General features: G+C 40.4%; 1 protein-coding gene across 1 annotated transcript; it reads left to right on the top strand.

The window, feature by feature from the left end:
- Window positions 1-71,243: 71,243 nt before the first annotated feature.
- On the top strand, window positions 71,244-227,659 carry GALNT9 (polypeptide N-acetylgalactosaminyltransferase 9). The gene is made up of 11 exons (XM_075039617.1): window positions 71,244-71,484; window positions 102,589-102,769; window positions 126,465-126,631; window positions 128,760-128,934; window positions 141,440-141,637; window positions 153,025-153,142; window positions 211,309-211,494; window positions 214,940-215,077; window positions 217,765-217,860; window positions 226,485-226,652; window positions 227,395-227,659. The coding sequence occupies exons 1-11, from the start codon at window positions 71,244-71,246 to the stop codon at window positions 227,539-227,541; spliced, it is 1,815 nt and encodes a 604-aa protein (XP_074895718.1). The 3' UTR covers window positions 227,542-227,659.
- Window positions 227,660-288,358: the final 60,699 nt, after the last annotated feature.

Here is a 288,358-nt window from a genome sequence, read left to right as displayed (position 1 = left end):
ATAAATAAATAAAGTGTCAGGTTTGCAAATTATATTTTAAAGGAAACTTTGGGTTAGTATTTCCATGCTTCTGAAACAGTCAAGGCGAATCCACCTGAGGTAGACTTTAGCTAATGAACTGTGGGGAGGAACATTTTAAATCATTTGTCTAAAGTGATGAATTTTGAATGAACTGAGGTTTCTGATGGACAGAGTGATTGAAGATATTTACCTGAAAGCAATTCAGTAAGTAAGGACCACGATGAATGTATTCTATGGATGTGGACATTCTATATTGTGAATCACTTCTGAAGCACCTAATCCTGTGATATAAAATACGGTAACGGCAGAGTATAAGCTGCCTACAAAGGCCACTGCTCAGTGCTTTGACCTTATGTGGATGTGAGCAACTTATTTTACTGTGATTGATGCTAAAGGTGTCCAAGACTTACAGTACAAATGCAGCTGGGCAGACGGGGAGCTGCGGAGAGAGAGGGGAAACTGAGACCTTGGTGGGTATATTTGGCGAGTCCCAGGCTGAGAGGCATAATCGCTCAATGTTTCGTGGGTGGAAGAGCAAGGCCGTCTCCGGAAAGGAGCAAGGAGACCTCCAGAAATGAGCGCAAGAATGTTTTCTATCATGGGTCTTATATATTCAAAATACAAATTGGGGTGTGTGTGTGTGCTTACTTTCCTAAAAGCATGTATAGTACTTAACATAATAAACCTGTGGTTTCTGGACAATTTAATGATGCTGTAAAACGTGGTTTATGGCTAATTTTCTTGGCTCTGTGTTAATCCCCAAAACAATGCCGGCAGGAAACTGTGGGATTTTTTTTTTTTTCTGTAAAAAAACCTGACAGTGATTGCTCTTGATTTTGTGGTTGAAAAACTCCTAATGCCTGTTTTTTGTTTATTTGTTTGTTTTTTAACTGAAACCTCAGTGCTTTTCCCAGTTGCAGGAAGGAGGGTGTTTCATTACCTTGATTTATCAAGCAATTGTATCTACATGAACAGTTGTTTTGAGTTATCTGCTTCCAACACTTCCATAATGGAACTGGAATCTGCTAAAATTCAAGAAGATCTGATGCAAGCAGACAAATTGTACTAGGAATTCAGTGCAGTGCTGTTAAAATAAATGAATAAAGCTTTGGTAATGAACTCTTAACTCGTGGACACAGAGCAGTTCTCCGAATTGCAGATTGTTTTCATACTTCAATACTTTCTCCATTATGAAGCAATTAACTCTCTTCTATTGTCTTTTAAGAACAAAAGCATTTGTTTCAAACATTGCATCTTCCTCTCTTCCAAAATATCTTTTTGCAGTTTTTTTAGTCTTTACTATTTTGGATGAGAGATTCACATTCTTCACAGTGTCACAGGCACATGAATAGCACATGTATTCAATTTCCTAGAGCACAAGTATTGTTTAGGGTTGAGTTCCTAATATTTTTTCCAGTAAAATTAATATTTATTCCATTCATAAGAAGCAACTGCAGAAAAAAGGAAATGTCTGCATCCTCACAAGGTGGTGTAGATTTCAGCAAATTATTTTATTTACCTTAAATTGTGATTTCCTCTAATCATCATAGTAAATCTAGATTAGCAGCATGATATGCATTATAGAGTTTATGCCACAACTTCAGAGCATCTGTTATATTTCATAACTGAAAATGCTTGACTTCGCTATCTTATTTCAACATCTTTTACTTCCATTGCCTGCTCTTTGAACTAATCAACAGCAATCAAAAGGGGAGAGGAAACACAGTATGTGCAAAAGGAAACAAGGTGCTGTAATTCAATCCATGCTTGGAGAAACAAAAAACTGACTGGTACTTACTTTGATGGAAATGAAATATGATTTACATTTCTTAGTACAACAGCAACAATAACAGAAATCCAACAACAAAAGGGTCATGAATTTCTTTTTAAGATAGATTCGTACTGAATTGGAAACATGCCTTTCAGTGTTGGGGGACAGGAAAAAAACCTGATGCACCACTTCCTAATTTAATACTTATTTGTTTGTGCTCAGCTGGTGTGCTATTATGAATATTATTAACCAGGGTGGGACGCAGGTAATTTTAAAAGAAAATAAAAATTGTTTTCCTTAGGGCTCTCATGAAGTCCTTTCATAGTCAGAATGTAAAGGACATTGTATACGACCTTAAATATTCATTGTCTATAATTGTATAAAATGGAGTTTGGAGCATTAATTACTTATAAATCTTTGTCCTGTGTATTTTAGACTATATAGGAGGTTAGACTGGGTAGCCCTAAAATCTAAAGGTGATTTCTGGTCCAGCTGAATTAATGGGCTGTTTTGACATTGGCATAATAGGGGCAACAGTTCAACCAGTGAGTCTTTTACAACCAATGTGAAAATGTGCACAAGGCTGTATTCAGGTAGTCCTTGCTCAAAGAAATTTGTAATATTATATCAAAATGCATCAAACAATGGGGGTGTGCTCTCTTTTTATTTGAACTTTGTTTTTAGTGATGATGCATTCCTTGAGAGTGGTTGCAACAGAATTTGAAGATGCAAATCCCATGCTTAGATAAACAGAGGAAGAGGCAAAGAACCTTATACTGTCTGAAAGGTGCAGCAAAATATTTTCCGGAATGAAATCTGCAATGTAAAGGTTCTGTGACAGTAAATGTTTCACAGTTAAATAATCAAGCAAAAAATAGTGATTTTATGAATAATTTTAATGATAATAACAATTCTTAATTTGTATGGTAATTTAAGCAGCATGCAAACAGATCTTTGAATAGCTTGTGGTGATCCTTGTACCAGAATCATGTTCCAGAATTACAGAATTCCTTGGGCTTTTTTGTTTTCAGACCCTGTTTTCATCAGGGCACAAGCTAAATTGTGGAATTTAAGCACATTGATTAAAATCTATCTTTGCTGCGTTCCATCATTTTTTTCAAATGTAGCCTGTTGTTTTTTACTTGTAAGGCTGAAAAACCTCATACTTTCTTACTCCATACTTTAAATCTCTCAACCACATGTAACTGGTTTTAAGAACAGACAACTTCTTCAAGAACATTTCATAGTCAACTTGACAAGGCAGAACAGCAGTCTTTGAAAGGCTATTTCAAAGGATTTGTCAAACACACTCATAGGTATGTGATTTAACCACCAGGCCATTCTACTGTGGGGTTTTTTGTTGTTGTTTTGGGGTTTTTTTTTGTTGTTTTGGGTTTGTTGTTGTTGGACATGTACATTTAAATAATTGTGGAATATGCAAGAGCTTAGGCTGCTCTTGGGAGATTTCTATTCCAAGTTTCATTTGAATTGATTCAAAAATGGGATTTGAACTCATCTCTGCCACCTCCTGGGTCAGTGATTACTGTTCTAGATGATTTAATTATTTGTTCTATTTTGGGGGTTTGTTGGTTGAGGATTTTTTTCCTCAAAAAGAAGCAGAGGCAAGTGTAGATCTCAAAACTTTACAGGACAAAAAATTTTATTTCTGCTCATGTCTTCTACATAATGTTCACTCTTGAAGATGAATTAGTTCATAATATCCATTTTCTTACTGACAAACTGAACAAACCTTTGGATTGAAGTGCTGTATATGTTAGAGGAGGTGACCTTATCTTAACACTCACCTTTTATTCTTTCGATCAAAAAACCCCATTCATTGGCACAAAGCTGTATGGGAGATACAGAAGTCCTACTATAAAACCCACTTTTTTTTTCTTTTTTTTGGATCTCCTTTTTAATGCCAAAAAGCTTTGAAAAGACACTGGGAATCCACAGGGGAGAGATAAATTAGACTCTAGCTGACATGACTGAATTTTAAACTACTGAATATTTTACAGTCAGATTAGATAATGCTAGGTTCCACTAAGCGTAGCATCAGGCTGTTTGGGGGGTTTTGTTTTCAAATGCAATTTGAAAATTGAAACCAGCAGCTCAAATTATTGAATATCTTTAACTCAGTATGTGAGTCGCCATCTTGCTCAAACCTAGTGTAAGACTCTTCTGTAAAGTTTAGAGAAATTTGACCTTTCCCAGCATTTCTTGTAAGTGATCTCAATTTCATGCCTTGTTGATTAGGGTTCACCCTATTCTCTAGGAGTAGCAGAAAAATAATGCAAAGAGCTTCCTTGGACTGGCTGCTTTCTGGCTTGTGTTGATAAGGTGGAGGTGCTGTTTCTGTCGCTTCTGAAAGTGGCTGTAGATGGTAAATCCTGCAGTTCTCTCCCAGATGATGTGACAACGCTTTATCATACTGCTTCCTCTGACCCCTCTCTCAGTCCTGCTTAGCACTGGGTCCTGGGCTGGGAATTCTGCCGGTTGTTTGGGGGGGGAGGGGGGGTTGGTGGGGGTTTTTGTTTGTTTTGGGGTTTTTTTTAGTTGTTGTTTTTTGTTTGTTTGTTTGTTTTTAGAAAAATGAGATATTACAGTACTAGTATGCTGAGTTGGCTGATCCAATGGAAATAATTACATCTATCATATTCCTGAGATGATGTATTTCATTAAGTAACTAAAGACAATGTAGCTGAAAATATGTATCCCCCATTTACTTTGATTTTTTAAATACAGTCACAAATGTTTATGAGGCTCAAAACACAAGTACAAAGCCATATATTTTTGCATTCAGACAATGCAAGTTTAGTAGGCTGAGACACATCCTAGAGCATCGTGCTATGAATTATTTTGGACAGAAAGGGTGAGGGTGAGGACCAGACATCTGCTGGTGTGGATCAGTGAACTGAGAATAATTCTATTTTACTTTTTATTTTCATTCATTCAGTTTAAAATGGAAAAATAAAAGTTCATTTTGGAAATCTTTCTTGACAATGGTGAAACCTTACAAACTAAAGAGAGAGAAAGATGCCTGTATCTTGCTAAGAAATATTTATTTGCGGGTACGTTGTGCCTTTAGGGCAGCTTTGAGGTACTGTTCTGAGATAAAACTAATGGGATCTTTCCGGTGAAGCTTTGCTTTTTGCTCTGATGTTGCAACCAGGATCATATACCCCACAGTGGCATGTTGATAATTACTTCTTTACAAATGATGATTCATTTGATCTGTCTGCTAGATATGGATCTTCCTCCTCCTTTTGAGAAGGGGGAGAGTATTTTTTCAGCTTTAAGATTGTGGCAGATGCAAAAGAGGCTGCTGAGTTGAAGGTCAAACAGTGGGGGTTTTTTTCCTTCTCCCTGCAAAAGAAAACACACAGTGCTTATTTCAGTGTTTTAATATTGAGTTGCCACAAGGGCCTTGTTGCCCTTTGTGGCGTAACACCTTTGTAACGTGTGACATTGCAGCCATTGCTCCGTTACTGGAGCACAAAAATTGTTTGGCATGTATTTGTGTCACTGCATGTGCTCTTAGAAACAGCAGCCTGGATGTGTGTAAAAAGATACTTGCTCCTTGACTGATCTAAAATTCTTTAATTTTGTGATTGTTTTAAACTCTCTTGGATTATTGCTTTTCATAGGCTGAATTACTGCTGCTGTCAGGAGTTGGGTCCCTGGGCTTTTTCATGCTCCTCTTACACGAGTGCAGTGAGAAAGGTGTTATGTCTTGTTGCAGAGTCAAGGCTGTGATTTCAAGATCCATACCCTCTTAGCGTGCCTGAAGTGCGTATGTGTGTTGCCTGGGAAGCATGCATGGCTGGCTCTAGTTCCCCTTGCACAGCGCTCTCCATGCTGAGCCATCTGGGCTATCGGTACTGGGATGCTGTGTCAGCACAGGCTGATTTGAGGGTACACTGTAGATGTGATACTATTGCATGGTACCTGTTTGCTTTGCACAAGTGATTTAGAGGGGCATGGTGCCAATATTTTTAATGCCAGAGTACAGTCTCTTTCTGTTCTCGTAACAGTTGGACGTAGGGAGAAGACGGGGGATTCAAAGGGTTTGGTTTTGTTGCAAGAAGCCAGTGTCTTCTATTCTTTGTACTCCTTTAACAGCAACCCCATCAATATCTTGCTCTTTTGTTGTGCAGCTGACTTTCCCAGCCTGCCTTGTCTGAAATGCCTGGATATGAGATCTGTAAGCAGTCCATGCAAATGATTGCGCTGCCCGCTCTCTCCCTTTTTCTTTCTAATTTTTTTGGAACAGTTGTGTGTACATGAGTTCCTCTGCTGGCCTGATTTTTTTTCCTCCCCCCTACAGACTCATCTTGTCTTTTACGTTGTGCTGATGTGCAGAAGCGCAGGGGGACATTTGCATATATGCAAAGCCTTACAAAATGTGCTGAGAGGTGTAACCTCTTCTTGGGCAAGCCATTTTCATTTTCTCGCCTAAGAGTCGTCTTCTATCCTGTCCTCCCTGTTTATTATGTTAAAGGGACCTTCTATTTCTCCAATAAAATAGCTGGCTTTTTTCACAGCAGTGGCAGCTTGTTACCCCGTGTATTCATCAGAAAAGATGACATAAGTCTTTTTCTTACGTGTGCTAAGACTGTCAGAGGTTGTAGAGTAAAAGGGAGCGAGCGGTTCCCCTGCAGCCACTGGTGCGCAGTTCCCTCCATGGTACAATGACCAGTGCATCTGAACTGTCATGGACAGTGACATTTGAGCATATATACAGCAGACCAATTTTAGAGGAAGGAAGAGGTAAAGAGTGTTGTAAGCCTAAACAAGGATGAGGTTGTACTGCTGAATTTTCATGGAAGTAGGGAAAGATAATACTATTAAGGATGTTTGCACTTCAGTTGTTTTCAAGGCTCATTTTCAAGTTAAGAGGGAAACTTTATAACAGTGACAAAATCATAAGCTGAGTATAATTGCAATTATCACACATACAGGGGAAGACTTTTGCAAGTCTGTAAGAATCTATAAAAAAATAGTAGAAAAATTGAATAATTTATTTATGTTGATGCTTGGCATTAGACAAACAAGATGTGCAGTTGCTTTGTGTTCTCAAAATGGGCTTTAAGCATCTGTGTGAACTGAAACAAAGATGAGAGTGGTAAATTCTGCAGAGACAGACCAAAGAATGTGGTTCCATGTTCAGTGGAAGAGATCCGATCACTTGTCAGAAGGGGAATTTAATCCTACACTGAGTCTATGTCCAGTTTCTTGTATCATATCTCTGCACTAGTTACATGGGCTGTATCCTGTAGAAGTTGGAGTGGAAACTATGCTATACCATCGACACCAATAGGCCTTGCTTCTGCAGTCCATCACAGAGGAGCTGCCATCGTGGGGCACCATGGCATTAGTGCTACTGACCAACAAAGCAAGATGTGTTTCACAGGTGGCAGGCCACAGTATGCAGTGTTCCTGCAAAGTGTTTTGTTGCAGTTCATTAAAACACTAAAGTACTGGAGAAAAGAGAGGCAGGTTTACAATTATCCTATATTTGATATCAGATATTATCAAAATGTCCAACTAAAACCGCCTACCAACTCCATCAGCAGTTTATATATATGGAAATATGCCTCATGCTACTGCCAGGTTTTGTTGCAAATTGATGATTATGGGGTACCAGCCTATTTGAGCATCCAGTCTGAGTAACCTTAAAAAGGCCTCCTTTGCTGAAAATGCTGCCAAGCTGCTCGCCTTAGGATGTTTCAGCATTGGAGGCACCTCAAGCTACTAGAGCTTTTTGAAAATCTTGGCTGTAAAGTCTGAAGCTGTGAATATATAATAGGTGATGGCACTAGGCCCAGCTGGAGTACAAGCACACACACACAAAAACACATGAGAATATGAACAGTGCTAACAAGACATAGATACTGTGCTCTGCTGCTGCTCTCATCCCAATTCCACAAAATGGCATATGGAAATGAAGAATTTACTCTGCCCATTTCTTCTAGCCTTAAGGTTAAATTCTGAACTTTATGGGACTTTCTGGTTTCCTCTGTTTTTCATCTCCCCTTTCAACTTAACATTGCCTTTTAGTTTTATTATCTTGAAAGCTCAGAGAGATTCTGAATTTTATCTGCAGGGAAGCTCATTTGTTTTTAAATGATTTTCAGTCTGGAAGTTGGGAGATTACAGGCAGCTGTAAAACAAATTGCCTACGAATAAAGATGAGTTTCTTGGTTACCTGAAAACCCAAATGGGTTCAAAATAAGAGTTTAAAAGATGAGATTCTTTTGGCAAGTTGATCCGATGATTTTGCACCTCAAGGCCTCTTAAATAATGAGGAGGACTTGGATTTCTCCATCTCTTATGGTCTGTTGAATTAGTCAAATGCTGAGCTGCAGTAAGATGTGAGCTCTGTTAGATAACAAGTAAGTGTATGAGAGCACTTACACTATAGCACTGTTTAGTCAGTGTTGCATCTAGAAATCACACACCATGTGATGAGGGAAGTGTTTCACTACTCTGCAGGCACAGGTCAAGCAAGGATAACTTCAAGGTTGACAGGCAGACCAAGAAAGGGACCCCCAGCCCAGGGTGAGGTACCTGGCTTCAATGTTGCTCTCATCATGGGCTCTGCTTCTTGCTATGGGCAGCTGAGCCTGTACGAATGGTGAGGAAGGAAAAAAAAAATCCACTGTGCTCTGGTGGAAATTTTAGTTCCATCATTACATTCCCATCATTAGCAAATCCAAGTTATCAAAGTTTGGTAGTAGGATGATACAGACCTTCATTTATTCCTAGATTTCCTTTGAAATCAACTTTATTTCATGAAAAAAAGGTGGGTAAGTCAGGAAAATGATATGTCTGTCTTTGAGATTTTTCTGTTTTGTGAGACAGGTAACATTAAAATACTTTCTAATGAATGGTTAAACTTAATGTAATTAATAGAACATCATTTTCCTGTTCTGTGGTTAGGAAGATGGTATATATGAAACAGCAGAAGAGAAACCATGGGGAAGTAATCTTTTATTCCTGGGTTTTTCTTTTCTTCTGCTTCTCCCTTTTAAAATGTCTTCTTTTTCTTTCCTTTTTTTTTTTTTTTGGTCACTTTACTGTCATTGCTTTGCTTTTAGGGAGAGAGAATTGTGATGAGAAAGAAGTTTAAAATTAAAATGTTTCAAAGTTTGCCTTCTAATATTTTCTAAGGAAACTCAGATTGCCTGTGTTTTTCCATTTCAAGTTCTATGCTGTGCTGTCCCTGATAAGAGACTTCAGTGGTTTGAATGAACACCAAAGTATCAGCCTAAAGCAAGAAAACTGGCAAAAAACAACTCAAGGCTGTCTTTTAATGGACAATGTTTGTTCCTTTCTGCTATGATTCTCCTGTGACTGTGATCAGGAATTCTAAGGACTGTGGTACCTGCCAGTGAACTGGTGCAGATGCACACGCACATGCACGCAGTGGGAGGAAAAACACTGCATTTGATCTGAGGGATCAAACATTTTGGGGAATCATCTGATCTCAAGGATATCTGCTCCTTCCTTTCCCCACATCCTTTTTTTAAAAGGTGCATCCCTAATCAGGCTTTGTCACTGCTCTGTAAACAGCAGACCTGTTAGCAGTGCTGAAAGATAAAGACATTGGCAAAGAAAGAAGAGGAAGGTTGTTTTTGCATTGGTGTTTTAAATATTTATTCTAGATATGGGCCAGACGACTTGCTTCTGATTTAGAGGAAAGGAACCCCAAACACTAAGTGATACAAAACCAGAGAAGTATTATGCAGGTTGCAATCATTGTTTATTGTATTCCTATAGCATATATTATCTTGTTGAGAACGTAAAAGCTGGTCTTTTGGGTCGCAGCCCTGGTCCTTTCTGACAGTGGCTGGTGCTGGCTACCTCTGAGTAACCCTTGCTGCATAGGAGCAGTAAGTGTCTCAGGGCAGCAATTTTCCAATCCTACAGGCTGAGCAGTAGCTTTGCCCAGAGCTGTCAGAATTTGGGCTGAGATAGTCAGTCCTCTGCAATGTCTGCCTTGCCTTTGATTTCATGAGATGTCTGTGTTTGGCAGGGATGGGCCTGGTGGTGACGTTCAAAAATGAACTTGTTCTTGATTTGTTCTTTGTTTTCCTGAAAATATAACAATAATTTTGAATTTGAACAACAATGTGTTGTCTTCTCTTTCAGATTTTTTCAGAATTTCTCATGACAGAACAACTTTCTGGCCAGCTCTGCCCAGTCCCTGAGTGGTGGGACTGCAGGATCTGGAAGGTGCACCCTGGTGACACAGATGCACCTTTGCAGTGGGTGCTGCTGTAACATGGATTAAGCCAGGTAAGGCACTGATCACTTCAGCCACCTTTTGGCAGTGAGGATATACCCACTGTTTGTCTTTATGTTGTTGTACTTGTTACTTTCTTCTGTCTGACTTAATAAGACTTAGAATTGAAGTACCTAGAGCTGAGAGGTGAGACCCACTCCATCACCAGGTTTCTGCTGTTAACAGTTTGCTTAAATATTCTTTCATAATTATATTCAATTCTTATATTTACAGCTGCTTAAAGAAAACTTGGCCAGCCATCCTGCTTAAACGAAATGTTCCAAAAGCTTGCTGAGAAGCTCAGCAGTTACACTTTTCCTTTTGTTACCTAATTCTGCTAAGATTTATTATTATAGACCTACCAGTTGCCTTTACTAAAATACTGTTTGCCTGCTGACAAGCTCATAAGAGGGATGCACAGGCTCCGGGCAGCTGGGACCTGAGCAAGCCCTGGCTCATAGGAAGGGCATCTGAATTCCCCTGGGCCTTATCACCAGACCTGAGGGTGCTCAGGAGGATCTGAGTATTGCTCTTGCAATGCAAATGGCTGTGTTGTGTGCAGAAGAGGTGACTACTTTGTCCTCATTTCCAGGGGAACTGGAAATCTGGGGAGTTGGATATGTTTGTCATTTTTGAGAGTGCTAAGCAAGACAGAAGCATGCTGACTTGGGTTTCCTTGTGTTTCCCAGTCTGCTCGTGGCCTGTGTACTTGTCTTTGGCTGTCTTGATATGTCAGAAAGTCTTTGCTGGTGGGGTTATGCTTAAAAAGTGGTACAGGTATATGACCCAAAGTGCCTCATTGACACAAAGAGCTTCTCCAATAAGAGGGTTTAAATTACACTGGTAAACTTCTCAGTAGACATGAAACGAAATCCAGTTCCTCCAGGAAAATAGAAGGCACTGATAAAAGCTTTTTTGCTGGTTTAACTGTATCTACACTAAGGCTTTTGCTGGTGTAAATCTGCTGTATAAAATCCAGAGAACGGTGGTGGCTGGGTATGCACTATGAGGGAGGAGCAGAGCAGATGGTGACCACTGCTGTGTCACTGCATTTGGCTCATGCTGAACAGTGATGAGTGGAGAAAAGGGGTTGCTGCTGTGTCACTGAGCTCCTGGTGAACCTGCCCCTCTGACTGCTGGTCTCTGTGAGATGCAGGGAGAATTTCAGTCTGTATTCATATAGAATATAGCCTAATGACACTTGACAAAGGTGTGTTGGTGCTGCAGTAGCACAGATGTGGTACAGATACAGAGCAGTTCTGTATGGACTACCAAAATATGCACTCACACCCTCAGCAGCATGGCATGCCTGTCCAATAAATGGAAAATAAGTATTTCATCTTATGGACGTAGTTACCCTATAGAAAAGAAGAGGGGTCTGTAAAAGTGGGGCCAGCCCTCCTTTCCATGGAGTCAAGCAGTATGTCTAACTTTTTGTCCTTCTAAGACATCTGAATTTTTGTGCCTGCCTAAAGCTGTTACCAAAGTCGAGAAAGCATTTCTGCTGTACCACCATTAGAGACCCAGCACACTCAAGGCAGAGATTTTTTTAAGTCCTTCAAAGGCAGCTTCTGTCTTATCTATGTGTCAAGGTGCTCTGAACAGGTTTCACTATGTGTATATAGCACTGTAATTCTTTCTAGCCTCGATGTGTACTTGAAAAGGAAAAAGTCTAATTTCTTCAGTCAGTACATAACAGCTTCACAAATTCTACATGGGATGATTTATCATTGGCTAAAAAGCAGTGGTTTTTCAACCCTTAACTCTATGGGTTTCCTGCATAACTCCACCAGATTGTCACTGATCTGTCCAAGTTGCTGTAAAGAAGTCACACGCAGAATTTCTTCTTTTTTTTGTTGTGAGCATCAGAAGTTGACTTTCTGACTGCACAGCAGAAATACTCTATTTGCTACTTACATGAGCATAATTTTGTGACTAAATTACTTAAGTCAGCAACTAATTTCACTGCTGCCTCAGACCTACTTTAAATGAACAGGTATATTCATCAATCACCTCCCTTCTTTGCGTGCTAGCCTAATCAATAAGTGAAAGAGCTATTTAAACACTTTCCCCTAAAAAAAAAAAAAAAAAAAAAAAAAAAAAAACACAAAGGAGGAAAATGTGTGGATAGACAAAACAGCAGACTAAAAAAAAAATAGAGAGTTTTAGGGACAGACATTGATGTTTGATGTTATTCTGCATTAGGAGTTTGTAAATCACTGAGCAAGGGTTATGTAATGGTACGCTTCCACCCAAGGCCCTAAATTAACAGGGCATGGTGATTGCAACATTGTGGTTGCATACAGATACATCTGACAACTTTGGAGCTCGTGTAGTTTGACAATGCCTACATGTTAAGGGATCACGTTTTGCTGGACAGCGTGAGCACTTAAAGCACATCACTGTCATAAAAGGCAAAGGGAACACCTTGGACTGTGCTCTGTAATGGCTGTCAAATGCTCAGATGGCAGGTGTCTTGCTCAAGAATCTTATGTACTGGGAAAAGGGCCAGAAAGGGATGAAATAATGTCTCTGGAATACCTGTGGTGTGCCGGATCTTTTCAACCATACTATCTCTCAATGAATATGACTTTTGTTAATGTAAATGCAACATTGCGGACTTGCTGCAAGGAACCGTTTTTGTATTTCTGTATTGGTCACAGCTGAACTCTACCGAAGGTTACCAGTACAACCTGCTGGCTGAAAAAAGTGAGACATTTTAAAACACAGGTATTAAAGGAATTACTGTGCAGTGATGCCTAAGCCAAGAGGAATGAGAACCTCATTCTGACACTGGATGTGCTCAAAGATAACTCCTCTCCAATCAGCTGAATTACTCTGGGCTTATGTGGCTTTAGCAGAGAGTGTCATCGCAAAGATGAAAGGTGGGGTCATACATTATTAAGACTTTATACCTGATCAGCTTTTGTGGTTTGGTCTGTGATACCAGACTATCTTGTGAGTGCTTTAGAGAGGGCTTAACTTCCCCTCTTCTTTTGAAACAACTATATTTTTACCAACGCCTCAATTGAGGCACCTGGTGCTGCAGAAACACAAATAAAGAGGACTGCATAGTATTCTGGGTTTGTTCAATAAGTGTGACCAAGGAGAGAAAAATTTTCCATTGAGCCAGCCATGTTGCTCCACAGAATGGTTTTGCCCCAGCTTTACACCTTCCCGTAATTTACCAGCACTCTGCAGCACATTCCTGAGGTACCTTGGATTAATAACATGTATTTATGATGTTAGCTTTTTATTTCTCATCTGAGCAATGATCATTTCCACAGCAGTCTGTGCATCACAACTCTGCCAGTGTGAGGGGGGTTCACATTATGTCCTCACAAGGAGAGATGTGACACAAACCTGTTGCTAAGAGCTCTGAAATAGCCTCAGTTTGCAGGAATACCACAGAAATGACCGCAGATAAAAGAAGGATGCGAGGCATTACGTAATTGATGATGGCTGGTACTGTAGAAATCTTTGCTACCCAATTAAAACTCAAAAGCCCCATAGGGCTTTACACATCACTGGAAGTTACCATTGTCCTTTTCATTCTATATTTTACAGCATTGAGGGATTTTTGGTTTTATTGACTTATTTTCTACTCTTAGCTTTTATTCTTGTGCTGCATTAGAATGAAGTGGCTAACATGTGCTTGCAAACCAGAAGTGCTAATTATTAGAAATATAATTATAATTTGTTTTAGAAAATTAATTAGAAATATAAATTAGTGCTATTATAGCATGATTCATTTAAAAGAAATGTTTAGTTAGATATAAGCTTTGTTTTCAACCTCAATGTTGTAAGACTGAGACTGAAGTTCTTGCATGAATGACATCCTTCTCTCTCCCTCTTTGTGTTTAAAACTCCATACCTACACATTTAACAAAATGAAGGCTTTATTTCCTTTTCTCTCTTTAAGTGTACCAGTTAAGTTGCATTAGTCTGTTCTCCACCTGCAAAGCTACACGTAAATGCTTAATCACATAATCTGTTAAATCCAATATTACTTGCAGCACGTGCTTTTATGATCAGATATTTTTCAAAGTAAAAAGATGCTTGACTTCAGAAAGTGGAGGTCTCTCTTCTGGACATTGTGTAGTGCAGCTGCTGCATGTTAAAGAAACCTGAGCTTTGCAGATCAGCTTCCCTGTGGAGGAGACGACAGGGAATCAGTATATTAAATGTATCTCTATCTACATACCTATCCCAGTGCTGGAACAGAGGCCATCACAAAACAAGTACTCTGATAATTCTGCCTTCTAGAAATGCCACCCTGAAAGCTAATGACACCTTCCTAGGAAGTTTTCCTAGCCTAAAAATTGCTTACAGATTTAGAGAGGGTAGGAAAATATCTGCAGAAAACAAACCACCACTGATTTTGTCCAAGGGTGACTGCTGAACAAAACTTAAAATTAACAGCTCTCTTCAGAGACTAAAGCCTAACTCATGTGTTGGGAAAACAGTTTGAAATATTATGTGTAATAATAAAACAATTTGTTGACTCCTGTCTTAACACTCCATTAATATTAACAAAATTTGCTCAGCTTTGAAGTTAGTAAGAATTGCAACTCTTTTGTGTTTGACAGGAAAATAATTCATTGCAACACAGTGTTTGGCCTGATATTCTTGGATGTTTATGGCTGCATCTACACTACCGTTTTAGGTTGGATCAGGAACATACTTTTGAAGTAAATCTCCCAATCATTCCCACATACTGTACTTTAGTTCACACAGAACTGAATTGGAAGAAGTGCTCCAATTGCTAAAGGGTGTTCAGTCTATGGGAATCAATCTAGAGCCTAATCTGAAGTAATCAATGCTGAAGTATAGACAGCTAGGCAAACTTCAGTGGTTCAAATGCACTCCTGTTCCACAACCTTAGAAACATGGCTTGTCCACCAAAAGGCTGCTTCTCCTGGGGATAAAAGACAGCTGGGTTCTCAGTGGTGGTGTAAAGGATCCCCTTCAACCACTAATAATTCCTTTATGTTTGTATATAGTAGTAAACACCCAAGTGTTGTAAGATCTAGATTAGGAAAAGACTTCTCTTAGCAGTAGTTATCCTTTATACCATATCTCAATCCCTTTTGTTTTCTTCCTTTCAAAATGTCTGTGGCTGCTTTTCTTCTTCTATTTGTGTATACTTCTAATACCTGCTAAAATCAGTGCCTCTAAGGAAGGATTCATTTTCTTCAATGCAGTAGGGTGCAGCTCTGCCATCCAAAACTCTGGGTTGGCAAAACAAAATCAAAGCTGAAATATTCCCTCCTACTGTTCCTCTAAATCCCTGTTGGTCTGTAGGGGATTGGAGAAGAGAATTGCTCCCTTCAAAGTCAGGAACATTCACGTGAAGAAATTTTAAAGCTGAGTGTTTGTTTCAAATGGATCCTATTGTGCTTGACGGTAAAAGAGCCACAGGGCTGAATTTTATTGCACATTTGTGCAACAGGCATTAAATGTTTTGTGTTAAGAATATATTAGATTGTTTTAAAAAAAGAAACACACAGCCACATTCAGAAAGAACAGATACAGAAAATGAGTAGCGTTCCTCTGAGATTTTTGTGCACTTAAAACCTGAAGATTGAAAAAAGAAAGTGCTGAAGATAATGCAAAGGATTTCATCACCTCTCCTGTCCTAGCTGCCTCTGTGTGTGTTTTTTTTTTTTTTGTTTGTGGCTTTTGGGTTTGGGTTGTTTGGTTGGTTTGGTTGGTTTTTTTTCGGTGGGTGGGGGGAGTTGTTGCGGGTTGGCAGGTGGTGGTGGTTTTGCCAGCTCAGAAGAGCATTTGCCTTACTTCATAGGTGTCAATAATCCCATCATTACTTCAGCTTTTTGTCATGAACTTGCTGGACTAGGGCCTTCATGAAAAGTCAGGTCCAAACTAATGCTCTCAGAGTGGTGTGAAAATCAATTTGGTGGATCAGTCCTGAAGAACCAAATCCTCCCATCTTTCTTTTTGTAGCCTCTTTGATTCTGCTATCCTCACGCATTCTTGCTCAGTAAAGGTGAGAATTCTGCCTGTTGGTCTCTGTCGGGCCGTTTGCAAAGAGAGCAGCTGTTGGGCACAAGTGAAATCACGGAAATGGACCTAACTGAGCAAAGATGTGGAAAAAATGTACAGTTATAACTCCTTGAATTCATCTTGAATTAAAGGAATCTTTTCACTGCAGGTGAGTGTAGTGCTGATGCACCCTTAACTTTGAAAGGAAAAATATTTCTACTTACGTAGTTCTGGTGCCGTTTTTTGCTGTAGTCTTTACTGTAGTAACACCAACACTGTAGTGGGGTTCTCTTTTGTTTGCCACTAATCAATGCATGTTTTCAGGATGGATTGGATTATTTGGAGTTTTTTTGCTTCATATTGCAATAGCAAAGAAATACTTTCTTCAACACTGAAGCAATATGAGTGTGTTCTGACCTGGGGAGTCATAGTAAGGCAGGTACACAGATTGCTAATTGTGCTGCCTGTAATCATCTCCATTTCACAGACAACTTATACCCTGCATTATTCTGTTTCCATCTGGTATTATGCACACATTCTTTCTTTTCTGCTTCTCCCTTTTAGCCACACAGCATTAGCTATATTATAGATGCCAGGGTGGAGAAACACCATCCTTGGAAGCATGTGTGGGAGGATTGGCAAAGAGTAAACAACTGGCATTAATCATGCTACAGTTAGATTTCCTTGTTGAGACTTTGATATGTCTTTGGGTGACCAGGCTAACAAACTACCAATTTCTTGTCATCAACAAGCTCTGTGCTGATTAGCATCCACTCTTTATTGACAGGATTTCCTTTTTCGGCATGTTAGAGGAGTAATCCAGGTAAAAGGATGCTATCTTGTGTGCTTTATATTGGTGTGATCTAACCTTCGTGGACTTATCTCTGATATCAGAATGTCTCCTTTAGTGACAAAGATAGTGGAACTGGAGCAATACAGAGAGGGTATTGCAATCTCCTAGGGTGATGTACACATCTGAGGGCATTGAAAAGGGCCCCATGTGTTCAGTGGACAAAATAAAGTGTAAGTTAATCTGTTTAATTACATAATATATCCTGAGGCAGCATTACTACTGAGGTTGACTGCACAAAGCAAAGATCCAGGGCTTCACAGGGTCCAGAAGGAAGTGATGGCTTTCCCATCTCCAGCAGTCTTTAGCTGCAGCCAGATGCCTTTCTGAAATATGAACTTTGGGCAAATACAAGTTCTTAGTGCAGCATGGGAGCAATTCAGTAAAAGAGAAGACCCTTGCCTATGCAGAGTAGATATTTTAATCTGGTCTAAACTCTATGTATTAGTAACATCAAAAGAGAAGAAAATACCTTCCAGGCCTGTAGATACAGAGTTTCCTTTGAATACCTTTCCTGAAAAAACAGCACTGCCACGTCTGAAGGGTGATTTGTAAACTTGGCAGATTCTGAATCACCCAGGATGCTTTCTGCAAGTGGGAAGCCAACGTGACTCATGTTTTAGCACTGGAGGTTTCTTAAAGCAATGCTGTGTTGACAGCAGCAGTGTGGCTTTTGTGTTATCCTTCAGTTTATCAGAGGACTTATATCTTAGGTTCATTATTAAGACTTCATTTCACTATCTGGGAAGCCTTGTCAGGTTATGACCGTTTGCTCATACAAACGGCTTAAGGCCATTGACAAATGCTTTTACCTAGACTAGATTATTTTGAGAGGCCCAGTACATGTTCTGTCAAAGATGTGAAACTTGGCATGGACCATAACCAGGTATAATGAGTCTAAATATATTACTCTAATCTTGATACCGTTATCCAGAGTAAAGATTTGCCAATATAAAGATCTACATGAGCTTGAAAGCTATTATAGATTTAAGGTAATGGCATTAAAATATCTGAATAGTGTTCTTTTGCCTGATGTCCCCTCATGCTCATTTTATATTTCTTCTTGTTTCTTGTACAGTAACAAACACAGACTTCCATTCTTGTTGTGGGAGCTGCAGGGTCATTTAGTAGTGTGGTCACTGTCCTGAAAAGCTTAGCCCTGATAAATGAGATACAGTCAGGGTGAAATGAGCATTACCTATGCATGATGCGGGGAGAAGGCTAGCTCACATAATTATCACATGCTGAAACTGCTGATTGACTTGTGATATCCAGGATTTTGATTTAGGATCTTCTGTACAAGACCTTCCTTTTCTTTGCTATGAGAGCTCTTTTGAGTCATTCTTGCTGGCTTTTTAGTGATGATGGGCACACCAAGTCTAGCAATAGCGTGAGAAATATGCTTTCCACAGTTTTGCTTTGTAGCTGGACCTGGTTGTAGAATAAAAGCCATGGAAATGATTGTACCACCTTTCTGAATCTAGTAGGTAGCTAATCATCAAGTTTTAAAACACCCCATAGGACTTCCCCCCCCCACCCCCCGTGGGACCCTGATCTACAGGATTTAATAATATATAATAATTGCTTCACATCTCAATCATGTTTCTCCAATTCATTGTTCACAAAAACCGCACCTGAATTTTTACATATGCACATTCTGGCAGTGTAATCCAGGGCCAATCTAAAACTTGAGTGCTTTATTTATCTGAGTTGGTAGAACGTTTCATCAGGCTACTTTCAGTTACAGTCCAATTCTGATGCAGAGCAAAACTGAACGAAGAAACCAGGGTGGCAAGTAAACATGCTGCTCTTGTTCCTGGAGAACCGTCAGCTGTGCACAGATGGCCTTAGGAGAGAGTACGCACTTCAGGCTTCTTAATGAAAAATAAAAGAACATGCTGGTTACTGTGTAAGTGATTCATCCATTCAGCTACACTTGTCTTTTACACGCACTTCTTATGCTTCTTAATATTACATGGTACTTAAGAATAAGCACCTATTGCCTGTTCATCTTCTTAGTCATGGTGGAATGAAAAGCAACTCTGAACTTCCTCTCTCCTCTATCACCAAGCTCATTTTGTCTTGGCATTCAGTAGACCTTGAAGGAAAGAGCTAAGTGACCTGGTCATTGTGGAGCAGTAACAAATCAGATGGCATCCTTATGTGTGATAGACCAGGAGGTTTTGAAGCTGTGCATCTGCTTTTAAGATCAAGCTAAAAATGAATTGACAGTCATGTCAGATTGGCAGCACAGAGCTACTCGAGCAGGTGATAAAACAGTTACAATGCAGAAGGGTCCTTTGAATTTCCCAGTATGCAATTTGTGTGAGTCAGCTGAATCTGAATGTGAACTGGAAGATGCAAAGTGGTAGTGTCTGGCCAGGCTGCCATTCTCTGAGATATGCCCTAGAATTAAAGTCATAAATTTCTTTAACTCTTGCAGAGGTGCTTGGAACATACCTTCTCAAGAATTAAATGACCATTTATACTTCTTCAGGTATCATGATAATGTTTTGTCAGCAGAAGTCAGCTTGATACTGGCTGCTTCTCCATCTCTAAGGGATTTTGCATACTTTACAAAGAAAGCTGTTGGGACTGTCAGAATTTTATATACTTCATTATTAATAGGACTTTGTAGTGTGTCCTGCTCTAGAAACAAAAATGCAGTTCTGAAGATCCCCTACAGAAGCCAGCAAAGGCTGTCCTGCTACAGTTGTGGCAGTGCTGCTTCTTGCTAATCAGAAAACATGAAGAGTGTAAAAATAATTACCAGTTTCTGCTGTCTGTAAGGGTGGATTTGCTTCATTTGGTGCAATGTCTCACTCTACCACTACTTGCTCAGACACCTGCAAAAGATCTGTCTTTTGTTCCCCCCACCTTGGGATGGAAAATACTTGAGTAGGACTTCTATTTCTGCTGAAGGCCTACATGTCTTTGTCCAAAACCACAAATGTGCATACAGGAGCCTGTATGTTGGTTTGAACTGTTTTCAGTATTCCTATACCCACTCTAGGATAAGGATTATTATCCTGAATTTTGTTTTTAGTTTTATCTACGTAATTCCATTCAAAACAATATACCAAAAGCCAGATGCCATCCTGGAAATACAAAAGAAAAATATTATTGTACCTCATAATGAGCTAATAATATATTTGCCCCAGAATTATTAATAGTCTGTGTTTATATGTTACTTTGTTTTTTGAAAGGTTTACAAAATACATTAATGCTGTGAGTTCAGCATTACTTCCATTGCTGTCTAGCATCAAAGTCTCACTTTAGTGGGAACAAGACCAAATTTTAACAGAAAGACAGCTGTACTACCTGTCACTGATTGTTATTTGTTGCTATGTATGTTCTTACTTTACTACGCATACCTGCTACATGTGAAATGCTGTGAAAAGCAAGCAAAGCACATGCAAACTGTAGAAGAAACCACGCAAAATAGATTTTCCAAATGAAATATGACATGCCATGATAATGTCTTGAGCACTGACGCAGAAGAGAATAATTTGTTTGTTGATCCTTTGCATTGCAGTGACACACACAATAGTACTGGACCAGGAGAACATTGTACAAAGTTGAGCTCAGGTGTGGATTGAAAAGTTTCTTCCCTTCAAAGCCCTTATAGTCCAGCTCTCTGTGTCAGTAAACTGGCAATGGATTGGTCTTTGTATGCGGAAACTGCAACTAACATAAAATTCAGATTCTCGCATTCTAGAAATAAGATTCAGAGGTTTAGAAGTTTTCCTGATGTTTGATTCTATCTTCCTCCATAGCACCAAAGGGTTAGTTTGCTTTATACTCTCTTGGTTGCCATTTGTTACAGACAGACTCAGCTCCTTCCTATCTTAATTATAGGCTTAATTAGAAAGACAGATCAATATTTAGGATGATAAAAGTACACAGATAATTAGAATAATAAAACTCCAAAGATAATGAAAACTATTAAACTACTTTTCTGGATGACATGAGGATATGGAATAATCTTTGGTAGATCTGGCATTTTGATTGTAGTGGAATTGTCTCTGACCTCAGAATCTGGAGTTGAATAAGAACAAAAACAAAAAGTAATACAAAAAGTGGCAGGAACTCAGCATTTCCCTTCTTATTCTTCTGGACTGTACATGACTGTTCACCTGAAAAAATACTTAATTCATTGTCCTCAGGCTCAGATGGTGATCATCTGCTTTCCCTTTTTGTAATGCAGGCAATAGTCTCATCCACAACCCCTGTTTGATGACCTGTAATTTCTGGTGAGACATCCACTTGCTAACTCAAGTTAAATTTCAAAAGGCAATAGAGATCTTTTGAGTCCCTCTTAGTAGGGACCAGATACTGAATAAGTTTAATTTCTGAAGTGACCTGCAAGAAAATGGAAACGTGTCCTTTTTGGTTGTTTTTGTTTCTTTGTTTTAGCCAAAATTTTCTTTTGTTTAATAAAATAAAATAGAGAGGTTGGGCTCATCTCCCGCCTCCCTTTTCTCCTGTTTATACTTTGTTGTGATGAAAAACTCTAGGCACTGTACTGCCTGGGCTTCTTCAGCCCCTTTGCCATTGAACCAGAATGCCATTCTGTGCAAATCGGTGAGACCTTATAGTGATGTGAAGCATTGTAGCGTGGTTTCCATGATAAGGGTTTGGTGGCCTGGTTGTGCTTGTTTTCCTCCCACCATTTCAGGCTTTTGGTTCTTCCAGTTCTCCGAATGTTTCCACTGGGCTGTGATCATCATCTCACAATGTTATGCAACTCCACCCTTAGCCTAACACTTGTGATTTTTTTAGCAGGTTGGAGTTGGGGTTTTTTAGAATTCAACCACTTCTGTGAAAATAGCATCACTGTGGTCATGCTGAGATGTGCTGGTAGAAAAGAAACAGTGTTATCATTCTAATGGTGAAGGGGAAAAGAAAAGTAGTTGTTCCCTGTAAAAGCTTTCTCTGTCAAGGTGTCCTGCTGGGTTTTGATCGGTTTTGTTGTTGTTTCTTCCCCCTTTCCATTAAAGCTGGTACTATCTCTGATTTATGAAAAGCTAAACTCAGATATTTTACTAGACAATGACAAACCATCCCTGCAACTCTGACCAGCCACTGCTGTATGTGGTTGCATATTGGGACCTGCAAATAAAAAAGAGGATGACAACACAAATGGAGTCACAGCACTGTCTGTTAACCTTCATTCTGAAGTTGAGAAAGAGGAATACTATACAGAAGTGAAAGTAAGTCAGGGAAAGCTTATAGTGCTGTCCCAGTGAAAAGGTGCTGTGTGAGCAAGGAAAGCGGAATACATTCCATAGCACAACTATAAGGAAAGTAAAATTGATGTCCAAATCCTACTAGGCGTTGAAATGTGATCCAGGGGAAGTGGAAGCAAAAGATATGTTTGTATGTCTTTGTGAGAGAGCTCTCGGTCTGCGGGCAGAAGTGAAGTTTCTGTGTGGCTGCTGGTGCTGCAGAAAGATTCTGCCTACCCCCCCTCCCCCTTCTGGTTAAAAGAAGGCTTCCCCTCCTCTCCCCTCACAAAAAGCACTTTTTTTCACAGAGAATTACTTGAGGATTTGTGACTGTGGAACAATGGATCGATACTTGTTTGCGAAAAGCTTCAGTTAAAGTGGGACAAGTGGAGATTAGCTAGATGATCTGCCAGTTGTCCATCACTATAGATTTCTCGTTGTTAGCTGGAGAGGTTTATCTTGCCCTCCCTGTTCAGAGCAGAGAAGTGATCTGAGACGGACTGTGTGGCTTACAGGAATTAAAAATAAAAGCTGTAGGTGCCACAGAAGCAATTGGAAAGGACTTCTCTGAGGGAGCGATGTAGGCACCATTGAACTTGTTTGTGCTCTGGACAAACTGACCCTGCTTAAATCTCTGCATCAAAGGAAGCCTGAGCAGGTAGAGGTTATGGGGTTGGGGTGAGGTTAATCACCTCCAGTTTTTTGATTGCTGTGTAGAGATGGCCCTAAGATGGTGAAGAAGGCTCCAGTCTTGCAAGGGTGCTTTTTCTGTGGCTGGACCCTTGTGCCCAAAACAGAGCTGGGTTTTATTGCAGACAGTTTTGTGAAGATGCCAGACGCCAGGTCTAGGGGTTTGACAAATTGACACTTGCCACCAATTGCTCAAAGATCCACTAAAATCAAGATGGCTCCAGGTGAACACAGAGTTTTAACCTTGTGGCTCAGACTGTGGGAGATAAGGTAGTATGTGATTTCCTCCGAGATTCAGAAATGTTCAGGTTGGAGTGAACCATACAATATTTTTAATCTGTGTTTTTCAATTCCATACAGTTAGGTCATTTTTACACTGGCTGAATTTGTTACAGTGTTTGTTTGTATTTCAATAGGGGATGGCAGGACTTCATGCGCTTTTTTCAGTGACATAGACATATTAACCAGAAATGTCTAATTATCTTTATTGATTAACCTTATCTTATAAAGTAGTAGTCACTCACTAAGGCAGTCCATATTCTGTACACTGCAGAAAGAGAAAATGATTAATTTACTCCCTGGATTGTACTGCTCTGTATGCTACGGGAGTAAGTGATGGATAAGGGACAGCCTGCACTGTCTTGGGTCAGAACAGAAGGTCAGAGTCGTTATTTACCTTTTGAATGTAGAGTGAGAATTTCTTCTTTCTGCAAATCATGACCCCAATTCACTTGTTTGTAGAGAGAGGCAGAACTGGTCACACAGCTGTGTTCTGCCTTATATATGTGTATATAGAGAGCTACTGTTACAGCAAGTCTGAAGTATATATGGAGGGAAGTAGGACCTGTGATTTCTGAGAAGAATTAGAAAAGCTTTCTGTTAAAAGTCCATACAGCTTTACTGTTAGTTTCTTTCAAATCTTACTTTTTAAACTGTCCTTTGCTGTCATGCCAAGAAAAACTGACCACAGCCAGAGTGCGTGTTTGCTTAAATTACATTTTTTTTGTCAGCTAGTAATGTCTTGCTTTCTTCCTTGTGATCCACCATTTGTTCGTCTTCTGTTACGTTTGGAGCTCTTGCTTTGGTTTGTGTTTGTAAGTCTCTAGTGCAGTAAGATCCTGATGTGTGATGAAGGATCCTAAATGCTGTTTAATGACACAATCTAACCTCTATCTAAGTTTGTGTATGGTGTACATGTGTGCATGTGTGTGTGTGTATGGTATGTAGGTACATACAGTCTCTGTCCACATCTGGAGATGCCTGTGTCTTACAGAAGTCAGACAGGAATGCTCATCGTACATTGAAATTATTATTATATTGTTATATTTATTGCGATGGAAACAAAATGATATAAGCAATAACCAAAAAATCCCAGGAACAAAACGGAGATTAATCTAAGAATGGTCTTTGTCAGTGTAGGTTTTACAGCATTCCTAGGTGTATTTTTCAGCCCCCCCTTTGGTTTATCGTCTTCCTATCCAGTATGTCTAAGGCGTAGTTTCATTCTCTGCACAACCAAGATTCTCCTCTAGGTGTTCCCTACTCTCATGATTGATTCTGCCTTTTGTGTTCTTGTTTTTTGTCCTAGACACAGTCTTATTCAAGTTTGTGTCTTGAATGGAGTTACCTTCTTATTTTGTTATTCTGACAACTTTACACATTAAGGAGAGCTTCCTCTCCTCCAGTCCATCAAACCAAGCCCCTCCACTGTAATAATCGTATCCTTCTCCTGCTATCTCTCTCCTATATCTGAATCACTGTTCCCTTTCACTTTAGCAGTAAGGGAGCTGGTGTATTGCAACAACTGTTACTATAAACACTACATTCACCTTAATGCTGAACCGGGTTTTCGCTCTCACCGACTCTATCTGTAATCACTCATATACGTCCAAAGGAAGTCTACTGTCCCTTGCTGCCTAGCAAAATGGGTCGCCGTTGCTCTTTGGGGCTCTGGGTGTTCCCATAACATCCCAAATCATCCTGAGGGATACTGAATATGTTCATGTCCATCTTTCTGGAGAGGCTGGACAAAATCATCTTCTGGTGAGTCAGATACTTCTTGCTGTTGGTAAGACAAATGTAATGGAGTCAATTTGGCCTTTGAATTGTTTCAATTCTATTATATCACACACAATACATTGACATTTTGACCTGTGTCATACTGCTTTTTAAAAATCCAGTGATTTTGTGTGACATGTCCTTCTCAAAATCGCTTGTTTTTCACTGGTCCAAACAGTGTGATTAAATGCTCCAGGTTATGTGTTATAGCACTGTTGTAGCTTGGGTGGTGCCTTTCCCAGCTAGTTCATCAGATATACTAAACAACACTGGCTGGCTTTGCAAAATGCCGTTTACTCCTGGGGGTGAAATCTCCTAAGTAATGCTCCCACATGTGTTTATAGTACAGCCCAAACAACACAAGCGTATGCCATGAGTGTGACGCATGCTGTGCTGTTTATCTTGGCTGCGGTTTGTACATGATCACCACTACAAATGGGCTTTCAGCTATTGCACGCAACCTGAGCAAGCTGAGCAGGCAAAACCTATGTTTTAGTCTAGTAAATCATGATGTAACAAGCTGTTGGTTTTTTGAGGATACTCCTCAATGGTGATTTTCCATATTTTGGGAGCTGATGCCTTTAGATGTGATCAGGGAGGTGCATGTCCTCATAGCACAACTGATGTCTGCTTAGCAACTTGTATCTGTTGTCCAGAGTACCTTTTTTATCTCTAAAGGACATGAACTCAGTGCTCAAGAGTAAATCTCCTCCTCCTTGATGTAGTCCTGATCTTTATGATTTCTGACACAAAGTCCAATTCATGCATTTCTTATTTCATTTTTGCATTACATTAATTTCAATAGAATTACACAAGTATAAGAACATGAGATTGAAAGATAAAGTGATAAACAGGCATCTGTATTTATCACAGATCCTGCATATAACAATTTTTCTGTAAGTCAAATCATGTTTGCCCTACTAACATGAGTAGTAGCACTCATGTGACCAAAGAATAGTAGGAATTTTCCTTCTATGGAGAGAAATGCTAACCTCATCAGCATTGCTAATAGCATATTCTGTTGATTTCAAGTCTTTTTATTGTGAAGGGCAGCTGAGGCTTGCTCTCCAGACATTAAAAGAGAAGTTTTTTTAGGTTTCATCTTCTGTTTTCCAACTTTAACCCACAACATTTATTCTAGATGATTGTATTACACAGTAGAAAGTAAACTTGTGCTAGATTAAAAGCCATTTTATAGAATTTACACTTTGCTAGTTTTATAGACTAGCATAAAACATAAAGGTATCTTGGGATTTTTTGTTCCTCCACAAGAAATTGAAAATGTTTTTCTAGCTGCTTGAAAATAGAATGCCAGGATGTGCATTAGTAGAAGGTAACCATTTTGATCATGTTAATGCTACTCTGTGGGGCAAATTCTGCCTGATGAGGGCACCCTTAAATTTTTGTACTATTGGAATAATTATGTTCAATTATGATTTGTAATCCAGGGCTTAATTTAATCCATGGATAGAACATGGGCTTTGTCTTCATCTTCGCTACCCAGCTGTTAAATGGAACAGAAGGGAAACATTTATCACCGAGAAGATTTGTTTTTTAAAAGTTCATGTTATAGCTTTGCTTTCATCAAATTCTGTAAGTTAAGGATATATAAGTTTCATTAGTGGGCCTTTTGACAAGCTTGACTGGTTAATCGACATGCACAAAAAGCTCTCTTGTCTCTCCACCATTATTGCAAAGGCTGGTGCTCTCCAAGGCTTTCAGGATGAGGAAGTGCCTTGTGGAGGCTTTCCACTTTATGCTCAGTCACTCAGGCTGATCTATGTTTCCACCACATCTGGAGCAGCTGATCCTGTTTCCTGAGGCAGTTGGCCTTAGGAAACGCACAGTGGGGAAATGTCACACTGAAAGCTATAATGCAGAGAGATACGTAATTAGAAAAGTACTTAACTGATCTTGGAGGAAATGTAAGAACTGGAATAGTGCGAGTTGCGTGACTGTGTTTCAGGATAGCCCATGAGTAGCATTTACTAAGTGGAAATCTCTAAGTTGTCTCTAAAATAAGTAAGTGTTGTTCCAGAGCTATAAGGGCATGTTTGGGAAAAGGCAACACTGTGTAGTGTCCTTATTGTATCCATAATAAAGACTAAGACTTGAGTGTGGTGCTAGACTGTGACACAAAACAGCGGTTTGAGTTTCTCCCATGGCCAGGTATGACCTGCTGTCCTTTGTGAATTTTGCAGTTCAGCTTGATAACCTTCTGCAGTTTTTCTATTGCACAGGACAAAGCATCACTATTGATTTTTACAGCTTGATGAATTTTATTCCTGTTCTCTTGCAAAATCAGCATAAAGGGAAAAAAATCCACAAATTATTGCACAGAACTATGGAAAATTTTCAAACTTAATGGGAGTTTTGTACTTACCTCTGAAATTTTAAAAAGCATGTCTGTTGGACCATCCTATTGCTAATATTTTTTCTCTGGAAACATCATTGTTGAAAACAAACTCATTGCTAGTTAAACCATTTGCTGTCTGGAAAATCACACTGTCTTGAGTATTGCCTGTGCTTTTCATCAGATGAGGGAAACATGAACACATAGCAGTTGCTCTGGCTGGATGGACTGAAGTAGAAGAATAGAGCCACTCTGTACAGTGTCGTGGCCCAGTGATCCTGCAGAGATCATCCTGAAGTCAGTGCAGTAAACTCTGCTCATGAAATCAAGTCAGCCTGAGCTTTGTTTCTCAGAAATCTCAAACTCATTTCAATTAGGAGAAGCTTTACACTGCTAACAATCACATGGACCAGCCTGACATTTTATTGCCTGGGAAAGCATGGGTAAGGCTGATTTTAGCTAGCATTTCACTGGATAAGGGGAAACCTTTTCACTACTTCATACTGTGCTGACGTACAAATATATGAAGTATTCTACCAGAGCGAAACAACTACAGCAAAAAGAATTCCTCCATCCTCCTAGAATATAGACCCACTTTTGATGTGGATTTAAAGACAAATAAAAGAGGAAAAACCTTTCCAAACTATAAATTAATGGATCAAATATTTCTAAATGAAATTGGAACAGCGTCTGTGGTTTTATTATCTTTTGCTATACAGGGCTGTCTTTGAAAAGGGAAAAAGCTTAGTAAAAAGTAATTTCAGAGCCTTGACTGCTTTTTGATTACAATTCAGGATTACTGTTTTAATCACCGCTTATCAAGTAATACCACAAACCTCAGAGCATGACCATCTTTCTCAGGGGAAGCCAGATTTAAAAGCCAATTTTCAGCAATCCCTCCTCTTTCTCCCAAACTCATCTAACAAATATGGAAGGATAATAATCTGTGATATTACAAGAGACCTTAAGCAATGCCTGAAACTCTTTGTGTTCTCAGATTTCTTCTGAGTTTTCCTTATTGTTGTAGAAATATTATTGTTCAATGGCAATACTGGCATATGTCTAAGCAAGTTCTTGTTTCAAGGCAGCCTCCATTTGAGTGCAAGATATTGAGCATGCTCCCCCTTCCCCAGGCAGATGACACATTTTACACGTACAAACTTGTCTAGATATAAGAATGTGCATGTGTTCAGGGGAGGTCTGAAATGTATACCTTGTATTTGTATGCAAATTACTGCTGTAAAATGGCTTCATGCACAAGCTAAAGCTCTTGCAAAGATGTGTATGAGCTAGCAGATGTAGCCGTGAGAGATACTGGAGGTAAAAGATGGATTTTAACTTGAAGTTACTGATATTGCATGGTTTTTCCATGGTGGGAGCTGGGTGGCAGCCCTCCATCTGAAGCAGGGTGAGAGAAGAGAGGGCCCTTGGTTTCTGCAGTGCTTTGGGGGGCATGACTAAGTGTTTGCAAGGGGAAAGACCCCTGGCAAACAAATTCTAAAGTGTGGTTCTCAGCAAGGAGCTAAAGTGGCTAAAATCAACCCCGGACCTTTTCATTGGCTTTGCTTTGATGAACTCACTATCTCACAGTGGAGTGCCATAAGCCTCTGCTGTAGGATACCTGGTTCATGTTAGTTCCTTCAGATAAATATTGCTGCTCTTTTTAATAGTGAAGACAAAGCCTCCCACTTCACTCCAAAGAGCTTGCGTTAATGAAAGTAATCAGACTGATTCTGACCACAATTAACTTTTGTCTCAATTATTAAACTCCTACTCAATAATGCTAGGGGTGGAAGAGGATTATTAGATCATTACATTTCTTCTCTGTAAAAAGCAGGATGTAACCTGATGGGAGATGATGTATCTTTTATCAAAGTGATACTGTGAGTGATCTTAGCCAAAAGGCTTAGAAGATTCTGTCACCTGCTAAGGGGACCCCAGAGGTAGTTCTTTTCAAGACCTAATTTACATGTGGTACATGAGCCTGTAGACAGTGCTTGAAGTGCATGTACTACAGCTAAGGAAGGCAGTGTTCACTCCAGGGTTAGTGTTCCTGTGAAAAGAAGCTTGTGCAGTAACACTTCTAAACAAATCACTACTCTTTCTTTCTTTCTTTCTAATTGTATGAAGAGAGTTTTGAATGAGCCACTAAGTAGTGTTAGTGCACTGATAAATGGCTGAAAGGGGAGCAGGTGATTTGGTGTATATCCAGCTTCCTGGAGGAACAGAGAGCTCCTCACTACTGCTGCAAGTGTCCATATTTTACCTACAAGTGACTAGCATGCAAAAAACCCGCATTAGATAGATTTACTCTGAGGTAAATCTCAATGAGGACCAACTGTGTAAGACAAATTTATCAAGATCAATCTTATTTCTTAACTTGCCAGTTAAAGCCCATCAGTAACACTGTTGATACTTACTAAGATGCTGCCTGGTGGAAACGTGATATGGTAAGATTATCACTGATGGGAGAGGTTCATCCTCTGAGCAGCTTTGCTTTATCTTCAAATTTGTGTTTGGAAGTTCTCTACCAGCTGGGGGGGACAGATGATGATAAATCCAGCAGCCTGCTGCTGGAGCAGAACCTCATCTGTCTACATTGTGAAGAGCTTTCTATCTCTGGAGTAGGCAAAACCCCTCAAGAAACCCAAATCAAAGCTGATTTTTAGGTACCCTGGCAAGGGAGATACAGCAGCACAGAAGACAGTCATATGGCAGATGACTTGTTGGCTTGGTGTTGGCCAGTGCAGAATCGCTGAATGCTTTACATACATATGCTTTACACACATAACAGGTGTATTTGACCAACTAAAATTTGGATACCTACTGATCTTGGCTGTTGAAAAGCTGGGCGATGCAGCCTCACGATCCATAATGCAGGAGTGTTAATGTTTCCCTCTAGGAATTCAGAATGCTGGTGCTCTGGCCTGCTGAGGAGTTTGGAGGGACTGGGTTGATTTCCTAGCCTTCTGCATTGTCTAGACCCTAGAGGAGAAAATGGTTTTAAGGGACATCATTTAAGTGATGCACATGCATGCATGGAATGGTTCGCCTTCTGTCTGCTGAAATGCATGTTGTCCATCTGTTCTCTCTCTGTTCTTGGAGCAGTTGGGCTGCTGATCAAGTGATCATGCCTAGCTGGTCAAAATAGCAGTAATTGTACTTCACTTCCTGATCTGCTCTTCGTATAGATGGCTATCAAGAGGGTGGGGAATTGGCACCTTCAGATGGGCCATGTTGTTGATTGTGTGAATAAGTTTCACAGTAGAGTTTGGTTTGGAAATGGCAGGATGATTCTGATTTCCTACACTCATGAAGGGCTAAAACCAGTTGCACCTGTGTAAGTAATGGTTTAACTTGTACAAAAATTTTTCCTTGATTGGTTTCTTTGGTGATTGCCTTAATTTCAGACATGGATGAGAGGAAGATGTTTGTACTGATTTGATTAAGCCTGGCAGCTGTCTCTCTTGCTGGAAGGGATGCTCACAGAGTATTTCTCATCCTCCCTGTCTGAGAGATACCATAATGTCATTCCAGAGAGCTTTCTCATTTTTCTTTAAGGACGTTGTGTGATGTTGTAGGGTTCAGTTTTCAACAGCAAGTGGAAAGCACAACAAGCAAGACTGTAGGAATGCTTGTGAATGGAACTAGGGGAGAATGCTCTCCCTGCACATGATCTCGAAATCTAATTGTTCTGTGAGTCAGAGAAAAAACAGTTTAAAAAACCCCCACAAACTGTACTTTCGAGAGGGACTGAAACCTTTTACCTGTGGGTCCTCAGTCACAATGCAGTCATAATAAGGCTGGCTCAGAACTACAGTCTGGAAGTCCTGAGCTTGTCTGTGTGTAGCCTACTGCAATGTCTCAGATATGGGGAGCCTAGCATTTCTGTCCCTGCTTGTTTCTGCTTGCAAAATTATCATCATCTTCATCTGCTCATTCTGCCAGCCTAAATTAATGTGCCAGTCTGCTCTAAAAAAAAAAGAAAAAAGGAAAAAACTCTCCACCCTGCTAACAAAATACATCAATGTCAGCAGCCCCTACACATGAATGAGCCTCAATAAGCAAACCACTGTGCATGGGTGGCAGAGGAGGAGAAAAACAAGAAATTGATAAAGAAATATATTTCACTTTCAGGCTTCTAAGATGTTGGCTTAAAAACATAGGGAGAGAAAACAAACCCAGTCATTTTTTAAAATCATGAAAAATGTACTGACAGTGGCCTCCAAGCTTAAGTAGGTTGGGTTTTTTTTGCCTACAGAAGTAAATAGAGGGCCTAGGGCTGGGAACCCTTTTCAGTTATTGTTCTGGAGCTCTAGTCATGTTCCTCAAATATGGATTGATCTTAATCTGTCTCAAAGCACGACTCCTGAACCTCTTACTGTAGCATTCTGCTAAGGTATTGGGTAGGTTGGGTTAAACTCCTTCATTTAAGATAGCTGCAGCAAATGGTCATGCACATGTGGTCATCTAAAATGATAAAGCAAAACTGCTTGGAAATTCTCGTGGTTTAACCCCAGCTGGCAACTAAGCACCACGCAGCTGCTTGCTCACTCCCCACCACACCCAGTGGGATGGGGAAGAGGATTGAAAAAAAATAGTAAAACTTGTGGGTTGAGATAAAGACAGTTTAATAGGCCAGAAAGGAGGAAAATAATAATGATGGTAATAGCAATAAAATGACAATAATAATAATAATAATGATAAAAGAATTGGAATATACAAAACAAGTGATGCACAGTGCAATTGCTCACCACTCACTGACTGATGCCCAGTTAGTTCCAGAGCAGTGATACCCCCCAGGCCAACTCCCCCCAGTCTATATACTGGGCATGATGTCACATGGTATGGAATACCACTTTGGCCAGTTTGTGTCAGGTGTCCTGGCTGTGTCTCCTCCCAACTTCTTGTGTCCCTCCAGCCTTCTTGCTGGCTGGGCACGAGATGCTGAAAAATCCTTGACTTGTTGCTAAGTAATGTTTAGACTAACTGAAAACATCAGTGTGTTATCAACATTCTTCTCATACTAAATGTGAAACATTAGCACAATACCAGGACAGAAATTCAGATGGACTGCTAGTAAGTATTGACTCTTAAGAGGACAAGCCAAGTGGTGGCTTATTTTCAGTTAGAAAAGGTTGAGTACAACAACTTTTCCCATAGTTATCTGTCCCAGAAAGATCTTGAGGGCTCTAGGCCCAAACCCCTCTTGGCCAACAGACGGGTTAGATGAATCATGGTAGAGGAGTTCCCTCTGGAGAGGTGGCAGAGTCAATGTGCACACAAATGAAGACAGTCAAGAGACAGTTTTGATACTGATCCGGAGCCTCCTAAAAACAATGTAGGGCCTTAGGACAGAGATGATTTAGGTGGCAGATTAACTCAAAATACTGGGACAGAAGATGTATTTTAGCATGTGGTTCACGGGGACAGAACATATTAACTGTGGATAAAAAGCGGAGGTAGAAGTTTTAGATTGTTAATAACAATTCTGGCAGAAGCAACCTTAAAAAGATGGGTTAATCTTGCTGAAGAGTGTTTTGTGTTCAACATGAACACGGTGTTTCATGAAACAGGAGTACTGGCTGCTTCACTTCAAAGGGAATCACTAACAAGTCTAGGGTTTCATCAGAAGGGTGAAAAGAAATCCCAAAACCTTTTGTTACATCAGTTCTGGAAGTCTGGATGTGCCGTAAGACACAGTCCTGTTCTGTGTCCTGGTCAGGAAAGCGGGCCCAGGAAGACTTACATCTTCATGCATGTCTGTCTCTGCGAGTACTGATACACACGTGCATTTCCCTGGGCACTTCCCTAGTCTTTTGCACTGTCCCTCAGAGGTCAGATATTCATGTTTTCCTCTAATGCAGGTGATATACTGAGGCAGAAAGTCTAAGGGCCAAATACGTAAAACTGTTAACTTGTCTCAAGATCCTAGTCTGTTTATTGGTTGATTTTGCAAGTGCTGAGGTCCCAATTGCAGGTGCCCATTTGCATCTTCAGAGGTCTGAATACTGCTTTGGACCTACTCCTAGGTGATTTGTCCAGATCATAGCATTAGTTTATTACATGTGGGAGTCTCAAATGTGAGATTGGAAATTCCAGCCTTATTATAGATGTCCTGAGATAAGGTAGTGCCATGTGGATGTGGCAAAGGAGGGAGGAAAGGTACATCAGGGGACTCATTGACATCTTCCTCCCATTTCTTGGTGAAGAATGATGCCCATGATATGTTAAGTTTTGAGGCTGCCTTAACCTGTACAGGCAGAGGCCTTCTGGACTTCTCTCACTTGTGGTCATCCCTTGCAGTATTAGAGCATTAGAACAAGGAGTCTTTGCCATGTCTATCTAGTGTATTGCTCACCAGCACCATGGCTGATTTATTGTGCTGTGTAGGTTTTTCCCCATGCATCTGTAGAAAACATGGAATAAATGACATAGACTGAGCAAAATCATATCTCCCAAGCCTCCTCTGAAAACTTAATTAAACCCACAGGGTCTTGTTTGGGGATAGAAAAACAGCAGGATGTGGAGTACGGAAGACCAGTAAATAAATTATTGGTGCTCCTTGCTATTTCACTGTGCTAGTAGTGATGTGAAAAAAAAAATCCAAATCTGTTCTTTCTGCCTGACCATTTTATTATTAGCAGCTTCTCTGTGTTTTATCCATGACTGCCTGTTGAAGGAAACTGCACTGGGGAAAAGCGAGTTTTTAAAGGTTGGACTTAGGCTCATAAATATACAGAGAGCTTCTCCACTGAGCCTGAAATTCGTTCCTCCTATTTTTCATCCAGTATATCTCATCACACAGGCTGAACTAGAGACTTGTGGATGTGGCTTGGAATGTACTGCAACTATATGCAAGCTGCCTGGATACAGTGGTGGTTGCAGGGGCTATAGGGGTACTGTGCGAGTATGAGGACAGAATCTAGTGACCTCTCTGGTAATGCACAGCATGCACAACCAATTAGCTGGAAAATGTAGGACCTTCCTTAATCATTAACCCAGTGTTTGGTAACTTACCTGTTCCAGTGAATTGTATTTTATCCTTCCAGTGCTTTACTGAATTAAGGCCTCATGGATGTCTTCTGGGTGAAGAACAGAGGTAAAGTGACATGGTCAAGGTCACATGGGAAGCCTATGTTGGAGCAAGGATCTGAACTGTTTTTCCAGTGGGTTGGCAATAATGAATGGGGCTGAATGAGAAGTATGTGGTCTTGCCAGATCCAGGCAGCAAGCAGAATACAGGAATGGCACGCGTGTAATGAATAAGAGTATTGCTTGAGCTCCTGGCAGCCACAGGAAAGGCAAAAAATTACATCCTGTGCCTGCGCTTCCTGTTTCGTCAGTGGTGGCAAAGTCTGGAAATTAATAGTACCTGAAGCTGACTCAGTGATATTTGTAGTCTTCACCTCTTTTGTGAAATGTGATACACATTAGCCTTAAAAACCAGTGAGAAAGGGGAAATGCCAATCCAGTAATGTTCCACATCAGTGTCCATGCCTGGAGGCCATGGCCATGCAGGGCTGGTTAAAGTCACTGATGGGGAAGGGAGGAGCTTCAGAAGGACATAAATTGGCACAGGAGGGATTACAGACGGAGATGGGATTCCCGGGCACTTTGCATCTGGGCAGAAATCCCTCTGGCTGATTACCTTTAAGCTGCCAGTATGAAGCAGAAGAGTGTGTAGGAGAAAGGGGCCCAACTTCTGCTTCTGTGTAGGAGAAGCCAAACAGATTTAGAAGACACCAAACTCTTTCCTTTAGGGTCTTGTTGATCCACTTGCTTAATCCCACTGTCATATAGGTAGATGTTAATGGAAGGACACTGTGGCTTGGCCTTTTCGGAGACTGGTTATTAAATAAGATGGTTAGATTCAGTCTAAGTAATCGCTGAGTTGTCTTCCGCTTAATGATACTGAGGAAGAGGAAACTTCATAGCTTCTGTTTTATGTGTAAAAACTTCTCCCCACATTTCTCTTTAAGGTCTTTCCTTTTAATGTTCAAAGTACAAGTTGAGAACATGCAGTTCTTGCTGTTGCCACATGGAAATGAATAATGGTTTTGGGCAAAGACCAAACTCAGTTTCCAGAAGGCTGCATTTTCCTGCCCATTCATCTATGTGATGTATAAAATGAACCCAGAATATACTGGCAGGAAAAAAGGATTGTTTAGTATTCAGAGCTTCAAAGACATTTAACAACATTGTCTTCAGCTAGGAACCAAATTATTTCTTCAAGAACTGTACAGAGAACACTTTGCTTTCAATTTACAGCGTGGTCTGTTGGAACATATTGCAGTGGCAAGTGTCCTGTGGCAGGATCGCTGAATTTATACCAATAAAGGCTCTGAATACCTTCTTGCAAATTTACCTTGTCAGTCAGTGTGTTGGAGATTTATATCAGGAGACATACTTTCTGATGCTTTTTCCCAGCATTGTTACTGTTTCTGGAGGATGAATGTTCTACAAGAGAGAAGATTAAGAGTTAGGAGCCCTGTGGTTTAAGCAGTAGATGTCCTTCAGACTACGTGCCTGAGCTTCATGGAGTAGAACCAGTTAATGCATGCCTCAGTTTCCACTTTTTAAAATGGGATAATTCCCCTTTCTCTTAGACCTTTTCTCCAGCCTGAATAGGTTGCAAATTTTCAGTTCCAGAAACAGGAATTATGGAGCTCTAATGTGTTTGAGGCCAAGACTTACCAGGGCTGACCTGTAGTGGCCACAACTGCACTGCATACAAATATGAGGACAAGACTCCATGTTTTACCAAGACTGAAAAAAGTTGTCGAGTGTCCCCTGAAGTTCTGTGCCTATCTTTGGACAGAGTAGAACATTTTATTATCTCATTTCTAATTTAATCTATTTAATCTTTGGCCTTTTGCTGATACTGCTAATGATAGCAGGACTGAATTCACCAACTCATTCCAAATTTGCTAGCAGACTAATGACAACCACGCTATTCTCAAAGGTCCATTTCTTGGTGGTTGTTTTTCACTGGCTCTGGTTTGCTTTGGCTCTTGTGGAGGGCAAGAGCTTTGCACCACGCTCTACTGTTCCCACTAGTGAGAACTGGAATTCCCCATTACATAGTTTCTAAGGCTACCTGGCCTCAACATTTTATGTTGGGTGTGATTCATGCTTTCATCTGTACTGCAGAGCAGCAAGCAAACATCTCTGTCAAGTAGATCAACATATCAGGGTTGATTGGGTTAGGAGTTGGAATGACAGTTCAGGAGTAAGCTAGAGCTTGGATGGGAAGTAAGAAGAAAGCCCCAGATCTTCATGGGAATATATGCTTCTTCTATTATGCTGGTGAACTGATCTGGATAATGCTGGGTACTGTTTCTTTAATGCCTCTGGCTTCACTCATTCTTGGAGATATGAGGTATTTATTCATTCAAAATTATTAAAGAAAAATCATACCCAAAGGCTAGTTTCATCAAGACGTTTAGAAGCAGAAAATAGGTCTAGTAAGTTGGTCTCTTAAAACTAAAAAAAAAAAAAGGGGGGGGGGGAATCATGCCAAATCTAATTAAATCTGGGGGTTTTTGTTTTGTTGTGGGTTTTTGTTTGTTTGTTTTGGTTTGTTTTTTTAATTTGGCCCTTCCTTAAATTCTGGAGTAATTTTGTTAATGGTACAATAGCTGGCATGTGCCCATGCTGCCTTTCATCTGATTGAGTGAGGTGTGCAGCATGAGCATATGCAAAGAGAATATGCACAATCCACTGGGGACACAGAGGTTTCCACAGCAATTTTGTAGAAATCCATAACAAATGCATTGTTAGGTTGGTTTATTCCTTCTCTTTCCTGCTGTGTAAAGTATTTGATATTCAAATTAAAATGGTGCTTGTTTAGGACAATTCAGTTATAGAATAAGCCTGGTAATTGGTGCCCATGGGACTGTTTACACTCTGCTTGGTGTAATCCACTTATGGAAAATTAATGAAAGGAGATTTCCTCCTCTGTTGTAGCTGTTTTAATATGTACACTATGTTGTTTCCTCTTCCAGCTGAAGCTTCAGATGGTTACGTGGGGACAAAAGCTCCAGCAAGCTAACATGCTCCCTGGAGAGCTCCTTAGGGTTATGGGTGGCTTTGGCGATGCAGAAGTTGGGCACGAGCCCCGCAGCCCTGTGACTCAGCAATGCCCTCTGAACTACAAGCCATTCCTGCTCCTGGGGAGGACCGGGAGGAGTAGTTCGCTACCAATTTATATCTGTCCATGACACTTCCCAGTGGCAGCTGAGCTGACCTGGGGGTTTGTCCAGCTGACAGATGTGAGCTGTCCGGCTGTCCCCTCTAGAGCACAGCACGGAGCTGCACCTGAATGTTCAGATCAAGTGTTTCCTCCCTGCCCCAGCTCTGGGGAGCCAGCTCAGGGAGGAAAGACTGCCTTTCCTTGATAAGCACGTGATCTGAGTCTGAGTCTTGATTGAGCTAACTGTAATTTATTTTTCAGCTTTCTCAAGTAGCTGCACAAGCCCCTTTGGTAATATTGAGGAGAGGGTAGAGGGGAAAAGAAAGGGGTTGGTATGCACCTATACAGTCTGTGATATACTCAGTATGCAGCATTTAGTGTGATGGGATGTCAGTACCACTTCCTATGTACTTGTAAAGACATTACTTATCCTGCAGGTTGGTGAAGGGAGGAAACCTCTCAAATGCCTGAGTCAAGCCTGAGCTAAGGCACTGATGTCACTGTGCACAGATTTCCTATTTCCCATTTTGTCAGATGAGGGGAGAAAAGGAAAAGAAAAGCAAGTATTGCTCCTTTCCTCAGGAATATTTTCTAGTTGTTTCACAGGCAGCTGACTAAATGCAGGCTGTGTGTGAAAAACAAAGCATTTCTGTAAGTAACTGTTCAATTTTGCAAACAGCGCTAATGCACAATTTTGGGCTGTGGGAGGCTTGAGTCAATACGGCCAAAGCAAAGAGCTTCACTTCCAGAGCAAATAGCAGCAGAATTGGGAATACTGAGAGTAGAAGTAGCATCATTTTGTTATTCACAGTGGCTACAGAAAAATTCGCTGAGGAAATATCAAATGTGGAGAGCTGGAGGTCAAAGAGGAGAATAAAATCAAGATGATCCTAGAGAAATTACCAAGCTGCATTGCCTTAAAGAAAGTGAAATGAAATCATTGCCTCTTACCTCAGTAATAAAGCATCAGGGGTAACATATAGGAAATACGCTCAGTTTGACCTAGGCCTATTACTTAGATGCCATCTCTTCCCTGTCTTACCCCAAATTCCCTTCCTTCAGGCAGTGGACAGAGTATATTTTCTTTATCACTTCTAAGAAATGCCTTTTTTCTTTCTGTGCTCAGTCAAGCTTCCTATCTAGACTGTCACTCCTTTGAATCAAAAATACCGTGGCCTTCTCTCATTTGGTGTCCTTAAAATCTGCATAATTCTCCCTGACCCAGGCACAATTACAAATGCTGAAATCATCTTCCTGATTCTTGCTTTACCTGTTCTCCTGGGAACTCCTTCAAGTGGGGACCCACCATTTCTCATCTCTGCTGCTTGACATCACCTTTGGAAATACAAATATTTTTGCCATACATTTCTGCTTTTTTTTCCCTTGTGTGTGGAGCACATGTCTGGACTGAGGCACCTGCTCTTTTAGTCTGTCTCAAGATCTTTCTCTTCCATGCATCTGATAAGAAATGACCTGGGTAAGATTAGGTTGACCAAAAGGGGGCGGGGGGGAAGCACAGGGGATTGTCCTCTTTTTGTCCCCCTTCATCATCTCCCAAATTTATTCACATTCATGGATAAATAGCAGGGGGCAAACTTTGCTGGATCTTGATGTGGAAAACATGGCAAAATGCATTATTTATATGTATCTTTCTCTGTATGGTCTGCTAATGTGGTAACACTTGTCGGGAAATGTGTTGTTTGCCAGACAGGGTCATTGTCTGTGCGGGCCACAGCTGCTGTGCTTTTGGAAGTTCAGAGCCCAGGGTACAGGCAGCAACTGCTTTGCTCAGCTGTTGTTTTACCCAGCTCAGCAACATCTCACACCTGTTCTACAAACCATGCAATAAACCTCACCTGCACAGTGCTATGTCTTGACTGTTAAAAGCTTGATGTATTGCATGCAGGGTCCAACTCATAACGGCCTGTGTTCCACAGCTCATTTGGTATCGTTCTGAGGAGCATCTGTCTTAGCTACTGGCAGTGCGATCTTTGAAAACAAGCTTCATTTTGCATCTCTGTCCTTTGGAAGATGGGTAAGATTTACAGCCTGCAAATAACGATGATAGGTGAACTTGTGTCCTAGGGAATGGGATGGAGGGAATGAGCTTGAGATGAACAACTGTGGGGTCCTTTGGGCGTTCTCACTGACGTTATCAAATAGAGATGAATCAGATTCACTCTGCCTCACCGCTCAGCTGTATTCCTGTGCAAGAGCTGAACTTCTCTGTTAACACAGCATTTTCCAAACACTGGGCCATCTACAAGCTGCCCTCAGAGATGGGCTGAAGGGGAAACAAGGACACTTTTAAAGGCTTTTATTTGTTCATCAACACTTGAAGGGAGTTGGGAGGAAAAGATGTTTCAGGAAAAATTACTTTTCCTCAACAGTCACTTGAATGTCATTGAGAGGGACTGTCTGTTATCTCCAGGTGATTGGCATCTCCCGCTCTGGATTGAAGGAGACTCTCTGTTTGTATTAACATATCTCTTATCCTTTTGTCACTTTTGAAGTCCCTGTGGACTTTAATTTTTGCTTTAGGCATGGTGAACTTTATTATAATTTCATTTGAAGAAAGTGATGAAAGGGGCTTGCTTGAGAAGTGTCATGTTTCCTCAGGACTCCTGGGTTCAATGACCAAGACCTCCAGTTGTCTTTTAACAAGTCCATCTTGGTTTTTTTCTATGTATTAAATTCTCTTTGTGGATACTAGATGTAAATGGTAAATATTCATTAATCGAGGGGGGATGTGTTGCACTTCTTGCTATGTAGCAACCCAGTTGTGGAAGGTGGAGTGCAGTCTGTGGTCCACTGCATGACCTGGGCAAGGTTTTGTAAGTGGGCAATTGCTTAAACAGGATGTAAAGCTCAAATCCATCCTTGGTGAAGTTGGTGGAAGCCTACCATTGAATGTGGTAGGAGATGGGCTGTAACTTGCTGTATATTGCATCTTATGATATGAATGTAAGGGCAGGAGCACAGAATGGTTTTGTTAAAATGGTCTTGGTTAACTCTGATTCTGGGAACTACTCACATGAGTAGTTGTGGTGAAATAGTATTTCGCACAAGGAGCTCACCTAAAATTAAGTGGAATCAATATACAAGGAAGGTGAGGATATTTGGCTCTATGCCACAGTTCTTCTAAGCAAGTAAAATGAAAGGAAGCAAAACCTCCTCATAGTTAGTAGCGCATCTCTGTTCCCTGATTGTTATCTGCAAGTTACTGGGAATAAAAGAGAGCAAAAAACCAAGAGTACCTGAAAATCACTCCACTGTCTGTAAAACTTATGACAGATACTTTTCATTTAATTCATTCAGGAAATCAATGTGTCTTACAGAATCATTTGACTGTGGTTGGCAGTGAAATGATAAATATACATGAAAACAGAATTGGATTAATAATTTTTGACAGGTAATATAATGCAGCTGTTGCTGAATGATACTAACAAGAGAAGGCATGTTAAGTCCCAGTGTCAGAGTAAGGCTAGGTGGTTATAATGTCTGAATAAATTTCATGCTGTGACTGAAGACTCTCGATGGCAGATGGAGATCGACAATATAAAGTTCCATTAAAAAGTCTTTTGCTTTGCTAATTCTTGACTCTTTTTACCGGTCAGTAGTCTGCTCATTGATCTTGGCTGACTGAAATAGAATTTCCCTATTGTGTCTGCCTGAGCCAGTATATTTCATTTGCAATATACTGAGTTGTGAAAAAGTGGGAAACCTCACCCTCCTGAGATCAGCATCCCAAAGAAGGCTATTGTCATCTGGGCAGGGCAGCATCTCTCTTCTAGCTTTCTTCTTTCCCAAGTGAGACTGAGATTTTTAGATTTCTTGCTTCAAGGTTTACAAAATGATTGTAAATGCATATGAAAGACAAAATGCCCTTTGTGAAGGACATCAGATTGGGTTTATTGCCGTTTTCCTCTTCCAGTTTTTCTGTTCCCCTCTTCTGTCATTTTCTTTTTTGTGCTACCCCCACAGTCCAGTTGCCTCTCAGCAATCGCTTGCGTGGGCATTTTTGCCCCCAAGTAATGCAAAGCAGCCAGAACCCACTTAAAAGGCCTATGGATTCTACCTGAAAAAGGGTGTTACATGTGCCATTTCTTGCAAAAGGCAGAGAAGCTGAGATAATTTCATGTTCTCACTATTCGTAGGATGATGAGCTCAGAAAATACCTATATATGACTTCCATGGGGCCGTGATCTCTTTCTAGGCTTGGCTGTTTGCCCCTATCTCCTATTGTGATATTTAAGTACTAGCAACAACTCGATCCTTGAAGATGCTGAATATGCCAACATAATTTCGGCAAAGCATTTAAGCAAGCATTACCTTAGAGTATGGGAATAGTTCGCATGGGGACTGTACTTTTAACCATGTGCTTACTTGTGTTTTGCTGAAGTGCTAAGTGTTTGTTGGTTGAACAGATCGGGCAGAATTCACCCCTTGCTCTTATTCATACCAGAAACTTCCCCCTTGTCACACTTGGATGGTGTTCGCATGTAAGTTTAGAGAAAGCTGTTAAGTTAAGCAGTTGGTTTTGTGGGTGGCAGATTTCATCTGGGGTATGTTTTACTTATCTGCCTGCAATGAAGATTCCTTATACACTAGTGAACTAGAAGATGTAATTTTAAAGGGAAATTAAGGAGGAAGAGCAGTTCAACAGAAGTATAGGTGTGCAGAGACAGCAGGCCTCACACCTGAGAAAAACAAAATAAACCATTTCATTTACTGAAGGGAAACTAGGTATTAAGACTATATGGGTCAAGTATGTTTCCTTTACAGCAATGTAAATCTGGACGCACTGATGGTGATGAATTTTATGACTGTGATTTCAATGCCTGGTGAGCTCTGTCCAGGTAGAAGTTAAATAGAAATAAGCGTATTTTACAGATGATGGAGATTGCTGAAGCTCCAAGGTCGAGTTCTTCTGCCACTGTAGAATTCAGGACTTTTTATATGAATTCTTATCTGAGCTTTGCAAAGGGTTGCAGTGCAAGAGCTGTTCTGCAGAGGAAGAGGAAGCCAAAAAAATTCTTGCCTTCTCAAAGTCATGTGGTAAAACATTTTAAACACTAATTTGAGACTTCGTAGTGAATTAAACACCTCGAGTAAGCATTGAAAGACTAAGACACATGGAAATAGCTGGACTTTTTGCTGTGTACTTAGCTGCTCTGTTGCTCTGTGCCTTACCAAGATTTAAACATGTTCCCTGTAGCAGAGAAAGCTGTCTCAAGTTGAGCAGTGTTCAGCATAGGTCTCTGCTTCCATTTCAGTAGAGCTAGATCATGTGGGATTTTTCGAGGAGTTTCTTAATGAAAAAACTCTTCCCTGAGTTTCTCCAAGCACTCATACTCCAGCCTGCAGACTCGCTAGATGAGTGTCTGGTAGTGAAAGCACTGTGAAGGGAAATCAATTTTTAGCTATTTTGCAGCCCTTTGGGACATAAGGAGGTGGATGAGCATATGACATGATCTTTGCCCTTGCTTGAACATGGACTCTCATCCGTAAAAGGAAAAAATATTACTTTAATAGCATATTTGTAGTTTTCCTTAGACAGAATTCCTCCAGACAAATTCAAGCCTCACCAGTTGTTCAGAGGGACTGAACAACTTGGGAGACTAGCTACCATGCATTTCAATACATATTGGCATTTACTCTGTTAGCTGTTAACTTAATCAGGAAATCACTTATTTTCCCTAGCAAAAGTTTTTTGTCTGAAGGCTCCGTATCTCAGTCAGCATCTGCTTCCCCCTGCAAGACAACAACATTAAGAGAGAAAATGGACATTACGTACACAGGCGAGGAGAAAATACACCAACACAAAGTGGCCCCAAACCTGCTGTGAGGTAATGTGATTTACCAGAGTTTTAGCACCTCTGTAATGGGAGGCCTGGAGGAACCAGTGGGCATTCTTCTGTAGAAGGTCCTGTCTACACCCAGCAGAAAGACAGTATCTCAGTGAAGAACCTCCGGTCTAAAACTGCCATCTCATGAGTGTTTTTGTGTTAGTTATGGTTGTCCTTTAAAGGCTGAGAATTGCTGTAAGCAGTGAAGTGACTGGGACTTAGAAAAGGATCTGGTTCAATACTTTTTATAACAGCAATAATTGGTTAACATGGGGAGAGACTGGAATTAATTGAATTGTTCAGCTATAGCTCATCTACTGGTCTGTCATGGAACCATCAGGGCTGCCATTTTATTACTCAGCAAGGACCTGGAAGAATATTTTAGTAAGACAGAGTAGATAAAGTGGCAAGGAAAATAATAGGTAGCACTGGAATTATACAACTCTTATTATAGCTTGTTTCAAAGATTATTTTAATTTAATTGATCAATTAGATAAAATTATATACTAGTGTGCTGCTGGCATGGGCCCAGGTGGGTGCTACCAACATTTGTAATGTCCATCACAGCAGCCACAGATATCTTTAAAATGGTTTACTTGATGGAAAAAGTGTTTTTAATTAGAGCATTACTGGTTATCTTTACAGGATTATTTAAACTAGCAGTTGGAGTGGTGGCTTGATAATGTCCCTATAAGAAATATTCTGCCAAGTGTACAACCCATAGATCTTGATACAGATATACTTTTACTATCTCTACAGCTTCACATATCAACTTTTACAGTGATTAGAAATAAAACCACATCAGGAGACTAACCTCCATACCCAGGTTTAGTTTCCATCAGTTCGAAACTGGTTTATTTTTCCTAATATGTTAGTTGTTAGTTTTCCCCTCTTCTTGTCATATTCATCTTTATTCTTTCAACGCATCCAGCAATTTCAGCATAATTTGGTCATGCTAGACTTTGAATAACGTAGTGTTTAAAAATAAAGAGACTTTCTGTTCACAGTTCTCTCTAATCTGGACAGATCCTCAGCTTGTTTTAATAACTTAGTAGCCTCTTCTTTTCACCACCTTCCACTCCTGAGTGATCTTGGTACTCTGGACTACTAAAACATTGAACATTTTCTGATACTGCTCTTGTACAGAAATGGCATCTTTCAATGTGATTTCAAAGCTTTCCTGAATAAATCTTCAGCAGTCCTGTGTATTGGGCAAACATCATCACCATAAAAACTAGTTATATTCAATTAAATGAAATGTTTGCAGAAAATATCTGATTTTGTCTAGCAATATTTTGCTTTTATTCACAGGAAACAGCCCGAAATATTCTTTTTACCCAGCTTTTATTGCCTCCTTCTTTGGCTTTTGTGTCTAATAATTGCCAGTGTTTTGCAAATGTATGTTTGACAAGAATGGAAAAGGCTTTGTTCAACTTCCCCACAAGAAAGAAAAAACTCCATTTGTCTAACTAATCCTAATTCTGACAGTTGTGTTGAAGCACAGAAGTAAGGGATTTGCCTTTAGTAGCGCAAAATGTGTGATAAACACAGATAAACATGCATCTCTGTGCTCTGTTTGACTGATGTCAGGCAAAGCCTAGCCAGACTTTGCTTCCTGAGAGAGTAGTTGCAAGAGGAGGTTATGTGCTAAGTGCTGGATTGCCGAAATCCTTCTGGAAGGCTGAAGTCCTCCCTGGCCTTTACCTCTACATGCTGCATCGGCATGTTCCCAGGAATACCGAAGATTAATATCTTCTGGTAACTGTTTGGAAGCATTCAGCTGAGTAATAGGGTAGATATTCTACTCACGAGCTCAGGAATTGAGTCTGCTTCTGTGTTTCTAGTTTATACTATAATGCAATGAGTTACTAGCCAGACACTCAGGACAAATGATGTGCTCTGGTTTGATCCCCACCACCCCACCCCCCCCCCCCCGCAGCTATGCACTTTAGGTGGTTGATTATACCTGTGTAGAGTGGATGCAAAGCAGCATAGAGGGATTCTGCCACTTGCATTGCTTTTATATACATTGCTATGAATAGGGTGAAGACATAACTGCTGAAGCAGAGCAAGGTGAGTGTCTGGTGTTTCCAGTCTTATGCAAGTTGCGTGCTGCAAGTGGATGTGTAATATGGAACCATGGACCTTCTTGGTTTGTAACACTCAGGGAACTTCTGCAAATGTTATAACCTACCCTCCATGGCAGGGCAGTCCAAACTCCATCCTAGGGCATCAGGGTTCCAAATTCGTGAGTCTGTCCTTTCTGATTTTGAGCATTTTTACATTCAGCTTGCATGGGTTAAAGGACTGCGAAAGACTGACATGGGCTAATCAAGCAGTGAGCTGACAGTCTTGTTCTTTCAGCAGGTTGCAAGATGAGATGTATGCATACTACTAGTTTCTTTAGGGCAAAAATGTAGATTTGTTCTCAGCCTGTGCAGTTCTCATTAATCTTCAGGGGAAATGACATGGGTTGAGGGGAAGAACCTGAGGATAAAGAGGTTGTTTCTAGTAGAGGTGTGGTGTTCCACATTTGTTGTGTGGTATTGTAAAATAGGGCAGGCATTTGCAAATAGGAAACTGAGGTGGGGAAAAAACTAAATGAGGTGTCTATGTTTGTTCTGCAAGTCCATAGCAGATGCAGAAATCAGTGTTAGTTTTTATGAATCATGTGGTTTAACCAGCTCTTGCTGTTTTAATGCTACTGAATAGCCAGGCTGTGATGGGGCCATGCAGAACAGCCTGCAGTAAGGCCTGTTGCACTTTTTTTGTTGGTGCATTGCTGCTCACCTGTCAGTCTCATGGTCCCCTAGAGCAGGAATATAACCTGGGAGGTGCAGAAGTTGGCTCCGTGTGAGCAGACTGTACCTAGCTAAGAGCTGTGGGATCAAACAGTGGAGTCGTGAGGCAGAAGCTGTGTCCAAGTCACGCTTCCTTCCTCAGGCACCTCAGTTAGTGCCAATCCTACATGGGGCACTGAGCACAGGCTCAGTCCAGGTCACAGTTAACCATGAGGTGAGTGTCCCTTTTCATTAAATTTGATGCTTGTTAAAGACTCCAGGCAAAGCATGAAATATGCTGGGACCATGGAAGAAGAAAATACACAAAACCCCCTCATGTCCATCTCTAAGATGATATGAATAGTGTATCCGATTTATGAAAAATGTATAAATGTGACTTGGGAACAGCTTGCGCTTTCACACTAAATAAAAGGAGAAGACAGAAGAGGGAACTTGAATGTCTGTGAGCACACTCATGTATACAAATGACTGTCATAAATCTTTTTGCATGATTGCTTTGCTTTGTGGCATCTCTTTGGGGAGTTCTGCAGGGGAAAAAGCCCTACAGTTTGGGAAACTGAAAAAAAAAAACCTGCAAAAGAAAATGGATTTGCTGATATAATTATGCAATTCATGTAGAACATATTTGGTCTGCTAATCAGAATGGAAGGGAAAAGCCTAGACAGCGCTGTTGGTTTAAGGGAATTGAATTATAAGACCAAACATCCTGGGTGAGACTGCTGCAACCCTCAGGAGGCAGGCCTGGCTCTGGAGGGAGTTGGAGACAGAGCCCTGCAAACCCTGCTAGTGTCTCATGACTGAGGAAAGAAAATGCTTTATTCTTTCAAGATGGGCTGGGGAGAAAACAAATTCCTCAGCTGGTATAAATCTGCCTTGACATTGGTGCTCATTCACATTACCTGCAGATTTGGTCCACAGCATCCTCAGTCTGGGTTTAAAGTCACTCCTGATTGTGGTCTAGCGCCATCAGCCTGGAGCTCAGGGTAGTAGGATGCAGAGCTCCCCAGAAAAGCAAGATGAACCCTGGGGAGCTCATATCCCACGGCGACTAGTGCTGTCATGGCCAGACCGGATCCTGTACCCAGGCTAACGCTCCTCTGTGACTGTACTGTGCAACAGCTCTGCCTTGCCAGGTTCCTCAAAGCATTGTTCCCCTTTGTCTCTTCTGGCTGGATGGTGGGTTATCCTTTTGATGTGTAAAGGAGGAGCCAGTGAATGAGATCAGTCAGAAAGAGGTGACAGAGAGGGGAAATGAATGGAAGGACAGTGCAAAAAGAATGGATAAATTGTTTGTGCCCTTGTAATGTGGTCGATAGTGTGCTTTTCCAGGAAAACTCCATCCTCTGCAGGGGGCAAAGTCTTGCTCACCACACCCAGGCTAAGGAAGAGTGACTGGCAGCGCTGTGGCTTGTTCCTGCCTCTGACTGTGTGGTCCTGTTGTTGGTCTGAGCTGTACGTCCCACTGTCACTCGTGCTTAATCCTGCTGGGGCCCAGGGCATATCTGAGAGGTATTTCTGCAATTAATAGTTTGCAGAGGAATTCCTGTTAATTAGCTAGGCTTTTGCAGCATGCTTGTGGAATAGTTAAATAAGTAGTATTAGTAGTTATAAATAATATTAATGGTTAAATAACTATTAAAGCTGCAATAAAGTATCCCCAAATAGGATAGTAATAGTAAGAAAGGATTTACTTTGATGGTATTGAGGACTTTTTGCAAACCATGGTGAATGTGATTTTCTTTTCTGAGCAAGGGTATGCACATATGATAGAACAGCTCAGAGCAACAGTCATGATGGTGCCCTCGTGCCTGTCCTGAAATGACCGTAAATGATGCCAGCGAGTTCAATCAAGCTGATCTCTCCTGCTCTTCCTAACATCAGCCATCTGGCTCCATAGCCTTTGTGTTGTGCATTACCAGCCAGCTGGCCATCTGCACATCTCAGCTTCCAGACCCTAAGCCTCCCTTGGACAACAGCCGCCTTTGGGGCTTGAAGAGCTGCTCAGAATTCCATGAAGGTATAACTCCAGAGAAACTCTTTCCATCATATTCAGTGAAAAGAGCAGTAACCACATGGAAAGGCCATCAACTTTTTTTCTGTCATTGAACTGTGATGCAAAAAAGAAGAAAGCAAAGATTATAGTAGACTTACTGTTTGTATGGGGGAGCAAAGTCCTCAGCTGCTATATGCTGCTGTGTTTTTTTTAAGGAGCTAAGCTTGCCTTACTTCTACTTAAAGCAAAATAATTGTCTTTGATAAGAATTTTTTTGCTTTCAGTTGAAAGCCTCTGAATTTTGAAAGTCACTAGAGGATCCTTTTCGCCTTCTTTCCCAGAGTTTTTGAAGAAACCAGAGAGATTCATGCTAAAATGAGAACCACTGAAGCCTATTCTGTGGTCTTCTCATCCCGTGCTCAGTTCATCCATTCAAACCATTTGTTTAGTCAGACAGCTCCCAGCAGAGCCAAGCTTTGTCTGACATCTGTTAGCACAGGCGAACAGCGGCTGCCTTGCCTCATCTACCACAGCATTTGCCTGATTCTTTAAATTCTCTTGCAAGGCCCAACTACAACTATAGGAAGGCTGCCTCCTCTTCACCTCTCTGGCAAAAGGAGCACAACCTCAGTCTGAATGACTTGACTAAGGCCAAGGTAGCAGCAGGCTACCTGTAAGCAGCCATTTCATCTGGGGACTAATATTTTGGCCAAAAGGCTTGTGCTAAAGGGAGAGTACCATGTCCCAGTGCTTTGTAGAACAGAGAAATGGAGAGAGGATGGGACGTATCTTGCTGTAAAAGCCATTCTGTACGCTTTTGAAATAATCTTCGATAATTCAGAGAAAGGTGCAGCTGTGCCTTTCATTGAACAGCAATGAGGATGGTAAAAACTGCTTACCCCTACTTATGCAGGCTTTTCTTTTACATTAATAGCCATCCCTCTCCCTGGTTGGGCTGCCAGGGACTCACTTAATATGTGTGCTCAGCAGACTAGCAGGATGGAAACTGTGCCACAAGCAGTTCTTGCTGCTGTCATCCAATTTTCCATGGGGTGTGTAACATTAGTAACTGGATGCAGCAGGATTTGGTGGGTTATTTCCCTGTCTAATCTGCCCTTTTCTCAGGCCTCCCTTTATTTTATTGGAAGCCACCTCTGCTGTAATTTTCCAGGCACAGGTTAATAGGATAGATTAGCATTTCATTACTATGATTATCTTATTGTTCTTTGTGTGACACTGACCATGAGTTTGAAGTGCTGGGTAAAATGTAAAGGAGACACAAGCCCCACTCATAAGAACAGTCTTTAGATTATAGCAAGTGTGATCCTGCAGGCACTTGGGAGGCAGTGTGCTTGTTCCCATTCACCTTCACAGACTGTTATTGGGAGCATGGGTGTTTCTACTAGCTTTCTGTAACAAAATGCCTTGTACGTGGCTCTTCAAAGGTAGATGCAGCATAATTATGGAGGGAATTTAAAAGGTTTCAGCAGGAATTTTCTAAAGCTCCAGAGTCATTAAGGAGCGTAAGTACCAAAGAAATTCAGTGACTTTTGTGCTCTTGAGTCCAATGCATGCTTCTGAAATCCCACTTATTTCTGCTTGGGGCCTGATACAGTACTACACTCCTCATAGAGCACATTAGTGTCTGCTCTACATGTTCTGTTTAACCTTGCTAGCTTGCATGGGCTCTGGAGGATGGCTTCATCGCCCTGTTCTCCTTGGGATAAACCACAGTGTGCCTTTAAGTCTTATTTGTTGCAAGACAAGTTTGGAATTCCTTGTCCTAGTGCTGTGACTTGTACTGTGAAAGGTGACACCTTTGAGCACAAAAGCTATTGTTTGAAAGAGCAACAAAAACTCTGCCCCGAGTTGTTCACCTGGTCGCTGGCAAAGAAAGCAAGTGCCCTTGCGTGTTCAGAGAGCTCATAGTTGAAACTTTCATCAAGTGGCACCACCAAAGCCCTTGAATGAAAAAGCCCAATCAGAGGTGTCCGTTCAGCTGCCAAGCCCACTAAAATGTCTGTAAGGTTTCTCTCCAGGTAGTAGGAAATACTAATTGCCTGCTTCTACAGAGAAGCCTGTATTTTAATAATTTTTACTATCCAAATGCAATGTTAATATATTGCATCAACTGCCCTGAAAACAGGAGTCTTATGCACAAGAGCTGTCCATTTCCCCATTCATCCTTGGCAGAGATATGAAACGGCCATAAGCAGGTCTTGCTGCTGTCATCCAATTTTCCATGGGGTGTGTAACATAAGTAACTGGATGCATCAGGATTTAGTGGGTTCTTCTAGTGGGCAGGGCTGGGAAGTATTGCAGACTCGATGCATCTTCAGCCTTAGTCTGTGTCTGTGAGCATCTGACTACATGAGGCACTGTATGTAAGAGCCATCATGTATCACAGCTCTCGGTCCAACTGGGAGCCTAAAGTTGTTGCTCTTCCATTTTACACCTTGAGTAAAAAATTTTTTTGTTTTTTTTTTGTTTTTTTTTTAAAGGTTACCTAAAGCTAATTTTCTTTGTCTATATATGCACTGCCATGGCCTATGTTTTCACCTTCTGGGGTTTCTGTCATCTCTTCCTAAAATCAGTGGCCAATGGAATAGCTCAATAGCAGATATTAATTTCTTAGCAGTTTGAAGCACTAACTTCAGAGTCTTAACTATGGAGTTAAGAGCCCGGTTGTATCAGGCCTGACTATATTTTGGTTTCTTAGCATAATATCATAAACTAAATTTTATCTAGTGAGTTATGAGACATTAAGATCTCATTAAGGATGAACTCTTTACCTCGCTGAAGCCTATAATGGCATTTGTGTTGTTTCTCAGTCTGTGAATCATCCTTTGATGATACTGCTGGCTCTGATGTAGACTGGATAGAGACTGCTCCAAACAGTAACTGGGTATTTGAAACTTTCATCTCCTGACACTGCTGCCCTCTGCTCTTCTCAGAGGGGAGTTGAAGGAGCCAACCAGGAAAAAACCAAAATTTCTTTTAGTAACTATTATTTGAAAAACAACCATACTTTATTAGCATGCAGACTGAGTGTCACAGCCCATTCCATCTCAAGCAATGATTTTCAGACCTCTTTATAGCTAGAGTAAGAGTCTGGAAACCTACCAAATATAGAGCCATTGGACCTATTTCCCACTGAATTTACTTCCAGGCTGGATGCAGAATCCACCCAGGAAAAATAGCAGAGTTTTGCACAGGTTTAAATGACTGTGGAGTGCCAGGGTGAAGAGAATATGGCCCCATATTTCTCTATGGAAGACAAGTAGTTCACAAAACAGGAATGTGATGTGGTTTGTGGTTTTGCTTTGCTAAGCCCAGGGGCCTTGTCATCTTGGTTTGGGAGATTATACTTTCTTTACAGCTCTCTACCTCCAGGAATATTGTGGGTTGGGAAGAAAAAAACTGCCAGAGAAAGGACTAAACTATGCAGCAGATAATACTGCAGCTGTTGATCATAGATCTAAGTGTGTTTGATTTTTTTTTAATTATTTAATTAGGTGAAAAAATGGTTGTTTTCCTCTAATCAAAGAGATTTGTCTTTTCATTCAAGCTCCAGCCTCCCACTCAGGGTCTTTTCCACATTTTTTTCTTCTGGTTTTGGTTGTGTTTTGGTTTTTTTTTTCCCCTCTCTTTCCCTTTAAGTGCAATCAACAACAACAGACCAGGTTTACAGCAGTTTGATGTTTATAAAGTGGTCCAATCATAGCTTCACTTCTGGGCAGGAGTAAATAAATTCATCAAGCAATTGATGCTTTTGCGCTGCTGTTATGATAAATGTTTCCATCAATTATACCAGTATGCTCAGACTGCAATGAGCAGAACTAACTGAACATTGCTGCCTGATAAGAATGACAAGAAGACAGTATGTGTTGCCTCTCTTTATGCTTTGTATTCATAAACACAGCTCTCCAATTATACTAATTTGTTTGTTTGAATTAGGCAATAGATTAAGAAATGTTTTTAATTAACACTGGAGCATAACACGCATTAATATTTTGGCAAACATGACATAATTCCCTGCATTGGGCAGGAATCAGCCGTGCAGTTAGTGTAGTCTTACCGACTTTGAAGTTGCACCAGCTCCATGCCATTGGAGCATGCCTGCAAAGCAACCACTCATCTGGCTGGGACCTCTACTTACTGCAGCACAGAAAAAGATCCAAATGTCACCTGCTGAGTGCAGGACAAGGATGGTGTGTGGTAACATTTGAGAATCACCTGCTTCCCCAATTGACTTTGAATTCCTCTGGAAAAAATGGTACTGGTCCCAGTACTGAAGGTGTTTGTTCGTTGTTGTGTGTTGAGGAGGTTGTAGGTGGTAGTTTTTAGGAGATTTTCTGTTGTTTCAGCACAGGGTTGGCAATAATAAGGTAGCAACTGGTTTTTGATTTCTACAATGGACTCGGTGCCCTCTCTCTTTTGTTCCTGCATGGTGTGATTACAAAAGATTTGTTAGAGAAGTGAAAACCAAACTAGCAGATAGCACACTGTAAAACTTAAAGCATATTTAACATTATTTAAGATATCCTTTCTTTGATCACAAACTGTGAAGAAGGAGAAGCATTGCATGAATTGAAGGAAATTAATTAATTCAACAGAGAGTTCCATTTCCTCCTTCAAAATTAACAAACAGCTAGCAGCTTTTCAGGATTGGACATTGTCACTAAAATACCTAGAATCAAGTGCACCTTACAACTCGAAGTAGAAGTAAACATACAACATCTGCTTCTTTCAGCCCAGAGTTCACATGGTAACATGTTTATTAGGCTCTTGAAATTTTAAAATTCAACAAGCATGTAGGGATCCCATATAAATGGCTGGTGAAGAATTCATAATTTGTAGTCTAGATTTCTAGATTACTTACATGCAGCAATTAAAACCAGAACAGAGTTCTGTCTATGGTGTGCCATCATAAGAGCTTTATTTGCCATGTCTGCTGTCTTCCTTACCTCATTCATTTGCTGTTCACATGCTATGGTGGGGGAACATCTGCTCTTTTTGTTTTGGTGGGGATGGAGAGGAGCCATGTCCAATCCTCTAATGAACAGTGCTGGCTTGAATTTCAGACTTATCTGCAGGTAGGATTTAGGTCAAGAAATAGGTAATTCTTAGCACAGGATCAAAAATGAACTTCCCTTTCTGTCTGCCTCACTACCTCTGAGAGGAGACTGAACATAAATGACAACCTGGTCTATATAAACAGCTGTTCTTTTCTGTGCTATTCTTGGGAAAAAAAAAAAAAAAGAGCAAGAATACTGGAAATTGGTAAGTTACTCTAGTAGGTGTGAGGCCAAGGGTCAACCCAGCAGTGCACCTATGTCAAGACAGCTCTGAATAGGACCAGAAACCCCTGTGTGCACGAGACTGTTGCAGACGTGGCGAGTTCATGCAGCTGCCTCTCTGTGGGATCAGCCCACGTTTCTGATCCAGCCAGAATCAGTGGTGACTTGAAGGAAAGCTGTATGAGAAAATGAGTGCAAGTTTTCAAACAGAGAGTGTGATCCTCTGCATTTCACAGATCACACATTCAGCAATTTACTGGAATTGGTAGAGTGTCTCGTTCATTATAGTGCAGCATGGGTCATAGTCACTGAAGCATAAACTGAAAAAACACAACATGCAACATCCTTATTAAACACAGAGTATGGCCTGCAATCTGAAAGAGGGAAGGCTAGACCCTGTAATCTACTCTGCAGAGAACAATTGTGCAAGGATTTATAAATGACATTTACAAATGATCAGAGGAATGCTGTGCTAATAGTATCCAGACAAAAAACTCACTGGAAGATAAGAAATGGGTTTCAGTCCTCATAGCCATTCATTGTCTGCGGCAAAAGGATTTTGTCTTTTTACCGTTTCTTCTAAGTATTCATCTGCCTCCTTATTGAGAACTTAAACTTTAATCTAGTGGAGTTTTGAGTTTCCAAAGAAGGTGCTATTTTGTGTGCGCAAGTTGCTGGTTGTGGACATAATTTACTCTGTTGTCCTGCTGGCTACTTCTTTATCTGCCATGACACAGGTAATGAATGCAATTATGTCAGGATAAAGCAAGTGTCTGATTTACAGCCTCTACTGAAGAGGCGAGTTGCCTTGCTGTGAACTTATAGAGAGATGTTCTTCCCAGACTGGTGCCTCAAATGACCATCGACCCCCCTTTCCCTTCCTGCCCTGGCCCCTAACTAACTTCTTCAGAAATTCTCAAAATAGTTCTGAATACCAATGCTATTCAACTGGAGAAGAAAACCTTGCTATAAATACAAACATAAATAACAGAGGCACAGTGTACCTCGCAGGACTCTCTAAAGCTTTCTTGGCTGAGACACCAGGGAATATTACAGGGACTTTGTGTTTCCAGGGAAGCTATTTTAAGTTATTCTGGAAGAAGCGAGTGTGATTTTGTACTTCTTTTCCCATCTTGCATGACTTCTTGTAAACAGGTACATCTTAAATACAGATAATTGGGTGAAAAGGGAAGAAAATAGTGTTTCTTTATATACAAGTAATTGCTGTCACATCTAGGTACTTCTGAGACAGGTAAGAAGCTTTGTTCTTAAATTGCTATGCAGCTGTGGTTTGCACTTGCCCTGAAGAGTAGTGTTTTACATTTCCCTTCCATAACTTTCAGGAGGATACAAAGTAGGCTCCTTATTTGAATCTTCAGGCTTGACCTCCGTATTTGCATGCCTCAATTTTCAGCTGCTTATTGCAAGGCAACGTGCCCTTGGTGCAGATGTGCCACCCCTAATATTACCTAATATTAGTAGCTTTGGTGAATGGGGGCTGGTTTGCCACATCCTTGCCTGAGGTTGTGGGTATATTTGAGGTGTATTTTTCTTTTCAATGTGCAATGTAGCTTTACGTTTACTGTCCAGTGAATTATGGCAGTACCTGGTACATCAGCTAAACAGATTTATTTTTCACCCAGCTTTCGGCTCTGGCCCTTGTTGGCAGTGCATTTAGACAGCTTGACAGGGAGGAACCAAACAAAGGAAACAACCTTTTAAATGCAGGGAAACAAGGTACCATAGTGCAGCTAGTTGTGAACTGTTCTGCAAAGGGAACCAGGCAGGTAAAGAAAAAGCTGTTTTGAATTTCAGACTCATTATAAATGACAAGTTATCAGGGGGCATAAAGAAGGAACTACTGCACATTTCATACCACCGATACCCTTTGTTAGACTACAGACAAAAGTAGGCTTTGACTTGAGACTACAGGAGAATACAAGATGAGAGTCTATAAAGATGGAACATATTGATCTTCCCTTTATCTTTTCAAAGCATTACTCTTTTGTCAAGGGTTCCTATTTTTGTATAGCATGATGTCCCTATCTTCTAATACTTTGTGTATTTCAGTGCACCTTTTTTAGGGAAAAACTACATTAAAGTTTTCTGTAATTACATTTTTTTAACTAAATATTTTTGAGTAATGAAACACATATATTTGCAAACAAAAATGTTACCTCCAAAATGAGATAGTAAAGATGGGTCCATTCCTAGCCTGGCATGAAAACACACAGCTTCATGTTCCTCACTGAAGGTATATTGATTTATATGAACTAAGCATCTTTTTCTCTAAGCCCCAAATCAGAGTGGGTTATTTTGAAGTATGCTGTCTCCAATAAACTCTAAAAAGGGAACACTTTAGTAGGGAAACTGGAGATACACAAATAACTGATTTGTTTGTTTGTTGACTAAATCAAAACACTGGTGGAGAGAAATATCCATATCCAAAATGAATTATTTAAGTTTTTTTTTTACAAAAATTAAAAAAAAAAAAATCGAAAGTTCTTTAGGGTCAGAATTGGGTCCACTTCTTGTCAGGGTGTCATTTAGAAATGTAAAACTTAAAAGAGTGGAAAGATGTGAAAATCTGGAACAAAATAACCATTTTAAAGTTTATTTGAAAAAAACCCTACTAATAGTTGTAGTAAAGGCTCTTGGCCCATTTTGGTGTGTCTAAATTCTATTTTTCAATGAATGAAATCCTCTCCTGGATTAGCCAAGCCCCTTGTCCCCATGTGTCTTGAGCACAGAGTGCTGTTAAGTCATTGCCATGTTCTGACAACATATGAATGCACCACTGGTGAATTTCCAGGAAATAATGGTTAACTAATGCTTTCTAATAAAATATGGTGGTGTAATACAATAAAACACACACAACCATTATTTGATGTGCAAACCTTTAGAAAAGCTCTTAGTTTGTTTTCAGTGAGGAAACAATTGAATCTGTCCCAAATCAGGTTCTTAATCCACAGCTGCTATAAATCAAAGAAGAAAAGAATTAAGTTTCAATTGACTTTCCTGACTTCAAACATCAAACAAGAATCACTTGAAAGATGGGGGGAATTCTGCAATCTAAAATTCAAATGTGTTGCACTCAGTAAACTCACCAGACTGCTGTTGAGGGTGCTGTAGGTCTCCAGCACCCTGAGAGCCCATTTGCAGAGGCAAGTAGCCCAGCTGAGAGATTATAGCTGTGTTAGCTGGAGTAGACTGAACAGAAATGAACAAAAAAAAAAAAGGACTTGCAAGCACACAAATGTTGGATGATGTTCCTTGTTCTTTACAAGTTTTGCTTCCCAAAATGAGAAGTTATCAGGATTGAAACTATTCAGAGTGTCATAGATGTGACAATGGGACACGTTTATTCATCTGAAGACTAAGGGTTTTACTAGAAGTACAAGATCATAGTTTTGGAGGGTTTTCTTTTTTCCCTGTTTCTTCATTTCTCTTTTTAACCTTTTCTTTAAACTCAGTACAGAAAGTTTATATTTCTTTTCTAATCATATAAGTTGCTTCATGAAAGCAAGAATAAATGGAGTGCCACAAGCTTTTTGCCTGAAAATTTTTCACAGGTTTTAAAGGAACCTAATAAATAGCTATATTTCTTTCTTCTCTTCAACTAGGACGAGTTGGGGCATTGCATCCTTAAAACCCTTCTTATTTCTAAGAGCAATAGAGAATACAAAGGTCCACAGGTCTGTCTGAAGTTGTGTAATTTGATTTTGCTCTATTTTTCACTTTGATGGAAAATGGGAATTTGCCCTCAAATCTGGCAAATCTGAGAATGGTATTTTTTAAAGTCTGTGTAGGTTTTTACAGCCAGTTCTACTGTTTGTTTTCTGGAATTTCTGTGCTGCTTTAAAATATCACTTGTTACTGTCTTTAGTATTTTAATGGACTGTTCTAGATGGTAGTAGAGTTAATGTACTAGCATTTCTGTTATGTGCCAATTCCGTTTCCAATCTCTGCTGTCAGAGGAACACATAGAGAAAAATTCCTGTTCTGTTTTGCCTCTAGTATGATCCTTCTTTCAACTTTTCTATAAATGTATGTGAAAGTGATGTAGATTCTTTTGGGTGTCCTTGCTTGAAAGGCTGGAGCGCCTTTTCATTTTGGTATGATGGTATGGAAAGTTTACTGTGTTCAGAGAATGTCTTTCTCCCATTGAAGTCACCAGAGGAATGCTTGGGGCTATATCCTGAGCTGTTGGAAACTGGTGTAGCTCCATTTACAGCTGTAGGATCAGGCCATGGTGTGAAAAGAATTGCTAGAGGCATTTTAAAAAGACATGAACCTTGGGATTTATTTGTGAATATCAATATTAATATTAAGTAAAAATCAGAAGAAATTAGTATGAAAGAGCAAAAGAACTGCAAGAAACAAACAAAACATTACTTTTTAATTGGGTTGTGCATTTTCTAATTCCCTTTTCTAATCCAGTATAAGCAGCTGTCTGGTGACAATATATTCCCAAAAGAAGAAGCAATTTTCCTCTAACATACCAAATTGTGTCCATCATGGCAGTGTTCAGTGTCTTGTTGGCTATCAGATATAGATTTTTCATTCCTTAAAACAAAGGCATCTTGTCTTCCCTCTTGTCTGCACCCTGAAACCCCCAAATATTCCCATTAGGGTAAGAATTTTTATAAAATCATAGAATCGTTTAGGTTGGAAAAGACCTTTAAGATCATTGAGTCCAACTGTAAAGCTGAATTATCTGTTGTAGGTTTTACTAGGATTTAGAGGAGTGGATAGAAAGGTATTCAGATACTTCTCTAGCCATTTTAAGACACTATCAGATTTGCTACCATGTACTACAACTTGGAGAAAGATTCAGAGGACAAAAAGTGGACAAAAGGTTTACTCTTCCCAGTTGTAACTTGCTGCAAGTTCTTAAGGCTTTCTTATCCTACGGCTGTGGGACTTTAATACTTTCTTTGGTAAGGAGATTTCCCAAGGTGGAGCCCTGCTTTTTGGTGTTATTCTAGCATTGCTAGATCTCGGGCTGGGATTTAATGCTGATATTGTGCTGCACCCCAGGCATTGTTTTGATGGTGCACAGTTCTCCAGTGGGTTAGGATACGCTGGTAGCAGCAGATGGCATATTAACAACACCTGCCTTTTCTTCTACCTGAAGGTGGTGTTCCAAAAGTTACATAGCAGCAAGGACTTACAGTTGTAGCTAAGGCTCTTTACAGGTTTTGGGGGGTTTGCTTTTTTTTGTTTTGTGAATGCTGCAGTCAACCAAGACTACCTCTCTCAAACAAATTGACTGTGATGAGTGGGTAAATGAGATAATTTCTTGTGGTAAAAATCACAAAAGAAATAATTATGAAGAAAAATAACCCCTAATCTTGTTTCTGAGGCTTTGCAATAATTAAATCCACAGACAATGGCACAAGTCAAATGCCATCCAGTGTTTTTTTTTCTCTACGGTGCATGCCTGTCTTTGCTAAGCTTACAAATATGTGAAACTACTGTGGATCACATCTGTAGAACCTGATTTTCATCTTCAACAGCCACAGGCTATGTATGTAGCCCTGGATATTGCTTAGTCTGTTGGCCAGAGGTCCAGCATTTCCGAATAGACATCTCGTTACACAGCAGTCCAGTTGTCCCCACAGAAATGTGAGTCAGTTACTGCTCCAAGTTAAGTAGTTTTACCCTGCTATAATCCCTGGTAGTCCATGGTTCAGTTACTCACATGAGCCCAGAAAACCCTCATGTGAGCATGCTCTGCACAGGTCCTCTCGTCAGCTACATTTAAAGAACAATTTTTCTTTCTGGTTGCCTTCTATGCTGCAAGTTCAGACAATTGTGTGTGCAACTGAGGAACAAAGTGATGGAAGATGTGGCTTAGAACTGTTGTGCATGCTACAGAAATTGCACTTTATTTAAGATGAATTTGGGCTATGTTTATCTTAGTATTGTCCTTGTAGTTGTCTTCAGCATGCTTTGTGGACTGGGTTTGCATAGCAAGGTTTTGGTAGCGGTGGGCTACTTGGTTGGCTTCTGTGAAAAGCTGCTAGAAGCTTTCCCGATGTCCAACAGAGCCAATGACAGTTGGGTCCAAGATGGGCGTGCTGCTGGCCAAGGCCATCAGCGATGGTGGTAGTGCCTCTGGGATAACAGATTTATGAAGGGGAAAAAAACCCCTGCTGTGGGACAGAAACGGCAGCTGGAGACAGGAGTGAGAACCTGTAAGAGAAACAGCCCTGCAGATGCCAAATTTAGTGAAGAAGGAGGGGGAGGAGGAGACTGTGACCCCGTGGGAAGCCCATGCTGGAGCAGGCTCCTGGCAGGACCTGTGGCCCCGTGTAGAGAGGACCCCAGGCTGGAGCAGGTTTTCTGGCAGGACATGTGACCCCATGGGGGACCGACACTGGAGCAGTCTGTGCCTGAAGGACTGCAGCCCGTGGAAAGGGCCCACACTGGAGCAGTTTGTGAAGAACTGCAGCCTGTGGGAAGGACCCACGTTGGAGAAGTTCATAGAGGGGGAAGGACCCCAAGCTATAGCAGGGGAAGAGTGTGAGGAGTCCTCCCTCTGAGGAGGAAGGAGCAGCAGAAACAATGTGTGATGATCTGACCCCAACCCCCATTCCCCGTATGCTGCTCAGGGGGAGGAGGTGGAGAAAATCGTGAGTGAAGCTGTGCCCAGGAAGAAGGGAGGGGTGGGGGGAAGGTGTTTTAAGATTTGGGTTTATTTCTCATTATCCTACTCCAATTTGATTGATAATAAATTAATTTCCCCAAGTGGACTCTGTTTTGCCCATGATGGTAATCGGTGAGTGATGTCTCTGTGTCCTTATCTTGACCCATGAGCCTTTCGTTACATTTTCTCTCCCCTGTCCAGCTGAAGGGGGGAGTGATAGAGCGGCTTTGGTGGGCACATGGCGTCTAGCCAGGGTCAACCCACCACTCTTGGGAAAGCTAGGTGGGTGTAAAAGAGCGTAAGTTCACTGATTCTGATACAGATTTTCTTAAAATGAAGGTTTTACCTGACAGAGGTCAGACTCAGTACCACTTGTTCAGTTTTCATGTTTGAATTTACACTGATGCTATGCACAATTAGTGGCAATTACCTGAATTTACATTTTCAAGGCAGAGGATTTTCTCAGCACTAGATCTGGTCTTTATATCCAGCTCTTCCAATGATATTAGTATTATAGTGCTATGTGGCAGTATTCACTTATCTGATTTTAGAGTAGGCTTTTTTGAGAGTAATCTTATGTATTCATTTATGTCATACATAGAGTGGATGTTATAAAGATGCGCTATTCTTATCACTGCTGCCCATTATTATTTGTCTTGTCTATGTATTATGTGTCAGATGGAAGCATCTCACTGTCCCAGTCAAGATCAGGGTCCAGCTGTAGATAAATACTCCATTCAAGCATTGAGAACAAAAAGTTTAGGAAAGTGCCATGGGGGAAAAAGGTGATTGTAAGATACAGACTGAAGGATTCATCAACAGAATGGATTTGATAGTAATCAGTAGTTGCATCTGTGAACAGTTAAAGCCTGTGCTAAGACCTGTTCTATGAATATTACTTCTTGCTCTACTACCAGATTAATTTACAAGTTTAATTTTTTTTACTTTAAGCCTTTTTTTACCCTCTGTTCCAAACCTGACTTGTGCACCCATGTTTTTGAAATGATACCTCTGCAAAAGGTATGCCCATTCTGAAGGCTTCCTAAATATTATTTCCTCAAACCAAACCTGCAGAACATATGCCTGCACAGGCAATTAACTTCACTTACCTCCAGTTAGCCAGGTAACAATGGCATTATGTCTGGATTGGGCCCTCAATCTTTAAGATGGTGTACTACTAGGGGGTCTGTTTGTATAGTGTAGTGATTGTTGTCACTCCTAGAAATACATTATTCTTCCTATGCCATTCTGTCTTTTTTTGGCTCACATGGGAAAGCGTCCCATGCCAAAACCTCTGAGGCCCTTCTTTGTGATACTGCAGAAGTTCCTTATCCATGTACTGGCCACAAAAATTCTTAAGACCTAGGAGGAAACCAGCCTCAGTTATTTTATCTACAGACACATCAGATGAATTTGAGATTTTTAACAACTTTCTTTTATTCTTTATTTTCTGTCCAGTCTACCCTAGACTCTATTGCTAAGTCCATTAGATTCCACTGTATTAACCTGCCTGCCTCTAGTTTCTTCTTGCCCTAATCCAATTCATGTTATGGTTTCCTCTTTCCTGTGTTCAAGAAGTTGCAGTATTTCATGTGACAGACAATTACTGTTTCAAGAGAATTCCCCTAACCTTTTGTCAAAAGTTGAATAACCTGAGTCTATCACCTGAGCTATCCTTTAGTATTTACTCTGGCAGGGTACTGTACTAATTGTGTTGAACAAAGCATGCTAACAAGCAGTACTGCTTGCTCAGTGCAACATTGTCTCTGTTAAATAGCAATTGAAAACCCTGTATTTTAAGCCAATGTAGGTCCTTGCTAACCTCTGTCAAGGCACGTCCTCCCAGGGACCTGTGTGCCTGAGGGATGGAAGGAAATAACCAGCACCAACAAAAGCTTTGCTCAGCACTAGGCAGCCTATTCACTACTTGTTGCTGATCTTTGGTTTATGTAAATCAAAAGCAGCTCAATAGACATTAAAGGATTTAATGTCAGGAAATTTTTGTGAGCTGACACAATTGGACACATGTTGGATATAATATATAATAATAAATAGCATAAAGAAAACTACAGACCTGATCCTTTCCATTTCATGTTTCTTTTATATAGGTGGAATATGATCTGTCCTTTATGGCTGGTATTAATGTCTGTACTTGGGAAAATCAAGCCACTGACATAAAATATCTCCCTGTATTTAGTATCAAAAGCAGTAAGTGCTCTGTATCTACAATTACGTATCATGATGTAGTGGCTAAAGGCATACGCAGTCTGGACTGCTTGTGAGCTTGGCCAGAGGCTTTGATGCTGCAGTTTCACTGTGGAGGGTTTTGGTGAGAAATACTTTTCCCTCAAAATAAGTAAATATATAAATAAATGAAGCTCTTCCACTTCATAGCCCAGAGCGAGATTAATTAAGAGGGAAAAATGCTTAATCTCTCTGCTCACCATAGAATTAATGAATAATGGAGAATGTCTTCCCAGCATCTACAGCTCAAAGTGTTACGAATATCTCTGCATGTCATACCTACATGTCTCTGTCTACCTGCAGCTCCACTCACCATGTTGCTCTTCTGGTGCCTTGTAGCAGATCTGTTGGTTTTCCATGTTTTTCTTGTTTTGGACTTTTATTTGTTTTAAGCTGCATATGGTCTCTAAATCAACTGAGATAAAGATTAAAAAAAGCAAATCCTGCCACTTCACTTACGGCAAGCTGTCCCCAATTTTCAGATGGAGAAATTGAAATCTAGAGAAGTTGTGTGGTCTGGAACAGGAAACAGCATAACAGTTCTTTAAACATTTGCATAGTCCAATATAGTCTTAAGTGTTCTTTTCCTACTGACTGGCTCATTTTCAAGTGCGTTGGGGAAAAAAAAAAAAAAAAAAAAAAGTCCCCCAAAACTGTTAAATGGGACTTTGTCCTTTACCAGGAATATTTGGGAATTCAACGCAACTAGATCAGTTTGGTTTTGTCATCCTACTTCCATCTGTTAAGGCTTCTTACTGGCATGTTTTTTAGGATGGAATTTTACCATACATCAGCTTTTATCTTCCTATTTTTTTAAGACGATATTTTTTAGAAATACATTGAAGACTTTAATGCCAGAAATGGTTTGGTTTCTATTTAAATATCCTTAAGATCTCTGTTAAAGGCAGATATAAACTGTACTAAATGTTCTTTATTACTCACGCATGCACTGTCCCTGTGAAAAACATCATACATCAGAGGCAGCAGTGATTCTTCAGATTTGCCCAGTGACAAGCCACCGTATAGCTAGTCTTTGCTAAAAATGTCAATGTCAACTTTATTTGCCAAAACATGTTTTCTTCTTTCAAGCTGCCAGTTGTTGTTTCAAAATAAATGGAATCTAAAAATCTCATTATTTTTATTGTTTAAAGCCAGCATTGGGTGCAGCTCTGGGGGTCAGAAGGTAACAATACTAATTTACCCCTGTGCTGCTGCACTTAGAATATTTAATCTCTTGTGACTTTGACATGATGACTGGCTGTGTTTCTTAATTTTGTTGTGAAGATTTTGCTGGAGGGCCATGCATCTCTTAATAATGTGCATCAAGACAGAGACAAGTAAGTAATGAATTCTGTATGAGGCTCTTTTCCTGCAAGTCTATCAGCTTGGGCAAATACCTGCAGAAGTCCACAAGCCTGTACCTCATGGCAGAATTGGGACTGTGACGATGATGGCCAAAGATCAAGGTACCCTACTGAATTCAGTGCAATTCCAGTAGCAAAATATTTTTAACTATTCTAAGCCAGTGATAACATTCAGCTTTTTCATAGGCTTTCGGCTGGGTTGGACAGAGAGCAACATCCTTCCAGCTTTTTAGTGCTGGTGAAGAACTGTTACATTCAACATCTATCTGAGAAAGCCCACTTCTTTTTGCTAGTCCTTTCAGTAAGCAGACTTCTACGTAAAGCACAGCTATATTAAAAACATGCCTTAATATAAAACTTGTTCTGGACAGTGTTTTCTGCCTAAGATAATATTTGATTAAATACTAATAAAAGAACTGACTGCAAATTCTGTTGCCACAAGGTTGGCCGTTTAAGAGTAAAGGTGGAAATGAGACAAATGGATTCCATGAGGAGCTCAGGGTCATAGTTCACAGATGTCAACTGACAGAGCCAAAGATTGATTTGTTCCTGCGATTAGGAACACCATTCATGAACCTTTTTTTTTTAAACAGTACTATCAAAAAGCAGTCTCTGCTTTAAAGGCTATACAGGGTATGAAAGCAAAGGCAGTGACTGCAGCAGAAGAGGGAACACAGGGAACCAGAAGACAACACTGGTCAGTACAAAAAGCAGAAGTCTCAGCATGCAAACAGCCTAGCCATTGCTTAGGGTTTTGTAAGTTTTCTGGCAATGGGAATAAGTAAAGATGGATTTCAAGGAGTATAATGAGGTAATTTCTGCATCTGTAATAGCTGGGTATTAAATTACATTTATATATCTTTTGCACATTTATTTTCTTTACTAGAACTCTCATAAGCATAGAAGCTGTCCTTGAAAACGTCCCAGATTTATTTCCAGTGTGTGAGTCTCTCTCTATCTTATCACAGTACCTCTGAAATTCCTTATAGTAAGTTATGATGGTTATCAAAAACATCAGTCTGCAACCTAGGATCCCAGTGCAGCGGCTGTCAGGCAGGTTCCAAAAACCTTCCCTTTTTGAGGCACAGATGGACTGAGCCTCTCTGTCAGTTCTGGGAGATGAGGTTCTCAAGTATTTTTTTTCTGTTGTTTTGTGGAGTAAATCTGAGACCATGCAGATAATCTTTGATCATGGTGAATGGTGATAATCCTCTCTTAGCAAACCTATTCTGAAATTACAGTAGGAGATACAACAGAAAATGGATAGAGGACTACGCAGTTGCATTTTAAAAAGGTAGGAGCTCAACTGGTTCTTATTAAAATTGGTGAGAGCTGTAATGTTTATAAGTTAGAGCTTTGTAAAATGTAAGCATGTGGGTTGAATATTTTAGTCTTGGCAGTTATTTATATTCTGTTTTTACAATGATAGGTTTACTGGGGCTTTTAATGCATGTTTGGATAATTGTTGGGTTTTATCTGTATGCTATTTACTACAGTGTGGTGGTCAGCATGTCACAAGCATGAAAGCAGGGTCAACCTGTAGTTTTAATACAATATGAGGAATATATGGGTAGTGCATCTTTGTGTTGCAGCAACAGGTGCTAGAACACAGTGCAGTCTCTACATTTGAAGAACTGTCCCATGTTCAAGTGGGAATTGTTGCAGTTTTAGAAGGAAGCGTCCCAAAATTCCATTTAGGAAACTTCTGTGTAACCAAACAAGTGACTAATACTTCCAAAATTAAAAGGATATATATCTCTTTATATATAATTTCTGAATTATGTGTTCAGATTTCAAGGCATCTAATTTGATTTAGAACCATCCTCAAGAGGAAGTTAAAATTCAGCACCTCCAGGCTAATCTTGTGAATACTTAATCCCTGTGTTGTGCCTACCACTTTGAGTAGGTCTGCTGGTTATGAATGAGAGTCTTTGCACACTGTAATTGTGACCCCACTAATAAACGCTTATGGCATCGGGTCTGTAATAAGTGTAGCAGAGAGGTCATCTTACTAAAGTAAACACATTCATCTTGGTTGAAATCACAGCACAGCACAGCGTGTTGTCATTCTGCTCTAAGTAAAGTAGACGTTGATTATATTCAGGGCTATTCAGTCACCATACACCTTTACTTTCTGAGCCAGCACTAAATGTTCCCAGCATAGAATCACTGCATGGAAATCCCCTCATGGCTTTTGGGCTTCCAGCCTTTTTAATGTAGTGAGATGGATACCAGGTTAGGGATTCCTCTTTCTCTGCCTTACCTGGCCACAGCACTTTTATGCTAGCAATAACAGGCATTTGGTCAACTGTGAATATGCTCTAAAGCCTCTACATCAACATGAGCAGAGTAGCAGTTTGAAGCCTTAGGGACCTGGCAGTGTGTTGTTGCCAGAGGAATTATTTGGCCATTGGCCTTCTCGTGCCACTATAATATCAGCTTGCCATCTTCTGCAAAGCTGCAGCAGAAAAGATAAGAGGCTGGTTGGAAATATCTGAAGTATGAGACAGTAGAGGCTTCCTTATTTATTTCTTTCCAACTTGCTAGCTACTTTTTCAAAAAACTTCATGCAACTTCATGCAAACATCGTGTTTGTTCAAATCTCTTCTTACAGAGTCTGCTGGAACTATGGTAGGAAGGGGGCTGCACAAATACTAAACTGCACAATTATTTGATGGGCTGCAATACTTCTTTGCAACAGGATGAGGGCCTCAGTTCTGTATGTCTGGGTAATTTAACAGAGATCTTAGACTGTTGTCTGCTTTTGTTGCTGTTTTCTTCTAAATAAGGGCTACTTGAAGCAGAAGAATATGAAGCTATATTAAAACTCTAAGCAATGGGCTAGTAAATGCAGTTGGGATTTCGTTAGGAAAATGGTAGGTGATGTTAGTGTGTGTGAATAACTACAGCTGGAATCTACAACTGCAGATCATTGATGGTATAATATTTTGTCTGTGTTTTTTTCTTTTTCTTTAAAGCTAGTGTTCAAATACTTTAAACATCAAAGTCTTCTCTTCTACACATTATTCATTCTTGCAAATGTCTCATATCATGCAGTAGAATGATCAGAATGGTATGTCTCTTTAGATATGGTAAATCAATCTTGTGTCCTTTTGGAGAAGTGGTTGGGAATGATTTTACAGTTATTAACTTGATTTTTTTTTTTTCCCCCCAACGAAAGCTTTTTAAAATTCAAAAAACTTTCAAGCAACTTTTCAATCACTCTCTCCTTGACTCTCCCCCAAAGTAAAATCTTACTTATTTTGTTTCATCAGCAAGCCAATTCCTTCATCTTCTTCTAGGGACATTAAAATTAAATTCAACAGAAAACACCTCATAAAAAATTGAAAGTCATATTGATTATCTGGGTATGTACCCATGATACCTGGGACTGTACAGCAGAAGGCACGGTGACTCCAAGGGTTCTGCTATAGAGATGGTACTTTTTAGGTCTGTCATGGTCTTTTTTTATAACTTTTTTTGACCACTTTTGGGGGAAACTTGAACTTGGGAAATATCCAGATGATGATGGGTATCTTGGTCATATTGAATTGCTGCACAACCTACAGATTTCACTAGCTGGTAAAAAAAATCTAGTTCCTCTGTATTGGTTGAGGTTAGTAGCTCCAAATGAACTGTGGTCAGGTTGACTTGGAGTCTGTTGCCTTGACTAGTTGCACGATGGGCTCTGCAGATAATGGCCGTAAGACCAATGCTTTACTAAAAGTCCTTTCCTAAATGTTTTAGTTCAGTGTTGTTTGAAGTGAAATTTACTGTCTCTGACTTCAACAGCTAAGCAGAACAGGATTGTAAATGCAGAAGCAACTGAAGTTTTCCTCTATATCAACATCTTCATGCCAAGATGGAGTGTTCTGCAGTAACCAAGAGACAACAGAAGCAAAATTAACTGTTGCAAGATCAACAGCGTACAAGACCAAGCACAGTTTCAGGGAGGGCCATGACAATAGCAAGGTTTGTTTTTTTAATGCTATGATCATTGCAGCCTTAGCTATTTGACAGTCCAGCAGCAGCCCAGAAGTGCCCCAAGGCAATAAACTATCTCTTTACTATATTAGGGAAGTTGCCTAAGACAGATGGCTATTTTAGAGTGCTGACTGGCTTTTTAGAGACTTTACCTCTGGCTACTTAACATCATCTTCATCTTCATCCAGTTGTCCTTTATCCAGGTGTTTTATTTGGGCTGAGCACAGTGATAGGAGAGAGATGTAAAGAGTATGATCAACCATAGACTGTCATAGATACCACAGTATCTTGGTGTTTATAGCAGCTTTCTAATCCATCTTGGATGATAGGAGTGAAAATATGAGCCCTATGGAGATGAATAGGAGTAAAAATCAGTAAGAGAGTAATAGTGAGAGAGACTAGTAGTGTGCAAGAGAGAGAGAAACTGGATTTGTGATTTGGAATGGGAACCTGGCATTGCCTCTGGCTTGTTCAGTTGATTTGGAACAAGTTATCAACGCCTTCCCATATTCCCCGTGTGTAAGATGGGTCAACAATCAGAGCTGATTGGTATGGTTTCATCAAAAGCATTTTCACTGACTTCCAGATGTTGCATATATTGATTTTGATCTAGTTTTCTTTTGGCATTAATAAGCCTTTCTGAGGGAAGAAAAATTGGAACCTGACCCTTTGGGGCAGGAAACAGTGGCTTCAGCTCAATGCTGTTTGTGTGAAAATATTTCAAAGCTTTTTGGTTTTGTTCCAATGCAAAAAAAAAACCCAAACATTTTCTGACCTTGAAATTTTTCCAAAAACACTGCTGCCATCCTTCAGTCAGCTTTTATACTATAGCTTTTGTAATTTGCTTTGAGAGCTCTGAACGAGCAGTGATCTATAAGAGCTAGCTATTATTTGAATGGTGTTAGGTAAGGCTTGAGCAATATAAGCATATTCTCATGTTCTTCTCTACACACTGTATTTTAAGCTGCCCATTTAAGAACACTTACTTAGCAAAAGGAAATGACTGTTTGACCTAAGTCAATCATGGATGAAATAATGTCTTTGAAAGAGCCTGTTTAAAACTGCAGTGATGTAAAAAAACACAAACATCAGAACTTGGTAAACTCTCCAGGATTGTCAAAGGTGTTTTACAACTCTTGGGACAAACTACGCTCGTGTCAGAATCCAAACTGAATTCTTGTGGCCAGCTTGTGAACTTGGAGTTTATAATGGAAGTAGTGATCTAACAGATTCTTAACCATATCAAGACCAGCAGGTGTTGCTATAATATATTAAATGCTGTGGAGACATCTAATAAGCTACACTTGAGCATTAGTTCAATACATTTTCTTAAACCAAATTGGTATTTCTAGGGAAGCGTAATGCTATGACAGACTTGCAATAAGAGTACTACTAAAATAATCAAAACACTGGAAAATTGCAGGTTCTGAGCTGCTTCTGCTGAGCTGCTGAGAGTTTTACTACTGCTTCGGTGAAAGAACATCTGACCCTGCATTCAGGTATTATTTGTGTTTAAGAATACAGTACTGTAGGAAGTAACCAAATCCTGTATATATTTCTATAGAGACATGCCTATTTGCAAGAGATGACACTGTAGAAATGTGTGGCGTCTTTTGCCAGGGGTAAGATTAGATTATGGTGAAACTGTAGTCTAGGCTTGTTCTGCGCTGCCAATCCCTCCAACACAGGTTTCATTGTTGATCCCCAGAAGACAAGGGGAGAATTCCTCTAAGACAGAAAAACATGTCTGCTCAAACAAACTGCATCCTCAGGGGCCTTGAGGAAGGTGAACAATAGGAGAGTCAGAAATAGGACAGAAATGGAGCATTTATATGTCCAGAAACCCTGAGCAGACCTTGCCAAGTTACAGTAAAATCAGGGAGGTTGTAACTTTTGCTGGATTTTGAGCTTGGCAGCTCCTGAAATCAAGAAGGAGGGATGAAAGGAAAATAATTCCCACAACCAGGCTTATATTATGGTATGCGATCCTCTAAGTGAGATATTATAAAAAGGAGGACCACTGTGAATGTGAATGGAGAAGCTGCTAGCTGAAAGGGCTTATTTAATGTTCACAGGTATCAAGCTTAGAGATCTTGGTAAATCTTCAGCATTCACTGGATATGCATTTGAGAGTAAGGGCCTAGGCTGCTTTTCTCCACCTGTGTATGATTCTGTGATAAGAAGGACATGGTCCTGTTGGAGCAGGTCCAGAGGAGGGCCACAAAAATGATCAGAGGGCTTGAGCACCATTCTTATGAAGACAGGCTTCTCAAGAGAGTTGGGGTAGTTCAGCCCAGAGAAGAGAAGGCTCCGGGGAGACCTTATAGCAGCCTTCCAGTACTTAAAGAGGGCCTACAAGAAAGACGGGGACAAACTTTTTAGCAGGGCCCATTGTGATAGGACAAGAGGTAATGGTTTTAAACTAAAAGAGGGTAGATTTAGACTAGATATAAGGAAGAATTTTTTTACTGTGAGGGTGGTGAAACAGTGGCACAGGTTGCCCAGAGAAGTGGTAGATGCCCCATCCCTGCAAACATTCAAGGTCAGGTTGGATGGGGCTCTGAGCAACCCGATCTAGTTGAAGATGTCCCTCCTCACTGCAGGGGGGGTTGGACTAGATGACCTTTAAAGGTCCCTTCCAGCCCAAACTGTTCTATGAGTCTATGTATGCTTGGCAAGAACTTCCTTCACAGGTGGATGTGGTGCCAGCCATGTGACCTCCAGGTAGGTTCACTAGCCAGTGTTGTACTTTGGCTGCTGGGAAACCCGTGGAGCTGAGAGCGCGTTACCAGCTCTCCCTCTTGCTGGGAGCACGTGAACTTGTTCCAGCTTATTTCCAGGGGTGAGGCAGGTGGGGCATCATCTCGCTGCCAGGGGCTGCAGCCACAGACAAGGACAATCTTCGTCCTGTCCGTTCTCAGGAGCTGCCTGTAGTGATGCTTGGGCAGCATGAGGGCCCTCTACGTGGGCCATGAAGAGAAAATGGCCACGGGTGTCTTCCGTGGGAGAGAAGCACACAACTGCCCTGGCTCTTTCCCTGATCCGTCGCGCTGAAATCCAGCGGCGAGCGCCGGGGCTGCACCGCAGGGCCCGGGGGCGGGCGGCGGCCCCCGGCAGGGCCGGGATGCGGGGCGGGGAGCCGCGGGCGAGGCGAGGCGGGGCGGCGCGGCACGGCACGGCACGGCGGCTCCACCGTGTGCATGTAGATGAGATCCCCCGGAGCACGTCACTCCGCACCGGCGCTCTGCGTTTGGGGCGGCGGAGAGCGAGGGCGGGCGAGCGGGAGCCGCCGGGGGAGGAGAGGCGGCGGCGGCGGCGGCTCCTCCGCAGGCAGCAGCGGCTCGGCTCCGCGCCCCGCGCTCCCTGCGCGGCCCCCGCGCTCCATGCCGCCCAGCCCGCCGCGGCGCGGCCCCCGCGGGGCGAAGGCGGGCGCCGGGCGGGGAGCGGCGCGGTGGTGCTGAAGGACAGCTCCGCTCCGCGCCTCTCCGCGCTTCTCCGCGCCTCTCCGCGCCCCGCGGCGCGCCCCGTCGCCGGGTGGCCGCGAGGCCGCCGGCCGCGCCGCGCCTTGATGTGCCCCCCGCCACCGCGCCGGCGGCTCCCATGGCGGTGGCACGGAAAATCAAAACTTTGTTGACGGTGAACATCTTGGTCTTCGTGGGCATCATCCTCTTCTCCGTCTACTGCAGGATCCAGGACCGCTCCCAGGAGCTGGTGCAGATCGTCCGGAGCGCGGACCGCCGGGCCAGGAGCCGCGGCGCCAAGGTGGGCAGCCTGGCCGACAGGGAGTCCATCCTGCAGCGCCTGGACCACCTGGAGGAAGTGGTCTACAACCAGCTAAATGGTACGGAGGGCTGGGAGGGGACGCGGCACCAGTCCCGCGGTGCCCCGTGTCCTGGGAGGGTGCCGCAGATCGGGGAAGAGCACCCGAAGAGCCCGCCCGCTGGGGAGGGAAGCCCGGGCACCGTGCGCGCTGACCCCGCTGCTAAAGAGCTGGAAAGGAAGGGGAAGAGCTGGCTGCAGGGCTTTGATGGAGGGATTTGTTCACCCCCCCCACCCCCTACCCCCACCAACTCTCGGTCTAAAGTCAGGACTTCCTCAATAGAGGCAAAGTTAAGCAGGCTGCAGAGTTCATGGGTTTAAGGATTGGTAGAAGTCCCTATGAACTGTACCAGGTTTTACAGTTTGCCTGGATGTATTAACTCTGCATGGGTAGGTGTTTGTATAGCAAATACATTGCTAGGTTGTAGCTGGCAGTCACGTATTTGGTCTCAGAACTACTTCAAAAACATTCTACTGAGTTTTTACGCTGTGTACCTTTAATGGTCTATTTAAATGTCTTTGCCATTTAAATTTGGTATTCTTTATGGTGAGGAGGGGAAGCATCCACCACTTCTTTTTATGACATTCTGTTCTAATTCACGAGGGTTGAAAAATCTTGGTAGGTAAGCAAAGAGCCCTTCCATGGCAGTTAGAACAGGCTAAGCTATAAAAGTTGTTTAGGACAGCTAACATTTCATATAGAAACTAATTCTTCAAAACAAGTGCATTTGTATTTGCACAGATTCGTAAAGTTTTACATGTGGAACATCAAAGAAACGGGTATGTGATTAAATACATCAGTGCTTTGGACAAGAAGAGGCTGAAGGAGTAAACTTTTATATGAAATTATAATATGAATGTAACAATTAGTGTCTAGCACCAAATAAAACTTCCAGTGTCGATATGTTTAAGTATACCAAAGTACTTCTAGGCTGCTTGTGAAAATCTTACTCGTAACAATGATTTAACAAAGGCTACTGTCGTGTCAAAATGCAGACAAATAGGAGGGTTAGGATAAAGTGTATTTCCTATTCCTACTTTCTGAATGACTGTATGAATCTAAGTAGGTTAGACTGTTATGGTAATATGCAGTCTATGCCAGCAAGTGTTATGGAACAGGCATTCCCTTACGCACTCATCTGTATAAAACGGGGAAGAGAGAAGGGGAATGTGGAGTGTGGGTGTTAGTCACAAAAATACACGTTCATGAATTAGAGACAAAGTGTCAACAACTTTGTTTCCTAACTGTATTCTGGAGTAGTTTTGAAGAATGTAAGATTTAAGGGGGAAATCCTCCTCCCCAATTCAACAAAGCCATAGAGTTCCCAAACTGAATTAGATCAGTCCCCAGGCTATATCCATCATAGCTCAGCTGAATGGGTTTTTTTGGCCCGAATTGATTTGTTCTTGGTGGTGTTCATAGGTGAGACTTTGTGTAGGATTTACCTGCTCAGGGCTCATCTCAGTGTAGCATCCCCTGGAGAATCAGCGGGGGTCCTTAATGTAGTAAGCAGGCACTGTTGCATGTAAAGACCGTGGCTTCACAGTGAACAGGAAGTTCTCTGTTAAGTATGCCTCTATTTTTGGGACCTTTTGCTTCTTCTTCTTTCATTTGGTTTGTTGGATATGGATAGTGAAATTACTTGAACTTAAATGTTACGTTGCTTCTTCAGGTCATAATAAAGACTGCAGACAGTTTCTTCTTCTTGAAAGTTCTTACGCAGGAAAATACGGAAAGTTTTTCAAGCTGAGCTGTTCAAATTTCCTATTCATTTCCCTTCAGTTTGTCTCTAACACAGCTGGGTTTTTTTATTACACAGTGGTACATTAACACAGATTAATTTTTTCATCATCATTGTGAAAAAAATACTTTGTCGCTTTCTTCTTCTTCTTCTTTTTTTTTTTTTTTTTTTCCATCCTGGGCAGCAAAATCAAAAAGTCGTAAAAAATTAGGAGGTGCTCCACTGAAATCATCGGAGTTGCATCTCTGTAAGTGAAATCAGGATCAAGCATCTGTGTTTGTCTTTAGCTCGCTTATGTTCCGTTTTTAATATCATGACTCATTACTTAGGCCATTAATGGGCATAATGCTGCTCTGGCAGCATTGAGATTCAAGGGAACCTGCCTGTGACAATGCCCTACCATGTCTCACAGAAAGACTGGTATTAGAGAAGCACTCTGTCTGCTCTGGAGCCGTGCAGTTTCATCCTAATGTCGAGTGAGGTTTCTCAGACATTATCCTGTATACTGCTTTATCACAAGGTTAGCGAGCCATCTGAGGCCTTTTTGGATGTTACTTTTTCATGAGGCAGGTCAAAGTCACCCTTGATGGAGAGACAGACATGGGCAGATGGATTTTACTCATAAGGAATATGAATTCCTTGCATACCCAGAACTCCTGCAAGCACCAGGAGTTTGAGTTCAGCTCAATGTTATTGTTATGGTAGGTCTGCCCAGATCAGTATTTCAATTTTCTACTCTTGGTTCTTTCTGTTTTGAGATCAGCAAATTTAGAGCCACCTATTAAGTATCTTATATTTTTGGTAATAAAGTCTCAGTGTTCTTTTATTTTATCTTTCTCTTCTATTTGGATTAGTTAGTCCTAAACTGGTAAGACCTTACCTGGCTTTTCAAGAGACTCTGTTGAAGATCCAGTGCAATAGAAAGACACTCCTGTGAGAGACCAGCCCTGCAGCTGCACCTATACAGAATTTTGTTTCTGTCACACTTATTTGTTTGCATGCAATCAAAGAAATGTTATTTGAAAGTATACCTTCTGCAAGGAAAAATAAACACAAGCAGTAATGTTACAAGTGTTACAAGACTCAACCTAAAACTGATCACTAGAGAACCCATTAACTTTTCAGTCTGAATAAAAACTGTGCATACAATGCCTGCGGAGGTGTGTGTAGGACGCAGAGGACCATGCATGAAAGTCAGTAGAAAGCTGGTCCTTGCAATTATCTTTGGCAGAACGAGAATTTTTAGAATAGAATGAATGAGAATTGCCATGATTCCCTGCAGTCGTGCTGACATACACCCAAACAATAGTTTTCAGTTGGCTCGTGCCTTGGTTTTCTATCAACTTAGAAAAATAGTATTTCTGAAAGCTTTCTTTGTGCTCAGTTGCTGCTGATTTTGGTGGAAGTAAATGAACGGAGAATGCAAAGGGAAAGGAAAGCAATTAAATGTGTCTGTGGAATTTCCTTGGTGAAACTTTATATTACCTCTTAATATTTGACTTCGGGTATAACTCAGTTTTTCAAAATAAATGTTATTCTAGATCAAGTTCATGAATCTATATATTTTTTCATTTTTACTATGGTATTTCTGTTGATGAATATGATTTATTGTCAGTCAACACAGTACTAATACCAGATACACTTAGCAATTCATGAAATGGCATAATGATAATATCTTGGTGTTTTCTTCCTTTGCCTCTATTCTTTGTAAAGGGGAAAAAATAAAAAAGATTTAATTGACTGAATTTTTCCCCTAATCAGTTTTGCATCTGAGTCTGTTACTAATGATTTACCGTAGAGGATAAAGAATTTCTGATGCCCCAAGTACAGCATAACCTTTCATGCCAAAAGCAATTGAAGGGTCAGACTACAATTTCACTGTAATTGCCTTTTTCCCTTTTCACTGTCTCTTTCCAGTAATACACAACAATCAATACAGCATGTAATTAGATTTCATTCAATCTGCAAAGATTAAGAGAGTTTTCATCTTCTCATTATGTATGCTCACATCATGTCTTCCTACCCATGTCTTCTACATTAGACCTATTTGACCTGTTCTATTGCAAATGTGGAGGGATAAGTTTGGAGTATTCCCTTGAATTTGACAGATTATCATTCTTTACACATAATAATTTGATTTTGCTCTCTTTGGGAAGATTAAATACAACAGCAATTTCCAGTATGATAAATGGGTTTTATATTGCACATGCATTTCATGGAGGAGGCTGGGGAAAAAAAGTGGACAATTCACATAATTGCAGCACACAGGCTTAAAATGGTGGAAATAGCAGGTCCTAGGTGCAGAGGACTGATTCATGCAGACTGTGACTCCTGATTTTTAGAGTGTACTGGAAGCAAAGTGATTGCATTTAAAATTCAGCCTGGCAATCTGCATACTTAAAAGGTACAGTAGTATTTTTAAAAGGACAGTTTATTCTTCATAGGCTTGGGACTGGTTGAAAACGGTTCCAAATTTCCATATCGAAAATAAGGGTTGGGAACAGGCTGCAAATGAATCATGCGAATGTCCACATCTGATTTATCAAAAAGTAGCTTTTACAGCTGGCAGCTTTCAGCTGAAGAGTAATTTCTTTGCACAGAAGAGACGTAAAACCACATGTGCATGGGGGAAGAATAAGTGTGCCTGCTAGCCTTACATTAATGAAACTGCACCTTCTCATACCCACATACAGATTCTCATGTTGTAACTATTTCTATTTGATTTGTTTATGGTCTGATGTTAACATGCATCTGATAAAATGAGCACGTAATTATCTCCAAAAGTATCAACTTACTCGTGGGGCTTGCTCTCAGCCATGTGCTTTCCTTGTCCTAGTGAGTGGCTTCTTCATGCAGTCTCATTTTGAGGATTGTTTTAAGAAATGCAAGGTTGGGCCTAGTGAAGGCAGGAGTGAAAAATATAAACCTTGTTTTTTGGGTTTTTTTTTTTTTTTTTTTTTTTTTTTTAAGTTAGGCTGCAGTTTATCAGTTTACCACACAGCGCCTAACAAGTATTTCCAATTGTTCTAGATCAGTTACTCAAGGTTAGGTAAGTAACCATTGTTACAGGCCTGACCTTCTGTATTGCAAAGTGATGGTCAAGTCCAAAAGACCGATTTCCACTTCACATTGGTGTTAGCTGTGTTAATCTTGATTTATGTAGCTGAGGAAACTCATAATCAGTGCTCTCAGCAAGGCCAAGGTTGTATTCCCCAAAATAAGGGAAGAAAACATCATGAGTTAATATTTAGGTAGCCCCTATAAATATATAAGGTAATATTTGAAATAGTATTACTCTATTTAGACACTTTAGGAAGAAAAGTTCTAAAAGTTTGGTAGAAAAAAGAGGGTAAATCTCTTTTGTAAAACAGCCAAAATTGCATTCAGGTCTTCAAAATATCAACAAATACAAAAAATATGTCTCCATTCCAGCAGCACGTCAGTGATTTTAAAGTCTCTCCCTGTATTCTGTGTTTCATATACTGGTAACTATTTTTTTTATGTAATGTTTCTGCTTTTTGCGTTTGTAGCTGGGAAGAAAGCTTATTTTGACAGAAAAATCATGTGGTAATTTTATCATTGACTCACTTATTTGTGTAGAACCTGAATCATTTGTACTGTATAGGATTAAAGGCAATGTTTACAGAGGTGGAAAGAAAATCTTTGACTCGTGTTGGTTTTGTTGCCCTTTATGAGGTATTCCAGTTCTGTTTGTTTCCATTTCTTTGTAGATGTGGCTGGAGTTGGAAAAGCAAATATGGGTCTGTAGTTGTAGTGTAGTTGTTGCACATCTATAACCACCACACAGGTTTAGAGGATTAGAAAACCTGGCTTTAACTTAATACCCTTGATAGTGGGAGGTGGGGTTGTTTTTTGAGTTTGGGGGGCGGGGGTGTTTCTTTGATTTTTTTTTAGTAAGTAAAGGCAGGTTGTAGTTAAACCAAGAGCATCATTTAACAGTGCGGTCCCAGCCACTGAGTGCATGGCTGTTCTCCAAGGAAATAATAAGATTTATGAAAGGAAGGAAAAGAAATGAGTCATGTTTAACAAATCTTCCTTTTATTAATGCCTCTCTCTAACCTTACTAATGGATACTCAGTCTCTCTTTCTCAGTATACTTGGCATAATTTTTATTATTGTTATTATTTGTGGGGTTTCACTTGATAGTCATTTGCATCGCTTAGTTTAACGAACTGAAGGGGGCAGATGGGTGAGAAAAGAAAAAGAGCCTGTGATGTTCTGGATAACAGGAAGGAAGCAAGTCAATGACAGCAGAGCAGCTTCCAACCTTGTTGTAGTCCTATTGATCAAAACTGTCCTCTGAAATAAGAGAACTTTAGCTTTTGAGAATGAAAGCCAGATAGAGATGCTCCCACTGACCCAAAGTCATCTTCTCCTGAGAGCACAGAGCTAAAGCAGCCAGTGCTAACTGGATGTATATATGACTTGTGTCTGCTTTGTCTAAAACCCATGGCTATGGTGCCATGGAAGTGGCTGTGAATATCTGGAAGCCTCTAGGTGGAGGCAAAACCCATTTCAAGGACAGCATGGCAGATGCAAACAGTTTAAAAATTGTCTTTTTGCCCTATATTTTTTATCGTTTCAGGTGTTCTGTAATATCCAGGTTTCCCAGACAGTTTTAGAGACAAGCTACAGCACAACTGACACTTGCTGGTTATTCAGCAGGTCCTGTAGGACATAAAAAGAGCATAAAAATTACCTGTAGCAAGGCTATCTCCTCAGCCAAGATTTGCTTGACTTACGGAACAGAAGGGAGTAATCAGGGAGCAGCGTGATGCAACTTGGTCTCAGGTCCTCTCATTTAGCTGGGGTTACTTTGATTTTAAATGCATGATAATACTGCTGGGGATGAAGGTGACAAACTTGGTTCTGTAATTTATTTCTCAGTCTAATGTGCTAGGCTTTCAAGTTCTTAGTTGCAAACTCTCTAGTACGCTGAAGAGTATGGAATTTCACCTGCTGAAGATAGCTTCAAAGCTCGATAGGCTTCATCTTTTCAGTGTTGGCTTACCTCTAATTTCTGTCCCATCTTCTTTCATTGCCCACAGCATCCACACTGGTAGCATACAAGAGTACGGCATGGAAAATCTGTATGACTTCTCTGGCCTTGGTTTTTGAACTCTGAAGCAGTAGGAAAGGGCTTTCATTTGCATCAACAAGAGGTCCTCTAAAACAGAGAGAATTGAGGATGGGATTAGTATTTGTGGCAAAATGGTCCTTTTTTCAAATTGAGCTTCGCCAGTTGGCTTGCTGAAGTGATGTCACACCTGTGATCTGGTGTAGATCTAAATGGAGTGAGCTGTGTGTGTATATGCAAGTCTGTAGATGTCCAAGGAAGTGGTATTTTGGAGCTGAGTTCTGCTTTCTTATCTCTCTGTTTAATATTCTCCTCCCACAGTGAGGGAAGTGGGCTTGTGTTTCTGTGGTTCTTTGCACTAGCTTTTTATTTCACCTGGTTTAGCTAATTCAGACTCATTGCTATGCATGGAAAGACAGCACAGCAGCACTTTCTGTGGGAAATCCAGTGGAACATCCAGAGGAGCGCTCACACCGCTTTCCTACCCCTCCTTACCCCCCAGTTTCATTTTTGAGTAAGTGTGTGTGTTTGTTTGTTTATGCTGCTTATGTCATCTTACTGAAATGTGTGTTGAGAGGGCTCCCTTCAATGTCTATAGATAGACAAGTTGTTGGTCTTCTAGAAAGAGGAAGAAATGGATGTCCTTGGGGTAAAGTACACTCACTTGCTGTTTGCCATCAGGCTAAGTTACTCTGTATGCTCTGCCCAGTCTTGCAAAGCAGATGTGGCTACTTACCTGTCCCTTTATTTTATTTGGATGACTTGTTCTGAGGGATCTGCTGTCAAGCCAAGGATGAGCCTAGGACCATGAATTGTTTTGTATCCTCAGCTAGGGGGGTCCTTAGTGAAACAATTCAGTAGAAAAGGGCCAGTTTGGGGAATCTCTGACAAATGGCAAAAGACCTAATATATATATATATACTTTTTTTTTAAGTATGTCCTTGATTACAGGCTTTGGAGGAGAGTCTGAGGGCAGCTGCAGGGTAGATAGCTGAGGAGACGATAGACTGATTCTGCTTTGTCATCATGAGCAGTGTGGACGCATAGTTTTGTCAGGGGCTGAAGAGTTATCTAAGTAAATGAGCAAAACCTTTTTAGAAAAGGTGAGAATATAGATTTCTGAATATTTTAAGCCTTGCACCACCTCCTATGGAGTTGTTCTGTAGAAGCCCTTTCACTTACCACCACAGTCTGATTTATACTTTTAATACTTGAGCTGTAATTTACATGTCATCCTGGGAGAATGGGCAATGATTAAGAAAGCTAAACCAAGGAAATGTTTTTTAAAAGAGCTTCTCTAAGCACTGCTACTTAAAAATGGTTCTGTCTGGCAGAGGTATCTGATGCCATAATACTACAGGAGAGGGTTACCTATTTCACAGCATCATTTGAAAATCACATCTAAATAACCCAAACTCAGTGGATGAAAATACAAAGGAACATGTTGGGCCTCTGGGATTCTCTAATGCATTTGCTTCAGTTTTAACCTCCTGGGCTAAATAAATGTTAGAGCAAATGCCTAAGAGGCAGCTGTAATGCCAGTATCTCCCTTGGGCTGAATAGCCACTGTAAAATAGTGTAGCACTGGCAAAAGCCATGCTATCCCCCAACAGATTCCCGACGCCTCCTTCCTCTCTGCAAGGCCAAGACACGTCTGTGGAAAGAAGCTGCTGATGTAAAGGCCTTTGTTATCTGTATGCCACTGGACTCCACTCCAGGAGGACAATTCCTTGGCTGTACAAACCACCGCTTTCCCCTCTTCAGGCAATTAGCTGTGGCAGGAGGGAGAGGAGAAAATCTGAACCTGTGTAGGCAAAAGGCAGCCATGGAACTCAATTATGCACCTTTTACTTATATTTCAGAGCTACTTATACAGGCAATCCAGTTGCCTTTACTGGAGTACTCATGAGAATAAGTACTTGCTAGTGTAAGGGTCTCACGCGCTTTATAAGGCATGACTCAAACCAGGTTTGCTAGAGTTGCATTTGAATCACCGCCTGGTACAAGCAGCATAAAAAGTCTCTCAGCTAGGCTTAAATGTCTGATAAACTGATCAGGGAAGAAAATGGATCCTGCCAAGTCTCTCTCTTCTGTGAAGTTCTTCAAATATTCAGACACTGTGAAACACAAGTACTACCCACAGAGGTTCACATAGGGCTGTGTTAAACTATGCAGAGATACCTGTAAGGGGTATCCTCCATCATAGACTTCATAGACTCATGAAGCACAGAGCTGGTCTCTCTGGGATTACCAATGTGTTACTAGTTTTTGTTCCTGGGGAGGACTGTTAAAAATCATGTCTGCGATACAGTTGGCCGTTGTGTTTAGTCTGGAATCTAAGTCAGGTACAAATCCGACACTGCTTTCTAAGCAAAACGCAGATCCTGCCAACTCCTGTTCTGCTGTCAGCAGCGTGTTGTGTGGATAGTGATAGATATTGCTGGTTGGATGAGGTAACTTGCTCAAATAGGTTTTTATGCCTGCAGCAATGATCCAAATTTTCCTCAGCTCACCTGTGCACTTAGTCCTATTGAAGTCAGTTGTCTAAATTCATCCATGCTATTGGTCCAGAAGCATCAGCACAGCCAGTGGTTATCAGCCTAGTAACTCCAGTAGTAAATTTGGCCAAATGAAGGTACTTCTGTCACAGGATGAAGAGTATATTGGCTAGTTATGATGATGTATATGTAGTATAAAGGATAAATTCATGCTGTGTCCCTGTACTGCTTTAGTATGGTTGAGAACAGTATCCTTCCTCCTTGAAGATTTTGGAGTGCTTCCCCTTTCTAGTATAGATCTGGTGAGCTTTGTGTTTCTACCTCTGACACCCACTACTGAAGTCTTTGATTGCTTCTGTGTTTGCACTGTTTGGCTCCAGTTTGCACTTTGCAAAAAGAGGTACACAGACCAGGAGATGAGATTAGCAGCCTTATCGTGGCTCTCTTGCTCCTGGTATCTGAGCAAGCTTTCTTCAGAGATTGATTTATCTGTTTCCACAACACTGCACAGTACTATCTACCTAAAATGGAGCAAACCTGAATCTTCTTCTCACACTATGTCTGTTATGTACGCTGCTGGACACAACCCCCCATGCCTCAGCCACTGCCTGTGCTCCCATGGACATAGCTCCTCCATCCCTCAGCCAGTGCCTGCATGGTAGAAGCCCTTCACTTTCGACCTTTGAGATCTGCTTATGCCTATGATAATTTTTGTCTCAGTTTGACAGCGTTGGGCAAATTGGTGCCTAGCTCACAGAATCTAACTGGGATCTAAGACTAGGCTTTTCCTCAGGATTTGATTGAATAAGTATTTTCAGTGTGTATATGCAATTAAATGCATATGGATTATCTATGTCCTAGCTGAATGGTTTAACCATTAGTATATTGTTTAAAAATAAAAACAAAAGGAGGATCATATAACTTTCCCTTTCCTTTAGGTGAAGAATAAGACCTCTGCTGCATTCTTTAGAGCTTTGGGTCTTATGTGGGCAAATGTTTTCAGATTCCAAAGCAAGGATGAGACTTTTCATTCTCTTTTCAGTATCCTCTGTCGACTAGCCCCATCCTGAGCCTCAGCCAAAGGTTTGATCACTCCCTGGAGGGAGAGCAGGTCCTTCCTGCAAGCACTCGGCTTGGACCCCAGATGCTAGCACCTGGCAATTATCCTCAGTAGGTTAGAGCACTGTGGAATGCATCAAAAAATGGAAATGGTGCAAGGTCACACACAGTGTCCAATTCCTGTTTCCCACAGCCCAGACTAGCATCCTAGCCGAGGTACTGCCGTACCATTTGCAAAGCAAAAGGGGCTTTGTTGCACGGGAGCTTATTTTTCTTGGAAGGTATCCACCATGACAGCTAGAAAGCCCTCTCCTGCAATACTGGAGAAGTTTGCTCCTCATTTTGTCTCTGGCATTTTTGGTGGGGTGATAGGGTTAATTGGTTGTTTTTCATTTGGATTCTTTATGCTGGTTTTGTATTTTATTTGGCAGTGGGGCCTTACTGCCCTTTTAGAAATTGAGTTTATTTTTTTCTACAGCTCTCATATGCCTCTAGGATGTGAAGCTTTTGTAAATAAAAATGTATTTTTTGTTATATTAACTCATTTTCAAGCAAGCTTTGTGTTGTAGAAAAGATTGGTGGTATTCTTTCCTGTGCATGCTGAAGACAGTGATAAGACTAAAAACATCCCCAATTGAAATAGCATTGTATAACCCAGAGGTTAGCCTTCCTCAGGATTAAAACTTGCAGTCAGTTTATAGATTCCTTGTAAGGCAGATTTCTAGTCACCCAGCCATGTGTAAAATGAGGCTACTGATAGCCGCAAAATTTTGCATCTGCAAAACTCAGTCCCATTGGTGACTACCACAAGCACAAATCTGTTGATGAAAGATGCAGATACCCATTGTGCTGGTGTCAGCTGGCCAGTGAGGCTTACGTATTCCTGTGCTGTTTTTGTTAGAAGCACCATACTGAAGGTGCCAAGCAGGGGCTGGGTACCATTCTCACCTCTAATAGGAAAACCAGATTTTGCTGCACAGAGATGTTAATCCTAAAACATGATGATAGATTGCAGGTGGCTCCATGTAACAGATGGGAGTGGACTATGAGGTAAGAGTGAGCTGATCATGTTCAAGTTATTAAACAATCTAATACTAAGCTGCCTAACTGCTGAAATAGTTGATGCTTACAACTTACACAAGCAATGAGTGGGTTTGGCTTGGAAAGATGGGTGGTTGAGTGGTTTAGGTGTTAGCCTGTGTTAACCCTGGGTTTGGAAACCACTTTTTTTTTGGCAGTTCTGTTATATAATTTCTCTGTCACATGGAGAATCCCCAGAATCCAGGTCTGCAGATTTAGGCTTCTGACTTCCAGCACCATCTCAGGGACGTGGGCAGCCAAACGCTCCACTGGAGTCTGCTTTTGTATTTCCTCCTGGTGACCAGAATTTTCTCCCACTTTTTAATGATCTTTTGCATCTGCTAGAAGTTGCAGCTCTCTCAACACTTGAAGAATGTACTTTGTTTATTCACTGGTAGTATTGTAGGGACAGTGAAAAGATGTCCTGGTTTCAGCTGGGATAGAATTAACTGTCTTCCTAGTAGCTGGTACAGTGCTATGTTTTGAGTTCAGTATGTGAAGAATGCTGATAACACTGATGTTTTCAGTTGTTGCTCAGTAGTGTTTAGACTATAGTCAAGGATTTTTCAGCTTCTCATGCCCAGCCAGGGCACCTGACCCAAACTGGCCAACGGTGTATTCCATACCATGTGATGTCCCATCTAGTTTAGGAACTGGGAAGGGGGGGGCAGGGAATCGCCGCTCGGGGACTGGCTGGGTGTTGGTCGGCGGGTGGTGAGCAATTGCCCTGCGCATCATTTGTACATTCCAATCCTTTTATTACTACTGCTGTCATTTTATTAGTGTTATCATTATCATTATTAGTTTCTTCTTTTCTGTTCTATTAAACCGTTCTTATCTCAACCCAGGAGTTTTACTTCTTTTCCTGATTTTCTCCCCCATCCCACTGGATGGGGGGGAGTGAGTGAGTGGCTGCGTGGTGCTTAGTTGCTGGCTGGGGTTAAACCACGACAAAAGATCTGCAGGTATTAATTATAAATTTCCCATTTTTCTTCAATTTAATATTTGGCAAACTCACTTGATATATCCTTCCTGGGATATTCCTTTAGGTGTAGACCTGAACATGTCAGCACCTGCACTGAACACTTTGCTCTCAGCTACTCCAGCTTTGAATACACAAAACCAATAATCTTCAATTTTAGACCCGTGCCAGCCTGATCCTCCTCCTGTAATAGATCCATCTGGCTCAACGGCATTTTCATTCAACAGAAAATTAATTCTGGAACAGAAGTGGCTTTTATAATGCTAGTATCCAGTGGGGTTATATGTAAAACGTTCTGTTTTCTGAAAGAGTCAGCTTGGTATGGTTCCCATATTGACAGCCATGTTCCCATTTCAGGCCTACAAAACTCTAAGCCAGGCTACAGAGAGCCCTCTTAGATGAGGTCAGGGAATTAAGAATTTCTTCTGTGATTCATTCTGAACCTGATCTGCCTAATAACTGGATTCTTTGTCTCCCTCTTTGTCACACACTAAAAGTTCACAAAGTGAGATTTTTAAGTTTTCCTTGCACGGTGAGAAGAGTGAACAGAAGATATGCAGAAATGGAGGAGAAATATTCATGAGAGTACAAAGATATGGCCTAACTTTGAAGCTGGGATGGTGCAGCCTGGCATGCCAATGGACACAGGCTGAGTGATGCAGCCCTCAGAGAAGGTGTTGATCATTGCAGAGTGCATTTCTGCATATGGTACAGGACTGCTTGTTTAGGCATCTCTCAGCCTTTAATCATACTGACAAGAAGCTGGAGCACAAATACTGCTGTCTTAGAGACACAGGGGAGGTTGTGGAAGAATGAGACCACTGAAATACTTTGTAAAATTCTTCTTATTAAAGTTGCTTATAGTCGATGAAGTGAGCATGGGATTAGTGAACTGGAATCAGGGTCCCTGCATGAGTCATGCTAAGACTGCTCTAGCCCTGAGGAGAGGTGGAGTTCCCCATTGCACCAGAATGTACAGCAGGTTATTTTGGTAAAGCCTGTAACACAGTTTGACAATTCATTTTAACGTAGATTGTTGATAACTATTCTGGACCAGAATTTCAAGTGGTGAAAGCTGTCTCTTACATAGCCTACTTATGGCACTGTAGTAGCAAGATCAGAATCAGGCCCAAAGGACAAGACAGCTAATGCAGGATCAACACCAATTAGACATGACTAGGTGATGCTACATGTGATGGTAGGCTGAGATATTCTCTGCACAGTGTACCATCAGAAAACAAAACTGGATATTTCTGGATAGAATTTTATTTTGGAAAAAAAGGCAGCGTGTGATCTTTTGCTTTTGTCCCTGAACTGGAAGAAGATGCCTCTAATCTGTTTGATGCATGATAGTACATGCCTATGGCTTCTCAGGATATGGTTGTGAAAGTAGAGGTTGATTATTTCCAAAAGTATTTTGACAGGTACTGAACTGATAAATTCCCTGCTTAAAAAAAAAAAAAGGTTTTGTTTGATACTCTGCTGATGAGGCTGTGTGGATTTGGGATCATACATTGCTTTATATTCCTTTCAAAGGTAGGGAGAGAAAAGCAACCCTGCCATAAACAGTCAGAAGGATTAATTTCTTAATAAATGCCAGGGTTGCATGGAATGGTGTGTCCTGCTGTCATGGTGCCTCACCTCTAAGTCTTGTGTCTCTCCCTTCCTAAGGGAAGAAGTGCTAATTTAGCAAGTCAGGCATTTCCATATGAATTTTCTTTAACATGGTATCTTTACAGGGAAAGTAGTTTTAAATGGGGTCACAGACATACCTCATTATTTCATTAGGAATCCCCTAATCTGTGACCAAACAGCATGCCGTTTTATTACTTAACCTGGTTTGGTTCTCATCATTGCTGCTAACACCTGACAAGAAGTGTGTGTAAGCTCACAGAAACAGGAACTGGGGGCTAAAGGAGCAGCATCAGTGCTAGCTTCTGAGAAAATATTTAGAGCTGCTGAAATACAAGACCCAGGCTTAGGAGACCTGGGCTTTATTTCCAGGTGTGCCTTTCCTTTGCTCTTTAGCTGTGGTGCCAGTTCCTCTGTCTGCTTTTTTCATCCTCTCCCCTTATCTCTGTCCTCTATTTAACTGAGGAGGTCTGAGTCCAGACTAGTCTATGCAGCATCTTACCTCGTGATATTGTTAATCAATGATATAAAGAACAGCCAGACATCCAACAGACCTAGACATCCAGTAATTACCGCAATTAATCCTAAAAATAAGTGTTTAGTTCCTTGAGCAGCAAAAGCAAGAAAGCTGACTTTCTTGTGGGTTGGTATTGTAAAAGTGAATTCTTGGGTGGTCCCTAATAGCTCCAAGAGGTCTCCTGTATTTGATGTTTCACTGAATCTCTTCTCTCAGTAGGAACATTTTAATGCCACTTTCTTCCCAGATGTCGACTTTTGTGACACTTGCAGAAATGTAATTTTTTGAGACCTCTGACTGTCTGCCAAGCTTTGGCTGAAATTAGACACAGTCCTCAAAATCTAACGAGCAGAGGTGAGAGGAGGGTATGAGGGAGAGAAGCAGACTGATGGACAAATGCAGACAGCATGATCCCACAAACTGTTTTTTCCTAGCAAGTTGGGCTAAAAATCGTATTGGTGAGAAATGGGATTTTTACTCATTTAAACACAAACATGAAAATCAAGTTCTTGGCTTTTAAAGGAATCAGGCTCAGATCTTCACATTGAATTCCTCTGCTTGCTCTCTTAATTGGCAATATGTTAACGCAAGCATTTTTTCTCTGCTTTCCTGCTTACTTCAGTTAATAACTATAGCAACATGAAATTTCCCTGACACTACACCAGTACTGCAGGAGACTCTCCTTTATTTTCAGCTTCCTAAAATGCCAGACTTGGGTCCCACCAGCTTGTCTCATTGCCTTTCAGTGGTGAATGAATAATTAAATTATGCAAGGAGCAGAGAAATGATCCTGTGCTGCTCTTTGCTAGGCAGCGTGAAGCATGCCCTGCTGCTCATCTCATCAGATACCCTTCATGGCTCAGCATTGGCTTTCTCTGGGACCATTTGGTGCTGGAAAGCTCTTTCTGCTTATGGGAAATGTAAGTCTGACCTGAAGTTCAAGCGCAAGCGGACAGCATGTCTGCTTTGTGTCCTTGAGGAGTCATGAGTCCAAGCTGTAAGCTCAGACCTCAGTTTTCTGAAATTCAAATTCTGATTCGTACCTGTCTCTTCACTGAAGGATCTTCTTCTCCTGTATAAAGGCACCTTCTGTCACTGTCTTCATTTCTCTCTTTACTGTGTAATTTAACATCTCATAATGTAGTCCTAAGTACAAACCTGAGACACATCAGGGGGACAGGAACATTCATTCTTTTATGGAATTTCTGCATAAAGTAAAGGAAAGCTTTAAGAAAAATTGAGTCTCTGAAAACTTGAATTTCTTTTTACATTGCCTTGGCGGATGCTCTGTAGGTGGATTGAAGTAGCATGATGTTAGCAAATGCTCCCTGCCTTTGTCAAAGAAAGCCCACTTTGTCTTGCAGTGAGTTTGTCAGGGCCTAAATTATCCGTAGATCACAGTCAATTCGTAAAAATACCAACATGCAATGAAGCCAATCTTGTTAATAATGAATCAGGTATTATAGCAGTGCTGGTTTTTAAAGTGCCTGTAACAGTGGATTGTAGCTTTCCCGCTCCTGGAAGTCTGAGTCAATTTATCTTTATATCAACAATAAACCAGAAAAGGCAGAAATCAAAGTAAGCAATGTTTTTATTACCGCTTTTAAATAAAATATTGTGCCAATATTTTTTCCCTAACATTACATCTTTATTTTCTCAAATTTATTGACAATTGCTATTTATCCTCATTTCTCCTTTCTTTTGCAAAACTATCTCATCCTTTGATTTACTTCCTCCAGAGAATATGGTACCTAATTCTTTTCATTTTCCCCCAATAAATCCCTGATTAATTGTATGTTATAAGCTATCCATGCAATACTGTGTCTTTCATTTCTAAATAGGCTTTCTTTTATGAATTTCAAAAGTGAACACTTTTCTCTCTGGAGCCAAAACCAAGTCCAGTGTCATTTCCTTAAACAATAGCAAGTCACTTCAAAACCACCTATGATTCTCAGCACCGTAGACGACTCCTCCTCCTCTGTGAGCAGAAGAGAATCAGACCTTTAGTTGTGGCACATCCTCTAATAGATCTGCTATAAATGTGGCTGCCAATTTATCTCACCAGTTAGGAGGACTCTGCATAGTAACTTTCTTCATCCATTGTAGCTTCAAAACTGCATTGTCGATTTGTAAGCATGTTGGTTTAGATGCTGGATTCTGAGCTATATTTTTGCTGTTTCAAATGTGTCCTGTGTTTGGTTTTGAACTGACTTGTCCTGCTGGTAGAAAATTAAATCATACACATATTAAGAGGTTGATGGAAAAAGGCACTGCAGCCTGGCATTGACAAGCAAGGCACAGCTGTAGTGTATGTTGACATGAGATATGAAAATAAAGTGAAGGGAGGAAAGACGAGGAAAAGCAGAGGTGCAAGTTGTATCTCAAACCAAATTTCCAAGCCAAACTCCCTGAGAGGTGTCAAAGATGTGCCTGAAAAAAAAAAAAAGCACACAAATGCAATTCAAGAAAAATACGCATACCTACAGATGTAAAAGAGGCAGTCTGTCAGGAAAATGACTATGTTTTGAAGCCAGCCATCAATATTGCTGTGTAATGATGCAAAAGAAAAGTATGTCACCTTTAAAGAGCCTATAAGGCAATATCACACCGAAAGGAAAATGGAGGAATCAAGGCTCTCTTTGGCGCCTGTCAAAACCGATATCCAAATTAACTGATTTTCAAGTGTGGGCCTTTGAAATGATCTGATGGAAGTATTCAAAATCTCATGTCCTCAATGGCGGCTGATCTCTTCTACCATCTATTCCCAAAGAAAAATGCCTGATGGTAAGATTGAGAGGCAGCAGATAGAGAACCAGCACTGCTCTGACAAAACTGGGGACCTTTTCAGATCATTTGATTCTCTCATGGCCAACAGAGACACCAGACAGTGACTCTTGGAACATGGAAGGGAGAACAGTGAACATAGCCAGCAGGTCTGTAGGTGTTACGTTGTCTCTTCATTGTAGTTGCATTGCCAGAGGTGGACTTGGTGAACTTCACAGTGGTGGAAAATCGAGATCCTACTTTCAAGCGTGATGTGATTTTGAGTTCCAGCAGCTACTATGTCTGGGTTTAATGCCGTCATTCTCTGCTGTGTGAAATGGGTTGAACAACCGGGAGCTTTTCAGTCATACGAATGGCAAGTGTTGTATGCGACTTTGTTATGAGGAAAGCTGTCTGTGTGATTATGTTAGTTTAATTTAATAGCAGGCTGTTTAGGTAAATGAGCAGGGAGGCATATGAATGTCTGCAAATAATGTGGAGCATGATTGCAAAATGATGCGGCAGGAGATGGGCTTGTCTGGCCCTTGTTGAGAGCTTACCAGACAGCCCTGAGCAGGGAGAGAAGTCTTCCTTAGTCTTGGACACAACCCCTCTGAGACAGAGCAGAGTCCCAGGAGTGCCTGGCTGAAGTAATTTGCCAGGCTTGGCAGTGCTGGATGTGATACAGCCTTTCGTTAGTTTAGACTTCAATATCAGCACAATAGAGTCTAGAGTAGTACGAGCCTGCATAGGACCTGAAGTTAGATAGATATGCTTTTTTTAGATTCCCTGTATTTAAAGATAATTTCTTCCTTATGGAACCTAAACCTCTGGGATTTACTGCTGTAGTTGAGCTGGTTTGAGAATAGGCCAGTAAGGGATTTCTCATCCAGAATTGCATCAGAAGTCAAAGGGGTATTTTTTTAATAGTTAGAAACATGCAGTTGGCTCAGTAGGTGCAAGAAAATGTCATTGCATCCAACAGCATCTTTTCAGCTGTGGGCTCTGTCCTGTCAGACCTTGGACCAGAACTCCCTTCCTGCAATGGTCCGCCACTTCCCTTCCCTACCTCTGATTCTTACAAACAAAATCCTTGTTTTTCAAAAGATCTTTTCCTCATTTATGAAATCAGAGCCCTTTCACTTGGCTTGGAGTAGCTTGTCCTGAATCTAATTAAACAGCCCCAAAGTTTTAGCTATTGCACCTTGGAGCTTTTCAAGGAGAAGTCCCTTTCCCTTTCTCTAGAATGGCTCTGTTATCGTTTTAATGATCACTTTCCCCAGGAGTTCTCACCTCTGTTTCCCTGGAAAAATTAAAGAAAATCTAATATATTGATACAGGTGATCCATTTCATGTGAGCCAGTGACACTCTGACCGTGACAGTACCAGAGAATTCATTACTGCAGGAGGCCATTGAATCCAAGATTAGTGGCTGGGCTTTTAAAGGGCACTGGGTATTTTAAGCCCTATTTGTACCTGTCTGAGTTAAGATAATGAGGATAATCTAATATTATGCTTCAGGGCTTTAGTTACCTGCCTATGGGGTTCAGAATGGAACTCTGCTTCCAGGGCCTGTGCAGAGTTTAATTGGCCAAGCGCTTTATGATTTGTGTTTCGATTCCTCTGAAGCCTCAGGTATTGGCTACTGCCAGAGGCCAGATACCAAACTGATGACACTCAGATTTTGTCTCCTTTTAATATCAGTGGGCTGCCTGGCAGCTACACCAACATTTCAGCTCCCCCCCTCCCAACTCCAGATTTATGCCATCACCAGAGGAGTTTTCTGGCTTTCCTCCAAAGCCCTGAAGAGAAAAATCCATTTTGTATGTTTCACCAGCACAAACCACAAGTCATCTGGGATTTTAAAACTGCTGGAAGAATCTTGGCATCTGTTATTTATTTAAAGAATACAAACTGATCTTTCTCTGAAAATGATCTTTTTGATCATTAAAATGGAAGTAAAAAAAAAAATCAGAATCATGCATGTATAATTTAAAATTATGTATGTGGGGTAGGCTTTTTTTTTTTGTTGTTACTCAAAATTTAAGTTTAAAAATATGTCACATAGATCTTCCTTGCTTAAGGATGCCTGCTCTTTAGGAAATTGATTTTTGTTTATATCAAGGCTCTGACAAAACTCTGGCATCTCTCGTATGACCTATAGGCGTGGGATCAGTGTCGTACCCCACAAATGAGCTTTTATCTTCATCTCCAATGGTCTATGTAGCTCCTATTTCTTGGTCCTTTCCATCATCAATCTGTTTATCTCCTCTTGAATTATCTGTTGTAATTAGAATACATTTTCTCATCTCGAGGGGAAACCAGCTCCAAATGAGTATTCTATAAAAGCAATTACTTTTGATATTAGATATCTGTACATAAAAACACAGTATTTCTTCCAATTAAAAAGCACTAATGAATTTTGTGTCTAGAGAGGGAGTAGCCTATGCAATGCTACTGTTTCTACTTAAGGCAATGAACAAAAAATTAGGCCTGTAAGAGGGCTGATGAAGCCAGCAGTGGCAAGTGTGCCACACCTTTGAATAGTAGGTCAGGGAGAGAAGATGGCTGTGCAAGGACGTATGTTCCTTTTTTTCCCCAGCAGGCCTATTGTATACATTGATGGCCTTGATCACTCTCCACATTGTGCCTAGACGACTAACACAGTTCTTCCTACTACGCTTGTCTCCTATACCTGGCCTTCGATTACAGGTTTTTCTTTGTGTTTCCTCGGATATTCCTCTCCTCTTCCTCAAAACCTTAAGTCACATGCTAGGAACCTTGCATTTGGCATGGATCAGCTTTACCAGAGATCTCCATGGGCTCCTTCCCTCTGAAGACACAGGAGGAGTTGTGCTGAGCCTTCCCAGTGGAAAACCTGTCTTACATATATCAGAACTGCCATCTTTCATCATCTCAAAATATCCAGAATGAGTAGGGAGCTTTCATCACAAGCTTTTCTACAAAAGGAATCATTTCAGAAACATCTTGATCACGTTATTTTGGAGAGGACTATAAATCCTGTCCCTAGGTTACTTTCCCATAGGAATCCTCTCCTTTTCATCCCCAAGAAGCCATCTGTGTATGGGGGGCACATTGGGATAGAATCTGTTCAATGTGGTAGAAAAAAGGACCTTCCAGTGGGCTATGAAACAACTTGTTTTCTTGCTGTTATGACAAGGATGAAATCCACAGGCCAGTGTTGCACTGCAACCTCTGCCTCTCCTACTGATTCATGTTGTCTTGTTGCCACCTTCCCTGATTGTCTTTCTGTATCTGTTTCTTCTCTTCAGCATTGGTAGTGAGCTCTTTGGGGTAGGAACTGTCTTTCTGGGCTCATGTAGCATCTGCTAAAATGGTGTCCTCAGTCTAGACTACTTGCTCTGAAAACACTACGAATAAAAGCGGTTCTGGCCACATGCTGTCCTAGTTGGGTTTATTATGAAGGGTTTAAGGATTAATACATCAATATGGTAGGGGCAGAGTGTGTAGGATGGAATAAGGGTCAGCTTCCAACGCAGATGCTCATAATAGCCCGTGGCATTTTTATGGCATTTTTCATCTAATGTACTTTGAGCACTTGACAGATATTCATAGGCTGTACCTCAGAGTGCTGTCTGCAAGCAGGAAATGTCCCTACTTTAAAGAAGAGGAAAAAACATAGGGCAAAGAACATAAATGGTTGGATATTAGTTCTTTTTCCAGGTAATTTGTCCTAATCTACATCATTTCCAAGGCTCCTGCTTCTGTATTCTCTCTGCCTGACTAGCTTCTGTGGGCAGAAAAGGACCAGCCCTCCTACAGGCAGAGCTACCATATCACTGCATCCCTTCACCATCATTCAGCAGTCTTCTCACAGATGTCTTGCAGGATTGTCAGTCATCTCTGGATGAAGGTTGAGAAAGAGTATTGCAGGCTTCTACTTGAACAGACAGAAGGGTCTGGAGATGAGGTCAACGTACAGAAACACTGCACCGCCTAGTTTCTAGAGCAAAAAAGTTGCACATCAAGTGCTTCAGTTTTATAAATTATTGTATTTTTTTCCTTTTCAAACCATCAGCCATAGGATACTGTTTGTCTTCTCCCTGGTATATCTTCAGAGATACTTAGGGCTGATACTGAATACAAGGGGACATAAATCTTTCAAGCAAGGATGCAGCAAACTTGATTACAACTATAAAAAATAGTCCTATTTTTTGGATTGTATTTTGGATTTCAGATAAACGGAAGTGCTGGAGTCATCTAAATTGGATGGGGTTTTGTTTGTTGCTCTCCTCTTTGCAAAGTTGAAGGCTGTGTCCCTGTGGAGTGCGATTTTGTGAATGTTTTCTGTATGTAAAATTAAATCTCATCCACATACAGCATTCCTTCTAGCTCAGAAAGTAAGTACCTTTCATATGGACAAAATTCAGATCAGTTCTCTGGGCAGCAAATCTTATATATTATATAGGCTTACTGCAGGGCTGTGGTGGGAGAAACTGATTTGGGATATAGAAAGTTGGGATATTCAGAAATTAAGGGCCAGGCTCTGTTTAACATTTAGATTGAATTATGAGCTAGACACTACTGACTACTCATGCTGCATACTACTGTTTGCAAAGTTGACTGAAATAGCGTCAAAGAGTTTCAAATAAGATTTTTTTTCTGGATATTGTTGATCCTTGCGCTTGCAACAGGAAAATGCTTTTACCTTGCCAGGTTTAATTTTGGTGCTCTGAGCTGCTAATGCATTCAGCGAATTTATGCCTATGGGACAAAACATTTTGTTTATATTCTCCAAGACAATAATTGCAGAGAGCCACTTTTTTGCTATGGTCATTTCTCCATTAACCATCGTTTGTGCAGTTTTTATGGGAGGCAAGGAAAGAGGCAGATGCCCGGTTTTGGCAAATTTTTGTATGGGATCCTTTGGCAAACATGAAGCATACAGGATGGGAGAGGGAGGAAAAAGAAAGCACAGGCCGTGAAACTTGCTCAGCATTTTGGCAGTCAGGGTAGTATCATAGGATGGAGAAGAGAGAAATACCACTCTACGTGTGATGCCATATGATACTATCCCAAACTGTTAGCTCCTGCTGACATCGCAGGGAATCACTGGACAGAAGATGCTTCAGCTTTTGTCAGAGTAGGCCTGTGTTAGAAACTGAGGGAGGCTGCTTTTTAACTTGCAAGCTAATCACAACAGGACAAGAATTCAAGCAGTCACTGGTTTTGATTTCTGGCTCCACCACCATATCTTGCACAGTCCTGGGGAGTTCCTAAACCTTTCAGCAGATCATTTCTGCCCAAAGGTGGGTAGGATGACTCCTTCCAACCTCAAAGGCTGTTGGGCATCTAACCTCACTGGTGTTTGGGAGGCACTGAGATATTTCAGTGACAGTTGCAAAACAGCTCCAAGTACCGTAACTTTCTGTACGGTGGGGGATGTTTCTATTCAGTAGCCCAGCGAAAGGACATGTGAACCAATACCAGCTAGGGCAAAAACATTATCCTGGAACACCTCAATGCTAAAATATCCAAGGTAGAAGGCTTTTCTTTATTTCTGAAGAAGAAATCTTTTTCTGGTTCTGCTTCTTTTGGAATGTAGTAAATAACTTGGGTGCTTTTTATCCAGAGATTTCAAAGCATTTTGTAAAAGCAGTTACTGCTGCCATTTCCTAGCCTCTGTATGTCCCTTTGTCAAACCATCTGCCTGGTGGGACTCATCAACTCAATCTGAAATTGAGACAAAGCTCATGGCACCTTTTCTCTCAGCCATAGCAACTGTGCCCCACAGGGACTTGTTTAGCTTCCCCAGGGCATCTCCTCTAGCACCCAGTCTGGGCAATGTACTGAACTGAGCAGCTCATCAGAGTGTCCCTGGGCTGTGCTAGGTGTGTATGAGAGGCAAGGCACTGTTTATGCAATTGAGCCTTTCTCTGATGTAAATGTGTTATTCTGGAAAATTTGTTCCTCTTATTTTTAGGGATCACTAAAGTGGAGCTATAAACAGCAAGACAACTGGGAGCTGAGACCTTTTGCTTAGTGTTGAACAGCTCGCTCATATTGCTCTTTCTTCTTCCTCCTCCAACCAGCTGCTTTTCTTGTACATCTGCTTCTCTCTAACATGTACTGTTAACCCCTGAAGGAGGAAGACTGATTTTTTTCCTCTATGCCTACAGATATGCCAGAAAGGGAAGCTGTAACCTTCATCTGAAGTTCCTAGTTGCAACAGAACAAGATTACAAAATTAGCACAATAAAGTAATTCAACATGAAACTATCAGGGCTGATTCATCAGATGCAACCAATTTACTACCTGCTTCCAAAAGGGTGTTTTTGTATAGAACTACCTTAAAAAAATGTTGCAAGCTGAGTCTTGTTTTAGCTGTGTTACTGAACCTATTTTAGAGTCTATGAACCTTTTTCTTTTCTTTCAAAAGATATAACTGGAAATGCTAAAAGTCAGCTTTGTCAATCTATGTAGAGTTGGTATTGCCCCTGATTTTTTTTTTTTCTCTCTTGGTTAAACCAGAATCTAAAGATTTTTATTGCCTTACAAGGTATGCAGGGATGTTTTCAACTGAGAAATCAGAATTGAAAAAGGAAGGAAACAACTGTTTTGCTGATGAGTTTTATGTTTCCTGTTCAAAAAAGGGAGAAGTGTTTCAGGAGTGGCAGCTAAAACTGCTGGGTGACTATGCCAGTTTTCTTAGAAGGAAATGTTTTATACCCTCCTTTTAAGGTGCTAGTAACTGGAATACTTTTGTGTAGTTATTCAAGAGTGCAGATGGTCTAAGTGTAGATAAATCTCAGAAGGTTGGCTTTGAAGCCCTTCTCAACTTAAGACTGAGACAGGTCAGCAAGGGCATTTCAGAGATTTTGCAGTAGTTCTGTCAGTGCTTACCGAATCTGGTGGCATTGGTGATGGAGCTGGCCTTGTGATTGTGCCCAGCATCCCTGGTACTGCCTGGGCAGACTTTTGATGAAAGAGGGGTGAGATGTGGGAGCAGAGCCGGAGCTGCTGAAGGGGACGTGGCCTTGTCAGAAATGGCAGAAGGCTAAGAACAGACCTGTGCTATTGTGAATGTGGGTGTATAATTATTTTCAGTTGCTTATTTTTATTTTGAATTGTCAAAAGGTTAATTATATCTGAGAACCTTAGCTGAATCTGATTTACAGCTGCCTGTAATTGTGCTGCAAATGGAAAAAAAAAAGACAGTAAAATAATCACAGATGTAGTTTGATCTTGCTTTTGCCATAGTTTCTCACATAAATCTCTTCAGTAATTTTCCCATTGTGACAGGGTTTATGGTGAAAAATAGAAGGTCTCTTTTCTTCCTAGAAAATTATGCGTCCTGTGGAGTAATTCATCTGGTTAAGAAACTAAGACTGGTTCATTCTGCTCTCCATTCTCCCAGCAATTTCTGTCTTACACAGAAATCTCTGCAGTGAGAGCAATAAATTTGAAATGAATGACAGACACTAATTATTTGTGACCTCATTGTCATCCGCAGCATTAAACTGGGTATGACTGATCCCAGCATATGGGCTGTAGATCTTTTTAGTCTAAAAATTTAAAGAAAAGACAGCTTTAAAAATAGCAGCTCACTGGGCATTGCCACTGTTGTTCCCTCTCTCCCCTCTCTGCCCATCACTGTTTCAGAGCTGGCAGCATGATTTCAATGCTTCACTCTGACATGAGCCACAGGGTTACAAACTATCAGCAATGCTGCTGTACCCTGCCCACAATGGCTTTGCAAGCCATGGAAAAATGGGTGAAATAGGTGCTAGTTAGAGCCATAGGTATCAACTCAAAGATAAGAGGAGGATCTGGAAGACTGCAACAATCTTTAAAAGAAGAAGAAAACAGAAAAGTACTGTCATCTGATCTGCCTTGGTTAAAGCCCAGGTATATGCTGGAAGTTGAACCAGAAGCACTTCTCCATCTGTCTTTTTTAGGTTTTATACTGGTCCCCATCTCTGTAGGACCTAAAGACCCAGCATATAAAATCAATAGTAATTGTCTCTCTGATGAGCAGCAGTATTTCCAGAAATGTATCCCTTTCCCTGTTGTTCCAGTAGGTGAGACCCATGGGAATGAATTTTCCTATGTGCTGTCCCTGCAAGCTGCCTGGGTTTTTGCTGAGCAGAAAATGCCCAAGCCCTAGGGCACGAATAGCTTGTTCTTTGCTGACTCTCTGTCTTTGGCAGCCCACCTATGTATCCTGTGGGAGCACTGCTGTAGAATATTCTGCTCCTCCATGTCCTCCCAGGTGTTGTTTCCATGTTTGTCATGTTGGAAGGCATCTGATGAGATGATTTTGCTCAATGGTCCCAGACTGTTGGGCACCCCTCAGATGAGGGCCCGGAGGATGTGCTGGAAGGTGTGTCTTGTTCGCCAGCAGCCTCTGCTTCAGACCTTGGGGGGACACTGTCTCTCATCGCCCACCTCCCAGTCCCATCTTTTAAGGCCAACCTTTTTTGAGAAGATGCTGCTGAACTGGCACCCCTTTTCTGTTTTTTTCACAAAAGGCTGACTGATGCAGGTAACTGTGGATTTGAGGGTTATCAAGTTATGATCTTGACTTAGGTAGTCATGGAGCAAAGCCCTCTGTTGAGGAGACATTTGCTGAAGCAACAGATAACCCTTTGAGATGGAAAATGCTACACAAGTGTTATCCTATGTGAGACAGTTATATTGTGTCTAGCTAACCACCCATGCATTGAAGAGCCTTGCCTGCAATTGCTGCATTTAACACACGCATGCACGCACACATATAAAATATACTACATTTATTGTTCCTAAGAACTTCTAGAGACACTTGAGTGCTTTTCTTGAAGAATGAAGCAATGTGATATCACTTATTTAATTGCTACTATATATTGGTTAATGTTACTGCATTGCTATAATAACTGTCCGTCAGACTAGGCTATGCTACAATTTGGGTAATGAATGGGGAAAAAACCTTACAGCAATATGTTCTGAGAGTGTCAGACGTATGATGACTCTTTTGTTGAACAAGATCAGATTAGCAGCATGAAGAATTAGAATATCAGATTTAGAAAAAAAGGTATATGAAATAATTGTCATTATGCATGGTTTGGAAGGCTATCTAACTAATTCTCTCATACAAAAAATATAAACATGCTTGATGCTTACCATGGGTTGAATGTTGCATTCCCCTGTTACTTCTACCGTAAAGATGCAAGTGATTTGTTGTAAACTGCAAGAGCTTAAGTATAAAGTTTTCAACTACTGGAATTAAATAGTTGCTTAAAGTCAAATGAGCATGCCCCATCTTGGAGACTGTTTCATCAAAGCAGGTCAGTTAACTTTAATGAAGTCGTCTTCAATTTGCTTTGATGTAACATCAGAACCCAGCTCAGATGATTCCAAATGATCAGCAAATAAATTTCCACACTGCAGTCTTTCAAGGACATAGGCTTTATGAAGTGTCTAGTTTTCTGGATTCTTTAGCTTCTAAAGTGCCTAATTTGACTCCCTTTTGATAAAGCTTGCTTGTACTTTTTTTTTTTTTTTTTTTTTTTTTTTTTTAGGGATCTGCTGACTTTTCTCTGAAACTGAGTCCCCCTTTAAGATGTCATATATTGGGCAAGTAAAGCAGAGGCATGCAGCATCATTGCTTGCTATTAGTGTCTTTTAAGTCTAAGACTGTATCATGCAGGAAGATTAGGCTGCTGTGCTTTTTCTTTTGAGTGAGGAGAGATTTAGAGTCTCAGACATGTAATTTCTGTAATTACTTGAGCAAGGACTAGTTGTTAGGCCAGGGATGGCAACATCAGGCCCTTCTGTTCTAATTTTTCCAAAGGAAGTAACATTAAATACTAAAGCTAGTCAAAGTGCCAAATAGCCTCTCATCCTAAATTGGACTAAAAGGGACAAATGTTACAATTTCCTTCAAAATGAAGTTCCCTAAAATATTTTCAGAAATATTTAATGTGTATTGAAGTGCTTCACTTAGTAAGGTAAAAGAATTTCTGTTGTTTGAAATCACTAACTGCAACACAACTCTTGAAGAATTTTAGTCATGTCTCAACAGAAACTATGACTGTCTCATTCTCCACTTTTCTTACAGAAAATTTTTTCATTAGAAAATTCAAGTAGTCCTTCTTAAATACCCCAGATATCATGATATCACATTTTTTGCTTACCGCTTTCTCCTTTGCGTGACCCAGTTGGAGACATGACTATATCATTTCCTAATTCTTAACCTCCCTTGTGCTAGGTTCTCCCTGTCCCTGCAGAATGCAGAACTATACCAGCTGCAGGTTGATCACTTGATGCTCTCCCAGTTGCTTTATGATGATTGCTGCAAACAAGAATGGAAGGTTCTCAGACATTTTTGAACCAGGTTTAGTGGAAGAAAGATTCATAAGGTACATTTCTACAAAGAAATGTGAGCAGTAAATAAAACTAGTTTGTTATGTATGAATAAATCTGTTCAGTTTTTAGGGGCAAGAATACTGTTTTTCAAGAGATCACGTTGGGCTAATGTTAATCATTCAGAGTAGGAACGCTTGGTGTGTTTGTATATTAATAGCAAACTGCAGGTATCACAGTATTTGTAATAATTAAGATAGAACCAGTGAGGACTGTACTAGATAATGACAACCAGTGTCCTAAGTCCTATCCAGACTCAGCACACCCAGCTGTGTCTCTTAGCAAGTAGCAATTCAACACAGTGCTATGGTTTGGATTTGTCTCTGAGTGAATTGCTACCGGTATAAGTCAGCAGGAAGTTTTGGCTCTTGAGCTAGATCCTATTGGCCAGAAGTGTGGACAGCAGAGACACAACTCTGTTTTTCCATTTACCTGAAAATGCAGCTGGACAGAGATCCATGTGGCCAGCCTAAGATGATAAGAAAGGCTCTTACCCCCCTCTACTTCTGCACAGAGGAGCATGGCTAAGACAAGTATGCTAAAACTTTCTAAATGCTTCTGCACATACCTGAAGACAGTTTCATGACTTCAAGAATAATATGAGACATGAATGAAAAGTATATAGGTATTTGAAATAATTATAATAATCTTTGGAAACCTTTAGCTCATTTTTTTTCAAGTTGTTGCATTAGGTCCAAATTCTCTAGGATTTAGTGGCTTGTGCTGGTAACTCCTTGTGGTTTTTTGGTTTGTTTTTTTTTTTTAGCAGAATGTTGGTGAGCAGGAATAGGTGTTCTGCCATCCTGCTGGGGCTCAACTCAGTCCAGCTGAACTGATTTCTTGCATTCTCCTTGTACAGGTTGAGACAGGACATGAGTACTTTCCTATTTGTCTTCTGGGTTAGTTCCATACCTTACTGAAGGAAAACATGTTTGGGAGAGGAAGACAACATAGCTGTCCTGGAGGAAGAATATAGTCATTAAACAGTGGGAAGGCTCTGTTTTGCATTACCAAATGTTGGAGGATAAGTCATCAAAGGTGGTCCAAGATCCTAGTTTGGCAGTGTGACTGAAGAAGAGAGTTGTCTACTGATACCACATTCCCTTGCCTTGAGCATACCTTTCATTTTTCCTAGCATTTTGTTTCACTTACAGCTTTGAAGAAATTCATTATTGATGAAGCATCAGTATCAATCCCAGTAGCTCAGTGCTTTGGTCTTTTCTCTCTGTGTTCCAGTAATACAATACCCTAGAAAAAGATGCTGTTTTGAAGCTTCATCTTTCTACTTTCCCCTCATGGGTGCATGACCTGTGGGGTTTCTGCTCGTGCCTCTGTTCAATCTCCCTTGCTAGTGAGACCTCGAGTTCACCTCCCCCACACACCTATAATGAGACCATGGCTGTGTGAACCTCTTGTTTTCCCTTCTTTTCAACAACTGACTAGGCTTGAATGCTTGGAGCTGTCTGAATTTTTTAAAAGCTTGGCCATGCCAAGGATGTTTTTCTGTAGGGCGTCCTTTTTTTCTACTTCTGCCCTCCCCCTTCCTGCTAAGACTCATGATTCACTCTGAGACAGTTGAGCATTTCAGTGCATGATGATGAGGAACATGAAGAAGACATCAAAGACACAAACACAAGTAAGGTCTGTCCTGACTTGGGATCACTGATTGCAGTATGAGGTATGTATTTTTGTAGGCAATGTCTGAAATTCAGTACCAAAATTCACGAGTACTGCAGGTACTCAGTCCTTCTATGTTCAGACAGACTGTATGTAGTATTGCACTGAAACTTAGCATAGTATTTTCTCGTAAGCACTACAGTAGAAAATGCTAACTGTACTCTTTCAGACCGCTAACAAACCGTTGTCTCTCTCTCCTGTCCTGTAATTAAGCAGAGGTGATGATGGAGCTATAACAAGTGAGGACAGTGTTAGCAATGAGATGCAAGAGACATTCCTTCATGAGGGATTGAACTGTCCCAGACCTTACTGTGACTTGTCCCAGCTTTGTATTTGCCTTGTGTGTTTGTTACTAGCAAATGTTGACAGTTTCTTTCTGTCTTTCTCTTTACTTGTTTAGTTGAAATAATGACATTTTCCTCTTGAAAAAATCTTAATTTGAAAACTGTTGAGCAGGTCAAACTGTAATTTTGTTCTGTGTTGTAAATGATTGGGAGGATATTTGCACATTTCTGTATGGTATCCCCAAGACTATTATAAATAGATTTTTCGCTTATAATGACTTGTTGATAATGAGCCTTTTGGAAAGGAAAGCTTTGACATTAAACACAGGATATTTGAGGAGCTTATTTATAAGAATTCAGCACCAAGTTAAATGCCTGTTGCCATGGAAGAGGTTCTTGGTGATGTGATCATATGGGCATTTTTTTCTGTCGGTTTAGTTTTGGTTTACATGTATTTTTGATTTGATTGGTAACATACCAGTAAATGAAACCTATAAATGCATTGTTGACTGGCTAATATCTCAGCAAAAAACCAAGTGGGGCTAATCCTTCTAGCTCAAGTGCATCCAAACTTTCTAATCCTACAAGCTGTAGAGAGCTGAGTATCTTACATAATGTACATACTTCGTTCATAAGAGAGCTGAAGGACAGAGGAAATCTGGAGTAATTCCCATGTGAAAGATGGTGTCGGCTCCCTAATAGTTTTAGCACATCTTTGCGGGAACAGGCTGGGCAAGGTGTGCAGTTGAGTCCAAATCACCTATCTATTGACTGACATAGGGAAATTAGATTTACCCTGTACTTCCTACTCGGCAGCAGCTGGTGACCAGTGCCATAGCTATATTCCCAGTATGGGAACCAAACCTGAACCACTCAAGAGCTGTAGGTGGTCTTAGAGCCACAGAGCAGATGCCTCAGCTCCAACACTTATTCCAGAACTGACATTAATAAGGAATTAAACTGGCGGATCTACATGTGGTAGAAATTCAACATATCTCCCTTAAAATGAACGGAACTATAATGGGCTATATTGGGAAAGGGTCTGGCCTCCAGTTCTTATGAGGAAAATTTATCTTAATTATCTTAAGGACAATTAGGCATTTTGGAATGTTTAGAAACAAGATTCCCATTTCCAGGGATTTATACAGGAAAAAGGAGAAATTGTGAAAGCTGCTAATTGATTCTTTATAGTTCGCTCACTAGTAATTATGCACTGCTACTACAAGATGTGTTGATATGGACTCTGGTTTGAAAAGCTGAGGATAATTTCTACAGAGCCATGAGAGTTTCAGAGCTGAGTTTCATGGGAGTTCAGATCTTGTTTATCTAAAAACATTCTGTGGTCACAGAAGAGGATAGATCCATTTCCTTTATATTAATATTTTCTTTTTTTTTTTTCTTTATCATTTAGGTCTGGCAAAGCCCATGGGATTAGTTGAAGGTCCAGGAGGCTTGGGCCAGGGGGGAATGGCTGCTACCCTGAGAGACGATAGCCATGAATCAGAGACTAAGTATGAAGAATATGGTTACAATGCCCAACTCAGTGACAGGATATCACTGGACAGGTCCATCCCTGACTACAGACCAAAAAAGTAAGTTGAATTTCACATTATTATTAAGAGTGATTGATGATTGTTCTGTTGACCCACGGTGGCATTCTTCTCTTCACATCCCTTCCTACTTAGAGTATGACAACAGTCATACATGTACCTCTGAGTTTAGTGAAAATTAAAAAGACCAACTGCCATCTCAAGCATGAAGTGCCACGTTAAATGCATAGCTAATTCTGTGAGTAATGCAATAATGTGCACATTCAAGGACTCAGATCAAAAGCTACATCAGGATATTGGTGTTCATTGGGTTTTGGTTCACTTAGAAAAAGCCAGGCAGTGCCAGCTGAGCCCACCATCAGAGGTGAGAGCCTTAGTTTGTGCTTCTTATAGTCATGTGCAATGGAAGGTTGGGCAGTGACAACAAACACTTTGTAGTCACTGGTCACTAAAAAAACCGCATCAAATCAACAGCCTTTTCTTTAATTGTATTTGATGTTGTTAGAATTGTTTAGTCAGGGTTTACAATGTGCTGAAACATAGACTAAGTGTAATCCACTGGGGTCCTGTAATTGCAATAAGATTTTTTTTTGTTTGTTTGGAATGTGTGTTTATTTTTATTCTAGTGTTATAGTCTTCACATGCCTGTGCTATGCTTGACATTGCAATTATATGTTTAATATTTGTACTGATTTATTATATTTTGTATTAAATGTCTTTCCAATCTTTCATATTTATGGAGTTATGTATCTTCCAGATGAGACATCCGCACTGTCATCCTAAGAATGACAATCAGTAATGTCTTAATGCAGAGGAGATCAGCAGCAATGCCTAGTTACTCTCAGGAGACAGAATTGAAAAGAATACTTAATTAATTTCTAATAATAATCTTCTGTTTTAGAAGACCCACTGGGGCTACTAGGCAGAACTGAAAGTTAAATAAAAAAGTATCCTATTAAGTGGCGAGAAAAGTTTAGCCAAGCAAAACAGCTGTGGTCTGTGAGTAGATTGGAATTGAATTAGGATTTTAGGCAGTTTAAGCTGCCAAAACCAAAATCCAGCAAAACAAAACTTCAGCTTAACTACAAATTTCATTAACTGTGTTACATAGTAATCTAATCTCAGAAGTATTGACTCAGCATTTGTTTTCTCAGACACTTGCTATGCAAAAGAAAACCTAGATAAAAGAAGTGGCAAAGAGAAAAAAATCTACTGCTTTGATATCACATTTGATGCAAGTATACTGACTTGTCTAATGGTCTCATCTTTCCATCTCTCTTGAAGTATCATAAAAATCCATCATGGAATTATTCTGGGGAAAAAGTAGTCTGTAGTTAGGCAAATATTGGAGTTGTGCATCAGAGCTGGTCCAAAGACCCTTAAAATCAGCATGATTTTTTTTCAAATGGAAGTCAGTGAGGTTTGACCTGGCCTGTTGTTAGCTGCTGTGGTCAGGTGGGTAATAAATGAGAATGCTCTACTAGGAAATACAAAAGTGAAGGTTGCAGAGCTTGAATCTAGCTCAGCAGCTGTCAGAAGCATGAGAGCATTTGCAATGCAGTGAAGTTTCACTTCAGATTATACTCTTCCACAGTTTTACTTGGAAGCTTTCATGAGTCATTCAGATAAGCTTTTTGACGTGCTCATTTTGGGAATCTCATAAGGCCATGCTGCATGATTAACTGTCTGAGTTACTGGGAGAACTGCCTTCCTTGTGGTGTTCTGACACTTTTGAGGTGGTTCTAGTTAGCTCTGGATGCTGGAATTGAAACACTTGTCACAAGATACTTACAAGTCACAGGAAAACCCTTCAGGTTGAATTTGCTATGAAAAATGAGTGAAAGTTTAGAGAAGGTAGAAGCTCTTATTATATGAAGAGTTTTATCCACTTGTACCAAAGGAACTTTGGCTGCCATTTGGTTGCCATTTTCTATTAGAAATTTCTGCTGTCCTCATGAGCAGCATTTTTTTGTCTCTGACCCCTTCAAATGTATAGCTACTCCTACACAGTCTCTCTTGGGAGCTCTCACTCTAACGCTGAGAGGCAGTTTTCACTCCCTACCCTATCAACATCTTCTTATCCACCATGTAATACCACATATGCTCACCTAACAGCTAATAGTTGTGCATCATAGCCATAAGGCAAAGGTGAACCTGACTTTCTGTTTGGTTTAGACACTCTGCTCTAATTAGATATTGGAGAGAACTAAACCTCCAGATCTTTGAGATAGGCTTTGGGAAAACCACTCTTGTTTTGTCCAACTTTGTATGCTGACTTGCCCAGTGGTCTCATTTCTCTGTCTCTTGATAATAGCTCTCATTGCTGAACCCTTCTCAGTCTGCTTGTGATTTATATTCATGTCATTCCAAGAACTTTTCATTTTTAAAAAGAGAGGACTTTTCATTTTTAAATTGAGAAGAAAGGTAGAATTAATGTCCAAGGCCATGTACAAAGTCCATGGTCAATCTGTGAATAAAAAACACTTATCTGGATTCACATTCCCAAAGTATTAAACCATGCTTTCTCCCCATTCTGGCTTCCATTTAAAATGTTCAGATCTACATATTTGCACACACCAGTAGGTATTAAAGATATGAACTAGGAGAATTTATACTCAAGTCTGAATTGCATAGACACAATTTATGAAAGTAAACACGATTTCACTATGCAAATGTGGGACTTGTAATATTCCAGGCTTAGTCTTCTTTTAAAAGCAATTTGATCAGAAATATTACCTTGTAGTTCATTTTATCTTTTAAGTCCCCCCTTATTGTTGTGCAGTACCTTATTCTGGTAGAATAAGCCTTTTGTTCCATCTGCTAGCATAGTTTCAGTAAACATTCAGCAGTTTAATTGTGTTTCAGGAGGTATTTTCATCCCCACCCAGCAAATTAAAAAAAATATGTCACACTGACGAGGTGTACAGTCAGACAGCATGACCATGAAGGCTTCTAAATTGGAGTCACCTCCATGTCCTTCCACTGCAGTAAAGTCTGCAAGCCTGGGTGGGTAGTCCTGCTCTCAAGATGCTTTTCCCATACACTCACACTGTGTTCTGCTTTCCTACCTGCTGTTGCCAGTGCAGATATTCCTTTTAACTCAGAAGCCTTTTCCTTAAGATAGAAACTGCTAACTCGGTACAGGAGACAACAGCAGATTTTGGGCATGTTGTGTTTGTGTGCCAAATCAAAGCAATGACAGTAAATAGCTTGCTTGCGATTATAATTCACACAATAATTACAAAATTATAGTCTGATCATAACGTGGTGTAATAAATATGTGTTAGCTTTTTCTTCTCTGATATTGCACCTCCCACAGCTTGAATGCTTGCCCTGTCTCTGTGTAGAAAGCAGACAACCTTGGGGAAACAGTTAAAAAACATACTGTGAATTGATATTTCAAGCTATGTTTAGTTTCAAGAGACTTGTAGTATAGAGAAGTTGTAATTTTGTTTTATAAAACAACGCAAAGCCTCCCCAACAATTTTTAAGTTTATTCAGTGTGACCTTGAACACTATTTTAATTTCTTGTTGGATTTCGCCTAGATGAAATGGACTGATTTTAAAGTTGTGCTGATTATCTTTCTATAATGTATTATATGTCTTAGTGGTCACTTTTGCCTTGAAGCAGCTGAGTACAGTGCAGCTGAGTCCTCTGAGAAGATGCAAGGACTGAGTAGTGGGAATGAAATGCATTTCAGTTCAACGTCAGGCAGAATACTCAGGATTTATTAGGGTTGGTTGATGAGTATTTAGAAATGTTCAGCTAATCATCCTAGTATTGGACTGACCTGAGATTTTGCTTCATGTACTCAGTGGAAAGTGGTCAATATCTTCTTGTCTGTTAAAATACATGAAAATAACTCTAAAATAGTGGTCTGGTTAGTACTGACTGTTACTAACTATCTAAATTCTAGACTAAATTTTTTAGTATGTGTGAAATCTACATTAATACCAAAAGAATTTTGGAAGGATTATTTTTGTTACAGGGAAGTTCATAATGCTCGTTATGGAATTGTTTTCATCCCCTGTCACACAGGCACATACTGAGCTTGAAAAACATTTCTCAAGTTAAGGGCAAGCCACAAGTAGGGGCAAGGAAAGTAGCACAGGTCTCTGCATGTCCCTGCTGCAGCCCCATCTTTGCTCCCCAGTGTGCTGAAGTTTTTCAAGGGCTATACCACTGTGGAAAATACGTTGTGGAGAGCTCAGGATATTTAGTGTCCCAGTCTCTCTTCCCAGTAGTAAAGTATTAGCAGGACTTTCTAGCCCTCACTAACATACCCTATTTCCTCTGTGCAATGGAAGAAAGAGAAGCTTCTCTTGTACGGAACAGGTTATTTTTCCCTTGGAAGCACATGGCTAAGCTAGAGCTTGCTCTGTGGTTCTCTGGGAAAAATGTTATTTAATGGTGAAATATTATTGGATTAATTTCCATTTATGTTCTTTCATGTTCAAAATGAGTCTTGTGATCACATAAAACTGAGTACTTAGTGGACATAAATCCAATGTTGGCCAATGACTCTTATGTTTATACGTGGGAAAGCATAAGCACATGTATTTGTATCAGTTATCTCTACCAGTATGTGTAGATGTAGAATAGTCTTGAATCCTACCCATGGGAATGCCGTGAAGTCTGCGGGGCTGTGTGCACGCCTTTCTTACCATAATGTTAAAAGGCCAGCCAATGTTTGACTGAATAGTCAAAAATAGATCTAGAGCAACACAGCTGAGATTTTGATATAGATCCTGCACTTTTGTGCCCAGAATCAGCCACCTAAACCCCTGTGTAGTCATTTGTCTTCAAGCAGCTTAATTTGTTAGGGGTACTGAGAGTAGAGAAGGAGAACAGGTTTACCTGGGACTTGCTGTATTGCTACAATAGGCTTCAGGAATGGCAGTGGCCATCCATCTGCCCTTTTGGGGGAACAACAGCCTTCACTGCTGCCAGTGGTAGCACAAAATGTAAGTCTGTGCTCTGGTAACAAAGGATCAGACTCAATGCTTCCCGCTCATGCATGAAGACAGAGGTGCTACAGCCCCATATGACAGTAGACTTTGACTTTATCAAAGATGAAGAATGCAGAAAAAGTCAAAACCTTAGGGAATTTCATTCGAAGGTGGGAGGAAAGGCCCCCAAACTTACAAAAGCTGTTTGTTTTACAGTGTGGCATCCTGGAAAATTGGGAAGTGTCAACTAACCAGATGCTTTCAAACGTAAGCATCGTCTCTCAGGATAACATCAATTCCCCTGTTCTTTCTGGTGCACAGGCTGGATCGCAAGGGGTTGAATTAAACAGGTTGAACACCTGTAAATCTGGTGTTTTCTAACTTTCTATCACTTGACTTTGCAACTTAAATAACTTCTGGGGTTTCTTTACATGCAGGACACGTCCACACATGCGCTTGTCAAAACCACTTGCTGCGATGCATTATGCATACTTTTGAGAAAAGTTAATATGATCCCAGAACTTCCATAACAGCTAAATTGGCTTTTACAAGAAATTGTCGCCGCTTGGTGAAGATCTTTAATTTAACTGATCTTTTTTGTGCAACTTGATGCCGAGTTCATTGTAGCAGTTCAGTGATAACAATAATACTAATATATGGATTCAGTCTGCTGGCTCTATCAGCCAAAGAAGATATTTCTTTGTGTTATGGTCATGGATGTTTGTACTGAGAAAATTCAGCCCTAAAGAACAAACTTATTAATGCTGAGGCAACTCAAGTCTTCAGCCATAAAAAGCAGAGGAACCTAGGTCTGGAGGAAATTACTTTCATTTATTCAGTTCTTTTATAGAAGCGAGCATTTTTGTTGCTTGCTATAGACATTTCACAATAGCAAAGGAATTGCATCTCTAGGGCTCTGAAATGTAATTAATGGTTCATTCCACTCTATACGTAAGGAAAAGCTTTTTTAATTACCTATCAAAAAGGATTCTGGAATTGATCAAACAATGCTATCAAGGGGGCAGACTTGGTAAATAGACCTCTGATTTGTTCATTCAAGGGTTTAATAACAGTAGCTAGTATGAGGCCAGTAGCTAGGAAACAGCCTTTCTGTAAGAGATTGTCCTTCAGTAGCTGGTGAGCTCAAGCCTTTTGAGAACGCAGCATGCTCACCTTTAATTTTGACCCTTTCTTTTGGTGGTAGAACTCTGTGGACTCACGGTGATATTTGAGCCATCAGTCAGCAGCTCTCTCGCGCCAAATCATGTGTGTGTTTGCAAGTTCTCTGTCGTGAGAGGAGGATCAGTGGTCTGGTACAACAGCCCCTGCCCGAGGCTGTCGGAGCGGGCAGCTCCTCTGCCTGTCTGTGTTGGATGTCCCTGCAGGAGCAGGGCAGGAAGGCAGATGGCTTTCAAAGAGCATCAGCTTTTGGATCAGTGGATTGGAGAGGGCTAGACCTGGTATTATTTGATTTTCTCCACGTCTGCAGCTTGCTCTGCCTCATGACCCACTTTTCAAATCCTCTGGGGACACTGAGTATTCTGCACTGCTTAGAAAAGTGACACAAGAATCTCCAAATTAAAACAGACCCTTAGGATTCTTCCAGGTTAACCAGAGTGCAACGTAATGGGCCCCTTTGCAAGGAATATTTGAACTGGAACAGATCCAGAGCTTTTCAGGAATCAGAATTTCTGATGAGCAGAAAATGACAACGGAAAAAAAAGCACCTAAAAATATTTTTTGTCAGGCTGAACATCTTCTGTGAAATTATTATTTAAACAAAATGTTTAGACCAATGAAACATTTAGTTTCCCATGAAAACATTAGTTTCAAAATAATGAATTTTCTATCACTAGCTTCTACCAATACTTTCAGATTAATGTCAGGTCACAGTAAAGTGAAACTTTAGTTAAAATTAAGCATTTCCTTTTTTCAGCTGACAGTTTTTCACAATCGCAGTACAGACACAATATTTTGATTTCAGTTAAGCTTATTTTTTAATAGGAAACTTTTTGACTTTTTTTTTTTTTTTTGCACCCACTCTCAATAAATTTAAAAAAACATGCTAAAATTATGAAAACCCCATTTTGGCCACTCTGCACATATGACATCAGTTGAAGCAGAGGGAAGGAAAAACAGAGACAGAAAATGAAGCAGACAGAATTACCTCTGGGCAACAGATTGAGATTGTTTATTGGAGGGAAATTGAGTAAGAGATGAAACCAACTGAAGTGTTTTAATTAGATCCCAAATCAATGTCCAGATGTGGATTTTGAACAGTGCAAAGGGGGCATGTGTGTACATGTGCTCTGGGACTTTATATAGATCTCAACCAGCTTTGCCAAGATACATAGGCTGGACATTTCCCTCGGGTTGTGAATCCCCTACAAATAGCACAGGCGCCTTTGCGCACACATTGTCTGTATGCACAATTGACGATACAGCTTCATAGAGACGTACCCAAGTTTGAGCTGACTTTCCGTCTTGCCCAAGAGCAGAAGGAACTTGTGTGGACTGAGTAAATCCCCGTGCTGCTTCCTCTGCGGAGAGCTGGGCTCTGACCAGCTACTGTACAGTGTTTAGTGTTGTAATTCTGACTCAGTTCATTTGGGATATCAGTTGACAACCTAAATTTGCTCATACTGCTGCCTCTGGGCCAGTTGTGCTTATTTGTGTATCCCTGTGTATGCCAAAGGCTTATCACTGCAGTTTGGGAAGCGTTTCGTATTTGGCTGTAAAGGGCTCAGACTGGAACTGTGTAAAGCCCTCAAAGGAGGGGAAAAATCACCTGCTCCTTTGGCTGGGAAAGGAAATTCCCTGTGAATCATAGGTACCGCCAGCCAGCCCCTGGCTTTATACCCAGTGCTTTTTATTTGTACTGTACCTCTGTAGTTGTCACTGAGACCTGTGGTCGTGACTTGACTGTGTTTATGAAGGTACTGCAGGTCTTCTCCCAACCTCTGCCGGAGCTCTTCTTGCTTTGCATAAATAATGATATATTAATTGGAATGTGAGTTCAAACCTTTGTCTCCAAAATCCCAGGTCACCATTAAGTTTTTGAATATTTAATTAGTTATACAATGTTAAATTGCTCCAATGAGAAGGCTAGCTGAGGAACAGATTAACGCTGTGACCATGTTTCGCAATAATAATTAAAAATTATTAAGAAATTTCCCAACTACTTTTTCAGGCCATCATCAGGAAGGTTCTCAGACTGCTTTTGTTTGATCAACAGCAGTAGGGCATGGCCATGAAGTAGGACCATGAGACTGCCCAGGTTGCACTGCAGTAATGCTCTGCCTTCTGCTTTGTTGTGCATAAGCATTGGTGACTCCAAAGGGTTTGGGCAGACAGTACCAAGGTTTTTGGCAGGACATGGCGCCTAAGCAGAAACTCCCCATGAGCCAGACTCCATGCTGTCTGCATAGTAGCAGTGCTGGACACATGGCGATATCTCACAGTTATTTCTGATCTTTGATAGAAGTTTTCTCTGGCTTTTCCCATTAGATATGTTATTGATTCCCTTTTGTTTAGTGCTAGCTAGGCTTTCCAATTAAGTACTGACTTTAATTATAACACAAAGCGTATAACATAGATCTTGATTATTAACACAGGCACACAGGGTAATGAAAGGAGGACCAGCAAGGCTAAATTAAAAAGAAACATAAAAATGAACAACCTTCTCTAAAAAACCACCTTATGTTCAAATGCAGTAACTTTCCTCTTGTTACGTTTTTTTGCAGTGTCTTTGTGTATATTAATTGTTGAAGACAAATTCTGCATGACTGTCAGCACTAATAAATGTAGATTTAGTGGAGGCTGAATTTGATTAACTAGAGAGCATGAAAAATAACTGATTGCAATGTTGTGTTTAAATGCAGTAAGACTGGAAGCCATTCCCTGCAATTTGTCTGCGCCAGAACATACTCTTGAATACATGAATAGTTTACCTAAGGTGGGTCGCATAACATTAACTAAAAATTAGACATCTAATTTAAGGTGATCAACTTGGCTGCCTTTATAGTCAGTGGAGAAGACGACGACATGGTAGCATTGCTTAAGGTGTATAGCGTGTAATGTCCTCTGGAGGTCTCTCCCTCAGGAACCTAGGACAGCCAGCTTAAATAGGATTTCAGGTGAATCCAGTCCAAAATGCTGAATGCTCCAAGGCATACAGAAACAAGAGGGAATTTCTGTATTAGCAATACATGTTGAAGAATGACCTGCCAGCATGGGCAGCCTGGGTAAGGTCCCCACCCAGCACCTGTGGAGGCAAAACTGTGGATGCAGCACCATTTTCAGCTGGGAGGAAAAGAAAAGATGATCAAAAAGCTGTTTTGCATGCCTCAATTTTTCTTACAGATCATAAGACTAAATGTGTCTTGTGTGACCTGCACATTTATAAGTGCCTTAAACATGATTGCTTTTTTTTAAAAAAAGTATGCTTTAGAGACTGTAGTAATTTTCTGAACTTGAAAAGAGAGCACCACAATATTTTCATAGCAGAAAGAGTATTTCCTCCTTAAAAAGAGCAACGGTAGGGTGCTGTCTTCAAATTGTGTATGCTATTCTTTCACAGGTAAATACGTATCTGTAATGCAGAAGTGCTACTGAGATCCAGCCATGACTTGCAGCTGTCTGCAGCTGTGTGTTGGCATTTTAAAGTTTCTTTCATTTCTCTCCCCTGGGCCCATGGCTGATTGTTGCCTGCTATCACTTCCAGGGACGAAAGGGTATTCCTGTAAATTTCTGAACTGTCATGTCATGTTACACTCCATGATACCACATTAGAGGATAAAAAGAAGTAACAGAACAAGTCAGGCAATGTATTCAGGGTGGTATTTCTTTTCCTTTTATGTTTCCTTACATGTTTCTCTTTTACACTACACCTGATATCCTTCTTACAGCTTTGAAGGAATTATTCTAATGGTTTGAGATGATGTTCCCCTTTTCTTTCTTAAAATATGCATGCAAATTTAGTTCTGCTCACAATGTGAGATAAGTATTATCTCCAAATGCCTTCCTGGTGTAACTTTAAAAATTAGCTAGTTTGGGTTCCTATTTTATTTGGATAGATTTCATAGTGTACGAAAGTCAAGGTTTCAGGTCAAATAACATCAAGGTTTTTTAGCTGTTGTTGCGTCTTTGTGATAAAAACATGAACAGGCCAAAATGTCAGACAATTTACTCTTCTGTCTGAAATAAAACTGAATTGTGAACTCCAAGTTGATGCAGTGTTTCATTTTAATAGTGTCAGTTCTTGCTTGTTTCGCCTGTGTCTCCTGTTTTGAGTGAATTTAGTGCTGATAAAAGTGAGAGACTCTTAAAACTATCCAGAGCCAGAAGTACCTGACAGTTACAGGCTAGCGCTGTAAGCTCCCTGTCTTGGTTGGCTTGATCCAGATGCTTTCTGAGGTTTCGTTTCTCTGAAACAGCACCTGTCAGTTAAGTTGTCTGATAGTTTTATGGTGTTGAAGTATGGGGCCTCTATTTCCCGCTCCTTCAGCTTTCTGAAAAATTCTTCGCTTCTGTTGTATTGCTTCTAAACCTTCTGCTGTGGTCTCAAAACCAAACCATAGTCAAACCAGGTCACCTTGCCGGGTGCAACTCCAGGGGAGGTCCAGGGACAGTTGCTTCCCATGCAGTCTGTGCACTCTTTTCTCTAAATTTCTACCAAACCAACTGGCTGTCTTAATAAGAAATCATTGCGCAATTTTGGCCTGCATCCTTTTGGCCACAAGAAATCCTGCAGCAGCTGACTGTTCCCACCTGGAGACTTCTCTTGAAATATGGTGCAAGCCCTGAGGAGCAGGAGCTCCAGGCCTGTGCCTTGTTGGCTCCTTTGTAAAGCCAGCACCAGGCTGATCACTGTTGTCTATTTCTTGGTTGTTCAGGCACATTTAAATAACCCTTGTAAAGTGAGCATCATGCGGTATGTGTTACTAAGCCTCAGAACTCCAAGGTGGTGAAAAACCCACTCTCTTCTGCATATAGCAGGAGGAGCTCAGGGTGTAAACTCTGGTGTAAAACCAGATTCCTGATCTCTGTGGTTCTTGATGATTCTGTGCATTGAGAGGAATAGTCTTGTGAGCACTGAGGAAACTCAGCTGGGAAATTTCATTTTTCACACAGAACTTGTGACAGAGCTTTTAACTAGCTGAAGTATTGTACAGGCAGGGTCACTGGGGAAATGCACGGCGTGCTCTGTGTTTCTAGTATTATTTTTTTTCAGTGTGCAAGTAAATGCTCTGTCTTAGAAAGATGACTAGCCTAAGTCTATAATTCATGAATATTTGAAGCAAAGTTACTCTTTGCAAAGAAATTTGGTATGGGCTGCAATTTCTTAAGTTAAGAATCCTCTGTACGTTATTGTGACCACCTTTGGTGTACAGATTAGCATATACATCTCCCCTCCCCAGAAAGAAAGCTGGAAGGCCCTTGGTCAACAGAAGGTTAACAGTAGTGACAGAAGAGGAGGCAACATTATTCCCTGTTTTCTGTAGAGAATTATGATCTAGCTAATATATTGTGTAGGGATCACTTAAGCAATGACAATGGAGAACAGCAGAGCTGGCTACCCAGCACAAATACACATCTCCTTATGTGTCTGAATTCAACAGAGAAAACGGGGATAATTGTCACGCAGACATCAGGCAAAATCCAAATCCCCTTGGTCTAAGAAGTGCACATACAATTTTTGGTGGTGGTGGTGTGGCAGGATTTATCAGTGAGGCATTAGGCATCTTAAAATTACAGATTTCATCTCTGTGTATTGCTTATGTGCAAAGCTCCTTGTTTCTCAGCTTCTAGAAACTAAGCCCTCTGGAGTTGCATTTTACCTGTGTGAGATGCCTTCAGGTTGTCAAATAGTTCCTTAATTAGTTTATTTTCTTTTTTGCTCCAAGGGATGAGTATATTATTTATTCTACGCTCCCAGATTTTTGTTAGTCTGCATTTAAGTATTTTGTCTTCGGAATGACCTAGCACTGGGCTAGCCTCTAGGGTAGTATGAAACACACCTCTCTGGCAGACAGTAGTTCAGACTTGACTAATGGTAGACTATTAATAGCAGCAATAATAATTAAAACAGTGCACTAAAATACCCTTGGGTGCTGTTGCTAAGTTAGACTGTACCCCTAAAATTCCAGAGGAAAAGGCATAAATTTTAGTTATTTCCATCCACAAAGTGAACAGTTGTCTCTTTCAGCAACTGGGGTAAGCTTTCATCCCCTGTGTGGATGTTTCATTAGGACACAGTTCTCCCAGAGGGCCATGGTGCAGTTTACATTAAACTCAAGATAAAAATGACATTGAAGCTTTGCTCTTGTATTTTCTACACTGCCTGAAAACAAATGCATGACCTACAGCTAGTTCATTGGCTTATTGCCTTGGTGTTATTAACCCACGTGTACCCAAGAGACAGGGAATTTGTGTTCTGTTTGCTCACAGAGGAGCAGTCAACTCCTTTGCCTGACAGATCTGGGAATCTCTGGAAGCAGTGGGGGGAAAGTTTTTCTAAGTACAGGTTTGAGCAAATAGTCTGGATGAAACAGGGTGAATGTGGCTGCCTATAGATGAGGGATGAAGAAGGGCATGGTTGTGCACACAGCCTCAGCCTTCTGGGCAGACAGTTAATGGGAATAATCTGTTTCCCCAGTGCAGAGCACTCACTTCTAGGTTTCTTTCTGATGAGAAATTAATTTCAATCTGCAAGCACTGAGGATGTGACTTCAAAACGTCTATGGGCAAGTAGGAAAAAACACCAAAGTGAAAAAGGAAATCGGTTCTCTGCAGGCAGACTGAGGCAAGAGCAGCGTATCAATGTTGAAGTGTGACAATGGCCATAGCTTCTCAGACTCAGGAAGAGACTAGCGTGTGGCCTTGGCCCGCTCAAATTCACAATCATACTTAAGTACGTTGCCTGGTCTAAGATATGTGCCTCGTTTCTGTCAACCTGAGTGAAGACTAAGCATATGCTGACCTGTTTTTCTGAAGTTGAAGTGTTTTGCTGTTATGAAGTGTGTGCCCTATATGTTAGCTTTGTGCTAGACAGTAAATGTGGCTGGATTTTTAAAAAATGTTTTTATTTCTAAATGTAACCAAAATTAAATTAAAATGCAAGAGTTTCCTAAGAGCCCAAAATAATTAGAAGGTAAGAAGCTGTTGTTAACATTTAACTTCTAATTGCATGAAATTGTTGAATACTGTGCTATTCACCTCTAGCTAGCCTCTAATTTAAACAAAAGCTATAAAAGTGCAATTAGGCTCCAGTCCAATGAAGCACTTAAATATGTTCCTCGTTTTAAGAGTATGAGTGACCCCAGTGAAGTTCAGACATGCTTAACTGCTTTACTTGAATAGGACATTTCATAAAGTTGCTATAATACACAAAGAACAATCCTGCAACTATCACTGGGAAGGATGTAGAGACGAGTAAAGTCCCATCTGCACTTCAGGACTTGACTGCTCTTGGGTTTTCACAAAGCTGGTTTTGCCCAGTAAATTATCCTGCAGAGTCCTGATCCAGAGTTCATTGAGGTCTTTGGATGCGCTCCGTCATCTGTTGTTAAAGAGGCTTAGTTTGTCAGGCAGTTTCCTACCCCTGTCTACCGAGGGAACTACATACGGCGCATGCACCTTCATTTGTCCTCTCTGCTTGACTCAGAGACATGCCTTTTTATAAACATGCTGCTACTACCACCAGGCTCTCTGCTCAATCCCATATAAAGCATCTAAACATCATGGATTTAATGCTCCCATTTTCAGTGCTAAATCAATGTTCTCTATGCATTTGTTCTTGGAACACTGCTCTATTTGAACCATAATTCTTCCCACATACCATAAACTTGGTCTGTTTTCACTCTGATAGAAATTGATCATTTAAAGCAAGAGGAAAAACCCTGTGACTACTGTTCAAACACTTCAAGGCCATTGCTGGTTAGTCAAATCAGCTTCTGCATCACCTCAACACACCAAGTGCTGTGATTACCAGGGAAGCATTACCTTTCCGGGCTACGACCAGCTTTGTAACTGCTGGGACAAGGCAAAATGAAGAGCTTCTAGTTACGGTTTTGGGAGGCAGTGAGGGGATAGGTTTACTCAGTTTTTTTACTCAGTTTACTGCCATTTGGTTGTTTACTCCTCCAACTGTCCTGTATTTGTACATAGGTACAAAGAAACATTCTGCTGCATAACTGGATTTGACCAGAGATTAAAGCTGGTCTCCTGTGAAATGCACTGGAGCCCATTACAGAAAGGATTGTTTGCCAAACATTGTTGTATGTCCTCCCGAGACCATAAAAAACATTGTTAGCTGAAGTAATAGTGGAAAATGATTGCATTCCGCTATCCTCCTCCTTACTACCACACTGCAACGTGACAGCAAACCTGTAATGAAATCCATGAAGAGCTCTACAGCAGTTACCTTGAAAACTTTTTTATTGCCCTACATTTCTAGATAACACTGTGATACTCAGCCTCTGTCCCGCACAAACAACATCAGCTGAGGGATTGAGATAGTCAAAATTAAACAAAAGTACCTTGAATTTTTAATATTAAATACTTGCAGTAAATTTTTTTAATAGTCAAGGATAACTTTCTGTATTTACATGTTATTATCTGAATAACAAATAGCTTCAAGGGTACAGCAAGCTGTTCTGTGCAAATGGAAAATTGAGAGTTTACTCTTATACATTATTTATTGAAAATTATTCCTTTGATTTCATCCACTCCACTATTTTTCCCTTATGTCTGGCATAGACTTGGAGTACAATGGGAGAGACATTTCAGAGAAGGTGGTATCTTAAGATACGTAGTCCACTTTTGGATATCTGGGCTGTTACCTTCTTACTCCCTGCAGACATGCTGGGATTAATTCTTCCTTTGCCATAAAGGTCTTTTTTTGGGATCTTGATGCATCACCCTGAGTGGAAGAGTACTTCTTAATGGGAAATCTGCTAGAAATCACTGTTGGAAATGCAGCTAAATAGCTGACTTCACATTGCTAGCTGGAGAGCAATGACCCTTGGTGGCAGGAACAAGAAGTGGTGCCACAGGGTAGCAGCCAATTTTGTGAATGCACCCTAGAAAACATTTTCTGGCTTCTTGAATGGCTCATTGTGAACCTTTCCTATTTGAAATATGAGGTCTGGGTTTAGGCAAAGCACTGAGAGTATTTTCTCTCTCCTCCATGGACATCATAGTTCCCAGAATTAAGTTTCAAAAAGTTGCACAAAAGGTAGTGTTTCCTGAATATATTTTGCTAGTAAGAACTTCGAATCAAAGCACTGCTATTGTGAATTGGCAAACTGCCTTTAGTTTTGTCTTTATTTAGTATCACTTCATTGGTTTCACTGATGTTTGTATTTCACTTAACTTCAAGTTCAAAGAGCTCTCCAGTCTCAAAGAAGAATTTTGCAAGACCATCTTTACGTGTAACTTTTTTAAGACAACTCTTGTCTAGTTTTTACTTTTGAAGGATGCAAGCTAAAAATCCGATTGAAACAGGGACCGGGATCTTTCAGAGATCTTGAGAATCACTTGACAAATCTAAATAAGCCATTAGTGTTTAATCACCTAAAATTAGGCAAAATACATATCATTTGGAATTTAGTTGGGCTCTTCCTTAAATTTAAAGTGCAGCACCATTAAAAAAAGTCTCATGGGGGATACATTTTCTTTGGGGATTTTGAAAAGCATTTGAAAGCAGATTTCAGCTTCTCCATTAACTTCCAATCAGCCTAATGCTTTGTGATGCAGCATGCATACAGCCATAGGCAGATTTGAATGGGCACACTAGGGGATAGAGTGGAAATTTTTTACAGATGGTATTTCAAAACATATTAGTGACTCAAGTTAAGTTAGCAAAAAAAGGCAAATACTTTTTACTAAAGAATGATCTGAGCATGAGCTTTTAGCCATTTTTCATGTTAATAAAGGGGCTTGTTTTAAAAGTGATTGGAACTAGTTTTAGCATTTTTATATATATAAATCAATATGACTGTTCGACATGATGGCATGTTTCTGGTATTATTTGCCTGAGGAAAGTCAGAAATAGCTCACTGAAATACAAGACCTCTTATTTTAAGTGACTAGCAGCTACTTTTGAAGAGTCTAATAATCTTAAATTTAAGGGTTAAAATTCTTTACAAGTGGGGCCATCTTAATGCTGCATGTGTTAACTATGCATATATATTGTGCTATCAGTCACTGATTGACAGTTCTCAGGGCTTTCTACCATACACATAAAACAATTTGTCATAGGGATGGGAGGAATTAAGCCAAATATAGCAGCAGGTGTGATAAAACCCAAAAGATACAAACATGTGCTGGGTTTTTTTGCACAGAGAAATTAGTCCTGGTTGTACTGGCCTGGAATTTAAAAAGAAAGGTAAAAGGACAAAAATTAATGTCTGATTCTCAGGAAGCACTTGTCCCATGTGTGTTTTTGCAACTTCGTCAGGAGGTTTACCCTACCTGTGGAACTACCCACGTCCCAGCTTGAAAGGGCGCTCTCCTTTATGGAAGTATTACAGGATGGAAATTACTGTAAATTTGGTCTTTTCTGTAGGAAATAGGACAGAGAAGAGAGAGTCCAAAGATATAAAAGACGTTTATTTTAAAGAGCCTGCTGCTGTTCTTCATTCTGCAAATCCTACAGGCATGAAGTCCGATTGTTCAGCCTGGGAATGTGGGGAATTTACCAGATGTGTGCTGGTAAACTCATGGCATATTGGAATCATTTGTTTCTGGCTGATAAAAAAGGACACTTTTCCTTGATACAGGAAGTGTTTGAGATTAGCACAGAAACAAGGTTTTGGCCTGATTTCTTTCTGATGAATGTGGGTGACTTCTTTCTTAGACTTTTGGATGCAAAATAAAGAAAAATGTGTCAAGGGGGCATGCAAAAAAAGCTGCTGAGAATTCCCACAGAATGGAGTAGATTTAAGATCTCAGTTTATTATAATCCTGAAAATGACCATCGACATCACTGTGAACCAGAAAAGCTGGAGGACAGATTATTTTTGTTGACTTCCCCTGACTCCCCTTTAATATGAAGCACTGAAACACTGTGGGAGGAGGAACAGACACAGTTTGTCCTCAGGAACAGTTGAGGTGTCTTTATTTTAATGAATATCTTCTTCAGGGATAACTGCTGAGAACATGCTGCATGGAGTGTGGCCAAGGGAGCAACTGAAGTCGGGTAGAAGTTATTCAGGGAAGCTGACCATTTAGAGACTGTAAAGTCCTTACAGAGGAGTGTTTTAAGTAACACATACTGTGAAGATGATCTCTCGAGCAATAGAAAGGGCAGTCGTTTCTTCGGCATTACATACAGTTCTTGCAAAACTGTCGTTCAGTTTGTTCTTTCAAGAAGAATCAGGCAGTAGAATTCAAAATTGGCTTTTGTTGCTTTGGCAAATAGTTTCTTTGCTGAGGACCCAAAAAACAGGTGGATGCAGGAAGTCAATGTTAATGCTGAATGTCCGAATACTGATAGGAGTGTTACAGTACTTGCAGAGGCAGAGGGAGAACTAGCCCAATTTTTTTAGCTGTCACTCAGGGCAGGAAATTCACCCACCAATTCCTTTGTTCATCAGTGTTGGTGTTTTTTTGGAGCTGCCTAGACTACCAAGCTTACAGCACCAACAAGAATTGCACTGTATCTTGTATCTGCACTTCCCCAAATAAATTCAGGAAAAAGGAGCAGGTGTTGATTTTTCTTCCATATGATAAATCAAAGTGGAGGCTGTTCCATAAAGCAACACAGACTGTGAAGAAATAACTGTGGTAAAAAGGTATCTTCTGGTATCATCATAGTTTCTAGGCTTTTTCTGAAAGCAACTGTCACTTCTCTTTTTACCTTAGTTGTAAATACAATGGGCTGCTTCTCTCAAGATACGTAGACCATCAGTGTTCTGTACCACTGCTCCCTTGTTCACAGTTTTGAGTATTTATATTACATGATTCTTAGTGAATGCTGTCCTTGAGCTGCAAAACAGGAGGAGAAGGTAAGAGCAAGTCTTGAACTAAAAACTTCTCTGGTAGGTTTTTTTTTTTTCCTTTTGGATAAGGCAGAAAAATCCATGCTTAATAGAAAGAGAATGTTTATGGCACAATACAGTTAACACCTTCTATTGAGAAGGAGAATTAATTAGGAAGGAGTTGGAGCCCTCTGCCTGACAGATTCATGATCCATGAAGCTAATCAGTTTTGTAGCCTGTCATTGCTTTTGCCGCAGACTGGTCAGCAGTTGAACCCCATGCTGGGGAAAGAAATGTTTGCAGCTTGTCACATTTTCACTGTTGTGCCAATGCGGAACAAGAATGGAATGCGAGTTTATTTCTGCATCTGAAAAATTACTATTACATCTAGCACTAACTGCAAAGCCTCAGTGGTTTTCTGGTGAAAGAAATCAGGCATTGAACCAGCCACTAAATTTAGTGATTTATTTATTGTAAATCATCTGCCTACGGAAGTCACAGCAGCATTTAGGTACTAAAAGGTAACCGTGTATGTAAGATTACTCTGAGCCTTTGGTTTAACTGCGTTCGAAACACACATTGACCTGGTGATTAAAAGTAGTATTTGTTAGCATCAATGAGCAAGGATTCAATAATCTTTTAAATATTTATCTTTGTTCTTGCATTGATCATGTACCCAATGAAGTGCTGTTACACCTCTTTCCCCTGCTGTGGCTATAAAACATGAACACAGACCATTCTGCAGCTTTCAAGGTATGGAGCATGTTGGGGCTTTTTTGTGCTAGAACTGCAGAGGAGGTTTCTTCATGCCCAGCAATTTCATCAAGTTTGTGAAGGAGACAAGCCCACAGTCATCTCCATCCCAGTGGTTCATTGGAAAAACATATCTTGTATTAAATACTTTAAAGATTCATGAAGAAGCTTTAATTTTGTTTGCATTTCTTCCTGAAGGGTAAAGCTGTCAGAAATCTCTAAATGCATGGCCTAATCCATTTCCAAACTCAGTATATTACGGTCTGCAAGCAAAACTCATTTTTGGAGTTTAGCAAGTATGCAGACAGGAGAGACAGCAGGTGAAAGAGAGTAGGAAAGATTTTTCTTTCCTTGGTAATGCGCTGAACTACCTGCATGGCTGTACTGTCAGCCCTTCACAAAAAATAGTGCAACTCAAATGGACTGTAAGACCAGCTCTGATAAATAGAGGACTTCACAGGTTTCCATTGGATCGGATACAAATAGAAAAACACAGCTATCAAGGAATGAAGGTTCAGACAAAAGAAAATTTCCTTCCCTTTATTGCCTACAAGCTCACAGGGCTGCCATGAGCAGGCTTATGTGCAGCTGAGAAGCTTTTGTTTTCTCGTTGTCCCAGTTTCTAATCTGTAACCTTTTTTGTCTTAGTACATGATTTTTTTTCAAAGGTTCTGGTCTGCCAACTGAAGAGCCTTACCTATTTTCTTATGCCTGCATAGACAGTGCTCACAATTGGACTCAGGGGGCTGGCTGGGAAATGTTCATTTAAGGAACCGGTTCAATGCAAAAGAAAGAATGAGTGAAAATCATCTTCAGAGTAGAGAAAAATGATCTGACATCAAGCTCTCTGTCACGTACAAAGGAAATACCTCTGGGTTGCCAGCCAAGCTCTGCAGTAGCCAATACAGAGCAAGAACACTCAAAGACTCTTCCCAAGACAACAGCAGAATGCCTCAGGTTTGATGCTTGGCATGTTGTACGAAGGTGCCTGAAGGGCTGTTTCCCATATCAGGTCTAATCCATCCTCAGCTGGCCCATGGAAATGTTTAGCCATGGCACCATCAATCTTTGCTTAGAATCGTTAGTCCTAAATGCATCCAGTGGTGTGCTTCTCTACAGCTTACCCATCTGCCCCAGAGAGAGGCATTGCTTCTCATGCAGACCTGAAGTCCTTTGCTGATTGTACGCTGTGAGACTTGATGACAGTTCATAATACTAATTTAGATTCACAGTAATATTAAAGGTGACCTATGTGTGGCCAGCTTAGGCCATCATTAGCTACCACAGAGGTCAAATGTATGCTCTACGTTCTTCCCAAACTCAGTACTGTTAGACAGATGTTAATGAGGCCAAGATTTGGCTATCGATTACTGTAATTGTCCTCCTGCACCCAGTTGCAACAGTTCATAATGTGATCAGACCTAGCACAGAGAAGTGGAAACCATGGTGGTACCTAGCTCCCTTCCCTGGCAGAGTTCTGGGCGTAGTGCTGGTGCTGTGGGCTCCCAGAGCAGGGCAGCCAAGCCTCTGCTCCCTGAGAAGGGCTGTCTTAAACACTCAGGCACTTTACTGCACAGTATCAGGACTGCCAGAAATGGACGATTTCTTAATTTCTTAGCAAAGTCCTGTTGGTGGTCAGGTTGAAGCATATAAGGGTGTGCCTTGCTAGGACACTTTCGTACAGTTTGCTGTCTTCATCTTCTGGTTACTTTTCTTCTCAAACTAGATAATAAAAGTGACTAATCTCACGTTAAGCTCCTCCATCTTTAGCTCATGGATTTCTTGCCCAATGCTTTCTCTCTGTTTCCAGACTGCTGCTCCAACCATTTTCTGAGAGGGTGCGTATGCCTTATTGAAAGTCAATAGCCTCGTTATAGCCTTACTTTTCCTGGAACTTCTCTGGAATGACCTCTCTCCTGCTGCCATGCTCCAGGGCCAAAATCAAGGGCTACACTAAGGAGGAATTCATGTGTCCTCCAGACACTCTGACTTTCTCAACCTTGCATACAGGCACAAGTGACTGAATGTTCCATTGCAATGCACTCGGTCTGTTGTCAGCATCCTGCCAAGAATGAAGCTGCAAAGGCGTTGTAAGGTGACAGTGGGCATGGCTGTGCTTTGATGGTAGAGCATCCTTGCATGTGACTTGCTAATGTCGCTATTTGGCTCAGAGTGTCAATTGCTGGTTAGAGTTTCTTGGAATGAAGGAAGTATTAACTGTAAATTGCTGCAGCTGGTATCTAATTACAGAATACATTGGGAAGCACTTGGGCGACAATCCAACAAAGCACTTAAGCACCCACTGATTTTTAAGGAAAGGCCCCTTGACTGGGATTGCTCGTGCTCTCAGACATCATCAGAAGTGTTTGTTAGTGGACCAGTACTTTCTCCTGACTACCTCAGCACATCCATCTCATTTTCTGAAGTGACTTAAGAATTTGGGAGTTCAAGGTTGACTGGAAGTCTGCAGGAAATAAGCTCCTAAATCACTGCTGTACTTTGAAAAGTCTACTTAGCTGGACAGCTTCTTTTGCTGTTCTTCATCTTTGCTGTAATAAATAAAATTACGACAGCTTTTAAACCACTGCTAAATTCTGAGGTTTGCCTTTGCACATCTGCATGTTCCTGCTGCAGTGGGTTTACCCAAGATATTCTAATAGGTAATGGTCGGAGCGCTCTTTCCAAATGCAGACATAATGCAGTTTTTCAACTACATCCTGCTAACAGAAAAAGGGGAGAACTGACACAAGGAAGGTTGCAGTGAGAAGTAATAGGAACGACTTAACCCAGATGGGATAACAAATTCAAACCAGCCTTTTATCTAAAGTAGTCCATGATGTCCTACAATGTAAGTAATCATTGAGAACCATGGCATGAAAAGGCTTGTGAACCAGTGAGATCATGGAGTGACGCTTAGGATAATGCATTGATTTAATATGATGAAGAACAAATAAATCAAAAGTGGAGGTTATGGTTTAGGCGTGCTGGTTTTAAAGCTTGAATTAGAAATACCGATTGTCTCGGAATGTAAGTGGGAGGATGGAGGAAAAGCACTGGGGATTAGTCCCACTCAGCTTTTCAGTCTGGACAGGAACACATAGCTGGGTGCCCAGGCATTTCAGTCCACTTACCAAGAAAACAAATACTTTTAACTCCAGAAAAGTTCAGCAAAATTCTTTGATCAGAAGATAAAGGAAGTCCAGCCTTATCCACTGAGGTCTTGTGCTATTTCAGTGGTTCCCTGTCTTTTCCTAGTCAAATTACTTTGGTCCTTCCACACATGCCTCTCTGCTTCTGACATTTGTGTTCATCCTACCTTTCCTTTGTTGCTTGTCCCTCTGCGTTGCAAGTGCCGCTTTGACTGCCCTCTCATTCTCACTGCACTTCTTCCTCCTCTGCCACAGCCTCCTTGCTGTCTCCAGACTTCGGCTACATGGTTTCTTTGCTTCCCTTCTTTCCTGCTAGCTCTGAGTGCTGATGCAGGACCCCACCAGGATCCATGGCCTGGGGTAGGCTTCATCTTCTGCCTCACTTCTGCCAGCAATGTACCCACTCCTTGGGTACCAGTCCCATTTACTGAGATGCAATTTGCTATGTCCTGATGATACAAGTGAGGCTCTGAAGCAAATTGCTGTCAGATCAAAGATGTCTCTCATTAAGGGAAATCTTGCAAGGTCCATGTTTTTAGCTGATGGCTCCTTCCTCTTAGTGAAGTATTCCTGGTGGACTTCTTTGATATGTTGGTGCGGTCAAGAGGAAAATCACATTCAAAAAAGAAATTCAAAAAGGAGGCTGTGTCAGAGCATTCACAGCTCCTGTAAATCTCTGTCCTTGTTCCAGGTTTATTTTTAGATTTTGTAAGAATGATGCTTAGCCAGAAGTTTTACACAGTGGTCCTCTGTATGGTACAGGCCCCCCACAAGCTGCTAGTAAGTAGCTATGGTAACACTGTAATCCATGACAAGTGCTCAGATCTCTGAGCAAATAGTGCTGGGATGAGTAGGAATTATGAATAATTGCACTTTACTAGAATTCATAACTGATTTCCAGAGGTTACCCAACAGTCGAGCATTTGTCACCCTCCCCGTCCCCATGACTGCTGATAGTGGGTAAAAAAAGAGATTGTTATGCCAAAGTAATGAGCTAAGGGGTCAGAAAGTTTGATAAGAGCAGGAAAAGTCATTTCCTGTGATATCATTAGCAGTATTTGAGAGAGCAGGTTCAGTAATTGCTATGGTAATTCTGAATGGCTTTTGACTGTGAGAACACATAGGTAATTTTTTAAAGTTAACATCTTTGCTAGTGGGAGAGAATTCCACTAAAATGAGGCAGTGTGGTGTTACAGAGGGGCATGGGCTGGGGGCTTGGGAAGCAGAGGCTCTGCTCTGTGCCATGTGACTTCTCCAGGCATCGTTTTTGCTTCCCAAAATGGTCTATGGTAACGTATCTGCATCACTGAGCAAGCACAAAAGGAGTTTCAGGATGTAGCTGCCTACCAAGGTGACGTCTCCGATGGAGCAGATGTTTTGCAAATATTTCAGCAAGTGCCTGTCTGCACAGCAAACATCATGCATTTGTTATTGCTGCACAAACGGCAAAATTGGAAAGGGTGGCAAATGCAAAATTTACTTGAGTGGGTCCTGGTTTTAAAAGTATGAGATCTAATTCTGAGTTAACAGCGGACCTTCCGATGGTTCGCCTGGGAGCACAGACAGGCTATAGTATTGTGGGCCTTCTCCAGGTTGTTTTCGAGCAAAGTCATTGGATATTCCTTTGGTTTTCAAGAGATGCTTTTAACCTTCCAGAGAATGAGAGCCACTGCAAGTCTGTGTGCATGCAGATGCACTTTGGTTTTCACTGAGTTGATGGAAAGTTTGCTGCTCTTAGCTGTGTTGCTTCTTTTGAGCTTTTACCACGTCTTTGTTTGGGATTAGAAAGAACAAAGCCTGCAAGTCCCTATATGCTGGAGAGCAATGAGGAAAGGACACTCTTCAGTGTATTTTACCTCCCAGTGGTTACTTGGGGTTTAATTCTTTCTTTCCTCTCTCCAGGTGCAAACAGATGACCTACCCAGAGGACCTGCCACAGATCTCTGTGGTCTTCATATTTGTAAACGAGGCGCTCTCTGTCATCCTGCGCTCTGTGCACAGTGTTGTGAATCACACCCCATCGCACTTGCTCAAGGAGATCATTCTGGTGGATGACAACAGTGACAATGGTGAACACACGTAACTTTTCCTCTAAGTACTGTATCCTGTGTGGTTAATGGACGTGAAATGTAAATCAAGGCAGTTTGGTCACTACTAGCTGAAATGCTTTTTTTAAATGTTGGGATGAAACAGCATTGAGTCATTCTGCATTTAAACAGCCAGGGGACGAAGGTCATACATGCAGCCACTGATTTATGGCTAATAAGCTAGATCATAAATTGGTGTGAATTAATATACCTCTACTGAAGTCAGTAGAAATTACAAGAGTTTGTGTTTGTTGATGAGAGGGTTGACTGAGCCACTTGCACAAAGCCGTGAATAAATATTAACTATTTGTATGACAAATAAACATTAGGTGGATAAACCCTGTTGATTTCATCGAAATCCTCACAGGATGAATGACATTTGTATAGGCAATCTTAATATAGAAATGACACTTTTCTCCATATTTTCAGATCCAGAGGAATATCACTATTAATAAACTAAAAGTTTAAATTCTGCTTCCAAGGAGAAGTGGGGCTACAGATTCTCCTTAAAGATAGTTTCTACTCTTTTACATGGCAGCACACTCTGCTTCTTCATGATTTAAACAGTTGTTGATAATATCAGATTCTGAGTCTGATTTTTTTTTTTTTTTTTGAGGTAGGGAGTAAATTAGACTATGAGAATGAAACAGAATGGGCACAAAGCACATGCAACATTCAGGTCATCTGGTTCATTAATGTAAAAAAACCACTTCTGTTAAAGTGATCAAAACTCAAAATATTGCTGAGCATATAGGGTGCTATTGATCAACATGTTTCATAGGATGGTCGGGTTTGAAGAACTTTTAGGATAAAGGTGATAGTGTTGTGTTTTAAGTTGTTATACCTTAGACTTCTAGAACTGTTGCAGCTTCTTAAATCGTATTTGTTAAAATAAGGCTTAAGTTTAGTATTTCCTCCATAGATCAACAGCTTTAAATCTTTCAGTTTTAAGTTGCTGTTGCTCTTCAAGATCTCTGAAGAGAAAGGAGGGTTGAGAGAACAAATCACTAAAACAAAAATAAGTTAAAAAACCTACAGATTTAAGAAACCTTTTGTCTAATTCTTTCAGCTATGGCAGTGTAACCTATGGAGTAATTATGTGAGATTGCAAAGCGTTTGAGTCAATGTAATACCGAGAAGAATTGGACTTGCTGTCTCTGTGAACTCTTATGTGGCTTTTCTCTGTCATTCTTTTAGATAACTGGAGATTTATCAGGTCTTTGATTCCAATGATAATGATTCTACTGTGTAATATAGATGAGAAGAATGAGGCTTCTAATGTCCTGGAAGCTTCTACTAGTTTTCCTAATAAATATATTTGAGTAAAAACCTCATTATGAGTAAGTTGCAGTGTAAATGAATTACCAAACTAGATTGATTTAAAAAAATACAGAGACCATTTTGGTAATTCGCCTGTTTATAAGCCTATTGAAACGAAGCTGAATAAAGGAGTGAATGAGTTCTGCTCCATCTGTGTTTGAATGCCTGAAAATGAACAAAGGAGAAGAAGTCTATTTGAAATCTTCAATATCTATTTAGTTCAATGGGAAAGAAGCCTGGTATTGAGGAGTCTTAATTATATTTAAGGGAAAACCCTTAAAATTAAAGGAAATTAATTCTGATCTGAATTAGCTCTTGATCAAAAATCCATTGAGGTTATTTTTCAAACTCTTACTGAATAGCATAGATCAGAAAAAAAATTAAAAATCACCAGTCTCCCATGTTACACTGCTATAAGGTCAGAATTGTTCCTCCAGATACCAGTTGTAACCTAATGCAAATCATCAGAGAATTAGAATAGTAAATATTTAAAAACATTTAGACAAACTACCTCTTCAAAACAATACTCAAATCCATCAGGCCATATTAAATCTGTGCAAGTCTAACAGTAACTGCTCTGATGCGTAGAGAATTTCTCTGAGCTGATACCCCTGGAACTAGTCCATGCCACAACCGCAGTACTTGGTTTGTATCTGTGAGACTGACTAACGGTTTAGGAATATTTAAGGATTTCTTTCCCTTTCTATTGCAGAATAAATCAAAGTAAAACATAATGTTGCAAGGCTTTTCTCATTCTGAATATTTTTGTGTGGCTTTTTTTGTCCTGCAGTTGAGCTAAAATTTAATCTGGACCAGTATGTCAATAAAAGATACCCAGGTCTGGTGAAAATAGTGCGCAATAACAAACGAGAAGGACTGATTCGAGCCAGAATCCAAGGCTGGAAAGCAGCAACCTCTCCTGTCGTCGGATTCTTTGACGCTCACGTTGAATTCAACATTGGCTGGTAAGTTGTTGGGTATTCCTACAGGGACAGCAGTACTATTACACTGTGCCCTGTGTCTCAAAGGCTGTGAGATTTACTCAGCAACAGAGAAGCTGAAAAACTGTAGGGATGAGATGGCTGCAGGCTGGTGTTATCACATTAGCAATTACTTTTGAATAATATTCTTGATTATTGCAACATTGCTGACAATCTTCTTCAATGGCTGCAAGATCCATAAAAAAGCTGTTGTGCCTGCTCTAGTACAGCTCAGTGGAGAGAGAAGTAATTTAAACCACAATGAATATGAAACCTCCAAAGCAGTCAAATGGGGAGACACCATTAAGGAGGCTCTGGGCTGGAGGCAGATGCATGCTTTCAAGTACTTTTTTTTATCTCCTTGTCATTTTCTATCATTTCTTCTTAGAAACTTGAATATCAATCTGATTTCCTTATAAATTTTCCTGCATTTACGTTTGAGGGAAACATTGCATATTTCCTAGATTTTTAATGGGGCTTGAAATTAGCACGCTTTTCCTCATTCCCTTTGTTTTGCAAGGGAGCCGTATTGACTGTGGCAAGCAGAATTTTGGGCTTCGTGAGCCAGATCTGCAGTTGGAGTAAACCTTTGTAGCACCACTTAGTGGCCAGTATTTGGCATTACTGGAAGTGGGAACTGGAGGAACTGATAAGTACAGTCAGCTGAAAAAGGGCTGCTGGGACCTTCAGTATGTAAAATGTGTATTTTCCAAAGATAGTTTGGTATTTGATAATGATGATGCAGGGTTATGGTGGAGCTGATTATGCTCTGCAGTTCTGGGAGATATCCCCAAATTAAAGCTAAAAATAGCTGTACTTACAACCAGAGAGAAACTTAATTGCAAAGGAGTGGAGTGTTTATTTTTATATGTTCATGAATATCTTTATAAAATGGAAGATGCAATAAAATAAGTCTTGTAGTGCACCTGGTTTATGTTCACCCTGTTTTTTTTCCCCAGGACTACGAAAGACTATAATAGCAGTTGTAGCAGTTTTCTAGAAGCTTAAGATCTCATTTAATTTATTTATTTACTTTTAAAGCAACTAGATCTTTCAAATCATTGCAAAAGTTCATGTAGGATGATATCAGCTACTGGACAGAATTGAGGACTGGGGAGAGCATGCTCTGGGTGCTGTTCCCAGTGCTTGTCCTGCCCAAGCTGCAGTTTTCTGAGCCTTGTGGAGAATTTTGTTGTCACTCCCATAAAGGACATTGAGATCTTACTGGTTACTAGAGAAGCTAGGCAATGGTGTCAGTACGCAGGAAAGGGTTTTGTGGTTGCTTTTGGGTTGGTTTGGGTTTTTTTTTAACCTTACTGCTTTGCATTAATGTTAGAAAGTGGTGAAATCAGCATAGCAAGAACCTAGACTACTCACTAAATGAGAGTGTGAATATATCCGAGATAAAAAGTGTTTGCATTTACTGCACCCTCCCTGGTGTACTCTCCTTTCAACAAGTGCGCTTAAGTCTCACTAATACTGCTGAGCCAGTCTGCGCAGCTGCTTTGAGACCACTTGGTTTCTGGAGTAGCCGCAGAGGATGAATGAGAATAGCAAACATGCACCAGAAGCATCACATATCCCTTTGTTTCAGAGCCACACGTGGAGGCTCAGAGCGTTCCCTTCTGGTGCTTGTCCTGTTGTTTCCCTCAATCTTTGGGGCTGCTGACAGCCATCTCAAACCTTGTTCTATCTGTTTCCTCCTAGTTTTAATTCTGTCCACCTGTGCATATGCGGTTGCCTGTCATTTCAATTTTCGTCTCATCTTCTTTTACTACAAGGGACTGGAAGTCCTTCCATCTGGACCGCTTTATTTTTTTCCCACTAGGTTAACATTACCCCTGCTCCATAACCCTATAAACTTGGTAGTCGTGCAGAAGTACCTTGTTAAAGTACTGCTGTTCTATTCTCCTACTAAGTCTCATCTTGCATGAATATTTCCCCCCATTTTCAAAGTATATTCATGTATTTAGAGGCCACATGGATTGCTCCCACTCAAAGCTGTCTGTGGATTATTTGTGAGGCAATTAAAAAGAAGCCATTCCTTTACCACAGAAAAGAGCATTAGCTTTCTGTTTGGTTTGCGTTCTATCTAAAAGTCAAGTACCTGCAGTGCAATTTTAATCTCCCAATCTGTGGCTGCTTTACCTGCCTAATCAGTTGGCAGATTAATTCATAAAGAATCAGAGAAGGACTTCTTCACTTTCTCATGAAATATGCAGGACTCTGACAACAAAAAAACTTTTCTTTAAACAATAGTTGCCCCATTTACGAGTGAGCTTTTGCCTTATATCGCACTATAGCATTTTACAGGCTCTCACAGCATTACTTTCCAGGGACACTTCTTCTAAACTAAAATACAATCTGGTAGGATATAAAAAAAATCCTCTACAACCTGGCAGGTCAAATTAACTATTGAATTATTTATTTTGCTGTGCTTAATTGCTGCTTTTTTGCTTCTCAGGTGTTGAAATGTATTAGCTCAGAGCAGAGATTTTCTACTGACCTGTTCCCCTTAAGGCTTTTGATAGCGTGAGCCAATACTGCTGCTGTGAGAGCAAAAGTGGAGAGGACTAGCTGAAAGGGAGGCCATTACTATTAATTCTCAAATGGAATTTTAAATTAAAATTACATGATAATATATATGTACAGTTCACCTGTACAATTCTACCTGTCCTGCAATAGAACCTCGTCTGTTTTTAATGGTTACTTAACATCAGTAGAAGTCAGCGTGTAGAGTCGGCAACCCAGCAGAACCAATAGGTATGAAAAGCTCCTGTACGTTCCTCTCTGAGGGTATATTTAAGCTTGTATAGTTCAGTTTTCCCTTCAGTCCTCTGAAGATTTCAGCATTCCTGCTCTGACTTTTGTATTAGGCCCACCCACTGTGCGTTAAGCAGCCCACAGTAACACTGAGTACAGACCATTGCATCCTGGCTGCTAATTGTGTTGTAGAAGATGTGGAGCATTATATAGACTCCTGCCTTTGAGAGATGGGAAAGAATAACATGACAAGGAGAAGAGAACTTCACTACATTATATCTGGGAGCAGGAAAGAGAGATAGCAGAGATGGGGTGTTAATTCCGGTGAGAAAAAGGACACATTGAGTGAAGGAGAGCAGAAATCAGTAAGTGAAAGGCAGAGGCCACAATATATTAGCAGCCATAAAGAGGGTGCTAGGAGCCATAAAAGAAGACATAATGATAGAGTATTATACTTGCATTCTATCTTAGGAATTGCTTTTTCTCCTATCACAGAGGTAGTATCAGAGCACTGAATGGAATTGTGCAGTACTGTAGTAATTCAAATTTTGCCAGACAAAGGGGGAGTAGCAATAAGGAAGCAGTGGAGTAAGAAGATTTAATCAAAAGATTTAAATGTACCAGAGAGACAGAGACAACCCGACATGAGAAAGAGGACCTGAAATATAAGCCGAGTATCCCTCAGATTGTGCCACACACATCCCATCATCACAGATGTCCTGGTTTCAGCTGGGAGAGAGTTAATTTTCTTCCTAGTAACTGGTACGGTGTGCTTTGGATTTAGTGTGAGAAGAATGTTGATAACACACTGATGTTTTAGTTGTTGCTAAGTAGTGCTTATCCCAAGTTAAGGATCTTTCAGTTTCCCATGCCCAGCCAGCAAGAGCGGCACAAGAAGCTGGGAGGGAGCATAGCCAGGAGAGCTGACCTGAACTAGCCAAAGGGATATTCCATACCATAGGATGTCATGCTCGCTATATAAACTGAGGGGAGTTGGCCAGGAGGGACTGATCGCTGCTCAGGCATCCGTCAGTGGGTGGTGAGCAATTGCGTTGTGCATCACTTGTCTTTTCTTGGGTCTAATTTCTCTCTTCTTGTTATATTACTTTTCATTACAATTATTATTATTGTTATTATAGTTGTATTGTTGTTATTATTTTTTAAAATTTGGTTATTAAACTGTTCTTATCTCAACCCACCAGTTTTACTTTTTTTTTTCCAATTCTCCTCCCCACCCCACTGGGAGCAGGGAGGAGTGAGCGAGTGACTGAGTGGTGCTTAGTTGCTGGCTGGGGTTAAACCACAGCAATGGATTATCCCTGAAGTTGGCAGTGTTTTAAAAATATAGAAAACTGGTATTTTAATGAACTAAGAAGAAGAGCTAAAGATCAAGATCCCTAGGTCTATGGATGACACTTTATACGGTAATATGTAGTGCAATTTGCTGTGGTGGCTGTAAGCAGTGGATTCTCGAGGAAGTGTGTCAAGGAAAAAGGAAGTTGATTTCCTCCTAATCTTCTACTAACTTTGGTTATTCCCAGTACTGTGTAACAGAGACATGGTTGTGCTTTTGTAGGGCAAAGGCACAAGGTCTTTGCCCCCCTGAAAGCTCCCTTATTAATATTTTCATATTACTGGAAGCCAATCTCTGCCAGCAGGTAAACCCCCCACCCGCCCTGTTCAAGCTCAGGTGGCTCTTTGGGGACCTGGCAAGGTCCAGGTGGTTCTTTCCTTCTAGTGAGAGAAGTGCTGAAGGTGAGGGTGAAATTACCTTTGCAGTCCTTCTCCTGTGCAGTCCCTCCCCTCTGGAGGGTTCAAGCCTACCACTCCTGCTCAGGACATGGTTCATTGCAGCATCCCTGGTACCGTGCTAAGTTTGGCCTGGCAAGTTTTAGTTATGCAAATGCAAAGGACAGGACGTGTTTATTAAGGGAGTTTTTTTCTCATCCAAAGCCTCTACCATCACTTAGGATCAATTTGGTAACTTAATGGAATACATGTTTTAGATAGCAAAAGTGAACTAATATTATCTGAGCGAAGAGGGCAGCGTGCAACATAAGCCATGTGGGCCTTTCAGATTCATGGGACAGTGCCAGCTTACATACAGAGGACATGCCAGAAAAGCAACTTCAACTATTCATCTACCTAAACAACCTAGAGTGTTCATTGAAGCATCCTCATTGCTTTTCAGTGGTGCAGAAAAGAGCTATTCAGATTTGGCAGCCAAAGAGCTGATCTTTAACTATCCAGCAGGCATTTATGCTGCATTCGCTCCGTTCTGGCTGGGGGCTGCAGGTCTGAAACCTCCCCAGGCACACAGGAATGCTGATAGAGATGTCAGGTAGAACAGATGGGGAATTTCTCTCTCCTCTTAAAGACTGAGGAAGGGAGTATGAAATTTATTTTTTTTTAGTTCTCTGAACACTTATTTACAGGAAAGGCATTCTGCATGAAATATTCCTCAGTTGGCCTCAGTGAAGAATTATGTATGTCAGTAGATCTGCTTGTCTGCATCTGATAAATGTATATTGCCAGTGAAATGTGAGGTAGCGTATAAAATCACATGCAAAATAAGCTTTCAGTTTACACAGATCTTTTTCTTATATTTCCGTGTTAAGTTTTTACTTCATGGTACCTGACAGTGGTACAGCCAGAGTAAAATACGGTGTTAAACCCACTGAGCCATAAAATCTAGCAGATGAGACCATGTTGTCTTTCATTTATATCTTATAAGGACTCTTCCTTAAATCCTTGCAAGAAAAGAAAAAAGAAATTCTGATTTGTGAAAAGGGGAAAAAGAAAGGTTGGATTTTTTTAATGTTAGTTCTTCATTTTTCATTGGAGTAAAAATCAGAATAGTGATGGTGGAGAGGAAAAAAGACAATGTTTATCTCAAAAGAACCCAGAGATTAGGGTATTTAGGTACTCGCCTGGGACAGGGCAGATTTTAAGAGTGACATTTCCTAATGCAATTCCCGTCATTTAGGAAAGGATTTACTTTTGGACAAATTCAGAAAAAGTGACTTGCGGGGGGGCAGGAAAGAGAGGTATTGACAAATGCCTAGTGCAATGATTCTAATTAAGAACTGAAAAGTATTCTGGGTCCACTCCTGAGATGATGCATGTTAGCAAGGCATCCCTGAAGTTGTGAAGTCCATTGAAGTGGAAGATTTGGACAGCAGAGAATCTGGCCTGCAGCATGCATGTGGTTTCTCTTAGATCACATGCATTTATTCCTATGTTGTGCCCTTTTAAAAGTCTACTTGAAGTCAGCAGGTATTTTTACATATTTAAAAAGGTGAATTATATAATCCTGTATGCTGAGGAGCTCATTACTAACTTGTTTTTATCTGGTTTTTTTATGTGGAAGAAGCTGTTCTTTTTAGTGCTGTGAAAAATCAGACTTCCCCATTGGCATGAACTCTCCGTCAATCTGATAAGGATGTAAGACAGCATACAATTTTTGTTTGCTATGGTTTCCTGTGGGGTTTGAGCTGCTCTGAATTGGCCCAATATTAAATGCATAATGTATATATGTTCAGAGATTGACTTACAATGGGATTAGAGAAGCCTTTGTGATCACAGTATGACCCCTGCCTTTGCTCTCAATCTTTTTACAGGCTTATCCTATACTCTGAGTTAAATTCTGCCTTCCAACTCTAATGTTTACCTTGGGAGCACTTTTTCTTTGAGGTCCACAGTACTGGCATTGCTGGAGCTCCCACTGAAGTCATCATGGGTGCTCAACACCTTGGAAAATCCACTGTTAATCCAGAAATTGACCCACTGGTAGGCAAAAGCATTAAATGCATGAAATGCATGGGCTATATTTGGCGATATCCTCAACAGTCTTGGACAAATCAACACATCCTTGTGTTGTGAATTTGCTACTCATCAGAGATTCCTTCCACAAATTCCCCAAGAGAGTTTCTGTAAGGAGTCGTCACTTACCAAGGCACCTGCTGTGGATGTTCCTCCCAGCACATCCTTGTGCCTGTGGGAAGCTCACCAAAATCATGGGACAGTGATATGCTTTGTGGCTTTTCAACAAAGCACTGTCAATCGCAGGGCTGAGTCCTGGGAATGAGACTTCAGCAGTGTGTTGCTGTATTTCTGGAAATGCTTCAGAGAAATAAAACCCAAGTGAAAATACCCTTTATCCTAGTGAAGTCTGTAAAAGAACTAAATTTACTGTCCTTTCTCTTCCAGCTTTAACCATTCACCAGCAATCTATTCAGAGTGAGAAGAGGACACTGGGAAATATATATTTTTAGAAAGGGTAGAAGGGATGAACTTCCTATGTCACTCAAATTCCAGCCCAAATTGTCTGCTTGGTTTTTATTAGGTGGAAAAAAGAACTGGATGATGTGAAGCACTACCTTTAAAGCTGAATCTTTTGATTATATTTAGTTTACTGAAATCTGTCATGTCCATGAATATGCCTGGGAGAATTTTTCCTCTTGATCCAGTAAATAACTTGTTAACCAAATATGCTACTCCGTGCCCATAAAGTACATTAACTCAGATACAAGCTAGGAACCTAATATTTTTGCATCTGTGAAAAATAGAGATGAATCTCAAAATTCACATCTGGCTTATGTACCTAATCACGCAGGGCTGAATCCTGCCTCACTGCCAGCAGTGGCCATGTGGAAAGGAAATACTCAAGCAACATATTGCAGCTCATCAGCATAGCATGTTGAACATATTTGGACTTCAGCAACCTCTTCCACTCTGTCCTTTTAGTCCTGGGAGCTGCCAGGAGCACCTGACTTCTGCAGATGCACAGTGCGAAAAACAAGACAAGGAGAAAAAAACCACAGGGAAAGAACACTGGTGTCTCTAAAGGGGATGAGTAAATCTACATAATAATGTAGCAGCTTAAAATTAGGAAAAAAAAATAGAAATTACTAGGAAAGATTTAATCATAATCCTTTCAAAAACCTGAAGCAATTAGACAAATGCAGAATTACCAGCAAAGTTGACAAAGGATTTGATGAACGTGCAGCTCAGCTTACAGAGACAAAGACTCTGTGTTAGTCCATTGAGCCTAATAGAGCTACTCCAAGGCTGGACTTCGCTAGCAATGAATAGCAATAACCCCCCCCTCATATTTCATGGATTACCTAAGATAAGCAATGTAAACACAGTCCATTACCCAGTTCTGTTCAAGCTTATAGTCCTTTTTCATTGGCCATTACCTAGGGAGCTTGGCAGGCAGAAAAATAGAGCACAAGCAGTGTCAGTGGTGCAGAGGGCATTGGCAGAATCTGGGATTTGAATGTGCCTGTAGATCTCACTGAGATGAGCTAGGGCTTGGCATTCAGATACCCATTGCTATTTCTGTTGTCCCTGATTGGGCAAGACAAGCTGTGAAATGTCAGAGGTGTACAATGTTTAATTAAATGGCTCTCCATTCTGAGGTCTGCTAAGTAACAGAGAACAACTCTGCACTGGATTTTCTCTTTCCATCTGTGACTCGGAGCCTGCTCTCTTACTTGTAGGTGTGAATATATTTTGGAAGTTAGATAAATGTGCAGCCTGTCCAGATACTGATACTTTCCTGTTCCTAACACCTGCAGGGATGTGATTTCCACACGTGTGGATACAGACAGAAGAGGAAAGTCACCTCCATTGATGGGGATGGGAGGTTGAGAAAATTAAGTTCCAGCAGTTGCTTTCATACCAATTCACTCCATAACCTTGACATGGCATTTTACTTCATCTGTAACCTGAGGGTAGAGATACCAACACTTGCTGAAGTAGTAGTATCTTCAACATTTACACTTCTTGAGCGCAGGGGACCAAAACAGATCTTCCATCACATGGACAGCTTTCAGATGCCTCAGATTTCATGAAAGTTCAAAATCTGAGATTTCAAATTAATAGATTGATAGAGATTAATGAAATTTCATCATGTATTTTGATCTGACTGTTGTATTACACTCCAGAGATCCCTCCTTGTACCATTCAGATGCAAAGTACCATGTCAGGTGGTAATAAATGTAAGCCATACAACTGGAAAAACACAGGAATTCAGTCAACTGTAGAGTGACAGGAGTAGTTTGGTGATGGCTGGTGTGACAGCAGCACCAGAGCTGGGAACGGAATGTTCTTGCTGTGAAGAAAATGAGGACCCAGATTAGCATTTCCAAAACACAAGTATCAGATGAACACAATCACAAATATGACTGAGGGCTGAAAATCAGAGTGACTGTTAAATATTTTCTTCACATTCTTTCTTTAACCATTATTGGGGATACACTTCAACAGTCCAATTTTAAGCTGTCTTACAAAGTAACAGGCTAAATTCCTTCTATATTCAAAATAGGCTCCTCTGGAACATTATTAATCTCACCTATTTTCAGTGTCTACATTATTATGAGAAGCACCTTAGTATAAAAGTGCCAGCCTCTGCCTGTCTCTGCTGAGAATGGAAGTTTGAGGCAATTACCTTGGATGTGGGGGGTCTATTGCAGACATCTGACTTTAAGGGAGAAGAATTCCTTATCTCTTCTAGCTTTTTCATTACATGATCTCAATCTACCCTTCCAAGGAAAATACTTGCAAAATGAGCACACAAGGAGGAAATGTAGAAGGAACATGAAAACTTTAGGATAGTTTTAAGTATGATGGATGAACAATCTTGCTTTGTACCAACATAAACATCCCAATAATTAAGGACTTGAGGATTTGGTGACCAAAGAACTCTAACCAAGAGAGATAAAAATAGTTTTAAAAACTCCTAGTCTTTCCTTGCTTGTAAAGACCTGTTTCCAGAATCAGATGGTAGTGAATAAGAATGACAGAATTTGATTCTTACAAAGGAAACCCATTTACAGATTTCTGCTTCAGAAGGCATGGAGTCAGTTTTCCTGCTTTGCAGGGCAGATCTGGAAATCAGACTCGAACATAATAAATTTGTGCATGCTATGGGAGTCACTGGGTGCCAGTGTGCCCTGTGATGTGCACCAGGTCTCACTGGAGGATGTAATCACTCTGCTCGGTGACTTCCCCACTGCACCAAATCTGTTGAAGCAATGCCCAAGGGCTTCAGGAGTGGGCTGCATCCCAAGGTGTTGTTTAGTTTGCAAGGAACTCAGAGTCAGTTTTGCAACGAGGCTTCTGCCACAACTGCCCCACATGGAAGGCGACCTGCTCCAAGGTCATTTTTTTTCTCCACAATCACAGAGGAGGATTCTTCTTTCAGTCAATTAGTGGACTGTCATTAGTGACATCTATACCTGTTGTTTGTTATTTTGAAAACCTTTGTTTCAGAGGCTAGAAGGGAGTGGGAGAGCCTCCTGCTGATATTATGCACAGGGGTTACTACAGCCATGCATGGAGGCACCTGATTCCTGATGTGAGAGGTGTGTCTGGCTGACATCTCCGCTGTTCTGCTGTATTTTCTTCTGCTGCCTCTAGGATGATAAGCAGAGATAGCATTATGGAAAGAACAAAGCAGATTCATTCTGCATTCTTCTCTGCTTTATTGGAGTTGCAAGAGTTTTTCTGCCATCCACTCACTGGTTTTTAAAACCATTGATCTCATAAACATAATCTCATATTACTAAAGGAAGCGGCTTATCCTGATTTGGTAGGTTAGCTCTTTATGTGGGTACATGAGTGTGGCCTAAAGACCGCACAAATTGGCATTCTGAATCAGGTACTGCACTGTCCTGAATCTCTCTCTGTTGTTTCTTGTCTCTCCCACAGAAAGAAAGAAAAAAAAAAAAAAATCTCCTTTGAGTCTGGGGTGCAGTTCTTTAAATGCCATGCAAAAAAAGGGGGAAAAAGAAACAACATATGATCCTGCTGAAGGAAATATTTTAAAGCCAAAAAGGTACTTAACAACCTGAGCTGAAATCACTGTACCTCCCCTGGGCTGATGCACTTTCATGCTTCTATGGATATCTTTGGTACCTTGCAGGACTGGGCTTTCACAATAGTAGTACTGCACCAAAAATTGCAGGTGGCAGGCAGTAGTAAGAGAGACCTCAGGCCATTCCAGTCATGAGGGATGAGTTGATTTATTCCCAAAATAAATCAAGTAGAGTAAAAAAACAATACATGTTGCATATGAGATGGACGTCTCTTTCATAACCTTCCTGGCCAGGGGGAATTTCTTCAACTTGCAATGTCATTCTTCTCTTCCCACCATGCTTGTGATCATCCTTTTAATTAAAACTTCCATGCTCTGTGTTATTGGCATCCAGCTGATAAATTCAAATGTCATTTTTCTAAGGGAATCCAAATAAAACTAGTATAACTCTCTTCGACTTCTCTCCAAATGAAATGCTGTGACACCTTGTCTTTTGTCAGTTATGCGCTTATTTTACATTGTTTTGTGATGGTTTATTTGCAGTACGTAGCTCGTCATCAATACTCAAGGGGTTTGCTGAATCTATCTATCTTTTTACTGATGTGGGAGGAGTAAAATGAAGAGAAAGCAAGCAGTATACGACCTCATGTAAGCCATATGGAGTCTGTGTACATAAAAGATAAATATTTTGGCCCATTCAAGCACAAAGAAATTGCTGCCTTCTTATGGAAGAGATCAGAAAATTTGCAATAGTTCAGATTGAGACAGTAAAGCTTGAAAATGGAGGTTGAATTAATTTCATAACGTGTCCCTTTCTGTTGGCCTACACAAGAAAATACATGGTAAGAAACTAAATATAACAAACAAAATATAAGGCAACAAACTTGAAACCACAAAGGAACAATTGCCTTTTAACCAACAACAAAAGAAAAATGAGAAAAGATCAGTGTTCAAATCCTACTACCTTTGTGAATCGCAGCAAACCACCATTCCCTTAAAGATACATGTGAGAGCTCTGCACAATCTTCAAAGCTTATTTCAAGGGGAAACACAGTTACAAAGGAGTCAACTGGTGGCTGTTTCTAATACTGCTTTGAGAAGTGCTTTCCACCCTTATGTAAGTCTGCTACCTCTTTGGATCAGTTTGTATGTAAATTCATAGCAACTTCAGACTACCTTGCTCAGAAATGAATGTTTGCATGAAGCTTTTTACTTTCCTGAAACACTTTGGGATGTAGCTTCTGTTGAAAGCACATTGATGTTTTAAAGCCTTTTGAAATGATGGCACATTTCCTGCAGTTTGCTGCTTTTGCGCCATCTGGCAATTGAAATCTTCTCATCACCAAAGAGGTTTTAGAAGGCATAATGCAGTCATGCTTGTCATTCAAACTAGATCCGATGGGGTCAGTCCTTAGGAAACAAGATTAAAACTTTTGAGTAACCTTCAGATTCATTCACTCCCTGGTGTGTGTTTTGTTCTTCTGGCCTTGTCAGCAAGAGCAGGTATTTAATCACCACTGGGCATCCTGGTGGTGTAGCCATTAGGACACCATTTAGTTATTCTTGGCCCTAGTGTCTCTCAACACTTGTGCATTGCGAAATGAACTGACAGTCTCCAGGCCTCAGAATAAGTGTTTGGTAAAATTTTGTGGTGTTTAACTCTGGTACAGCTTCATAAAGGTAACAATTCATGTGCTGTTGCTATATGAAGTACCCCACATCAGGCTCCAGCCTCTTCAGTGTGTGACAGCGATCTGTATTCGATCCCACTATGCCATGTTATGGGCTGCCATCTCTCTGGGTTACTGCTGTCAGTATTAGAGAACTTTGTTTTACCAGACTGCAAAGCAGGACCTGGGATTACTGGATGGCTGTAAAAGATTTTGCTGTTTTTATTGTTCTCAGGGTGGAACCTGCACTTACCCGGATCAAAGAAGATCGAAAGCGGATCATCTTACCAGCAATTGACAATATCAAGTACAACACTTTTGAAGTGCAGCAATACGCCAATGCAGCCCACGGCTATAACTGGGGCCTCTGGTGCATGTACATAATCCCACCGCAGGACTGGCTTGATAAGGGGGATGAGTCAGCTCCCATCAGGTAAATCTCCCACGTGCTGTCATTTTGGTACTAGCAATGTTTCCTTCTCCGCTGTCTGGCAAGGGGGAATTGAAGTGAAGTAAGGCTATAGGCTTTGAACCGGGATAGCAAAATGAAACTGAAGAAAACAGATGGCTCTGCAAAGCTGTGGATACATGCATCGCATCTCAGAGCTGCACCACAATGTACGCAGAAGTGCGTGTGCTCTAGTTGTGAATGAGTGGTTCAAGTTCACATTGTAGCACTTAGTAGGATAGCAAGATCTTTTTCATCTATGCTTTTGTTTTCTAGTGGACTCTGGCATGAGTGACAAACCAGTGAAACATTGTGTGTATGAGAAACGAAGTATTTTGTATGTGATTACAAAGAGGCTGGCTTCACTTTGGTCTGTAGGCAGCACTCTTGGCCATCAGCCCAAACCAGAGCTTCCCAGGAGCACTAGTAGGAGATGTGTTAGCCTTGCCTTGTTTGAGAGTTGCTCTTTTTTTTTGAGAGCTTTGCACATGTTCTGAGTTTTCCTACTGGATGAATTTTAAAATTAAGTTGGACCACGTAGTCAGAGTGTAATTTTATTTTTCTCTATAAGGGAACATTTTACCTTACAGAAATTGAATTTTCGAAGGAAATACTGTTTCAGGAATTGTGATAGTGTTTTCAAGAATCGTTACAGTGGGAAAACAGGAACTGATAAGAAAGGGGTTTTCATTCCCCTTTATTTGAAAATTTACATCTTTCAGCCCTTCATCTCCAGTGCAGATGCTTGTCTAACAGCTCCTCTGAGATGTACTGTGCTGGGTGAAGGGTCCTGTTGTTAGCAACTGTTGAAATAAATGCTAAAAAATATGAAGGCCAGGTAGGCACTTTAGGTTGCTCTGCCCTACTTTTGAGATTTCTTAGGAAGGACACAAATTACCACCTTAGAGTCATCTCCATTTTGATGTATATCAGCTTCATCCTAAAGTAAGTTAAAACTCTATTGTATGGTCCCAATGTAGGTTCTGGCAGAGAAGCTGAGGTACTTCCCTTCCAGTGTAACGCTTGAGCTGAGAAGTCCATCCAAGCACTTCAAACAACATACCCAACTGAAAGGATCCAAGTGGTCTTTTGGAAGTGAAGGGACACAAGTTGATCACATTTCTAAGTGATCGGTTGGATGGCATCATCTCACAGGATCCATCCCTTATATAGAGAGTAATATTTCAATCCATTTTTGAGCAAGTGTTGCAAGTTGTGCTTAGGTTCATTCTCATGCCCTCTGACTGCAAAACAGAGCTATACAGTAACATTAACCTTATTTACTACAAGACAGCACAGTCCTTCTTCACTGACCCTTTGCTCAGCTTGAAACCTCAAGAAGCAGGAAAGTAATTACTTAGGAAATCAGTTTTCCTGGATAACATGCCCTGCTCTCCTCACATTGTTTTAAAAGTGCAGAGTTTTTTGTATCTATTTCGCTCAGTCCTGAGAAATAGTTTATCGATGAAGGAAAATTAATCAGCCAAAGCTTTCATTCCTGAAATCAGGGTTTCAGTCTTTTATTCCTGAAAGGTTTTGCACACTTCATTACTTCCAGTTTATATGTGAAATCACTATATTAATCTTCACATGAGTTGCTCTAATATTTGAGTATCTTCTGTTCTGGAGACAATGATCACACATCAGATAAGACTGAACTAAGAGGTTAAACCTCAGCAAGTTCTTAGATGTGATTTTCAGTGGTGGTAGCTCATGCACTCCCTAAAGTATGGAAGCTGCATCTGCAAAACTCTTCTGGAAATTCAACTACAGATCTTTTTAATAGAGAATAAAGAATCTCCTCCTTATAATGAGGGGATAAGAGGGTTTTTTAAGCGGTACAGGGCCTGATTTACCATGGGTTTTCCTCAGGTTTATATTCAAGCTCTTGCCGGAGTTATATCAGCACTGAGTTGGACTCGTACAGAAGTGAATAAGGTCCAAACTCAAGCACTGAGTAGTGTTGAAATCTGATGCACGTAAGTAGCTGGCTCCTGAGAGCAGTGACTTTATTCTGAACCTGAGTGAAGAAACCCTCTAATTCAACAGTGCTTAAACTGCCCAGAGACAGATGAGACAAGGAGCACAAGGAGAGTGCCCAACCCTTGATGACAAATATCAGAAGCACTGAAACCTTGTGATTGCAGAAGTATCTCTCCTGCAAATTACGAATTACATGCCCTAAAATGCAGAGACATCAACGTTGAACCATGAACACTTACCTGTCTCCCTGGGAACACGTGCTTTGAAGGCAGGGATCTAGGAGAGCAGAGCATCCACCTTATACCCACACTGCACTGATTTCTCATGGGCCACTGAAGCAGTAGCACCTGGATGGGTTTGCTGAAGTATTTGGCTGTGCTGGTTTGTGCTCTTGTGTTATGCCTGCCTATAGAAATACAATGCAATTTTGTGGCTTTTAAGTGCTACGCCAGCATAATTATGGTAATGGAAAGAGTGAATGTGTGACTGTTATTGATGAAAAGGATCAGGAAGTCTGTACTTAGAATTGAGATTTGAAATCACCCATGATGGGAACTTAGTAGCTGTAGAAAACTTAAGGTATATTTTCAAAAGGAAGGGGAAGTCAGACTAGTGAGCAGACTTTTTCAAAAATCTGTTGGTTTGGTACAGATTTTGGTTTTGTAACCAGCTTTTCAAGCCATGTACCGCAACCATGATTTCTCTCTCAGTCCAGTTTGCAAGGCATGCGAACTGGTCCACACTGGTGGTGTTTGGATCCATGTGTCTGTTCAGTGCATTCATAAGATTGCAGGACTGCTCATCAGCATGAAAACTGCAAGTTCATTTAGTCCTTGCTGACACTGTCCCTCTTAAGGCTTCCTCTGACACTGTCTTCAGCAAACAGTGGGATTGTTTTGTGTCTCTGTGTGTTTTGTAAAAGAAAAGGCTAATAACTAATAACTCCATGACTGCTTTTGCGGTTGGTGTAGCTGAATACTTCCTCCCAGGTCTCCAAAGGGATTAAAGATTTTCAGTGTTAAAAAAAATGCGTACCCTGGTATCATTGAGGATCAGAGCCCTGGCATCTCTGATGTTTGCACTGAATGAATAAATATCGTTGATCTGCAGAAAGTAGAGTCCAATTCCTGTCTTCTTCTGGGATTACACAACAGAAGTGCTTAAGTCTTTTCTCAGAAGTTTTCTATTTGAAGCCTGATCCTCTACTTTCTTGAACACTAAGAGTGGTGTGATCCTACTCAGAGCCTTGCTGGGAAGGAGCAGGAACTGTCCCTCAAGTCAGTGGGGCACCGTATGGGCAGTCATGTCAAGTGCACACCATAAAATGTCAGATCAGCTATTGTGGTCCAAGTGACAAAGGGGATGTAGCCTTGAAGTGCAAACAAAGGCAAAGAAATAGGAAGAACAAAGTGTCAGATTTTGTAAAGATTTCTGGTACAGTTTAAAGTCGGTTCCTTTTTTTTTTCCATGTTAATACTCTGAAATTCAGAACAATTGATGTTCCCCGAATCAGCTTCTGCAGGCAATCCATTTTGCATGTTTGACATTTGAGATGTAAGCTGTCTCTAATGTGAAGATTTAAATGAGGATTGTTATTTTGACACGCTATGTCCATCATGTCACTTTCCATTTGTGTTCCTGAGAACACACTGCCCCAAAACGTCCTTATCATCTGGCAACAAACTGTGTAACAAAGGATCCTATTTCAGAGGGTTTCTAATGAATTTGACTATGCATTGAAACAAGCTGGGTTTTTTCTGTATGCAGAAGATACTACTGGTTTTTGGAACAGCAAGGAAGATTTCTGGTATCCTGAGCTCTGGCTCTGGCTCTGGCTCATCTTCCCTCACCTGCCGTGATTATGATGGACTGCTCTGTGTTTGATTTCTTGATCAGCAGCCACTAACATTAGAGTCATTAGTCAGCCTCACTCAGCCAAGCGCTGCACAGCTTTCCATTTTATCTTCCTCCAGCAGCAGTGGTGCATTTCATTGTTGCATATGTTTTCACTTATTGCTTTAATATGCCATTGCTTGGTACCAGTAGGAATGTGTATATACATGCACTGAACCAGCCACTCCAGAAAGCACGTGTGTCTCGCTCATGGTTATAAATTAGCATCCAGTATGCCCACAGTGAAGTGGTTTGTGCTGCCTACTTTAGCTGGGAGTGTGCATGCCCATCTCATGTGCAAGCCAGGCCCCGTCCTGGTCTGTCACAGCGAAGGTGATGCAGCCATGTTGGGTCTTCGCTGCTCTGGGAAGAAATCCATCTGTGTACCTGCATTTAGGAATGGCCTCATCTGTAAAGTCTTTCAGGCTAAACCATAGTGTCATGTAGCAGTAAAACTGGTGACTGTTTATTGATTGATTATGGCCATCTTTTCAGTTGCTGGTTCACAGGAGCCTGTAACAGAGCAGTTTTTATTTGCCCAGGTTCTGATGGGTATCGTGCCTGTTCCAAAAAATACACTTCTGTGGGACATCAGAGAGTTATTCTACATCCCTATGGCCGTGCCTTTCCTAGCCAAGCATTCTGGGTTGCTTTTTTTCACACGCTATAACTCTCCAAAGGTGTTAACAAACTTTCCCATCATTAAGCTTGTCAGGTTTTTTTCCTGTAGCTCCTGAGCAGCAAATCTGTCCTTGAGTTCTGTTCTCATGGGCTGGTGTGACTCTTTCTTGCAGAAGACATGAGTTGTAAGAAAAAAATAAATGCTTATGCAGGTAACATGCAGGTTTCCCCACTTGTCTGTCAGGTGAGGGGTAAGGTGCTGCTTAGGAACCTGAATCAAAGAGACATTCTGCCAGGAAAGGTGGAAAACTCAAAGATATGGTGTGACGTGTCATTTGAATCTCTTTCTCTCTGTCCTTATCCCTGTATAGATATGTTTATGTTTATATATTTATTTACAGTTATATTTGTGTTTGTAGTTATGTATTTGTGTGTGAGTGTTTGTAGGTCAGTTGTTCTGGAAATCAGACTTGTATGCTCTGAAAACTGTTTCAAATGTGACCTGATTGCATGTACACTGAGCTTAAGGCAGAGGGAGAAAGATGCATAAGGGAGAGGAAGACTTACCGCATCATGTGCAGTATGTCAGTCTAGTGCTCATCTCTTTCTCCTTCACTTCTTCCTGAAGCCCCCAGGCAGCATCCTTCAGTTGTCTGTAAAGGGAAGGGGGGGGATGCACCTAGCTGAAGAAATGGGTATCGGTGCCTGCTGGAGTTTTGCCGACAGAGCCATGCTCCTGGAGATCTCGCTAAAATGAAATAGTTGTGACTTAGACCTACTGCAAGTGGCTTTCATTCCTGGCCAATGTGTTCTCTGTTTCTGGTACCCCACCCCATAGCAGGCGCTGCCCTCTTCCATACAGTGCCTCTTGTTGTGGTTTAACCCCAGCTGGCAACTAAGCACCATGCAGCCACCCACTCTCTCCTCCCCCTGCCAGTGGGATGGGGAGGAGAATTGGAAAAAAAAAGGTAAAACTCATGGGTTAAGAACAGTTTAATAATTGAAATAAAATGTAATAATAGTAATGAAAAGGGAGATAACAGAGAGAGAAGTAAAACCAAAGAAAGACAAGTGGTGCACAATGCAACTGCTCACCACCCGCTGACAGATGCCCAGCCAGTGCCCAATCAGCGATCGCCCTCCTGGCCAATTCCCCTCAGTTTATATACTGAGCATGACATCCTATGGTATGGAATATCCCTATGGCTAGTTTGGGTCAGCTGTCCTGGCTATGCTCCCTCCCAGCTTCTTGTGCACCTCCTCGCTGGCAGAGCATGGGAAACTGAAAAAATCCTTAACTTGGGATACGCAGTACTTAGCAACAATTAAAACTTCAGTGTGTTATCAACATTCTTCTCACACTAAATCCAAAGCACACTGTACCAGTTACTAGGAGGAAAATTAACTCTATCCCAGCCCAAACCAGGTCATCTCTTTTCCCTCGCAGCCACCCGCACTGTACCTGCTGCAGCAGCAGGCGGGGAGGGAGGGAGTGTTTACCACCATGAAGCACTGCTCTCTGTTTCCTCCCTTTCCCCAGGGTATTACCCAGAATAATGTCTCTCTTATATCTCCCTTCCTACAGCCATGCCATCAGGTAATTTCCACAAATTGACTATGCTGTATCTTTCTCCAGTGCAGAATCAATACTATTCTCTGCTGCATTTTAAGGTTTTAGCTGCAAAAAAACATTTTGCTGTGTTTACCACATTATCCTTTGAGTGCTGCTGTTGATTATAATTAATGTTTATAACATCCTCAGTTGTGTCAAAAAATATTTCACAGATCAATTAAGTTTCATAACACCTTTGAGGTGTTGGTAAAAAATAGTACACCTCTAATTGCTATTTTGTGATACCTTCCTTCTAAAAATGTCACTATTTTACTTGAAAGTGCATGACTTAAGGAAAAAAAGTCCTTTTATATAAAGCAGGTGTGGTTTCGGTTAATATATTTCACTCTGAAGCTGTGAAGTGCTAAGGGCATGCACCTGCTCATTTGCTGCCCCTTGGCTAGTAAGCAGTGTTTAAGACGTGCTAACACAGTTGCTTTTGCTCATATATCCATTTCTGATGTTTAGGGGAAGTCTTTGCTGCACTGTACTAGAAGTGGTAGATATACTGGAGTTTTTCAGGTACTGGAAAAACCCAGTGATGACAGCCAAGTGAGGGTCTCATGCTTTTTGGGGAGCAGGTTTTTTTAAAAGTGTTTGCAATATGTCAGTGTAATACTGTAGTCCAGTATAAAATTATCCACCTATATGCTTAAGGCGCTTTTAGAAGTGAATCTTGGGCTTTCAAGCTGCGTACGCAGTTCTCAGACTTACTGCGTATTATTATGTGCGCTTCACAGATGGAGAAACAGAGGCAGAGGGAGGTGACTCACTGAAGACCAGATGAATGACAGAGCTGGGAACAGAGTCAGGGTCCCCCAGCTCACAGCACTGTTACCAGCTCACTGGGCTGTGCAATTGCATTACACTTAGTTTACAGTTGGGTCAGTCAAAGCACAGGGAAGTTAAGGGCCTGGGTGTGATGAGGACTGAATGCCCAAAACTCTGGTTGAACCTGATGGAAGTGTTGAACATGCAGTATGCAGAATATTCAACATTGTGCATCGTAGGCCAGTTCTTCCATTGCGTCAGGATGCGACCAGGGCAGAACCACAGGCTTTGTTAGTTCAGCATCTGGGGTTGCAGCCGTGCTGCTGTGCAGAAAAGCAGTGGCTGCAGGCAGCCAAATTCAGGTAGAAAAAGGCACTGACCGTAGCAATTTTTGACTGGCTTCTCTGAAAAGCTGGATGTGGTTCCTTCCACCATTGCACTGCTATTGTTGCTCATTCCTGAAAACATTTATTTTCTGAATAAGCCATGAAGGCTTGTGGAGTCTGTATTTGAAAATATCTAATGAGAAGAAATAAAACCTAGGAGAGAGAGATGGAGTTGCAAAGGCAGTTCTCAGTGGCATTTGTCTGTGAGTGATGATTATGTAGTTGCATCTAAAATGTATTTCCCACCCCCATTCAATTAACAAGTCAGTGTTTTAATGGACAGAGCCGGCAGCTACAAAAATCTATCCCCCAGAGAGAGAGATTCCAGCACCTGAGAGCAGTCTGCAAAGCCTAGCGGTACCGTTCCTCATTAGGAAGGAAGGAGAAATGTCCTCATGGGAGCATCCTACCGCTGTAAGAAACTGCCTCTAGAGGATTTGGGGAGGGGGGGGGGCTGGAAGGAGAATCGGTCTAAGCCCAAACTAGCAGCTCAGTTTTGCAAAGCAGCGATGCTCTAGCCTTCATCCAGTGAAACCTGTGTTTAGCTTTAAATACATAAAAAGGAAAATGAAGAATGTGGCCTGTGTTTCTTCCCCCCATTTCCTTCCCTTTTATTCTCATGGTTAACACTTAAGAATTACCTAAATATTCCCTCAAAGGCTTATTTCATTTCAGAGCTACTGAATTCCCTTTTCTTGGTCATGCCCTTCTTTTATTTCAGTTTCTAGACCAAATTTATTCCTTGGTAGCCTAAAGTATGGTTGTCAGTGGTACAGGATGTGACAGTGGGATATGTAGAAAGGCCATGTCTGGTCCTGTGTACAGGAGAGCTCTCAGCCTTTTTAGGCAAGTCTGTCTTCAGGCATGGTTCTAGGAGCTATAAGCAGGAAGATGCATTTTTCCCAAAAACTTGAATTTATAGATGCCATACTTTTTGCAAAGATCCTGGTGTATAAGTATATACATCAACAGAAGATGGATGTGTCGAGTCAGGAGTATCCAGGACCATGCATGGTTTTCATAGGGCTCTGAGACAACTTCTAACTAGAGACTCATTCAACAAAAAATCTTCACAAATAACAGCACCAAACAGAGAAGTGCTGGAATTTCTTGCACACACAAAAGGAAGACTGTGGGGTGTGGGAGTGGTCCAAGCACTGAGGGTGCTGGTGGTGACCTTGCTGCAGTTTCTTTGTAGGGTTTGTGACATCTGGCCTCAGTTTCCTCCAGCCTTTTTGACTGAATGTGTGCAGGGATCTGGCTGAGAGCTGCACTTCAGTCCAAAGTCATCTGTGAAAGCCAGATGTTTGCCTTTGTAACTGCCATTGAATCTTGTCCCCCAGCTCACGATCCAGGGAGTGCATCTCACTCTGTAAGGGTGGAACGTGAGAGAGTTAATCAAGCTATTTCAACTTTGTCAGGAACAGTGCTGATCAAATGTGTTTCTGTCAACAGCTGCCTTTTTCAATTATGCAGAGAAAACATGAGAGGGATAGTGTGCACTGCAGTATAGGCTTGTAATGATCTGAGAGGTTGCAATGGCTTTCAAACTGAGAAAAAGTGCAAGGGAGAGAAGCTGAAGCGGTACCAGTAATGTGAGCGCTACAGCAGAGTCCATTACAGATAAGTAATAGCAGCACTTCAGCAAACGAACCTTTTCAAGGGTACCAAATAGTTCCTGCCATAGGTTGGACTGTGTTTCGCAACATCGGGATATGCATTAGGCCCAGGAGCAAAGAATTGTTTTATCTAACCACATCTTGGCCATTTGTTTAAAGCCTTTTTAACCTCCTGCTGTAGAAATGGTGAACTGCTGATGAGAAAAAGCACCCCAGAAGTGATAACACCTTTCCAGCAGCCACCTGCTGCTACTGGTGAGATCCACCAATACATGGGTAAAAAATATGTTCATTGTCCCAGCCAGGGCAGTTTTTCACATGTGTATGAAACCGCCTCATGAGTATGTTTCTCAGATGTCATGGACAAATACTTTGTGAATAGCTTTCTGTACAAATTGAAGAAACATGCAGGTATCTGGGACAAGAAAGACTTCATGGTGACAGTATAACTTTAGTGCATTACAATATAACATTAGTGCATTACAAAGGAGACTTCTTAAAATAGGTGTTAGACCTTTTCCATCATCTTTGTTTCTATAGGGCATTTTTGTGGTGTACATATATAAGCTTGGGCCATACATCTACTAGAAAATAGAAAATTGGCATAAACTAGAATTTTCCTGGTATCTTTTTACAATGGCACTATTAGGAATGATGCTGTATCTGCCAGATGGTCCAAAATCGCCTCCCTTTCAATGGAAGAGGGAGCGTAGCTCAATCTTCTAGGTCAGCTCCAAAAGCGTTCAGTTTCTCAAATGATTTTACAGTTTTCCTGATTCAGCAGTCTGGGCTGTTGGTATCCTGCTAAAGTGGGGGGGTCTGTCCCCAGGGCCTGGGCACATCCTGTAGATCAGACTGCAGGATGGCTACCCATGATCTTGCAGTAGGCACTATGCAACCTGCAGCTGAATTGCAAGTCAAACATGGAGCTGCAGGCTCTTGTTGGTTTTCCACCTTAAAGTTAGTCAAGTTTACATTTTTAAATTGTGGGCTATAGTAGCAAAACCTAGCTCCTACCTTGAATTTCAAAGAGGCAGGTGGTGTGACCAGTACAGAGATGTAGAGAAAGTGTGGACAAATGAAACTAGCAAATGTCACTAGCTTGTATGGCATTGAAATAATGCTTGTGTTCGTATGGTAAATGATCTCAGAATTTGCTGTCATGTAGTTGTCTTGGTTATGTGTTATGTTTTGCATTTAGGATGAGAAGAATGTTGATAACACACTGAAGTTTTCAGTTGTTGCTAAGTAGCGTTTATGCTAAGTTAAGGAATTTTCAGCTTCTCATGCCCAGCCAGCACGAAGACTGGAGGGGCACAAGAAGTTGGGAGGGGACACAGCCAGGACAGCTGACCCAAATTGGCCAAAGGGGTATTCCATACCATCTGACGTCATGCCCAGTATATAAACTGGGGGGAGTTGGCCTGGGGGGATCGCTGCTCAGGAACTAACTGGTCATCAGTTAGTGAGTAGTAAGCAATTGCATTGTGCATCACTTGTTTTGCATATTGCAATTCTTTTATTATTGTTTTCATTTTATTATTGTTGTTGTTATTATTATTCTCTTCCTTTCTGTTCTATTAAGCTGTCTTTATCTCAACCCATGAGTTGTACTTCCCCCCCCGCCCGCCGGTTCTCTCCCCCATCCCACTGGGCAGGGGAAGTGTGGGAGCAGCAAGCAGCTGCGTGGTGCTTAGTTGCTGGCTGGGGTTAAACCATGACAGTAGTGCTGCTCAGTGACAGGTTTCAGACTGCTTTGTAAAGGAGAGCAGAACCATAGTTTTACACATAAAGAAATTGATGCTCAGAGAATGGAAATGATTTATCTGAAATCACCCAGTTGGTCAGTGGCAGATCTGAGGGCAGAGTCTCTTCATCTGAAAATTTTTCCTTTTCTAAAGACTGACCTCAGCAAACACAGAAATGTTAATTGTGAAACAGTTTCACAAAGGCTGAGATTTATCTGCTAGAATTGACTCCAGGAAGTCCTGTGCCAAACTTCACACCATGATCCATGGCTCTTGACATGCACTTTTAATATGTGTATAAGGGCATGCCTCATTTCTGATAAAGCTTATGGGGTTTTTTTGTGTATTAATCTTCAAATGAAGTGTTGTCTAGTTCTTATGCTACCCTGTATGGTGATGAACTTCAGCTCCAGCACAGAGGTTGTGTCTATAAAACAAAGGAAAAACAGCCTGATGCTTCACTTACATGCATGGAGTACTTGACTTCACATCTTGTGTCTCTCTTGCAGACAGCTGGTCCAAGTGTGTCTGGCAGTGTGCTACTTATTTGGGTGGCTCTGGTCCCACAAGGTCCTCTGTTTGTTGGGGGAGGAAGTGCAGTGTGATTGCACACTAATAGATAAATTTAAAATGTAAACTTGAAGACTAAGAACTGTTTTGTCTGTGTAAATTTGTTATGAGGTGGGTTCTGTAGTAGCTAATAAATGACTTAATCTTTTGCTTTAATCTCTCTGTGCAGGACACCAGCCATGATTGGATGCTCCTTTGTAGTGGACCGAGAGTATTTTGGTGAGATTGGCTTGCTTGACCCTGGTATGGAGGTCTATGGAGGAGAAAACATTGAATTAGGCATGAGGGTGAGTAACAAAGAGACTTTGTGCCATGTCCATTTGCAAAGACAGACAGGGAGCCTGTGGCCCAACAGAATTGCTATCTGACTGATAGGCTATTACACTGAGGTAATTGATATTGCAACACTATCTGGAAATGACAGTCTCAGTAAATGAATGTTTCTGGACTTACTGGCCTTGAGAGAACTGATAACAGTCAGAAATATGGTTTATTGGTTCATTCCGTCAGTGTCTGAACCCAGTGAGACAGATTTTCACTTTTCCCAGTAGCTGTGCTTGTGCAAACAGCTACACTAAGTCTTCATGTCCTCATTGCGCCTAGATGATGTTGTACGCTTGTGGCCTAGCAGCTGCAGTACCAACAGAAAACTAAGGCCAGGCTGGTAGAAGTCAGTTGTAATATTCTACATACCGTGCATGAGGAACGCTGTGGTATTTTAAAACTTTAAGGGTCCTCCTTATAGAATGAGAACTACAAGGTACAGGTATTCGATCCTGTTGGACGAGTCAGTGCAGAGTGTGGAGATATGACTTTGGGACAGCATCAGTCCACCCTGTGCTTCTGGACCTATAGGAGGCTTGATACTTGGGATACTTTGCCCTTCTTTTCAAGGTGGTTCTGGCCAGCAAGTCCTTCTGAAGTCCAAGGAACATGTCTTTGCTTAGCACTTGAAAATTAGGCCACTTAATGTTGCATGAACACAGTTTCCTCATTATAAAGCTGACTGTTTAATTATTTTCCCCTTACTCTTTATTCCCTGCTTCACAGTAACACGTCCCTATCCATGTAATGTGCTCATTAAAGCATATATTCTGCTCATGGTGGAACACTGAACATCAAATTAGTCCATTCTTTATCTGACTCTTTTTTTCTAAAATGGCTACAAACTCCTTCACACCAGTGGGCTGAGGAAGAAGGTCATTGCAGCAAGAGTTTATTTTCATATATGGGTGTGTATTTATTATTCCAGCATCGCAAGAGGGATGGGGTTTGTAATGGGACTGTGTGAATACACTGCTTATACTTTAAGGTTCAGAATTCACATAGGAGACAGAAAAACTGCTACCACAAATCATCCAATTTTCCTTAAGAGGGTCAGGCTATTACCAGGATTGTGTGAGCTTTCCTTTATCATTGTGCAGGGCTTTGAGCTGTTTGAAACTTTTTCCACATGGCTGCTCCCAGAATAGATTGAATGCTCTGGCAAAACTCTGGCGTAGCTGATGAATAAGCCTCCTAAGAAATCTGAAAGCTGTCGCTCTTCCTTAGACAAGAAGAACTTGCTGAGTACGATTAAGGCTTCTGGTAAACAGAGGCAAAGGTTTTAATAGGATTATGAAAGGGCACTTGCTTGAAGAGACAAGGATTTGAAGTGAGCGAGGACAGGTTTTCAGAGGTAGGGAACCTGTTAAAGTCTGCAGAAACCTAGGATCTAGAAACCAGCTCTCATTCTTTGGGGTTTTTTTGTTTGGTTTGGGTTTTTTTTTTTTGGTTTGAGGTTTTTTGCCCTATAAAGAATAATTAACCCTACTGTTTGAAAAAGGCTTTATGAAAGTACAAGAGTATGAGTGAGTTCATTCTGAAATAAGCTGTACGTCCATAGCATGGATCTGTAACTCTGTGTTTTCAGCCTGGATCTAGCATGGTAAGTAATATACAATGTTTGCCTCCTAATTTGCAAGTCCTACGCGTGATCCCTCTCCCGTGTGTCTTTCAGAGCTGTCAGAAACTAGCAGTGTGAAAATACACAGGAACCTTCTCCCTTCCCTCTAGGATATTTATAAAATCACTGTGAATTTACAAGGTGGGGTTTTTTTTAACTCCAGAATCTCAAAGTAAGTTGCAAAATATCATTCCTTTCCCAAGGCCTGGTGCACTGACCCACGCGAGGATATTTGCATATCCCCTGCACCTGCACAGTGGGATGCTGTTGCCCATGTATGACTCTGCTTGTGTGGAGCAACAAAAGACAGAAAAGGGAAGGAATAAATGATTGAATGAGTAAAGAGCAAGAAATAATATAATAATAAATAATAATAAAATAGCAGGGAAGTGGTGGCACGCTTTTGGCTGAAAACAGTCCCCATTTAAAATAGCTGTAACAATAATCCTTTAAACTTTTTTGCAAACTATTATGTTACTGCTGAAAGAAAAGGGATTAGGCTTGGAGTGTCTGAATTAGATTACATTGCATCTAATGAACCCTCATTTAAATTGTTTTAATAAAGTGAAATAGGGAAAGTCAGTGAAACTAATGAGCTGATTTGGGAGGATACTGTTTGATAACCCAGCTAATCCCCCTTAAATCTATTGTTTATTAAAAAATCATCATCTTGGGTATTCTACTATTGGATTTTCCCTTTTCTAAATTCCATAAATGGAAATATTTAAATAATTAACCTAAGTGTTTTTCTGTATTGAGTAAGCAGTGCATAAACTGACTGGGGCTACCACATCTATTGAAAATATTTAGGGCTCTGCAGCTCTTTTTTTAACTCATATTATTTTTTCTGTGAACTTCATATTGGTTAGAGCTGTGACATTCTCCTAATGGGGTAGCTTTGCAGTGAAGCCAATACCTGTTTGCCAAGCTAGGGAGATTCTGGTTTGGTTGAGAAAAAGCACCAGCTGTTCTGGGAAATAAAAGGGAGATGGACATGATTGCAGGCTTGTGACAGTAAGGAAATAGATGGACTCTTATATAATGTCATCTTGTACTATATTTTTCAAAGATGACAGTTTCACCGCAAGACGGATAAATACAGGACAGAGTTCTGTTATGGACAAATGGTGCTATTCTCTTAGTATTCACCAACCAGCTACTGAAGCTGATGGGAATTGTCTGTGAGCACCTAAAAGCTGATTTTGGCCAGGAATTTACAAAGCCAAATCGTGGCTGACTCCTATGTGGATGAGGTGCCCTTCACAAGCACAGGCAACTTGGCTTGTTAGCTGCATTCAGGCAAGCACCACACGGCTGCGTATCCCCATAGATCTCGTGAGCAGTAGATAGCCCTATTTTCATTTCAGCTGTGTTTCAGCTGTCCTTTTCCCAGCCTGGAGGCAGAGTTAAAGAAAAACAATAGTACTTTCTCCTGCAGCAAAGCTGTGGATGTGTCTGTGCCTGAAGAAGACACCCTAAGCTCAGGGTAGATCATGTTCACTTTTGCTGCTCCTGGACATCAAATGGTCTCTCTGACCTGTAGTACAGAGAGATGTCCCAATAGTAAGAGAATTTCAAGCAATGCTTGAATGTAGAGGAAGACAGGGATCCCTTTAAGTGTGGGTCCCAAATTATGACCCTGTAAGAAACTGCATGGTTTGCAAGCAGCATGTAAGTTGCCTTCCAAGTAGGAGCTACAGGCACACTTAATTATTTAGAAAGGGATCATATAAACATTAAAAGCCTAGTTTATGATTTGACCTAATACAAGCAGTTTATGATGCATCTTTTTATAGCGAGTCATTAATCATTGCACTAAGGATCTCTCTCTTCCTCTGCTGCTCCAGTGATAAGGTGAATGAATTGCTCTTCTTTTTATTTTGTACCCATCAACTGTAATGGTGGGTGGGAAGAGATCAAGCATTTATTTTAAAGGATGCTCTAGTACAAATTAATTTCTGCTTCCACCATTAAGAATCCAAACAAATTAAACAAAAAATGTTGCCACACTGACAACTGAAAGCAAAACTTTTTCCCTTTTGTAGCCAGCATCAACTGACCATATTACTTTATTCTCAATAGCCCTGTGACATACCTCAAAGGAGGGAATCTGCATCAGTTGATGAATTCTTAGAGGTGCTAACTCAGAGATTTGGAAAAAAAAACCAACAAAAAACCCCCCAGACAACAAAACAAATAACATACACACACACCCCACCCCCCCCAACTAATGACCCAATTTGAGATATCTTAAAGAAACCTACTGTTTAAGAGGTCCTGGCCAGAGAAATCAATTAGAGATGTCCCTAGGTACCAGTGTGACGAATTAACTCTATGGTGAATTCAAGCAATGGCTTAGTTCTCCAGCAGAGCTTAACTGGGTGCTTAAGGTTAGTTGTGACCTCAGCTGGTGCAGATGTGTCACAGGCAACTTTGGCCAGTTTTGGCAGCTGGCAACGGTATGGCTCTGGGAACACACAGGTCATCAGGATTGAAAAGAATTGTCCGAAAGCAGGATAAAAGCTCAGATCATTTGGGCTCTCTGCTGTTGCGATTACATTGCTAACGCTGGCCAAGCTGCCTAGCTGAAATCAAGCATGGGTCATGTATCTAGAAATGCAGTCCCACTTCTGGGCTTTGCAGAAATACTGTGTGTACTGTAAAAACATCATGATGCAGATTCACTGAAATCTCTTTATGAGGAAATAGGACTCATTACCTAACGGACTTTCATATACACAAGCAAATCATTATACTTTCCAAACTTATGCTATATGGCCCGGCTTTACTTTCTTTAAAAACAGATGAACTACATTTTCTCTGAACAGAAATGCTAATGGTAGATTGTTGAATAGTGAATTCTTGACCTGATTTTATTACCTTTATCTAGGGAGATTTAGAGTCCTTTGAGCAGTCACTGTTTTAAATGCAGATTCTAGGCTGGTATGCTGTAATAAAAATGTCACAAGGCTTATGTATAGCAAACTTTAATTCTGAATTCTGGACAATGCTTTTTACACTGTGTGATTCATGAGGCCAGACCTCTAGTCTTAGAGCTAAGTAGAAACCCTGTTCTGGAGAGTTTCTCAAAATTTCAGGTTTTTTTTCACCATATGCTGTGGTAAAATACAAGTGAAAATTGTGCAAAAATACAGGTTAATCAAAATGTTTTCTTTCAGTAAATCCAAAAAGACTTCATTTTTATTTTGACCTTTCCCAAGCTGTAATTTTTAGTATAATTTAATTCAGTTTCAAATGAAAAGTTTCAAAAGAAATCCTTTCAGTTTGAAGACATTTAATCACTTAAATGGTGTTAATGAAAATTCACAATTGCTGGCATCTGAAAATGTAGTGCACTCTGTCCTTGGACGTGCCTGTTCACACTGGAGTGTGATAAATCAGCATTTTCAGCATGATGTTAAATGCTCTTAAAATGTTTCTGACCAGTTCTACTCTGAACTCTGCACTGCCTAAGCAAAACCCTAATAAGTGATGTAATCTACTCTTATTGGAAGTTGCCCCGTTGCATAGGTTGCAAAGATCTCTGTGATAAATTTCCTAGGTGGTACCCTCCAGATAAGCCATGTAAGTAAAGGTGTCCTCTTTTCCAACTCCAGTTTAATTTACCATTTTTATAGGCATTTCCTAAGCTAAAAGAATGTTAAGCTTGTAAAGTCAAGCGTTAAGAAATCATGAAAGGATTGAATTCATGGTGCCTGGATTACATTAATTCACAGCTCCTTTCCCTCTTTGAAATAGGGATTGGAGCAGTGTGTTCTATGGTCATGTGCATATATGCTGAGCCAGGTCCTCTGCCTGTCTAAGTGTTCAGCATCTTTTAATTCCAGCAGAGTTTCATTGATTCAAAGAGGATGAGATTAGGCTTGACATTTGTATATAGCAATAATGCATTCTGTCTGGAAAAGGAGACAGACTTAGTTGTAAGTGAAGACGCTCATGCAGGCATTAAATCCCAGGCTGCTGAACCCTGGACTGTCTGAAGTCACCGCTGCCCCCGTTGCCAAAGACTGCAACTGCCAGTCCCAAGGGGCTACGTGAGGCGATAACTCTATTAACAGCTTGGAGAAAGCTGTTAGCAGCCCTGGTTACTCTGGTCCTGGCTCTGCGGTTGTATCCTCCCAGTAACTGGTGCTCGTGCCGTCGTGCAGTGAACCAAAGAGATGCAGTGCTGTCAGCAAACAAGAAAACCATGAAAAAGCAGATGAAGAGGACAGGCTGAATTCCAGTGTGACAACCAGAGCCTGGTGCCAGGTTTCAAATATCCGACAACAACCACATTTCAAACTGGAGGATTTTCCGTGTAAAGGGTCTTCCCACACATGAAAGAGAAGAATGTGAAAACGGTGTAAAGCGAAGCCAAGCAGCTAAAAGACAGCCTTTGATCCATTCCAAGTTAGAGTACTTGGGTTTTTCTCCGACCAGATCATTTATATAGTCTTGATTGTACTCTAAATGGGATGCACGATCTTGTTTCTGGAGAGAGAATCCAACCTGTCTGCAATTTCTTTGAACCACAGTGTGCTTTTTTTTTTCCTTTTTATTGAATTGAAGATAACTGTAACCTTGAATGGAAACAATGTTTTCATGAGAACATAGCGCAATGGTGCTCTAGCATGAAATTGCCAGCAAACTACAGGACTAGAGTTTGTGAATACCGTTAAAAACACTCTCTAAAGTGGGAGCATTGGAAATAGCTCAGAAAAGAGCATCTGGCCATTTGGCTTCAATATCACATCATGCTCCATCAAGTGTAACATTTTATGTTACAAACTCTTTCATGTACTAGGACATTATAAAAGCACAAGGCTGGAAATCTCAGAAAGAGATCAAGAGTGAAAGAACAGAGAAAAGAAAATGCTTCCTTAGTCTTTGCTGCTTTCTTCTCAGCCACTTTCCTGCAGATTTAATCTAAATCTAACAGAGGTTCCTCTACAGTGGCAAGTGTGAACTGAATAAGAGAGAGAGGAAAAATGCACGGAAGTTGGGCATGCTAACTGTGTTGGGACTGAAATAGGTTTCACTTGCCTAATGATGAGACTAAACCAAAAGACTAGAGATGAGCTACAGCTGGTCAGAAACTTTCTGGTACAACATATTTTCTGTTGCAAAATAACAATTCATCCAGAACTCCAAATGTTCTGTAGAACTCTAAATTTTGATGCTGATTAGTGAAAGCCCGGCTTGGGCTCTTGTGTACCCAGATGCGCCCAGCTGTCAGTCCTTAGCTGGGTCTCAGCACACCTGGCAAAAGGTTTCTTTGAGATTTTTGGAACCATTTTGAACCTTTTTCAGAACTTTTTTAAAAAATAAAAGTGTCAGTGCTGTAGAAAAACTTTGTCTTTCGACTCAAAAAAAAGAAATGCAAAAGTGTTTCAGGATACCAGCTGTTCCCAGAGCAGAGAGATGCCTACTTTTCAATTGACCTTTTGATTAGCTTCCCAGGTGGTTCTTGCTTTTCTGGGGATGAGAGGTTTAATCTGACCCTCTAGGAAGTACAGAGGGCTGGGCTTCTGCAGTTGGAACAAAGCCTTGGTTTGGGCTAGTGTCCTGTGGGGAGGTCCCTGACCCGGACCGGCAGCCTGGGTAAGTCCTGGAGGAGCAGCCAGGGGATGTGAGATCCGCAGCCCAAACTGCTGTGCTTGGCTGTGGCCAGGGCTCCTACGTGTGGTCGTGTTGCTGAAGGGTTTTCCCAGGTACCATTCTCTGGGCAAACCATCTTATTTGGGAAAATGTACTTCAGCCTCAGAGGTGAGCTGTCAAATTTATAGGATCCTCTAGTCTTGAGTGCAGGGTCTGGAAATGGGATTGTAGGTATTGAAATGTATGATTTGCCATCGGTCACTGAGGTGTTACCCTTGTAGGAAAATTCAAGTCCCCATTATTTATAAACAGAGGCATATAAATCCTTACCAGTGGCAAGTGGAAATGTTCTTGTTGCGTGAGCCTGAGGAAAACAGAGCTGATCTTTGACGAGTTGTGGGTTTGGAGGGGGAAGTGTTGTGGGGTTTAGGTTTGTTTGGTTTTGTTTTAATCCTGCCTGGAAAACTTTGGGAGGTAACTTGACATTTTTTACCGTATCTTTTGCAGTCTGCTAAAGAAATGTCTAACTGACTAGTAATTATCCTTTGCAATAGTGTTGCCTGAATACAGCAGACATGTTGAGCTGACCTGTGTGACAGATACCTCTGAGCTGAGGAGCAGGGAAGGAGTAATGCATGTACCTGTGCTTTTGAATAAAGGTTGACTCCTCGGTGCCAAAAAATTATACCATTATCTGTGTTGTGTGTAATACACAGGAAAAAAAGCAACACTGTGCATGAAAGAGACAAACTATTTTCTATTGAAGGCAGCAGTTTAGCCACCAGCGAGAAATTTTTAATGCAAGTAGTCTATAAAATTGTTTTTAACAGCCTGCATAGTGTGATGGAAAGGGGCCCCTTGGACAAGGCGGCTGTGTTGTATAGCAGGTCAAGCACTTGACTGGGGAATACTTGCCAGCTGCATCATCTTGAGGACTCTGTTTCCTACCCTTCCTCTTCAGTTTGCTCATCTGCAAATGGCAGTGATAATATTAACTGTATAGTGGGCAAAACAGTCCAGGGAAAGGTAAAGTTGTTAGCTTTACAGTGGCAGAAAATGTCCTCTGAAAGGAGTGCAGATGAGCTCTTATTAGTTGTTTTGCAGTTAACATTTCAGGAACGCACTATCAGTCAGGTACCTTGCAGGAAGGTGGCAGGGAGAAACAGTTTCTCCCCCGAAGAGCTCACTGAAGAATGAGACCTGGCATAGAGGGGCCAAAACAGGGTACAGAGCAGGGAAACAGATCCCTGTTCAGCTGAGCACAGACAGAAAATATACAGGTGTGAGAGTCTGTGGGCATGATGGCAGTCCTTGGTGCAGAGTCAAAACAGTGAGCAGATAAGAAGTTCATCTGTTGCCACCTAATCTTCCTCCTGCAAGAAAACCCTAAAGTATTTTCCCAAACTTGCCTCAGTTTTATGATCACTTCCTTTTTGGTACTGGTGGCAGTGAGCATTTCCTTGCAGTCATGTCATAGAGAGACACCAGTCATCAGTTGTCCAAACAAAACAAAACCGAATAAACAAAAAAATTGCTCATCCTGCAGAGGTATATCTTTTCCTTCAATTCAGTGTCCTTTAAAACTTGGGGGGAATGTTTCATGACAGTATTTTGGGACATGATGTGTGCAATAATGTACCTTTAGATCATATTGGCTGCCAGGAGTTGGGAACTTGATGACACCCATTCACCACATTTGTTCTGTACTTTTTTTTCATCATCATTGTGGAGCTGAATTCCTGCTTTTGTTCCTGCACAGATAAATTAAGTCATTTCAGTATGGAAGGAAGGAAATGAAAAAAAAATTCCAATAAAACATTTAAAGACTCCCTTAAAGAGTTCAAAGATTCTCTCTCTCAAATTTTGTTTCCTACACAGGAAAAATAAGGAAGCAGGTTGGCTGAAATGCTTTATTAGCATGTTTATTGTAACTTACATAGCTCCATATATAGTTTCACAGCTTGCATACTGCAGCTAGTCTAGATCCATACAGACAATTTACCTTTGCATCCTCATATGTCACTGTTTCTCTTCCATGAACATCAGATTAGATTGCATGGCAATGTTAGGCATATATATAACATGCACAAATGCATTGGTCAAAATGCCAATTGCTTTCCATTGGTAACTTTCTTCCAATATAATGGAAAGGTGTTAGCTAGTTAAAAGAAAGGAAAAACAAGCACAAAATGACATATCTGTCATTCCTATTTGTATCCCAGGCTTGTAAAAGGCAGATCTCACTGAAAATCATATTTAATGTGACATACAGAATTTATAGCATGAGAAATGCAGCCAAGGAGAATCCAGAGAAGCATCAAAATATGTCTGCAAAATCTGCGTTAGGTGCAACTGCGTATTACATATTCAAGTGTTTTGACTGTAATAAAATAATCTATTCACGTGTTTCAGTAAGACTGTAGCTGCATATTTCTACCTAAAATGCCACTTAGATTTCCTCTGCATTTCTAATAGCATGTCATTTACACAAATATCTTCCTATCAGCAGAAAAACAAACAATTCAGTAACTTCAAAGCATGTCACGCCCATAATTCCTAGCACACTTTGGGGGAGCAGGTAAATAGCTATGCCTCCACTTAACCAAGGGGAAACTGAGGCAGAAGGCTCTAAAAATGTCCTCATGGGACATCTGAGAATCATTTGATGGCAGAGGCCAGGTTGGAACTATTTTAAATAGACTTTATCGTATTTCTCTACCAAGTGCTCTGAATTCAAAGCCTGAAATGGTTACTGGAGGTTACGGCACATGCATGTGTTAGAAGAACTGTACTTAAAATTCCTATGTTCCTTTAGAGCATGACTGAGCGAGGAGAGGACAAGGATGATGGACTTCAAATGGAATAAGCAAATTCTAAAACCTGTTCCTAAGCAGGAGTGCGAGAGCACATTCAAAGCAATTCTTTTGAGATCTGTTTTTTCTGTTCCTGTTTCCAGTTGATCTGGCCATGTTGTGCTGGCAGGTGTACCTAGTGGGTTGCAGAGTTTCTGATACATCTTCTGCATTGCCCTTTGTGGCCGGATCACCAGCCACTGTCTCTGTTCCCCCCTCAGGGAGGGAAGGTGATGTTATTTTCTGTCTTTTCCTTTGCCTCCCCTTGACTCACCATGTGGGGTCAGCCTGGCAGTGGTCTGCTGAGGACAACCTAGGGTGTCCTGCTTGCGCTGCTGCAGGCAGACATGTCATATTCCTTCTTCACTCCTTCCCCTCACCCTTTTTTACCCCTCAGCAAAAAACCCCCATTGATTCTTGAACAGTTGTACAGTGGGAACGCACAGGTCCAAGCTGCGCTGGTGCATGTGCTGGATCGACTGGTGGGTCTGAGCGCCGCATTGTTAATGGTGCCGTTTTCCCTACCCCGCTGTCTGTGGCTCAGCCTTTTGTGCTCACGGTCGAGCGTTTGTTGCCCTGACGTTGTGCCTTTAGCCCAGAGGCACCGATCTGCCAGACCCAGTGAGCCTCAGAGAGCTGCTGACAAGTTCAGCTCCAGTTAGCTGCAGTTCAAGGTCAAATGGGACTTTAAAATATGAATAAATGTCAGGGTTTGCTGGCACATCGATCTCAGTCTTTTTGATTACTGCCAGATCGCATGAATAAATTAGCCTTGACAGGTGCGATAAATTGTATAGACTACTGATCTCAAACAGTAAATGTTAAAGAAGGACGTGGGAGGCCTGGAGGGGAAAATACCCTCTGCAGATGCTTGTATTAAATGAGGTGAGTTTTGATACAGTGCTCTGGGGGTGATCTTCAGGCAGGAGGAGGCCTTTTGTTCGTATGAGATTCTGTGCCAAGCTGGGGCACGTCCCCTCCTGAAGTATTGATTTCTTTTGTCAGAAGGAGTTTGGGTTACCGTGCGTTATGAAGCAAGTGAGCTTCGGCTGCCTTTTCCACCAGCTGCCCTACCCATCCAGGGGGGCTTTCAAATGGCTTGGTCTCAGGTCTTCTGGTTCCCAAGAGTGGACATAGGCAAACAGGTCTCTAACTAAAATAAAACAAAAGTAGCTGGCCTCGGAAGTAGCTCTTCATATGCTGTAATACTATACTGAGCACTGTCAAGCCATGGTTCATTTGCATGTCAGATCTTTGCTGTGCAGAGAATTTACTTGGAAACCAACACAGATATTGAGAGAAACTCACGTACATGCTTTATTCTGTACAATTTCCTGTATAACATAACTGAGATTAATTTTCCTCCTATGCGTAAATATTAGCAATATCAATCACTGCTTAATTATTTATTTTTTTTTTAAATAAGGAATTGTTATCTTTTGTGGATTGCTAAATGAGCAAGTGAAAAGAATTTGAGGATACAGTGGGTTTTTTCTGATACTATTTCATGTGTGTCTGTCTAACAACTTTCAATTTTCTTAAATCTAGAATCAAATGTTACAATGCTCACCAATATAAGACATATCTGAAAGCCAGACTTTTTGTCACAAACATGTAGACTTGTTCTTTTCCATGTGCTGTCATCCCCCTAATTAAGCATGCCATCTTTCTGCAGCATCATACACACACTCTGTCTACCCATCTTGATATTTTGATAACTCATCTGTGTGTGTGTGTGTAAGTCTGTGTATACATATTTTTATACATATATATGTGCAGGTCATGGACTAGTGCTCATTTTGGGTCATTCCTTCTCTCAGGGCTCCTGTGAAATAGTTGGTTTTATACCATTATGCCAAAACACTGAACTTCATAGTATGGTTAATAAAAAATGCACAATTTCAGACAGAAGCATTGTTTTTTTTTCCTCCAAAAGCAAAACTCTATGGAAGTGCTATATTTTGTAGCAAAAGAATCAAAGGGAGAAACTTTGTTTTGGCTTCAGCCAATTGTGCAAAATAAAAGCAGAACAGAGTCTTTAAATTAGGTAGATTTTAAATTTTCATTGTGAAAGTTCTGCATAGCTCCAATTGTCTTAACTACAAATATATGACCATCACTTTTGCACATAAATTGTCCCACTAATATACATAATCAATAGCATATGTATAATTTAAAAGGGACTATTATAAATCTGTTGTTTACATGCCAGACTGTTTGGGTGCTGTAACGGACTGATACACCCTCAATATATGTGTAGTGTTAGAATGGAAGGGGTTACAAAAAAAGGATTTTTACTTACATAGAAATGCATTTATTTAAGTAGAAATAGGGTAACGAAGAAAGAGGTTGAGAAAGAGAAGGCTGGGAAAGAGAAAGGGCCTTTCCTAGTACAAGAGCTTCACCAGATGGATGGTATCCATCACACACCATGCATGTGATTGGGGTGTTAAGAACAGCCATGAGAAAAAGAAGGTAAAATGGGGTGTGTTGACAGAAAGAAGGGTCAGCCACAGTGCTCAGTGGTAAGAAGCAAATTGCCTAGTAAGAAGGATTTTGAGAATGGTATAGAAGCTCTTGAAAGATTAGCCAATGCAGGCAGGTGGCTCCAAGCCTCAAAATGTGTGCTTTTCTGATTACTGGTATTATAGAAAAAAAAAAATGTTTACAAAGCAGTTGGTAGGAGGATGAAGATTATATTTTGAGTCCCAGGGAAGTATTGTGCTAGACTTAGGAATCAGGCAAAGAAGCTGTTAAAGTAAATAGATAAGAAAAAAGTGTTAGTATTTCTAGAATTGGGGCTTCTTGAACACATGCCAGATGAAATGAGGAGGGATTTGCTCCTAAGATTCAAAGCATCTTCAGTCAAAAAGGCTGCATGGATTATAAGGATATTTTTTTTTCACACCTACAAAAGTATTTCTCAGTACTTCCACTCACAATGTCTGTTGTTTTCAGATCTTGTAAACATTAATTCTCAAATGGTAAACCTTTAAGGGTTCAGAGTAAGCCTAAGGATGAACCCTCAGGGACTTTATTTTGTGCCGTACAATACACTATTGTGAGAATGGATTCACATGATAAATTACAGCTGTGTGATTTGTATATATTGCACTGCTCTGCTCCCTTCCCAGTAATCCACCCGTCCAACCAAAATGCCACATTCTCAGTAAATTTAAATTTCACTTACATTTAATTTTTGCCTTCTAAAACATTTTGCCAATTGTTGTTCTGTGGCATTTGAGAGGACGCTGGGACTTTGTGCAAACTTTACTACAATCCAAAAGAAATAACTTACCCTTTTAGCACTGTGACAAATTCTTTAAAGCATCCACAAAAATAATACATCCTTATCCTCATTGCCAATGCATTTAGTTTACTCCTTTATAGTAAATATAAAGAGATCAGAATTTATTACTTAAAAAAAAGGCACACCAGTCTGAAAAAGCATTACCTCCATCAAATGAACATCCAGACCAGGAAAGACAACTGAATTTTTCTCTCAGCTTGCGTATTACCTACCTTGTACAGAGACTTGATCACTGAAACGTTGTCTTCCCATACAACAGCGGCATTAGCAATTGATGCGTATCTGTTAGGTATGTGATGATCCTCTCTGGATTTTTATTCAAATATCACCTTCAGTAACTAATTCCTCTAAAGACCTGGATCTAATTGTATCAGCTATTAAATATAGTTTATGCAGACAGGCATCAGCTCTTTAATAGACACATGCAAAATCTCTGTCAGCAGTTCATTCTCAAAGATCTAGTTTGACCTAGCAATTAGAAATTGGTTATCATATAGTATGTCTTGAAATTTTATTTAAAATTAGATTCCAAATTCCCAAGGCAAAATGACTTAAGTAGGGACAACACCCCCAGAAAACAACACTTGGGAATGGAAATTCAGAAAGCAAATCAGGTTGTTTTATACTCAGCTACTTGTTGAAGGCATCACTGCCCTAAATTTTAGCATGAATCCACGTTTGTTTGCAAAGATATGCAGTTGCTTTAAGATCTGCTGTGTGTAGAGCTGGACGTAGCACCCACCTCCAAAGTCATCCCTTTGAGAATAGGCTATGGATCTTGAACATCATTCTTTGTCAGACTGAAGTCTTACCTGGTGCCTGGAGTTCTGTCTTTGGGGTTCAGTGTGTCCAGCAACTTGCCAATAATGCATTTATTTTCTCAGTCAACTGCAGTAAACTACTGTGTTTTGAACTAGTAATTCAATATTATTTGAATTGCCTTCATCATCTTAGAAATTTTGTTAGCTGCTTATTCATATTGCATATGCAGCTTTCCCTTGTGTTGCCTCCCTTGATGTCTATGACATGAATTATGGGGGGAGGGAAAGCATAGTCAGGCTTAACCTGTAAAAAAGAGGAAAGAAAATGGCTGATAGAGATCTTAAAAAAAAAAAAAAAAAAAAAAAGAGGGGGGGCAAGCTCTAGATGAGAAACCACAGGAGAAGCGAGTGAGTGATATAAGGCAAACAAGAAACAAACATTTGGAGGCAGTGATTAACACAGGCAGCTGTGGACTGAGAGCAACTGAAATGTAGGCATTTCACAAAGGGCCAGAAGGCAAATTAATGATGTCCAGGGCACTGTAATTAATAATTTTGCAGGGGAGGGGTGCAGAAGGGGACATGTCAAACCAAGCTTTGATAGGCATCTCCTGAAAGAAGAGGACAGGTCTTGGTAGACTCAGATTTGAAACCACCTATGGTTGTACCAGCTGCTTCAAATGAAGCTGACCTCTCCCTGGAGGGAAGGAAGTATGGGTAAATAGATCATGGAGCCAAGCCCTGAATGTTCTGCACTGTGCACCCAAAATGTTAGGCCAGACCTGGTATAAACTGAATCAGTCCATGAACTTCCCTACCTTGCCATGCAAGCAACATAGACATTCTTCTGTCTCCTCCTTCCCACCTCCTTCCTAGGATGTTCTTCAACTTGAGGGTCAGTGTGTTCTACTTCTAGAGTCATGCTGAGGTATTCTTCCCTGGGTTGCAGCAGGAGTAGGAAGTGAGTTTTAGAAAGCAGGATTTGGACCCAGGTTTGTGTCATCCTGTGCTCAGCAGCAGCTCTTCATGTTGTATGTGCTTTCATTTGCACAGGTTCCTCATGGTTGTTGTCAGCAAGAAGCACAGCAGAAATAATTGCTAAGGGAAATGTGGTTCATTTTTCTTGTTCCTCATTAATCCGTATTCAGTATCTCTTCAGGAGGATATAGTGATGTGCAAATGTGGTATAAGTTACTTTCTCTTCTTTCCATTCCATCTGCCTGTTTTAATTAAGCATAGTCTGTTGTCCATCTTGCTGAAATAACATTTCCTGTCATGTCAAATGTCAAAGACAGTTTCTACATGAAAAAATAGCAAATTCTAGCACTTATTAAGATATTTCTTAGACCTTCACACAAAAATTTTTCATTCTGTCTACCTTGCGAGGCACTGATCTTTTTTGTTGGGTTTTTTTAAGCAAAGAAAGCAGATAGGGAAGGATAGTGCAATCTAGCATTTTAACTTTGAAATGTAGCAATGAGTCAAGACACAGATAAAGTAAATTGAGGCAAATGTGATAGCAAGAGAAAAAAGGAGTGATGATATGGTGACCTGGGTGAATTGCATCTCAAAAGGTGCTTTAAAGATCCCGTAATCTTTTCCCTAGCCTTTTGATAAGTTAAGACAGGGAAAACCTCTCTTTCAGTGGTATTAGCTGAATGTCCACACCCTCTTAGATATGAAGAAAGTGCTGTGATTTAGCAAAACAGAATACACTTAAATAACAAACTGGGATCCTTGAGCCTGCTAGAGATTGCATGATAAATCTTTCAACCTGCTGCATATTGACCTCCTTAAATTGTGATATACAGCAAAATGGTGTACCCAACCCAGGCTGAAAGATGTTTATGCCTTCCTGGTGCATGGGGTGAGGATGGGGTGGATTTCTGCTCTACATGCAGAGGCACAGCAGCCACTGATTTTAATTGACCATAGATCTGAATGGCACTTGTTTTCAAAACAACTCTGATAAATCCAGTGCTGTTTTGCAGTTGTTACCAGATTAACAAAGATCCGACATACTAACCCTCTCCCTTTCATGCCTTCATTTCAGCACCGTTTCTGCTTCTCTCACTGTGAGGGCTTCATGCAATATTTCTCCATTAACTCAGACCTATTAGGTCTTCAATAAAGACTATTTGTATCCTAGGGGTTTTTTGCCATTGGTGCTGGTATCCCCTGCCCAACACAGGTAATAAAGGGCATGAAGAGTCTAGATGAGAGTGGCTGACTGTTAACCACATCCCTATTTCTCTCTAGATGCTTTCACAACAGTCTCTGGGGTAAACAACAGATCTGCTGTCTGTTCTGCCTGGTAGTGTTCTGACGTACAGAATCAAACCAGGAGTAAGGAATGTGTAAATGTAACCGTGCTGGTTGTATGTCAGGCCCCAGGGTAAGAACCATGAAAACAAGGTGCAGAGGGAGGTACATGTTTGACTCTGCTCAGTTTTCAACCCTGGAAGGCAGGTGTGGTATGCGAGCAGCATTCACTGCCTCCTCTCTAGGGCAGTCTTTGGGGTTTGGACATCTTTTGCATTCTGCGCATGGAGTTGGCAATGAAGGAAGTGTTTTGTGGGAATAGAGGAGATGAGCTGCTACTCAACTGAGTGAGACAAATTGACGGGACCGAATCATCTTGAGCTGTGCTGGGGGGGTGTTGAAAATTCAGATAATTTTCCCACCTTGGTTCAGCTTTTCTTCCAATCCTAAATCCTTTCTGGCAAGTCTTTAGACCTTTTCTCCACCTTCTGTTTTCTGCTCTTGCCAATATGTCTTATTCTTTTTCATCACTGTCGTATCCCTCCGCCTTTCCTGGCTCAGCTCTACCAGACCTTAATGTTCCACACACTCATCGAGCTGCGCCAGTGACTTATGAGCTCAGTGCTGCTGTGGACACCAGACCTCTTAAGTACCTAAGCAACTCCCAGGAAAGCTCATAAATGTCTTTGACAATGGATGTTCAAAGTAAGGGAAGCATTAGAGGTTTGAGGAGTTCCTTGCTTAAGAGGAGAAGCCTAGACTAGATGAGGAGAAGAAAGCTTATTACTCAGGGTAGGAAAAAAAAAAAAGCCTTTTTAATAGAAAGAACAACTAATCACGGGTCCCGTCTGAAATGAAATGATACTGTAAAGGAAATGTTTTAGTTTGAACAGAAATTAATTCAGGGAAAAATAGAAGAGGCTTATGTTTTATAGGGAAATTAGCCTTTCTTGATCATAGAGCTTTCTTTGACTTAGTCTCTGACTGTAGAAAGATGATGGAGACTCATGGGAAGACTTCTAGGGATGCTATGCATTAGAAAGAAAAATTTGAAACTTTAAACAGTGACCTCAGGAAGCGAATGCAGAGGTGGACACAAATAGAATCAGATTAATGGGTCAAAGGAGGGCCAGACTTTGCGTATGGAGAAGTCTCTGAAATCTTCAAGGTCTCAAGAACTAATCCTGTTCTGAGGTTTGTCTACCATATCCATTACTCCTCTGTTACTTCTTGCCTGATTGACTCTTCTGCTTCTTTGGTCTCTCTTTCTTTGTGTGGTCACTTGTTTTCAATGCTGCCTTCTTTCTTTTCAGCCAGTTGTCCCCCTAGGTAGTTGGACAAAGCTAGAAAATCTCTCATGCTAATGAGAATCCAAAGTTGCCTTTCACCAGCCTGATGAAAATAGACCTTGAGGCCCCACACTACACAAGGACCAGATTGCCTAATGTGGACATAGTTTTAGTATAAAAATGATTGTAGTGTATAGAAGTGGAACAGAAAACAATATTTAAAATTATTACAGTGCCCTTATATGTATCCATAAATCCTGGATATCATCAGAGATGGGCTAGGTGGGTCCCCCTTCAGATGCATTACAGCCAAGTTGTTTAGGGATGGTTTTAATGCTAACAACTGCTTGATATTATAGACAGGTTGATTTGGTTGATTAATGTGGATGTTTCAGCTTATGTGTATGAGTATTCCCAAACTAGTCAGGGTTTTTTGCAACAACTTGGCTGTGGTGGCATCAAGTTGTGGCTGACACTAGCTGTGTCAACTGATGGGTTTTGATCTAGTCAGTCTTTTCTCTAACTTTGAACTGAAACATCAAAGTATATTTTTTGTTTGTTTGCTTTTCAGCAATCACTTATGAGTTTGTATTGTTTTGCATCAGTAAAATGTTGCAGAACAGTGTCTTAGGGACCAGTTGCTGTGGGTGTTCAATGTAATGGGGTTTGAACACCCTAACAAATAGATGTGCCTAGTCTGATTGCCTGCATGCAAAGCTGTGTTTTCACTGAATGGTGATGTTTGTGGTTAAGTGAGTCAATCCATGCACACGCTGTGATACTGCTGACATTCAATAGTCCTCATTTCCCTGTGTGAAGAGTTTCATCCAGTTGATCAAGGAGTAGATGCAGTTCTGTATGACTTTGGCCAATATCAAACTGTTTAATAATTAGTCACAGTCATATGTTAACAATAAATGGCCAGAAACTTAATTGCAAGCAATGGACAAATTTGTGAAAATGCTGCTCAATTTGTGAATTACTTGTAAATTGGAAAATAGCCAAATCTATTTTAAATTATTAGTATCATCAGTCTGAGACACACTGTCTAATATTTGCAGCTATCCTTTTGTTTCATGTGTACATAAAGGTGACTCTTTTGGGTGTCCATCTTAATGGACCTTCGTTTCCAGAGAACATAAGCGTTGCACTTCAGGGGGAATTTAACTCTCTGTCAACTTGGCTGCTTAACAATAGGAGCACTCTGTCACCAGTGTTTCGTAGTGATTGACAGTCAGTAAGGCACTTTAGAGTGACAACTTAATATTTTTCTACATATCCTTTAGCTAGGTTCAAGTGACATCCGTGTATTGGCTTTTGATGTCAAACACTCCAGAAAGTCATTTATAAGACTGTCTACATCTCAGACTAGTGCAAGATGAAGTGTTAGATGCCATTAACTGTAACACAGTATCTAGACTTCCAGCCCAAATTTTAGACTTACATGTAGTGTACGTTTGGCTATGTATGGGCATAACGTATCAAGGAGCCGGATAAATTGCTGTTGGGGTTCATTTTCAGAGTATTGTCTAGCAATGTAGCTGGGGAATTTCCATTAATATTAATAGGAATTTAGCACATAAATCTCCTTGAATAACTTTTAGAAAATTTACCCTTAATGTGCCTTACATTTCAATAGGCTGAGCTGTGTTTTGAAATTCCATTTGAGAAGGGTGATGTGATAGATATAATAATGAGGGATATGCAAAACCCAGTAGGATGCATATTTCTACATGACACTGGAGGCTTACAGTACTTTTAAATCAGAGCATCCTGGAATACTATTAATGAAATCCCCTTTAACCTTAAGGGGTAATTTTTTCTAAGTGATCCACAGGGGATTTGGCTGTTAAATTTCCATTAACGGTAATGGGATTCACAATATTACAAAGCAAGTTCCCCACTAGCCATGCTGCAGTTCTACCCCCTGCAGCAATTAATCATGCCCATTGGGCTCATTAATGGAAATATGAAGCAAATTATCTAGCTAATCATGATATATGATCAATTGGCTCTCCTGTAATAATTGATTGCAAGCTAGTTAAAGCCAACTCACAATTTTAAGATTTTATAGCTGAGTGACGAAAGACAGGGTGTCCCTGTCATGGGGACACCATGCCAAGGCGTCTGCAGCTCATAGACAGCATGTACCAAGGTTTGCAAATAGCAGGTCCTCCTTGTATTTTCCTGTCTTCCATCTCCTGGTGTAGCATTTTTCCAGTTTCCCCTCTAACTCACATCCCTCATATCAGGTCCTTCAGGTGCTTCCCACAAGGAGCGTTCTTCCCCCACTGGCTTTACCAGAGTGCCACTGATGTCCTGCTGGAGTTCTGCATTTTCTCATTCTGCCTAGGCCAGGGACTTTTTGTTTGCTTCTACTCTTCTGGGAATCCCCCATTTTCAAGCTGTGTTATGAAAATGGATAAGCTAGTCTGAATGGTGTGGTTGTCCTGGAATGTGTTCATAGCAGTCTTGGCTCTGTCCTTTAATCTATTATGTGGCTACTTGATAGCATAAACTCATTTAGCCCATTTTGCTTGACCTGGTTTGCAAGGAGCATTCTCTGAAGTTGTGGGCTGGTTGGATGTAGCAAGCCAAGGTCATCCCTCAAGCTGCTAGAAAGAGAAGAACCACTTTAGCATATCAGCTAAAGAGTTCACTCGTCACTGTTGCTGTACTTAAATGTTAAAGACGGGAAGCTACAAAATTTACGCGCCCCCCCGCCCCCCCCCTTTTTTTTATGCTTGGTTAAATCTAAGCCGCTTAATTGGTTTGGGGGCTTTTTTTCTTACCGGCATTCTCTGAAGGCTTAACATACCACCAAAATGCAGCCTTAGTTAGGCTGCAAACTCAACTCTTGAGGATATTCTTTGATGTACTTTATACTATTATGGTTAAGCTAACTGGCAAACATGCAAATCCAGGAGTGCCATGCAAAATCAATAGCATTTCTTCAGGCAGAACACTAATTTATAGCCACACTGCATGACTGTGTCGTTTTCCTAATGGATTCTCCAGTGTGCAGAGGTGCACTAAACAACAAAGATAAATACTGGTGTGCGGAGGAACATAATACAGATTTATAGCCATAACAGAATACAGAGTACAGATGTTTTGCATATAACCAAGATTGGTTTATGAGCTTTTGCAAGCAGGGGTATCTGTATTCTAACTAAGGACTGTTTTTTCAATAGAACTTGAAATGAATAAAGCAACAGGAAACTTTTTAAAATACATCCTGGTACCATCCAAATGGCAGTGTCTTCTGTGTACCCCACTAAATGTGTTTCAGCTCTTACTGAGAGCTGTCTGATGGCATAAGTCAGGCTTTGCAAAGGGGCAATCCTCAAGATGACCTGAGCATCTTTGAAGCAGAGATGTCATTGAAAATAGGACACTTACAAGAACACTTAGACAATTTTTAAAATCCTTCCCAGAATGTGTATTAAGTTAGCTAGACAGCAACATATTTAATAGCTTTTCATTGGCCGACTCTGTTATTTGGCATGGAAACATTTAGTGCCTTGTTATTAATTTGTATATATTCAGAAGCTTATTTCTGCAGAAATCTTGATTTTTTTTTTTCTTTTCTTTCTTACTGGGGAAAATAAAACAAACTGCTTCTATTATGCTATGTTTCCATGGGGAACCTTACTAATGTACATAATATACAACAGCTGATGGCAAGTGATGATAAGTTGCTTATACCACTGGGAGCTCCGGAATGAGTGGTTTACAAAGCCAGGTAAGTAATGAAAGTCCATAAACAAGACACTCCACGGAGCAGCAGAGTGACAGAATTTTGGCTCCAAGCTTGAGGCTCTTTGGCTGGTATTGGAAATCCATATAACATCCTTCCCTCCTGGCATCTGCTACTTTGAGAAGGTTCAGTTCATTACAATAACAAATTTCAACTAAGCATGATTGCAGTCTGTGGCCTGTTCGATGGATGGCCTTACTGGAGCATCTTGTAACTTGGTCTCACACTAGTGGGTGCTACAAGACAAGGCCTCCATGGTCATTTGTCACTCCCTGACTCCAGGCAGGGTACATGTGCTGATTTGTAGTTAATGCAGGTGATCTTTGTAGCCTTTCTGATCAATCCAACCTAATTAAAGGAGTAATTCTCTGGGTTTAGGGCCAATTTACCTTTCCAAGATGGTATGAATGCCTGCAGCTCAACTAATAATGAGGTACCATCTTAGAGCCAATTAAGTGAAAATGAATCAGTAGAGCCCATTAGACTTGATAAAGTTCAATAAGAGATGAAGCAGGTGAATTTTTCCTTGTTAGAAACTCTGGTGTTTTATGGAAAGTTAGAAAACTCACTGCAGCTTCTCACGCAAGAATGTCAGGCTCTGTGTTCCTGAAAGCCATCCTGAAAGCAGTCCACCTTTAGTTTCAGCCAGCATACTGATGGTTTCCTAAAACAGAGCTGTACTTCTTAGGTTAGGGATTCAGAACAGCCTATATGTAATATTTTTCTGGATGTTATTTTAGTGAATGTTCTTGCGGATCAGCCCTCATCTATGAAAGGATTCTATTAATAAAACCAGCTGTGGAACAGGAAGACAGAATGGTGTTATTAGTAACTGCAAAACCCTTTCAAAGCACTATTCATCATCCAAATAATTTACTAAATGGTTTCTGAGAAGAACTATTAATTAACTGGCAAGAATGAGCCACATTAACATTGTTTATTGCACTATGTCTGTTGGCCTTGTGGGCTTGGACCAGAAGAGAAATCATCTGAAGAAACATGGAGGGGCAAATTTTAGCTGTCACCTCCATGAACAGAATATTGCAATTATTCACACTGTGAAAGCTGATTTGAATTGAGGTCGTGCTGTAGCTGTTTGAGACTCAGTTCTGTCCTCCTGTTGTCCCAGCTGATTCCCACTCCACCAAGCAGCAAGTCCTCCAGTACAGCTCCTCTCTTCCACACTAAGAGCAGAGATGGGCCCTGCTGTGCTGCTACGTTGAGCTGAACAAATGGGCTTCTCCCTGAAGCACCATGGGCCACCTCCACTGTAGCTCTGCCAGTGAAGGCATGCAGCCATTCGTGGGTGTCAAGTACTTCTCGTTTTGTTGTACCCAGTATGCAGATTTATTCCTTCCAGTGCTGCCCAGAGCTTTGGGTGCCACCATCTCAGGTCAGCAAGTGGAATTTTCTGTATCACAACCACACAGGAACATCCCGTGGCAGCGAGAGCCCACTGAGGTCAATAGGTGGCTTTTCATTTCCTAAGGTTTGTTGGCAGATCTAGGTGTCCAGATATGTTAGACCACAAGCTCCTCATCTTGGTTATACAAACACAGATCACTCAACTGAGGCTTAAATTTGGAGCGGATATCATGTTTTGGCTTCCCCTCCTGCATTAAGTTCTTAGCATTCACCCATTTTACACTGTTTAGCTTTTGTTTTGTTTCTAATTTGTTGTTTTAAATGTATTTGACAATATTTTTCTGCATCCGAGAAGCAAATTATTCTTGTAAAAAATAGTGAACTGGGGGAGCTGCTGCTGTCTTCACTAGAGGTGCAGGTAGATGATCTACTTCTGGCAAGGGCTAAGGCCATTAGTGCTATCCTTGCAGAATGAATTTGCACAAAGGTTTGTTATTTATGGCTAAACTCCATGGTACCAGAATGTAACATAAAATCTCTAATTGCTGTGTAATGGGAAATGTAAGGACACTGAGCACTGCCGGGTGATTACAGATTACTTTTTCCTCTTACCTGACTGGATTCATCATAAGTGTCCTGGCTTACATAGCGTGTGCCTTGCAGTAGCTTTGGGAAGCCATTCTTGATAGACTTGTCTGCTGCATCCCTTCCCCTCCTGACATTTAAACTAACAGAGTTGTATTTGATAGCCCGGTGTCAGTAACTCAACATCAGAAATGAGCATCTCAACAACCTCTCCTTACAACAGAGATTCTCCTGCTCTCCAGGCATGAGTCACAGCACATCTTTCCCCTTAGACTGGCGAGAAGTTTTCTTTTCCACAGTACTGAAGTTCAGTGAGAAACAATTCAGTGGCTGTATTTTAATTAGATATTTAATACTGTGCAAATCAATTTGATGAGAAGGAAGAAAACATTGTCAGTGTAATTTAAAATATGTATTTGTTTTTTCTTCTGAAATGGGACAGATTTGAAGTATTGATTCTTTCTATACCTGGGAAGAAAACTGGTTTTTTTTTCCTATTGAAAAGTGCATTTCAATAATCACTATGATATAGCAAAAAAAAAAAAAAAAAATTAGGGTTTTTTTTCCAGTTCTCCTCTTCTTCATTCACAAGTATCCCTATTTCCATCACATCTTTGCTTGTGCTTGCAGATCATAGGGTTTGTTCAAAGGTAGCGTGACGTGCTGGTATCAGAGGAGACACAATGATGTTGTAGGCAAAGTGTCATGTAAGACAGAAGTCTCTACAACAAAGCTTTATATAAATCAGAGTAACTAACAGCAGCCATCAGCGTTCACTGTATGCATCGGTTGACTGTCACAAGGATTTTGCTCCCACTAGTAAGGTAGACAGGAAGGGGAGGTTTTTGCTGGGTGGAACTATATATACTTGCAAGGCAAGCAAACCTGAAGCTGTGTCAGTACGTGGGATGAATGCAGTTAGAGGCTGAAGTGAAAGGTTCTGTTAAGAATGACCAGAGAAGAATTACATAACATTAGTAATCAGTCCCCAAACATTAACAAAATAATGGCCATGCAATGCAGCTGACATCTCAAGCTTGAAACCAGAGGAAGCTGAGGTAGGATCCCTTTCCTACATGTTGGCACCCATCAGTGCGTTCTCCCAGCTCCCTTTCCTCTCTGGCAGAAGCCAAACGCATCTCATTTCCCTTTAGTCTGTTTCAACTGATGGCAGCAGGGTTGCAGAGACATATCTGAGGACAGTATACGGCATAAAGCATTGTGTATTTATTTTGTTCTACTGTATATGTAAAGCCTTGACTTGTTCTTGCATCCAGGTCATCACTAGAACAAGATGAAGCAACTTGCTTTTCAGTTTCCCATTTGAAGCAAGGGAATATAGAAGGAAAAGTATATTGTGTTTACCTGAATACTAAAACAACTGTCCACACAGTGGCAGCCTTTGTTACCGTAACTCAGCCAGTTTAGGGAGGGTTAGTAAGGCTATGGCTGAGTTTGAAAAGGCTGTTCAGAACATTGATGTTGGTATATAATATAAACCTTGGGCTCAATCTACTGAATCTTTTAATGTGAGAGATCCATAAGGTCATTAGACGGGTTTTCTCAGCACATGCTATGTGATCTGCACTGTTCTTTTTCACAAAGGGAAGAAACCTAACTGAATAATTCAGGTATGTGAACAGAGCTGGTAATCATGAGTGTCTTGTGTTTCCTTGTCATGTGCAAATGGGAGAAGACAGCTATACAGGTGATGAGCTTATTAAATAGATCTATGACATTAGTTTCAATGATGAGATGTAAATCAGAAACCTAATGGTGTGTTAGTTTACAGGTTAATTTTTCATTAACACTTTATACACATCTTGTAAGCAGGTGTTGTGGATAATAATTCCAGCCTAGTTGGTCTGGTCAGGTGCATGAGCCGCTTTCAGGATATCTAGGCGGCAACGATCAGTGTTGCAGTCATGTTTGCAGAGTTGTGGCATTTTTTATTTTATCTTTTTTAACAAATCCTGGATGTGATGCAGTAGGTTGGCAAAGTGCAAAAGAGTTTTATATGTACTTGTTCCAAGTGCCCTTAGTGAAGTTGTTTTCCTTCTTGTCTTTTGTCTTGATATGTTTACTAACTCCAGTTTTAGATTGCTTCTCCAACCGACTTAAATGCATTTCACTGTTCACAGTGTTTCACTTCAGTTTTTCAAAAAGGTAGCAGTAAACTATTTACTCATGTCAACACTAAAGACTAAATCACTTCTCTCAGTTACATCTGTGACAAATTTCAAAGTGTTTTCAGAATTTGACACATCCTTTCAGTAAAGATGTTAAAGAAACTAATGTCTTGCTGATTTGATTCAGAAAGAGTGAATCAATTCAAGGTGTGAAGTTAGCATGTGTGTGCAAAGTGGCCTTAGATTGCTAAATCAAGATCTTCAATGTAAAGCCGCTTCCAGCTGAATTAGCTTTCATAGTAGTCCAATATGTTTATTTAAGTACATACATTCACTTTGATATCTTTTAATTAACCAATCTTAATTATCTTCATGTTAACAAGCCCTAAAATATCTGGATCAAAAGGAAAAGTGTTAGATTGTGTCCTGCACCACTAAAACCCTTAAGTGAATTTTCTGTTGCGCTAGGGCCACATAGTGGGCTGATGGGAGTGAATTGGGCTCAGTGACTTTTGTTCATGAATAAATTTATACACCAGACATCACAAGGACGTCTGAGGGCTCTGGAGTATTGGTCTGGTAGCGAAGAACAAGACAGCTTTTCCAGAATGAAGAATTTACATAACAAAGACTTAAAAACTTAAAGTTTTAAAAAATTTATTCTTATGTCTTTCTCCCCCATGTCCTAGGCTATTTTTTCTTATTCTGTTTTTTAGCAACCTCATGCTTCCTTAAAAACTTCCAAGCATCTGTGAGAGTAAGAAATATTTTAGCCTAACCTCTGGAGACAAGCTTCCATCTAACATGAGAATCAACTCGAAGTTCTAGACTATAAATTTTATTTTTGCCATTAGAGCTGAGAACCCTCAGCTGAAGATGGACCAAGAAAGTATAACATTCAGACTTTTGAAAAATGACCTCTGATTTACAGTGGTGACACAAACCTAAGTATTGAGTTATCAGCACATTTATCACTAGATTTAGGGCAGTATCTCCAGATAACTTTTTTTTTTTTTTTTTTTGAAAAGTGTTACTGTCTGATTTTTGTGACGCAATCTAATATTTTTTTTCATACACCTCAACTACTCCTTTGTGGAAGATATTACCCATCCCTCCCATTAGGCTTTTATTTATCTGCCCTGTGTAAACCTGCTGATAGTAACTTTTTTAACTGCTGAGATATGTCCTAAGACTCAGTTATGGCCAGCAATAAAGGGGCTATGTCTGATTCTCAGTTGAGAAATGAGCATGGTTTCCTTGAAACTGGTAATGAGATGCCAGTCCACACCAGTTCAAGGTACAAATCAGGAAGCTGTACTGGATCCAGATTCATGTTCCACTTAAATTTTGTTTATTTTTCAAATGTGTTAAAAAGCCTTGTGTCAAATGTTTCTCTCTTAGCAAGTTGAAAGCTGTTGACATTTTTCCAGACATAGTCCTTTTAGAACTGTAATCCTGAAGAAAGCTGAAAGGTGCCAGACTAGCTATTTCTGTATTCATGTACCAGTGAATCAGAACAGCTTGAATTTAGTGCTGGGTTTTTGAACAGCTTGGAAATGCCTCATGCCATTGGAACTCACGCTTCATGCATGTGCTTCGCTCCTTCACCTGCTCAGAGGACAAAGCTGTCTAGTTCATACCTTGTGCCCACTGAGATGAGAAATAGGGCCTTATAATATTAATTTTTTTCTCCCATCTGCCTGTTCGTCCTCATACTCTTACCTTGAGATGACCCTAAAGACATCTTCTGTGTTGCTGACTTGTGTCTTTATTTTCAAATTAAGCCTCCTGTTCAGGGTGACCTCTCTCTCTGTTTTTAAAGACCAGATGCACACTAGGTTTGTGAAGGGCTCTGTGGTCCAGTGCAGGAGTTGGGCCTGGGCACCACAACTGGGTCAGTTCCCAGGTCTGTGGCTCAAGGAGAAAATTAGCTATTCTGGAGAAAATAAAGTCCTTACAATTTCCATCGAGATGCCAAGAGGCTTTCTATTTTCAAGGGTCAGCTTTGCCAAAAGGGCCAGGCTTCTTGATCCTGCTTTATTTTGCAGGGTCTAGTAATAGTAGTATGGGACCATGTGGACACAAGTAAAGCCACAGCAGTTAAAAACTTGTATAAAAGTAGATATTGAGGAGGAATTAAGAGAGGGCAAGGAAGCAGGAGTTGATATTTGGGGACCGAGAAGCCACTTCAAAGGAAAATGACTTCAGGAAAGAGAATCTGAAGCCACAACATGAAATTTTTTTCAGTGTCCCTGCATTATCCCTCTGTCTTTTGGAACATCCTCAAGTATTACAGAGACTGAAACTGCTGAAGGGGAACAGTGTGAAAAATAATAGAAAAATAATCTCTTTATAAGAAGTGGGGCTAATACCCAGAGGCGTCTTGACAACAAACAAATAACAAATCCCTTACAGAAAAGACAGGTACTCAAATAAGGCAGCATGCCTGCATGACACCAAAGCCTGCTGAACAAAGCTGCTCTTATAAGCCCTGCCCACTTGCTTGCAGTAGATAAATACCACTAAAACTTTCCAAAAGAAGCTTTAAAAAAAAAAAAAAAAAAGAACAAAACAAAACCAAAACCCCACAAACAAAAAAAATCTATCAAATGCCCAAGACGTATTTTGACCTGCAGCCAGCAGAGACAATTCAGAAGAAAAGTGAAGGTCAGGTCGTCTGCTAATGTAAATCCATCTGGTTTGATTGCTAGCCCCAAAAATCAAGTGGAGTGGAAACAATAAAGTAATTTTAATATTAGATGCCATCCTGGCCTGCAATTACTGCCCCTCCCTTTCTCTTCTCCCTTCCAAGCGTATGTGCAGTCTTGCACATCTGTTTCTTTATAATGCTAGGCGTGCATCTGATTTAAGGAAAGATCAATACAAGGGGTGAAATAGTCCAGATGATGCTCAGTGACCTGGATATCCAAATCCCATTGAATTTCTGCTCAAAAATTTCACCGGTAAAACTTTGACTGCAGCTCTGCCAGATCCTGCCTGCAGGGAGTTTGCAGTATTGTAGCATGCATTGAACTTAATTTCATACTTGTGGTGTTGCATTTGGTGAGGTGTTCATTCAATTGGAATAATCTCGAAGTTAGCACTGTGGCACTTCCCCTCAAACAAAAATTGTGGAAGGATGCTGAGAGTTGCTTATACACAAATATACCCTAAAATTATACATGTGTATCTGTAATTTTAATATTTTGTTTCCAAATATATACAGCCACACATCATTTTAATGAGTGACAGTAAAACACGCTTCCAAAATTTAAATGGTTTGTCACAGCACCTGCAGCCTGCTTACCTTACTGATGATTCACATATAGTAATAACAGTATTCACGCACAAAAATAACAGTAGAAAAAAATAGTAAAAAAAAAAAAGTAATCCTTTATATTAAAATTTCCTAACCAGATTTGCTAGGTAGGAGAACACAGTGTTTTGTGTGTACATTGTTTTTTCTTTAAATAGCTCAGAGAAGCTTTGGAAAGCGCACCAAACCATATTCCCTAGATGTCAGTCAGATGTTTGAGCAGAGCGAAACTTTTGCTGAATCTTTGGGGCTTTGCCATCAGCACAACTTACGCAAGTTGAGTACAACTTCTGAATTAAGTTGTATTCAGTCCTTAGAGGTGTTTAGATGTTGTATGATTACCTAGGGTTAAAAAAAAAAAAAAAAAAAAAAAAAAAAGGCGAGTAGGTATTACCATGTTTAAGAATGAGATTATAAAAACCACCAAAAGTGTAAGTTGAAAATCCTCACATCAAAGTCTTCAATCAAAATTCAGGCCCCAATTCAGCAAAGCCCTGAAGTACCTCCTTAGTGTGAAGCACTTGTGTAAGTCCCCTTGATGTGAACGGGAATTGAGTGCCTGGTTAAAATTAAGCAGGTGCTTAAGGCCTTTGCTGCCTGGAGATGAATGCAGACACGCTGTGAGGCATCCTGTCTTAGCTTGCAAAATGAATGCCTAAAACCAAATAGTAAGTGACATTTGAAAAATGCTGTAGCGTTGTTCTTCACAAAGACACCACAAAGAAGTTTGTGAGAAAGCAGCAGGGAAGTGTTGGAACCGACATGGTCCTCTACTGAAAATGAAGGATACGGTGACTAGGAAGGGATAAAAGCAAGGAAAGGGACACTGATTGGGAGGGAGGAAGAAAAACCAAATCCATTCTTCAAGTTAGGAAGTGGTATTAAATAGGAACACCAGCTCCACTGCTGTCTCTTTCCCCAGATACAAATTGAGCTTTCAGCAAAGTTCTTGCCTTTGTTTCATTTATTTTCCCCATTTGTCTGTGAGGACAGCGAGTACTTTGAGGTAGGAGGTGGTTTTCTTTCAGAGTGTTTGCAGTGCAACGATGCCCTCGTGTGATGCTGTACTGCCGGGAGTAATGGTCTAAACAGCCACGCACCTTCTGAGAAATAGAAATATTAGAGCTTGTGCTCTTCAAGGTGACTCAAATCACCAAATGCTGCCTCTGGTTTGTTTCTTCTGAATGACTGGAAGGAGATGCAAGAGCCTTGCCCAAACACTAATGGACTTTGTTAAGCTGGGTGGGTCATGCTGCCAATCCACTGACTTCGTAGTGCCGGCTTTCTTGGGAGTTCGCCTAAGATGAGAAAGGTCACAATCATTTTAAGGAACAGGTTCATGAGAGATATCTCCTTACATTACAGAAGGATGCCTGAGAAACAAGGTTATTAATAATTGATTCTCATATCTTACACTGTTGAAACTGCTGAACAGTAAGGAGGATGCTGCCAAGACAGTCAGATTTGTCCTCTGAAGAATTTCACGACAGCTGGATTTTTTTTCTAATGCAATATTATCTTTCAGTAGATGGGCTGAGCAGGGCTTTGTTTTGATTTCTGTCAGGCAAAACTCTTGTTTGTGGCACTTATCTCCAAGCAGCATTTTTTCTCTCTGTTTTCTTTAAAAGATGAAGTTCTTTTGAGGCATCAAAGTACTTCACCCACGTTGCTACAGCCACTCCTTGTGGAGTTTGTCACTCTTCTCTTTTGAAGCATTCTGCAGGTTATATCAGAACAATAAGAAATTTGGGTTGTTCCTAGGTTTTTCAGCCACAATTTTTGTTTTAAATTCCTATGTGTCGTCTTTACTGTGCACTAGGCAGATCCAGGAGACTGGCTTCCCATCCACGTTATTTATGTCTACGCTTGCAGTGTAATGTCACACTGTAATGCCAAGGTGTGTTACTGGATGAAAAGGGACAGTATCTGCTGGGATCTTTGTAAGTGCCAGGTACAAATGTGTGCATGTCCAAGACTGGATTTCTAAAGTACTACAGTGGTAGAAGGAAACAGCAGAAGTAAAATAGATAGGGAATCATGTACTTGATAGCTGAAGCCACAGAAAGAATATGTTTTATTAGTTGACATACATAGAAAAAGTAGGAAGTTTTTGAGCTCAGAGACCTTTCTTCAATTTTTTTATCCCAAACCATCATGGTTACAACATCACTACAGCAATATTTTATAGCAGGGGTGGAACTTGGTTTATATCATTCAGCTGAAGAAAATGAAAAAGATGTTTTCTGTGAAATCCTACAGCCTAGGGCTGCTTTTAAAGAATGTAAATAGAAATATCAGATCTTGGTTTCCTGAATCCATTGCATATTTTTTTGAGTTTTGAAGAACAGCTTGTAGGAACGCCAGTACCATGGTGTGGCGTGACTGAAGTACAGAAAGTGGACACCAGAGAAGGTGGCACTTGGTAGGAAGTGTCAGTGTCCCTGTGACAGTGGTTTGAGCAGGCTGGTTTCTTTCCCAGCAGCAAGCAATGACGTGTGGTCTGATGTCCAATGCTGTCATCCCTGCAACTGCTAATTGCACTCAACAGGCTTACTAAATGCTACCTGTCAATGCTGAAAATTTGTTTGGCAGAAATGTGATTGCCACATTGATGTTTTCTTGTGTTAAAAGCACTGTAAGGCTTTCAGAAAAATAGAGCAGTGTCATGCAAGTACTGCATCTTCAGTACCTTTTGATCCTCACTTTAAAATTTCATATCTGACAAACGATGCTGCACACATTTTCAGCAAATACTGTATGTTGTTCTTAGAAGGGCTTTTATCATTTTAAAGCCATGATGTTTTTTCTCAGTTTTTTTCTCCTCTTTTCTTCACAAAGCAGATGCTTTATGTTTATAGACTCAGTTTCTGTATTTCAGCTGATGAAAATGTATTTTGCTTCTTTCTGTCTGAGTGCAGTAGTTGCCTGAAAGTGTGCCAATGCTACTAATCACCTCACTAATGGGACAGCCAAGCACTTCCAGTGCATCTATGTTTGTAGGTACATTTTCCTGCACCAACAGATGGGCCAGCATAATATAACTTGGAGCAAACTGTGAGTGCTCAAACCTACCCCAGGTGCTAATGTTACCCAGGGGACCACCTAGCAGCTGGGGAGCTAAATGCCTTGGTTCTCTCCTGGGTTGCAAAGAGGTGAGGGAAGCTGATAACTAAATGATTTCTCTTCCAAACTAGTGAATTTCCTCTCTGGTACCTATTTGAGAGTCAGATCTTGGTCTCCCAGAACCTGATGCCACTTTTCATTTTGATATAGTAAACACCAAGAAAGCAGTGCTGTAGGGGGGAAGTTCAGGGAGGATCACCCTGATGCTAACCTAGTACGGGCAGGGCCTCTTCTGTGGCTGAGGACAGCTGAAAATTAGGAAAGCTGTATACACTGTAATGTTCACCGTATATAAATGGTTTAAATTGCAGTCCTTGAAGATCAGAGACTTAAAGAAATACAATCTACTTCATTCTTGGTGTAGATATCATCCATTGCTGACATAAAATACTGGTTTGTCCTAATACGTGTCTTGATCAAATTGCTGAGAGTAGTAACCATTTCATGGAACGGCACTTCAGTTAAGGCAGAATTATATTTAATGGCATGTGCCCTTATACTTGTGATGATCCGTCTAACAAAAGGCCGTGGTTACAACATGATGTGCTGCACAGCATGGTGAAGTATGCAGTAGCATGGTGAAGTAGCAGTAGCCTGCTTGGCCATCATCTTCTTGCTGTTACTAAATTGGGAAATAACTGCAGGTGGCTAAAAAGAGATGCATTCATTGACTCTCTTTAAGGAGTCCCAAATTGGCCATCTGCAAACTGAGGCACCCCAATAATCAGTCATGTCTGGAGGACCTTTATGCTAAGTCAACACCAACTTCTGCTTACTTATCTGGAAGCAGACTGTCAGTATTTTAAAGCACCTGTGCTGTTGTTTTAAAAACAAAAAAGCAAGGTATTAATTTCTGTATATTTTTTTCAGCTTCTGATTCTCCTGTGTTTTTAATGGAAGACAATTTTATTATCTGCCCTTTACATATGAGTACACTGAGGTATGGGGTGTCTTATTCAAATACTCTGGTTTTGGCAGAACCAAGGATTCAAGCCAACCGTCTTTCTCGGACTTACAAAAATGCCCTACCCACAAGGTTATGCTGTCTTCTGACCTATGTATATTATGCATAGTTAATACCCATGAAATCAGTACCTGAATTTTCTACAGTCTCTTTATCATCCCGAGACATGTTTTTTTCAGCTTCTTGCTTTAGAAGACACATTTTATTTTGACTTCTCTTATAGTTTCTATTAGAAGTAGTCATGGTTTGATATTAATGTTTGCAGTGCTTTTGACACAGTCTAAGGCATGAATATCTGAAACCAGCTCTGCTTTGTATATTTTGTCAGCAGTTTAATGTCATTTCTCTTGCTGAGCAAGTGAATTTGTTCAGAATACAAAAAGACTGTAAATTCTTTTAAAAACTGCCTCCTGTGTAGCAACTTGTAGATGTTGTGAAATATAAGGGAAGTGAAACAAGACAGGGTTGGGTTTTTTTCCATTTGTCGATTAGTACAGTTTTTCCTAACTTAGCCTACTTTTGCTAAGCTCAACACTTTGAACAAAATTGTTCAAAACATATTGCATTTATCAAATATTGTTTGATTATTTTTCTTTTGGTTGTTGGGATGGGGTTTTTCTTCTGGTCAGGTTCAGAGTGTCCTTCAATGATTAAATGCCATTTCTGAATAACAAATTAACTATGTTATCTATGTAGAGAACTCAGAATTCATCAAAACAAGAGATGAAGAGTGTTACTTGTCATTTGAAATTGTGTAATCACAGCTATGCTGAGTTGTGTTTTGATTAAGTGGAAGATGATTACAGAGATCCATCACGCAAAGATGCAATAGTATCCAGGGCAAGTGCAGATTTAATTCCACCCCAATATAACAAAGGTTTTTAAGCACAGTTTTAAAGTTCCCACTCATGTCAGGGGAAATGCTTAAAACTGTGTATGTATTTAAAGATGTTAGAGATTATTGCCTGAAGGAGCACTCAACAGCTCCTGTGCTACTGGAAGAATCAAGCAGGTGGACTGATACTTTGTGTTGAAACAGACTTCCCATTTCAGTCATAGGGCCCCAGGCATATGGTTTACTCACCTAACTTGTTATACCACAGTCATAATTAGCATGATTTTCCACAGGGCACATTCATGATAATATGTACAGTAGCCCTGAAATGAGTAGAAGTTAAAAAAAATTACCTGTAGCATGTGCAGTTCTCCATGGGTACAAAGGCTGTGCAAAGGTTCACCCGTCTTTTTCTTCATTTTTCTTTTGCAACTGGAGAAATGGATGATGGAACAGGATATGGACAGGAGGGGAAATGTGCAAGTTTTGTCACCACAGTATAAAACCCAGACTGAGTATCTCAGGGCCACAAATTGATTTCTTCCAGTTTTGGTATCCAGAGCTGGAGTGAAGAACCAGGGCTGGCTTCTACCACTTCATTTTAGATATCTTATGGACTGCTGTTTGCATTTGTGTTTTGAAGCTGGTCAGAGGTTAGAGTTGAAGCAATTTTCTATGCAGAATGAGGTCGTTCTGAGGTCCCTAATTCTATACAGTCATTACATCAATGAGGGCTTTTTCTTCAAAGCCTGAAGGTGTCAGTTAAGTTGAGAAACTGAGAAACGGGGTTAAGGTTTATTATTTTTACTGTTTCCCTGACAGTACGGGATCATTCTCTACAATACAACTTCTCCATAAGAGAAAAAGTGTAAAATTTCATTTTTAACCTCATTTTATTTAAGTTTAGATATGTGAAGCCTCTCACTACAAAGCTGAGGACATCATCTAAACTACCCCAAGAGGTCCATAAGACAAACTGCAGAAATATACTACTAGTTTTGTTAGCAATGGGATTTTTTTTTTTTTTTTTTTTTTTGCATACTCTGAATACACAGAGGATCTAGTTGTGCTAATAAATCAGGTGAGAGGAGAGGAGCACATATGTAATACACAAAAGCCATTCTTGTGGTCAGCTGCTGCCTTTAGACTGGTATAGTTTCAGACTAACTTCGCTCGAGTCAATGACTTGATTGTAAATTTACAACAGCCAAGCTGAAAGTACAGTTTAGTCTTTTATGAAAGGTACCAAAGGAAAAAAGAGAAAGAAATAAGGGATATAGACTGTATGCCAATGATGCATTGTAGGGTACGCTTCCTACAAAGCATCAAAAGGTGAGTGTTAAGCACTTAGGCAGCTTTAAATGTAAAGAGGCATTGATGATTGAAGCATGGGCATTTTTGCAGGCAAGGAAGCCTTTTACCCTCTGTGGCTCTTGAAGTTCTCCTGGAAACATTCCTTATGGTTTTGTGAAGAGAGACAAATTGTTACAGTGCATCAGACTAGGCGCATAATGGAAAATTTTACTTGCACAAAAGACTCATATAATTCACTTATGGCTGGGGTACTTGTGAGTTATTGGGCTTTCAGATGTGAGAAATAACCCTCATAAGTCATTGCTGCTATTGTGACCCATCCTCTTTTCATTCACATACACAGTTTTTCTTCCCTACCCTTCTAGCTAAAGCACATTATATTTGATTAGATCTGTTACAGGCTGCTCTGAGGAGCGAAAGGAGACTCTGTTCTCCAAATTGAAGTTACATTTTAAAGAATGCTGATTTCATCTTGGGGGTGGCTTACACTATTCTCAGTTAAAATGAAATCCAAAAATCATCTCTTTGCAGAATTTTGGAAGTCAATATCTGAGTGCTCAAGAAAGTTCTTGCAAAATTAACTCCCATTTTCACACATCAGCATTTTCAGGCTTCAGCTGAACTAGAAAGGTGAGAGACTGTTCCTGTGCTTTTTCCAGCGTCACTGTTCTGAAGAAGAGCAGTCTGTGCCTTTGGGAAGTTCATCCAAACAAAACCTGTCAATCGGACAATTACAGGAGCTCTGCTAGCCTCTTCACTTTAGCTCAGTGCACTTTGACTTTGCTTCCTTATCTACATTAATACACTTCAGTGCATTACGTCTGTTGTGAAAAGGATTAATAAGTCTTTGCTGATGGACCCATTGCTACAGCTTTGCCAAATATGCCTGGGGAATCAAATTGTACGGGTTGGTTTTGTGAGGTCTTTGATGTCCACCCTAGGTGTCAGCACATACCCAAGGCTGCTACTCACAGACATGGAGCTTTTCTCCCTCAAGCATCTTTGGCTTGATTTCATTACCAAGAGGCACTGCTTAGAAATGTGCCACTTTCTTCATAAAGTTTATTAGGTATTAAATTGTTTTATTGGGTATAAAATTGGTTTAGAGCATTACATTCCAGGCTACTGTAGCTATAAAGATTTCAGTGGCAATTCATGAGATTCATGGAAAATTAGAGACAGCAAGACTTCCTAGGTAATCAGAAAAAAGAAAACCCACCCACATTGTATGTACTGCCTGAGGTGATGACTGCCAATGAGATAAGTGTGATGTACAGTTCTGTTATGAAAATTGCATAAGTAGGAAAGATAGCAGGTTCTTCAGTAGGTCTTCTCATGGGTGTTTTCAGAAGCACATTTACTTGTTCAACTTGGAGTTCAAAGGAGTTTTTAAACTCCAGTTATCACCGGAGAACCACTACAAGTGAGAGAGAGCGACCATCTAAGCGGGTTGAAGTATTGGTGGTGAATTGTTAACAAGCCAAAAACCTACAAGGCACTTAAATAGGCATTTAATTTTAGCTGTGTGAGTGGTCCTGCTATAGTCAATGGAGTAACACAGACCTGTATAGTTAAGCAAGCAGTCAAGTACTTGGCTGGATCTGGAACTACAGGCAATTGCAAAGTGCATTTGTGCCCTTCGTAATGCCATTCTGCATCAGTAGCAAAGGGAAGAAGTGATTTCCTAATGATCTCAAAAGATATAAAAGAGAAGATTTCTAATAGTGGAGTTTTCCAGACAAAGGCAAAATGCAATCTAATGGTTAAAAATGGAAAGTAGTTTGGAAGTAAGGTCCAAGTTGAGGTAATCCACTCAGAGATACAAGGAAAGTCCGTAGGTCTGCCTCTGCAGCAGTCAGGGAGCTGCCTGTGAACAGTTCTTGCTGAGGTTTACAGATCTGCCGGGACGCTGTGTCCTGAGACCCTGTGTCCCAGAGGTTCCAGTGCAGCTGCATCATAAGCTGCATTCAGAGCTCAACGAAGTGTGTGAAGCAAGTGTATGGGGAGGATGCCTCAGGGCTGCCCTCCAGGGACACCACAGAGCTCCCTGGAGTCCTGTGCAGTCACCCTGGCAGGGACTGGGAGATGGCTTTGCTCTGATCTTTAGAGAGAGTGGGTTTGGGAGCGACTCAATTCACCTGGCCTTTTCCCAGTAACTCTGCTGCTTGCTTGGGGTTTTTTAATTTTTTATTTTTTTATTTTAATTTTTTTTTTTTTTTTTTTAAAGTTAGCATCATATGAAGACTGTCCTCAGGGGCTAGCTTAAAAATAAAGTTTCCACTTTCTATTTGAGGAAGACATTTACAGAACATTTGCTTCTGAGGTGTTGTTGCATAGTGTGCTCAGTTCTGGCCATGGTGCCTATTTAGTAGTAGCTGTTGCTTGCTGCCTACTCTTGAGTTTATTAATATAAAACCATGACTGTACCGCTCTCAAGTGCATTAAGTTTGTTCTGCTTGATAACTTCTGGTTTACTGCACAACCTGAATGATTACAAGCAGAGGAAGATGATGTTCTATTGTGTCTTGGATTATCAGAAGGTGATGCACTATGTATTCATTGTTTTTCCCCTTGTGAAGGAGTTATTAATCTCCACCTGTATCTCTTGCCCTGTAGTTATAATAATCATAGCTTGAGAAATTTAAGGAAAGAAATATTGTCTGAAGAAATTCTAATTCTGCATCAAAAGGTCATTAGGCTGGATTGAGCCCAGTCTAGGAAGCTTGCCTGGTTAATTTTTAACACATAAAAGTTTTATATAATTTATAAAAATTGGAGAAGTAGAGTTTGCCCATTGTCAGACTTTCTTTTGAGCCATGGTATCTTCTTCCTCCACAATACTTTGTAAATTTGATATGCAAGGTTAAATCCCCCAACTGCTGGCAGGCTTCTTTAAACTGGCTAGTGGAAGGCCGAGATTCTGACCCAGCAGTTTATACAGATAGCCCCATAGTTTCTGTTTGAGTTTTTTGGTAGGTTTTAAAAATGCCTAGCCTCACTGCACAAAAAACTTAGTAGTAGGAAATTTGCCACAGTAAGCCTGTAAGCTGTTCAATGTTTAATTATCTTTGGTTTTTTTAAAAAACAACAACATTTACTCTGAAGTCAGAATTTCTCTAGCATTAGCTACCAATTATTAGATTTCATTATGTCTTTCTGCTACATTAAAGAGCTAGGACCAGGAATTTCTTCCCATGCAGCTAGTTATCAAACTGTCTCTTGGACTTCTCTCAGAAAATAGGTAGGGCTTCTTAAGTTTCACTGTATGGCATATTTTTGAGATTTAAAACCACATTTATGATATTTAGAAGGAACACTAGTGAAATACAGTTAATTTGTCAGAGGAAGACAAGTACTTTTTCTCGGTCCATTTGCACAAACTTTGTTCCACCTGAAGTTTGAACACTCCCAAGTGCAGATATGGGACAGGTGTACCTGCAGAGTTTTCTAGTGATCTGTGGCTACCACCTTGAGATGCTCCACTCAGTTGTGTCGCCTGTCTGTGCGCATGAATGCAGGTAGACATTGAATGTATATGACATGTTCTTTCAAGGGAGCAGATGGTGCTACTGAGCCCTCCCCGAGGCAGTTTGACATGAGTTGTTGCAGATATTGGGAGACAGTGTTTAGACATCTTTAAGAACAGTGTCTTTATAGTCTCATAACTTGTCTGTATCTGTCAGCATGTGAATTTATTAGTCTGTTTTCTGGGGACCATCAGTAATCACTGACTCTAATCAGGAAGGAGGATCGCGGTTAAACTACACTGGGGAAAAAAAATTAAGAGGGTCTTTCTTAATTGGAAGGCAATGATTCATTACATTCATCTTATTCCACACAGACTATTTCTTTGATTTGGCTTCTCTGAATTTGCCTGGTCTCTCGCTAGACCACGTTCCTCAGCAGCCTGCCTGGGCACAGCTCTGGGGAGCCCAGGGGCTCCCTGGGGCAACTCATGGAGAGGCCGTGTATTTGCTGGAGTACTGTCCTTGCTCGTGTGTCCTGGTTCACCTGGGGCTGCCGGTGGTTTTCGGCTTCTGATTCCTGTTAGAGCATGAAAGAGGATTTCTCTTCGAAATAATAAAGGTGAGAAAAACTGGACTGAACACAAATTTTAAAATACTTGGCAGAACTGATGTTTCCTGGCCAGAAATCCTGCAGAGATCTGCTAATGAGTAAAAATTCTCTGTCTGTTCTATGCAGAGTTCATAGACTGACTATAGCTGGTTGCATTAGGATAATCTTTCAGCTAAGGCACTAGCCCCCAAATTGGAAAACCTGAGCTCGTTTCTGTCTCTGCCATAGGTTCAGATGTGACTTAGAATAAGACATTTTTTTTCCCTATATTCAATTTTTGTTCTACAGCAGATGGGAGGAAATATTTCTTTCTGTCCACGTCCATCTTTCAGAGGATCTCCGAAATGCTTCTAGTATTTTAATATGTGCATGTGTAGCATCTGGATGTGATTGAAGCTTCCATAACTGCAGTCACACTAACAGCCACAGTACTCCTCTTTTAAAAAACTGAAACTCACCCTTTAACTGGTCCATGCCAACATAAATTAGTCAGGCATTTTGTTTCCAGCAAAGCTAGGTAAAAATATATTGCCTCCTCTTCGTCTTCATCCTGAAACAGAGATTACCATTCCCTTAAACCTCAGCTGCATACCTAGTCTTCCCAAATCTGTCAAAATGATACAGGGTTGCAGCTCCTTTTATTAAGTGTTTAAAATAGACTGTATCATTTTGAATTAATATTTACCCAGATTACAGGGCATTTGCATGACCAGCTCAAGCAGTGGTAATCTTTTGGGGATGGGGGAATGTGGAGGGCAGAGGGAATGAACCAGGACTGGCACAAACACCTCTGGGCTAAGGTCTTCAGCTGGCCCAGCCAAAACAAACCACGTAACGTGCAGTTTAGTCTCAGCCACAGGAAACAAGCGGCCACAAAGCCCTTTTTTCTGCAGTGTTACAGGGTGCTTGAATCCATTTTTTAAACACAGCATCCTTCATATAACAATGGCATTGCTCAGCATAGTTCAGTCGTAGAGCAGAGGCTGTGACCAGAGTTGCCTGGCAGAAGGTGACAGTGACAGGAGAAATGGGGAAAGGAAATAGTTGTTGCCATCACCTGACAAAGCAGATGATAAGGCTGGAATTCCTCTGAAAATGCCAGCGGTAGAAGCAGCAGAGCATGTAAACATTGACACAGGGCAACAAGGCAGGATTTTGATACAGTGGACACTGTAGTTAAAGCTAGTGAGGAAATCCCTGGGGCCCTTGACTGTGGTTATTGCTTTTGTCTTATTTCATCTCTGTAGAGGTATTACGCTGCTTGTGACAGCCTGGCTCTGAGAGAAGATGGAAAGAGATTATTTAGAGGCAACGGGACAGACAAGTGGATTGTATTCCATGTTACAGCAAAGATGCTCCAGGGCAAAATTAAATGAACTGAAAGTCCAGAAAAGTGCCTTCATAAAACTGATGTAGAGCTGTATTTTTTTCAAATTTTCTTATAGATGATAGGCAAAGCAATGCAGCCCCTGTAATTGTTCTTTCTTTTTAATCATCCATCCTATTTTACCAGAAAAGGGTTTTTAACAGAGAATTGTATTTAGGTTGAAAAAGAAAAGTAGGAAAGGCTCTTGATTATTTCTTTGGCAGCCCAGAATGTTTACAACAAAGGCTCCACAAATAAATAGTTAGATAAAACCTGGAGCTCAGTAAATGAAGAGCACTTGTGACCCAGCAGGGATAAAACACATCAGCCATATGTTGAAAGAATTACTTAATCCTGTGGCACTGTTCCTTTCAGTTCTTGGAAATTCAGACTTTAATGAAGCAAAGTAGTATTTAATGACTGCTACCATTCTCCAGAAATAAAAAATTACTGCAGTAACAGAGGAGTTGTTTTTATTTATTTATTTCAGCCAAACTGTAGTTGAAGTGTATATTTTGGAGTAAAACTATAGCAACTGTCTGGGAACATAAAATGCCATAGGTCATTAAGTAAACTCTGTATTTATTCTAATGCAATACTTTTCTGGTCATGTCTGACATCCTTTTTGAGGTCAGTTTTGTGCCAATACCTGTATTTCATGACTGTGCTATATATACACCTGGCTCTGGTTTACTCCGTTAGACACAAGTCAAGCAGCACCATGTTTGTGAGTGCATATTTGCACTGTAATCCCTTTCAACATCTAGCAGTATGTAAAACGCAGGCTGAATTGTGAGCTGGGCCAGGGAAGGGTAAATAAGGACGAGATTGATGGGGAGGGATGAGCACACTGTATAAGCAAGTTGTCTAAGTATTCTCTGAAATCCTCATCTAACATATCCTAGTTGTTCTAACCCTTTTCATGCTAAGAAGCTCATGGAGGCAATGAATTTTTGTAAGGACAGTCATTGAGAGGTGGCATGAAAAACATCCATTTTCATTTCCTAGTTTCTGAAATTGGGATACTGTTCTCCCTGCTCACAGTGGGTGTCTGCAAATCACTCTCGGGTGTCAGGATGAAAGTCCTTGGATGAGAGCAAGGAAGGGCGATACAAAAACATTTCAAACCTCTGCTGAGCTCTGTCTTACAGTTGTCTCCAAGGGCACGGACAGAGCTGCTGCTGATTCCCAGCATGATAGTTATCACCACGTGGTTCAACATGAGGCCATCTGACACAGGGAAGCAGAACAAGAGATGAATTTATGTGAAATTCTATTAGCTGTAGATTAGCTTTCTCTTTGGCTTAGCACGAAGTGGTAAATCCAAGGTGGAGAACATGGACTTGGCTCAGAGCATGGGGCTTGCTTCTACATAGTTTGTTTTCAAGACTGTCTCTAATTGAAGGGTTTGGTTTTTTTAAAATCTGCTCACAGCAGCAGAAATTTGTTGTGTAGGTTCCCAGCCTAGGAGTGAAGAATGATGTTGAATGACTTAATTAAGGAAGCCATAAAAAGGCAGAAGGTAAATGTCAATTTTTTTTTTGTAATCAACTCATGATCTTTTTGTCTATAACGGGACAGTAATTTTCCAAATGATTTTTTGGAAAAAAAGAATACAAATTTGGCAAAAAAGTATTTTATATCTGAATTCTTCTGTTGAGAAAGGAGAATCTATTAAATTACATTCTCAAAAAAGGATATTTTCAGATGTTGTTGCTTGATCTGAAATGAACTTTCCATATTTTGAGTTGTCAAACACCTTTAAATGCTAAGCACGTTTTTGGTTCAATTTGAAACCATATCTGTATCTAGATATATTTTACTTCTAGAAATCTCTTGCAAACAAAGAACATCCCTTATTTGCTCAGCACTTTAATAATACAGGACACTATCTTCCCAATAAGCTGAAGCTAATATTTACAGCATTCAATTGTGAGGACACTTTTAGCTCTTGGGAAAAATACTGCCAAATGTGTATGTGTATTTTCACATTCTTATGCTAGATGGAATGTGTCCTACCTAGTTTAAAGAATAAAAACATGCCTAGCAAACTCTTTCATATGTCACCATCAATACACTTCTGTTGGTTTCATTACACAACAGAACCAAAAATAAAAGCCAATTTAAAAAAAACAAACAATCTCCAAACAAAAGAATTTGTCAATTAAAGCAAGCCTTAGTCTAAATCTTTGTAAATGGGAATAACTAGTCCCGAAGAAATTAAATTAAAAGAGCCAGTACAAGGCCGTGTTTGGTGATACACCTCACTTCAAATTTCCTTGGAGAGGCAACAAATATACAAATGTGACAGCCTACTTTGCAGTCCTAGGATTTGGAGATTCTTTCAGGAGTTGTCCAGCAAAATCACAAACAGCCTTCTTCTTTTGTGTTTTACCCAAATCGCATCCCTTTACCAGCTCTTCAGATGACATACCAAGCTCTCTGTTCATATGAAATAGCTTAGTTTGTCAGTCACTTCACAGCCTATGATTAATGTTATTATCTGTCCATTAATAGTAGCAATAAAGCATTTAAGCAGAGTGAATGACTAGGACATAATAACACTTTCTTCTGTTAAAAGTTCCTCTTCTCTGCCTTTGTGCCTTTCTGCTAAGGTATGCAAAAATCGTTCCAGACATGTACTGTCCTTTAGTCAGAAAGGTGAAGTCAAAGCATGTTGTAACAGACTCACCGGAGGGTTTTTTGCATTTTTTTCACGTTCTTCTTGCAACTCTGGTAGCTGCCAAGTGTAACCGTGCCTGGGTGAAAGGGCAGTGTAGTCTGAGGCATGTTTTTCAAACTTCAGAGACATGTTTCAGGGAGCTTATGCCAGTTGTTTATGGGCAACTCCCCTCCTTTGGCACCTTCCTGTACCACCGGTTGTGTTTTCAATGGAAGGAAAATCTTAATCATGGGTTTGTAGTCTGAAGTAAATACGCATTGCCAGTGAAAGCCATGCTCACACACATCTGCATCTTATGTTTATTAAGGATTTGGCACTTGTTGTGTAAAATAGGACGTCATCTGAATTCAATAATCATGTGTTGGTTTAGTGAGCAGGTGCTTATTCCCACCAGATGAACTTGTCCAGTACAAGCAGGTGATGATTTGTGGGGTTTTTTAATATAAATTGTGTGTTTAGTTTGCTGATCTCATTTAGAATGGATGTGTGGGAAAGGATGTCTGGAATTACTATAATGATGCATTAATACTTCTGCTAGCAAACTATTTTTTTTTTCTTATTGCTCACCTCCGCTGTTTTATTAATTATCCTCCTAGAGATCAGTTTTCAGTATAAATTCTACCTCCAGCTTGAGTTCTGCTAATCAGAGTACAAGAGAGAATGCTTTAATATAGTGTCACTAGACTGGCTGGTTTCTGTACTTATGAGAGATGGCTGCACACTATTCCTTACAGCAGTATTATCTCTGCTGTACACTTAAAAGCACTGAGAGTTAGTGAAATTTATAGAACTATTAAGAATGAGCTATCAGGTATATCTCCTGGATGATAATATTCCATCGTTCTGTGTTCATAAAACTGCTCCCTTGGGAAGGTCATAGAGGAGGAACAAGATAGAATTAATGCTTTGAAAAACAAGAGTGCACCCGGCATCATCAATACCTCTGCAGGTCCCAGCTGCCAAACGTGAATTTAAAGAATGCTACCAAGAGATGGAAACTGTCATAGCTCCCCGAGTGCTGAACATCCAGCGTCAAAACTCAGTGAGCTGTTTCTGCTCACTTCTGCCATTTTTTCCAGCTACATTTGCCTCGCTTTCTTTCTTTTTTTTTTTTTTTTTGTCGGCCCTGCCCTGGAGGTGGTTATGTAGCAGGGCTTTGGAGAACTCACACATCTCATCTCAAGTAGCTTCCTTAGAGGTCCTGGTGAACGAATGTCTCAGCTGGTGAGGCTTCTCTGCTGCCTAGATGCTTCAGGTGCCAGCATTTGAACAAATCAAGTCTTTTGTACACCAGTCACCAAGAAGCCAACTGACAAATGTGCCTCATCTATGATGGCTTTATAATGTGGCCTCTGAGCTCTGTGACCGCCCATGGTATTGCTTTGTTCCCGTAACACTGAGTCCTTGTGACTTCTTGTAACCATGTTCAAAGCCGAATTTAAGCTGAGACACCAGATGTCTTCATGGTCTAAAATATTAGTAATTAATCTGAATTTGTAGTGTTTCTGCATTAGAAGAAGCTTTTACTTTAATCGCCTTTTTTTTGAAAGTGTTATTCTAACTAGATCAGCATGCTAAAATTTGCATTGTAAAAGATTGTTTTGGAACAAAGCAGGATCTAATGAGCATATAGTAAATCCCTTGGCTCTGCAGCAGAGTCACAATAAGCATAATAGCTCTCACTGAATGAATCCCTTGCAGCCTAAAAGCTTTTTTCTTTAAAATGAAATAGCAACCCTGCAGGATTTAGTGCAGACAATATGCAAAGATCATTTAAGGGCTGTTGTGGAAAGAGAAAACAAATCAGGATGATTCCACTTAGGGTCCTTTGAAAAGACCCTTTGTGATCACTTCATTAGACAGTCTGTTTCAATATTTTCTTATTCAAGAATGACTTTATTCTAATGGAAGCATCAATAAATCCCACTCTTTATTCTTCCTCCCTGTGGTCTCAGCTAAAATGCCAGGAAGCATGTTATCATTTTTCAGCCTTCTTACTGAAGGTTGAACACACAGTAAGTATTATTTCTTTAGCAAAAGGCTGAAAGTGTGAACTAATGGTATTACACAAGAAAGCTGAGAACTCACTTTGGGAAAAAAGAAAAGTTGAACAACTTTTGCCTTTTACCTTCATCCTGGCTTAGCTTAGGTAACAATTGAAGGGAGATGTTATTGGAGGTTCTGCCTAGTTTTAGGCTAATGTGTTTGCTTGCCTGTTAGAAAAGGTGTCTTTGAGTTACACACTTGCTGTCTGCCCTTTCTGCGAAGTAGTTTATCTCCCAGACATACTAGGATAGGCACCCTAAACAGTGTGAACACCATTTCATTTGCCAATTTGAAGGCAGATAATAGAAATCAGACTGTTGAGACAAATGTTGAGAAGTTGCCCAGAAAGGTTGTGGAGTTTCCAGCATTGGAGATATTCAGAAGCTGCTGGGACATGTTCCTGGGTGGTCCTGCTTGAGCAGGAGGGGTTGGACCAGATGACCTCCAGAGGTCCTTTCCAGTTTCAGCCATTCTGTGATTCCACAATTCAGCTGCCATGTAGACTGATGTATATGACTCCAAACTGGCTGTATAACTTTTTTCCTCTTGTTTTCTTTCTGAGTTCAAAAAGTTTAAATCCAAAATTTGGTGTTATGAATAGACCAACCTCAGAGGTTTCAAGTGTGGGTGTTTTAATTCTAGGACCTGGCTTTGGCTAAGGCTTTTAATTTTGCTTCTGGGTTGGAGGTCCAATTTCTGCTTTAATTTAGTCAGAGGAAATAATCCCTGTTCACCCGAGATATCAAATAAAAATGGGAAGGGGGTTGAAACATAAAACTCTTCCCCTCAAAAGCTCAAAGACTGTCTTCATTTGACCACAGCTCCAAAGCCCAAACCTGAACCTAAACTAGGTACATACAAACCCCATCTAAATATGACAATCTTTGGCTTTAGCTCTATCTCAGAGATGAGTTTAAACTAGTTCATGTTATGGGAGTTAACCAAATCTGCTCCTCTGTACTTGCCACTTTTTTTTCCCCCTACTGAGGACATGAGTTACTTGAAGAAAAGTTGATTTCTGAAGGAGTTGTTAGTTTATGAACAGTGTCCATAGGTGACAGGCCTGGGTAGGGCAAGGGTGGAATTGGCCTCAGATCAAAACCACAGTGCCCTGCTACATTATCTGAAGGACTGATTTTTGTTAATACAGAGCCTTGTAAACCTCAGTGGAATGAAACTGCTAATGAGCCAAAGGCATATAATGACTAAGTGCCAGTTACTATTTTTAGGTCAGACTTTCCCATAGGAAGTCAAATGTTTAGAAAGCCATACTACAAGTATCAGCATGGTTAATAGGTTGAATGCCTCTCAGTTTGTTCAGGCAGTGATTGAGTAGCTGAATGATTGAGGAATATACTAATCTTGACATATGTTAGTGGAAATTGAGACAGCAATGACAAGTGTGGTCAATGCAGCTATTTTATCAGTGATATTTTTTAGAAAGTGTCCCAGTTCTGTTCTCTGTGTGTTAGTTTTGTACTCTTCAAGAGACTGTTATGGAAGTGTCATGTGAACACCTCCACCTGTCAGGCAAGGCATCCCTCCTCTGACCTTCAGTATTCTTGCTAATCTTCTCCTGGTACCTGGCAGTGTGCTTCAACCTGGTTTTGACTGCTGCACTATGCTCAGCTGATCTAGTCCTGAGCCTCTTTTAAGTAGTGAGCACTGGACTATGGCAGGTAATATACTGCTGCTTGTGTTTCAGAAGAAGCTTCGGAATTCACTAGTCAGCATTATTTGGTGGTTTGGTGCACGTTAGTAAATCTCAGAGTCTGGCAGAACAGGTATTTTCCTAAGAACTTGAATGTTGCAGGAGCTCAGCTGCCAATTTTCTGATGTAGGCTTAATGCACGTATGTCTTTATCCCTTGCCGAGACTTGAATTTAGAGGGAGATTTTCTCTATGGTCTTTTGGGATAAGTGAGAAGAAACAACCTAAAGCAATCACATGAATGAGACGTGGGGAACAAGGATGATGGGCTGGTCTTTAATGCCATTTCGTGCACCCCATGTGGATTGTATTTTTCCAAGGCCAATTTGTTGAATTTTAACAGTTACGGTACAAACTGAGTCTGTGCTGACAGATTTGCAGAAATGACTGATAGCAGTTCTATTGATTTGGAAAAAGGTTGAGTAAATTTGTAAGAAGGCAGAAAATTAGTCTCATCAAATGCATTCTTAAGGAATATGTTATGAGAAGCATTTGCGTGGGACAATTACCTAACGAAATTAGAGATACCAAATTGAATTTACTTTATACAAGGAAAAATGGCTGGGGCTTGCAAAAACCAACACATCTGATATTAGAGCAGAAGAACATATCTGCAGCCTCTTTCAGACTTGAATTCAGAGAAAGTTCTTATCTCTAGTCTGTGAAGTTTAAGGGTGTGCCTCAAAGCAATCTCTTTTCTATGCCTGTCATTTACGTGATAGGAGCTGTTAACATCTCCTGGAGCGTTTTGAGGTGCCAACATTCATTCATTTGCTAAGAAAAACAAGTCTTTGAAATTTAAAAACTTGCCCTTAGGTAGGCTGTCCCTTCTCTCTATTCCCATTCCTCGGTGCTGCTTCTCCTGTTACACCCTAATGCCATCCCTAAGCAATGATGTCACTGATGTTGATGGTAGATAAACAGTGCTTATCTGCACCTAAGGTCGGCAATACAGAACGTACCAATGTTTGCTACGCACCATGCCTGCCATGTGGCCTTTTTTGTTATTACCTCTTAAGCTGCCATCTCCCCAAATTCTGCTCCCTCAGCGCTTTCTGGGGCCAACAGATCATCTACCGCATCCTTTTCCATTGAGGGACATGCTGACATCATACCTTCAGCAGAGGGGTGAACCACTGTCCCCTGCGTGGCACATGGTACATTGCTGCAGCTGGATCAGTCCGAATCGATGGACTCTCTGGGTAATTCTCCTGGTGCCTCTTTTGGGCAGGTACCCCAAAGCAGGCAGGCATCCAGGGAACTTGTGCCGGCAAAGGTAGATGTCATGATCGCCGGAAGCAGGTTCTGCTTTGCAGCCATGTCAACCCTAGGAGCTCAGGATTGGGAATGAGGAGCAGGCTCCAGAGTCCAGTAATGGAAGTCTGGTATCTGCGTAAGCTCTCCTAAAATTTCTTTGAGTACAGACCTGGCTGCGTTTTGCCATCATTTCGGTCTTGCGCTTAATTCCTGCTATGCTTTGCTTGGCTGTGAAGCCTTCTCACCAGCTCCTCAGGGAACAGTTTTATCAGAGCAGGTGGTCTTTGACCAGTATTGCTGCAGTTATAGATGAATTTCCTAGCAGCAAACAAGAATTCCTGAACCACTTTGGTTTGGAGTGATATTTCAGTCTTTGCCATGCCAGTTAATGCATATTTGAAATCCATATGTAAAGCATGGCCTATGCAGTGTTGCATGTTACAGGTAGCCTTGAAGTTCTTGTTTCTCTGAAGGTTTTTTGTAATTTCCAGCCCCCATCACCAAGACATTTCAGAGAGTCTGGAATTTTCCTTGCACAAGAGAATTCAACTTCACGCATAAAATCATAAGCTTCTTCCCTAGACATGCTTTTTTCCAAAGGTGCAATATCCTTCATAAAAATTGTGGAAAATGTGGGTTTATGGAGATCGGATTAGTGGTTAAAGTATATGGGACATTTTTAATATAATTTTAAATCCTATCTTCTCCCTCCCATAGCACCTAGTCTATTAATTTATCAGACTTCATTCTTTACACACAAAGCTTATCTTTACAGCAAGACAGCAGTTGCTGAGTGCGAGTCTCTCTAGAAAATGTTTCAATTTCTTCGTGCTTATCTACTTTCCTCTGTAAGAAGGTTAACAGAAGGGTTTTATCTTCTTACTATTGTCACATCTGAGATCTTAGATGGCTTAAGGTTCTGTGTAACCCCTAAGAAACATGTGAAGGACAACCTCTAAATTTGCTACTGAAAAGCCACCAAAGAAATTTTAAAAAATGTGCATCGGTTGAGTGTCTCATTGTAAGAACACTGCCTTTTTTCTCTGAAAGCAATTTATCTGAAAATATTAGAAAACCCAGAGGGAACAAAACAAAGAGGTCAACCTCTAATCAATTCTAACAAAGTTTAAAAGCTAACCAAGTATCAATGAAATAATTTTTTTACTCTCCTACAAAGAAAAGGTGCCATTTTGCATCTGCCATGAAACCTCACATTAGATGACTCTGCAAGAAGATCTAACAACACACCCTTGAACTTTATCATAATAGTTTTGGGAAAAGCAGCTAGCTTCCAAGTATTCATTGTTGGGGCAACTGAAATAATAAACATCATCATCATTGTAAAGAGATAATACTGGTGCCAAACATATACTAAAGACTCGTATGACTGCAACTGCTCTGTCCTCCATATCTATGCTTCTGTCTCCAAATTAAGTTCATGCTGCAGGAGCCAGGAAAAAAACCATGAGGAGAGCCCCAAGTGAAATTCAACCCTCCAAAGTCAATAGTCCATGAATACTGCTGCATGTTCCCAAGCCTTACAGGGCAACAAAAGCATTGTTATAACAACAAAAGCATATGTTAATAAGACTATCGTAGTGACAGAATTAGCTTTTATGTGTGAGATTTCATCATACTCCCTATATATCTGCTATTAGCAGATTATCTCTAAACCGCTGTTAGCAGGAGTTGAAACCAAAAAGGTAGGGATTGGAATAGAGACAATGTCATGATCAGTCAAGCAAGGACCCTTTCGGGTCCTGTGATTTGCAAGCACTGGTCAGAAGTTTATCCTGAAATCTTTAACAAAACATATCATCTGTGGATCTTGAGATTTCTTCCTTTTTTCAACTCTTTTTTTGGCAGCTAAAAGTCTCTCTGATGTAAGCTGTTTTGTCCCAGTGTGGAAAGATTTTTGCTCTATAAGTAGACCATTAAATAGCACAGGCTATTTTGAAAACTCAGAGCTGGGTCTTTTTTAAACAATAATTATGGCTGCCTTTAAAGATCATGATAAAAATGTAGTTGATGAACAAAATGAGACCATGTGATTAAATTTTCCATATGACATGTTGATTATGACAGCTCCCTAGTTTCTAACAGCTTCCTATGTGAAGTGAAAAACAGAGAGAGAGCACTTTATCTAGCACATCTGATTAAATATGACTCTCTAGTCGGCACTGAGAATACATGGAAGAAAGAATATCCATAAAACCCCATTAGAAAAAAAGAAAATGTCAGGCTATAAATTACTTTGAAAAATCTGTTTTCAGTGAACTATGTAAATTGTCAATATCAGAGATGCAAGAGCCATATGTGTGCTATATTCATGCTAATTTTTTGTTTCTAGAGTAGGCACTAGAAGAGTTGCCACATCGATTAAGGACTGGAGGATAACTAGAGAGCTCCTGTGTTTCAGATAGGAAAGGATCTTATTGTCGTGTTTCAAATTTACTTTGAAGAATCCCTTACGATTCAGACCTTGTTGGGCCATGGCTGGCTGGAGAGAGAGAGGCCGAAATTACAGTATCACCTTCCTATGCATGTTTTTAATGTTAAGCATTATCTTCCTGTTTGACTTCATCAGAGTAGGAGTTTTCCCGTAACTTTGCTGTACACGTGGATTTTATTTTACACAGTGGTGTTAAAGGAGCTGAGAAGGGCCCAGTGGTGCCTGCTGTTGTGAATTTACTACCTGGGTTGCGTGTCCTTCTGCCCTTCAGGTATTGCAACTTTTGCCAGAAAGTACTTAGACTTTTTTCACCTTGAGAAACCACAATTTAATCACTTTGTCAGATCCTGTCATTCGGGTGGTCTGTCGCAGTGATTTAAGGCATCTTTATCTCCAGGTCATACGCACTCTGAGAATGGCTGTGAGCCTACTGGCCTCCTTAAAGTTTGATGGGCAGGTAGGTTTTTGAGGCTTTTCCAGCTGATAAATTAAAATAACAATACTTCTGTGGAAAAGGCTGTGCTTTGGCAAAATTTCTAAATGAGAATAAATACCTTTATTTAATGTTGTCAAAAGATTGTGTTTTGCTATTTTTGCAACAAAAGTTTGGGGTTTCAGTTTCAACTGACCTTTCAGATTGAAATATGTTTATATTAAAAAATCTTTTAACACCAAACAGATCTTCTGAAAATCATCAGTGGTTCAGTTTAAGAAAAACATTTTGGGGGTAGGTTTTTTGGGGGGGAGGAAGATGGAGGTGGCAAAGAGCCTATGTTTCAACTAGTGAAAACATTTAAGATTGATGTCATTCTTGACAATTTAGGTCAGCAAAATTTCTGAAACATGTGGAAATTCTTTCATGATAGGAAAATATTTTCCAGTCCTGCGTAGGTGTGTGTGGGTAGTCTAGAAGACATCTGTCTCTGGTAGGCTTTGCTTTGAAAATTGAAGAAAACCTGAGATCCCTGACCTTTAAGAATTCCCACGCCGGGATATCATAAAACAGGGATATCGGAGCTGCTTTAAAAACTCCTCCATCCCTTCTGTTGCCTTCACAAAGAAAAGAAAGTCTGAAATCTGAAAGGCTACTTCTATGAAGTGCTGCTCAGGTGGAGTTCAGAACTGTTGCTGTAGAACATCAGAGTCCAGTTCTAGCATAAGGGTTTCATTTCAGGATGTGCTGAACATCCACCTCTGAAGTGCTGCCTCTGGCAGAAGCCGCGGCAGAAATGCCAGGTAACATGCTCTGTTGGGCATATTAGAAATGAGGGGACCCTGCTGCCACATGCATGTTTTGAAGCTGATTCTTTCCATTTTCTTACTGCTGGAAGATGTAGACAGTGATTACTCCTTTCAGCAAAGGACCACTGAAATGCCTGCAGGTTCTTGGAAGCAGACAAAGCATAAAGCTGCTATGACACAATTGCAGGTTGTACGGTAATAGTCCCTTCTGGCACCACCTCCAGAGAGCTTGCCAACTACGAAAAATGTGCTCAAAGTCTCAGATTATTGCAAATTTCATTAATTGCTTGATTTTCTATATTATTAGAGAGCAGGGCTAATCCCAGCTCTCTTTTGGAAAAGTGAGCCAATGTTTACTCAGCTGGTTTTAAAAGAGGTGGAGACCAACATGTTGCAAATGTTTGGTTCGCTCTGTGTTGGAGCTGCTTTGGCACCTGTAAACTTTCAGTGTTCAGTCCAGCACAGAACCCGTGTGTCGGTTAAAAGGGGCTGTGAAATTGTTAGCAGAGGGTAATTATTTGGAAGCAAATCGCCCACACACTGAGGTCTCCTTTCTACTATTACACGTTCTTGGATACCTCGTCTCTACAGCTGCTTGAATCAAAGGTGTATTTGATGGAAAAAGTAGTTGCAACAGAGAGTCTGAAACTTTTATTTTTCTCTCTCACGGAGCACTAAGGTGTTTAAACTGCAAAATTCACAGCAGGATGCAAAGTTCTTAAGGCTCGTGATCTTTCTTTCCAGTCTAAGTTTTCTAAGTTAAGAGCGTTAACTGTCTCCTCAGCTATGCCTTCATACCAATGCCATTTTTATTTTTACCTACTGATTTTGCTTTTACTGAGATCATTTGTACCAAATTAAATAACCCTGTACACTTGGCTTAGTGTACAAAATAATGTCAAACATTAACTTGTGAAGCTGTATGTTTGGGGTTTTTGACTGAAACAACGAATAATCTCTATTATTAGTTACTTGTAGATTGCAGGCACCCCCTTCTCCTGACATTCCTAAAAGCATGCATAAGAATGGCCACAAAATATTGGCATTTCATTGCCATTTTTGGCATGAATCCTTTCACTCATTAGTCAGTAAACATATATTTTCAAAAAAACAGATTGGCTGAAGGTAATGTGGGGTGCTTTTCCATTTAGGGAGTACTAAGTCCATGGAGAGTGAAGAGCTGTAATCAGTGTGAGCGTCTTGGGAGCTGCAGTTACCCTGTTGCAAATGGCTCACCCCAATATTAAATCCCATGATGTTTTTGAGCTCTGACATTCACTCAGCAGGGCATGACGCTATTGGAAATAGGTCTTACCTGCAGAGCTGGAGGCCATGTCAGCAATGTTCCCTCTCTGTATTGCCATGACTTAGGAACTGATTAGCCCAGCAGTCCAGCCAGCTCTAGGTCCTGCTTCAACAATGACCAGGCTTGTTGTTTGACCTTTTTGATTGATGGAATTTTACATTTTACTTTACCTCACCTCCCTTCCTCCTTCCCAAAACACCTGGATTTTGGCCACAAGCGTTGGCTTCCTTTTTTTTTTTTTTTTTTTTTGTTGTTGGCTTTCTTTTTTTTTGTTGTTGGTTTCCTTTTTATTTGGGGGGAGGAAGGGGGGGTATTGTCCCTCTGTTTGTTTGTTTTATTCCTTCTTTTTTTTCCCTTTGGTTTCCTTTTTTTTCTTTGAAACTGTACTTCCTTTTTAGGATTCTAATAATTTCATCCAAAAAAACCCAGACAGACATTTTCTGGATTTTTTTTTTTTTTTTTTTAGAAACCAGTATTTTTTAAAAATCCTATTAAAAATGATAGTTTGGACCTTCAGCAACAAATACTTGTGGAAAACGTATTTTGTCAGAAAATTTCTTCTTGTTTGGCAAGAGTTAGAGCATAGCAATTTATTAGCCTTTTCAAATCATGTACCCAACCTGCATTCAGAGAACTTTGGATGATGTGCAGTTTAGGTCATGGTAGACAAGACACTGTCTCATCTCAGTTTTTCTCTGATGCATACAATATGATGTCCAATTGACTACTGTATAATAAATGGTAAACACTTTTCTGTAGGACAGCTATATCTCAGGTGTACAGGAAGAGCTAATAATTAGTGCCAGTAAATCACGGTAGCGCAAACCATGAACATTATCATTCAGTTTGTAATTTACCCCTGATGTGGGTACTTGTTCTTCTTAATACTTAATATGTCTGTTTATAGAAAAGTTGATTGAGATAATTAGCAGTAAAAATGCTAAGGTAACACGGCTATGGTAACATTTATATTGCTATCAATTTTGTTTATAGCAGCCTAAAGAGCAATACTGAAATTAGAAATTAACTACAATTAGCAAATAAATTGAGTGTCTCTTGGAATTACTTGATCACGTCTTAAAACATTGCACAGTGCGATGCTCGCGGAGGCAAAGCCGGGTCCTTGGGCTGTAGCAGCTGTGCCAAGTCGAGGAGCACACAAAGCAGCAGCCTGTTTGCTTCTCTGCTGCTGCTGCTTATCAGCTGGAGCTACTTCTGTGCCCTGCCCAGGGCATCTTTTGAGCCTCTATCTACTTTACCTTCAATGGAGCCTGGGCTGTTGCCCCAGTTGTTGCCCTCCAATACAAGATTGATGAGAGCATGCTGTGATGTCAGAAACAAAGTTTACTATTGGGGATTTGGCTCTCCATGGGGGAACAGAAGGCCGAGTTTGCTTTTTGGTGATGCGCACCCTCATAGGGACCAGCCCAGAGAGACCGTTCAACTTCCACGTTCTCAGTAAAAGAACCTTGAAACACACAGTTAATGCTGGCAACAGAGTGTGAGAGGAATTAGTCAGGTTGGAAATGTGTTGTTAGCACAGAAGATAAGTCATAGTTATGGAAGTTGGTTTCCTCTGATTGCCTGAAACATGTCAATTTGGAGGGACTTGGGCATCATTGTATGCTCACAGGTAGAAACAGTTTCCTTCCCATAGTAAGGCACTTTAAGAACTCTGCCTGATAAATGCTATATAGATGCATGCAATTATTTTTCTGGCATAATTTCATAGATAGATGTGGAAAGAAGTGGGTTGTTTACTACTGTTAAAATGGGTCATTAAATACAGTTTTGAAGATGAAAAGAGGAGGAGAATCAACCAGGTTTAGAGGCAGCCACTGACTCACCTCTCTATCTGTTTCATCCAGTAAAACTTTCCTCGTTCTTTCATCCTTCATTGTATTTCAGAGACTTCTTGCAGTTAGAGGCAGACAGGCAATGGTTTTCTGAACCACGCATGTCTTTCAATTCTGTGTCCAGCAGGGAGGGGGTGCTGCTAAACCTCCCCATCCTTGTGATTCAGACAAAAGTCTTGAGTCTTCATCTAAACCTCACATGACTGCTCTGAACTACTGGGATCTTGGCTGGTTTTTGGTGCCCATGCTTGGTTGTACTACTGAAACTCTTTCATTTTGTGTAAGATTAAGTAATCGTTGGACTGGAAAGGGAGAGGATGAGCTTCACTCTGTACTTAGCAGTGCACTGGAAGGGTGTGGGGATGCAGAGGCATGTCCACGCTCCATTGAACAGCAACTAATCCTTATGAAGTGAAACAGGAGACCTTGTCTGGCCTGAAAAGAAATGACCCATACTCGAGCAGCCATGGCATTTATCTGGGATGTGGAGAAATGGTGGCACAATGATGTACACCTGGTGATACACAACTATCTACTGCCTCCTCCCCATATGCTGTACATCCAGTTCGCTTTCTTTGAGATTGGAAATCCCATCCTTACCCTGGAAAACATCTCCCACTGGTGTTAAAAGTCACATATTCCCAGAAAAAAACAAGTAATTGGGGGTAAATTAGCATCTTCATAGGAAGCCAAATTTCCTTTATTACTTCCTGGCTGTTTCCTTCTTTCCTACTCTTCAGCAGATTTTGTCTCTTTAAAGAGCAAAACAGGACTGAGGGGTAGGGGAAAGGAGAGACTGAATGTAAAGGTAAAGCAATCTAGACGGCTGCAGATGGGGTGGTCACACCACAGTGCAAATTCACGCTGACTGCTGAGCACCAAAGATCCTGGCTGACAGGGTGAGCATTATCTGGCCTGAGGCTGCTGCTGCCTTTTTTTGTTGTGTTTTCTTCAAAGCCAGGTGTCTGAGTTCCCTGTGGATTTCATCTGGGGAGAATTTATTGCTGATAAATAACTGTTTGTGTTGAATTTACAGATGAGCTAAACTATTTCCTTTAATGTTGCAGTTTAGTACCTTTTTCTTTTCAGGTTTGCATGAGCACTGGCATTTGAAGGAAATAAATCTGTTGCTCAGATAATGTATTTGCCTTTGGTACCAAAATATATAAATAAAAATTACAAGGTCATTAGCCATATCAAGAGAAGGAAAAATGTGCTGTGCATTAAATAGCTGACTTCTAGGATGGTTTGGGCAAATAGCAGTATACTTTAGTATACTGCTCATTTCCCTTTCTGATCATGAAAATCAATTAATTCCTTTCTTTTTTGGAGCACTTCCTCTTTGCACTGGAAACCTTCAGCATTTGTCAGTCCAAATTTATGAGCAGTGTGTTTTTTCAGTGTATTTTATTTATCAAATGCAAATTCCAGTGGCCGGTGATTTACTACAGAACTGTTTGGAAAGCAGCAAATAAATATTACCTGACAAAGTATTTAAAAAAAAAAAAAAAAAAGCCAAACTGGGGGGAAGGATTTCATCTGCCACTTCCCAAGCAATTTATCTTTGTCCCTGAGAAGGCAGGTTAGGTGAACTGCCCCAGTATTGTTCTGGAGTGCACCTTGTCTGGAAATGAGCCCTTATGCTCAGTAAAAGGCAGCCTTGGAAAGCAGGGGATCATTGCTTATATTTTAATATTTTTTATTTATTTCAGCTAGACTATAGTACTAGGTGCAGACCTGAGGGAACTGAAATGTATAAGTTTAACTCACCCTGAATCATTCCTAATGTCACTGATTCAAAGAGACAAGTTCTCTTTATTTCTGACCACAGAGTTCGGACAGTAAATAGTCAACAGGAAAAAATTGCATGGTATGGGTATGGTGGTGTCTGGGAAGGCTGGGTGATACAGTCTCCACTCAGCCCCTTTTATCTATCTTCATCAACTCATAAGTGGTCATGTGTTGCTTCTTATGTGACTGGGTTGCAGGTAAAGGTATACAGGATAGTTGCACCAGAGGTTTCTCCTTTGCTTGCTGCCTGGCTGCGGCTGAGAGGTTGTAGGAGCACTGGGTGAGAAATGCGTCTGCTGTGCTCACATCTACTGCCAAGTGTGGCAGTAACCTCTGTTGCTAAATAAATGCACATTTTGATTAATGGATGGATTTACCAAGGCATCCTGTGCTAAGACTTGTGTCTTATTCTTGGCTAAAATTTCCATGGGATGTTCTATACCAGGTAAGTCAGTGCTTGTTTCTTACTGAAGGTAGGGCAAAGTGTGTTTGTGAAAGGAGAATTGCTGTGCTGAAAATCAGTGAAGCCTGCAAGGACTAGATCAGAAAAAGAAAAGAATAATCGACTGCCTCACTATCAAAGTCTAAGTTTCCATAATGAGAAAATAACTGTGTTTCCATGCTTTTTCTGTTGGTATTGTGCATGTGGGTAATTTGGTTCCTCCTGTTTCCCAAAGGTAATGTTCAAATCCCCACATAAAAGGCTCTGGTGTGGAATAGGTCATCTGAGGTGCTTATGTACACTAAATGTGTATCAGATTTTTCTGGCAGTTAAATTTAAACTATTAAAAGTTTGTTAGTTGATTTGGAGAGCTGATACAGTAACCCCCGTGTATATAGTGCCAAACACAGCCAGATGATATAACCGATTTTTGTTGAAGTTTCAGTAACAAACACTACGTTAAATTAGTCCCTGTGATAGAGGTTACCACCTTATAATTTGTCTTCTGCCTAATGGTTCCAAGAAAAATGACATTATGGGGCCATTACTTAGATATTTATGGCATCTAAACTTATGTACCTAACGCAGCCAGCTGCATTCACCTCAGACTCATCTAGAGTCAATGTGCAGAGAGAGGGGGGTCACCCCCAGAGCAGGTAAATCGGGCGATCGTTCTGAATCGTTAGATAGTATCCATCTCCGACTAGGGAACACTCTATATGCAGCATCTGAAAAGAAGCAGTTTATTGCCTTAAAAAGGAAAAGAAAAAAAAATAAAAAAATCCTGTAATTGTTTTTCCTCCCACTCTCCCAGGTCTGGCAGTGCGGAGGAAGCATGGAGGTGTTACCCTGTTCTCGCGTGGCACATATTGAACGCACAAAGAAACCCTACAACAACGACATTGATTACTATGCAAAGCGCAACGCCCTGCGGGCTGCTGAGGTCTGGATGGATGACTTCAAGTCACACGTTTACATGGCGTGGAACATCCCCATGGCAGTAAGTACGGGTCACGTTCTCTCCTGAACAGAGGCGGAAACGTGGATGGCTGTTCCTGGTTAGCTCTTTGAGGTGAAGGGTATTAGTACAGTTGTACAAAGTGGGCTAAGCTTACGGGGAAGAGTGCTTTCATGCTGGTGTGTGCTTAATACGGAGAGTTCTGCCATATAAACTTGCTTCCTCAGTGTAAGTTTTGTTGTACGCTCAGGAGCAGTGACACAGATTTATAATTTAACTAGAGCACGATGTTACAGGTTTATGTGCTTCCTCAGAAGAAGTCGTTAATTTGGGATGCCATTAAACTTTGAGGTGTTCATATGCTGTGGTGAGGACTACAGAAATGTCCATAAATAAATATCATCATTCATTGTGAGACTCAGTAGACCTCACCAGCATAAAAAACAAAGTATGCGATAAAAGAATCACACATTAACTAGCTTTATTGTCCACAGGCTGAGAGTTGCAATGTGGACACATTCTGTTTCTTACTCTGCATACGAATTGTAGATGGCATGTGGGGGCCTCTAGGAATCCATGTAATATAAATATTAGATAAACTGTAGGTTCAATTTATCACTTTATTCTGTAAGTGTATCACATGCTACATCTCCACTGAGCATAATTCTTGTACAGAAGAAATGTATGTTATATCCCAGTCAGGTGGAAGCTGACTGCTGCTGTATTCTTTAGTGGTATTTGCATCCAAATTATTCATGCGAAGGGGCACAGGGAGAGCAGCTGAGGGGACACATACTCTGATCTGTAGGTAATGATGGTTTATTAACCCTTATATGAGGGGTTTGTCCAGAGCTGATTGAAGTAAATGGAAACAGGAATGTTCCTATCAGGACAGGAAAATATGCCAGCCCAGCAGTGTCTTTGTGAATATTCAGTTATGACCTAGAGTCCATCAGTCACAGGAGTCTTGTCAAAGACTTCATTGGATTTAGTCTGTGTCCTAAATATCTACTTGCACTTTGGTACCTAGGTACTATATCAAACCCCATTTTTGTTCATTCCTGTTGTAGTTTTGAAAATACATATACCTAAAGGTGCGATGTTTCATTCCTCTCCATGTGTTGTCTGAATATGTCAGATGTTTGCACATGTCCAAATTTTACTTACTGCTGTTCAGTATTGGACACTCTGTGCAAAGTCCCTATGAAGATGTGTTTTGGTGACTTCTTTTGGCATGAGAGGTAACTGCAGAGAATTATTTTGCCTTAAGAAAAAGCAATACTGCATAACTTATTTCCCACACAAGATTTCTGTGATAGTAGGAAGAAGACAGAGCAGTGTCCATCTAAGTTTTTAGGGGCATTTTGGCCCTGTCTGCATGCATTTGATAAAATGGTCAGTTTCAAATAGGAGATGAAAAAGTAACCTTGGTAAATTTGTTTGCTTGATGCTGTCTGCAAATGAATTCTGAGAAAATACAAGGTATTTAAATAAGCATTTACACCAAACCATGATTTCCTTTAATCTCTCTGAGATTACTTATTGATGTGTTTTTCTGCACTGAGCTATACAGCAGTGCTTTAAAAAAACCCAGGCACATCTGCATTAAGAGACATAAAATCAGCAGAAGTACTGAACATTAAAATTTTCTTTCCATAAAATAAATTGATTGATAAAATGTGCATCATAAAAATAACCCCATTAGCGCTCAGGAAAAGGAAGCTAGTGTAGTGTTCACAGAGAATTCCACTGTAGTATTCAAACTAGATTACTAAGTAGTAGTGTACTGTTACAAGCCATAAGAAAAACCTGCAGGAGAACTAGAAACCTTACTGCCTGGTTAAAAAGAGTATGTCCACATACTGAATTCTGTGGACACCTCATTCTTGTACCAGTGCACTGTAACCCACACATGATGACTGCAGCTAATACAGAAGTAAGCACAGCATTTTCATAGCTGCTCTATTTGCTGCTCTTGCGTTCTGTAGGAATGGCACTACAAGCAGGGCACTCTTTTGCCTCATTTTAGAATAGGGCAGAAAGGAGGGAAGTAAAATATGTGTTTTCTCCCATATCAAAACCCATCCAAATTAACCCTTTCGTAACTCTCATCATCTTTTCCACAACTTGCTCCCTTCCAAGTTATTGAGGAGCTGTGCATAATGTGTGTCTTGATTACCAAATGATCTTTGGACACATCTGCAAGATCCTATTCCTATAACCTTCAGCAGCAGATCAGCATAGCTTTATTTTAGTTAACCAAATATTTGGTATGGCCCTGCTTATGATCTATTCCTCGACAATTTTAGTGATAAAGGAATCTTATATTGAATGATTTATTGTACTGAGTGCCTCCAAGAATTGCTCTCCTTCCATGTAGCCTGAAGTAGTACGTAAATTAACATTCATTTGAATGGATGCTGCATAGAGAGCTCATGACAAAGTATGCCTCAGCAAGCAGCAGTGAGCACAGCAAACTCTTTATGTGGCAAATAGAAAAACCTGTTCAGTATTACACTTGTATTCTCTCCTGAAAACTGGGCATCTGTTGGGGTTTCTAATAAACCCTGAGCTAAGATTTGCTGCTGTCTTGTGACCCTGCATTAGACATAATTTGTAAAACGTACAGAAGTCTTTCTGGAGGAAATGCGTACAAGGCACTTAAGACAGATCCACGCAAAACTCCCCAGTTTCAGTCCGTTTGATTCATACAGTGTCGGAAAAGATTTTTAGATGAGGTAACTCTTACTGTCTTAATGTTGAACTGTGATGATTTATAATGGTTTAAATCAACAGACCCTAACTTAAGACCTGGCATTTTTTAAATGGCTGGGTGTGATCATATTGATTTGACTCTTCCAGCCTGTGTTTTTCATGGGATTTGTATTTAAACATGAATTAAATTCTGAAGTAGAATTATAAACAAGGTTTTGAGTTTAACTGCATTTTATGGCTCAAGTCTGCAAATGAGCTCCAGTTCCAGTAAAAACTGAATGCTGGTCTCGGCAAATGTTTAATGGAGCTTAATGACTTTTTGAGCAGCTCTGCTTTGAAGTTTTAACAGGTCTGTTCTGATCTCATTTACATCAGTGAATACCCAAGGCTGTTACTAGAGTAAACCATGATCAAGCTGCCATATCTTAGATCAGAATTACCGCCTAAATTCCTAACAAATCTGAAAGCAAAGGAGCTCAGGTTTGATTGCAAACATTTAGAATTGCTGTAAGTAACAACATTCTTATTGTATTCTTATTATTTTGATTTATGTTTGGTTTTTGCTTGTTTATTTTCCTTCTTTTTCCACTGACTTTCATTAATATTTATTGTCTGCTCTCAGCAGCTGTTTGATGAGTTGCTGCTTACAAAAGAGAGAGAAGAGAGGGAAATACAGCTTGCTATACAAAATGAACTCAAATTTTGTTTCAGTAAAGAAAACAACTCTGAAGGCAATGCAGTGAGATTTCTCTATTCTCTTCCTGCTTTGTAGAACCCTGGAGTTGACTTTGGAGACGTTTCTGAAAGAATAGCTCTACGACAGCGACTGCAGTGCCGGAGTTTTAAGTGGTACTTGGAGAATGTCTATCCTGAAATGAGGGTTTATAATAATACAGTCACTTATGGAGAGGTACTGTATGTCTTTGAAAATACATCATGGCTGCATTAGAGCAGTCCATTCATCTTAGTGGTGGGTCTCAGGATGTACAGAGCAATTTCAAGTCAGCACAGTAGTAGCAACAGAAATGCCCTCCCCTACTTTTAATCAGCACTAAGAAGAGTGGCTTTGAGAAGCACTGTCCCTCTCACTGGAGTACATCAGATGAAATCACTCTCACTAATGATGATACACAACCTCCTTGGCTTTCATTTTAAAATACAGCAGCTCTGAGAACATAAATTTGAGGTAATCGTTTTCCCAAATAGGATGCCACGGATGTCATCAAGAAAACATCAGCAGTCGAGAGAGCTAAAATAATTACAGTTAATGAGAACAGTTGAGTTTGCTGAATTGTTTTTAGGTAAAGAACCATCCCTTTTTTGGGTTTTGCCAGACTATTTGAAGGATTACATTAAGTTTATTAATTCCTTTTTGCAATCCTACTTGTTCAGGATAAAAAGGGACATATTGTTGTTCAGATTACGAGGTGAGGCTACCATTTGGCAGGTCTTTTTCTCGTCATGAAAAAGTCATTATAAGAAAAATAATTTTGCTGCTTTGTGCTCAGATTCTGTATTTTCATTTGCACTTGTGTACCAGTATTGAGGAAGACCTTGGAACACCTACTCAGAGATAGCTGAGTGGATAGGTTACTTAACCCTAATAAAATGCTGGATCCGAATGTGCTGGAAATGTGTAGACGTTTCAGTTCACCTCAGCTGTCTGGATCATTTCTTCCTCTTCTGTGAACCAATCAAAACTCCCACATATGCTTGACCCCAGTCTTTAAAGGAGTCAGACATGCCTTCTGTATCTCTTTAAATCTCTGTCACATGCCTGCAATGTAGGGAATGCTGTCACTTATGACTGTGAACTGGGGCGAAGTTCTCGCAGCTCTCCTGCTGCATAATGTTTTTAAGATTCTGTTTTAATTGTCTACATGAACTACTATTAAATTCAAAGGCAATATATTTTCACACAAGACAACTAAATGGACATTATTCCTTTCTGTTCCTTTTGATTGACTTCATATAAAAATAAGTCGAGCACTTCAGATATTGATACAAAGTGCAAGTTTTATTGCATAATATCACTTTGCATCCTAATATAACTATCCCTGGCAGTAACTGAGGAAAGACATTTAGTAAATTCAACAGGAGCTATTAGTAACTGTCAGCTCCGAGAAGGCTGTTAACTGCGAAGAACATTGGCAGAACTGCCAATGTTGTGTCAATTATACCAGACAGTTAGCAAGCTGGGCTCTAAAAAGAAGTTTGTTTCTGTTGAGTGGTCACATAGAAGGTTCTTGAGTCAAACAGGAAGTTTAGTGATGCAAGTATCTGATTCATTAAAATTTATAATAAAATGGAGCCACACAAGCTATTTAGCTAGTATAAACTGGCATAGTTCACTTTCAGTCTTACATGCCCATAATGAAAAAACTAGAGGCTTCATCCTAAATGACATCAAGCTTGTTATTAAATACTTTCTCTTCTGGTTATTTTCCTGGAGGAAAAGATGTCTGGATTTTAGTGAGTTTAAAGGAAAATAAATGTATTGAGTAGATGTGAAACAGATTGAAACAGTAGTAAAAATATATTTCCTAGTGACTCAATTCACATTTTTTAAAGCCGTGTCATAAAGCTGTCTTCATCTTCTTTAGCCTTTATAGAACCCAAGTCATAAACTAAACCTCCTGAAATTTAACTGTTGGTGAGCCCCCTTATCCGATCAGATCCCCTGTTATGCTCATACACCATAATATGAAGGATTATTTACTGATTTTTCCGACATGTCCTGCAGCAGCTATTTCTATATTAGGGGGGTGGCCAGATAAATACTGCACAGTCTAAACCAAAACTGACCTGTTGACTGTTTCAAAATGTCTGTCTAAATAACTTGTTTAAGAAACCTGTAAAATTTTTCTATGTCCAAAATATGCGTGTAATACTTCTAGCCTGAAGAGAAAGGCAGGCCTGAAATTTCACAGGACCTCCAGCCTGCTTTTATAGACTTGTAAATTCTTCTTGTCTGGGGAGGCACATGAATTTTTCACTTCATTGGATCTCTGAACCCACACTTTAAATATATTGAAAGCCTTCCAACACTGCTTATCATTGCTGTATCCTTTCACAACAATGTGTTTTACGTCACTTCTGTGCATAACCATACACTGTGTTCTCAATTCAAATAAATTTTTTTCACATGCTTTTTTTAGTTTTATATAACCAATAGAAGCAAACAAAAGGGTGCCACATCCAAAACCAATCCTGGGTAGTTCATATGCCATTTGGTGAAGTCACATTCTCAACATATAGGGTCAAAATTTATATTTGCACAAGGGTAATTTGGAGCAAAATTTGGCCTGGGTTTCTTAAAGTGAATTTTATGGGGGTTTGATCTTTGAGTAACTGCTAAAAATATAACTCTGACCCAAGGTCTGTAAAGACAGCAGTTGTCCAAATAATGTCTTTTCTTGTAGCAAATTCACTGTTGGCATCCTGTCATATCTGGAGAATAAGCATGTGTTTCTCAGAGAACAGTTTTACATACTAGTTGTTTCAGTAGCTGTAGTGCAGCTAAGATTTAGCTAGATTGGACTTGCATCATACAGATTAATTTCTAATACACCTGTTTTCTTTCTGATCCGGTTATAGGTGCGTAACAGCAAAGCTAGTGGCTACTGCTTAGATCAGGGAGCAGAAGAGGATGACAAAGCAATCCTTTATCCATGCCATGGAATGTCCTCTCAGGTAAATGGTTAAAATCCCATAATTAATGAGAAACCTTTAACTTAAAGAATTTTCAGAAGAAACAAAAAGTAATTTGGTGCATTTGAGTTGAGTTTGGCAGTACACTCCTGAGCTGCAAAGGAAAATATGTGGCTTTACTCCAGTCTTTTTGGGTGCCCTTTCCAAGGCTGTTCAGCATATGAATCTATACATCAAAGGTGCCAGTTAGGAAAACAGAAGAATCATGATAATTTGTTTTAATAACAGAGCGATACACCGCAGATTAATGAATTTAGACAGTTTGTATGAGTGAGAAGCTCTTCTCATTATGACTTGACTTATTCTAGGAATAGTACCTCTTTAAATTAACTGTTCATTGGTCCCATAGGCTCCTGTGAAGAAATGATTTAGGAAGCTGCTGCTGTGATTCCCCAAGTAGGCAAAAAGTTAAGCACATATTTAACATCAACTTCAAAGGGAATTAAGAATATCTTTTAAGTTAATACTTTTCTAAAATAGAAGATTTCTCTTTTGTCAGTCCCCATGCATATTATTATTTTCTTACAGATGTCTGAAGATTTAAAAATGACATTTCTTCTTTCCATGTGCATAGTGATATTACTTGTTTTTTTAAATACAAGTTGGATATTATTTAAATCCAGGACTTGAGCTTCTTCTGAAATGTAATTCTAGTTTCTTTTGAAGTACCATCTGAATCAAAACTATGTTAATGAACATTCTCATGTGTAAATAAACTCGAACTTTATCGCGGACTTAACAATTATCTAAAGTTCAGTTGTATGTATATTGATTTGGCGTCCTGGCGCATACATCATCATGGAGGCATAACAAGAGTTGCAAAATATAAATATTGCCTATTGTGCTTAATTGCAAGCTGGTGAAGAGTCATACCTTATTAGAGCAGTGTGATAGACAGTAATTCCTACTGACAAAAGGTCCTTTTGGCAGGATCATTATGGATCATTTGGCTGACACTTTCCTAGTAGAGGCAGAAGGAACAGCCTTTGAGTCAGGTAACAAAATAGTGTTGCTTAATTAGATGTAAATGAGCTTTCCAAGAAGACTGTAGTTTGAGATGTCAGGGCACTCAGAGTTCAGTCTATTGCTCCATTCTGACCAGAAAGTTACAAATTTAAGTCCTTCTAGAAAGTCCCTTTGCAACATCTAATCTCCTGTTATTGTGCTAGCATTGAGAAGAACAACAAAACAAATGGTTCTGTCTGTAATTTATTTTTCAATTTAAGCCCTTAACCTACTTGTTTGCCTCCATGACTCCTGTTTCATAGAATATGCTTTGATCTCCAGAAGAAGAAAATAGATGAGGGCATAAGTTACTGTGAATTTATTGGAAAGGAAGTGCGATGTGCCCAGCTTCTCGTGACTAACTCTAGTAAATTTTGGGGCATAAAGTAGCTCGCCTCTCACATCCAGTTGACCAATTTTTTCCATTAAGGAACAGGTCATTTTCCTTTTAGTAAGATGTAAATCTGTTGCCTAGTAGATGATGCCTTTTGAATTGTAGGCCCTATACTTGACACTGGGCAGCTCTTCTCAGGTGCAAATAACAATACACAAAGTATTTACTGCCCAAGAAGCTGAACTTAGGCAGTGACCAGTTAAATCTCTTCTGGCTCACTTCTGCTAGAGGTCTTCAGTATCCGGTCTACGTGAATTTTTTGGAAACGCCTGAAAAGCTGTTTTTAGACTTTACATTACAGCCACAAGCTAGAGCCCTTTTGTTACTGGCACTGTATAAATGCATAAAAAGAGAAAGTCACTCCTCCCAAGCCCTTAAAATCCAAAGCATCCCCTGTGTGTGAGAATTATAAAAGTATGGGAAAGGCAAAAAGTTAATCTACCAAATCATCCTGCACACTTTCCGTTTCCTCTTTTTTAAAAAAAAAGGAAAAAGGAAAAAAGTTTTCATTCTGCAAGAAACACCAAACAGAAGGCAGAGGTGATGTTTTATCTAAGTTGAGTATTTCACAGACAAGCATGGGTTGGAGCCACTCAAATGCAGCCAAGTTAATTAATGATTACACAGCTGGAAAACTTCTATCATCTCACCACAATTTACAAAATTAATTCAGTATGAGAACCACAGCTGCACAAACCCTAATCAAGGATATTCAAGCACATAGCATGAAAGGTGTTGACAGCAAGCATTTTAATATATTAAATAAACATTTTTAAAGCCCCTTTTCTAATCAGCCTGGGTGAGCATAGTTGTCTGCTATGTTTAGCTTTCAGTTTCTGACATTTTTTCATCTCAAGCATAGGGCATAAAATACCCCTACTGAATTGAGATTTGGGTCAGTTGTACATGCCCTACTGAATATAAAAGAATATAAACATGGAACTCATTTTCAGCAGTTAGGTTATCACTGGTGCTTGATATGTCCTACCAGTGTGAAAGCCTCTCACTATTCATCTACAGTCTTGTTTGTTTTTCATACTCTTCAATCCTGACAAGCAAATTACCAGTGATTTTAGTACACGCATGGTTCCACTGAAACCAACAGAAGTCAGTCAAGTGTTTAAAGAAAGCTGAGTTAGGAACAAGTTTACTGTTCATCTGTGATAAAATGTTCTTTTCTTCTACTTAGCCTATTTCCCTTGCATATTGCACACCTCTGAATGGTGTTGTCCTTCATTACCAATGAAAAATAAAAGCGCTCCACCGTTACTGCTCCATGAACAAAATGCCTTTTCCTATGTGTATTCTCAAGATCAGTTTTTACCATGATAAATCACATCTTTTCAATGACATCAGCTTTTAAATTTCTTTAGTCAAACAGGGACAAGCTCTTCTATGGATGCTCTGGAATGCATTTAGCCTGAGTTTACATCAATTTAGCTTAATGAATTTGACTCGAGCTAAGTCAGTGTAAGCTAACGGGAATATACAGGCAAGGTTTTGCATCAGTCTAAGCTGATTTCAAAACTCGCTTTACAGAAAAGTAGTGTCATTTTTATCTGTGTTCATTAGATCTGCAGTTTGAATCTAACCCCTTTCAGGAAAAAAGGTTTGCAAATACTGCTGGGAGAGCAACAGGGAACAGTCCAGGGCTAGAGAAAATTCAGAAACTAAGCAATATATTGGGAGCCTTGAACTGCCTTGCCTCTGCATGTGGCTTGTCTTGTACAGCCCATTGGTTCTATAGCACTGCATAATACCCTTTTGCTGTAAAAGAAATTAAAAAAAAAAAGGGGGGAAGGGGAGGCAGAAAACACAACCCCCCAAAAGTGGAATGTGTTGTTCTGGAAGCTTCTTAGAATGGTTAGAGGACACGCAGGTTTTGAACCATGTGAGACTCCCCACTTACACAGCCTCAGTGGAAATATTCACTGCCTCAGAGTCTGTCTTGAATGCTGTGATGTGGAGCTGATTATGTGGCATATGAAAGAAGAGGAGAAGTTAATAAAATAGCATCCTAGGATCACAGGGCCGTGGTGAACAGCCTCCTTCTCCACCCTCCTCTCTTCCCTTTCACACTGAGAGAAAGGGGAGGCACGGCAGCTGTGAAAGTGAGAACTCCTTTGGCATTGAGATCAAGCAAAAAGAAGGGAGATCTCAATGTTCGCATTCCTGGAGCTCGCAGCTTCGCAAACAGATGGAATAAGAGGAGATGAAAGGCTTTACTTAAACTTGCCTGAGGGCAGATATTTAACATTTTGCTTGGTAGAGCTATGGTTTTCCAGAGTTGCACACTGGGTAGTAGGTCTGATTGCTTAGAGCAGGGTGGATGAAAAGGTAGTTTCTTAACTTGCAGGAAGCAGTGGGTGAGATTCTGTAACCTGGAAGTTTGGTAACTTGTGACCCGTTTGTCTTGTGGTGACAAGTATTCTGGACACTTAAAGTATTTCAGGTTACTGTATGGCTTGCTGTTGCAGTTGCTACGTCAGCTTACAGCCTACCTTAACCTGCAGGGCTGAAGGATCATTAAAGATTTTCTTTTGCTTGGAGAACAACAGTAAGAGATAGGGGTTAAATTTAGTGTGGAAAGCTACCAGACCCATCTGTGTAACTGCTTCCTACAAACAACTACCTGTCGTTATTTTTTGCTTTTTTTCACTTGACTGGAAATTAGCAGGAATGGATTTTCTAAACTAAAATCCTTCTGTTAAAAGCTGGCATTTACTTATCACATTGATGCTCCTGGAGGATCACCTTCCATAGGTAGCACCACTCACTATTTTTGAACCAGATTTGGTGGTTTTCATAAACAACCTTTGACATCTTTTCCATTCTGCTCAGATTTCTAAATGTTGAAGGAAAAACTGTCCTATGTTATCATAGGTACAGCAGATCGTATCGGGATTAGATCTTGCAGTATTTAATAGAGTGCTTAGTTTCAGTGTCATTTATGTGGATCCTTCAGCTCTTCTCAGATAAAAGAGAAAAACTGAGCAAAGGTCCATCCTTATGTGATGTATAAAACTGCTTCTGTTCTGCTGCTTGCAATGGGAGTGTGTGGATACCTAAGGTTCTCAGCCCATCAAGACTTGCACAGGCTTTTTTTTTTTTTTTAAATGAACAGGATTGAATATTCCTTAATAAAGAGGACTTTGTCATTAGATTTTGGCTGGCTGGCACTGGGAATGGATTTGGTGTGATGTATCACGCCTACAGTTCTAATGCAAATTCACAGGTTATTTCTTTTTCAGTATGGCAGTGGCACTTAAGATCAAATTTGAACACAGCAGGTGTAATTTTCACGATTTCATTGACTCTCTCAGTTTCTGCTTTCTAGTCTACAGTAATAAGCAACTTACTTTAATGCTTATTTTATTTTCACAGTTTATGTTGTCTCTAGGAAGTTATGATATGGAGTCTTTGGAGGGAGATGTTATTAATCATATAGTAGTTTCCTGAACCTTAATTTCTGGTCTGATTTTGCAGAAGCAGGCACTAAAGCTTTACTACGTAATATGGTCTGAACTGATAATAGTTTGTGGGTGGCTTTTTTAGAATTTTATTTTATTTTACGATAAGCCTAAGTTTTTATGACTGTTGGAACTCTTGGCAGAAAGTACAGATTCAGGAAAATTAAGCCCATGGTGTTCTGTTTGTCTTGTCATTGTACAGATAGCAGTTTCTTGCACCGGGCCATCTCTCACTCTGTTGAGCTGTCACACAACGGCCATTTTCAACACTGGGGATAGTTTAGAGCTAGCATACCTTCTGCTTGTAAGGCCTAAGCAGAAATGGTACTTTCTGCTTTGACAGGCTTGTGTATAACAGTGCCTTTCCCAAGTTCATGGCTACTGTGACGCAGAGCACTTGCAATTCTGGCTATTGAGATTCTAATGACAAAGAATATTTTAAACCATTTTAATAGTGGTACAGAAAATGCTGCTCATCTTAAGCCACAGGAAAAATTGATCCTATACTACAAAGCAGGTAGCTTATTATAAACAGTGGTTCTGATTATCTAGATAAGGCAAAGCCAACCAGGTTGCTAGGTGGTATTTTGGGACCTGGAGAGATATAATAAAGACTGCAAGATGAACACATTTCCCAGTCAGTGTAAGTTTCAGCGATGCCTGCAGTTCATTTGAACTCTGCTGAGTACCCATTAGATACAGGAAGTGTGAAATACACTGGCAGGTTTTACTTTCAAAAAAAAAAAAAAAAATTATGGGGAAAAAGGAAATTAATTTGTCCGAGCTGGCAGTCCATTCACATTTTGAATCATTTTGCTTGCTTGAGCTTCTTTTACGTATGTCCCCCATACCTTTATAGTCAAAGGCAAAAAAAAAAGAAAAAAAATGTGTCTCAATTTAGTGTGTATAGACAGTGCCTCAACAATGACATTGTTCATACCAAGGAGCATCCTCATGTGGTTATCCCTCTGCTTTCTTTGATGTAGACTCTGTTCTAACTCTACACTTCACATGGTTGCTCTGAACAGAAGTGGCAGGTGGGAAAATGAACACATACTTTGTCAAAGGGCATCTGGTCTGGGAGCGAGTAGACCATGTTCTTTTTACCACCAGCAAGATATGATTATTCACAGCATGATTCTTCTGAGGTTAATAAGGATGGCAGTAGAAAGCTAGGCTCTAATTTGAGGTTTTTTGATTGACTCTTAATGATATCTCAGGCATTGGTCAGTAGCATCCAATAAATGGCAGGCACTTCTGACCTTCCTTCCCTTTCTTGTTAAGTAATTTCAGCCATATAACAGCAATAAGACCAGGCAGGCAGTGAATTTCCTGGGTGATAATTGCATTTCTTCAGTGGCTCAGATCTTCACCCTGCAGCATCCAGCCTCACAGCATACAAGCCACATAGCTGACTCCATTTTGCAGTCTTTTGGCACCTGGGTGCTGCACTTGACTACTTCTAGGGTAAGGAGAACAAAATATTATGCTCGTGTAATGACTCTGGATTTAAACACAGAAGAAGTGAGAAGTCGATACATCTAATTTGATGTATTGGCCTGCTGCCAAATTAACATTGTGCATTTTCACGTTAATGTGCTTTGAAATCTCCCTCAATAGGCTCTCCCTCAACCATTCTAGCAAGTAGCAGTAATTAAGGGGTTTACTTATTAATTTTTGCAACTTATGAGGACTCCATGACTATCATAGTTATCTCAGTGCAACGTGATAGAGACTGAGCTGACAGAGCCCCTTTTCCCTCTAAATGAGCATCCTAAAACCACCATTAAGGCTTTGAGGCTTTATTAGAATACAGATTGAAAAAAATTGTAGTAGAGAAAAATCAGATCTGGAAGAGGCAGAATAAAGGGTTTGAAAACAACCTTCCTTCATCAAGACCCTTCTTCAGGCCTGCTATCATCCAGCAGTTCTTCAGTGGCTTCTTGGGTTGCGAGAAACTCTTCAAGGTCCCCAGTGCGTCCCTAGGAAAAGCCTTCTTTTCCTCCAGTGCCTTGAGATGTGGGTTTATGCCTGCTGCCTGCTCTCCCAGGAGCTTGCAGGCTCCGCGCTGGCTTTGTCCTTTCCCGTGCATGCTGTGTGGGAGGTTGTGCCATCCCAGCAAGCTCGTAGCACTCTGAGAAGGAGCAGTGTCACCCTCCTCTCTGACCCAAAATGTAGCAGTGTGAGAAGGCAAATGGGCAACCACCCTCTACTTACAGAAAAAGGCTGCTGTGAACAAAGCAAAACTGTTCTCTTCCATCGCAAATTTGTATTGTGACAATTAGTCCTGACTGACAAGACCCATCTACAGATATTCTTTAGGTCTTTAAATATTCTCCCTTGGTCCAATATTAATGTCATAAAATATATTCTGGCATGCTGAGATTACAGGAGACCAATTTTTTTACCTCGCCTTCTGCATACAGATTTTTTTCTCAAGGGCTGTTTTACTGTGAATGACTTGAGGCAAGTGAAATCATCACTTGAATTAGAAGAAAGGTTAAAAAAAAATTACTCTTCTGTAAAAATTAACATGAATGATTGTGCCTAAGTTTTTTTATTAAAAAAAACCCTCTAAAATAATAAATAGCCCTCACCTGAAGCCTCTAATTATAGCCAGTAGCATTTACCACATCACTAAATTACAGAACAGTTAAGCCTTGCACAAAACTGAAATATCGGAGTGTGGTTCTTTATTATATAAGCCTGAATCGTAGAATGGTTTGGTTTGGAAGGGACCTCAAAGATCATCTAGTTCCAACCCCCCTGCCATGGGCAGGGACACCTTCCACTAGACCAGGTTGCTCAAAGCCCCATCCAGCCTGGCCTTGAACACTGCCAGGGATGGGGCATCTACAACTTCTCTGGTCAACCTCTTCCAGTGCCTCACCACCCTCACGGTGAAGAGTTTCTTCCTTACATCTAATCTAAATCTACCCTCTTTCAGTTTAAAGCCATTACCCTTGTCCTACCACTACATGCCCTTGTAAAAAGTCCCTCTCCAGCTTTCTTGTAGGCCCCATTTAGGTACTGGCAGGCTGCTGTAAGGTCTCCCCGGAGCCTTCTATTCTCCAGGCTAAACAACCCCAACTCTCTCAGCCTGTCCTCATAGGAGAGGTGCTCCAGCCCTCTGATCATCTTCATGGCCCTCCTCTGGACTCACTCCAACAGGTCCATGTCCTGAAGCATATGTTAGCAAATTTGCTGTTATTTCCCTCAAGGTTTCTTTTTCTTTTTTTTTTCTCTCATATTTTTGGATACTGGTTGCATAGTTGGATTTTTTTCAGTTACATTTATTTACAAAACCCAATTACACTTGTTGCTATCAATAGCCTCTAACAGAGCTCTTAAGAACAAACTGCATGGCAAATTGACATCGTGTCCTTGTTAAATCAACTCCTGCTGAGTGGGTATGATTTACATATTGATTACTTCACTTTCTTGATTGCCCTTTTGCAGTGAAATAGTGGGTAGAGAATGGTGGGGAGCAGAGGTGTGTAAGAAGGGAATATTGTGTCCTACAGAGACCCTGTGTTGGTAAAACAAGTTTCCCAAGCTTTGCCCTTGAACAGCATGTGCTAGATTGGGAAGGTCCCAACGTGCAGAAGGACAAAAGACTCCTCACCAGCACTTGGGGCAGAAGCTGGCAGGGAAGGCAGCTGCAGGTCGGCTTTGTGTCCCATCACTGGGGTCCCTGGGGCTGCAGTTAAAAGTCTTCCCCTTCCTTTCTTCCCCAGCTTGTCCGCTACAGCTCTGAAGGCGTCCTGCAGCTGGGGCCACTGGGCTCCACGGCCTTTCTGCCCGACTCCAAATGCCTCGTTGATGATGGGAAGGGCAGGACACCGACTCTGAAGAAGTGTGAAGATGTCCTAAGGCCAGCACAGAGGTTCTGGGATTTCACACAGGTATGGAAGGATGAGCTCAGGGAGCTTTGCAGACATAAATTGGAGAGGAATGCTGCTCTAGAGAATATTTAATGAAAAACAAGGAGGTCTTTAGAGGGCTATTCTAGGAATCCCCACTTATGCCTTCTAGAAATAGTCAGATATGTTTTCCATAGGTCATGTGCTATCCAGGAACTTTCTTATATTATTACTAGGAATTTTGGGGGGTGTTTTCTAAGAATTTTTAGTTTTCCTTTCTTGGACATTTCTCAATTTCTGTAGTGACTGTCAAGAACATACTTGTAAATTTTTTTCCGTGTCTAGGAATTTTTGTTTCTAGAACTTTTCCAGGATTTTTATAGCATCATTCTAGGAATTTTTAGATTTAGAGCTTTCAAATAATTTTTAGGACTTTTGAAGGCATTCTTACAGTTTCTGGAATTTCCTGTATCTTGTGGTCTGTAGGGATTCTCTAATACTTTTTAGAGATTTTTCTAGTGATTTCTGGGAAATTTTCTAGCAATTCTGAAATCTAGAATTATCAAGGAATTGTTTTGGCACTTTGTATGGATTATCGAGCTTCTCCTAGAAATTTCTAGCACTTTCTAGGAACTTTTATCACTTGATATATACAAAACTTTCCAGGCATTTTGTAGTGCTTTCTGGGATTTACAGATCTAGCACTATTTTTCTTCTAGTCTTTTCACCTTTTCTATTCCCTCTTCTGATCCTTCTTTTCTTTTCTTTTTTCTTTTTTTCTCAGAATGGTCCAATCATCAGCAGAGACACTGGCCGTTGTCTAGAAGTGGAAATGTCAAAGGATGCAAATTTTGGGCTCAGATTAGTTGTACAAAGGTGCTCGGGGCAAAAATGGATGATTAGAAACTGGATAAAACATGGCCGACATTGACTGCTGGGGCTGAGAAGCTGCCTCTCCTGCCGATGTCCATTGCTCTGTGTGCCATATCTTGCAAGGCATTTGTCTTAAAGCAAATTAGTTTGAACTGGACTTGGCTCTCAAGCATCCTCCATAGTTGGGCATTCAAAGGAAAAAAGAAGAAAAAGAAAAGCAGACACATACATGCCCTATTTGACTCTTCCTTGCTCCAGTAGATGACCTGGGAAGCTTAACATGAGTTTTCTGTTGATTTGGAAATCATGTGAAGACCAGAACACAACAGAAAAGTGGGTTCCTTGAGCTCTCCAAGAGGAATTAATAGACAGATGTTTCTATGATGAGTTCAAAGGAGAGATCCCAATACTGCCTCATAAAGAGAGTTCTCTGATGGGTAGCTTTTTAGCTTTAAGTTATTGACTGGTGCACAACTCCTGTGGTGAATAATCATGTGCCTTTTTTATTGTACTTCATATAATAGGGGACTGGAAAAATCCTACCTTTTCAGCATGTCTGGTTCATTGTACTACACAAGAAGATCTGTAAATAACACTGGAAATATAATATAATATATGATAAATTTCAAGGTTGATTTAGGAGTCTCTATTTCTAGAAAGAGACTGTTCCGCAAATGTTTACAGGTGGTTCTCAACCTTCAAGCTGCTAAAAAGCAGCATTTTAGAGACCTCTTCTAGTTAGACACAGGTAAATGTTGAATAGGTAAAATAGCCACATGCTCCATTATATTGCCACATTTTACATTTCTTGGCTGTAAAGGCATCACAATATAGCACTTGCATATTTAACTCTTTCGAGGCAGTAAATGTCCTAGCAGATGAATGAATTTCTGGAGGCCTCAGTTGGCCCACAAGCCCTGAGTACATAAGTGCAAGGTTCCCATCCTGCAGTGCTGTGCATGCAGGTGCACTGTTGTGTTGTTCCAGAAACTGCCTGGAAGCTGGATACTCATTACTTCTGAAAATAAGTTGACTGACTTAAGTGCCATCTGCAGAATTTAACAACTTGCATCTTCCATTTTGTTATCCATCCTGTGAAAATGTCAAATGTGAGCAAATATGCTTTGTGAGCACTGTCTAGACAAATCTCCTGAACAAACCAACAAAATCTTTTCAGTATTTGAAAAACAAACAAAAACCTAGTGATAAGAGAGCAAATTAGAGCAAGAACTAGGTAGCATATAGAAATACTGTTACACTGAAATATAAATATTTTACTGTAGTTGACCCATTGACAGCATCTTTGTGAACCTGAATTTAATAATGTATGCAGTGGTTCATGCAGTATCTCTGCACAGGTAGCCAGAGCAATGACAAGGCCTTATCCAAAAGGCTGTGAAAGTTGATGACCACTGTCAACATCAGCAGGCTTTGGATGTGGGTCCATGGCAGACAGCTTTTCATTACAGAAGATTCAGTCATACTGAAGGAGAGACAGAGATGGTATCTGTTAACTTCACTGTTTAATATTTTATAGTAATTTAAAAGAAAAAAAAAAAAGTTTGTTTTGTTTTACTGAGCCAGGAAAATAGGTAATTGCAAACACTGCAGTACCGTGAATCTTGGCAATCTGTTTCTTGAAGAGCTTTTGCCGTTCCTATTTCAAGGCATGCTGAACAAACTACAACGGAAACAAAGTTAATTTTCAAGGGCATGGTATGTAATAAAATATTTGCTTTTAACATGCAAAATCCATCAGTTCTTGTCAACTTTTGGTTGGTATCTAGAGAGCATATCGCTATATTTTGCCCCAACTTTATTTTTGAAACAGAGTGTGCACAATGTAATACAAAGCCAATTCTCCTGGAGTTTATTTGTGGCTAATTGCTGATCTTTATTAATGTCACATAGATCAGGTTATGCATGAATATATACAAAAGAATAATTCCGGGTGAGATTCTAAATATAAAAATGCTTAAAATTGTGTGTTTATGGTTAGTTGAACACAACCTCTTGAACAGTGTAATAAGACCTGCAGGGAGAGGTAGCATCTTTAAAAAATCAAGCAATAGAGTAAAAAATCATGGACAAGCCTTCCTGCAGGTCTTAAACAGGTAGGAAGCTTCAGGTTAAATATAGATTGGGAACAGTTGCCCTGCATTTAACTTCCTTATGTTAACCTATTAGACAATTTAAAAGGATAGTTACCATCTTTTGAGCAGGTGTTGAACGCTTTGTACAGGAGTTCTATTTGTAAGTGACTTTTCAACTTCTCTCCAGATACAGTTTCTCCCTTTTCAATTGTATGAAAGCTGTATTCTTCTTTTGTTTACTCTGATGGAGCTTCACTCCTTGAAATATTTGGCTGAGGGAGGTGAGAAGGCAAAAGAAGGGAAAGACTATTTTACTAGGTGAGCTTTTTGGAGAATAACATTACAGGTCATTTACACCATTTGTAGTCTTTCCAATGAGCAAGTGCTAACTATTTTATATGAAAGTGGCTGGAAGTTGAAAGTAATTATATATCAGTGTGACGACTAAATGCCTTTTAGAGTATAAAGTTACTGTACTGAAGAGAAGCAAATATGCCACGTGCTTTTTTTTTTTTCCCCCTTTTTTTTTCCTTGTCTTGAATTACCAATCTACACTTGATCCTTGGTTAGCAATGGGGCAGCAAGCCTTTCAAATCCTAGGTAAGTGAAAAAGAAAGGCTGAATATTTGGAGGAATACAGGGTTTTAAATTTACCTAAAAAGAGTATTGCATTTGCATTTTAGGAGCTTTGAAGCTGAGAAGACCAGATAGATCTGTGTTTACTGGCAAAGATTTCAAGCAAGCATGACAACCCTTCACTATGACACCACCATAATGAATGTGAATTGGTTGTCTTGGAATTTTGCTACTGCACATTTTCAGTGCCCAGTGCAAAGCATTTGAATGTGGCTACACTGGCTAACTGAGAGTGGTCAGTCCTGGCAAGCTTTGAGTGCAGAGGCCACAGGCTGCAGGAGGCTTGCAAGAACCAGACTTTCAGTATAAGAAGGAAAGCGGATTTTTGTGATAGATGAATGGCTCTGAGATTTACAGAATAACATAAAAGAGTTCAAATAACTCTTAAAGTTGGAGTTGGTATTTTCTGTGATTGTCATTTTTTTAAGATTTACTGAAGCAATTTCTGATATTTGAAAAACACATCTGTTGGATTATTTTTACTTTAGTCTTTATCTGTATGAACCACTCCTTTGGCTGTGGTATTAACATGGTGACTCTGCATGTGAGAGGGTCTTAAATATTCTCTCATAAAAGGAATAATAATAAAAAAGCCTTGAGTATTATCTGTTTTAACCAAAGTCAATGGGTCTCTTGTCAGTGTTTCACCCCTTAGTATAATCTGAAATCCTGCTTAATGCTGTTTCAAATTTTCAGTCATTTCCCACAGTGCAGCAGTCCAGATATTATGAAAAGTATGTAATATAGTGTAAATGTAATATGCCTTATAGAGAAAATTCAGATCAAAATCTTCAATTGCTATTTTGTTTGATTTAGGAGATTATGGAGTTAAATACTAGGTCCTAGGACAGAAGAATAGAAGGTGAGAAAGAACATCAAGTCTAGTACACTGCTGTCAAAGGCAAACCAGTAAAAAAATTACTTTTGTAAGCATGTCAAGATCCCTAAAAATTACTTTGAGTCCTGTGGGGAAAAAAAAAGCCCTTTCTCCTTTGAGAGCTATAAACTTTATTCTTGGCTTGACTAAAGCCATTTGTTCCTCAGCCAAAATAGTCCTCTGGCTCCTGAGTTATGCTAACCTCCAGTGGAAAGCAACTAAGAGAAAGAGCTAAAAAAGGTGTTGTTGAAGGACCCAATGGATTCCCCTGCAATTACATAAAGATCTATATTGTGCTCATCCATGAGGCATGAGAGCTCTTCAGGACTATTCCACATCCAAAAAGCTAAACTCTGGTTCCATAGAAGTGATCTAAGACAAAAATATAGAAACAAACAACAGGTCTTCATACATATTCTGAAAGTGTTGAACTATGTATCTCATTTCAATGAATAATTTGGGGCTTGGTGTGTCTGAAGGTCAGGCCTTTGCAGTCTTTGTTTATATTTCTTTTCATCACTCTGCCTCTTTAAAAACTGTGGTCTAGTAGATGAAAACCTCACTTGCCATGTGACAAGGTGTGTAATCTATCTGACACAGGACAGCTGCAATTTTAAGTACTTAATCCAGAGCTAATAAGGTTTAATGAAATAGCACCGGTCCTAATCTGTTCCTTAGATCAATTACACAGCATGTAATTCCTTCAGTATCCAGTATTCATTTGAAATGGTTCATTAACAGCCATACTAAACCACATTATGGCCTGTTTCGGGACCCAGTGAGTTGGGCTGTAGGAAGAACTTCAATAGAAGGTGGAGTTCAGAGGGAGTTTGGCATATTATTATTCAGTTAGGACACAAATACCTTTGGTTTTTTTCATGAAAGGCTTTGGAATGAAGAACAACTGTCAGAATTCACTTAATTAAAAATATTTCTAGCAGTGATGTTCCATTTTTGACTGCTGCTATTTCGACTACCTGCTCCTTACTGCTAATCAAAGTCGATCATGAGGTTATGCCACAGACAAAAGATGGTATTGCAAATTAGAAGAACTAGCTAACAAGCTGGATGGATAGAAACCAAGGAATGATCAGGTCTTCACATGTCTCTAGATCTGGATGCCACCAAAGTAAAGTTAATATTATGTTCTCTCTGGGAGGAATCCCAAACTTAACACATTTTTGCATTGCTTCACCAGGAATACCTATTCAAGAGACCACTGTAGTGTGTACCTCTAAATCTTATTTTGCGGATACAATTTGATTTTTGTGTGTGTGACATTACTGGACTTAAGGTGAGAGCTGTGATTACTGAATGCATGGAAAATACATTAATTGGCACCATGGTCTACTGCAGTATGTGCACCATGCATTTATAGATTCCTGTGTGGCAACAAGGATATTCTTGAAATACTAATGCACTGAGTGCATTCTGCTAAAGATGGAGTCTGCTTACCTAGTGAACTAAGGAAACTCAAGGAGTAAATACTGAATTTATATAGTTAATAGTTCTCAATGAATTTGGCACAAAATGCATCAATATTTACATCTTCTAAAAAATTTAATGAATTAGCTTTAGGTTCTCTCTTAACAATCTCCCTGTTTTACTTTGATAACTTGTCCCTATAAATGTCTGGGATACTTGCTCTGTGTGAAGACTTTAGCTGTGTCTTTACAATGACCCAGCCATCAACGGCATTAGAAAAAGAGATGTACAGTGACCTCTTCAGTACATTGTAATGGATTTTAGAATGGTTTCACAAAATACATTGACATATATTACAAAAGCGTTAATGATATGGTATTGAGTTCATGGGTTGTCCTAAGTAAAAACAATGTTTTCCTTGGCCAAGAATACTTAACTTATAAATACCCCAGTGAAGCAATATATGGCAACCTGATTTTGAAGAACAGAATTTCTGAATCAAGAGCACTCTTCAAAGATGTATAGAAGCACTTATTACTTTTCATAGGGTTACAGTTTTCTATTGGCCATCAACAAGTACTGTGCAGTTTTCAAACTCTTTGTAATAAGTTTAATCAAAAAACTAATGCAGCAACTAGAGTGCAAGTTGTGACTGCTAATAATTTTTCATTATGTGGCACATCATCAAATTAATTTGTATTTACACTTGAAAAGTTAATAAATTACTATGCATTTTACTGCTGACATGAGCTGCATTTTTTATCATTGTACATTTGGACACCTTGTATTAAAATTCAAAGTTGTCACAGAAAGGAAAACTAGAAAAGCAAAGTATACATGCATTTTAAAATTCAAATTGCACATAATCTGTTCTGAAAGGTAGCCCATTTTTGAGATGAGCACAGCACTCTGCAGCAGACTGCAAGCTGTTCTAAAGTGGACGAGCTCGGTGCATGTCAGAGGAGATGCACCACCACACACTCATTAGAGGCTTGGCCCCTGAGTGTGCACATCCAAAACTAGGCTGATGACAGTACAGACTACGATTGCGTTGCAACTGTCAGACCTGAGGGGAGGCTCCTCTTTCCATCCCAGTACAAAGACACACTTGCGTAATGCTTGCAGGTACCATTCCACACAGCAATACAAGCTCTGTTCTTGTATGGGCCCGTGGGATGAGTAAGTGCTCCACAAGAAGCATTCAAAGATGGATTAAAAAAATCCCCATAAAAAAATTCTGACCTTGTAATGCCCGTTCCTGGAATCATTGAACCATGGGGAACAATATGCTATCGAACCACAGCCAGGAAGCTGATGATGAAAGTGTTCTCTTTCTAGGAGTTTTGCATTGGAGTTATGTTTTAGCTGTTCAAATGTGTAAGAGCACAACTGATCTGTCGTTGATGCGTTACTGTTCTGAAGAACACAACCGAAGAAACAGAACAACTTATATTTCCCAAATCGCCTAGTTAATACAAAGGACTGAAGGATATCCCACACCCTGTGACCTGACCTATATCAACAGAGAGGCCAGATTTGCAAATGATGTAAAATGTCATTGCTCTGCTGCAGTCAAGGAAGTAGTGGGAACTATAGTAATTTATACCGTCTATAGACCTGGTCTGTTGGAACTGATGATATTGCTATTGACTTGATTTTTTTTTTCTGCTTCCAAAGTCACTTTTATCTGCCCAAAGGCAGTAGAAAGGGGATATGAAGTGCTTATGAACTCCCTTCTATACTGTCATACTTCTACCAGCAGTCTACACAGCCCAGCACCTCATCATTGAAAACAGTCAATAATTGATGTTTAGAAGAATGAAATAGGAGACAGGGAAAACGTAGAATGATCCTTTCATCATATATCTCCCCCTAATTTCAAAATGTAAGGAATTCCCAAGCCAGAGGCTAGACACACCAACCCAACCATGAGATTTAATAACTACTGTGGGCCTGTATGTATCTAATCCACTTACACCTCCAGATGTCACAACATCCTCTTGTAATAAATAGCACAATTGCTGCGAGTCAGTATCTCTGCTTTTCACTCCATAGGATGCCCTGCAGTTCTCTTATGGTGAAAAACTGTGAATAACTCCTGCCAACTCTTTTTTAACACCCTTCTTAATTCGACCTCTGTCATCCTCTTCTAAAATATATTTCAGAACTGATTGAGTGTCATACTTTTTTTGTATCGCTAGCAAACAACTTCGTAAAAGCACAAGCAGATGCTCTGTGTCATATATTGGATTGGGTGATAGCACGGTGAGAACTGATCGGGCTCCTGAACTGCTCAGCAGTATAAAACATACATTGCTGGGTTTAACATTGATTTTGGATCTCAGCCAGACTGTTTCTCCTCTGTTAGTGTGTATGCACAAAGTTTGCAATTTGCGATCAAGAACACAGAGTGTCTGAGAAAGGATCTGACACCTTCTTTCATTCTGCTAGGAAGAACTCCCTGCCCTGCTCCTACTGCTAGGAGGAGGCCATAGGGCCCACCCATGGGTTACAGTTGTGTGACCGGACTGGGACTTGCTTCCGTGCTCCTGACTCTCTTGCACACCTCTGGTTCAGTTGAATTAACTGGGTGAGACCTGAGTGCACAAGCTTTCACCTTCCTAATTTCTTTCACCTTCCTGTAGAAGGGCAGCTGTTAAGCGATTCCCTGATTTACCCAGAGGAAGAAGGGTTGGCTATAGTCTTCAGGTGAGCAACAGCACAACCAGCCTCAGAAGGAACAGCCCGACACAGCCTTGGTAAATTTAGCTCCATCTCCAGGACCAGTCTTTTTTAGGGTGAGACATTTCTTTGTAAATCCACACTGAGGACTCTGTGTAGAAACGCTGCTCTGTTGCTAGCCGAGGTCTTCTGTGGACTTACTTAATTTCCTATTTTAATCAAGCCAGCACTTCTTGGAAGGAGAAATGTCACCTTTAAAGGTACCATATGCTTGCCAGAATGAATGTTCTGTGAATAATATCCAGCAAAATTAGGTTCATATAAATATTTTGTCAGCAGTTCTGCATCTGACAATATTTGTACTGCAGAAGTTATCCTAAGTCTCAGATTTTTCACTGTGAAGAATGTATATCGTTAATGTAGCTACCCCTTTTCTTTTTTTTGATCAATAAATCTTCATGAATCAACTATGAATCATGAATATGTGCCTGTAACTGAGCACTAAGTAGCAGTGATAATGATTTTTCAGCCTATATATTGCCTGGTTGTTTTTTGTTTTGTTTTGGCTATCTGTTGTTACTGTAATGTAGTTGAGCACCTGTATTAGTTAGAGTTGCTTTTGCATCCTGACTAGTTATCTGGAATTTAAAACAAGAAAATAAGGCCTGAGGTATTTTCCTGTCTGTAATGTTGAGGTAAAAGCAAACAAACAAACCCCTCTTTATGCTAGAATTTATGAAACATTCCTAACCTGTGAACAAATCCAAGAACTTATTTCAGTGCCTAAACCCACCTATAATCCTAAGCACAAGCAAACAAAACTCAGCCCTTTTCATGCAAACTTAGCGCAACATTTTTCTGGACTGTGTTCTTCTTATCGTAAGGTCACCTTTACTGCTTAGCCATATTCTCTGACTTCCCTTTTAGGCTGTTCTCACTTTCCTCTAGTATCTTGTTTCCCTAATGTAATTGTATAACTTATTTTCAGGTGTGTTCCTAACGTAGATGACCTGCATTGGAAAAAGTAGCCTTCTTAGCAACAAAAATTACTCTGTCATTTGCAAACTTAGGGGTAAAGGTGTGACCAGCAAAGTGATGTGACATTCATTAGACCATGTGTACAATTTTTAAGAGTCTATTATTTGTTTTAGAAAAGCCAAGCAGAACTTCCTAATGGCTTTTATCTTGCTGAAAATGGAGGTTGTAACATGCCTTCTTGGGTGGGCCCAGCTGGCAGAAAAAGTTCTCAAGGAAAAGATTGTGTATTGGTATCGTATCTTGGAGTTATGGAAATGGGATGATAAGGAAGGGCAAGGCATATCAGGATTTCCTTGAACTGGAAAAGTGGGATTTAAACATGAGAGACTGAGCTGTACTGTCCAATCTGGAAAGCATGAACCAACATACAGCAGCAATTCACTGACTGATAAGGCCCTGGGTTCTTTACATGAATAACTGAGCTTTAATAAAGAGATTTTAATCAGGATTCAGGTAAGATTTTTCTGCTTTTGCAGTTCATTACAGTGAAATCTGCCTAATCTGTTGACAGAGCTCCAAAACACACACGGGTTAGTACCATGGTGTGTTAGCAGTGGAACCTTTGCCAAAACCTATTGAAATTCTCAATGTACTTCAAATGTTGGCATTCTGTGCAGAAAATGGTGCCACCTATCAGCAAGAAGAAGGAGGAAATTAAACAGCAAAATGATTTGTTTAAGCTGAAGAAACAGCTATTTTCATTGCAAGGCTGATGGGTTTGTATTAAAAAGCAATTAGCAAGATGTTTGGCCTGTTCAGGATGATTCTGGGTAAATGAGGTGCTGACCTGGCTGGCCACTCTCAACACTGCAAGAGGAAGTCTAGGCTAGACGAACACTGGGTGTTCTCATCTTGCTGACCAAAGGGCAGAGAGTTGTGAGAAGAGAATCTGCATCAAGGGTGCAAAATGCAAGTCAAGCAGATCAGCTGAGGTCCAACTCACTAAATATTTTTGTGAATCTGAACCTAAATAACTTTGGATCCAGTTTTTCTCTTAGGCCATTTTGAGTCAGCAGAGTGTAGGCTCATTGAAGTAACAACTATTTTGAAAATGTTTTTCCTTGTTCTTTGGAAAGGTACATCTTGAATGATTCTGTTGGATTTTGTGTTTAAAATACTCAGAATACATGCTAGCATGTCCAAGCCATGTGTTTTCCTCACAGTCTCAAGCTATCATAATACTGAGGCCCAGGATACTGCATTGTGCCACCTTCTTTTTCTGAACAGAAATTAAGTTCAAAGCTTCAGTGGGCTCCTGAGGGGCAGTGAGGGATTTGTGTTGTATTCAGCCTCATCAGAAAAAAAGGCAGGACACTTTTCATCTCTTAGGAGCCTGCTTGATATTTCGATCCTGGAGCCAAAGCTCCTTTCTTAAGTCTGAAAAACAGTTAGAGAGAGACCCTTTTTGCTATCCATCAGGCTACAGTGACATAAGGCTGTTCTTCATACCAGTGCTTCACTGGGTTTAGTAGAAGGGGACTCTGTGTAACTATTAAACCTGTTTAAAACCTTACAATTCTAAGGTTTCTGAAGCACTTTCTTAACTTCTTTGCAGGATCACAAGGCAAACCAATGGACTTTTAGGTGTTTTTTTCTTTCTTTCTTTTCTTTTTGAAATGCATTGATAAATGTGGCCAAAAATTTAGTCTGAGGTAAATGTATGCAGCCTCATCATGTCTCACAGAATTATTCTTTTGTACACCAGCAGAGGATTTATCCCAAATGAGTAGAAAAATGCTGGCTGCTGAGAAAAACAAGAGTCCTAATTAGTTAATTTGTGCCACGCCCAAGGACTTCATGAAAATTTGGAGGTCTAATATGCTTATTGCGCTTACAAGGACCAGAAGGTATCAAGCAAACTTGGCAACTCACAGCACCAAGGAAAAAGATAAAATACAGGTTTTAGGATTTGTTTTGGTTTTGTAAGCATGAGAATCAAAGAACTGTTGAAGTGGCAAGCATAGAAAGTAAGCTGGTGCTCATAATTTCTGTTTTGAAACGTACTCTCCGGTTCCTTCAAGCATTTCATAGTGAGAACTAAAACCTAAGAGAGGCAGAAAAGTAAACTATCAGCAGCCTATCACAGTTTCTGCAGAAATTTCTATGTACCATGTGACTGTCATTGTTATCTATCTGAATGCGTTACAAACACTAATGAACCTGTTCCTGCAGTCTCTCGGTAAGGTATGTTCCATCTCACAAAAAGGAGGAATTGCAGTACAGGGAGGATAAGGACTGAATTTGTCCTAGCTCGTTTTAAACATTTAACTGAGGAGAACATCAGGCTCCTCATCAGTCATGGCTCTGTCTGGAGGGAAAAGAGGCCCCAAGAGCAAAGAGCTCTTTTCTTTTTCCTTCTACCTTTCTCTCCAAAATTTGAGTTCAGGGTCTAAAGCCACTAAGGCAAAAAGCCTGGCTGAAGTGGTTCACCAGTGGCAGTCTGTAACAAAACAGGGGGGTGAATATTATCTTTCTTGAATGAAGCAATGATAAGGCGTGCTTCTTCCTTTATTCGTACACTCAGGGAAAAGTGGCTAATGATCTCAGTGGAGTTGTCGGATTTAATGCTGAGCAGATACAGTGAAGCTGTGGGGAAATTAGTTGTAATTGAATGCAACATGGTGGGTGAGAATGTGCCCCCTCAGACCCACAATTAAGCATAATGGTAACTTGCTGGCCTCCCGAATAGCTAGTCCACATTTACACAGTATATTTATCTCTGGTCATTTCTACTTCAGGGATGTTCTCCTTTGAGTAGCACATTATCAAATCCCTTCAAATCTTCCTCCAAAGAGAAGTGTCATCTAGGGAGAGTGGTTTTTCAGCAACAGCTTCAGTTTTATCTTGAGGTGGAAGCCAGCAGATGCTTCTTTGGATGCTGGTTCTAAATCAGTTTTTATGATTCTATTTCTGGCATCATTACTCCAGATTTCCAGACTTGCTTTTCACCATCCACAGCAGTTTCTCTGTTCTACAATAAATTCAAAACACACTCTTTATATCTAGCCCTCCAATCTGAATTGCTCAAGATAAAAACTTCACAAAGAAAGCAGATTAGCACTGGAATTTAAACAAAGGAGAGAAAAAAATCCACCAAAAGGAGGGAGGTTTCCAAATCTATTTAATGATTTATTTTTCCATCCCTGTAAGCGTGCAGCTCGTATGGGGAAGAAGATGTATCTAAGGCAGTCCATGCTTCTGAACGTGGGGAAAAGTTTGCGCTAAAGGAGGCTCAATGCACCGAGATGTCTGTTTTATGGAAAGACGAGGGGAAGGAGCTGAACTGTAAACATGTATGTTATTTTACCATCTGGAGAAAGGTACTTTTCCCACCTCAAATTCTCCTTCTGCTTTCTCTTCATGCTTTCCCTGTTTCTACTGCACTCAGAGCTTGGCTGAGCTGGTATACTGCTTCTTTGTGGTCTGGCAGGCAGGGTCTAATAAAAAGTATGGTGCCAGGTTCCTAACAAGGGCAACCCAGACTGCATCACTGAGCTTTCCTGGAGGTGAAAGCGCGCTGGTGGACAGTGGGGAGTGTGATGCACACTATATATTCCACAGGGGAAAATGCTCAAGGGAATATACACATAGAGTAGATCCCAAGGAGTTTTAGTCAATTCATTGGAAAGAATACTGGGTGTGAGCACAATATAGAAGTGTATAAGGGCTGAATTTTCCATGGGCTTTATGCTGTTACCATATGTATTAATATGACACATTCTGAAAAATCATCCTCCTTCTCTTGTTAATGTACTGATGCAATCTGATTCAATATGAGGTTCTGATTTACTCTGTGTGTATGTATCAGTGTGACATACATCTTGGGGCTTTCATGTCACAAAAGTGTACAGGAGCCAAACAGTAGAAGAGCATCAGCACCACCATAATAGTGTAAAAGAAGAAGAGAAGTAAAGAGCGGATTTAAACTATTTTAAATATATTTTTACAGTGTACACCTCCTCCCTCCCTCCCTCCCTCCCTCCCTCCCTTCCCCAAGGTGAGACTCTTGCTGCCAGAACTAAGAAGTTCTGTTCTAGTGATGTTTTGTTGTACCTTATCTCATAAAACAAATGTTTTTCCAAAAGCTTTCTTACATGAAGGCAATGAAGTAACTCTAATCACTAGGTGTAGCCCAAGCTTACAGAAGGGCAAAGAGGACTCACTTTGGCTTGGATGGCATTTATGGTCTGCAAGCAGCTCATGGATAGGAAAAGGCGGCATGCTGTGCTCTGTAGGGTGTACAATCTGAAACAATTTTATCAGAACTGCTAGATAGAAATCTTAATAAGCTGGAGTTAAACAACTGGGTGTTTTTACCTTGGAGGCAAAAAAATAAAAGAAATAGTACATTTAAAATTCACCATATGCACAGTAACTTGCAGTTAGTAATTAAATTCTCACAACATCCTTTCACAGTGCCAGGCAGAGCATATTGGCTTAGGTTGGCCTGGTTGTCGAGTGTGAACCAAAATGATTTCTAACAGCAATCAAATACTTTTTGAAACGTGCTCATAAAAATGCTAGCTCAGAGGCTCAAAGCAATAATGATTCATGTATTAGCAAATGAACCTGTCCTCTGCAAGCTAGCCCCTGAAATGTAATAAGGGATCAGTCCAAGGAAAGAAAGAAGGGTATTTATTAAGATGCTGAAAGGTAATATTTTGTGATGGGAGTTTTGGGTGACATCTATTCAACATCTGTGGAATAGCTATGGATTGAGGTGTTGGACTAGACTCTGGAAGCCAGGCACTGTCAAGGATGCCTTTATCAAATCTACGTCCACAGAGGGATTTAGGTCATGTAATTGCCAGAAGTTCCTCTGTCCCTTGGTGGTACCCAAGGTAGGCTCTTTAGTCCATATATGAGCAAGGCTGGGACACGGAGAACATGAGAACAGCTATCCTGTATCTCCTGTCCTGTGAGGATGCCTGCCAGCTGAATCGCTTAGGTGGGGCAGGAAAAAGAAAGGCCTGTGTGTGAGACCTAGCAGTTTTCAGATAAATAACAAAGCTACCTTCCAATACAACTTCTGGACGTGTCCAGAAAACACTCTAAAGGGATGGTGAATTTAAAAAGTACAACAAGAAAAGTCTCCCCAGGAGCCTAACAACACGAGCAGCGGCTGGAGACTCCTTTCTGTCTTGTTTTGACCATGAAATGGCGTCAGATTCTCCCTCCTGTTATGCCCTGCCTCGAGCGCTCATCGTGTTGGTCCTGGTGCTCAGGGAGGGCGCGCAGGACCGGACCTCCAACACTTGGTGAGCTGCAGAAATGTGGGGTCTCCAGTGGCCCCTGGGCTGGGCTTTGCTGTCGTTTTTATTCCTGTGCTCTTAGGCAGAACGCCAACAGCAAGAAAATGGGAACAAGAGCAGCGTGGAGAGACAATCAGTAAGGACTCTGGTATTTTATGGGAGCAGAAAAATCTTAAATAAATATCTGTACAGAATCCCCACTCTGTGAATCAGAGATTATGGTCCATTTTATCCCACTAGTTTTAATTTGTTGCCAGAGGCCACTCAGCTAACTGGCATTTAGTGAATCGAGGGATGAAGGGGACGACAATACAGCTTGCGGACTTCAGAGAGCTGTGACCTTTCCAAGCACAACGTATAAAATCTGCCGATCTCACAACGAGCGACCAAATCTGGGCGCCGCAGGCAGAAACTGGCAACCCCACCGCTGCCACCATCTGCAAAATCAATACTTCATTAAACTCAGCTGCTGCCGTCTGCCCGCCCTGGGGCTGTGGGTGAGGCTGAAAACCAGGGGTGTACCTCAAGGTGTGTGGGGGGGTAACGGCTTGAACCCCAGCCAGGGGAGCACGAGCGCTCAGGAACCAGGCCTCCATCAAGGGCCTGCTGAGGGCTTTCTCCTCACGACGGAGGGGCCCTCTGTGCGGGCAGCAGGGTGCTGCGCAGCCCCTCCGCCCCCCATGTCCTGCCCCAGGAGCGGGTGTTATCTGGCGGGGGGGCGCAGCCAGACCCCCCCCCCGGTCGCTGCGTCCCTCTGAGGGAGGGCTTGGTGTGGGACGGGGCGGGGGGGGGCGGCTGCCTGAGGCGGGTGGAGGCCTGGAGCAGGCCCTGCCGCGGAACCTTCTGGAAGAGAGAAGAGGGGCCGGCAAGGGGGGGGGGAGGGCTGCAGGCTGCCCTCAGGCCCCGGGGGGAATGGGAAAAAAGGTTTTTCCCTGAGGAGCTGAAAGGAAAGTCCCGCATAGGCATCCCAAAAGGGACAGCGTTAATGAGCTTTTTGTTCAGGCCCGCGGCTGACTGGCAGTGCCGGGCTGCCGCCGGAGCCATGTCTCTGAGGGTGTTCTCCTCTGAGGTGAGGTGAGGCACGGTGTGGGGAAGCGGGGCTCCCCCAGAGCTGCTCGCCAGGGAGAAGCTGGAGACAGCCCGCACGGCCTTTCCCTCCCCAGGAAGCGGACCCGGCACAGCAATGGCCGGGCAATTGCTTTTCTTCAGTCCAGGACGCTTTCTTCTGAAGCACCGGGCTCTGCGGTGTGGGAGGCGGAAAACATGGGCGTGCAGACTGGGTGCGTTGTAACAGCTCCTGCGTGTTCTCCACGGTGTGTGGGCTAGAGCAGGCTTCACACACTTCATACACCGAATTTGCTTTTCCTTTTCTAGCACGCAGAGATACTTATTTTCCTTTCTGAAGTCTGTGCGTGTGTCTGTTCATAATGCTATTTTAATGCCTCATGTGTAATATCCCTTTCATTCCCCTGCAGTTGCATCCATGTTCTCACAGGTGCTTTGGATGCAAAGCAACATTTTGTCAAAGCTTCAGGAAGAAGAAAAAAATAAATTTCTTCCTAAAAAAAAAAAGCCCCCAAAAAGCAAACAACCAAAAAAAAAGAAAAAAAAACCAACCCAAAACATTTGCGATGGTTTCAAACTGCGAGACAGCAACCTGATATTGGCAGAGCCTGGAATTTTCTCACATGAGATGCTGCTGTGAGATCTGAGGCAGAGATTTAATCAGGACTAGGGGCAGCTATCAGAGCAGGCTGTCATGCCTAGAAAACCTCAAATTATGTGCTAATTATCCACCTACACTGCCAGGGAATAAATAACTACTGACTTCAGCTTACTGTGCTAAAGATAATTCCAGTTGTAACAAGTTTGCAGGCTGCGGGGGTTTTTGCGATGTGTTGGAGGTGCAATAATTAGCCGTGTTTTTGTTCAGAAGGAGTGACTGGGTGGGCTTTGAGTCCCATGGCCTCTGGAGAAGCCGAGTCAAAGCTCAAGGCGGTCACCTTAGAGGGGGTGACTCTTGGTTATTGCCTACCTCCTGAAAGGGCTGTATAATGATGCGTGGCCGGGTATCTGCTCTTTTTCTAGTCCACTTTCTTGCTGTGTAGGACTGCGTTTAATCACAGGAAAGGAAAACAGTTTCAGGGAAACAGGCTTTGTCCTCACCTTGTCCTTGTGAATGAAGGAAAATGCTGACAAGAAGATCCTTTTTGAGTAAAGGCGTTAGAAGTATTGTTCAGAGCTGTAAATTTCTGGAGCTGTGATCAAACTAGATTATGCTAATACATACGAGTGAAAAATAATGCCAGAAAATGTTTTAAAATGGATTGATTTATTCCTCAGACCACCTTAGAACAATGGACTGTAAAAAAAAGAAATCCAGACATTTTGGCTCCGAAGGGCTTTCGTTTCAGAGAAGAGGGTTTGACCCTGTATCCTTCAAGTATGCTCAGTTTTTACTACCTATGACACTAGCATCTCTCATAGCCTTACTTACACCTTGCAAAAATACCAAGAAGAAATAAAGGGCTCTTCCCTTCTTGAAGCTAGCTGACCCTCATTGGTATGGCTATTGCCATTTTTAATGGTAATTCCATTTTCCATAAAAATACCATTTTGAGTGGTAAAGATGGTAAAATGGTTTTTAAAAGTTTTTTAAAACTTGTAAAAATACCATTTTTAATTGCAGTTCTTCTCCACCAAATAAAGTCAGTGCTCAGTGCCTAGAAAGCAGTGAAGTCATCTGAGAAGTGGCTGCTACAGTTGCACAGTGAAGAGGAAGGAACGCAGCCTGGATTCTTTGCCTAGTTATTCCTGCTGCATTAATACACTGTGCTACCCTCCCATGTTCCCTTGTCTAAGCCCGAAGCAGATCTCATTAGCTATCACCTTCCACCAGTCAAAGACAAAGGTTAAATCCCAGAATGGATGTGTAGGCCCACATGAAATTAATTCTGACCCTTTGCAGTCTGAGCAGTAAGCCTTGTCCTTGGAGGCCTGGGGGAAGGGAACAGCAGCATTATTGCCTTGTTCCTGAGGATCAGAGCGGTTCTTGGTACTGGTTCAGCAATCTCTCTTGGTGAGTGTGTGATGATGGCAGAGTTTCATAATCAACTGTAATTGCATACTCAGTCTGAGCGTGGGAGCCCTTTATTTTTTAATAATGCCTTCCCGTTTATAAATACACTTGAGGTACAATATTGCTGCAGAATGTTGATTTGCTTGTGTTAGTAATCACTTTTCTTCTTCTGAGACTGAAAACTAAACCTAAATCAGGATTAGCGTGTCCAAAGATGATTTTTAATTAAATAATTGAGATGTCTCAGGTGAGATGAATTTAGTGTCTCATTGTCTCTTTAGCTTTAAATGGAGAGTTGTTTATAAAGAATTTGAGAAGGGGGTGGTTGTAAGTAGCTATGTTGTTACAGTTTTGAGTGGATGCTGAGGGGTTTTTTTGTTGTTAATGTTTGTGTTTATAAGAATTGGTCTGAGCATGTAATTAAAAATAGATTTGGACCAAAGTTCTTTAAAACTGGAAAACTTCCAAGCCTTTAACTTTAAAAAAAAAAAAAGGATGTTGAAGGTAAACATGTGAAGTTCATGTTAAAATGCAGTACTTGATTTGGGAGGGGAAAAGAAAAAAGGCCAAAACATCATCAACTTAAGTCTTTCAGAACTATGGAAAAAAGTTAGACTGGAATGTCCAACAAAAATGACATACGTCTATAAAATGTCTTTGTATCCTTGAATCTTGGTTTTTGTTTTGTTTTTTTTCTTTGTCTGGCAGGAGAAAGCAACGGCAAAACTTCACTTATTTGTTGGGTATGTAGAGATTTTTTTCTTGAACAAAATAATCTTGGCAATATTCCAAAATGAGCTTCTAGTTGTGAATATATATACTTTATATTTGATAGGAAACTTCAGTGGTTGAATAGTTTGACATGTGAAGAAGTTACTACCTACGTGTTTTAAAAAATATTTTACACAAGACCTGCAGCACCTTTCTCTTTGAACTCTAAGCATGCACTGTGCTGACCTGTGCCCTTGTGTGACTCTAATGACGTTAAAGCTCAGCTGAACGGTCTGTATCAGTAATGTTAGTACTACTGGTGCCCTTCAGTGATGGTGGCCTTTGGCTTCTATCAGAGAAGGTTCCTTTATGTCAGTCAGAATGTTATTGATGATGGCATACATTCATTCACACAAAGACAGCAAATTTGAGTGAAAGGAAAAAAAAAAAAAAGCTATTATTTCAGCTGGGGTGTTCATCTTTTATCTAGTATTAAGGACAGGAATGCTAATGACAAGTGAAGTACCGTTGCATTCCTATGTACCAGAATGCGGTGGCCAAAGCATCTGGTAGGCAGGCATTGCAAAGAGGAGAAGATGTAGCCTTAATTTTGCATACATGGAAGATAAGCAAGGAATGAACCAAAGGGACTGGAAGTACGTTGGTTTTTGCTTGTTAGCTGAGCAAAGAGCAAGATGCGACTACCTTCTTGTTTTCAGCAGTTCTTAGGCCTCCAGCACAGGAGACAGATAAGCTGTCAGAAGTGAAACTTGAAGGCATAAACCTCAAGCACATCATGTTGACTGCTGCGCTTAAATGAAATAGACTGCAGTTAGCTGCGTGCCTGAAGACTGAAGGGAAGATGCCTTAGTTTGTCCAGCAGTAAAATATTTCTACAGGGGCAAAATGCAATACCTGGAGTGCCTGCATCATGCTATGCAACTGTTCTTCAACTGGAAAGCCCAGGTTTCTATGGATTAATCCATTGCTAAATCTGCAGCCTTATCTGGAATAGTTGTTTCTGTAGGATAATTTATGCAGTCAAGGATTTTGTTGCCTTAGCTGTACAGAGATGAGTACATGATGAATCTAAATGGCCTCCATCTCTTGCATGACAATGTCTCTCTTATTTCAACATCAAAGTATAGTGTTTCTCCATACTGATATGAGTGGAACAGCCACTCATCAAAATAACTTTTTGGTTTAATTAAAAGAGAGACTGAAATCTATCCCTCATTATCATTCTCACAGCTTTCAAATTAAGGAGCCCTTTTTTATGGGATTCTATACAGGCCACTAAGAGTTAAATGAGATTATTTGTGCTTTGTGTGTTAATGTGGTTTGCTACTCCTCTGGCTCAGAGGCAAAAGGCTGAAGTCAGTCAGAATCATGGAAGTGCGAGCCCAAGTGACCACGGTGTGATCAGCGTGGCCCAGCTGGCTGTATGGGTGTACTAGACTTTTCTCTGCATCTTTTTTTTTTTTTTAAGCATTTGAAATGAGAGTTTGTTTGCTTGCTTCTTTTTAAAAGTAGAAGAAGTAGCAGGTTTTCCATTCTAAGAGTTCTGTGTTTGTTTTGCTCAAGTACAGGGCTGCTGGAAATAAGGGAAAGCATGAAAAGAACTGTGAAACGAATTAAATTGACACTTCAAGAAAATACCTATATTGTTGCAATCCTCAAAGCAGCACCATAAAGCAAAGTTATGACATCTTGCCAAATACTCTTTTTCATGAGTAAAGGAAACTAGAGGTTTTGCTAAACTCTGAAACCCAGGGGTTTGGTTTGATACAGATTTTGGGAGCGAGAGAGAGTGTTTGTCTGTTGAACTGCATGCAGCTTGGACATATTTCTCCTTTACTGTAGCTGTCAAATAATGAACTACTCCTGGATGGCATTTTTACTAATAAATTATCATTAAGACTTGAATTCAAAATCTGACATAGCTCGTTTGTTTGATTTCTTTTGAAAAGTACAGAGCATGCTGTGAAACCCATACAAATCAGTTCCAGTTCTTCAAGGATCCCAAGCATTATTAATTAAATATGAAGGATATTTACCTCTCATAGCCTCTCTTTAGGTGTTTTCATCTCCTTTCCTAGATCTTCCTTTCCCCTGTTTTTAATTTGGAATAATTAGCTGAAGCTGGTGAATTTTGTTGGCACCAGGAATAAATCTATCTGGATTTGAGGAAGAAGGGAAGTAGGGAAAGAATGAGAAATAGAAGGTAAGCAGATTAATTTATCTAAGAAAGACTGACTATTCCTAACTTGGAAGTCACGGTTTAGGTGGGTGTTTTTGTTGTTTGGGTTTTAACACTAGCTATTGAACATGGTTATCTTTTCCTATATAAGCAGTCTTAATGGTGAAATTCAGAAGCCTGTACTCTGCTCTTGCTTAGGGGTAAACAATATCCATTGGACGAAACTTGCTCCTGTGCAGAGGTATCAGTGCAAGAGTTCAGACCTCCAAAGCAGGGTGGTAGAAGCAGATGGGTCTTGACACTGGCCTTGTGTGCAGGGGTGAATTTTATCCATGCTTCATGTATTTGGAGACCTGAATTTGTCCTATAAAGTAATGAGAAAAATGGCCCACATGGGAAAACATTATTGATTGCTTCCTCTGCCCTTCAGTGATAAATATTTCATGACTATCTGCTCATCCTTTGAATTAAAGGAACAATCCAATATCCATTTTGGTTTTCTACACTGTGTGCCAGTATGACAAGCTCTTTCCTAGTCTTCACAAAAAGCGAAATCCAGAGATGTTTCTTCTGAATGCTAGATGACAAATAAGAGAGTAATGCCTTCCACAGGAAATCTCTTGTGTTTGGCTGTTGTATATACTGCTATGATTTTCTTCTTAATTTGATAGTGGAGAACATTTCAAAGCCATTACTGTAGGGCATGATTTTATACCTTGAATGTGTTCTCACCATTAGGATCCCCAGGTCAGCTCCTGAAAAATGTAAGCTATGAATACTTGCAAATGTTTATTTTGTCTCCTTGCATGTTTGCAAGCAAAGCTGCAAAATCCTCACCTGCAGGCATGCCCTCTTAGAGCTTTTCAGGAATATATTGACAGAACAAAAGCAAAACTCATGCTTCCAAACCCCTATTCTAAGCTGCAAGTAGTTTTTTTCCTTTAGAAAAATCTAAAGGGTCTTGACGATCTCAATGAGCAAAATCAATGCAATTAAAGTTAGGAGGTTTTTTCCTTGCCCAGAATATAGGTGAGCTGCTTAATCTCAAACCAAATATTTCCTTCTTCCCCCTCTGTAATTCCACAAATTGGTATGAACAATCCAGATTTTATGCTTAAACAATATGCCATAAAATTTCTCAATTATTTCCACATCTTGAAGCTCAAACAGCTGAAAATAAATAGGGCACTGACAGTTTTTTTGTTGAAACCCACCATCTCACAATTTCACTGCTTACTATGTTGTATCTGAACTGTGCTTGTAAATTTTCACTAGTGGGCTCCTTTGGGCAAGGGACCTGTTTGACCTCTGGGTGGCCCAGCTCTGATACCCAGCTGTGACCCCCATATATTTTCCTTTTATTCTTCCATCTCCTGAGTTGCACTGCATGTTATTATGCCATACTGGCTAGGTTCTTAATACCATCCATATTGATTTCTAGGAAATAAATGTGAAACATGGTCTGTATGTCACTGTGATCTAGCACTTGTCCACTTGCAGGTTAGCTCAGGTGAACTACAGATTCTTGCAGCAGAGCGTGATAACAGCACACTGTTTCTGTGGCCTGCTCTTCCCCTAGGAGGGACAACAGTGATGCATGTGAATGATCAAACCCTATACAAAGAACTTAAAGAGAGTTTAAATTGGTGTTGGTTGATGGAAGGCTACTGAGGAGTCGTGGGTAGGTGGTACTGTTTATACTCACATGTGGCAGATAGTTACTCACCCAGAGCCCACTGTACTTCGCTATGGTCTGTTTGTTTGCACTGGTTCAACTGATGAGAGCTGATTTATTTTTTGCAAATCAGCCCAGAGAGAAAGGAGCCCAAAATGTATTTGATGCATCAGTCTTCCTTTATGCAGCTCATTATAGCAGGATTTTAATAAAAGAGAAATATTCAGAGTCCCTTTTCCCACTGTTATAAATTTCCTACTTTGGAGGTACTGATTTACTGCAGCTGTGACTGCATTCCCTTCTTCATGAAATACAGCAGTTGATAGAAGCTAAGCATACATTGCACTGGTATAGCTGATCTGTTTTACAGCAACTGCACACTATGTTCTAATTTCATGTCCACTCATCACCTTTGGTTTATGCCATTAGACTGGGGCTCAAGTTACCAGATCCAGTCTGAGCCCCCGTAGAAAACTACTCTATAACCTTTGTCCTGCTACTTTTTCCCAGTATATGTCAACAGTAAAGTGGGGAAAATGCACGTAATTTATAAAGCAATTTCAAGACTTTGGAATAAAAATGTAAAAGCTAAAAAAAATCCAGATAAAATGCTGTGTTTTGCACTTCTGGAGGCTAGGGGGGAAACTTATGCCATGTATTTATTATACATACGTTCTTTCATTTGGTAATTAGAATACAAATATCCAGAGATAATAGCAAGGGAAAATATTTCAGCTGTGTTAAATCCCAATGTGTGTTTGATAAGGACAAGGACTCAGCATTACCAGATGAATTTTTAACAGCAAAATATCATTTTGGGAAATGTTAGTTGAAAGAGAGGACTGTAATATTAATCTTGGGTTAGTTGTATCTTTTTATCTTGTCAAGAGTTTGTAAGGAAGAAAATACTGTGCTTCCCTATAATGCCATGGAAAAATACATAATTTAGAAGCTTAAAAATTTTGATTTCACTTAACATAAATATTTCTTCTCCCCTGAAACTGTTTGGCAGAGTATAGCATTACTGAGCAGAACCTCCGTTCTGTTTTTTACAGCTCTGATCTGTACTTGGTTTTATTTTGGAATTGTTCTAAAAAAAAGTAACATGGGTGATATTAAAGAACTCATTGCTGAACTTAGGTTGGGTATTTTTCTTTTTCTTTCAAGGTCTGAGGTTCATTATGCAACTCTAATTATTACCTTTAAAACTATAAAACTATGAAGGTGTGACTGAAAGAATTTGAGGATTTTTTTTTTGTTTTGGTGTTTCTTTTTTCGGGTGTTTCATATGTTTCATGCCATTTTCTTTGCAATCCTTGTGGTATCCAGTAAATAGGGGAATAAATCTGCCTCATAAAATGCTCAAGAGATTTTAGTCTTGCCAAAAGGCACAATTCACTGCAAAATTTTCTTGAGGAGAAAAATTGGATTATTTTATTTAAATTAATGCACCTGATGCCTGTCATACAGACCCTTGCCAAAATTCAGCATAATCACTTAATATACAAGATGTGTGTGAGACAGAGGACCTGATTATTAAGTAAGAATTTGTCTATAGCCTCAAAGTCTTCAACATTTTTCTGGCATGTTCCTTGTGCATGAATACAACTTAGTGTGAGAAGAGATTCTTTAAGTTGTAGCTTTTAATGTCTTTGACATCAGTTTAAAAATAATAAAAGAAATGCAGAGAATATTATCCCCTGAATTGTTCTTCTGTTTCCTCAAAATTAAAGGTTCTGGAGTAAACAGGCATTAAGTGGCATAAATCAAGACCTACCTTAAGCCAGCAAAAATATACCAGCTGAATATCCTCTGCTCTCAGTAGCACTTTGGGGGGGGGGGGAAAAAAAAAAAAAAAAAAAAAAGGCAAGCTAGTAAATTGAGTTATGGTTCATGTATCCTATCAAGTTTGGTGAAGGGCAAAGCTGAGATGATTGAAGGAGAACTGTACGATTTTTCCACTCTAAAGAATTGTATTAATTAAATGATATATCATCATATTTAAACAAAATATGTGGAAGTGATTATATTCAGACAGTCTACCACTTTGTCAGTCATTCCAAACCTGGTTATTCCAGGACACATTCTTTTACCTAAGGTCTACTCCTGAGAGAAAAGGAGAGAAGGAACATGAAGAGCCAGAAGCAGAGAAAAATTTGGAGAAGCAAGTGAGCATTCCACATTCATGACAGCAAAAGATTGGACCTTCCCTTCGCCTTTGGCAATAACTGGTTAGGCTCCAAACTGCCTATTCAGTGGTTGGTTAGCTTTCTTTTTACTACTTCCATCAATAAAGCATTTGCAGCCACGGGTTTGTTTGTTTAAACTGTTTTAAGCAAGTGTTTAGGAAAGACTAAGACCAGGACATATGTATGAATATTCCTTTGAGTAATCAACTTTGCACACTTGTTACAATGGAGAGCCGTTCCCAATTCTCCAAACCCACACATCATTGTTGTCATACACTATGCAAATAGTAGCGTTTGGGCTGTATCCTTTCTCACTGCCACAGCAGCAGCCCACAGGACCATAAGCACACAAATTACTGTAGCAGTACATCAAAAGCAGTCTTTGACTATTGTATTGGCTGTTGCATTTGCAGTTCTAAACAGCAAGAAGCATTTATAGTTAATAATTGTATTTTATTGTAAGACTAGCAGTTACAAAGACAGGCTGTTTCTCCAGTACCACCAATTCTGTTCCATCTAATGAGAATGTATTGCCATGGCAACCAATGGCATTAGTATTTTTTTAAAAAAGTAATTAAACTCTCTAAGTCAATTTGCCCTTACTTGTCAGATTAGGAAATAGAACGTTGTTTATTGCTTTCTACTGAAGCAATGAGGTAGCTAGAAGGACGAGCAGGATTGGAGCTACCTGAGGAGATATCAACTCTGCAAGTCTTTTTGTTAATAAATTATTCTTTTTCTAATATGTGGCAGGTGTGGGAAGGCTCAGTGATGACTTGTGAATACTTGCATTCCAACTGGATTGGTAGGGTGTCTGCTAAATGGGGACATACGGTTAAATACGAAGACATGGCTTTGTGACTAGGTGAATATACAAAAGACCAGGATGCTCAGATGTTATTGAGACATATATGTGTGAGCATGGTATGAAAAACAGTATCTTTGCCAGAACTGTTAGTGGAATGAGACAGACATCCCTGATTCAAGCTCTGCTTTGGTGCTGTCAGATTTATTTACCAGCCTCATATGCTGTACAACATGAAGTCTGTTTCCAAGACACATAATGCCCAAGCCTGATCAACTCTTGCAAAACACAAGGATTTGAAAATTACCCAGTTCCCTTTTCTGTAGTATGATGTGCAAAAATTACTGGCCACTCAGAGCATTCTCTGCTTAGAGCCAGCTTTGGGGATACCCAGAACATATGGGCCAGCCACATAGCAGGATGACAGAGAGAGGCCCATTTCATGCCTTCTTTGATTTTGCTTGAATTTCCTGAAGTCCCTGTATGCTTTTCCACATCCCTGTCAAACCACATCTTAAAAACTACAGCTGTCAGCCATCAGATCCAAAGAAGTTTATTTTAGCTACACTCCGCTTGTGCCCTTCAGCTTAAAAGAGAACATCTCCAGCAGAAAAAGGAGGAAAAAGCCTCTTAAGTGTTTTCATTTTTAACTGTGAAAAGGCTCTGCTTGAGCATCAGAGACAGAAGCAACAACCCAAGAAGCTGCAGAAAGTTAAAAGCATGCATTTTTTATTGGTCCTGCTCTTTGCTATTCCATTGAATTAACATAAAAGAAGGTATAAAGAGATCTTTGTAGAATATTTGATATCTTGTTTTCTCTAGTACAACAGAAGATCCATACAAGTAACTTTTTTTATGTTTAGTGGCTGAAACTGGAAACAAATTTTCTTTCAGTTTTGCCTGAATGCCACATTTCAGTTTTTCATACCAAAATGAAGTTGGAGACAAGTAGTCTTAGTTTAGAAGGGATTTTATTATTGTTGTGATTTCTTAATCTATAACTCTGAACTTTGCTGTGAAAAATTACAAAGCCTGCTTATTTTTCCTTAAAGTGCAATTTTTTCCTGCTACCTGACAAATAACTTTAACTTGTCCAAATTTTGTGATATTTTTGTTTTCATTGAATTTAAGGTAGGAAAAAAATGCTATTGTATTTGGGGGAATTAAGGGAGGAAGCGAGGAGGCTAAAAACGCACTTCTGAATTCTTCATGTTTGTATTGTGTTCCTATCATATCATATGTCTGAAGGTTTATTTGTATGTCCCTAACCTACGCCAGTTGTTTCCTTCTCCCCTCTTCGCGTATGCTGATACACGACAGGGCTCTTTCAAGTATTCATTGTCTTTGGACTGGTCTCTGTCCTCAGGGGCTCTCTGGATGTCTCACTTGAAACCACTAGAGATGTGTGAAAGCATAATTAGGTCAATCCGCTCAATGCAGGTGCCTTTTTAATTTACCGTTGTGAATATGGAGCATTTTCATGACGACGTTCCCTCTGACAAATCCGAGCTTATGAATTGTCTTCAAAGCATGTGTTTGCTGGCTTCCTGAGTAGATGAGTAATGAAGCAGGAGAGTAACCTGCCACCACATTTTATTTCATTCCTTCCCTCAAAAGCCTGGTTAGCTGATAAGAACTCAAGAGGAAGTTTGTCATGCAGGCTTTTGTCTCCCAAAGTGAAGAAGCTGACCTCTACACCCACTCAAAACCTTTGGGGAGGTAGGAATGGGGGAAAGGCTCTGCAACAGTTTAGTCATGCTAGTGCTTGTAGCAAGATTGGAAGAAGGGATCTGGCACCATCAAAACATCCTTGTATATCCCTCAGCTATTAAAATGGGGAAAGCGATATATAAGAAGAAAGCAATAATGATAGGAGTCACAGATATAAAAAGATGCAAATAAGAAGGAGTGAAATATAGTGTAATTTGACAGCAATGAGGAAAATACTGAGAAATCTATCACATCTATGCTCAGTGTGTTAGGAAGGCAGAGAGAGCTGTTAGGAAGGCAGAGAGCGTGAACTCAAAGTACTTTTATGCAAAGGCTACAGTAATGAATTCCAATCTTGCCTGAGAGCAATTTTTAAGATAAGTACAAAGGAGAGTTTGGAGTATTGATTTTTTTTAAAAGACAATAAATTGGAGTGAGTTGTTAAAAATTAGTGCTGCCTGGAACAGTTCACATTAAATCAGTGCACAGGTAAAGAAGGGCAGGCTCAAGGGGGAGTATATCAGGACTGAATTTTGGATCTTGGAATCACTACTCAGTAGGGTCACTCCTTCCATACAGTTCCCTTTTCCCTGCCTCCTTTGTTGTAGTAACCCCTGTGGATAGAGCTCCAATTAATAAAACTTACCTTTATGTATGCATTATCATAATACAAAGGCTCAAGGGGCGCACAATCCCTTCATGCCTGAGCAAATTTAAAACTCATGATTCTCCTGGGATGCTTGCTGGGAAATAGAAAAAGGGAATAAAGGGCATTCTAACATTTCTGCTGAATGATGGCTACTCTTTGCAAAGTGCTGTGATGCTTGTTAGATTCTGAACATTTATGGGAACCTTATTGCTATTAGATCTTGTGAAATGACTATAATTAAAAATGCTGGTCCTTTTTACATGGAAGATGTGCACTGCGTGTTAAATCATTTTCTTGGAAGAGCCTGGGAGACATTAGAAATTCGATCAGTACAGTAAGAGCAAATCACTAGAAATATTTAAATTGCCAATGTCTTTTAAAGGAAAATACTGTGGATGCCAGGGTTCAATGCACATATACACTGTTGCATGTTTTATCCTTGGGACACAACTGCATGCTAATGATTACTGTTATTAAGAATTCTGCTTTTTTATTATCTGGTCTTGTGTGTGCCTAGAAGGTTTGGGCCCATCATAGCTTGTGCTGTACAGAGCATTTATAGAAAGGCAGCTGCCCCAAAAACCTGTTAAAATCTATAAGGGATGTAATGACAGAGTCAGTTAAAGAGATGGGGCGAGGGAGAAGTCAATAGCCCAGTAATACAATTATGGCAGAGTTATAATTAGCGATCAAAACACTCCAGCTTCCTAGCCATTGCCAAGTGGTCTTCAGCGTGCCAAAAAGAACAACTGTAAGCCAGGATTTGAACAATAACTTAGTGATGTTGCAGGATTTTTACGAGTACACCTACCATACATACATATTCAATGCAAGTTGTTGTCCATTAACCAGATTTAATAATGCTTTGCAGAACCGTGGAGTGCTAAAAGGGACAAATGACAGGATGAGCACATTAAATAAAGAGATTTTTACAATTCAGCCTTCTGCATGTAGAATATAGTAACTTCCAACCCATATTTCTCCTAGCGTCAGCACAGGCAAGTAACGTCTAGGGCCTGGGAGGAGCCCAAAGGAACATGAGTTGCTTACTTGTGATGCTGAGTGTCTAACTACAAGGAAATCCTCTTGTGCCAGAAGAGAGACCTGTAATTATGTTTCACTAAGTACCACCTATTTGACTAAGGCAGGTTCACAACAGATAGCATGAAGTAGTTACCTGACGACTTTTCACTTTGGTCTCAAACGTTGCACACAAACAAGGCATCAGTTCCTCATTTGTAATCACATGTTGAGTGAGAAGCCAGCCACAGATTTATGGTGCAATTTTTATTTTGTTCTATGTTTCATCCAGTTTTGTATGAATTTATTTTTAAAAGTCCCAAGTGAGAGTGCGGGAGTATTTCTTCTTGGTTTTACAACCTGACTTCATGAAAGATGCTGGTCTCAATAATTTTGAAAAAAGAGCTTGTACAAGGTCTCCCTTCCCAATCCCAAAGCATTCCTAAAAGGGCAAGGTCATTCCTTAGTGACTTCATGTACACATTTGCTTTTATCAATACCAGAAAAATTCCCATAGGGACAAATTTAATTAAACTGACAATCTTGCTAAGTCATGTAGTTAGTAGCTGGTAGATAAATAAAATGAACTTAGAACTATTTGTTATTTATTCTCAGCCTTTAATCACCCAATAGTAATTCCATAATTGAATTAAAGTACTTAACCATTCTAATGCAAATTGAGTGGCTTATAGTTCTTCAATGAGTAAATTATTGGAAATCAAGTACCCATGATATCAACATTATTCACTTGCAGTTAATTTATCTTCATAATAATTGAGCTAATTTTTATTTATGCCAGAACTGGATGTCTTTTTATTTGTGAAGGTTGAAAATTAAAAACTTGGATGGCTTCATAAAAATAAACTCCCTACTTTTTCTTTTCTTTTTTTTAATTAAAAAAAAAAATTAGAAGAAGAAAGAGAATGGAGGAAGGGTACAGATCATAGCAGCAGGCCACCTTCCACTGCAGTTTTAATAAAGTGCAAACAAGTGAAATGTAGACAAAACATTGCTAAATATTTGAGAAAGAAAATAAGAGACCTTATCAAAGCAGACAATCTGTTAAGAACTCCATTTTACTGGATAAAAAGAATAGGACTTGCCTACAAAGAGGGATTGTCCTCAATAAGGCGACATTTTAATTAGAAAAACTACTTATGATTTAACATAATATTTTAGAAAACTTGTGTGCTGCTTCAAAAATATGTTTATTTCACTTCTAAAATACTAATCAGGAAGAATTTACTAGAGCAACTGTATGCAGGCAAGTCTATAACTGCAGGAGACAAGTTAGCAACTGCACACAGCAAACACTGTCATGAATCTAAAAAGTCAGCAAGGCAGGAGTTAACTTCAAACAGAAGGTCAACTACTTTGCTAGTTAGAACAAGGTAATTGGACAAGCTACAAGTACCAGGGAACTTGATCTGAAACAGGTGAAAATGTATCTTCTCATAATTGATGGCTAATTAACTGCAATTAGCATTTGGTAAATAGGTGCCCTCAGCCATACAAAAAGAGGTGGTGGAGGGTTGGTGCTTCTGCAGCTGTATGGCTTTTAGGACTGTTAACAGCTTAGAGAAGCCTTCTAAAATTATAGAGAAAGGTAATTTATTTTTGTTCAGCTCTTGTTGTACTTAAAAGTTTTCTTGACTTTGTCTTACAGAAGTAAAATAATCTAATATGAAGTACTTCTTCGAATGAAAAAAAAATTGAAGGTTGCTGGCTGCTTTTGAGGGAAATTTGTCAGCTGCTCAGAGGGGTGAATTATAGATCTAATATAGGGAAAGTTGTACTGATAAATGAGTTCATAAGGGCTGTAACTATTTTCTCTTATAATTGTTTTACCTAGTCTTCTGCTTTGTTTTGCTTTTTATTGGTTTGCTTTTGCAATTTGTGTTGTTAGGACCTAATTCTACATCAAATATTAATCTGGTGTGTTTGATTGTGGAGTATCTATGTATAGATACATGAGGGGGAAAAACAGCTGATTCATTCTGTAAGGATCACTAAGTCTTATGATAAAACAAGTCTAATTTGATAGAAGGCTAAGGATTACTTTAAGTGATGATAGTGAAGTGTAGATGCTCTTACTGCTTTGTTTGAATCAAAGTAATATATAATTTCTGATGTGAATTCAAAGCCTCAAGTCAAAGTTAAGACACCGGGATGGGAGGTACGTGGTATTTTTGCACTGTAGTATGCTTTAAAACTTACGTCTGGTTATGGGGTACTCTTTGATGCGTGAGTACTGTATGTGATTGTTGTCATGTGGAGCCTTTCAGAAAAAAATAGCAAGAAGCTTTGTAGATCCCAGTATCTGTTGTCTGTGTAGTCTCTTACTTTCACTACCTTACAGGCTTCAGAAAAGCTTGCCTGCAGGTTGGTGCAACTAAGAGGAGCCAGATCTGAATTTCTAAAGGAATTAAGCAGAATTTGCTTTCACTATTTCTGCAATAGTAGTCAGTGGAACTTCCTTGTTAGAAGGAGACAATAGCTTAACATCTTCCTTCCTTTTTACTCTTACAATTACACGTTGTAGCTTTCTGCAAAATGGTTTGGACGAAACAATTTGAGGCTCTAGAGCATGAGCTTGTCAGCCTGCCAGCTGGCTGACTGGCGGAGGTGGACGACTGATGTGAGATCACATGGTGCTTTTTTGCTCCCTTGCTGGGATGACTCAGAATCTTCTTACCTTGCTCCTGCTCTTTCTTGGGTGTCTGAATTCATAACAGACTCTTCCCTAACAAAAATCCCTGTCATATGATTGCTCAATTATACTTGTCTGTACTAAGTCTACAATGACTAATCCAATAGAAGCTTGGAATGGGATTGTGAATGCTTCTGCAGTTATTAGCTGCGTCTATAATACCCTTCTTTTAACTCTGAAAGTTAAAATATGTTAGTTTCTGGCATTTTTTGACAGTGACAAATAAATACCAGGCACAGTGGGAGCTCAGAGCACAAAGTGGCTTATTTAAAAGACTTTTACCCAAGGTTAGAAATTAAGGTTACCATCAAAGGCAGCTAATTGGATTGCAGGGCTTGTTTCCTGTTTAAGAAATATCAGATGTGCAAATCCTCCCATTGTTATGCTTGCCACGTACTAACAATTAAAGCTTTTACCTGAAAACACCAGACAATTGTATGCATACAAAAGGCAGAGAGGGGACGTCTTTCTTTTTGCTGTATACCGGAAAGAAAACGATGGCTGCTACCTGATTAGGGTAACAAATGTGCAGGAGCTGTAAAACTCAGCTTCTACTTTGTCTGGATATTCTAAATGAAGGGTTTAATTTGAAAACATTCTTACAAATGTGGCTGGACTCTAACTCTTGCTAATCTCTGGCTCCTTGAGTTTCTGCTAATGAGGTGCTATTTATCAAACTCTACTATGAACTATACTTCCTTTAAAATGGTTCGGCTGGCAATATGATTATTTGATTCTAAGGCTGTCACCTTTGCAATCTCCGATCATTAGAATTATCCTCTTGTCAGTTGCTTTTGCTGTGCAGTTAAAATATAATTTCTGTCTTGACAATGGATATGTGTTGGTTTAACCCAGAATGCCCTAACCAGCAATTCTTTGAGTGTATGCTCTTTTTTTATCCTATATGAGAATGAAACATATTGCAAATACATTATATTCCTATGATCTGTCTAAGCTGGGAGGCAATTTGTAGAGTGGGATGATGGGAAGTAGGTGTTAAGCATCTCCCAGAAACATGGGATATTGGTCATTAAATATTTTCTTCTGTTACTTCAGCACATCTGTAACATAGTGAAGATCAGTGTGGTGTAGGCACTGGGAATTTATTAATGCCCAATGCTTCTGTTGGTAAGTTACAGCAAAAAGGTATTTTTAAATCATTAGAGGAATGAGGTTCTGAACCAGCCTTTTAATACCTACAGTGGGGCAAACAATCTAACTGCTCATAAGTTACAACAGTGACTGAGATTTTTATGATGTGTTTGCAACAATAGCATAGGCTTAGACTGGATTCAGGAGGCTGCCTCAGTACAGCTGTTACATCCCTATTGTTTAGCCCCATTCTGCCTACAGTGTGGGGCAAGCAGAAAGGTGAAGCAAGTCAATGAAGCCCAGACAGCCGTTACTGAAGAGGGTAAATTAGGGCCTGACCTGCCATTTGTGCTCCACCCTCAGGTTCATGAGAGCTTAGCCAGGGACTATAAGCTTGGAGTGTCACAGCTGCTGTTTTCCTGCATGGGAGTGGGAAAATAGTCTGTGCTTTTTCCTGGTGTTATATGGGATTGCCCTGTTAGACCATGGCGTGTCTTTTGGTTTCACATGTCTTTCATTCTTTATGGCGAAATGGTAGAGATCAGGGAAAGCATCAGTATTTTACAGTAAGGAAAGAAAAGCAACTACAAAAAGAAAGAAATTACACAAGTATCTTATCACACGTGATCATTGACTGTGGGTTTTGTCTCTGCAGTTGAGTTAGGCTGATAAACCATCATCCTTTTCATCCTTGTCAATGCAAAAAAAAAAAAAATCAAACTCTTTGGAACAGAGGGACTTGATGTTTTCAAGTACCACAGCCTGTTCTGCAGTGAATGTTTCATTGTGACCTTAGCACCAATGTCCCTGAAGTATTGTTTTGTCGTGTACATAGTCTGAACTGTGGGCAAACTTTTAAAAAAGACCCAAACAACTCAATCAGAAACACAATCTCATGCTGATCGAGCCAGAATGATTTGGGAAGCTGCTGTCTCTCACTCTATAGTTTATGGGAGAGCTGTTTTGGCTGTTTCCCTTCATGCTCATGGAGGTTAGTTTTGGACTCTGAAACTAATCAGCAGCATTTCTTTTCATTTCAGTGATATCACCACCTCTGCAAATTGGTATTGTTGGCACTGTCTATCTGTGCCGGTTTTGTCTGAGATAATTTTCTTCATGGTAGCTAGTATGGGGCTATGTTTTGGATTTGTGCTGAAAACAGTGTTGTTAATTCAGGGATGTTTTCACTATTGCTGAGCAGTGCTCACACAGAGCCAAGGCCTCTTCTGCTCCTCACCCCAACCCACCAGTGAGTAGGCTGGGGGGGGCACAAGAAGTTGGGAGGGGACACAGCCGGGACGGCTGACCCCAACTGACCCAAGGAGTATTCCAGACCATATGACATCATGCTCAGCATATAAAGCTGGGGGAAGAAGAAGGAAGGGGGGATGTTTGGAGTGATGGCGTTTGTCTTCCCAAGTAACCGTGACGCGTGATGGAGCCCTGCTTTCCTGGAGATGGCTGAACACCTGCCTGCCCATGGGAATTGGGGAATGAATTCCTTGTTCTGCTTTGCTTGCGTGCACAGCTTTTTGCTTTCCCTATTAAACTGTCTTTATCTCAACCCATGAGTTTTCTCACTTTTACTCCTCTGATTCTCTCCCCCATCCCACTGGGGGAGAGTGAGCAAGTGGCTGTGTGGGACTTAGTTGCAGGCTGGGGTTAAACCACGACACGGTGAAAAGGCAGGCTCCTGGCACCACTGGCATCTTGAGACACTGCTCCCCAGAGTAAAAGACAAGCTGCTGGAGTTCAGTGCAGTTTGGAAGGAAAGTGAGTAAGGAAACTGAGGTCAGAGTTGACTGCCCTTTCTGCATTGTGTCTGTAGACAAAAGTCTGTATTCAAGGACAGAAGAGGTTTGAAACTTACATTAAGAAATGCATGCTTGTTGCAAGTCTTAGTAACCCTTTGCTAATTATCTTCACACTTTACTTTCCTCAGTAATAATAGGTGTAATGCTAATGGTGATATCATGCACTATTTGTGACTGCAGCTTAGTGTAATTGAGAATAATGATAACATAATAATGATAATGGTCTCATACGGCAGCTTTGTCTCTAGGCAGTGGAAGTAGGATGGTAATTCCTTGTCAGTTAATGGAGGGGAAAAAAAAAAGTTGCTTGGGATCTGCAAAGGGAATGGTAAAGAGTCTAGGAAAAATGGTTGTAAAAACCTCCTGAAAAATCTGATACAATATGTTTAGGTTCTGCCAAATATGTTTTTGGGAACAGTAAAGACAGTTGTATTTAACAAAGCATTACCATGATCTGTGAAAACAGATGTTCTCCCTCAAGGACAATGATGAAACATTAATTACAGGTAGAGATGAGTTGAAACAAAGACTGGAAACCTGCTGCTACTGGAGCCTTTTTTTGGTAGAGCTGATTTATTGTACCCAACTGTGGAATACAGGTTCTAATGAAGATGAACCTTGAAAACGGGCAGGTAAATGTATTGTTCTATGGCCCAACATGATACATTCAATTTACATCATGTTGGAAATTAAGCTTGATATGAATTGTAGTTGTAATGAACAGTTTGCCCTGTGATTTCAATGAAAGCACCTGATGGTGATAACTGCCTTACAAATGCCAAGGACACTTACCCCTATTTAGAGCAAATTACTTCCTGGACCACATCAGTTACAGCATGATGGAGGCGCAGTGTGCCTAAATGAAAATGAATAAATTCAAGTAGGTGATTAAATGTTGCTGCCTGTGATAACTGTAAAGCAGAAGAATTTCCTTAACTAAGACAGAATAGGTCAATTTATGGTTGAGTTTTCCTAGTCCAAAAAAGGCAGTCAATAGAGGCAGAGAGACTACTCACTCCTGTAAACTTAAGCGCAAGAAGTAGTGGGCAGTGTGTGTGTGTATATAAATGAACACTGAAAGGTGGCAATCAAAGCAGAGTAACTGCAACTTTCTGGTAACCAAGGTGAGATAAAAAAATATAGAAAATAAGAATTAGTCTTTAAAAGCTTTTCATCTCTTTAGTGTACAGTCTCGAAATATCTCTGTTGCTGATGTACTTTAGGTTTAAAACAATTGCTAATTTGCTTAATTGCGTTCTTGAGCTGTTATTATCTCTCTAGAAAGCACAACTCAATGTCTGAGCTTTTTCTGTACTGTTGTTGTGTCCTACCTGGCACAGTGCTGTGATACTCAGAGGGACATGAGCGTTATTTTTGGACCTCAGAACCTGCATAGTTGCATTAATGCACTACTCTCCCAGTACTGAGGCATCCTGTAGTGCAGTTATCAGGCCTCAGTGTAATGCTGTGTTAAAGCAGGCGTATTACTTCCCTGCCACAGGGACCGTGTTTTACCACATAGCTGTATATGAAGAAAAAGTTGACTTCTTTCATTGTCTAACAACCTCACTGTTTAATGCAAACTATATTGTTTAAAATGCATGTTAACAAAGAAATTCAGAAGACTCTGAAAAGGAAATTAAGTATATCAGTCGGGCCCTGAGAAACGTGTGTATGCTGAAAATAGCTGGGAGCTTCACGTGATTAAGGATGATCATGCAGAGTCAAAACAGCATAGAGTTCATCTTTTTCCTATTCTTAAACTAATGGAAATGAAATGGAACAGAAAACAGTAATTAGAAATGAAGTTATATCTTGGAGGAAGGAGGGGAAAAATAAAATTGTTCTGAAAGCAGAACAGATATAGGAAGACAATGGCAGTACTTGTTTCTTCTGTTATTAGTGCAGTTAGGGCATGGGGTGAAGAAGCATAAATAAGAATAATAATAGCTGGTTGAGAGTCTTTACAGAATTCCATTCTAGTCTCTTATACTTGCCACAGTCATCTAATTAAGTTATTTAATATTCAAATCAAGCCAGAGTACAGAAACAAATAGACATGTCAAAATAATTTTATTTGCTTTATTTTCTTTGAGAAGCACTTCCTCACTTGTTTTGTGCAATGAAAACTTGCTTGCTGCATACCTTATGTATCTGGTAAATATCCATTTATATTTACCAACCAATTTAATTCTGAAATAAAATCATATGGAGCAGTTCTTTCATGGAATCTATTTGCTTTTCTAGGTATGAAGATCAGAAAGTGTTTGCAAGGATTTCTCAGTTATAAAGTCATCTTTCCTGGGGAAAACTGAGGTCCTCTAGGGACAAGTGTGCATGAAATTTGCATCAGTAGGTGATCTGGTGTGCTAAACAGTGTAACTAACAGCAAAGTGTTAAAGGCTTAAGAAATACAGGCATTGATCATGCAACTGGAACTATTGACAAAGTTGATTGCACGGGGATGAGGGTCACATTGATCAGATCATACTGACTTCTGAATGTGAAGAAACTGGGAAAGTAATAATCTGTTCTTAAACAGAATAGGTAATTCTGTGAAGGGAAGAGAATTAAATGCTGCTTAAAATGTTGCAATTCCCTGTGTGCTGGGATTCAAGACAGTTTAGCATATCGTGGTTCTTCCACTGGCATTGGAGGATGTTTATGCAGCAAGCTTTCGAGATCATCCCTGTAATAACTCTAAGGGTAGTTAAAATTCTGCCAACACAAGAACTTTGCCTCCTCAAAGTCTGTGTGGTTCAGGTTACAAAACCTGCTATTCTCCAAATCAGCAGCTCTGTCAGAAGACAGGTGGACTGAATCTTCCCTGACAATAGTACAAATCTATTGATTGATTTCCAAGTTGTTGAAAATGGATTAATGTTATTTCAACTCCCAGTGGGTTTTTTACAGGAATTTCTGAGATATGCTCAACTCGGTGCTAAAGTAGCTGCCTGGTCTCTGCTTCTAGTCTGTGTGTGCTCCTATTGCATCAGAGCTTAGACTTCATATGGTTTTAGAAGAAGGAAGAGTACCAATGGAACCACTGCTACCCCTCTTCTAACATCCCTGGGTAAGATTATGCCAAACTTGCTTGCTGGAGACAAAAGCTGCAGAAAAAAAATCAAGACTAATTTTAACTATTGTTTTTAACTTATAGCGATACACCTTACAAATGCACATAAACAGGTCTCTGGACTACACTTTTATGTGTGTGTTCTATACCCCTTTCTCTCCTTCAAGCTGCTTCTGTGCAATTGTGTACTGATTGCACCAGGTCACGGACCTGCTTGAGGCAGGCTGGAATCCCTTGTTGCTAGGGACTCTTACAAGATGCCAAGATCCCAAGGGGGGATTTTAGAATGCACTACAACAGGTTAAGACAAGAAGACTGAGGTAGGTAGGAAAAGAGTAATTGAAGATGACAGTTGTCAGGTAGAATAGTTTGCATGCCTGCACATCTGCATTGATGTACTGTGGTGTATTCCTCAAATAAAAGCTGACACTGCAACAACGGATTGGTCATTCCTAGAGGTAAACAATAGTCCTTGGTTGATTAGCTGTCAAGAAAACGCTCGTCTTTTCCAAAAGCTTTTGATGAGTATTTACACATCACAAAATAGGATTATGGAATCAGGCTTGGCTATCATCTTTAGCTTTTCCTGTGGAGAAAGTTAGAGATAATCTACCTCTAAAATAGCTTTGGCCCTGGGGGAACAGCATTTGCTTCGTCCTTTTATTCATTTTCTCTGCTGTTTCCTGGATAAATATAAACCTTCATTTAAGTTGTAAACACATTACTGCTGATGAAATGGATTTTTTTTGTCAGTTGACACTTCTGTGAATCTTATAGCCATATCTGTTGACTGTCAGCTAACTGCAAAGTTTACTTTAGTTGTCACAGGAAGTTATTCCCGATTTAGGACTGCCAGTTCTGTTTTGTGAGACGTGCAATTTGGATGGAAGTAAGATAGCAAAGCTTTAGATGAGACCAGCCAAAAGCTGGAATGTAAGCTTTTTCAAGTAAACAAGGACAGTTCTTTCTAGAATGTCTTGTTTCAGAGAGCAATATCCCCTATGGGATGAGGAGCTGTCCAGCCCCTGCTCAGAAGATAGATTTACTCCCAACTCTCCCATTTCCATTGCAAATGGAGGCAGATGGTGCAATGGTGTCTCTGGACCATATGTTCTTTGTTTGCTCAATTGGTTCTTCCTTTGTCTGTTTTTGTAATTCTGTGCTGCTTTCTCCACCTGCTCATTTGCGAAAGATGAATGGTCTCTTTGCTGAGTCTTGTCTGTTGCTTTTACTTTGTTTCCCCTAACTGCACTTTTAAATGTCACTTTCTTGGAATTGTCAAGCAGTGACTTTTTGAGCATTTGAGTCAAAAAGACATGACCAAAGCAGAATATGGTATTAAGTAAGGATACATAGTCCAAGCAGTTGCAGCACAGTCCTTTCAGATTTCTGAATAGTACATCTTTTCACTTATGCTGGTTTAATTTCAGTGACTTTGCTGTAAGTGTTCCCAGTTTGTCACTTGTTAATTGTTCAAGTCTAACTGCTGATAGATTGAAAAGAATTGATTGTAATTGTTTTGGGTGGTGTTTTGCTTAGCTACTGTAAGTTGAGTCTGCCCAACTTGGGCATCATTAAGCAAAATCATATGTTCCATAAATATTTTTATTAAAGCTTTATTCCCCAGCTGGAAGACAGAATTACCATTTGAAGATAACTGACAGGCATAGTGCTAAATCAATGTTACACTGTCAGAATACAGAGATAAATTTAGTCAAAATAGGCTGTTACTACTAAAACACTCCCTTCCATTCCATAACGCAAAGTAATGCATATTCCTAATAGTGTTGAGTGAGCTCTTAAGCAAGTAATTTCTTTTCAAATTCCAATTAGAGTATGTTGTTGCTGATAAAGATGCCCAGGTTTATCCTGTATCTGACAAGCGATAGAGACATAATTTATCAGTATAATGGAAGCAAGCCCCTAAGATGGAACAGCGTGTTTCTGGTGGCCTGTAAGATTCCCTGGTGCCACTTTGTTTCTTCTTTTCTGCTATGTGATATTAATAAAATCCTGCAGTCCTGCCACAAGCAAGACATTCCTAATCATCCCATTGATTTAAACAGAAAAGTACATGTGAGAATTAGCTGGGGAAGGTATGGAAAAACTGAATCAATTTACTGTGTCCAGTGGCTTCTCTCCAGCACGGGTAGTACCAGCTGCTTTGGTACCTGCAGCCCTTGCAGCAGTGCAGTGACTGCAGAAATTAAAATCCTTTCTGAGCTCTGTTTGTGAGGGGTTGGCTGCTGGCCTGTAACAGGATTAAACACCTTTACCAGTTCTTTTAGTTGCTCTAATCACTGCTAGATTTGGACTTGGGCATTCTTCTCACTGGCATATCCTTGTTATTGAACATGTCCTGCTACTAGTGGTATTCGATGAAGTACTTGTCTCGGTCTCAAACATCTCCCTTTTGGCTTTGTTCTGTGTCCTCGTGCAGGCATAAAAAGGTCATGTTAGCAAATCCTTCCAAGTGCAGTCAGAGCTGGCTGCTACAAATGTGCTTTCTGTCTCTGCCAAGCTGTAGGCAACAAGAGAGATGAACCAGAAAAGAGAAATTGAGTAAAGCAAGTAACTGAATGGCCATGAATCTCCTTTTCCCTTCAGTTTACTTAGGTGCATGACAGATGTTTACCTACAAAGATTTATGAGTAGGTTTATTTAGAAAGATTTGATCTGGCATTTGAACCACGTTCAGAATTAGGAACATTTCAGAGAATAAGTTGATGAATAGGCCTGCTATTTGTTGAACCAGGTAGGCTGAAGAGTAGTTTTAAGGTGCAGAATATTCATCTAGAAGAAGGAACTACGAATGTAAGAGAATTACCTATTTGAGCTAGAGAACAATATTGGCACAAACCTAAATCATGCATAAACTGACTCTGGATAAATTTAGATTGGGATTTGAAGATTTAATATTATATCACAGCTTAAATTGAATGTTTCCATTTAGCAGGTTTTTTGACAAAACTGAATTTTAGAGAAAGATGGCTGAAATCAGTCCTATTTGACACAGGACAGCTCATGTGACACCAAAGAACGGGCTGCTGTTCTTTCAAACAAGTCCTCCAAGCCTTGCAGGACTGTCTCAACTCAGTGGAAGATGCTGTTAAAACCAAAATTTTAAAGAAAATCAGTTGAGAGTACTGAAGACATCCATACTCATATCTCCTAGTATACCCTATAATTTAATCCAGTGATGTTTGTGTTGAGACAAACACTACTTCCTCTATAGTTCTGAGATCTTTAAGATTTCATTTAAGTATATTCTATTGGACAAAAATTATATCTCTTTAAACTTACAAATCAAAACCTGATGGTTGCTGAATTTCCTTCCCACCCCAATAAAGTTTGGAAAGCACTGTTTTATTAATTTCAACCATTTCAAAGTATCTCAGTTTTGCGTTTTCATGTTGTCAAAACTAATGTGAAATTATGTCTTTCCAAATGTCCATTGTATGTTAAAATGGGCTCTCTAATAATTACAAAACTCTAACTGGAGACTCTTACGGTAAAGCAAACCTTTTCGCTGAAAAATGTCAGTTTTCCACATTTTCCATTTGGGGGTGCAGAGGCAGAAAACATCAAAAAAACTGCCAGGCAGTTCTCCCTACTGTCACATGAATGAAAATTAACCTGGTTTTATCAACCCTTATGTACAGTGTACAAGGTTAGGGCAAGTATCTTCCAAAGGAAGATTCTTCACTGAGATTTGTTTTTCTAACCTTCATCTATCACCCCAAAAGACAAGGAACAAATAAAGGCTGAGATATGAATATCAAAATAATGTCAAGGGGATGTTCTTGCAATGCAGTCCAAGGGAGGTTTTAATACTTTCCATATAGATGATGATGTATGTTGATTAATCCATATCACTTCACTAGCAGATGTGCAAAAATTCCATCAGATGCTTTATTGCCTACAGAGGGAGTTGCAGTTAGAGTTCACCTGTCGCCTTTTCAAAATTTATTTAAAGAGGGAAAACAACAACACTTCCCCAAAGAGCTGCAAAAGTTGAAGCCTGTTCCTCATTCCCTTTCATTATAGGGAGTATTCAGTCCCCTACTAATCATTAGCGTCCTTTAAGCACAATGACATTGTCTCATGTTTTCTTAAGAAGCTTCATTTTCCGAGACACCAGATACTGAATGGGCTGTGGTAATGAGTGCCACACTTGCTGGAAAAGATATTTACTGCAGACCAGAAGCTGGGGTAAGGGGCAAGTTTAGATACTGTTGGGGAAGGGAGTGAAGACAGGGCAGGGAAGTTTGCAGTGGAAGGGAGAATGGAAGTGTACAAGAAGCAGGAAGGAGCTCTACAATTTGGTCTTCTGGATCACATACTGCACTTGTGCACAACTTGTATTGTTTAATTCATAACTATAAAACCAGAAGAAAGACACTCACGTTAAGAATGGAGTTTCAGAGCCATCTGGGTTCACTTAGTGAAGAACTGATGAAGTTAGTTTTGAAGAGGGTTTGGGCTATCCCAGGATGATGATTGTTTTCTGTGGAACAAGAAGGTCTAAAATAATTCTCACTGCCAAAAAAAAAAACCAAAACAAGGATTTGACTTTTTGTAACCCATTCTATTTGTGTTGTAGAGAATAGCACAGCTATCTTTCATTTAACTAGACAAATTAATGCCAAAAATATTATAGCAAATTTAGGTCCTTGAGCAGCCCAACATTGTTTCCCATTGTGCCTTCCTATAGCTCTACATACAGATCTTGCCTAGTGGAAAGTCAGACTGGGCCCTCTTAGACATTCCAGGGAACTATGGGGCTATCTGAGAAGTTGCTATGGACTTGAGGATTGATGACTGACTGAGAAGGAAAAAAACCCTATTAATTAATATTGCTAGCCTAAGTGTCCATAGTATGGCTACCAATGCTAAACCTGTATGTTTATTACTTGCTCTACTCTCTTAGCTTCTGGAAAAAAAAGTGAATTTTATAAGAGTAATTGTCATGAAGGTGAATGTCTGAACTGGCAGCTTCCTTTATAAGCTCTTTTCAGATTTGGCTCTCGTAAGGATGAAGAATCAACAAAGAGATTTTATGTAGGATAAGCACATCTGGCTGATAGTTTCCACTAGAATAAAATGACTGCCTTGTTAGTTGATCCCATTCCAGAAGGCAATAGCCACAGATTATTATACTGTAGTGAAGGACAAACAAGGCGTGGTTCCCTGACACCTGTGAGTGGATAACCCAGCGAACCTGATATTTCAGAAGCAATGCAAACACAAGTCTTTCCTTTTTCTCAGCTGAACCTTTCTCTGTGCTGTTATAGTTGGTTTGGTTTTTGTTTTTTTGGTGGGTGTTTTTTTTTTTGGGGGGGGGGGAGTTTGTCTGGTTTTGTCTTACCAGGGATCCACTTATTCCTTGTATGTAGAGAGAACTAAGTTTTCTTGTTCACAAATTAATTTTCTTGCCATGGAGTCACTAATGACCTCAAGTGGTCAAGGGCTTCATTTATATTCTGTAAGACTGCACACCCCAAAGCTAACTTCAGAATTAAAATAATTATCATAAATGAAGAACTATACAGCAAAGACAAACTATCAGGTAAGAAGGAAAAAAGGGCAGTGTGAAAAAATTGTGTGTAAATAAATGGCTTGTCATAGATATAGAAGAAATTATTCTTCTCTTGCCAGCAGGGCAAGGAATCACTGAAGCTGCAGATACTCATGTTCCTTGTTCTCACCCAAGGATTTATGTGAATGTGGGTATGCATATGTATGTATGCAGCTAAATTTATAGACTGCCTTCCTATGGAAATTGGAGGATTAAATGATAGTTGGTCCAGTTGTAGTGTCTGACTGTGAATTGGTCATGCATCCAGTCTGTTTGCTTTGGTTGGGGTTTTGTATTTGTCTCCCTTCCTCCTCCACCCCCCCCCCCCATCTCCATCTATGAGCTCACTTCCATCCAGCCTTTCATTTAAATTGTAACCTCTTGAGAAAATACAGATTGGTCAGGTTGCTTGCTATGGGACATGTTGTTAAAATATCCCTGCCTTCTGCAACTTCACTCTTGCTATTGCTGTTCCCAGCCCTCGTGGTGTTGCTGGAATAATAGCTTGGGGGTGTCAACGAGCTGCCTGGCTGTGAGACGAAGTGGTGGACCCAGACCCAATTGGCCCAAGGCCACCTGAGTTTCCTGACCAACTTGTTTGCAGGGCAGTCACTCAAATGTTCTTGCTGGCACAACTGCCAGTCACTGTGCTGCATCCAGGAGCAGGAGGGGAAGGCAGGAATCCTGAGGCAGGAATTGCTACCACTGGCTTCACTCATCCTGTGGTATCCCTTTCCATGCAGCCCAGCACGTACATTCCTGGGAATGAGAGTTATATGGCACCACGTGGTTAGAAGCTTCTCTTTTCATGTCTCTGCCTTATATTGCAACAGCATCAGCACTTATGACTTCCCTACATCCACAGCACATGTATGACACAGTGTAGTGCAGTTGGCTTAAGTTCCTCCGAGTGTGCTCCCTGTGGTAATGAGAGGAAGGGAGCTAACAGTTCAGTCTTTTCTTTGGCATAAATCCTGAGCCACACCACTATTTTTAATTTGTGTTTTCCTGAAGTGGTGTCTTCTCTCCCGTTGGGACTGTGGCACCTCATCCACGCAGAGTTATTTCCCCAAGTGCATCCTCTTCCCCTCATTTTCCAATGTAACTGTGATTACAGCAGGGAAACGGGCCACAGAACCACACGAGGCTGCCTGGAGTCATGCCCTTAGTAACAGTTCAAGGCACGCGCAGAAGTGCATTGCTGTCATCTAGTGATGAACAATGACAGATTTGCAAGTTGCAAATTAATTGTATGGACCACAAGCATAGCTGATGCAGCTGTTACCAGGTTTACCAGCCAAATCGTTTACGAAAAGAGCAATAGTGAGCTCTCTAACAGATGCTCGGGTCTGGATTGTGGCTAGTCCTGCAAGAAAGCCACCCACCAACCTTTCCTCTCCTATGATATTTCCAGTTGGAAAGGTCTCCACAAGAGTGCCTGGGGGAAAGAAGGGTAGAGACCTCGTTACCATGATTCAAAGCTTCACTTTAGCACAAGCCATCAGAACTTGCACTCCCTGAATGGGGTCATGCAGAAGGCTACAAATGACATCGCTGGCTCTTGTACTGCATATGGTAAGGTAGCACCTGTACTTCAGTACCTGCCTACCACACAAGGGAATGCAGAATATGGACTGTTTCTTTGCCTATTTGGACAGCAGCTGGTACATACCAGGAGCGATGTCATGGTGCATTAACAAGAACCTGTGGGAATTATTTGTGGACATGGCAATTGCCAGCTTGTGCCTCCAGCTAGTTAGTACAACCTGCTAGTAACCTGACTATCGGACCAGTATCCTGACCTGTAACAAAGCACTCCAGAAGAAAATTTCTTCACAGGCTAGGAGGAGGAATAACCCATGCTGCGTCTTCCCTGCCTTGAAGGTTTTGTCCTAATGTCTACTCACATAAAAATTGGCTTAAGACCAGAAAGTGGAGATTTAGTGGCCCTTTGAAGCGTTAGGGTTATCTGCACTTATTACATAACTGTCTGATGTCCACTCCCTCTTCAGCTTTGATTGATGGTTTCAGCCTTAATGAGCATCCAGTGGCCAATGAATTTCTCGGTCTAATTATATGCTGTCAGACAAAGTGCCTGCATGTAGGTTTTTTAATTTTTTTTTGAATCTACCATCCTGTAGCTCTGATTAACGTTAACTACCACCACTAGCTATAGGACTGATGTATGCCAGCTGAAGTCTCAAATACAGAGCAGTCTCTTTTGTTCTCCCCTGCATATCCAATTTTTGGCAATAGAGTTATGATGATACTATGCATGGGCTCTCAGGCAAAAGCCAACCTGTCTTGGACCCTAACTGCAGGAAAACACATGGCACCTCCAGATTTATGGCAATAAAACCTTTGTACCCTAGACATCAACAGTGTAATACAAATCACATCCAGGAGCACTAGAAAAGCTTTTCCTTGATTAATATTCTGATGTCTGCTGGCATTCTGCTTGACAGGGGGATTATCTGTTTGCGATTGTAGACTTATCATAGCTCTTCTTTCTTTATAAGCACCATGTCCCAAGGTGGTAAGAGGAGAACTATATCGGTTCTTTCATCTTTCCTTCTAGCATTATTGATTATCATTTTCACAGGTACCCTCTGAGATTTGCCTTGTGTGGAAGGTGACCCTCACAAAGAAACGTGAAGAAAAACCTGGCAAGATTCTAATGCTGAGCAAGGTCCTGGTTGGTCACTAGCTGCTTTTTACTTTTTTTTGGTTTTACTTCTTGATATATCAAAGGAGAGGTTGGCATTTTTCATTGTTTCTCCCGTTCTTTGCGATTGTGTATAACTTTCGTGTTCGCTGGGAAAATGTGGGTGTGTTTCTCCTCAATTAGTAGACGTAGAGATCATGCTCTGCATGATTAGATGTATCCACTTAATCCATGCACCAAAATCTTAAAAATGGGCCCTTGCAACAAGTGCTGAATGCTACTAGGATTTAAAGACCGTAGTATTTTCTGCTTTTTGACCTGTGGCTCAAATGACTTGTTGGGAGTCTAGATTGCAATAAATTGTTTCTTAAGAATAAATACTTTCTTTTTTCTATTTGCAACCCAGTTATTTATATCAAGTTTAATGGTCTAGACACTGGCTCTATGAAATAGCTTTCACTGCATTCTGCTGTGTTGTCCATTGTTCATTTTAAAGATGCCTTACAGTTTCCAGGTTTCTTATTTTCATCTTTTTTTTTTTTATTTTTTTTATTTCATATGTCCTAACTGAGTAACTTCAACTGCACGCTAGCTTCTGGGGCTTGAGATCTATAGGCTGGGAGTGGAGACTGAAGGAGGGAATTGATTATAGTACAGCTATATAAAAATAAATTTTAAAAAGCTACAAACATGAATCTGTCAGAGTAGAAAATAATAATCTTCTTCCATCTTCTTGTGTGGAATCTTATGTTCTTTATTGAAATGAACAAAATATGCTTTGCTTCAAGGTCTTCTGTTTGATAACTTATCCTCTGTGTGCTGTTCTCTCTTTTATCTTGTCTAAGCTTTCTTTTTATTCCCTGTTTTCTGAATTGTACATCAAGTTCTCTTGTTTGTTTAACATGAAGACCTCAGTGTGTCCCCTTGATCATTCTTAAAATTTCCTCTGCTGCATTTTAATGGAGACAAGTACCTATCTGCTGAAAATATCTTCCCTGTGATAAAATGATTTGGGGCAGTGTAAAAGGATGGGATAGAATGTCTTGTCTAATCCACTTCCCCTTTTTATCTTCAATTATTGAGTTTGAGCAAGAGAAGGTTGACATTACTTAAAATAACTGTTGCAATAATGTCCTTCTGGGGTATGTGATGAAGCCAAATATCCATAGCGTACAACAAATTCTGAAAAAACAGGATGCTAGTGGTGAACCTAAGTATATGCCTTAAAGAATTCTTACAAAAAATCACCAAATGCAACTTCAGTCCTGCAGAAAACTCTGATGTTCTGAAACTTTTTTCTATCATGGATCAAGATGTCAAGACAGAAACTTGTGCTGATTTTGAAAACTTTGTAACCAATTTTTTGAAAATGTGTTGTGCGCCAGGGCTCTCTATGCAAGCAAAAGTTTTCTGTGTTTCAAAACTACCATATCGTTTGTTTGACAAGACCCAAACATTTTCTTCAATTTTCCCATTTGGAAAATTCTATCCAAATTCTTATACCTTTAAAAAAAATTACCACAGACCCTATTTTCTGATGGCGAAAACTTATTTTATTTGTGGTCAGCTTAATATTTAAATATATTGGTAATATTAGTCTATAGAAACATAATAGTGTGTTTATTTGGGGATTTCTCTCAGTGAGAGACAATACATAAATATAAGACAAAGCTTATGGTTTGTATTTACAGAATCTCTGCTCTGTAGGAAGGAGAACAGCATGCCTCCATCTGTTTTTGATTTAGACATGATATGCAATAGGGACTCAAGTCACTAGCTATTTATTTGGAGATACATGCTATCCACTTGAAGTTTCGGATATAGCTGCTTGTGAATTCATCAAATGATAATTAAATGACATTCAACTTTATTTTTACAGTATAACAGGATTTAACATTTCATAAGAACATCCCTGAATTTGAATTTTTTTAGATCACCAAATGAAATAAGATCTTTGCAATTGTTCATACCCTGGAATTTTTTTTAAAAGGTGAGCTATGTAAATTGAAAATTTTTTCATTAAAAAACCAAATGTTTCATTCTAATTTTAATGATTTGTAAATGGACTTTAAAAAAAAATTATAAGAGTTCAAATGAAAAGTAATTTTATAAAAAGATAAAAAGGAAACTTCACAATTGGCATTCAAGGCTGACATCTGTGTCTGTACCTAGCTTCAACGAGAAAAGGTGAGGACAAAAGTAAAAGTCTTGAGAAAATTGGACCATCCAAGTAAATAATAGGATAAGGGGACAGAAAATTTAATACTTTGAGGTCTGGAAGGGGAGAGAACTTTTCAACTGAGACTTGAAAAGAAAGGTAAAAAAAAAAGGAACATGCAGCAGAAGATAAGAGTCTTGCCCTGAAAGTTTGGTACTAAATGAAGTATGATAGTGTGGAAAACAAAGGAGGGGTGACACAACATGACACTCAGCAGAGGACCCCTTCCAAAGCTTTTTGGAAGTAAAGCAATTTCAAGCTTTGGCTCTTGGTAGAATAGGAAGGCAATATGTGTGATGGGATGAGACGGCTGGGTTGTGTAGGGGCAAGAAGGGAAGGCTTAAACCTTTGAGGAAATTTTCTCTAGAGCACTCATTGTAGGTGAAGTTATCTCAGCCAGCTGCTTTAATATCTACTATAAACTACGCTTCTCACTAATCAGCCTTATCTGTCCCAGGCTACTACCTGTTTACAGAACATGTTTAACCTTTTCAAGGTGAAAGGCGGGAAGCAAGGTGGGAGGTGTGATCTAGCAATGAAGATTGATCTAGCAATGAAGATTTGCTGCCCCAGCAGGTGAGAGAGCACCTAAAAAACCTGAAACCTTTCGTTATTGTTTTCAGAAGTTTCCTATATTGATCTCCTGTTTAGCAGCAGGTACCTATGCAGCATATCAGCTCTGTGGGAAGCCCTAATCAATAGCTCAGTGCAATGGCCTGACAGTTATTTACTCATCAGCTCATTAGGGTGGGGAGAGTAGATTACACTTCTCATAATTTCACTATTGACTGGCACACTGCACTATGGTTTTGTTGTTGTTTTTTTTAAGTACCCTGTAATGAAGATGCCCAAAGGAGGGGAGAAAAAACACAATCTTTTATTGTGAGAGGCTCTTGTAAAAGCAGAGGAGACTCATTCATGGGAAGACAAAAAACTTCAGCCATGATAAAGTACAAACAGGAGAAGGGAGGAGCAGTGGCAGCTCAGCCCTGGGTAAAATGAAGTTCCTAATTTGCATTAATGAGATGGACAGGACTGGAGCTGGCTGGCTGTGCAAGCCAGAATCCATTGCTGTGATGAGTGCTCATCCAGTGCTGTTGACTGAGGTGGGAAGAAGTGAATTGAGTTTGGAGACAATGATGGTGTGGCACTGGCTAGCAGACTTGTACTGACACTTGCCTTGAAAGGCAAACCTTACTAAGCCAATGTGTTGCTTGCAGTCCTTGAGGAGTTTTACAAACTGCTGGTGACTAAAAAAAGTGAACAAGACCACTTTCACTCCCAGGAGCATCCCACTATTATGATCTCTTCAAGCCTTTGAGACTACAGCCTGTCTGGCCAGTTTTGGTTTAAGTGAACACAAGTTATTTGGCCATTAAAGGGGTAACTAAATAACATGCTGTGCCTGGGTTCTACTAGTAGTTGGACAAAATAATGCCTTCTGGAACTAAACTCTATTTTTATCATGCCATTTTTCAGTGAAGCTGACATTTTTATTGGAATTTTGTCATTCTGCTCATGTAGAACTGGGGGAGGACTGGTAGATGTGCCTCCTCTGGGTGAACTTGTCCTCATCAATTGTCAAATATAAGTGGTCGTGCAGCAACATCACTTTCCCAGAAACAGTATGATTCAGATCACGAATTAATGAAGGAGAAGGAAAGTTCCTACATCAGCTTTGAAATCTCTAGTTCGGTAACCTAGGAGTTGTTAGCAGTGGAGTAGAATTTGGTACAAGTAAAACTGATAATGTGATACTTCCAAGGCTACCAACTAATGAGCTTTTTTCCTAATCCAGATTAATGATCTCTAAAGCTGGAACCCCTACCTAAAGAGTCTTGTTCACCTCCCTGGCACCCTTGTGACACAAAACATGTAAGCAAGGACTGCATTCAGTTAGAAACCATGGGATTTATGCACACATCTATGTACTCCATGGAATGGGAGCCTCATTCTTCTGCCGAGCCACCTCATGCAGACCTATAAACCAGGGCTGCAGTTTTCTTGCTTGCTCGCCAAGTTGCTGCTTTTTCAGTTTCTTACAGGGAGTGTTTCTACCCTTTTGTACCTTTATGACATGAGGCATTAATATTTGAGACTGACTTTCCTTGATTTGGTATGATCTTGCATTTTTTAATTTGCTTTCTATATAACTCTTTTTGGGATGAGCAAGCACATTATCTTCTGGGGAGTGACTGGAATGTTGGATGCAGACACTTCTAAGTCTTTTGTGAAGCAAAGCACTCCAAGAATTTATGACAGCCATTCAGAAAAGGAAAAGTGTCAAGAGAAGTGTTCAGCCCTTGCATTGATTTTCTGTAGCCGCTTGTGTTCTGAACTAGTGCTTATATTCATTGCCCAAAAAACTGTCCCCTTTGCAACTCTCCTCCAAGGGTGTATTTTGTATTTTTGATTATAGCCTTATAAGATCTTTTTCTCTCCTGTTTTTCATTGCCAGGAAAGAACCAATTTTCCCATTTTAAGAACTAAATGGTGCTAAGGGCTTTTTGTAAAGGCATTAACTACAAGTTTTACTCACAGGATATTGTGAAATATTGAGGTTGGCTGATTATTGCTTGTCTCAAAAGCAATCTTCCAAAATCAGACAGTAGGCTATATAAATGGGTAGGTTTATTGCTAGAACACTTGAAATTGACCCAGCAAGAAGAAGCTGTCAGTGGAAACTTTTCTATTAGTTTCAGTAAACCCTAATCAGGCCCCTGTGATAAAGCAGTACTTCTGAAACATACTACTTCAGAGGCAGGTGTAACTCATTTGTGGAGAATGGCATAGCAAAGATTAATAAAAAGAGTTAATCTGTGAAATATTTATGCAACCACATCTGTAAAGCAGCATTGTTTCCATTCAGAGCCATTGCATGCAGGAATTCTTGTCTATTGATGCACTATGTTCTTCTGATAGTTTAAAAAAAAAAAAAATTAAAAAAATTCCACAGCTCCATAGCTTCCCAAAGGGAGAATGTGATGGTACATTGTCTTGTTGGATAGTTTTATATTTCAGTAAAATAAGTCCTGTGTCAGAGTATGTGAGCTAGTGGTGAAAGCAGTAACATAGCTATTATAAGGTTGTTGCATTACAGTAATATTGCAAGCAGCTGTGGAAATACTGGACTCAGCAAGGTCTGTGTTGATCAGTTAGCACTGACTGATAAAACATTATTTCCCAGACTTGCATTTCTCCCTGCAGTGGTTAGAGCACGACTGACTCTGCCTTAGTAGAACGCTTTCTGCATAGCCTACCCCATTTCAATTAAATGAGCGGTAAGACTGACAGTTCTATTTTATACTAAGAAAAGCAGTGAGAACCTTTAAAACACAGGTAACTTCAGGTTAAGCACCTAAACTCATGTTTTAACACCTAAAATGGGGCTAACTTTACTGGCTAGGACTGAATTTAAATGGAGGGAGATTTAGTTTTGCAGCTGTGTGGCTATGGCTTCTGCTTGCTGGGTTTTCTAGTTTCATTAGGGCCCAGGGAAGACCACAGCACTGCACGCATTTGCATGGGATAAAATGCATGGAGAGGACTCCTACCAGAACATTGTGCTAATGAATGACAAAGAGAGACTGTGTCTAATAGCTGTGTCTATCATTTCTACTTGTTCTTCTTTAACACTTTGAAATGCAAAACATCACTCTTCATAAAGCCCTTCAGGAGTGTCCTGATTGACACCACAGAATAAAAGCCAAATTCTTGGACAAGTGACATGTTAGCAGTGAAGCTGAGGAGGCACAATCAGTGGTTAATAAATCATAAACATATTTTGAGTCCTACCCTAATTATTCTTTGATCCCAAGATCATCTTTCCAAGACTCGTTTAAGGCAAATAGAGCTTGAAAAGTAAACATTAATGGTAAGCAGAGTTACATCTTTTAGAGAATATGTGAAGGGAATGATTAAGAGCATGAGGCACCAAAAGGAGCAACTGCAGGGCTGACAGCAGCATGACTGTTTCCGTGTGGTTTGATCACCCTGATGTACCTTGTTGATTTTTGAAAAACAATTTCTCTTCCTATTTCCCTCTTCTATTTTTTCTTTCCTTTCCGCTTTCAACAATTCTCTTCCAACAGTTAAATGGAAATTGATGCCTGGAGCTTGCCACTAAGCTGCTCTGCTCAGGAATGGTAACATTCACCAGTGAGAAAAGAAGCACGTAAATACACCAGACTTCAGCAGAAGAGTCCTTTGTATAGTGGACAGAATACTGGTCTCTACCACTTTCCCACTGATCATCTTTACTCATTTTTCTTTAGTTCAGCATGACCTTTAGTTTAAATGAATATAGTGTAACACTTTCTAGGGGAAATGTGAGCTTCAGTGCCATAGCAAATACAGTAGTTTCTCTGGGAAAGCTTCATATTTAAGATCATCTTTGGGAGCATCAGGCACGTTAATTTTTCATGTGTTCTTTATCCTTACTGGCAGAATTTTGGGTTTACCAGCAGAATGTCGGGGTTTTTTTGATCATGGGTCGGTTTACAGGACACCAGGCCAGCTGGCAACGGACAGGGTACACCTGTCTCAAAGGGGGAAAAGGATCTTTGCACAGGAGTTGGTAGGGCTCACCGGAAGAGCTTTAAACTAGATTTGAAGGGGGAAAGGGATAAAACCACGCTCACTAGAGATAAGCCTGGGGGCAGCATGCCACTGTTTGAGGGACGGTGTGCTAGCGAGGTCCTTTGGTCTGCCATCTCAGTGGAGGTAGGCAATGGAGATCCATGTGGCAGCAAAGACGCAAGGGCTATTGATGTGTTAGAAACCACAGAAGCACCTGAGAATGGTCACATAGGAATTGGGGCTTCTTCCCCCAAAAAGGTGGCGGGATCAACAGCTCAAATGAAGTGCATCTACACCAATGCATGCAGCATGGGCAACAAACAGGACAGGAGGAGCTGGAAGCCATTGTGCAGCAGGAAAACTATGACATAGTTGCTATCATGGAAACATGGTGGGATGACACACAACTGGAGTGTGGCAACGGATGGCTATAAGCCCTTCAGAAGGGACAGGCAAGGAAGGAGAGGCAGTGGGGGTAGCCCTGTATGTTAACGAGTGTTTTGATTGTCTAGAGCTTGGTGATGATAGGGTTGAGTGTTTATGGGTAAAAATCAGGAGGGAAAGCCAACAAGGCAGATATCATGGTGGGAGTCTGTTATGGACCACCTAACCAGGATGAAGAGGCAGCAAAATATTCTATAAGCAGCTGGGAGAAGTCTCACAATCACTAGCCCTTGTTCTCATGGGGGACTTCAACTTACCAGGTGTCCGCTGGAAATACAATACAGCAGAGAAGAAACAGTCCAGGAGGTTCCTGGAGTGTGTGGAAGATAACTTTCTGACACAGCTGCTGAGTGAGCCAACTAGGGAAGGTGCCCTGCTGGACCTGTTGTTTGTGAACAGAGAAGGACTTGTGGGTGATGTGATGGTTGGAGGCCATCTTGGGCATAGCAACCACCAAGCCACTTTCAATCATTTATCAGCAGTTCTGGCTAACGGGGAGGTCCCAGTTGACTGGAAGTTAGTAGATGTGACACCCATCTACAAGAAGGGCTGGAAGGAAGATCTGGGGAACTACAGGGCGGTTAGCCCAGCCTCGGTGCTGGGGAAGGTTGTGGAGCAGATCATCTCGAGTGCCATCACATGGTAGATACAGGACAACCAGGTGATTAGGCCCAGTTAGCATGGGTTGATGAAAGGCAGGTCCTGCTTGACTAACCTGATTTTCTTTTATGATAAGGTGACCCGCTTAGTGGATGAGTGAAAGGCTGTGGATGTTGTCTACCTAGGCTTTAGTAAAGCCTTTGACACTGTTTCTCACAGCGTTCTCCTGGAGAAACTGGCTGCTCATGGCTTGGACGGGTGTACTCTTTGCTGGGTAAAAAAACTGGCTGGATGGCCGGGCTGAAAGAGTTGTGGTGAATGGAGTTAAATCCAGTTGGCTGCCAGTTGTTCCCCAGGGAACAACAATACAAGTGTTATTCCCCAGGGCTCAGTATTGGGACCAGTTTAGTATCTTTATCAATGATCTGGATGAGGGGATCGAGTGCCCCCTCAGTAAGTTTGCAGACGACATCAAGTTGGGTGGGTGTGTTGATCTGCTTGAGGGTAAGAAGACTCTACAGAGGGATCTGGACAGGCTGGATCGATGGGCTGAGGCCAGTTGTATGAGGTTCAACAAGGCCAAGTGCCAGGTCACAACACCCCCATGCAACACTACAGGCCTGGGGAAGAGTGGCTGGAAAGGTGCCTGGTGGAAAAGGAGCTGGGGGTGTTGGTCAACAGCTGGCTGAATATAAGCCAGCAGTGTGCCCAGGTGGCCAAGAAGGCCGACAGCATCCTGGCCTGTATCAGACACAGTGTGGCCAGCAGGACTAGGGAAGTGATCGTCCCCCTGTACTTGGCACTGGTGAGGCCGCACCTCGAGTCCTGTGTTCAGTTTTGGGCCCCTCACTGCAAGAAAGACATTGAGGTGCTGGAGCGTGTCCAAAGAAGGGCAACAAAGCTGGTGAAGGGTCTAGAGAACAAGGCTTATGAGGAGCAGCTGAGGGAACTGGGGTTGTTCAGCCTGGAGAAAAGGAGACTGAGGGGAGACCTTATTGCTCTCTACACCTGCCTGAAAGGAGGTTGTGGTGAGGTGGGTGTCGGTCTCTTCTCCCAAGTAACAAGTGATAGGACAAGAGGAAATGGCCTCAAGTTGTGCCAGGGGAGGTTTAGATTGGATATTAGGAAAAATTTCTTCACTGAAAGGGTTGTCAAGCATTGGAACAGGCTGCCCAGAGAAGTGTTTGAGTCACCATTCCTGGAGGTATTTAAAAGACATGTAGATGTGGTGCTTAGGGACATGGTTTAGTGGTGGTCTTGGCAGTGCTAAGTTAATGGTTGGACTCTGTCTTAAAAGTCTTTTCCAACCTAAATGACTCTATGATTCTATCTCTTCTCTGGATACAAATATGAGACAATGATTGTAAATGCTCTGGAGTAAAATCATAGAAAATGCCTGGAAAAATTAAATTAGCCAGATAATTACAGTCAGCTTGTCTGGAATACCACTGGATGCACACAATCATCTTAATGTAGTCCTTTGGAGGAATAGGTGATAGAATTGACTAGTGCCACAGAAACTGGGTGTAGCATTTGTGAACAAAAAGCAGCAGTGGGGCAGAGAAGAGCATAACCCAAGAAGGGCAAACCTCTTGCCAACAGCCAAGGGCGAGCTGCTTTCACTGGATGCATTCACCTAAGAACACAGGAGCTGCAAAACCTGTTTGGAGGTGGAGTGAATTAAATTAAGAATCTAATCTAAATGTTGCTGCACTGCATGTCTCTGCTTAGAATAGCTAGTGTAGCGCTAGCTCGTGATAACCTACAGCCATACACTCAACTCCACTGGTGGCAATACCTGTCAAGTTCAGTTTATGAGATACAGTTCTGCTCACCTGTTTTATCCTGGGATAAGGTATTTCTGTACCAAATGTGATCTTATTCTTAAGAACTTCTGATAAATTCTTCTTCATAGGTTATTTCTGTCATTTTCCCTTAAATAGCATTATTTGAATTAGAAAGTGATAATTTAACAGTAGTCAGGTGGGCAAATGCATTGCTCAAAAAGTTGCATTTTCAATAGTTTATTCAAAAAAAATCCTCTAAGTGAGATGCTGCAAAGCAGATAAACAAGTTGCACTCCTTGAGACTCTATGAAAGGAAGTATAAACACATGTTGCTGTAACCCTTCCTTTTCCCATGGATGTGCAAATCTAATGCTTGCAGGGCTCGAGTGTTTGAATTGTTCCCAATCTGCTGGTGAAGTCAGGAGGAGTTCATTTCCATGCCCTTTGAAAGTGGCTGATAAGCACACTCACTAGAGATCTACAATTTGGTGGCACTTATCATTCTGTGTAGTCTCTAAAGAAATTATTTCTATTAGCCTTTTAAAGGAGGAGAAGCGGACAAAGTAGACAGCATGCTGATCAAATGGGTGACACTTGCTCCAAAGCTTTTTCCCTGAAGCAAATATTATCTCTTTATTATCATGTCTCAGAGTTGGAAAAAAGAGCTCAACTTTCCCAGTTGGACCTTGGTTTATAACTTCTCTTTTGGACTCTCAGCAATTTAGGTAAAAATTGTAGTAACACACTGAGAATAGGATAGAGGCTTTGACTTTGTGAACATGAAGTATTTAACCATTTTCATATGAGTTTTTTCCTACCTCAGGGAAAAATGTTTTGGTTTAAATCAGGGTTATTCTGAGTCTTTTAGATAAATACAGTCCAAAATGAAGTTGTCTTTTAAGTAATATTAATTTGTCCTCGTATAACCTGGAATCAGTTTGTCTAAATAGATTTGAAGAAGCCAGCACAAATATGGAGGTCATGGCACCCCTTTAAAGGTTTTCTTTTGAAAGCTGATGAAACCAGATGAAAAGAGGATCATTTGCATGAGGGAGGACAAAGAAAGAGAAGAGACTTAGAAGCAAAGCAAACTTTTAAGTGGCTGCTAAACAATTACTTAGGAAAGGAAGAGCTCATCCTTTGGAGAGCAGGGTACTCACATTTACAATGGGGGCAAGTGGTTGCAAAGAATCTGCCTCTTCTCTATCTTTTTTGCTCCTTACACGCTATAGATTAGAAAGGCAGAGGCACTGGGTTATGTCAAAAGAAGTGCTGACTTCCCCTGAGCATCTGTTCCATAGGTAGAGCTTGCATTCTGCATCTTTGCAGTGACTTGCTTCTGGAGTGCAGCTGACAGCGAGCACCACGAGAGGGCTTGTGAACAATTTCAAGCCATGACTTGATGTGAAGTTTCTCTTCTGTTTGGGTTGTAACTTCCACAGGACAAAGAATAGTTTAGTTCAAGCGAAAGTGAAAATGTAGGCCCCAAAGCAGAACCCCTCTTGTGTTTGATGGTACAAAGGGGAAAAAACCCTAACTAATCTTGAAGCTGTTCTTGCTCAAGGACACTGGACCTTCAGCACTTTTGACTGATAAGCATGAAGAGAATTAGATAAGCAGATAGTAAGGCTACAGTTTAACAGGCAGTATGCCTCTGTACCACTGTGAAGGCAGCTGCAGAAAAACTCTGTGGAAAACCATGACCATCCTAATTCCTTTAGCTCTTGAACACCTCCACAGTTCCAGGGAACCATGTTCCCCTGCCCTCTAAACACACTCGGAGGATGTGTACATGTATGTCTTCAGCACCAGGCACTTCTCACCCTTCACACCTCTCTTCATTCCTAGTCCAGATTTGTAATGTTGATCCTCAGGTGTGTGATTTTTCCTTTGCCCTTGTTCTTCTCTGCAGCCAAGTATGGTCAGTGACTGGTTAGCCCGGAAACTGATGGCTTTTTTACTTATGCAGGACAGTTTCCCTGGCTCCCACACCTAATGGCACTAGAAAAAAACCCAAACACTAGCTGTAATTCCAAATATGTGATATTCTGATACATGTGAACAGACTGAGGCTGGAAGATCAAAGTGCTGGCATTCAAGACTTTCTTTAGCTCACGTGTTTGTGAGACGGATGTAGGTCAGCACCTTACCACTTACTATTATCACTGATGTCTGCCAAGGGCAAAAGCTTGCTTACTTCTTATTGCCCTCCTGGGAACAATTTTGAATTGAATCTTGCTGGTGCCAGCGATGCTGCTGGGTAACTGAAGGATAAGGCTGAGCAGGAGTAGGATTTATTAATGGGCAATTACTAGGATGTAAAAAGTAGGGCAATCTGTTCTGATTTGGTAAAATTAAGTGTTAGGTTTGGGAATTGCAAGTGTTGAAGAGAATTTTTTATTTTTTTTTTAATGCAGTTGGGAAATAGTGGTGTAAGTAAAGCTCACGCCGAGCTCACTAGGGAAAGTAGGAGCTACCTGTGCCCCTGAGTTCCAGCTTCCAAATTTGTATCTCTGGGAAGAGAAGAATGGGACTGGAAGAGGAAGACGGACAGAGTATGAAACGGTTAACCCAGACTGGGACAGGTTATAAATAGGAAAAGATGTCTCAAGGCCCTGTGCAATATAATATTTAAGAGGAAAGTTTATTAAATGTGCCTGATAGGTCAGTGACAAGGCATATTGGGGGCTCATTTCACTGTCGTTATTAAAGTGGTTGAGAGAAAGGAATTAAGTCTTCACTGGCAAAGCATCCGAAACCACTTCAGTCTTACTAGGTAAACTTAATCTCTGACCTGTGAAACATTTGCAGCCCTTCATGCTTCCCACAAAGAAACACTATGTATTCAAATAGCATCCAGAAGTGGGGGTTTTTCCAACATCAAAGAGCCAATAGTTTTTTGTTTTGTTTTGTTTTTTAACCTAGTAAGACCTTAAAATGGAAGCAATATGCATTCTAAAGTTTATAAAAAAAAAATAATTAAATATAACTTAGATATTCTTTTTTTTCCATCTAACTGGCTGGAGTTCTTATGTGCAGATGTAGAAACTGTAGTATTAGGAAAACATCATCTTGCAATCACATTGAGGATTTGTACTACACCTTGTCATGCTGCTGTCTTGTTCTACAGGATTGCTTTTCATTCCTAAGAAAAAAAATGCTAGATCTCTGCTCCTCAGTACCAGAGAAAGAGTGATGAATATGATAGTGGAGTGTCTAGCCTACCAGCACTAACCAGGAGAAATGTGCACCCAATTACTTAGGTTTAAATGTCACTGCCTTTTTGGTGCAAACCACATGGCTAATTGACATGAGCTCATATCCAAGTGTGCATGAGCAAGTGTTTCCTTAGTTAAACTTTGCTTAATTTTTTTTTTTTACTGGAAGAGTTTGGGTTGTTTCAGCAAAATGTGAAAATACATAGTTTTTATTGTAATCTACTCTTGTTGAAGCTAAAGGATCTGTTAAAGAAATCCATGGTGTTCCTTGCTGATTGCAATGAGTGTACAAGTAAAGAAATTCATCTCTTTTAGAAAGTACTTGAAAAAGTTACTGGCTTGACAGAGTTCACATGGCAAAGAAGCCAGAGGCATCTGCTTGCAGATGGTATAAATATAAATATTTTATATATATATATATATATATATAAAAAAAACCAAACTTGCGATCCAAGTATGGTTTTGTGTGGACCTCAGAAGAACATGCTCAGTGGTCTTCCAGATGAGTCTCTTATGCTGAGATTGGTGCAAACTGGACTAGCTATCAACGTAATCAACTGCAGAGCTTGGAGAGTTGCAACCTGTGCAAATGCACAACCCTTTTATCTGTGGTGTTGATGACACAACTTGTCTTTGTTTTCACTGTCATTTAAATGCCAAATCCCTCTTCAGTTACATAGAAATCTTGTTTGGTGCAATACAGATTATCAGGTTCCTGAGCGGAAAACGAAGCATGGTGTTAGAAAGTACTTCTGTCTACACTAGACTATTGTCTAATTGTCTGTTGTGGAGTTTCTCTGGCTTTCTTTGAAGCTTCTGTTTGTGGCTGTTGATTGAGACCCCATACAGGATTAGCTTGAATATTTGTGTAATAAGAGATGACAATTGCTTCTTTTTTTTTTTTTTCTTTTTTTCAGACCAGAACAGTGGGTGCCTTTGTGATTAAATGGTTTATGCACTTTAATGGTACATAATAAAAATTCAAAATTCAGGCTGCTTTGCAAAGCCACACACCTTCTTTCTGCTTTATAGGTGTTACCACAAGAACTTTGGTAGCATAAATGCCATAAAAGTGACATCAGACACAATATTTTTTTTCCTCTCTTTGCTTCTGCCTCCGCCCATGTCTTTTTGTATACCTTGGCCATCTTCTTGTCTAATATGAATGAGATCTGTGTCTGCTTCTGTGCAATGTGAGGTGTGTTTGCTTTTGTTGCTTCATGTCCTTTCACCTTCATGGAAATGCACCGTTAGTGTCAGCTATAACACATCACAAAAAGTGCAATTATCTGCTGGACTTCCCTGCCCTTCCTCTCTTGCCCCATGACTTATTTTAGACTATTATTTTACCTTATTCTTTCTGTTCTTGAAGGTTTGGCTTCACAAATTGTCACAGCCAATGACCACAAAGGAACAAAAGCCTTGCTGCTTTTTCCTCTCTGGTTGTAAATAACTATGACACCAGTGGATGAAGAATGCTACAAAGTTTTTACATAGGGGTTATACAAAGCATGCGTGAGTATAGCAATTGCAGGCAGGTTAGGACATTAAAGAACCTGGATAACACAGGCCTAGATCTTTAAAGACACTTATTTAGGAACTTGGCTCCAATCAGTGTGTGCTACTTCATATTTCATTATTGTTTTTAAGATATCTTGAGGGAGAAACTTCACTTGTTTAATGTGGGAGGTGATTCACATTCAAAAATAAACAGCGTCATGTAAAAATATGTATTACTCACACTTTGTGACAGCATAAACAGATCAAAAAAACTTGTTAAATGGATTTTCTAGATCAAACATTCCTTTTTGCATCTGAACTAGTAGAAAATCACTGTAGCTGCCAGGGAAGATGTGATTTACAAACATAGACTGCGGAGTGAGAGTGAAAGAAAACATGGCTTTAAACTGTGCAAAGACCCATTTTGCTAGTGTAGCCTGCTTTGTGAAGGGGAATGTATCCAAAAGTCACAACTCAAGTCAAAACTCTGTATGGGAGGTGAAGTTCTTATGAGAAAAGTTATGGAAATAGACCTCAATATGGGAGGTCAGAACCAACCCACCTTCCAAAGTGCTCTTTTGTTTTCTGAATTATCTCACAGATTGAAATCACACAGACAGAGGCTTTTAAATGTGCTGAATTACCTGTTAGAAATAATTAGGTCTGGTGACTTCCATGCCTTCAGATAGGACAGCACATGTTTGGGTTAGGTGAGGATCTGGCTTGTACCAAGGTCATCTTTCCTTCATAACACTCTGCTTTCTCCAAACCATTTTTATAGTTCTGAAATTGTTTCAATTACCAGCTTCTGTCAGTCGTCTTGCCTCATTAGGCTTCACAACCCCATGCCTGGGAGCAGTGCTCTGGATTGTATCCATCAGAAAGTGAAACTTTCCCCAAGTTCTATATGTTGTTCTACAGATAGCTCTTAAAATACCACTGCTGTTTCTTTTTCTAAATCAAAGCACAAACTGCAGACATCTTTCCAAATTATGGAGCCGAGCATGTCAGAAAAACTCCTTGTTCTACAGGAGAATAACCAGTAATCAACCCACTGTACAAAGTATACAGTAAACAGAACTAGCAGGTAGCTAGCAGGTCAAGCTTCCAGCTCCATCTGTTACCTTTTACTGTACACAATTGCAATCCTTAGAGTTATCTGAAATGAAGAGCTGCTTTGAATGCAGCATGCTATGTGCTTTCCCCTATTCTTTGATACTGAACTGAAATTTTACAAATCATTAGTCCTTAGAGGACTTTTATTATCTTGGAAGCAAAAATCAGAAAGGCTTTATGTGTTATATCTCAAAATGGTGGATGTTTATGTACAGAAAGCCTCTCTTGCATAGGTAATTGATAAGTATTTTATAACATTGAACTGCTTCAACTTGATAGACTGAAAAGTTTGTTGAAGATAAATAACCCATGCACAAAATAGTTTCTATCTACTGATGAACACAGTGCACACTAAGGGCTTCTGCAGTAGTTTATTTGCAACAGGAAAAGTTCATTACATGAGTTTCTCCTAAGGGAAATGGGGGGGGGCTCTCAGAC

This window comes from Buteo buteo, chromosome 11 (assembly GCF_964188355.1).
Source record: "Buteo buteo chromosome 11, bButBut1.hap1.1, whole genome shotgun sequence".
Taxonomy (NCBI): domain Eukaryota; kingdom Metazoa; phylum Chordata; class Aves; order Accipitriformes; family Accipitridae; genus Buteo; species Buteo buteo.
Note: the sequence above shows the minus strand (reverse complement) of the source record. Positions and strands in the feature narration are given on the sequence as shown.

Coding starts and splice junctions, on each gene's coding strand:
- GALNT9 (XM_075039617.1), top strand. CDS start 71,244: ATGGCGGTGGCACGGAAAATCAAAACTTTGTTGACGGTGAACATCTTG. Junction 211,495..214,939: donor CGTGGAACATCCCCATGGCA/GTAAGTACGGGT, acceptor CCTGCTTTGTAG/AACCCTGGAGTTGACTTTGG. Junction 226,653..227,394: donor GGTTCTGGGATTTCACACAG/GTATGGAAGGAT, acceptor TTTTTTTCTCAG/AATGGTCCAATCATCAGCAG.